The sequence below is a fragment of the Gossypium arboreum genome, chromosome 8 (genome assembly GCF_025698485.1).
Source record: "Gossypium arboreum isolate Shixiya-1 chromosome 8, ASM2569848v2, whole genome shotgun sequence".
Lineage (NCBI taxonomy): Eukaryota > Viridiplantae > Streptophyta > Magnoliopsida > Malvales > Malvaceae > Gossypium > Gossypium arboreum.
In genome coordinates this window covers 140,749,239-140,983,789 of record NC_069077.1, presented here as the reverse complement: position 1 = coordinate 140,983,789, position 234,551 = coordinate 140,749,239, and the positions used below count along the sequence as shown (strand labels likewise).

Below are 234,551 nucleotides of genomic sequence, written 5' to 3'. Positions count from 1 at the left end.
TATTTCAAAAACAACCAACAAAAGTCGATTGAGTCTTAACTGGATTGGTATGGGCATTGTTCTCAATGTAGAAGGATGTGAGTTTGAGTGCGCTAAAGCGTATCATCCTCCTATTTATGAATCGAAGAGGGACGATGAGTAGTTCTAGGCATTGTGTCACCAGATATGGTCAGAACTTATAATGAAATTATTAAAAAAAATAGTAATTAATGGCACCATTGTTGTTATGGAGTTTTCAATGAGATACGAACAAACCTTCAATTCAAAGATTGAAATTCTTAGATAGCCCTGATAAATCTAGGTCATCTCATTTCCTCATTCTGACATTTTTCGCCGAAGAACCCTATTTAGATTAGATTGTTGGTTATTAGGGGCAATCCATTCCAAATTAGTGGATGCTACCAAAAGAAATGGCAATGCCATACGCAAAAAGGAAGAGACTCATAGAATGGCAGAGGCAAATAGAGCTTTTGCATATTTTCGTTAATCCATTAATAGGATCGATATAGACACATAAATTCATGAATCCATACATCTCGATCGGAAAGAATTAATAGAAAAAATATCAGAATTAATCTATATATTTTTCAAAACAAATGTAATATTTATCAATTTTAATTAATAATTTAAAAAATTACATAAAAATATTAATTAATTGCATTTATAATTTTGGGATTAAGGCACCGTCGAACTTGTGTACGTACTTTACACTTCATTACTATACTTTTTGTTTCTAATTAATTAATATTAATTAATTATAAGCTTAATTATTAAAAATATATACATATACATATATATATGTATATACGCACGCGTAGCCGAAAAATCCTACACTTTATACTTGTGTCGGAAAGTAGCATATGGTATACAGCCAACGTAGATGATTAATTCAACATTTTGTACTATATAACCCCTTTAAAATAATATATATTTTATGACAAATGGATAACACTCTTTTTTAAATTAAAATAAATATATAAGTTGTATACAAATTTAATTTTATATTATATTTAGGTATTGAATCTTCGATAAATTTAATATTACGATCAAGGATTTATCTTTCGATTTTGTTGAAAATTTCGACGAGTTTAGAATGAAAGCATTGGGTTGTATGCTTTAAATATTTTATATGCTATAAGTCATGAGGTCGAGTCAAATCATATGAAAACTCTTCAGTTTTCATGACAAATTGTTCAAGCACTCCAAGATGCTCTCATTCTATTAACTCCCTAAGTCTCCTGGAATGACTTGCAAGAACAACCAATCGAAGCAATATCCTATTGATGTATCGGTTCATACAGGAGTGTGAATTTTAAATGAATTGCTCAAAACTACCATTGAAACCAAGAATTAAAATTGATTGAGCCGATTTTTTTAGCTATTTTTTGTCTTAAATCCATAAAATCTTATTTAAATCGATAAAACCTAACTAAAATAAAACCCAAAATAAAAAAAATATGGCTCAAATAAATAAAATCCAACCTAAAACAAATAAAAGCTAAATATATTAAATTTGTTATTTACTTGTGTTTATAATTTTTATAGAATTTTTCTTATTCTTTAATTTTTAAATTTTTTTGGCAATTGAACTGGTGATTTGATTGGTATGATTATCAGTTTGGTCAAGGGCAAAGCTAAAATTTCTTTTTTTTTTTTACGAAGACGGAATTAAGTTATAAATTTTTGTATGAGTTAACATACAATTTCACCATTGTATTAGATAATATCTTTATAATTTTCAAAGGATTAAGCCCTAAATTAATAAACCATTAAAAATTTAAATCCATTAAATATAATATTTTCAATGATTTAATATTTTACACATGTTTGATAATTCAAAATTAAAATATCCCGATAAAAATTTCTATAAAAGTGTGAAAAATAATAAGTAGATGAGAGCTACTTATCATTTAATGGAGAATGTTTTTCAATTAATTTAGTTTAATATGAAATTTTGATTTTTTATTTAGAATAAGGTAAAAATTAAAATTAAAATTAAAGATAAAATATAAAATATATTTTTATAATTTAAAATTCATATTTATCAAATAACCTAACTATAAGAAATACATCAAGCAAATTTTATAACTAAATTCAGTACCTAATTTTTCAACGCTTATTTTCTAATTTTAGTTTTCCAGATTATCAAATAATACCTAAATTAAAATTATTATCATTTTTGGGTCAAAATTCTTGCCCCTCCCTACCCTTGGTCCTCAAAATGATAAAATTATAATTAAATCCCTTTAAAAATTTAAGAAATTATAATACAATACAACGATAAAATCACACTTTATCCTTCTCAAAAAAAATTAATTTCAACCATTTTAAAAATTTCTAATTTCGTCACTATAACCAAAGCTCATCAACAAATAAATTTCATCAAATTAAATTCAAAAATATTTTTATAATTATTTAATTTTCAATTAAACCAGTACAACTAATAAACCTAAATCTTCATATGAGATGTCAATGTCCCCATGTTATCTGTCAATTTATAATTGCGTATCAATGGTTTGCAATGTAAATGTTGGTAAAAAGCTAATCCCCACTTTTATTTCAACATAGTTTAGAAAAAAAGTCAAAATTAAGTACTTATGATTGAGTAAAATCGACTCAAAATCACTAACAATATTACCGATTAACATTATTTTACATCGATATATTACATACACAAATAATTATATTAATTCAATATGAAAATAAACGTATAACTGAATCAAAATCAAAATTTTATGTTCATATATGAACAAAAATCTAAGTTTCATATGTATAACTATGTCAAATTAAAATTCATATATCAAATTACACATTAGACTAAAGTTTATGTATAAATTGATACTTATCACTAAATAAATTTAAATTTAAAAGAAGTATTTTATAATATATTAGTTAGTTTAATTATAAAAATAAAATGAAAATGAAAAGTGAGTCAAAAGTCTCGAGTGACAATATTTGTTAAAATATTAGCCCATAGTACAGCGCAGCAGAGCAGAGCATTGGCCTCAACAACACTGAAGAAAAAATTGGTGTCTAAGCGTTGTAGTAAATTAAAAAGAACAATAACAACGCGTTTTGCTTACAAGTCGCAGCAGCAGCAGCAGCAGCACCGACGACATTGAATGCTGAGCCTATGTGAAGGTAAATTTAGTGTGTATGTAGAATTCGGGGTCGGTATGATATTAAATATTATTTAATTTTATATTTTTTTTTATTTTTACTAAATTCCTTTATATTTATAAATAGGCTTTATTCATCATTTAGTTAGTGAATTATACCCAATTTTTCATATTGGTACTTAATTTGTTTTTTTTTTGTCTCATTTGATACTTGAATTATAATTTTGTTGCACTTTTTGGCCCTTGCAATTAATAGTGTTAAAATAAAAAATCAACAACTAATCATAACATGCCATGTGTTCCTATTGACCGTTGATGTGGTAAAAGGCGAAATTAGAAAATTTTTTATAGGGGGTTCAAATTGAATTGTAATTTTTACCGATTTTTAAAGAATTAAATCAAATTTTTATTATTTTTAGGAGGCTAAAATGTAATTTTACTTTTATTATTTTAAAATTTTAAAGGATTTAAATTAAAGATTTTTCATTTTAGGGGGTCGGAACCCTGCTAACCCCCTAGCTACGCTCCTGGATGTGGTTGATGACATGATTATTGATCAGGTTTTGACTATGTTGATTATGCATTAACCACATTCGTCAAATAAAAAATTATAAAAAATATATTTAAAATTATGTGTTCAATGTTAAGGGAATGAGAAAGCTAATAGATGGCTACAACATGGAGGAATGGGATTGGTTGTTCGGGTTGATGAAGCAAGACAAGTTGTTCAACTCGAAGGTGAAGAGAGGGAAGGTGTTCGTTTTGCCGGACTATAACCAATCGATGGAGCAACAAGGGGAGATGACTTTGAAACGAATCAAGTATTTGCAAGAGGGAGGGGTTTTAAAGGATAGTTAATGGCGGGGAGGGAAAATGTAATCCCCCAACTCTGGCGAACACGTCATTGTCCGTCAGAATAAGTGACCCTCTCGATTTCAACCCGTTTAGCTTCACTTTCACTTTCACTTTGAAGGACAGATAAAGATTTTCCCACCCCATCAATGTGATCAATTCCCTTTCACTAAGCTTAGTGTTCACTTCCCATGTGGTGGGTTATATATTTTTAAATTTTCTTCACTTTTTTTTTGGATTTAATTTAAAAGTTCGAGAGGCAAAATTCGAGATAAAATCTAACATAGACATTAATGGCTCAATACTAAACATATTAAGATAGTTTGACATATATTTTGTTAACTATAATATATGCTTTCTCTCTTTTTGTAGATAAAAATAACTTAAAGCGAAAATTAAATAATACACTAGTTTATCAAAAAAATAACATAATCCACCTTAATTAAGGTTCTAGCTGATTTTGGGGTTCTTCAAACCAATGAATATCTGTGAAATTTGTCACCATACACTCATGATCAGCAACAGTATTTTGGGACCTTAGAATATGACGAACAAGGACCTATCAGTTTCGACTAAACAAACGATGAACAAGACATAATTTAACCAAGTGACTATCTGTAGCTCTGCCAATTAAGATCAACTCTACTAATAAAATATTATCACATTCCACTTTCAACTGTCGATAACTCTTTCTCTATAATAGGAGTAGACTCTCAAGTAAGGCTCTTGCCTCAATCTTAAAAATTGAATCATTTCCTAACTGCATCGAAAAATCACCTAAATTATATAATTATGAAAAATAAAAAAAACAAACCCAAAATCTAAATTATTTTTAATTAAATAAAATATTTTTATCCAAATTTATTTCTTTTAGTCAAACTCTTTAAAAGTATCAAAAGAATTCTTGATTTGGTCAAATAACCCCACAAGCTGTGAATGAATTTAAAATTAAAGGTGTGAGGTGCGTTGTGTGGTGATAGTGCTGCTAGGCACCGCCCAATCTCCGTACCAAGACGCTGTAAAAAAGGTACTAAAAAGAAGAGAAACAAAATAGTCAGCGTCTGATTATGTTGACGTTTGGTTTGGCATTTACTTTTGCTTGCTGGATTTCTTGGTTTGTCTGTCTGCCGGATGACACCAAATGATGCAAACTTTTACAACGCACCACGTGTTTGATGAAATACCAGACTGAGGTGAAATGAAAGACGGTGTGACTGTGACTCACAACTTCAACAAATGTCATTAAATTAGTAAGTATCCCAACATTCTACCAGATAGGATGAGGAAATTCTACAATGAATTTCGGTATTAATATAATTATTGGTAAAAAAATTATTCGATTTCTATTAATTTTGATATCGAATAAATTAGTCTCTCTCAAAAATACTTGACGTAATTTAATCTTTATCAATTTTAAAAGTAAACAATTAACGATAATTGATCATAGTTTCATCAATAATATAATAATAAATTTAGCTATCAATGTTTATATATTTTATTAATTTGATCTTTATTCGAAAAATTTCAATACATTTGACATCAACATTTACACAAATATTGCGGGTTAAATTTGTTAAACCATGACCAAATTGATATTTATGTAAATTTGATGAAAATTATTAAAGTCATAATTAATTGTCCTTGCATTTATAAATGTATTGGGGATAGAAAGGTGGTGTTTATTGTTCTATATGTCGATGACATTCTACTAATTAAAAATCGTGCAGGGGTATCGGTTAAACTGTAGTTAACTCAATAGTCTAGTACAAAACACTTGAGAGAAACTAAATTTGTTCTAGATAAAAGGATCATAAGGAATCGAAAGAACAAAAGGATAGCATTATCACAAGCTTTTAAAACATTATGCAATGACCAATTCAAAGGAGGGAACTTAGCCCTCTGTATCATGCTTTCTATAAAAGTAGAATGTGTGGTTGCTTCTGAGACAACAAAAAAAGCAATATGGCTTTGAAAGTTCCCTACGCATCTTGATGTTGTTCCTGATGGGGAAAAAATATCACATTGTATTGTGATAACAATGTGGCAATAGTTAATATCGAGGAAACTAGAAACCGCAAAAGGACGAAGCACATTAATAAAAAGTATCACATCATAAAGGAGGCAATAACAAACAATTTTAAAAGTTCTATCAAATTTTTCGTCCAAAAGAAAGTAATTTGACAAAATTTTGAAGATTGAGAGCCAAAGTGATTAGAAAAAAGAATGAGGGCCAAAATAAATAAATGTTATGGGTTAAATTTAATATTATGCCATTAAATTATTGATTTAAGATACGCCAATGTTTAATTTAGAATGTCACATCATTATATATTTTTTATAAGAAAAATATACAAGTTTTAGATGATGACACGAGACAATATCTAAATTTTACGTTATCACATGGACCAAAACAGAAAAAAAAATTATCAAATTATATGACTAATATAAATCAAAAGATATGTAGAGATTAAATTGAGAAAAATTGACAAGTTCAAGAACTAAACGTTACTTTTATTATTATATTTTTAATCTCAATGAAATTGTTATTTCAACAATATTAAATAAAATAATAATATCCAAAAATAAAATATTAAAAACTTAATAAACATTATTTCTAAAATGAAAATTATTATCTTAGATTTCGAGTGTTTTTATTTTTAGTATATTTTCGATTAAATTAATTGATAGATTTTTTTTAACTTTTAAGTAAAAGTGTCACAAAGAAAAGCAAAATTGAAAAAAAAAAAAAAGGAGAGATATAAAATTACAAGATGTGTAAACGTCAAGAATTGATTTTTTTAGAATCAAGACTAAACACAATGCATAAATATTGAAGGTTAAAGTTGTTATTATGCCAATTTTAAAAGTTGTCACTTTTTTTTTTTGTCAATCATTTAGCCGATGTTGACCAAAAACGAAAAAATCGGATAATTGAGTGATGATTTTGTAACTTCTCATAATTAGGTGACAAAAAATTATTAATAACTGGATGACTACAAGTATAACCTACCTTTCATATTCGAATTATTTTATCTATTTTTTAGCTGGATTTAATATGATAAAATAACAAAAAGATAAGGAAAATGAGGAAGGTACAGTTGTTTCTCTTTATATTTTCATTAATTGACTAGTACAAATGGTGTTTTGGGTAAATCATACTCATGGTCACTCAATTATCAGTAAATTTATATTTTAATCATTAAATTATAAAAAGTTATAATTTAGTCACTCAATTATTTGAAACAGATCATTTAGGTTTTCATTAACTTACTAATTGACATTAACGTGGGTCGTTAAGTCACTATTACTCAAATATATTTACACAAAGTTACATCGTTAGTCACCTAATTGTTTGTAAATTTTCGTTTTGGTCAATCAATTGTGAAATGCTACAAAATGATCACTAACAACTAATCGCATGACCCATTTACTCATAGGCTTAATAGCTAATTTGGTCCCTGAAATAGTACTTCTAGAATATTTTATAATAAATCTAAAAAAACTAAAATTATTAGGAAGTTCTAAAAATCTAAAATTTGTATTTTTTTCAAAATTACCATTATGCAAAAAATATTAAAAATTCTAAAAGAATACCTAAAATCCAAGTTCTTTTTCCACTTATTTTTTTTTTGTTAATAACGACTTAACGACCCATGTTAACATCCGTTGGCAAGTTAACGAAAAAGTGATTTAAAATATCGATTTTGAATAATTAAATGACTAAATTATAAAATTATTAATAGTTAAGTGACCATGAGTGGAATTTACCTAATTATTCAACTATGTTCTGTCCTGTACCGTACTGGATGTATAGAAATTTAGACAGGGAGTAGATAGTACTACGGAAATTTTCAGATCTCTCATTTATATTATATAATTATAATATGATCCAAATGCATACATAAGCACATGGAATTGCATGATTTTTCCAATCACATTATTAGCTGTCTTTGGCCTTTTTCCCTTTTACCACCACTGCCTCCAGTACATTTCATGTTTTTAAATGAGATAATTTTAAATTTAGCTCTCAATATTTATATTTTTTTATCAATTTAGTCCCAAACTTTTCAAAAAGAATTAAACTTAACTGTTAGTTTTCTCGGAAAGAGTCGGTTTGTTGCTTTTTAATAGAAAGACTGCCTAAAACAGGGGTGAATAGAAGGGGGTAGTCCTACAAATTTTATAAAATTTTTAAGTCCATAAATGGTACAATTGTAGTTTAACCCTCCCAAAATGATAAAATATTGATTTAATTATTCTTAAAACAATAAAGATATATGTCAATAAATGGTGAAATCGCATTCTAGCTTTCATACAAATATTTAACTCAATCTCGACCACTAGAAAAAAATTCAACCCCCGAGCTAAAATGTTAAAATTTTAAATATGATAGCCCACGTGACAATCCACGTACACTTCATGCTATTTTTATAAAGTTTTTATCTTATTTTGAGTTTTTTTATTTTATTTTTTGAATATTTTTATAACTTTTAATTTTTTTGTTTTTGTGACTAAGACGAATAGTATCATGTTAGTATGTACATTGCTACACGAATTGTTACACCAACACTATTAAAAAGATAATGTTTTATCCAATATTCTCGTTTTAAAAAAACGATTTGACTTCTTTTAAAGCTTAAAGACCAAATTTAGTTGAAACAATTCGAACACAATTATGTGGATTCCGTCACTAACTACAATTTAGTAAAATTTAATCCTTATATTTTCCGAATTTTAAAATTTTAATCTAACAAAACAATAGCCATTAAATTCATCAAGATAAATTCTTTTATTTTAAAAATATTTTACGATATAATATTATATTAACTTGCTATTTCTTATTTCTAGTATTACCCACAAAATAACCAATTAAAGGATTTAACCATTGTCACATGTAGCTTAATTTTTTTAATTTAAAAATATAGACTAAATCTGTAACTTTATATATAGAATAATAACAAAAGTTAATTAAATAAATTTAACTATTATCAATAAGTCAAAACTGAAGTTTTGAAATTTAAAAGTCAATTTAAAATATATAGAAATTAAAATTGATCAAATCAAAATACAGTGTAGAGACCAAATCTATAACTTACTCGGAATACAGGGACTAATAGTAGAATTTGATCAATATAAATGAGCCCAAAACAGTATCAGTGGACCATTAAGCAAAAATAGTAGTACACATTGCATATGCTGTAGCTCTTTGCGGTTCAATAAGCAAGTCCAGTGAACATTTTGAAAAGAAGAGGCAAAAACATTACGACCGCGTATATACAGGTTCTCCGATCATTAAAACCTGATGAATTTCTGAAGCTGTCGACAATCTTTGAAAGCATATCGGAAAAGCCGATGCCATGGTGGTCATCACATACACCATTAATGCAACTTGACGTCACATTGAATCATCAGAGTCATCAGAATCGGATCCATCAGGTTCCCCGGCATTGCCTCCTGTATCGGGAACTTCAGGCTTTGCAGCAGCTGCAGGCGGAGCTTTCTTATTCGCATTACGAGCGTTCTCATCACCCGCATCACCTTGTCCATTGACATCAGCATGTAAACCATGATTAAGGTATAAAAACAACCATATCAAAAAGACAAATCATACAATCAAGAAGTCAAGATAGCTACCAAGGAAAATGATTTATGGAAACATTTTAGTAATGACCGGACCAAATTATAATATTTGCGACAAATTCAAGACTTAAAAAATGCAGCAGTTGCCAGTAAAAGTACCATGGAGGCCCTTATATTAAGAGTCAGATTGCATTTTGCCCCCTCTACTAAAAGAATGAGCAAATTAGTCCTGTACATTAAATCAAAGAACAAATTGATCCTTTTGTTAAAATTTTTATCTATTTCTACTGTTAAAAACTGGATACCATGTGGAGCTGTCTGATTATTCCATCAACCACGCCAGTTTTTAACATTAAAAATGGCTGAAAATTTTAACTAAAAGGACTAGTTTGCTCTTTAATTTAACATACAATGACTACTTTGTTCATTTTTTTAGTAAATAAGGTAAAATACAATCTGACTCCTACTACAGGGACCTCCATGATACTTTCACCAGCAGTTGCCAAAGATAATAACTAAAGAAACAATACTGAAATTCATATCAAGGATATCGAGATTTTCAACTGTTCCTCCAGACATGATGTTCACCAAATCCTTTTCAACACGTTGTACGAGCTCTGGCTGCAAAAATAACATAATCGGCATCAGTAAACTACTAAACGAAAAACAAAGAAACAGCTACACAGAAATCAAGTCACTCGGCACAAACAAGATAGACGAGCTCAAAGCTTAGTCACTTCTTAGTTCTTAGCAAAAATATGGTGGCTACACATAAGAGATTCGGATGTAGCTCCTTTTACATTTGACAGTTCCCCCTTTAAGAATTACATGAATAATGAATCATTGAAATTATCATATATAGTCATAATACGAAAAGTTATGTCTATATTTTAAAACTTCCACCTATGTTGCTCTAAATCTTCATTTTGATTGAAGCACCCGTGTCCTATGCATATTTGGACGTATGTACCGAGATATGACTCTCTATGTATATTTGGCCATATGTACCAAGATATGACTCTCTGAGGACTCTTCAGATAAGTGGAAAACCAATGTATCGGACACTCCTAATCCCACACACACCCATATACAAAAAGATTGTGTGAAAAAAGCAAGTATATCGATACATTTAGATCTGGCTCCCTTCGAAATCTTCGCTTCCGAGCATCCCTCAATGGAGGAGTTAGACCGTGTCTGTATTCCACCACATCTGGAGAAGCTTCTCCAGACTCTCTGACCAAAATCATCTATAACAATGACAACAGTTAATATGATCGTATTGGAAGTAAAGCAACCATGCATTATTGTGTAAAAATAAATAACAATATCGAGTACCATACTTGACCGACATCAGCTGTTTTAACCAATGCACTATCGTCGTAAGTTTTGTATGACTCAACAACACAAGGTAGATCAAGGACAGATGCAGGGAAACGATCATTGCCAATGACAAATGTGCCGGTCCGTCCATCCTCTGCAAAGTACAGAGAAGCTTAATGTTCACAAATATAATAGATGCAGAGTCTTTACTTCTTGGAAGCATTCATCACTTAATGCATCTTAATCTTACAAGATAAAGACTAAGCCCTAAAGTGTAATCAGAGGCAAACTCAGAAATTTTATTTGAGGGGGCTGAGATAAAATTATAAAATTTTGGAGAGGCCAAAGTTAAAAATTGTGTTAAAATGCTTAAATTACATTGTTCATTTTTTTTTGGAGGGGCCAAAAATGCAAAATTTTCATTTATTCAAAAGCTAAAAGACTTAATTTGAAAGATTTATATCTTGGAAGGGGCTAAATGGAAAATTTCCCATTTAACCAAGAAAGCCAAGGCCCCTGCCCTGCCTCCCCGCCCCCCCCCCCCCCAACAGCTTCGCCACTGCCTATAACCCCTAAACAATATCAACTGTTTTCCTATTTTCTCCAAGGAAAGTAATAAGTTTGTGTGAGGAATACACTCTTTAGGCCACTACGAGACAATGGGGTTGTTTATGGTTCAGTTAATATATAAGTAAAAAAGAAACCCAAATAGAGATTATGGTAGCAGTAAAAGTACAAGTTATCTACCCACATAGATGTTTAGCTAAATTAAACTATAGGAATCACAAGCTTCTTAGCAATGAGTTTCACGGCAAACTTGGTATAAGTTCAGAAAGAAAATAAAATGTTATGACATAGACAACAGCAAGAGTTAATCAGACATTTGTATGTAAAATTGAGTGAAATCCTCACCAGAAAATTCCAAATCCAGTGATTTGTCCTCGGAAGATGAAGCGTTTTCACTTAAAAGACGATTTATGCGTTCAGCGACAGAAGGTGGAACTCTAAGAATGAATTGCTCATCCATGCCTGCTAAATGAAATGACATATAGGAAATATGAAAGATTTAACATATTTCAAGTCCATCATCAATCTTGAAACTAATGCAATACCTCAAAACACAAATCCCTGTAGTTTATATATCATACAATCATAACAAACTATGGCTGAGCTAATCATGCAACTCCAAAACCAATATCATTTGGGAAGTTCTATAAATTAAAACAATGGATTTTGAACAATTCTTAAAATCATAGACCGCATTCCTTCACTTTTCAAAAAGATACTACAAATCCGAAATGACAGACAAAAATTTCTGTAAGTCCATTTGCTTCCTTCGCCAATGAAGGTCATTAATCATCCATTTTAGTATCATCTTTAAATCAAGAAACAGAAACTGCTCCGACCCTTGACTCGAGTCTTAAACCTGAGTTTTATATCTTGGGTTTGTCTATGGCATAAGCCTATCTAGGGTAAAAGTACCAGCCCTAGTACTATCAGTCAGATTACATTTTGCACCATGTCAAAAAATGAGAAAATTAATCCTTGTACGCTAGATAAAAAAGCAAACTGATACTTTTGTTAAAAATTCCTTTCATTCTAATGTTAAAAACTAGTACTTGTAAGTTAGAATGAGTTACATGTGGCATGCTAGCTTTTAACAGTAGAAATAAATGAAATTTTTAATAGAAATGATCAGTTTGCTCTTTAGCCTAATGTACAGGAGTAATTTGCTAATTTCTTGAGTAAACAGGGCAAAATGCAATCTGATTGTAGGCTACCATGGTACTTTAACCGCCTATCTAGAGACTTTACATAGACAAACAAACCCTAAAACAACCAAACTAGGATTAATTATATCAGCTGAAATGCAAAATAAACATTCCATATCGGATACTACTCAACAAAAATAAGCCTCTCTATGAGAAACTATGAATTAGTTACCAGATTACAAACATAAAATCAAATAAAAAATTCTAATTTTTCTGATCATAGTTCCACAACAATATCAGGCATTTCCAATGATTAAAAAAGCACCAAAACTGCATTCTTCAATGCAAATTGTCTAATTGATTGAGGCAAATAATTATGGGAAACCACTTGAATATCAAATTATAAACAGTTTACACGAACAATAAAGTATACAACAGGCAATTGATGACTAACTTATAAACACTAAAAATCATAAAGATTAAAGCAAAGTTTGAAATACCTAATCAATCAAAGAGAATGGTGAAGCTTGTACAAGCAATTTCTCACCACCTGTTCGATGAAAACACCCAAAGAGAGAAACGTTTTTATATGATTAATATTCTAAAAAAAAAAAACCCAAAAAGCCTCTGAATTTAACAGAAACGAGCAATACCCAGAAGCAAAATATCAAATTTAAGCGACGAAGGGTTGAAAATCCAGTAAGCAAAACCGGATTCAGGAACCTATAAATTTAAAGAAATATGGTTTTGAATTTAAGAGAAAGCTAAAAAAAATTAAAGAAACAGCGAGAAGAATTGCGAAACCAGTATTTATAGAAATTTGATTATGTTACTAACTTTTTTAATAAATTTAAATAGTTTGATATAAATAAAATAAGGGTAAACAGTAAATAAAGTCACTAAACTATTCGTAAATTTACGTTTTAGTTATTTAACTTCAGAAAGTTATAAAATGGTAATTAAATTATTTGATAGTTTGCATTTAAGTCGTTATAATGTTAAAATTATTGTTGCATTACTTTATATGTTCACATTATCTAAACTAATCGAAAATTGTCATTCCCGTTCTCTTCTACGATTAAATTTTCTTTTATGAAATAACTTTAAACAGTATGATTCTACGACCCAAAATACAAATAACTTTTTTCTCTAATCTCCAACATTTACCGTCAAATCGGCACTTGAAGCTCACAAACCAGACTTGTTTTTATAAAAATAAAATAAAACTTGATGACCCAATATTTAAATAAAAATATTTGAATAGTTTTATAACTTGAATGAAAGTTTTGAATAATTCAGTAATTATTTTATAATTTTTTAAAATTAAGTGATCAAAACATAAAATTACTAATAATTTAATGATATTGAGTATTAAAATTTTAAGTTTAGTGACCAAATAGTAAATTAATAAAACTTTAGAAGACTTCAAAACTAAATTAAAATATTTTGAAGTTTAAAAATTATAGAATCAAATTAGACAGTCCAGATTAAAAGTCAATCGACGTAATGGTCGAGACCGACTAGATCAAAAATCAGTCGACATAATGGTCGAGAGAAAGATATTTAACCAATTCACTCACGAATCTATACAAACTAATTTAACCTATTTTCTTAATTTATAATTAATTTATAATAATTTATTTAATTAAATTAGAAGAATCAATTTAACCGAAAGTCAATAACCCGACCCATCCAACCATGGATTCAGTTAAAAAAACATTGATAAGGATCGAGCTTTGCGTAAAATAGGGCTGGAAATTGCGAAATCCAAATCGGGCTTGCAAAGGAAAATCATGGTGGCTGATGATTATTGGAGTTAGGCCTAGTTCAAATCATGGCCAATCTAACCGCAATAGGCCCACGGTCGATACGATGTGCTGATAAAATTTTCTGGTTTGGGAAGAAAGTTGGGGAGAGGGGGAGACACGCTGGTAATGGCCATGGAGTCGGTTTCCGTAACTCACACAATCTCTGCAACGAATCAAAAGAATCCCTTTAGAATTACACCAATAATTCATTCAAGAAGATTGTTTCACTTGCAAGCTGCTGCTCGTTTTCGCTTTGGGTTCATCTCTTCTTACAAGAAATCTGATTTTCAAGGTACTTTCTTTAAACTTATCTGCTCTTTATATATATATATATATATAAGTTTGTATAGGATTAACAAAACAGCTTTTAGCTTTAGCCATATAATTTCACTCTCCATGTACTTAAAACTTTTATATTGATTCTGTTGCGAAGAGTCCGAAATTTTTTCGAAGAAGTTTTCAAAGTGTTGTTGATTTAAAATTCCTTAACATGTTAGTATTATCTTCGAGTTGAGTTGAGGTTTTATCTATCATCTTCATTGAGAACCGGAGCACCTCGTGGTATCGGCCTTGCGTGACAGGTCACCTACCACTTGACATGACTTGATTTGATGAGACCCTCTCGCTCTGTGAACCCCACCTCAAGCCTGTTCTATAGATGTAATCGGGAGAAAAAAAATCCTATTTGATCTGTTGAGGGGGCTCCAAACAGCTCGGTATTGTCTTTAGGTCAAGCCGGGGTTTTATCTACCAACTTCGTTCAGTGTCTTGTTGTATCAGGCCCTGGGTGCCTGTCACCTACCACTTGGCACAGCCAGACTCAAGGAGATGCTCCCGCTCTGCAAACCCCACCTCAATCTCGATCTCTTGACCTAGTATGGAGAAAAAACCTCGGCTGAACCTATTGAGGGGTCTGTCAGGTCCAAGCAGACAACAGTTGAAAGACTTCTCCGAATAGAGTCTGGTCTCCCCTAACAGATTCAATATTTCTATCATATGTATTTAACCATTGAATTTTTTTAAAATAAATAGTTAAACAAGAATGATCTACATGAATAGAACATGATCGAATTAAATACATATAAATTGTATAAAAAATTGTGTAATTTTGTAAAACTAAAGTTAATCTTATAGTAGTGTAAGTGAATCTATCCTCGTGTGTGTTTTAGGCGCTTAGAATATTACCATAAGAAGATAAATTGATTGAGATTTATTGGAGAGTTTGATGTAGTACTCATATCTCTACACCAGATTTTCAGGGTTTTGCAAAACCTTCACGGCTTTTTCCGTCCACGGAACCGAAAATCTGTACCGAAGCCTTGAAAGAAACTATCTTTCCATCAACCGGCTTGGATGGAGCTCGGACTTTGTACAAAGTTAGGCTGCAAACAAGTAACATGTACGGCTCGAGTTTGAGTAATATAAATGCCGGAATACTCTTGTGTTTGATTGATGAGAAAGGAGACTCAATATTAAAGAGAATACCGGCATATTTGTTAAGTGAACATTCTATGGAATTGGAGAACACGGTGGTGCCTGAAACTCTCCATTTCCAAAGAGGTTCCATCGATGAATTTGTCTTCGAGGGGTCGGAATTGGGGAAAGTTCAAGCTCTTTGGATCGGTATTGAATCAGGTTAGCGTTGAATAAGAATTTTTAGTTTTAAGACCTTGATTCATGCAAGTGCAATCAGAAAATTTAAATGCTCGTCTTTCTTGTTTCTCAGGTCAATGGAGATTAGGAGGTGTCAGCCTGGTCATCCTTAATCCATCTCGATCTTCCTCGGGGGGAAACTTTGAACATATTGGTGCTAAATACGACTTTGAAGTTGACGATATCTTGCTCGGAGAGGGTGGTGATGAGTCCATGGTAGAACTAAGACCTTGTCTCGTTTCCAAGTTATCAGAAAACGAGGACTTTTCTCAACCAACTTCACCCTTGAGTGACAAGGTATCTAAAGAACAAAGTATGAAGGAATATGCAGATTTGAAGTTCTCTTTGTTACTTTATGATGCCGTTCTTATACTTTCCGGTGCATCGTTTGCATCTTTCTCGATCGGGGAAAGTTCTGCTTTTGCATTCTTACTTGGTGGGATCATCGGTTTTCTTTATTTGTTGCTATTACAACGGTCTGTTGATGGTTTACCAGCTTCGGAATTAATATCCAGCAACCCAAAAGATGAAACGGTTCGGTTTAAGGGTCCGGTATCAAGTCTTGCACTAGCTATAGCAGTTTCTTCATTAGTAATCAAATACAGCATGGGGGAAGGTCCATTTGTGTTGACTCCAAAAGAACTTTTGGTCGGAATGATGGGATTTCTTGCATGTAAACTGGCTGTCATTTTGGCTGCATTTAAGCCCTTGCGTGTGGGTATTGAAAAGAGTAAATGAGTCCCGATTAAAATTCCATAGAAGTCAAATTAATCATTGTACGCAAAATCAAAAAACATTTAAAAATGAATGAAAATTTTAATAATTTTTTTTTTTAGTAAAGAAGATAAAATGCAATTGCTTGGATTAGTGTCCGATATTAAGAACTGTTCAATAGTCGAAAAAAAAGCATTAATTATAGGGCAAATGTTCTCAGCATCTTTCTTCTACAGATCTTCCCAAGCCTCAAAAAAACAAAAATTAAAAATCAATGGAAAATAAATAAATTGTCTCATTGTTTACTGGAAATGGTACATATGCTTGTGTTACCAGCTCTTGCGGTGATCCTTTCTTCTGCCATGGATTCTCATCAGTGTGATCAGCCTTATACAATGGCTTTGCTGCCACCCAACCGCCCGGAAAAGCCCATTGACAGGGACCAATCGCTGGAGACTCGTTGATTAAATGCCGGTTTGTTTTTATAGGAAGTAGTCAGGTGTCCTCCGGGTCACATCCGGCTCTCCTCTCCTTGGAGCCGGCTCAAACTGTATGAACAGAATAGTTCTTAAATGATTATATATGTATATAGTAAAAGAGTATATATGGTAATGTACCTGAGAGGTCCCTCTATTACAGGAACCTAATCAAATTAGTCCCCCTACCATTAAATGGATTAATTTAGTCCCTCTACTATTAAAAAAAAAAAAAACCCAAATAAGCACAAATTGTAATTAACACTTATTGTTTAAAAATATCATTTACTGTGTAAATAAAATCTTTTCTTTGAAATTAAACTGCAATTGAAAAAATATATTTTTAAGACATTTTTATAAGGTTAAAAGGCTAACTTTATTACAATTTGGACTTATTTGATTCTTTTCAATAGTATAGAGACAAAATTGATCCATTTAATAATAGAGGAACTAATTTGATCCGGTCCCTATAGTACTTTAACCATTTATACATACACAATGGAAACAGCTCCGATCTTGCATGCAGAGTGGCACGAGTACAAAGAGAATAGCTCACCTGAATGAATGTATGACCCTGGCAATCGTCTACTTCCAAGATGGAGGCCATGTTTCCACATCGATAGCAATAATTTGGCGCACTGAATATAGTAACAACCTTTTGTTCCTGTGGAAGAAACGATATCAGTTGCACGAATCTCATATTAGAACTCGAATTTTCTGGCCAAAGCATCTAAATAGGGTAAGTACTTACATGACCCCAATTGTATCCTTCCATGACCAGCTGATGAGCCCTAGCAATCAGCTTCAAACTGTTTGTATGGTTAAATTGCTCGGATATGTCCTGAACATAACATATAGGTTACCTTTGACCATTTTCGAGAAATATAGGAACAAAAACTGAAAAAAAGGAAAGCAAAAAAATATATATATACATACTTGGCCAAAGGTATATCCGGCACCCCTAGGTGAAATGCCCCATCCACACCGATCATCAGGGTCAGACCACAAAAGATCACACATAGGACCCTCATGAGGAACTTCTTGAACACGGTCAAAGTTACGTATGTTATCCAGTGTTTCAATGGATGGAGATAACCCACCATGGAGACAGAAAATTTCAGATTCAACCTTCAAAACAGCAGAAAGTCAGCAGCTAAGAACCATTAACAAAAACGATGAGGGCTGGACCTCCGTGCCGGACAAAGGTACTTCATCGAGAATGATGCATAACAAAGAATCACTGTTTAAAATTTGTGCACCTCATTGAAAACATTGTGGAAGTAAAACAATCAACCGGTGATGAACGTGGTACTGAGTGTATAATTACTGAAAGCACATCCTAATATCCTAATTTTGAGCAACCAACAACATAGAACTTTACTGAAAGGTCATTCGAAACAACATCAAACTGTAAATAATTAAATTATACTAACCAATGCTGTTAGTGGAAAATAATCAAACAGATCAGTGAAGATCTTCCAAACGTTGGCACTGCCGTACCTGAAGATGGAAAAGCAAAAATTATCTTCAAAGAAAGACCAAAAAAATTAACTAAATAGAAGCTTACTAATCCAAACAGTCAATAGAAAACAATTTACATATGTAATGGGACCAGTGTATATATATACCCTAGTGTAACAGAGAATGTAGTCCCAGGCTATTTTAACTATGTAATTGTTTTTAAACTAGTTCATTGCCCATTTGTGTCATCAAGAAATATACACGACATGCCACCCTAACAAAGCTTACGTGAAAAGTCGTTTGTGTTAAAAAGGAAAAATCCGGTAGCTATTGAAACATTGTCATACATCAAAATCAAACTACTAATTTAAAAAAATCCACATCAACCTGTCCCTATCCTAAACCTATTCTCTTTGTTTCATCTGTTTGCCAGAAAAGGATCATGCATCAAAACTGCAAACGAACAACAAAACATGACCTTCAGAAACCTTGTATTATTGATGGAAAGATAGAACAGGGAGGAAAGATCACCAGCAATAATAGTTTATAGTCGAAATAAAGAAAGCCCAACCGCAATCTAAACTTTCACAATGAATGCATTTCTGCATTGGCAATAAGCCTATATAGAGATTATAAGATACTCACTTCCTTAGGCACTCATCATAAAACCCATACACTTGAGTAATCTGCATTTTCAACATAAACCAATTATGGGAAAATTAAAACGAAAAAAAAATCAACTGGATAAATAAGTTGCAAAGAAAAATGAAAAATGATAATGACAATTCATGTTTTTCCTATATGCATTACAGCTTATAACAAGAACACTGACAAATTATTCTTGCTTAGTAAGCTCTAACAAGCAAAGTTCAGGACTGAAACATACATCATGAAGAATCATTTAGGAACAAAGCATACCTGACGGCTCTCATGATTTCCCCTCAGAATAGTTATCCGTTGGGGGTAACGCACTTTGAGAGCTACCAAGAGCTGAACAAAAGTCAATCACAAGCAAATCATGAGTTGCAACCACAACTGAACATAATTGAAACTAATTAAGGTGAATATGAACATAACCAGGAAAAAGGTTGTAATGTTCAGGTTTCATATATAGAAGAACTATTACTAGTAAAAAGAACATAACCAGGAAAAAGAAAAACTAAAACAGTCCAGGTGAAACATCTAAAAAGCTGAAAATGAAAGATAGAAACTCATACTTACTGTTACAGTTTCAACTGAATAGTAACCACGATCAACATAATCTCCCATGAACAAGTAATTTGTATCTGGACACTGAACAGAAAATTTGCAGCAAAAACTAAATATTAAAAATAAACAAATAAAAAATAAATGAAACATTCCATCTAACCCCATCCCACAAATATGAAAATCTACTGCACAGAATAATAAATGGATGTGCATGATAGCTGTAACTGTGATTTATGAATGTTTGCTGAAGACTAGACAGAGAACAAAATACTGCATGCATCTCAAAGAGTTCATCACAGTCAGCATCACATTTGGAACAGAAAATTGCAACCTGAACCAGAAAAATTACCTTCCCCCCAATTCGAAAAAGCTCTGCAAGATCATGAAATTGCCCATGAATATCACCGCATATTGTAACAGGACTTTTCACAGGCTGTGTTGCACCAAACACAAAAACATTCAAGTCATAATCAGTCTATCAACCATGGACTAATGGAAACAAAATAAAAGTGTGTTGACAGAGGCAATGGATGATAAGGCACACCTGAACATTGCTTTCATCCATCAGTATCTCCTTAGCCTTATCACATAATACCCTAACCTAATTCATAAAGATATCCAGAACGAGATCAGGTAACAATAACTTCAAAAGTCTATGAAAAAATCAAAAAGAAAATTGGTTATCATTTAAAAGGAGGGATGAACAACAATGAGTCCTAGCAAGCCATAAATAATCACATTGACAGGTATAAAGAATGTAAACAAAATTAGGCAACTTGAAGATGCAAGGCACACTCAAACTTAGGGATAAAGAAAATACCTGTCCTTGCAAAAAAAGGTTGCTAATTTCTACAAAATTTTAAAAATATAAAATAAAATAAATAAACATGACGATTTCAAAGAAATAGTCTTAATGACTTCAAAACCAATAATTCTCGTAGCAAACTTTGAATTGTTAACTCCAATTCATTGCCAAATATATTAAGAAGACCAAGCATTACTAACATTATTACACTCTAGCATGAAGTTTCCTACATTTCCATCACCATGGAGAGTTATAAAAAGACAGTAAGTTGATCTTGAAAAGGACACATTAGTTTTCTTCTTTTCTTGATTGAAAATGCATCCGACATAAAGATAAACAAAAAAAAAAAAAAAAGCCTACAAGCATACATCTGTTGCCTATCGAAGTATATGCATAGGCAGAACAAGAATGTGGGTCAAGAAAGGTTTGCTTTTGCTAGATCAGTTCAGTTCCCTGGCCCCTAAACATGCAACTTAACTCTTAAAAACAATAAATAGATTTATAACAATTCAATTGTTGCTCCTAGGGTACTTTTGGGGATAGATAACCAAAGGTTTTTGTGTAAAATCCTTACAAAAAGAAGCACAACTTGTGGTAACCAAGTACATCAAAAGAGACGGCTAAACACCACTAACTTCGCGAAGTTTAAAAAGAAATTTAAGAACATTTCTACACTCTAAGAATATTGCCCAATTCTCAATAATCAATATCTTTAGCCAAATTGTCAATGGCTATTGCTACTACTAAACGTCCAAACCTCCAATTTCCAGGACGAATATATTCCCAGGGAAATGAAAGCAAGCAAGAAAAATCAACTTACTATCACTACTACTAAACCTCCAATTTCATGTACTTCCGTTTATGAAAATGAAACCAAGCAATAAAATGCACAAACATGATGGATCAGTTTTTTTTTTTTAAGCAAATCAAAATTTGAATCCATAAATATCATATCTTTCTTTTCCTTAAAAAGGCTCCAGCAAATAAACTAGATCTGATCCAATATCCAGAAAAAATACACAAGAAAAAAAAAAATTGGATCGGTGGGAAAAGCAAAAGGCCCAGATCAAGCCGTAAATCTATAAACTCCAAACAGATCCGTTTTCAACTAATTAAGAATTGAAATTTTTTGAAAAAAAATTTAAAAAAAAAACCTCTTGCTCCGATAAGGGCTTGCACTGCATCAACTGCGAAATCTGCTCGTCTAGGTTTCCATGTGAGTTTGAATCCACCGAAGACGTCATGTTTTCTTTCTCTTTTTTATTTAAAAATCCTAACCCTAGATTACGAAAATTTCCCCCAAAATTATAAAATTTCAAAGAGATTTTTTAGTTTAGTGGAGAGAAAAAAAGTTAAAAAAAAGGGAAATGAAATGAAAACGAAGCGTTGGTGAAGAGCCCAATGCTTTGGTGAAGAGAGAGATGAAGCCTTTTCTCTCCTTTTTGTTTATTACAATACTTTTATCATAGGGTTTAATTATTATTTCTATACATTTATTCATATAAATCATAGGACAAAACCCAAAATTATCTTATCTTTCAAGGGTTAAAATTAAATTTTACAATTTTAAAAGGGTTTAAAACTGTAATTTTATCTTTATATATGTTTATTATTTTAAAATTTTAAAGAGATTATATAGAAAATTTTTCATCTTTAAGAACCATAGTGTATTTTTACCATTAAATTAATTATTTGAGGTGGAGTGCGGATAGGCAGTGCGTTTATCTACAGTTAGTGTAAAAACAATGATGACGGTGAGATTAGATGATATTATAGCATGAGACAAAAAAATAAGCTTAAACGTCTTGCATTACAACCCACCGCCCATCTAAATCCAAATAATAATTTTTTATTTTAGAGGGTCAAGACTCATGTATCTTTTAACATTATCATTATAGATCATGCACATCAAATTTAACATAAATTAATTTTTAATTATTTATTTTATATAAAACCTTTAACCATTCAATAAATATTAATATATACAATATTTTAGATATGTATGATGGAGATATCGAATCGGTTCAAAATTTACATGCATGACAAGTATAATTATATTATAAATTCAACAGTTAAATCATTAAAATATTAATTGTACAAAAATATATAAAAGGGTGTAAAATTACTGCGTAAAAAATAATAACATCCTGGCAAGTAAAAATATAACGATGTGGGTGGAAAATTTTTGTTGTAAATTTATTTAAAAATTATATTAAAATCAAAATAAAGCTTAAGTGGTAAATTTGATTTTTTATATAAAATGGTATTTTAATTATTTCTCTAATCGAGTTCGGTTAACTCATAACACTAATTTACTCATGGATTTAAAGTTAACAGAGATAATTAATATATATATATATATATGTATATGTTTTAAAAAAAAATTGTATATAAAAGGGTATTTCAATTATTTTTCCAATTAAGTTTGTGTTCGGTTAAGTCATGACACTGACTCACTCAACCAGAAATTTAAAGCTGGTAAAGATAATTAAATGATAATGGATAAATTTAATTTAAAGTTAGTAGACATAATTAAATAATAATATATATTTGTTTTGAATAATTTAATTATATAATTAATTCACTAAACAATTTTATAGGGATTTTTTTTTTATTCTTCACGTTCATTTTACGGTTTATATTCTAGGTTCGTGACAGTCTCTCCTAATATTGTCGTCTCTAATATTTGAATTTGCGTTCTCTCTTTGGGAGCATAATATCATAAGATGTACAAACAACTACTAAAGATGATGATGGTTAGACTTGATTATATGTCGGGTTGGGTTCGGGTTGAGCCAAAACAAAATTTTAGGTTCATTTTCTAGGCTGTTAGAAATTAGGGTTGTTACTTGTTAAGGATTTAGAAATTGGTTTTATGGAGAATAGGGTTGATTCGACGGAGAAAAAAGAAAGAGAAAGTATAGGCGTGTATTCGGGTCAAGTTAGGCTAGGCTAAAAAATCCTACTCGAGGCTCGACCCGTTTAGAAAATGAGTATTATTTTTTGTCCAAACTCTTTCATTTTTCAGACAAACCAGAGTAAGTGACCCAACTCATGATCAGGTCTTATGATAATTCACGTCGCATAAATAAAACAAAATTTTAATGACATGATTGAATTTCTGACACCAACCAATTAGAAAATAAAACGAAATTAGATAATGAATATCAAAATGTCCATGTTGAAATCCATCTTAAATATTACACAATACAATACACAATATTAATTTTTTTTTGGCAAAACTATATAAAATTTATATAAAACCATATAGAATTTGACATGATACAAGAGTTAAAAAAATGCATGGGTAAAACCTTGGTATGTGTCGAAATGAGTGGAAGTAACAAAGCATCATGCCCAAGGGAGCTTATACGAGGGATCCAAGGTTTAGATAATATCATGATTTACTTTACTTTTTCGTATAGTAGATTCGAATTCAGATAATGGATATTCGAAACCACTTCACTTTTGTAATTAATGAACTCTTGTTCGGGTTTAAATTCATTTTAAAAAGTTTATTATTATTGAATGCATATATTTTGTGTACTTAAATATACTATATGATTTAATTGATTTTGATTTAGATAATAATACCCAGATTTAATACGAAATATAAACAGTGGGTTCTATGGCAACCATTCGGGATAACAAATGAGAATCGGTAGTTGAGGCTTATCAACATATTTCTAATCAGGGATAAATTCAATATTTTTTAAAGGGGCCAAAATTAAATTATAAAATTTTGAGATATCAAATTAGATTTTATCATGTATTGATTTATGATTTTCTGAAACGACTAAATATATTTTGTTTTTTGTCCGGGGAGAGGGGCAAAGCATAATTTTCCCTATATTAAATTAATGGCAAATTTTCCAATTTCGGAGCACACATTCAGTAAGGATAATCGATATGTTGATATGCTTGCTAGATTAGGGACCAATTTTCAAATCCCTCTAACGTGGACTTTTCTTCTTGTAGTTATTTGTTTGTTAATTACCAACGACCACCTTGTTTCCATTATACATGCTATGGCTGCAAGGTTTTTAGAACCGAACATGTAGTTAGACTAGTCAGATAATTGGTTTTTTAATTCAACAGATTTAATCGGTACAACCTGTTCAATTAACTAAACAGTTTTAAAGAATAAAAAAAAATAAGTTCAATTTTTTATTCGACAGGTTAGCCTGTTAACCGGTTTGACTCCTTATTTCGAACCAATACTCTAGTCAGTTCAATTTAATTATGAAAATAATATAAGGCTAAACGCGAACTCATATATCCATTATTAGAATCCACTCTACTTTATAGATAGGAAATTCATATAACCAGTATCCAAATTTACTTTACTTTTCCAGATAATAAATTTGGGTTTAGATTCGAATTCATTATCTGTTTTACTCTTTAAATTTTATTTTAAAAAATCGTTCTTACTAAATGCAAATATTTTGCGTATGTCTGACGTATAAATTAATTAATTTGGATTCAGATAATAATACATAAATTTAATGTGAATGATAAATAAAATTGAATTCAAATTTTAGTAAAGTTACAAATGTTCGACTCATTGTCGTACTTTACACAAGTGAAAACAAATTAAGAACAAGTTAATATATCTTCTAAGTCTATGTACTTTTTATATATTTAGAATTTAATCATTCTACTTCCGAATTTAAAAATACAAGTCCAATTTTCAATGCCATCAAAATTCTTCTCTTAAATCCAAATCAAATTTACTTTTATTTCAAAATATGAAATTAATAGTAAGCTTACATTTTGATCACTTAATTTTAAAAAAATTACAAAATAGTCACTGAACTACTTGAATATTTTCATTTAAGTTATCGAACTATTTAAAAGTTTTTATTTAAATTATTAGGTTGTTAAATTTTCTAAAGTTAATCCAGCGGCCATTGACGAAATTGAAGGAATAAATTGTTCAGATTCGCGACGATTAAAGTTGATTCGTGAAATAAAAAATTAAATTGTAGAAGAAAAACGAAAAGAGATATCTCGATTGATGCAAGCAATATAAACAAGAAATACCATACAATAACTGTTTTAACAATCTAATAATTTAAATGAAAACTTTAAATTTATTAAAATAATATTTTATAAATTTTTAAAATCGAGTAACCAAATCATAAATTTATTACGGAAAAATTTGAACGTCTTAAAAATCAAACAAAAAGTTTTGGCGGACGGAAAGACCCGCCACAAACCTGTTAGTTGAAAATTTTAAGGACCTCTGAATTTGACCCGACCCAACCAATTTATCCCTGTGGGTCCCATTCATTTCCTTTAAAGTTGCAACAGTTTGCACGGATAAAAGAGAGTGCCCCACTCAGCTTATAAAAATACAAATGGTTTATTTCTCAATTCCATCCCTCGAATTTACCAATTTTAAAAATTTAGTCCATTTACTTTAGTTTATCATTTTTACTTTATGAAAACTGAGAAATTAGTTCAATTATTGGTAAATAAATCAACTTGAAGTGTCTATTTTCGCTGTTTTATTGTATATAAATTGTTTTAGATAATTACTTTTTGTTAATTTTTTAGATATAAACTGTTAATTTGTTGATTTTTCATGTTAACAATAAGGTTTAACAGTGTTATCCAATTAGATTTTTTTAATTTTTATAAAATGTATTGATATCTGGAATTTTTTTCCTAATGTGGTATCTGTATTTATTTTTGTTCAACGTGGTATTTAAATTTGGCAAAAGTTATACATTATGGTACTTCAAAGCAATCGTGTTAATTTTTTAGTGTTTAATTCGGGTTTAAGAGTTGATTTTGATGAAAATTCATAATTTTTTAATAATATTAGCAATTAACTTTTATAAAATAAACTCTAAAACTCGGGAAAAAAATCACAGTCTTCATACTACATTTAACAAATTAAATAGATTTATACTTAATACTAATCTTATTCTATTAACAAAATCATGAAAACCGAACCTAATAATATTAGTAATCAACTTTCATCAAATCAACCTCAAACCTTAATTAAACACGAAAAAATTAATATCATTACTTAAAGGTGCCAAAATGTATAACTTTTGCCTAAGGGTGTTCAAATGGTTAATTGAATCGGACTAATATTAACCGAATTAACCAAACTTTTTAATCATTTAATCGTTAACCGAATCAAATTTTAAAAAAATTAATTGAATTGAAATGTTTCGGTTAATTCGGTCGGTTAACCGAAATTTATATGTTTTTTTTATTTACTTTTTGGTTAAAACAAGTATAAAATATATAAAAATAAATAAATTGATAATGTTCATTTAATCGAATTATCCGAATTAAAAGTTCGATTAATTTTGTTAATTATTAGATTTTGAACCGAATTAACCGATAACCAAACTTCTAAAAAATCATTAACCAACTTCCGATCAAATTAGATCGTTTAACCATCAATTCGGTCGTTTAATTTAATTTTGACTGAAATTTGAGCACCCCTACTTTTGCCCAATACAAGTACCAAATTTGATAAAGAAAAAATACCATATTAGAAAAAAAAATTGTTAAACTCATATATTAAATGGTATATTACGTATTCTGAAAATGAAAAGACGGAAATTTAATAAATTAAAGGGACTACATCTCAATTTTTATAAAATAGAAGGTTGAAATTCGTAATTAAACTAAATAAAAATACATAAGTTCATCTTCTTCATGGACCACTGTTTACCAAATATAATAATAACAGTTGGTCGTAAATTCCATTACTGTATTACACACCAAAGTTAAGAAGAAGCACAGTGAAAACCCATAAAGAAGCTCCCAAAGCCATCTCATTTCCCTTTCCTCCCCCACTCTTCTCCGTACCATTGCCCGTGGACTTTCCTGCACATACAGCCACGAATCTCCACATTAAATTTGAAAACTTTCAGGGATTTAGTGAGAATTTACAAAAATTTAAGGGCTTAATTGAAAATATCTGAGAGGCCAAGGCTTTCTAGCCCTAATCACCATCCGCTCCTGGTGATACATGTAAAATGAAGTTGCTAAGTAAAAGTATCACGGTGGCCTTATATTAGAAATTAGATTGCATTTTGCCCCCTACTAAAAAAATGTTAGATAAAAAACTTATGGCGTTGACAAAATAACCAGACAGTAACACATGGACAGTACCACGTGTTACATATACCTCATATTAACGTATAGAGATTAGTTTTTAACAGTATAAATGGATGAAATTTTTAATAGAATGACCTATTTGCTCTTCAATCTAACAAACAAAAACTAAATTATTCGTTTTTCAAAATAGAATGAGCAAAATATAATTTAACTTCTAGTACAGGAGCCTCCATGATACTTTTACCAAAGTTACTATACAATTTTCATATTCATTTTCGATCACATTATAGATCATAATCTATAATTTTACTCATAAATTTATTTTTATATGTCATCTATATAATTAGATTAAAACTTCCAAATAAGATTATACGAAGTAACGCCCATAAAAAAGAATGCTACGATAAAAAGAGTGAAGTAAAGGAGAAGTACCATAAACGTTTCTGTATTAAGAGTTAAATTGTATTTTGTCTTATTTAGTCAATAAAATGGACAAATTAGTATCTCTACGTTAGATTAAAGAGCAAAATTACCCATTTATATTAAAAATCGGTGTGACTAACGAAATAACCAAATAGTACGTCACATGTACATCATGCTAACATATAAGGACTGGTTTTTAATAATAGATACGAATGGAAATTTTAACCGAATGACTAGTTTGCTTTTTTGATCTAACGTACAATGACTAATTTATTTATTTTCTAGTAGAGGAGACAAAATACAACCTAAATCTTAATATAAGGGTCTCCATGATAATTTTACCAATAAGTAATTTCAACTAGTATAAACCATAAATGAAGTAACAAAAATAATCATGATATAATTTTTCTCAAAGTAAACTTGTTTACGATTACTTCAATTTCACTCGAGCTCGAATAATTTCAAAAAATAAATTTCATTAATAAATATTTCTAATATTTTTATTAATTATGGTGAATAATATATATATTCAAGAAAAGGGTATAAAGAGGTGTTGTAAATGTTACCGGTGGTAGATGGGGTGGTAGTCGCCATTATGGGGTGCCTTTCTGTCAGCTTTTGGTATCCTTCAAATAACTTCGCTTCCTGGGAATTTGGTGCCAAATGGAGAAGGGCTGAATTCACATCCACAAATTAATCTTTTAATATATATATATATATATTAATAAAAGTACAGTAGAAGAATACTTTAAGAGTCTGATTGTATTTTACATATTTAAAAAATAATAAATTAATATTTTATATTAAATTAAATAATAAATTGATTTCTTATTAAAAAATTATTAATTTTACTGTTAAAAACAGAAACAACTACTAATTAATAAAAATATGAGAAATAATTAATAAAATTAATAATTAATTTTTAGATAAAATCTCATAAATATATATTATAAGTCGGTTGATTTAATTATGAAAATTTAAAATTAATAATTAATATTATTATTATTACAATAATTAAAAGGATGTGAATACGAGCCAACTGATTATTTGAAAAGATTAGTATAAAAAGAAGACAACACTTACAAATGCAATCAGTCATGTTAACTTTGGCACGGCAAGCGTAGGGAAGAGCGGCGGCGAGTGTGGCGTTGATCTTAAGCCCGGCGCTGGAATCATCCTTATCTCTGATCACCACACAGAGACACTTCTTGCTCTTACTCAACACCTGTTTAAGCCCACCACAGCAATCCACGGTGGGGGTTTTAGCCTCACCGTCGACGAACGACAAACACGGAGCCAACCCCATCAAATGGTTCTTGCACTCGGCTTTGTCTTGGTTCACGTCGGAGCTCGCTAAACCGAACAGTGCCGTAATAAGTAATATGCATGGGAGTATTGAAGACGCCATTGTTTTTCACTTGAGAAGAAAAGAAAAGAAAGAGATGAAGATGAAGATGAAACGACTGTTGGAGAGGCTTTTAATGAAGGTAGTCAATGAAATCGTACCGCCCTCCTTTTTTTCTCTGTTTCCAAATTAAATACATATCCGAAAATTTTAATTCAACTCGGTAAATTTTAAAATTATATATATTTTTTCATTCGATGTGTAATTTAATATATAAATTTTGATTTGATGTAATTATATATATAAAATTTTGATCTTGGTTCAAATTATACTTAAAATTTAAATTTTAATTTTGTTGAGTTAGAATCCCATTCTAACTAAAGATTCTTGTGGTTCTAGGAATCTTATTACAAGAGAACCAGGAATGGCGGAGAGCTTTTCCCCATTTAACTATTTGGTATTAAGAATGTTGGTTTAAAGAACGAGTGATTGTCTTTCTCCAACACTTGCCACCCAGCCAAAGAGCGGATAGCTAATGCATTCCGCTTATTGAATATGGTTTTATGGTCGATTCGTGACCCCTGAACACTGAAGGCATCTATGGGGTGATTTTGTAGTTCCTACAAGTGGAAACGATGGGGTTGGTCCATGGATTTTCTTTCCTTTTGTCGCATTTCGCTCAAAGGGTTGAAGGAAGACAGTGTATTGAGCTGTTCACAAGGGTCAACTTGATCCTCTTCCCAAAGGATCCCAGATGTGGGAACCTAAGAAAGTCGTCGACTCCAACTACAATCTATCTACAATCCATACTAGATCTGACCAACCGCTCATCCTACCTCTTTCTAAGTTATTGACAGCCTATCTTTGTCTTAGTAGAGTCTTTCAGTGGCATGTTTTGGTAAATTTTAATTTGCTATGACCCGAGTAGAATATATGTAATGACCCAAATTTTACCGTTACTGAAAGTGTATTTTCGGGTCTCCGTTTCTGAAAAATAGATTCGTAAATATTTATTAAAAATATTTACGAAGTAAAATGAGTGGTTAATTAGAGTTTAATTAAGTGAATTTAATTTAATTAAGAGTAATTAAGTAAAAGACTAAATTGAATAAAGTGTGAAAGTTGAATTATAAATTAAAAGAAAATAAAAGGACTAAAAGGGCAATTATACAAAAGTATAAATTGAGGCGGTTTACCGTAAAGAAAATCTAAGATTTTTTTATGTTTAGTATATTATTATATTATTATATTATTATATAATAAAAATATTTTATGTTTTAATTATATTATATTATATTATATTATATTATATTATATTATATTATATTATATAAACTAAAGAAACAAAAGAAAGGAAACAGAAACAGAATGAAACGAAACAGAGAGCAGGGGAGAAAAAGAAAGAAATAAAGGGAGAAAAGAGAAAATTCAAGGTTTGAAGCTTTAAGCTTTAATAGGTAAGTCAATCAAGCCCTTTTTACTTAATTTTGATGTTTTAGAAGTTTTAGAACAAAGTTTTGATAAAATTAAGTTGATATTTTAAAAGTTATTAGATTTCTAGATATTGTTCATGTTAAATAAAATGATGAATTAAGGGCTAAATTGATAGAAATTCAAGTTAGAAATGAAATAATGATTGAATTATAAAGTGATTCATAAGTTTTATACTTTAACGACTAAATTGAAAGAATTTCGAAATTATGGTTTTATGATGAAAAATAGATAATTATGTCTAAGTTTGGTTAAAATTGAGTAGAAATAAAGTATGAATTAAGATAGAAAAGTAAGTGAATTTAGTTAGGATTAAATTGAAATTAAAGTAGAAATCAACATTTTGTACTAAGACTATTTTGGACGGTAGCAATAGTCTAAGTTTGAAAAATCACCAAAAATTGTAGAAATTAAATTAGAGGATGAATAAAATATTTAATTAAAGCTTATTGAGTCTAATTTCCTATAGAGAAACGGTATAAGCAATTGATTTGTAAATTATGAGATATAATGAATTTTGTGAGACAAGGTCAGAATGAATTCGGGTTCCCCTATTATGACTTTGGAAAATCACCAAAAATTGAATAAAAATAATTAGAGGCTTAAAGTTATATTTTTAGAATCCCTAATGAGTCTATTTTCAGGAGAAATCAACGGGAATATTATCCGAGTTCTGTACTACAAGATAATTAATTTTTAGTGAAGAAGGGTCGAAACTGTCAGACAGCAGAATAAGGGTGAATTTAAAGAATAAACTGTATTTAATGGCTAAATGAAAAATTCTGAAAATTTTATGATAAGAATATTTGTGAGTCTAGTTTTAGGAAAAATTAGCGGATCTTAATTTAGAATTCTGTAACTCAATATATAAATTAGTAATGTATTAATGGTTATGAATTGTATTAAATTATGAATTAATGTGAATAATTGAGATATATATATATATTGAATTGAATGAGATTGTGAAAATGTGTGAATATATGTAATTATTGGAATGGTATATTAAGGAAAGAATTATTGAATCGAGAAAGTGAATTATAATTGATCTTGAACTAAGATAGAAATTATCTTGAAAAGTGAATTAAATACCCTATTAACTAGTCGAATTGAGTCGGATATAGTTGGCATGCCATAGGATTTGGAAGTGTTCAGCAATCGAGTGCCATCTTGGTGTGTTTGGTTGGAATCCATATCCGCCAAAGTCCGAGTCTTGTTAATAGGGATAAATATGAATATTAAGTAAAATTGAAATAAGAATTAAATTCCTATTAACTTGCTTGGGCTAGTCGGATATAATTGGTATGCCATAGGATTGGAAGAGTACGGATTTATTGGCTTTACCGATCGGGCACTTTGTGTGCGTATTTTAGGCACTTATGTGCTGGTTTCGTTACCGCCATCGCTATCGTTATTCGATTCGGCACTTTGTGTGTCGAATATTATTCTTATTCACATTCTGATTCGGCACTTTGTGTGTCGAATATTATTCTTATTATCGTTATCGATTCGGCACTTTGTGTGCTGGATATTATTCTTATCTTTATCTTATCATTCTCGTTCAATTTGTTCGATGAGGTACTCGTATGCCGTCTTGCTCTCGTTACTATTCTTGTTCGGCTTGGTAGATGAGGCATTATGTGCCGTCTTGGTGTGTTGGTTGGATCCGTATCCGTCGAGTCCGAGTCATGTTAATAGGGTAAATAAAGGTATAAAATAACGATTATTCTTGAATAATTGACTATTACCGGATAATTGATCATTCTTGGATATTAGATATTCTTGAATAAATAATTGTTCTGAGAGTTAATGAACAATACTGATTGATTAATTGCTATTGAAAAATAATAAATGATTTTGAATTTAAAGTAGACCAAAACATTGGTTGGAAAGTGAATGTTTGAATTATCATTGAGTTTGAATAGTTTAATATACATATATAAATTAATATGTTTTATAATTGTTTAAGTGTTCAAATTATAGAAATACCACTGAGTGTATACTCAACGTATGGTTTGTTTCTGTGCGCAGGTTAAGTTAAGGCTAGACCTTTGAATTAGCATCCCAGGCCGATCCCGAATTCAATGAGGTAAAGTATGTTGAGCATTGGTAATGGCATGTACCTAGGATGTTTTATGAGAGTCATCTAGGTTGTAGAAGTATTGATGAAATGAGTAAATTATGGTTGGCAACGGTATGTAGTATGAATTTTGAAATTTACTAAAAATTCGTAGTGATTCTAAATTAGTCCCAAATTGAATTTACTGTTTATATTGGACCGCGAGGGCCCATTAAAGGGACGACATCTTAAAACTAGGATGTGTGTGAATATTTATTTTAATTAATGACCGGAATTGGACTGTACTGACTGGTAATGTCTCGTAACCCTGTTTCGATGACGGTATAGGGTTAGGGGGTGTTACAATATAGGCCTAGGGTTGAAAAACTTTTTGGAACCCCGTGGATAGGTCTAAGTAAATAACACTTTTAAAATTTTTAAAATTTTGTATATTTTCATTTATTTTTAAATTGTTTACATCCTTTTAAAGGGTAATAACCAATTTGACACAAAACTATAAACAATATAAGCTAAAAGAGTTACTTCACATTTTTTATATCATCTAAATTAACCATTTTAACAACACTACTGATGGATGGACCAAGATCTTCAAATAAAAAAAGGACAAGGACTCAATGTATTAAATTTAAAGTATAGGGACTAAATTTTGAATTTTAAAAGAGTACAAGGATCTTGGGCATATTTAATCCATACAACTTTTGTAAAAGCCTTGAAAGCCTCAAAATTAGGATTTCTAAAACACCCATTTTTACAATGTTAATTTTTCATTGAAATTTTCATTTTAAATTGTGTCACATAAGATTAGACATGTCATTTAACAGTTGAATTAATGATTTTAGTAACATAATGACCTAATTGATATAATCTTAATAGTTTGAGAATGTAATTAGAATGATCTGAAATATAAGGACCATTTTAAAACGAGGGTTATAGTTTGGGCATGTTTGATCCAATTAACTCAAATAAAAAAATGAAAAATTATAAATCCAATTTAGCTGGTTCAAACATTGGTTTTCTGTCCTAGTTTTCGATTTTTTACCTATTTCTAGCGATTCATTTAAAGATCGATTCAACCCTTATATTTGAACTGGTAAATTCTAGAATTGATCAGTCAGTTCAATTCAGTTTAAATAACAAGATTTTTGAATTTATTGATTTTTCAAAATATTTTTTTCAGATATCAAAGTGAATATGAAAAGTAATTGAATCAAATTGAACTGAATCTCATCAGTTTTTTCAAAATGGGTAAACTATACCTAGGTCACTAAATATTAGTAAGTTTACAATTTGATTATTCAATTTAAAAAAGGTACAAAATGTTCACAAAATTATTCAAAAAATTTTATTTAAGTCACTTTCAAATAATTTAGTGACCATTTTGTAACATTTTAAAATTAAGTGAGTTAAACATAAACTTACTAATAGTTTAATGACATTAAGTTACCCTTTCAAAATTTGGGCTAGGTGGGACCAAATTACAGAACACTTCAAATTTCAATCCCTGTTCAGATAGGCCCATGGGCTATAAAATTAGAAAGGACAAATTTCATAACCTAACTGTAGTAAAATTGGGCAATCTTTCGGCCCATTTTTTTATCATCAACTTCAGCCATAATCGATCAGCTTTGCTGATGATGATCGCTGGGTAATCAAAATTCACATCGTTATTCCATTTTTATGCTCCGACACCTTGCTTGTCTCGCTCCGCTGGGTTCAACTCGAAAGCCCATAGGGTTAAACTCAGTTCCTCTGCCGTTAAACCCTAGGTACGCTTCATACCTTTGCCTTTATCTAATTTTGCACTGTTAAGTTCCTTTTTTTACGTTTTGGGATTCTCATTTCCTATTAACTGTTTTGATTGATCTCTGAGCAAATGTAAATTAAAAAAGAAGAAGGAAAATTTGTGAATTTGTTTTTGGGAAAGAAAATAATACTGATATTTCGAGGAATTATGATTACTATGTAATCGTGGCATGTTCATTTCCATGTTATTTGTTTATTGTTTTTTCTACTCAATGATTTGGTTTTGGTCAGTAAATTTGATATTTGAAGAAGGAATTTATTCAATTTATGAGTAAATCTGCATTGGTTTACACTGCTTGCTATTGGTTCCTGGTCTGAATCAATTTGGAGTCTCCAATAAATAGTTTGAGTTACAAAGAAAACCCGGTTGCTTGGACTTTTTAAAGTAGTTTTTGTAGGAATGGAGTTATGAGTAAACCCGCTTGCTGTTGCTTGTTTGTAATCAGTAGAATTTTTATCAAGAACATGTTGCCAATAGTAGGTGCTTGTATCCGGCTCGGAGAGCTAGCTCAATGCATCCTTTCCCATTCAAAAGGGGAAAAGAGAAATAGAGAAAAAAACTATTTTGGCTTCCTGCAAGTTAATGAGTCTGATTGAAGTATTTGGATTAAGGGTTATAGGCTTATAGCATACTGTTCAAACCTTGAACAGCTGTTGAATGATAGCAACTGATATACTCATATATATTTGGGTATCTTTCATGTTCTTTTTATGGTCCATGTTCGGGGTTCGTAGCTGCCCCTCCCAACAATGTCATTTTCAAGGTTCAAACTTGTGTTCTCTCCTCGGGAGTGTAATGTGCCTTACCGTTACACCCAACACATGTTGGTCATATATATATTAGCATTTGAAACAATAAGATTGGTGCTGTTACCTTTTTCTGTGGCAATTATATCGGTAATATAGATAGGCTCTTTTCTTCTAGAAGTTTTTTTCTTTTTCATGTTACAAATTCTCTTGCATTTAGCTCTCTTTTGTCAAGCTCAAGGTCTAGCAGTGAAAGATTTAAGAGAATACATGCATTAAATGCTGAATTTTTTATCTTAAGTAGTAACTCTAATTTGGCTTGAAGTCTTGGAGCTATTGAATCATACTGTAAGATTCTGCATTAAGACTAAATGAAGAATTGACTGCTAAACAAAATCTTTTATCTGATTCCTTTTATCATCATTAGTTGGCGCTTGGCAGTTCTTTTACCCCCTTTTTTTCCTTTGACAATTGACCGTATCAGTGGATATTTCCCCAACTCTGACTAATTTTATATGCCACGTGCATATGTCAGGGGCAGTAGGAACTTGTTGAGCATACAGGATGAGTACAAAGGTTGACCAGATATCTGCTGTTGGACCTCACATTGCCAATATGTCTGCAACAACTACTTCATCCACTGCATCAACTACAGGCCCAAAGGTCTCAAGGTTTGCTGCGAAGACTGGCTTTGTTATACCTAAAAATAAATTGTCAGGTTCACTGGTCCCTATTTTCCGAGGAGGTAAAAAACCCGGAGGAAATGCTACTACCAATGAAGATAATATGGACCAGATTCAGAGGAAAACAAAATGGGGCCCTGATCCAACACAGGATGCTGCTGTTAGAAGGGGTAGGGCCTTAGCTTATCAGGTATTTAGGCCATCCTTTACATGTGCATATTGGAGTCATTTTGCAAATGCATATTGAACTTTTAAGTGTTAAATTTTAGAAGTTCTTTCAATATGTTTAAACTCTCCCGTGGAGTTGGAGGCATTTGTAGCCCTGGATTGTATTCCATATTGCTCATCTGATGGCAATCAAATATTTCCTTTATTCCATTGGGTGATAAATGCCAATGTCCACTTTGCGATTCCCTAGCATTGAAACTCCACATTCTAGGTGCCATTAAGTGATATTAGTTCCTCTATGCTGATCCATATTTGAGCAGACTCGGGTGGACCAGATTACGCAACAGCTGAAGTCAGGAAATCTGGATGCCGGGGATACCGAAGACTCACCATTCGTGTCTCAGAATATGGTTAAAAGCACTTCTGATACTCAACTTGAAAGTGAGGTAGAAGGACGGTTAACCCTCTGTTAATATCTTTTTATTCTATTGACTTATTGAGGATTTTATATATTTCTAACTAACATAGAATTTGTGAATGCAGAAATTAGAACTCTTGGAGATTGAAAGACGGGAGGCTATTGGTAACTCTGACAACTTTTGCTAGATGATAATTTTTTCTTTTTCTCAAATTTATTCAGTTTTTCACCATTTTGTTATTGACTTCTAGGTGAAATACTAAAATTGAATCCAAGCTACAAAGCACCAGCAGATTATAAACCATTATTGAAAGATGCAACAGTTCCCATTCCTGTAAGCCCATTTTTATACTGACATATTACTGCATATAATTTTCCTATGTCACCCTTTTCCTGCATTTTTTTTATTGTACTGCTGAAAGAAGTTAATGGCAATCTTGCTGATGAAAGTTGTATGAAAATTTTTTGAGTTACATATTTGATATTTTTTCAGCATTTGTAGTGCCTAACAATGTTCTCATTTAATTTTTCTGCCTTTTGATTCTATACATACATTCCCTTTGATCTAAATATATGCATCATGTTTATCTTGTTGCCCGCCCAAAGTGAAAAATTTATGGCTTTGACCCTCACTGCACTTGTATTTGTATTTTCCTTTTGGAAAGTTGCATTGTGAGACACTTTCAACCTAAATAACCTAGCAATAGTATCAAAAAGAGTAGTTAATGTGTTGGTTAAGAAGGCTGCAATGCATATGATTCATATCTTATCACCAGATAAGCCGTGGTGTTTGTGTCAATTGTGTTCCAAATATAGACAAATTTGACCAGTTAATGGCTATACTGTTTTGTTATGGGAACCTTCAAATTTGTTCTAACTTTCATAACAAAGCTATTCTCTCTCTAATATTAATAATTTTCTTTCATTCTTTGCCTATTTGCATTCAACACTTGAATATTATGATACTATATTAGCTTTGCAGGTGAAGGAATATCCTGGATGCAATTTTGTTGGTCTAATATTTGGTCCCGGAAGTGATACTAAGAAGCGACTAGAAAAGGTAAGTATTTTGGTTTTTGTGCAGATCTATACAGTCATTCATGTAATACATGTATGTACATTTGCATGATGTTCTTCTTGAGGGCAAATTTATAATTTACCATTCATCTTAAAAATCAGGAAACTGGAGCTATAGTACAAGTTTACGGCATTAAAGCAAATACTGGAGAGAAGGTAATTCTTTGGGCTGGGAGAATATAATGCCATCTAGTTAATTGAGCTGAAGCCTTTTATTTTTTTATTTTTGGTATTCTCTCTGTCTGTTTTACGATTCATGTTTGGGGCTCGGAGCTGCCCCTCCCAACAATGCCATCTCTAAAGTTTGAACCCGTGTTCTTTCCTAGAGAGTACAATGTGCTTTACCACTACGCCCTACACTTGTTGGTAGCTGAAGCCTTTTATATTTCTTACTTAACTTGCCTTAGACAGAAGCTTCATGAAGCTTGAATCACTATTGACTTATAGCTAGTATTTCTTCCTCAGGTTGAAATTTCTACTCCCGATGGTAATGAAACCCAGGATGCTTATGAAGAGCTGTATGTTCATCTATCAGCTGACACTTTTGAGAAAGTTGATGGAGCGGTGGCGCTGATTGAGTTGCTAGTTAGTTCAATATCAGTGAGTTCATCCTTCTGAACATCAAGAAAAATTCTCCAAAAAGAAAAAGATTAACAAGTGATATTTATTATTCATATATTTTCTGCAGGGAAATTTAGGTGCTGGTTCAGTGCCTGCGATATCTGGTAATGATGTGAATGTTCTAAGTCAAATCCCTGACACAGCTGTATCATGTGTGACTGATGCTGCTTTAAATCAGCAAGTTCCACAACTTACACTAGCATCTCCACAAGGTCAGTTTCAATATCAGAATTCATGGTTCCCTACCAGCTCTATGCCGCTGAATTTTTCAGCACCAGTTATCAATAGTTCTGTACCTGCACAGTCCTCACCTTCGAACCCGTCTTCACTCTTTGGGCCACGGCCACCTCCTGCAGCTGGATACAACTCAATTGTTCAAAACTCATCCCTTGTTTCATCCAGTCCACAACTTCCAAGACAAGTACAATCACAGCCATATATGCCTCTGATGCATCCTCTAAGTCATACTGGTCCTCAAAATTTTCTTATCCCGAATCCAAATCCTCCATCTTCTCAACCTGGCAATTTTTCTTCACTACCTTTTACTGGAAACCAGCCCCATGCGCTGGGGCCACTCCCTGGCCCTAGACCGTCGATGCCTTTGTTTCCCCAAGCTGCATCTAATGTTTCATCAGGACTGCTAAAAGAGCAGCCAGCAGTACCTGCAGGAAGCTCCTCAGGCTGGTCAGCCAGCTCTGCATCCCCAGGTCTGAGCAATGTAGGGCAACTGGCTCCACCTGCAGTTCTATCCCAGGTGCCTCATCCTGTAGTTCCACGGCCGGTTGTTGCATTGAGTTCTTCTGCCCCTCCAAACATGTCAGCTTCTTTTGCAACCGGGCAATCTGGTCCTCGGTTAACCAGTGCACCTGTCAACCATCCATCCTTGCCTTTTCCTCCTGGTCCTCCACTAGTGTCTGCACCACCACCAATGCAATCCTCTTTACCTGCCATTTCCATGGCACAACCGCCAAATCCATCTCTAAATCCAGCAATGTTATCTAGACCAATTATCTCACAAGTACCATCCACATCCTTGCCACCATCTCTGCCAAGAGGAACTTCTGGTTCTATTCCTGGAAACATGGCAAATTTTGCTCCCATAAATCAACCTTCAGCAATAGCTGCTAGATCACAACAGTCAAGTTCAGGGGATTTTACATTTCAACCTCACCAAACACAGGGCCCAGCCTATCCAATGGTTCCAAGACCAGTCAGTCAGGCTGCAAATCAACATGGTCTAGCCCCCAGATCAGCAGTTCACCTGCAACCACCACAAGCTCCACCTTTCCAGTTTGGTGTGCCCAATTCCACTCCTCAATCAGGAATGCAAGTGTTTCCTAGGCCTCAGGGTGGCAACCAGATGGGTTTGCCACAAACTCTCATGTCTTCTTCACAGCTCGCTGCTCAGCAAAATGCCATGTCTGCCAGACCTCCAGCATTCCCGGGCACCGGTCCTAATCCAGTTCCACAAATGGGATTGAGAAACTTTGTTCCACCTCCCCAAGCACCCAATATTGCCGGTTCCTTTCCTTCTAGGCCAGGGCATTCTTTGCAACATCAACAGCATTACCCACCTCTGCCACCTAGGCCGGGAAATTTCGCACCTCCAAACCCCCGATTTTCCAGCAGTGGTTTCCCACAGTCCACTAGGTCTACATCGGGCCATTCTGCCGGACAGCAAGTTTATGATCCATTCTCTCCCACTTCTGTTCCTGGGGCATCTCAACACCAGGGAGGTGGTAAAGCAAATGCAAGGAAACAGGACAGTGATCCCGAGTATGAAGATTTGATGGCTTCAGTAGGAGTAAAGTAGGTAATCATTTTGACTAATTTGTTTTAAGACGGCCATAATCAGGAGATTATATTTCAATGATTTAGACTTTCTGTTTGAAGATGTTAAATATAGGAAAAAAAGGTAGAATAGAAAAGAAATTATTTTCTTCAAATTTGCTGATTTTATATGCTTTTATTGACTCTGCTTACTCATTCCTTTGCTGAATAGCACTGCTTGGACCATATCCGTTTGAATCTTTTCGAGTTTGGGTCATTCAGATTTGAGGCTTTAGTTTTTCTGGAGTTATTACGAATTTAGGTAATTTCTTGTTATGGTTATTTCAGGTTTGTATGGTTTTGGGATTGAACCATTTTGAGTTATGGTCAGTTAGGGTTTAGGGTTAATTTGGGTTCGGATTGAGTTTTTGGATTTGGATAAAAAGGGATAGATTTATTAGAGATGCATCTTGGGATTTAAATTACAGAAATGAACATAGTTTTGGTCGTATAATGTTTAGTTTTGGTCGTATAATGTTTATTGTTATTACATAGGGATGGCAAAAAAACCCGATGGGTTTTGACCTGGATTGATTCAACAGGGTCGGATATTTTTTCTTCCAAAATCGTGTTTTGAGATGAGTTTGATTCGAAAAATATTCGGGTTGGGTTGAGTTTAGAGAAAGTTCGTTAAAAATGTATGATAACAAAATTATACCTAGAAAACAATTAATAGTATCATTTAAAATGAACTAGCATCATAAAAAGTCTTGAACTTTGACTTACATACATACATACACAAATATGAGACAAAAGTCTCTATTTTATTTTGAGAGAAAACTATTGTTGTATTTTGATAAAAAAATAAAAATAAAAATTGTGGCATATCTTTAATTTTGCAAGTCGGGTTTGGACAACTAAATTAATGTTTAATTCATAATTAAAATATAAATACTATCGGTTTGATTTTAAAAACATTTATCCTTAAACTAGTCCCATCTAATTGACTTGAAAGTCACCATAAAGTACTCACTTTTAGAGTGCAGGATTTAGTTGTTGGATGGGGTTTGGTGACCAAACCAACTTTTTGTTGGTCATCTGCTTCCTTGTCTGCAAGCATAACAAAGCTAAAATGATTCCTAGGCATTCTTATTATTTTCAGCAACCGAAAAGAAAATGTAAGCAAATAGTAATGGAAGGGTGGTGTTATTTGAACCTTATCGGATCAGTTAGTATATCGATTTAGATATACAGGTTGAAATAGTTTTTAAGCGAATTGATTAGAAACAGTAAAAAGAAAAAAAAAAACCCAAAAAATCAGAATAAAAAATTGATGGTTGAATCGATTTCTATAATTTTTTTATAAAATTATTATTTATTTAACTATTGTTTCGTTGATGGTTGAATCGGTCAAATTAATTAAACTGAAAATTGACGATTTAACTGATTTAACAATTCATCAATTATTAAAAAATTGTGACAGGTTTCCAAAGAAAAAATAGAGAGAAATTTAACATTATTATGATGAAGAATTGTAGAGAAAATTAATTTATTTTAAAAGTTTATAAACGGTAAATGGGAAAATGAAATGTTAAAATACAATTTTAATTTATTTTTAATTGACAATGTATTAAATTATGTTAAAAATAAAAGATAAAATTTATTTTGATGGGTCAATTTTATTTTATTTAACATATATAAATTTATATAGTAATTACATGATTTCATTTACTTTTGAATTTTGTAAATATTTGTATTTTTTTATCAATTTTAATATATCAATTTGATAATTAAGTCTATTTTGATATTGAATTTGGATTTCGTAAAAGTACGATGACATGAAACTCTAAATTTGTGTCGCATCATCACTTAAAACTCAAAAATTTATAAATATTTTATATTATATATGTTTTTAATTTTCGGTGATGACATGACATCTTAAGATCTGTACACGTTATCACACATTTATAGAATCTAAGTTTAGATACTAAAATGAACATAATTGTAAATTTCAAATACCAAAGTGGATAAAAAATATAAATATCAAAATAGATCTAATTGTTAAACTTATAAAAGTATTTGGTCAAGTGAAGGACTTAAGATTGAAAAAAGACTGATTGAGAGAAAGTTCACAGCTTAAAAGAATTGGATAAATTGAAAATTCTGTGCTGCATAGTCGACTAGGATCTCAACAAATTGAGTGAGCGAAGGCGAGGCGAAGTAGCCGAAAAATTTTAGGGGACGGATGAAATTTTAATTTTTTATAGTTTATATCTTTATAATTTGTAAAGGACTAAATCAATTTTTTATAATTTTAAGGGGGACAAAGTGCAATTTTACCTTTATTAATTTAAAATTTTTAAAAAAATTTAAAAGCCTAAAATATAATTTTACATTTTAGGGGGCGGGGCCCATGCCATTTCCAACCGCGCCTTGACGGAAGTTGAGAGGGTGTTGTGGTCACCCATGTCTAGAATGTATAAGGTCAATGTAGGGTAATGAAATTAGCGGTGGCTCTTTTATATTTAGGAAAGTGTTCTCATTTCAAACGTTTCTCTTATAGAGTTGCTCATATGACCCAATTAGGGATGACGCCAGAGAATTAATAGATGTCTTGATCCCTTAAAATGAAAATTTTAATATTCATGTCAATTGAATCTTAATTCAATTGGCATGAGTATTATTATCAATGCAGGAGGATGTGAGTTTGAGTGCACTGAAACACGTTATCTTCCTATTTATAGACTGGGAAGAGACTATGAATAGTTCTAGATATTATATCTAAAAGAGCAGATATAATCAAAACTTATAATGATATTCTCTAAAAAAAAAGATTTAATATTCATAACTTCGACTTTATTCCTAACATTTGATTACCAAAAATGGCTTGTGATATTTAATATTCATTATTATTATCCTTAAATCTGACCTGTCAATTGCAAGTTGCAACTTATTCGTCATCATCGTATACTTTTGGGTTTAAATATGCAATAAGTTCTTGTACTATTTAAAATTTAAGTTTCAGTTTTTATATTTATATTTTATGATTTTAATCCCTTACTTTTTCAGTTTTTAAAATTCAAGTTCAACTGTTAAAATTATTTTGTTAAATTCAGGCTAATTACAATGTCATTTTTTTTAGTTACATTGCTACTAAATGAATACCTTTTTTAAATTTTAAAATAACATACCAACAAATTTAATAAAAAAGAAAATTAACAATGTTAACAATTGAATCTGAATTCTGAAATCTGAAAAGTACAGGGACTAAATTCTTGGAAGTAAAAGTACAAAGACTAAATTCTAAATTTGTGAAGAGTACAGGGACTTATGACATACTTTAACCTTATTTATTTATTAATTAAAATAAACAATAACACTTTATTTATACTAGACTATGATACAATCATAACTTGGTAGTTCAAATATTTTATATATGAAATATATAAAATGATAACAGCACCCGGAAAATAATACAGTTTACTTTGTAAAATAAGAGAATCTTCATTATTATACAACTGAGTTGGTGTCCGATTGACTCACAACACTAACTCAATCAAATGTTCAATATATAGTATATAGATTAATATTAATATATATTTTTGGGTGAATATTTGATGTATTGTTAGTGTATGAGTCTTGCACACCGCCAAAGAGCTTTAAGACGACACCTTTTCATCGATGAAATAAAAAATAGTGAAGGACTTACAAATAAATACTAATAACTTTATTTAAACATAAACCCAAAACCCAAAGTTGGATATAAACTCCAAACTCTAAACTTGAAAGCTTGAAATTTGATATAAACCCTAAATCTTCCACTATTTTTTTTTGGTTAAAACAATGATGAGGTATCGTGTTGCTGTCCATTGGTAGTGTCTAAAACTTATACACGGACGATACATCACATACTATTTCTATTTGGTTTAAATATGCCATCAATCTCTGTACCCTTCTCAAATTTTGAATCTAGTCTATCTACTTTTCAGATTTCAAATTTCAAGTCCAATTGTTAACATCGATAAAATTTTTCATTAAATTTGTTGGTGCAACATTTTTGAATAAAAAAGTATTCACTCAGTAGCCTCATAACTAAAAAAAAATAATGTTATAATGAATTTGAATTTAACAAAATAATTTTAATAGTATTAACAATTAGACTTACATTTCGAAATCTGAAAACTAAATAAACTGAATTCCTAAAAATAATAGTATCATGGGACAAGGTTGTGATATATCCCATCAAAAAGCAAAATTACTCGAAAAAATCTCAAATTTTTTATTTTGTGAATTACAAGTGGAGGGCACAACCCTAACAACAACGCAACTAGTGTGATTCAAACTCAGGCCACATCTGGGGCGGTGAACATCCTAACCATCAAGCCAACACACGAATTAAAAATTTCCCAAATTTTGAGTTAAAGCAAAGTGGCAAAATCTTTTTTTTTTTTTTTGTGAATTACAAAAGGAGGGCACAGCCCTAGTAACAACGCGATTAATATGATTCAAACTCAGATCACATCTGGGGTAATAAACACCCTAACCAACCATCAAACTGGTACACAAGTTTAAAAAATCCCCAAATTTGAGTTAAAGCAAGGTGGCAAAATCAAAATCCTTTTCTTGTAAGAAATCAAAAAGAAATTAGAAAAATGAATTTGGGGTTGTTAATTTCTTGCTTGTGTTAGTATCAACAAACCTACTTTTTTTTTTTTTTACAAACAAACAAAAAAGAGAAAACACAAAGATTCTCTATCAAATTCTTCATTAAAATTAAGCCTTAATAATAACTATGTTGAATTCATTGCATGCATTCAGCATTCTTGTTATGGTCGATGATTACTTTGAATGTGACGTCGTTTATGTTATATATAAATAACAAAAACATAAATTTATTATGATTTAGCTCTTTCAAAATGGTAAAATTATAGTTTAATCCTTTTAAAATTATAATTCTATTTTAATCTCTCAAAAATTTTATAGCTTTACACCTTAAAAGTTTTAACCGAAAATAGTTATGGAAAATTATATGATACATTACTTGTGGTGTTTTAAAACTTCAGAATCACGATTTGGAGAATAACATGTATCAATTTAGAGTATTACGAAAATTAAATTTAATTTTTTTGAAAAATTGAGAATCACATGTTAATACCTTTAATATATTAGATAATTTTTAAAAAATTAACTATTTTAGAATTATTTATTTCGATTGAATTAATATAAAATTAACTCGTGACATCGAATTTATTCAAAAATTTTGATTTAAAATAAAGATAGATTATTTTCATAAGAAAAGACTAAACCCCAAGTAAAGCAAAAGAAATCTTTTAGTCATTGCTTTCAAGATAATATACATACATATATATATATATACTTTTTGTTTACTTTGTGTATACATACAATCACAATGAAATCAACCCCTTCTAACCCCAAATCCCATAAATTTAAACCAAACAATATTTCCCTACCACCACCAACACACTTTTGTTTTCTTTTCAATTTTATCCCCCAAACCCTCCCTACAAGACATTTTTTCTTGTTGTCAATTAAGCCCCCAAAATTATTGCAAAGCTTAATCAAAGACAAAAGGACCCCCCGGCACCCCCCAAAAAAAAAAAAAAAAAAAAAAAAGAAGACCTTTGTATACAAATATTCACCTAATTGACACATCTAAAAATACCCCCTTTCACCTCTATTAATAATAAATAAATAAATAACCCTTTACCTTTCAATGTCCATAATTGCATACCCTTTTCCCATGTGAATAAACCCTTTGGTGGGTTCACCTTGTTTATTGCTTCCCTTTTGAGATTCAACGTCTTCTTCTTCTTCTTCTTCACCAAGTTCAAAGTGATCATTTTCATGGCTTTTCAGTGTTGAATACTCAACTTTTTGACCATATAATTTGACCAAAACAAGATAAAAGGTCATAGCAAAAATGGTAACACCAATCAAAGCCCAACTAAATTCTATATTGACTAATGACTTAGCTCTATGAAGTGCTTCATCACTTGAACATTTAACCACTTGGTGCCCCACTTCTAAATGGATGAAACAACCTTTAGGGATCAAGTTTGGGGTCCAAAGCATAAACCCCATGGTCATAAGCCATAACCCTTGGTACAAAATGCTAAGAGACCTAATGAAACTAACCATAAAGCTCTTTGGGTACCCAATTCCCATTAAAGTTGTGACTAAAGACACAACTATAGCGCTTTGTAATAGCAAATGGTATTGGCCTTCAACTCCCATATGATCAGCTGAGTGAAGATGGAACAGTAACAGCTGTTGGGCAAAGGCAATTGCTCCAAGGAATTGTGTTAAGCTATGCTTAAACATAAGGTCGATATTGATGCTAGTTTTGTCAAGGACTATGGCAAAAGCAGCATATATGAAGAAAGTCATTGATATAGCTGAGTGTTCAAAGTTATGAAGATGGTTAGATGGGATGGTTCCATCAGTGTCAAAAGGTTGATGCTTTGCTGGACCAATGAAAAGCTCCATTGATATGGAGATTGATGAACCAACCATGATCAAAACCAGCTCCAAGTACCTAAATTTCAAGGTTGGGAACCATGGGAAAGATGTGTATGAATTTGGGTTTAAAGCATGAAGCTTGATGTGATTGAAAAGATGCCAAAACCCAAGTGCAAAAAATGCAAAACCCGGTGCAACATGTCCCACTAAAGTACCCATTTTTTTTTTCCCAAGGCAAAACAAAAAGAAGGACTTGTTTGGAGGGAGAGAAAAGGAGGGAAAAAGAAGGTTTTTTGATGAAGGAAAATTGATGGGGTGATGAAGGGAGGGGGTTTAGTTTTTAAGGGGGATGGATTGAGTTGAATTTCTAAGGACTCTAGAGGGTTCCATTGAGAAGGGCTTTCAAAGTTTTGAACTTTAGTATATGAAAATTTTAGATAAGGAATGTGAAGATTAAACAAAGTTGACCATCTTTAAGTTTCTTAATTTTTAGCTAAGATGGCCTCTTGTTTTTCTAGAATACATAATTTTCATACCAACAATCAAAACGCCCTTTTTGAAATGACTAGAATTAGCCTATTTTGAGTTCAAAAGGGTCATACTGTTTCTATGATTTGATAGATTAGGCTTATCAGGGTGAGGTAAAAATATAATTTTCTGGAGGAGATAAGGATGAAATTAGAACTTTCTTTTAAGGTTTAAAATTGATTTTCAAAATTTTGAAGATTGATGTGTAATTTTATTAAATATTAATTTATAATTACATGATTTTTAAATGGACTATATTGAAATTTCACCATATTTTGGAGGGGGTGATGGCCCTCGCATGCCCTCTCTAGTGATGTCCCTGGACGGAGAGCCAAAAGTTAAAAAAATAAAAAATAAAAAGAGTTAAATTGAAGTATATATTTTCTTTAAGGACTAAAATTGCATTTTTACTATTTTATTTACAGGGCTAAGATCACTATCTATCCCTTTCGGATTTATCACAAATTTAATATAATCTATATATTATTTTTAGGTATAATATTTGATACACTTATGTGTAAATATTAATGGGATAAATTTAATGCTTATAGATTTTATATAATTTAACCTAAAAAAACCCTTTAATATTTATATTTTATCAATTTAGACTTAATTCTAAAAATTAACAAATTCAACCTAAACAATTACATGTTTACACAAATATTACAAGATAAATTTGTTAAATTAAACTAAATTGATGAATGTGTAAAAATTAAGGGTTAAATTTGTTATTATACCAATCAAAACTACATGCAATTGAGGTAAAATATTATCGTTGTAATTAATTATCCTTAGTTGCTACTTTCGAAATTGACAATGATTAAATTGTTTAGATTTCTTTTGAAAATGACTAATTTACTCAATTTCGAAATTCACAGGGACTAGAGAGATCTTTTACTTATTTTTTTTTAACTCAATATGACTTTTTTTTAACATTTAAGGTTAATTTGGAATTGCTTTTGAACATTGTGATTTAAAATTTAAGTATTTAATATTACTGTAAAAAAAATATCGTGAAAAGTTAAAATGTTCACCTATGATGTAAAGGAAAAATAAATTAATTTAAATGAAATTTAATATTATGAAATTAATTTAAGTGTTAATATTATGATATATATATATATATATATGAAATATCAATGGTAAATATGTTTAAGCAATTAATATAAATTAATTGTAAATTTAATTTCAATTTATAAGTCATATCTTAAATATTAAAATCCCGTATAAATACAACTCTTATGTTTTTAATAAAAATTATTTTTATTTTTGATATAATAATTTATTTGATCCTTCAATTTTATAAAAATATCATTTTAACCCTCAATTCATTTTTTCGTCTCTTTTAACTATTAAACTTGCATTATTTTCTGACATGTCAGTCCATGTATATACCGCGTTAGCAATTAATGTTGTGTATGCCACATAAGCAAAGTTAACAGATATTAACTTTTCCATCCATTTTGGAGTGATTTAACAAACAATACAAATTTAAAAGCTAAAAGAGATGAAAAATTAAATGAAATGCTAAAATAATTTTTTTGTAAAGTCGAAGGACTAAACAAAACATTATACCTTTATTTTCAAAAATCACTTTTTTTCCTTTTAAAATTTCTAACCCAACATGTTTTTCTAATCTTTTCATTTTCCAAGAAAATAAAAACAAAATGACATCTTTTTCCCACTTTTAAAGTTTTTAAAAATTGAATAAATAACAAAATTCTTCCAATTTTCAATCCAAATATTTATTTTTTTAAAAATAGTAATTTAAAATTTTAAAAATAACAATGTATTCAAATTATTTAAATATTAAAATTTTAAAATAAAAGATTAAATTGATGAGAAGCATGTGTTTCATGCTTGGGTCATCAATAAAAGTTGAAACGTTACGAAAGAAACGTACAAGTTTGCTATTGCTTTCATGTAGGCCACTATTTAGGTTGCTTCTCGTGGGGCATATTTATGAAATTTTAATTTTGGCTGCTATTATTATTTAATTCCAAACTAAATAATATTACGTGAAGCACAAACAAAACCAATATATTTTTCCAATAATTTTATTATTTTTTTATTTTCAGGATAAAATTATTGGGTTTTTTAATAATAAATTTTTTTGAGTACGACTATGTTTTTCTTGGTTCCTTTAGAGTATTGTTCAACCCAAATAGAATTTTTGAGATGTTTATTATGTATTAATTCGTAATTTTATTATTTTTGAAGGGTTTAAATAGAATTTTTTTATTTTTTGGGGGTCAAATATGGTTATTTATAAAAATTAGAACTACAATAGTCTATTTTTTATGGGCCAAGGCCTTACTTGTCTCCTTTGTATTTGCCACTGCTTAAAATTAATGTTTTTTAAAATCGAACTAGTAGTTGAACCAGTTAGATCACCTATTTGATTAATAAATTATTAAATATATATATATATATATATATAAACCTAGTTCAACCGGTCTATATTGATTCGTAAGTTATATAAGAGACCAAAAATTAATATCTACGACAAATTTGGAATAAATACAAACAAAAACCTTATATATCCATTATCTGAATCTATATCATTTATTCATATAGCAAATGCGAATTCAGATTCGAATATTTGAACCCATTGATTATATAATGCTAATGATTTTTATTTTTTATATATTAAAAAAGAATTTTAGCAAAGTTACAGATTCAAACGTCCGACTCACTATTATTCTTATGAAAACTAAGATATTATTAGGGGTGTTCAATCGGTTAACTGACCCGAACTATCATTAACTGAATTAACTGACCCTTTTAAACCCATAACCCTTAATCAAATTGAATTTATTCAGTTAATTCAGTCGGTTAATCAAATTAACCAAAATTTATATTTTTTTTGGTTAAAACAAGTATAAAACATATAAAAAATTAATCGAATTCAATATAAGTAAAATGTATATAAAAAATATAAATTTTTGGTTAATTCAGTTAATTAACCGATTTCAAACCGAATTAATCGTTAACCGAACTTCTAAAAAATTATTAACTAACCGACTAACTGAATTCGGTCGGTTAACCGAATTAATTCGATTTTACCCGAAATTTGTACACCCTTAGATATTAATTCACGTCTCATCATATGTAATTCACATGTGTGGGTTCTCTCTAAATTTTACCTTATTTAAATCTCACGATAAATTAATTTTGTCTAGATTTATTCCGATATAAATTTAAATATATTTCAATTACTCTAACTATAATCATTAAGAAATATTATTTGCAATTATACTTACAAATTCCCCAAAGTCAAAAGGATTTATGCTTATCAATTTGGCCAACCTACCTTAATTATCTAGGATTACCTTACCCTATACGCATTATTTTAGAACCATATTCGTCTAATTAATTCTTTAAAATTTCTCCTAAGAACCCCAAAAGTTTTCTTTATTTCTAATTTTCGGTCATAATCAAGCAAATAAGTTACAATTTGGTCCACATGCAATAAGAAAATTAGGAAAATATTAAAGTTTTTGGACTCCTTTTTCCCCCAAAGGAATTTTCCTCCTTAAGCTGCCATGTTAATTGACATAAAATTTTTTTATGGAATAATTAATTAATTAATATATTTTCTAACAAGCAATTTTTACAATTTTTAGTTTTAGAATAAAAAAAGGGGTAAACTACAAAAATAATAACTTTTGTTTGCCTCAAATTACATTTTAGTCACTTATATTTGAAATGTTACGTTTTAGTCACTTACGTCATCGTTTTGGTATGAAGTGGTCACTTTTTACTGTTAAATTTTGTTATCTCCCTAAAGGTGGTCCTACCTGGCAGTCCAAATTAAATTTATTTAATTAAAACCTATTTTCATCCTAGCAACTAGACATCCAAGTTGGCATTTAAAACCCATTTGGATAGCTATGTAGGACTGTCGTTAGGAAGGTAATAGAATTTAACGGTAAAGTAACCACTTTGTAACAAAACGATAATGTAAGTGACTAAAATGTAACATTTCAAACATAAGTGACTATTTGTGTAATTTACCCTAAAAAAAAGAGAGAAAATAGATACTATACATTGAATTTTGGAGATTCCAATTCAGCTGTACTTTAAGGAAATTTCTTTTATCTTTCAATAAAAGAACTTGAAAATGACAATGTTGGATTTATGGCTATCATTGAGTAATTACTCGATGGTCCAATTTGTTTTAAGTCCTTGTATTTTTTGGATTTTTAAAATTTAGTCATTCTATTTTGATCTAAAAACACTATTAACTGACTCCTATTAAACTTAAATACACGTTTTCCATTGCACTTTTAACTTTTTAAATCAAACAAGTAGAGGGATTAAATTTCAAACATCCAAAGAATACAAGGACTAAGAGCTTAATTAAACATTGTTTGATGTAATTATATAGTTAAATTTAATAATTGATATATCAAGGTATTAATCATATAAAAAATATATAAATATTGATTATATTAAATTTAATAAAATAAATAGTTTAATTTTTCAGTGAGTCAACTTCCAAGCAAAATCAGATTTTGCTGATTTGAATCATAAAATAGTTTTGAGTTTAATTTTGGATTAATTTAAGTCTAATGTCGAGTTGTGTTTGTAATTGTGTTATTTTGCTTAAGCTTGCACGCAATTTCCTTTCCTCATAGCCATCTTTGTACATTTCCCTCACATGCCCCTCTAAAACCTTAGCAAGAACTATACAAGTTTTGAAAATAATATAAAATCTTTTTTTTTTTTTGCTGTAAATTGATTTCAAAACAAAAATCGAAATTAAGTATATATCTTATGTGTTCATTTTTCGATGATCGTGAGTTTTCCTGTATATGCACACAAATGTGATTGATTGGTATAGTTCTTTAGCGACATTAAAAGAGAAAAATACATTCACGTTATCAACATGATATGATCTAATAAAAAATGGTGTGTTTATTGCTAAAGCATATTGTGCTAAAAATGCGGATGTATTATCTTTTTTGAGTGTTGTTGAGTTGAAGAGCAACTGTTAAAAAAACAACACATTCATGAGGTTTTGTCCCCTGATTTTGATTAGAGTTTATCGGTACTCACTAATAATTCATCATCTTAAGGGAAATTGTTATTTGTAATCACTTTATTAAGTAACTTTATCTAGTAAATCAGGTTGACTAGGGGAACAAGGAGGAGCTAGTACAACTTAGAGTCAATGAGATACCTCACTTGACACGGCATGATCACAATGATCAAGCTATGTCCTTCATTAATACCTCTCTCTAGCATGTTCAAAATGTGGGCTTTTACCAAGTTACATCAAGGCCCACTTAAACAGCTCTATGACGAGTCCAGAGACCATTTAGGCGGTTCCAAAGAAAATTGACAACCTCCCCAATCAAATCTCCACCATAGCCAAGGGTGAATCTAATTTTTTTTTTAAGAGAGGTTGGAATTGAATTTTAAATTTTTAAGAGGTCAAGATATAATTTGATTTTTTTATTAATTTATGATTTTATCATTTTTGGAAAAGATTAAACATTTTTTTTATTTTGGGGACCAAAGTACAATTTTACCATATATAAATTTATTATAATAATATTCTACATTGGGTATATTTAATTACAAATTAACTCCAATTATAGTGCATATTTCTTAATTAATTAATAACTAATTGCTTTAAATATTTTAGACGTCAACACATGAACATGTCTCCAATTGTGGTACATCTTTCGTAATTACTAATCAATTGCTTTAAATCCAATTAGAATTAGTCATGTGGTCCAAATTGTAAGAATTATTTTTTCTTAATAATATTATATAAAAACATAAAAAAATTCAATTAGTTTCGTAAGCCTCTCGCATTGAATATTAAATTGTTTACACTAAACCCTTTTAAATTCCATCCCTCTACTTTATAAAAATTTTAAAAATTAATTTTATCATATTTTGATCTAAAGGTGATTGTTCGATCAAATCAAGTGAAAATTTTTTGAGTTAATTGAGTTCATGAATCATATTTTATCATCTTAACTCAATTTGAAATTTTTTCGAATCGAGTCGAGTGAAATAAAATTCGAATCGATTCCAATTTAGTGAAATTATTTGAGTTAAATTAAAAAAAATTAAACATGTCAAATAAAAATATCGTTCAATATAACTAATTTAATGTTAGAACACGTAAATTTGAAACCATATATATTTGAAAAAAAATTAAAAGCAAAAAAATTGAAAAAAAAAAGATATTTGAGTATGATAAATTTGAATCGTTAATTAGGTCCCAAATTACTAATTTAGAAAATTTTTAAATTATTTTTTTTTTGTAATTTTTGTTGTAAGAGAGACCAATTTACTTATTTTTAAAGCTGACAGGGACCAAAAGAGTATTTATAGTTATTCGAATTATTTGAGTTATTCGAATTGTGAAATTCAACTCAACTCAAACTCAAAACTCGAATCGAACTATTCGAGTTGATTTGAATAATTCAAATAACTTGATTTGGTTAACTCGGAATTCGAAATTTTTTCGATTTTTTGGATTGAGTCGAATTTTGCTCACCACTATTTTGATCATTATATTTTATGAAAATTGAGAAAATAGTCTAATTGGTGATAAATATAATAACTTGAATTTTCTATTCTTACTAATATATTACATATGCATTGCTTAAATTCCGATTTGTGTTAATTCTTTGCATATAAATTATTGAACTATTGATTTTTAGGTCAACGATTTAATGATAAGGTTTAATAGTGTTTGCCAATAATTGGATTAACTTCTTAATTTTTGTAAAGTAGAGAGATGAAATTGAATTAAACCATATTGAATTATAAAATTAGTATATATATATAATTCTTTAACAATTATTGCTAATGAGGCATTAGTTGTGTTAGCAATGTTGAGATTTTGAGTCCCACTCTATGTAATTCTGTCTAGATTTATTCTAATTTATATCGAGCAACGTAAAGACAATATTTAGAATTATTCTCATCTAGATCCTATTTTTGTAATAATTGATATATACTATTTTTATAATTGTACATAATTATACTTGTAACTTAAGTAAATCTCTTTAACAATTATTCAAAATCCACATTTCCAACATGCATATGATATTAAAATATGAAACTAAATTATTTTATGAGATTGTAATTGATCCTTAAAAATCTCAGAGATTGTGGGGCAAATCATGTTTTTAATTATTCTTTTCTTTGATTATTGTTTTAATTATATCATTTATCCACTTTGCGGTGATGATGTGGTGTAATTTTATAAATTAATGTGAACAAAAATAATTCAAGGACCAAATTGGATAAAATTAACAAATTCAGGGACTAAATGTTGTTTTATCCCTTTACTTTTTAAAATAAACAAAACTACTAAAACCATAGGTGTCACTGAGTTTGAGTGATATTAAATTCAAGGACCAAATTGGATAAAATTAACAAATTCAGGGACTAAATGTTGTTTTATCCCTTTACTTTTTAAAATAAACAAAACTACTAAAACCATAGGTGTCATTGAGTTTGAGTGATATTAAATTCAATCAAAAGCATTACATATAATTAAATTGCGGTGCACGCACGATATGGATGAAAAAATTATGTAACAAATATATAAAAATTGAAAATAAAATTAAATGTGACTTTGATCAAAGCTGTAAAATGTAAAACTCATGATATTTTGAGTTCAAAACATATGATTCTTAACGTGTATGTATTCTTCTAAATTTATCAAAATATATAAAAAAATATTCCCAGAATAATATTTGTTGCATTGTAAAAGGAATAGTTTGTTTCTAATTTCATAATTGAGTTGAGACTTAGTTGATCGGTAAAATTAACTCAGTCAAGTACACTATAATAATACTAGATTATGGCGTATCTGAAGTGAAAAATAAAATCATATAATAAATATATTTATAAAAATCAATATAGATAACAAATAAGGATTTGACTGAATGGTAAAGTACAAATGTTGAAAACTATAGAAACATAGGTTTAAATCTAATTAAGTATATATATTTTATAAAAAAAATATAAAATAACAAAGACCTCAAAATAATGTATTTTAGTTTTTATATAGTATAGGTATAGATATATCACAATTGTGTATATTTATTCTAATTAATTCCATTTTAGTGTTTATTTTTATATTTATTTATTTATATAAATTTTTATACTAGCTAAAATTGAACTATTACTTTGAAATATTAAAGGGTTATAGTGTAAATTTGCAAATTTGCTACCACATTGTAAGTGGATATTGAAATTTGTCACTATACTTTATTTTGATTAATGTTATCTATTATACTTTAAGAATATGGATAAACCCTGAAAACTCATGGTTCAAGGTTCGGGGTTCGGGTTTTGAGTTTAGGGTTCAAGATTTAAGGTTCAAGATTTAGGTTTGAGTTTTAGGTTTTAGGTTTGAGGTTCAAGGTTCGAGGTTCTAAAACAATGCAAAATTAAAAAAAAACCCGAACATATGTAATAATTATTTCTTTTAATACATTTACAATTAACTCCCATATTCTTAACAAAAACAAATCACTACTAAATTAAATATCATTTTTCCTGAGATTTGAAGCAATTAGGTGAATTTTAAACTTACAAATGATCATATATGTTAAATTTATAAACATCATAATAATATTTAAATATGTCTGTCGTATATATTTATTTATATATATTATATGACTATCTTGCTTTCATCTTATTAATTAATTAATATATGTTCATTAAAGTTGACTAACTGCTAAATGTATTAATTAAAATATTAAATTTCACATTTAATCCATTAATTGGCCCCCAAGAAACAAATTAAAATTGAAGTCACTGGTGACGTTGTTGGACCAACGTGCCAATTTAATATAATATTTGCCTTTATTGTCATATATATATATATATTTATATATATTGATTTTTCGATGTATTTATTGAGGTGAGCTCGATAATTAATTCTTTATATTTTGTAGATCTATTAAAAGAATAGATGCTGACCATGAGTTATAAACTTATTTCATACTTAGTATGAGAATCAATTTCGATTATTTTCTTAAAAATGGGAACCAATTATTATTTTGCATTAACCAATTTAAAGATTGTATTATTTTTTTGGGAAAATAAAAAATTATATTATCAATCATACCAATTACCAAATAAAGCCAATTTTTTTTTCCCTGGATTTTTCAAGTGTGCAGGACATTCCAACGGTATCAGGGGGTCTAGTCAAAGGAGGGGACATCACTTTGGCGGCTAAATCTTAAATTTGATAATTTTTTAATTTAGTCCCTGAACTTTTTTAATCTATATTAATCCCTAACTTGGTAATATTTTTCTGTTTGACACATGAGATGACGTGGCATTTTAATATGGTGCTACGCTATGATAGAGATTAAAATTGAAAAAAATTGTCAAATTCAAGAACTAATGTGGATACGAGAAAATTTGGAATTCTTTTTAGGGGCTAAAAATTAAATTATAAGTTCTTTAGAAGTCAACATATACTTTTTATCATGCATTAATTTATGATTTCGTCATTTCTAAAGGGACTAAACAAAATTTTTATTTTCGAGGGGATAAAGCGCAATTTTACTACACGTTTAATTATAAATTGACTATTTATAATAGGATAAAATTGCAATTTTCCATTTTGGGTTTGCTCTTGAATAACCTATTCATTGGTCGATCTAATTGCCCGAAATTTGGGAGGATTTGGATAAAAATATTAAGCTAATTTAAAACATGGGCTCGGCTCGAGCTTGAACATTCAAAGCCTGAGCTTAGCCCGACTCATTTTTAAGTTTATAATATTTTATTTTTATATATTAGGTAATTTATATCACATTAAAAATATAAACATATACTAAATAAATAACACTACTCTTGATGTAAACATTAAAATAATGTTAAAATGATTGTCTAAAAATTTTTAATAAATAAAAAATAAAAAAATATTAAATTAAAATAACATAAATATTTTTTAAAAATAATATGGACGAGCCTAAAATAGGCTTGAGTTAATTTTTTTGCAAATATGGGTAGACTCGAGCAAAATTTTAAGCTAATATATTAAGTTTGGTCGAGCTTGAGAAAACATAAAATATGTTAATATCATACTTAGACTCTACCCGACTTGAACCCAACCTGACCCGTCCATGAACACCTCTACTCCTGAATATGGGCAAAAAAAAATATTATCAAATTTAGTTGAATTGTAATTAGGGTTGAAAATTCATTGAACTAAAACATTTTGGTCAAAATGTAATTCAAAGGTTCAACCCCTAATTTTAATTCAAAACAAAGTGTATCAAAGTCAAATTTCCCCTTTTTATCCATTGCTCACATGAATTTTGTTTCAATTTAATAAAAAAAGTTATTTTTATGTTTTGTAGTGTTTGATTTTGAGTTTGGAGGTTCATATGCAATGTGGTCCACTAATAAATTTTGAATGAAAAAAATAAAATAATAATCAATGAACTCATGTATTTTTTTCTAGATCTTTGATATATTGGATTTAAGCAATATTTGGAATTAAGTCGGGTTAAAACCAATTTTTATTTTCAGAAATTTAGTCATCATGTTTTTCAAATTTTAAAATTTAAGTCCAACTGTTATTTTTTTGGATTAAATTCATGTTCATTACAACATCATTTTTTTAATTACATAGCTACTGAGAATTTTTTAAATTTTAAAATACCAAACCAACAAAATGAACAAAAAAAAATAGTTTGACTTGAATTTTGAAATTTGAAAAATAAAAGAACTAATTTTCTAGAAATAAAAGTACGTTGATTAAATTTTAAATTTTTCAAGAATGCAGGGACTTCTGGCATATTTTAATATTTTAATAAATAAATATTATCATATAATACTAATATTATATACTAGAAAAGACTTTTTTTACGAAGTTACCACTTAATTTCAATCACAAATAGTACCCAACAAGGATTTACAATCAAAACAAAATCATTATGATGAACAAACGGACTGAAGTCGTAATTTATCTTGAGTTCAAGGACTAAGACCAAAATAAACCAAACTATATTCCAGTTTAGGCTGCAATAAAATTGGACCCATGCGGACCCTTTAAAATTTATAAAATTCAATTTTAATTTATTTAAAAATTTAAGATTACAAACTAATATAGTAAAAATATATATTTTAATCCTATTAAAAAATTATAATTTTATTTTCACCCTAAAATTATTTCAGGATTAATTCTTAATTTTCAAATATTTATTACAATAATAAGATATATCACACTTTTTAAAAAATACAAATTAAAAATAATATTATTAAAAAAACAGTCAAAACTCGAACTGTAAAACAAACGTGAATATATCATAAAATAAAAATTATATTAAAAATAGGAAAAAAAAACTCATGATGGTATGTCATTATTACCATCTAATATGTCGATATCAGAATCCTAGGTTGTCACTTTTAAGGTTCTTTAAATTAAAAATAAATAAATAAATAAATTGAAGAATGAGAATGAGGCTGTCTCAATGAATCCATTCACACATTAACATGTTGCGGTTTCCGATAAATCTAAATTATTATCAATTGGGCACACATTCATTTAATTTTGTCTTTAAATAAAATATTATTTTTAATATTAAATAAATCATTATACAACTATATAGTAACACATGTTTATAAGCAATATTTTTCAGTAAAATGGGTCTAGATTTTTTTAAATTTTTTTGTTTTAAAATATTTTTAATGTTTAAATTGATTTATAGATATTGTAATGAAATAACGTAAAGAATGTAAGCTTGTAAGGAAAGAAAATAAGACAAAAAGGTAAAAATATAACCGAGGCTTCTATATTAAGAGTTAAATTATAATTTTACTGGTAAATTAGTCGTTGTATGTTAGTTCAAAGAGCATATTGGTGCTTTTGATTAAAAATTTCATCTATTTGTATTGTTAAAAACTGACGTAGCTAATGGAATTACTAAACAATGATACGTGGCACGTCATGTTGATGTATAGAGACTAATTTTTAACTGTAAAATTGATGGAATTTTTAACAAAATGATCAGTTTGCTCTTTGATTTAACATACAATGACTAATTTACCCATTTTTTGAATAGACGGGGCAAAATGCAATCCGACTTCTATTTAAATAGCTAACTTAAGCTCATTTTAGACTCACCCATATTTTTTAAAAATATATATTTATATTATTTAAAAATGTATTTAATGTTTACATTATAGTAATATATAATCTATGTAAAATTACATAAAAAAAGGGGGTTGGGCTAAACTCAGACCTTAAATGTTTAAGCCCGAGCTCAATTCATATTTTAAACGGGCCCTCATTTGTTTGCTTTTGACTTAATGTTTCATTCCTAAAATTCAAAGGGCTTAAATATCTATCTATCTATATATATAGGTATGTTGGTTTTTATTACTTTGGTGAATAACAGGGACTATCCTACATGCAAGAATTAGAACATCCTATTGCAATACACACATTCTATTCTGATTTAGACATTCAAGGATCAACTGTCTGCAAGCTTGAAATAAAAGAACAGTCGAAACCACGGGAGGGACGAGTCTTGAGTGTAGGCGGTTGCCGGTTTTACGACGATGGTTCGAGTATTGTTTCCTCACTGTTTCTACCCCAAGGCATGCAATTAAAACCACTTGCTGCTACATCATTGAACCATACCAGATGGCTATGGTTATATGCTGTGATTCTCCTACAGATATGTAGAATGGATTTTCTGAGCACTTTGCATGCAACCAAAAAACCAGACATCTATGTTCCATGCCTGGACTTCATTGATACATGTTCCAAGGATCTATATGCCCCTTTAACCATGGTGGGCTGGTCCATAATGTATAGAGTTTATGCCAAAGGAATACAAGAACAGCCCCAAAGATAGTTTTAGTGAATTGGGTCCATTTTTGATGAATGAAGGACTAAATTGTCATTTTTATATATACACATAAAAATTGGATTATTATCGGATGAACCGATAGTTGAGTTAAAAAGTTGTCATGTGTTTTTATTAATTTATTTATTTTTAATATAATTTATTAACACTGAGTAATTTTTAATAGTGATAAAGTAACAATTAATCTTTGAGATTACATCACGTCATCACCTAAACAATTATATTTTGTTTAAAAAATAATTAGGTAATAACATGACACAATTTCAGAACTTCAGAACAGTCTTTTTTTTTTTTTTATAAATCAATAATAATTTACATTTTAATTAAAGAGGAACATAAATATCCTCTCAATTCCTCCTCCACAACTCAGATTATTTCACAATTTCACAAAACAAAAGATTGTCACAGAAAGATCCCATAGTGGATAAGCATATTTAACCATAATTTCACTTGATTAAATATCTTTTATATATATATATATATATAAAAGTTATAAATTGCAACTGAAGTTACCATTTATTATTAGGGGTGTAGTTAGGGGTTAGCAGTGGCCCGGCCCGGCCCGGCCCGCCTCGGCCCGGCCCCGCCTCACCCCTAACATTGAAAAATTTTATTGGGACCTTTTAAAAATTTTAAAATCAGTAAATATAAAATTACACTTTGACTCCTTAAAATGATAAATTTTGATTTAATTTTTAAAAATTATAAAGATATATACTATTAAAATATTTATAAAATTAAAATTTGATTTCAACCCCTCTAACAAAAATTTCTACCTTCGCCCATTACATCAATAGAATTAATTTTAACTCTAAAATTATGATTTACTCTATCAGTAAATCATTTCATTATATATAAAATATAAATTTTGTATTAAAAAATTTACTTGTTTATGTTTTTCTCCTTTAAATATTGTCTTAGCTATGCCAGCTAACCCGCATGGTGCCATTGTGTTATATATAGTACACATTCTATAGGAATTCAATACCAAATCCCTCTATAATTTAGCACATCTTGTGCGCCAAAGATCGTGCAGAAGATGGCTAGGATTCCTCTTCTCTTAGCTTCCAAATTCATCTTCTTATCCATTTTATCCTCCTCAGGCGTCATCCGACGCACTCGAGGCGAAAACAATGACGATCATGGCTTCATCCAGAGCCTTGACCGAGAGTCGATGGGCTTAAAAAAAGAAAAGCTAAGTCACTTTCGCATCTATTGGCACGACATTGTTAGTGGCCGCAATGCTACGTCGATACGAGTGGTTCGACCTTCTAACGCATCGGTAACAGGGTTCGGAATAATCAACATGATCGACAATCCATTAACCTTAGGGCCGAACCTAAGCTCGAAACTAGTGGGAAGAGCACAAGGGTTCTACGCACTCTCGTCACAAGAAGAAGTGGGATTGTTGATGTCGATGAACTTTGCTTTCACGGAAGGGAAATACAATGGTAGCACGATCACAGTGTTGGGGAGAAACCCAGTTTTCAACAAAGTGAGGGAAATGCCGGTGATCGGAGGCAGCGGACTTTTCCGATTCGCCCGAGGCTATGTTCAAGCAAGAACTAATACATTAAACTTGACAACCGGAGATGCCATTGTTGAATACACTTGTTATGTGATGCATTATTGAATATTTGACCCATTTGCTTTGCATTATTATAAAGTTAAATTTGCTTTAATCATATTGTACTGCCCCACATTCAACTATATTATGTTGGTTTAAGTATAATAAGTAAACTTTTTAATTGGTGGATTAGATTGATTTTTAATTAATTTAATTCATTTTAGTTTTAAAAGATTTCGATTTTTTAATTTTTATTAAAATTTATGTTTAAAATATCATGCCGACTAAAAAGTAGAAAAAAAAAAAGGAGTCTGTCAGACAACTGTGTGACCATCTCAGCCAAGGTATTGGCGGAGAACGATCCTCTGCAGCTAAGCTGATCCAATATCGAACCATCCAGCCAATAATCACGCTCTGATCACACAGCCACCATTCATCAACCAGACTTGGAATCCTGTCTCCTTAGAGCTTAAGGATAAGGAGGTACGAGCCTATAGAACAGATCCTGTTCAAGTAAGGTCGTATCCTTGTATTTCCTGATTCTAACTTAAATACCATTTCATCTTAGTGTTTCTTACCCGATGTGGGATTTAATCAGCTACCGACAATAACAGTCCGTGTTTCATCATCCTACACGTGTCTTCCACAATATCTTGCTGCCAATCAACAATTCTTAGTTTTTTTAGCCTTTAATTTAAAAAAAAAATGCTTTCTTTTGTCTATCGGTTAAACTAACAAATTAATTTATTTGGAGAAAATAATATAGAAAGCAAACGTTATTTTCATGAAATTTAAGAAGGAATTTTTAATATATATTATTAAATTTTAGTAGTATTTTAGTATTAAATTTAGCTTTTAAATAATTTTTATTAAATTTAATAATTTTTCGGATTAATACTTATTTTCTAAGTTTGTAATTATATCATGTTATGCTATTTTTATATATTATTTAATTGATAAAACATAAAAATTAAATCTATAATAAAATATAATACTATAATGTAAATATTAAAAATGTTATGCTAGCTATATATAAAATTTTAATAAGTGAAAATTATAAAAATATTAAATATTAAATTTAGAAGAATATAAATATTTTTAAAAATTAAAAATAATGGATGGGCTTAAAATGAGATTGGGTTAGTTATTTACAAATACGACGAGTTTAAATAAAATTTTAGGCTATATTTTAAACCAAGTCGAGCTTAAACAAGTATAAAGTATATTAACATTATGTTTAATCTCGATCTATCTTGGGCCATGAACACCTATAATGAAAAGGTAATTCAGAAAGCTCGATTTATCTTCTTCATCTTTTCTCTCCTTAAATTAATTTATTTTACTTTTTATTGATTCAATATATATATTTTTATGCTTTCTCAACCTATAATGAACTAAACACTTTCTTTCTGTGATATTTATTGTGAACATTTCTAGGTTGAAATGCTTCTCTTATTACCTTATTTTTATAAAATTTAAGAAATTAGGTCCTTTTTTTATATTTATTAGTATAGGTTATTTTTAAGAGAAAAAGTAGAGACACGTCTTCAGGGATGCATTTTACTAAAGATTAATAATTTAGTTCATTTAGTTAAATGGTTAAATGTTAGTATTTTTATCATTGAGTCCCGAGTTCAATTCTCTCTTACTCACATTTGTATTTTTTATTTCATGTTGTTTTAATTTTTTTATTTTAATTAATATTTTAATATATTAGTTCTTTTAGTTAGATGGTTAGATAATTACAATTTCGTCCTAAAGTCCTAAGTTCAATTCCTTTTATAAGCATATATTTTATTATTTAGTAATTATAGACATTAATTAAAAAAGCTTGAAATAACATGAAATAAAAATACATATTAAAATGCTTATAAAAGGAATCAAACCTAAGTATCAAGAATGAAATCACAGTAATCTAATTATTTAACCAAAAAAGCTCATGTAAAAAAAAATGCAAATGCAAATAGGTGAAGAATCGAATCCGAGACTCGAGGACAAAAGTACTAACATTCGACCATCTAACCAAAAGAGTTGAATTATCAATTCATAGCAAAAACACGATTTACAGGATGCGTTTTTATATTTTTTCTCCAAAAACGGTATATACTGATAAATATAAAAAAAATCTAATTTCTTAAAATTTTAAAAAAAAGTGCATATATCAATAATTTAACCAAATAGGTATATTATGGAGGTGTCAATTGCTCTATTTACCTTTGAGTATTAATCTTTAAAAAACCTTTATGCCTGATGCAAATCATGAGTTTCAAATTTATGATTGGTACTGCCATGCAGTACATTAATATTATCGAAAAACAATGTCGTAATCCATAATCCACATGTAAGCAAAGCATATAAGGAGACTAGAAAGGTCTTTTAATAATGGCCATTAGTGTGGATTTTCTAGGTGAGGATGGAAGCCGCCAAGGGTCTAGAAAGGCCCCTTTCAGCACAACAGGCTGAAAACGATGTGTTGGAGAGAAAGAAGGGCTTAGAATGGTGTGTTTAAAATCTCGTGTATTGATATGATGATTAGGATGTCTATCATTTCAAGTGTAGCTTAAATTTGAGTCATGCTAATTATATTACTGTTAAGATTTTACCTTTTTTTTTTATAATTCATAAAAAAATTCAAAATATCTAGAATACTTTAAGGTATAGAGCTATATAAAGTTATATAAAATATTTTAGAGACCAATATTGACTGTCCACTTACATTCATTATAACCATGGGATCGAAGGGCTTGGCTTATAAATAAGGAGACAGCCCCCTTGTTTATAACTTAGCATCTTGAGTTACATAACACTCTTAACATTTTCTCATATTCGGGTTTTTTTTATAAAAATAATATTAAAAAATAATTAAATATAAAAAATGGTATGAGAAACATATTATTGTTTAACCGAGAATGGCTAAGTATTCCTTAACCTTTATTATTGTTTAATACATGTATTTATACTCAGCTATAGAAAATAAACTGCTACTAACTGAATGTTTAACAGCTTACTAACAGCTTGATCTTACTAACTGATTTCACACATAGGTGATGTACTCTAACATTCACCTGTCTTCTCAACTAGCAAGACCCAAAGAAGTTGTCGAAAACGAGCAAAATGTGACGTCGACAAAGGCTTTGTGAGAATATCTGCAATTTGATCGCATGCTGGAACTTCACCGACAAGAAGAGAACCATTAGTTACTTTTTCCCGAACAAAGAATAAATTGAGTTCAACATGCTTAAATTTAGAATGCAAAACTGGATTAGCAGCCACTGCTACAGCACTCGAGTTGTCACACCAAATAGTGGGAACATCAGTAGAACAAAATTTCAATTCTTTCAATAATGAAACCAACCAAGTAACATCAGATGTTGTTGCAGCCAACCCTCTGTACTCAGCCTTGGCAGTGAAGCGAGACATAACCTGTTGTTTCTTAGAGCACCGTGAAACAAGATTGTCACCATAATAAACACAATAACCAGTAGTCGACCGTTGATTATCAAAGTCTAAGCCCCAATTAGCATCAACATATCCAACCAATGAGAGTATGTACAACTTTGGCATCCGCCAAACAACATCTGTCAAGGAGATCAAGAATATACTTATGTTGACACAGGTGAAGGCTCCCAATAGCCGACCGAGTGACATCAACTCCCAAGAAATATTGAAAAGCTCTCATGTCTTTAAGACAGGATTTAGTGTGTAACTGTTGTACAAATGCATCAATACCCTTAGGTGCGTCTCCCGCAATGGCGATATCATCCACCTACACTAACACATACATACTTGACTTATTAGTAATACGAACAAATAGTGAAGCATCATACTTTGAGAGAACAAAATTTAATGAGAGAAAGAAAAATTTTCAACTTATCAAACCATGCTCGTGGAGCTTGTCGTAACCCATACAACGCTTTCGTCAACTGGCACACAAAAGGTTCTCCATTCACAACATGTTGCACATATTCAGGAGATTGGCATGTATACTTCTTCAGTAAGGTCACCATTTAGAAACGCATTGTTAACATCAACTTATTGCAACTGCCATTTCTTGGACACATCAATGTAGCGACGTAAAAAAAATTTTTAGTTTCGCTTGGTCGCTAATTGTGGCGATTTATTAAACACTTGAAAACCAACTTTCGATTTTATTAACAAAGGGAGTCGCCACCGATCCTTTTTTTATAGGTGTGATCGGACACCTAATAAAATTATTTTAAAACAAAAATAAGGCCAAATTTAGGTCTACGTGAAAGTCCAGAGAAAAATTGGGGTTGGGGAGTCAGTTACGCGCGAGGAAGGTATTAGCACCCTCGCGACGCCCAAAATTGGTATCTCATAAACATGTGTTGACTTGATTTTCAAAAATACGAGTTCAATATAATATTTAATCGTGATCCGATTGAAAAATGAGAATTTTAGTTTTCGATTTTTTAGAAAGGGTGTCCTGTTTTTTAACACAAGCCGGCAATTTCACCCAACATAGCGATGAAATCGATGGCTTAATATTAAATCGGTACATTGCCTTATTTTTGAAATTAATTAAAACATGAGAAAAATATTCCTAAAGTGAGAAATTAAAATAGATAAAGGACGAAAAAAATGATATCATTAATGAAAAATATTAACATGGAATACTAGAATATTAGAATAACAATAATAATGATATTTACAAAATAAAAACAAATCATGTACTAATAATAAAATAGGAAAAATGATATATTTGGTAATAATAATATAAAATAATAATATGTACATAAAAATACATATATATATATGCATATAATAAAAGTATGTAATAATAATAATAATAATAATAATAATAATATCTACAATAAAAGAAAATATTAGGAAACGTACATAAAAAATATATACATAAAAATTTACAACAATAATATAAAATAATGATATGTACAAATATATATATATATATACATATGTACATAAAATATACACTAATATAATAATAGTTATAATAATACTAGCAATAGTAATAATTTATAATAATAATATATACACAATATGGTATTTAAAATATATATATATATATATATATATAATAGTATTTAAGAATATATACATAAGAAATATATAACTAATGGCATTAAAAATATATACATAATATATATAAAATACCTAAAAAAGAAGGGGAAAGAAGAGAGAGGGAGGGGGAAGGAAATCCGGCCAAAGGGGGGTCGTTCACCGGTCGATCGTCGACCGCCACCCGTCGCCGGCGCCGGCCACCGCCCACGGTGGCCGGAAAAGGTAAAATCAATAAATGTATATATAAAGAAAGAAAAAATAATAACACAAAAAAGAAAGAAAAAAAGATTCGAAAGAAGAGGAAAAAAGAAAAAAAATGCAACCTTTTTACTGATGTTTTTTTTTGTGTTCAAAATTTGAAGGGATTTTTGTGTTTTTTCCTTTTTCAATCTTTGTAAAATCCCCCCCTCCTTTTTTTTTACATGATTTTTGAATGGCTTTTTATAGCCATCTTTTACATGATTTTCTTTTTTTTTTTCTATTTTGTAGGTGGTGGTGGTAGACAATGGGAGGAAAAATGGGGCAAGTGGGAAAGTGGTTAGGTGGCTAGGTTTTTTTATCTTTTTTTGTTAGGTTTTTCTTTTTTCTTTTTTTTTTTTTGGGGTTAGGTTTTTTTGGTAGGTTTTTCTTTTTTTTTTTTTTTTTTTTTTTTTGGGTTAGGTTTTTTTTGGGGGCTTAATGGGCTTTTGAATTGGGTTTAATATTTGGGTTTTGTAATGGGTTTGGGTAGATGTAAATGGGTCATGGGTTAAGGGTTTTAGTGGGTTTAGAGGTTTGGTTGGGTTTTGATGAAATCGGGCCGGGCAATTTGGGCTTCTACAATGCCCTCTTTGCTCATTGTCGTGCAACAGAATAGAGCAAAGACTTTCAAGAAGACCAAATTTGCCGGTCTTGCTAGGTCTTGACTTGTTTTAGAACTCTTCTTGTTTAGTTAGTCCTTTTCAGTCCAATCGCATCTTGTAGCTTTGGTTCACTCCATTTGCATCTTATGATATACGCCTTGTAGCTTCAATCTATTCCAATGTAACTTCAAGGATATGAAATTTATGGCTTCGATCTATTTCACTTGTAACTCGAAAGGTGAGATCTACAACTTCAATCTTCTCTTCTATCGCTTCAGTGAGATAAGGTTTGTGGTCTTTTCTTCTGCGACTTCAGAAAGGCAAGATCTGATGCCCTCGATCAACTCCACTGCAACTTTAAGGAGACAGAATCTGACGTCTTCAATCAGCTTCAATCTTTATTCTCTACTCGGCATGTGATCCTGAGCTCAACTCATTTTTCGTAATATGAATTGACTCCCTAAAAATAGACATTAAAAACAGAAATTGAAAATAGCTCAGCGCGTGAGCCAAGGCTCAACTCACCTCTCGCAATATGAGTCGATTTTTTTGAAAGACAGAAATTGAAAAACGAAAATTGAAAATACCTCGGCGTGTGATCTGAGGCTCAACTCACCTCTCGCAATATGAGTTGATTTTTTGAAAGACAGAATTGAAAATAGCTCAGTAGCGTGAGCCAAGGCTCAACTCACCTCTCAAATATGAGTCGATTTTTTTTTTTGAAAGGCAGAAATTGAAAAACGGAAATTGAAAATACCTCGGCATGTGATCTGAGGCTCAACTCACCTCTCGCAATATGAGTTGATTTTTTTGAAAGACAGAAATTGAAAATAGCTCAGCGCGTGAGCCAAGGCTCAACTCACCTCTCGCAATATGAGTCGATTTTTTTTTTGAAAGGCAGAAATTGAAAAACGGAAATTGAAAATACCTTGACGTGTGACCTGAGGCTCAACTCGCCGCTTGCAATACGAGTTGATTTTTTTGACAACAGAAATTGAAATTACCTCAGCGTGTCCTGAAGCTCAACTCACCTCTCGCAATATGAGTTGATTTTTTTTTTTGAAAGGCAAAATTGAAAAACGGAAATTGAAAATACCTCGGCGTGTGACCTGAGGCTCAACTCGCTGCTCGTAATACGAGTTGATTCTTTTGACAACAGAAATTGAAATTACCTCAGCGTGTCCTGAGGCTCAACTCACCTCTCGCAATATGAGTTGATTTTTTTTTTTGAAAGGCAGAAATTGAAAAACGGAAATTGAAAATACCTCGGCGTGTGACCTGAGGCTCAACTCGCCTCTCATAATCTGAGTTGATTTTTTTACAATGAAATTAAAATACCTCAACGTGTCCTAAGGCTCAACTCACCTCTCGCAATATGAGTTGATTTTTTAAAACATACTGAAAAATTGACAATACCTCGTGTCCCGAGGCTCAACTCACCTCTCGCAATCTGAGTTGATTTTTTGACAATGAAATTGAAATACCTCAACGTGTCACGAGGCTCAACTCACATCTCACAATGTGAGTTGATTTTTTGAAAAATATAAATTGAAAAAATACCTCGGTGTGTGATCAAGCTCAACTCACCTCTCGCAATATGAGTTGATGTTTTTTTTGAAAGACGAAATTGAAAATACCTCGGCGTGTGACTCGAGGCTCAACTCGCCTCTTACAATCTGAGTTGATTTTTTGACAACAGAAATTGAAATTACCTCAAGATGTCCCGAGGCTCAAGTCACCTCTCAAATCTGAGTTGATTTTTTGACAACAGAATTGAAATTACCTCGGCATGTCACGAGGCTCAACTCACCTCTCGCAATATGAGTTGATTTTTTGAAAAAGAAATTGAAAATACCTCAGATGTCTTGAGGCTCAACTCATTTCTCACAATATGAATTGATTTTTTGAAAACTGAAATTGAAAATACCTCAAGATGTCTTGAGGCTCAACTCATTTCTCAATATGAGTTGATTTTTTGACAATGAAATTGAAATTACCTCAACAGTGTCTTGAGGCTCAACTCACCTTCGCAATATGAGTTGATTTTTTTGAAAAACAGAAGTTGAAAACACCTCAGCGTGTGACCCGAGGCTCAACTCACCTCTCACAATATGAGTTGATTTTTGAAAACAGAAATTGAAATTACCTCAGCGTGTCCCGAGGCTCAACTTACCTCTAGCAATATGAGTTGATTTTTTTGAAAAACAGAAATTAAAAGGCTTAACTCACCTCTCGCAACATGAGTCAATTTAAAACTAAAAGTACCTCAACTTGCCCCGAGGCTCAACTCACTTCTCGCAATATGAGTTGATTTTGAAAACAGAAATTGAAATTACCTCAGCGTGTCCTGAGGCTCAACTCACCTCTCGCAATATGAGCTGATTTTGAAAAAGTAGAAATTAAAAGGTTCTCCCACCTCTCGCAATGTGAGTTGATTCTTGACAAACAGAAATTGAAATTACCTCATCGTGTCCTGAGGCTCAACTCACCTCTTGCAATATGAGTTGATTTTTTTGAAAGACAGAAGTTGAAAACACCTCAGCGTGTGACCCGAGGCTCAACTCACCTCTCGTAATATGAGTTGATTTTTGAAAACAGAAATTGAAATTACCTCAGCGTGTCCCGAGGCTCAACTCACCTCTCGCAATATGAGTTGATTTTTTTGAATAACAGAAATTAAAAGGCTTAACTCACCTCTCGCAACATGAGTCAATTTAAAACTAAAAGTACCTCAACTTGCCCCGAGGCTCAACTCACTTCTCGCAATATGAGTTGATTTTGAAAACAGAAATTGAAATTACCTCAGCGTGTCCTGAGGCTCAACTCACCTCTCACAATATGAGCTGATTTTGAAAAAGTAGAAATTAAAAGGTTCAACCCACCTCTCGTAATGTGAGTTGATTCTTGACAAATAGAAATTGAAAAACAGAAATTGAAAATACCTCAGCGCGTGAGCTGAGGCTCAACTCACCTCTCGCAATATGAGTTGATCTTGACGAACAGAAATTGAAAAACAGAAATTGAAAATACCTCAGCGCGTGAGCTGAAGCTCAACTCACCTCTCGCAATATGAGTTGATTTTTTTGATGAACAGAAATTAAAATTACCTCAACGTGTCTTGAGGCTCAACTCCTCTCTCAAAATATGAGTTTATTTTCCTTGAAAAGCATGAATTAAAAACATCAAAATACCAAAACCGGTCCTTTGGTAGAATTCGGGTGTCTTTTCCTTTGATTCAGTGCGACTCTCATTTAAGATTTCTTGCTCTGTTGGAGTACCTGTATATGCCATGTTTATCATGATATGCACATGTTTGTCTTAAATGCTTTTATGCCTACATGATTATGCAAAGGCTCCTTAAGCATGTTTGTCGTATGTCCATTTAGCCACGATTGTTGAGGATCTGTGTTCATTGCTTTGATTCTCGACTTTCTCTTGAGCCTTATACCGTCTTCAAGCTTCACAAGTAATCGACGTTTCTCGATATCACTCTTACGCCTTGGTTGAACTTTGTTCTTACTTTGAGACTTTTGTGCTTATCAAATTTTCATCCAGGTAATGCTTAACATTTCTTTTGTTTAGAGTATGTCATTTCACCATTTATCATGTAAATAAACACATAATGAGATGCATGAAAAAGGTCAGATAGGGACAAAAATGATATTTCATATTCATCTATTTCAAATGTAGCAAACAAAGCAAGTTAAAGAATGAGAGTAAAAAATGTCAAAAAGAAAGAAAGGATCGTATTCAACGGATACAAATGCTCTAGATATTCAACACATGAACTCTTCCTCGTTCCTCAATCAAAAATCTTTTCGAGCACGGCTTCTTGCGTAGAAGATTTCGAGCTTTCAGAAATGCTTCAAATACTGTAGCCTCACTGCTTGACTGATCGTTCGACTGCCAAGTTTGTTTCATTAGGATGCCCTCTCGGGTTTTCATCCTAATCTTTTTGTACTAATCAAGACGCCCTTTTCGGGTTTTTGCCTTGATCCCTTTTTTTTTTAAGATGCCCTTTTCGAGTTTTCATCTTAAGCATAATATTTCTTCACAGCATCTGAGTTCACTGGATTCGACAACTCTTTCCCATCCATCTCGGTAAGGATCAAAGCTCCTCCTGAGAATGCCTTCTTTACGACATATGGTCATTCCCAATTTGGTGCCCATTTTCCTCGCAGGTCTTTTTGTATTGGAAGGATTTTCCTCAGCACGAGTTCTCCTTCATGGAATTCTCTTGGCCGTACCTTCTTGTCATGGGCTGTGATCATTCTTTTCTGGTACATTTGTCCATGACAAATTGCCCTGAGACACTTTTCTTCAATGAGGTTCAGCTGATCATATCGAGCTTGTACCCATTCTGCTTCTTCTAACTTTGATTCCATTAAGACTCGCAGAGGGATCTCAACCTCAATAGGTAGCATGCTTCCATTCCATAAACCGAGAGAAAGGAGTTGCTCTTGTAGATGTTCGCACGGATGTGCGATATGCATACAAAGCAAATAGTAGTTTCTTGTGCCAATCTTTATATGTCTCATCATTTTCCCAATGATCTTCTTAATATTTTGTTGGTCGCTTCCTGACCCGTTCATCTTTAGGCGATAGGCGAGGAGTTATGATGCTTTATTTGGAATTGCTCGCACACTTCGTCCATCATCTTATTGTTCGATTCATGGCATTATCTCGAAATGATTCTTTCAGCAAACCATATCGGCAAATGATTTCCTTTTCAAAACTTGCACACCGCAGGTCTTCGTCACATTAGCAAACGAAGCGGCTTCTATCCATTTTGTGAAGTAATCAATGACCACAAAAATGAACCGGTGTCCATTAGAAGCTTTTGGGGAAATTGGCCCTATAACATCCATGCCCCACATAGAAAAAGGCCACGGAGAAGTCATGACGTGAAGAGGCAAAGGGGCTACATGAATTTTATCACCATAAATTTGACATTTGTGGCATTTTTGTGCGAAATTAATGCAGTCGCTTTCCATCGTCAGCCAGTAATATCCGAGTCTCATAATCTTCCTGGCCATAGTGAAACCATTGGCATGCATCCCGCAAATTCCCTCATGGACATCTTCAAGTATTTTTCTAGCCTTAACAGCATCTACGCATCTCAAGAGCACCTGATCTTTTCCTCTTTTGTACAGATGTCCCCATCAAGAACAAATCCACCGCCATTCTTCCGATTGTTCTTTTTCGTTCTCGTTTGCTTGTTCAGATACTTTTGATTCTTGATATATTCTAAGATATCATGGAACCATGGCCGTCCGTCTGCTCCTTTTCAATCTTGAAACAATGGGCGGGGACTTCGATATGCTTATTTGAAGAGGCATTATTTCGCTCGCTTCGCTTTGAACATTGAAGCCAACGTGACCAGGGCATCAGCTAACTGGTTTTCTTCTCGTGGGAAGTAATTAAAAGTTATTTCTTCGAATTCTTTAATCAATTCTGCCACTAGGTCACTGTATTTAACTAGTTTCGAGTCTCTCACTTCCCAATCTCCACGGATTTGGTAAATCACCAAGGCTGAGTCTCCGTATACCTCTAAAGTTTTGACGTTTCGTTCAATTGCTGCACGAAGTCCCATGATACAAGCTTCATATTCTGCTATGTTATTGGTACAGAAGAAATTCAGCCTGGCAGTGAACGGATAATGGTTCCCTTCTGGTGATACTAAGACTGCTCCAATCCCATGCCCCAATGCATTCGATGCACCATCAAAGCTCATCCTCCATGACTTTTCTTTTGATGACTCACATTCCTTTTCTGTAATGCACATTAAGTCTTTATCTAGGAAATCAAATTTCAATGGCTCGTATTCCTCCGTTGTTCGAGTTGCTAAGAAGTCAGCTATTACACTCCCTTTTATTGACTTTTGGCTCACATAGACGATGTCATATTCTGATAGTAAGATCTACCATCGTGCCATTCTTCCTGAGAGTGCGGGTGATTCCATCATGTACTTTATTGGGTCCAGCTTTGAAATTAGCCATGTCGTGTGATACAACATATATTGTCTGAGTCTCCGAGCTACCCAAACCAGAGCGCAACAATATTTCTCAATGGACGAATATTTTGCCTCATATTCAGTGAACTTTTTGCTGAGGTAGTAGATCGCTTTTTCTTTCTTTCCTGACTCGTCGTGTTGCCCGAAAGACGTAACCCATTGAACTTTCGAACACAATCAAATACAATATCAATGGTCTTCCGTGAGTTGGCGGTACTAGCATTGGAGGATCGGACAAATATTGTTTTATCTTATCAATGGCTACCGGCATTTCTCGTTCCATTCTTCCGGTTATATTTTCAAAGAAGCCGAAAGATTGGTCGCATTGGTTGGTAAGTTGAGCGATAAATCGGGCGATGTAGTTTAATCTCCTAAAATCCTCTAACTTCCTTTTGCGTGCGGAGGTGGTAATTCTTGGATGGCTTTTATTTTATCTGGATCAACTTCGATACCTCTTTCATCGACAATGAAGCCTAGCAACTTTCCCGAGGTAGCCCCAAACGTACATTTGGCGGATTAAGCCTTAGTGGAACTTTCTCGGTCTGTCGAACAATTTCTTCAGTTCACTACATGCTCTTCCTCCCCTCGGGATTTAGCAATCATATCGTAGACGTAGACCTCTATTTCCTTATGCATCATGTCATGGAATAACGTTACCATAGCCCTCTGATATGTTGCTCCAGCATTCTTTAACCCAAATGGCATCACCTTGTAGCAGAATGTTCCCCACATTGTTACGAAGATAGTTTTCTCCATATCCTCAGGGGCCATCTTGATCTGATTATACCCCGAGAATCCGTCCATGAAAGAAAACAATGAATGTTTTGCTGTGTTATCCACCAACGTATCAATGAGTGGTAAGGGAAAATTATCTTTAGGACTTGCTCGATTCAGGTCACGACAATCCACGCACATTCGTACTTTGCCATCTTTCTTTGGTATCGGGACTATGTTAGCCACCCATTCGGATATTTGAGGCTTGTAGGAAGCCAAGATCAAATTGCTTCTTGACTTCCACTTTTATCTTCAACAACATCTCAAACCTCATTCGTCTTAGCTTTTGTTGAATGGGCTTGCATTCGGCTTTAATAGGAGCTTATGGACCGCTATATCTTCATCCAATCCTGGCATGTCCTGATATGACCATACGAATACATCTTTGTATTCGCGGAGCAAAGCAATCAAATTATGCCTAGTGCCCCCTGAAATAGAAGTCCCAATCTTCACTTCTTGCCTCCTTTCTTGGTTCCCAGATTTATTATTTCAACAGATTCTTGATGAGGCAAAATCTGTTCATCCTCTTGTTCTACCATTCTTAGCAAATCAGGAGACGAGACATAGTCTTCAGCGTTTTCTTCGGCTTCGAATTCTTCTAAACAAACAGCCTTCTCAAAATCAATTTCAGGACTCGTAACGGGCTTGTTCATGTTTGTTGACATCGAGCACCGAAAGTTGAATGGAAAAGGGAACTATAGAGGGGCATCCAAGTATTGAAACCAACAAACGAAATGTTATGGCATAGGATGAGGCAAATGTAAGGATTGGCTATGACATGAGAAAATGATTATGAAATTAGTGATAATGTGAAAGATTATGACGAAATGCATCTTCATTGATATTAATTTGAATGATAAAGAGCGAATGCGAGCTCTTACAAAAGAATTCTATTATATATAAGGACATAACGAATGTTAACGTTTGAGCATTACTCAAGACTTATAAACTACAAGAAGGTCCTCGGTAGTCCAATTGTTCAACATGAAACCAGGAGGACAAGGGCGTATCCTCGAGACGCCTTTACTCACATCACCCCTTTGTCAATAACATTTATCTTGACATTTTGAAGACCCTTTTCAATTAACCATAGCGTGTTTCGTGGACTATCTTGTCCAGGTACATCATTCCCGAGATGTAAATGTTTTTGACAAAGGAGGGTACTCTATTGGTTCCTATTCTGGTTCTCGGCCCAAAGTTCTTGCAATCCTTCTTTCCTGATTTTTTTTCACTATCTTCTTCTTTGACGCATGTCAGGCTGGAACCCCAAATCGTATCGGGTCCTGTGGTGTACTGGCTTTAAAGCCCTGACTATTCCTTGTAGATATCTCCCTAAACCTCTTCTCGCTCGAGCTCCCCTTTCTACTGTCAATTTGACACCCATTCTAGTATTTCTCGGCGCTTTGGTACCGAATTCTGTTTCCTCAACGACAAAAGTGGCATTGACAAATTCAAGGGATCGGAAGGAACATTCCAATGCGTCTTTGTTCACTTCAAACGGTGCATCGCAGAGACAGATGCGACAGTGTCTTCTTCTCCATCGACAGTGACCAAACAACCGTCCATGATAAATTTCACCTTTTGATGGAGGGATGATGGGATTGCTCAGCAGAATGGATCCGTGGTCTTCCCAAAAGGCGATTATAAGAGGTGTAATGTCCATGACTTGGAACTCGACATCATAAATGTAAGGCCCACTTTCAAAGGATTTGATCTTTCCCATGACTTCGCGCGTCGTCGTCGAATGCCCTTACCGTGGAATGACAGGGCCTTAAGTAGGACAAATCCATCGGTATTCGAAAAGCGTGGCCAATGGCATAACATTTAACGACCCATTATCGATGAGCACGTTCGGTATTATGTAGCCCTTGCGGAAGTCGTGATATGCGCGCTTTCAATCGAGCCTCTACCATTGGGCGATATTTTATCATCACTAAAAGAAATGAAATTATCCGCATTCAAGTTGTTCATCCATCTAGTCGGTTTTTCAACGGATACATTGTTTGCCACATAAGCTTGATTTAACACTTTCAGCAGAGCGTTTGGTGTGGTTCGAATTCAACAGCGAGAGATATCTGAGATTCGCACCGGTCGCTTACTCAATTATTCTACCACTATGCTTGATAAATTTTAAGAATTCTGTGCTTCCTCCTCGTCCACGATTTTTAGCTTCTTGTCCAGCGCAGCTTTCATGCTCATCATCGATCCGTGCATCGGTGCTTTTCCTTTCGCTTCAAGTCACCGTTCTTCTTTATCTCCTTGAATAACATCTTCCACTAAGAGTGAAATGACCTACTTCCCGACGTTTCCAAATCATGGCTTTGGGCTTTTCATCTTCAGTGTGACAATATTAACGTCATATTTCCATGGTACTGCTTTATTGTCCTTGTAAGGGAAAGGAGACGGTACTTTGATTATCATTTTTGGTTTCACCAGCTCTTTCGTCGCATCGTAATAAATTACTAACAGGTCGATCAGCGCTATAAGGGGGACCTGATGACTGGCTATCAGAGGTGCATACTTCTCTTTCATTAGTCTCTTCCCTTTTGTTAAGGACCTTAATCTCCTTATTATCCATCCGGTCTTGAAGCAACCTTTTAAATTCCTCACACGACTGAATGTCGTATCCCACAATTCCATGGAAATTGCAAAAACTTTGACCTTCTTCTCCGAGAATTCTATCGGGGTGACAAAGTAATCCTTTCTTAACTAGTACCTCCCAGATTCTCTGCAGAGGTGTTTTTATTTCAGTAACCCATCTTCTGACTTTCCATTCGTCCACTTTCCCCACTATGCTCATATCCCTTTCGGTATGGTTAGGGAATGGGTTCCCAGTTGCATTACTGGCACTATCGAATCATAGGATACCTGCATCAATGAGTCCCTGAACTCTTCTCTTAAAGGCTAGGCAGTTTTTCGTGGAATGTCCCTGGTTTCCCGTATGGTATGCACAACTAGTGAATTGTATGTTTTAACCTCAGTGAACGAGTATGGAATATGCAATGAATGAATGAATGCATAAATGAATGCATGAATGTTAAATGAATGTCAGTCATGAATGAATATGCAAAAATTTGGTGTTAATTTCAAGATAGCCCCTATTTAGGCATTTCCTTAATCAAAGGAGTATTACACAACGTTTCGGTCACTCGTATAATTGACTCCTCCATTAGAAACCCGTTTTTGGCAACCAATCTCTAATCAACACCTTCCTAACAAGATGCCTTCGATGCATGATGAAAAATAAAATACGCACAAACGACCTTGGTTAGCGCAACACATATAAACAGAGAAAAAGCGTGGAAAATCTAACAAATTAAGCTACTTGGTCCAAAGGACTCGATTCCCTTGCTTAGAAAGTACAAATGTAAAAGAAATAGAAGGTAAGATGTGCTTTTCCGTATGCTTATTTGGTGACTACTAAATGAGCGGAGGTTCGCATGGCTTTAGTTAGGTGGCTCGTATAGTTTATTATATGCGGTTTTGGTCTAGATAGGTACTCGAATTGTCCGTCTTCATCATCTGTTAAGATTAGTACGAAGCCTCAATCATAACCCATCACAGCTCACGAGTTCAATTCGAGGATTACATTTACTTATGCCTATGCGGAGGGACAAGTTAACTCACGAAAGCATAAGTCATATGTAACCCAAAGTATTCACTAGCTGCATGCGGAGGGACGAGTTAACTCACGGCGTGGCGTTTACTTTCACTTAAACGGACGGAGCCCGGGTAGAGAGCTCATGTTATGCGAAAATGCAAGTGCACGGTGTGTGGGGAAAAACTCATAAACCTTTACGTTTTACTTAAAGAAACTAAACCAAAATTAAAACCATAAAAATTGAAAACTGAAAAACAACCAAATAACAAGTTAGAAGAAATATTTACAACACGATACAAATGCATGAATTTTGAAAACGAGATTTTCGGATCACGACCAAATATTTACTTTGAACAAGGAAATTTGAAAATTTTGACAAAACGTGTTTAATTCGACTCGACTCGCAAGTTTTGTCCCCAGTGGAGTCGCCAGCTGTAGCGACGTAAAAAAAATTTTTAGTTTCGCTTGGTCGCTAATTGTGGCGATTTATTAAACACTTGAAAACCAACTTTCGATTTTATTAACAAAGGGAGTCGCCACCGATCCCTTTTTTATAGGTGTGATCGGACACCTAATAAAATTATTTTAAAACAAAAATAAGGCCAAATTTAGGTCTACGTGAAAGTCCAGAGAAAATTGGGGTTCGAGTCGATTCTGCGAGGAAGGTATTAGCACCCTCGCGACGCCCAAAATTGGTATCTCATAAACATGTGTTGACTTGATTTTCAAAAATACGAGTTCAATATAATATTTAATCGTGATCCGATTGAAAAATGAGAATTTTTAGTTTTCGATTTTTTTAGAAAGGGTGTCCCGTTTTTTAACACAAGCCGACGAATTTCACCCAACATAGCGATGAAATCGATTGCTTAATATTAAATCGGTACATTGCCTTATTTTTGAAATTAATTAAAACATGAGAAAAAATATTCCTAAAGTGAGAAATTAAAAATAGATAAAGGACGCAAAAAAATAATATCATTAATGAAAAATATTAACATGGAATACTAGAATATTAGAATAACAATAATAATGATATTTACAAAATAAAAACAAATCATGTACTAATAATAAAATAGGAAAAATGATATATTTGGTAATAATAATATAAAATAATAATATGTACATAAAATACATATATATATATGCATATAATAAAAGTATGTAATAATAATAATAATAATAATAATAATAATAATATCTACAATAAAAGAAAATATTAGGAAACGTACATAAAAATATATACATAAAAATTTACAACAATAATATAAAATAATGATATGTACAAATATATATATATATATACATATGTACATAAAATATACACTAATATAATAATAGTTATAATAATACTAGCAATAGTAATAATTTATAATAATAATATATACACAATATGGTATTTAAAAATATATATATGTATATATAATAGTATTTAAGAATATATACATAAGAAATATATAACTAATGGCATTAAAAATATATACATAATATATATAAAATACCTAAAAAAAGAAGGGGAAAGAAGAGAGAGGAGGGGGAAAGGAAATCCGCCAAAGGGGGTCGTTCACGGTCGATCGTCGACCGCCACCCGTCGTTGGCATGCCACGCCTACAGTGTGGCGGAAAAGGTAAAATCAATAAATGTATATATAAAGAAAGAAAAATAATAACACAAAAAGAAAGAAAAAAGATTCGAAGAAGAGGAAAAAGAAAAAATGCAACCTTTTTACTGATTTTTTTTTGTGTTCAAAATTTGAAGGGATTTTTGTGTTTTTTCCTTTTTCAATCTTTGTAAAATCCCCCCTTCTCCCTTTTTTTTTTACATGATTTTTGAATGGCTTTTTATAGCCATCTTTTACATGATTTTCTTTTTTTTTTTTTCTATTTTGTAGGTGGTGGTGGTAGACAATGGGAGGAAAAATGGGGCAAGTGAGAAAGTGGTTAGGTGGCTAGGTTTTTTTATCTTTTTTTGTTAGGTTTTTCTTTTTTCTTCTTTTTTTTTTTTTGGGGTTAGGTTTTTTTTGGTAGGTTTTTCTTTTTCTTTTTTTTTTTTGTTTTTTTTTTTGGGTTAGGTTTTTTTTTGGGGGGCTTAATGGGCTTTTGAATTGGGTTTAATATTTGGGTTTTATAATGGGTTTGGGTAGATGTAAATGGGTCATGGGTTAAGGGTTTTAGTGGGTTTAGAGGTTTGGTTGGGTTTTGATGAAATCGGGCCCGGGCAATTTGGGCTTCTACAATCAATAGACAAAATAGTTCGAATGGTAACTGGTTTAACTACTAGATTAAATGTCTCTTTAAAATCACACTCCGACACCTGAGAGCACCCTTTACCACTAATCAAGCCTTACATCAAGCCATAGGACCATCGGTATTCTTTTCCATTTTGAACAGCCACTTACGAACAATTGCCTTTCTTCCAGGTGGCAAAGGAACTAACTCCCAAGTACAATTTTGAATCAACGCATCATACTCAGCCTGAGCTGCTAACCTCCATTCTTCATGAGCAAAGGCTTCATCAATGGTACGTGGTTCACGCTCAACAATTTCAACAGCCAGGGCTTTGGGTTTAAAAATACCCGCTTTGGAACGTGTAATTAAAATTATAGTAATTAAAATTAAATAGCTTTAAAGATTTAAAAGAAGAAAATAATTTATATAGTAAAAAGCCAGAATTTATATGATAAAAATCATCTTAATGAAATAAAGTTTCACAAAAAAAATTATATAAAATTTAGTCAATATATTTATTGTAACAAAACAATTGTAATTTAAAATGCATTGAGATTTTCTTTTCTTTTATTAAATTTTAGTATTAAAAAATTAATTAAAACGTGATAAAGAATAATAATAAAATTTTCTAAACTAAATAGTTTAATAACAATATTGTTTAACAATCACGTAAATAAAATTATTTATTAAGATTATTAAATAAAATAACTCACATTTAGCATCTAGATATACAAATTAGTTACTCGTATTAAAAGGAAAAATGTATAAAATATTTTTAAAATATATATATTTAGCTTATTTCACAATTTCGAGTGAAATATAAAATTTTCCCTAACAATGCTTATCTTATTCTTTAATTCATTATTTTCCTTTCTATTTTGCTTTTATTTATTTTCTATTTTGAAATAAACTTATTACTCGCTTGCCTTAGGTCCCCTTGTTAGAACAATTGACCATTACAAGAATTTAGCGACACACAACCTTGCCACGAATTTTTAGTCTCATGGCCTTGCCTAAACATTTCCCTTAGTAAACTCACGCAATTCTCAAAAGATATATTGAGGAAGGTTGTAATATTCCATACTCGATTCGATCATTGGGTCCAAGTAATAAGATATTACATTCGTTATTGGAACAGTTACGATTAATTACATTTAGTTTTTACCATTAAACATTTATTTACGAATAATATAAACATATGATACGATGAACAATTATTTTCGATTCTAACATGAGTTTACGAAAACTCCAATGCTAACTCAAGATTAAATTATGACCAAATTGTAAAGATTTCAAAGTCTTGAGTTGAGGTCACAACTTTGAAGATTTCTTGTCACGACATGACCATCTGTTTCTAAATGGTACCAACATGCTTCACCTATAAAGCAATTTCATCACAATCATTCACCATTTTAACCGAATATGCCATTTCAATTGTTCATTCCTAAAATATCTCATTACATATATATATATATATGTATATATATATTACCAAAAATAATTCACTTATGACAATTACCATTCATTTTCCAAAATTGACATATACATTCACATATAAGTCTCAAATATGGCGACCTCTCGTACAATGCAACTAACTAGGTACCAAATTCAATATGTGAAAATCAACCATTTGGCCATTACACTTCCATCCGAACTACTTGACAAGAGAAAGCAATGACTTCGACTGTCATCTTTTGAAAATTTTATTAACATAAAATGTTTAATTCAATTGCTGTCATGAGTTAACCGAACATTAACTCAACTAGAAAATAATTAAAAATCCATTCTATTTTTTAAAAAAATAAAAATATTATTATCAGAATATTTTTATTTTTTTTATATTTTTATATAAAATCTATAAAAAAAATTAAATCGACAAATAATAGAATTTAAACATGGAATATCAACATCCCCAAATATTTAATTGTATCTTTCAATTCCATTCACAAAGCCTAACTTAGCTTTTTTATTTGATCTCAATTATTGTTATCATCTTCCCATATACAGTCCATGGTCGGTTGAAGGTGGCAACTTCCCATTCCTTCACACCTTTGAAATCTATGACAATTCTAACCCTCCAATTTTTTTTATATTTTTGAATTTTAAAATTCCATTCTCAAATTATAGTAATTAAATTCGATATATAAATTATTATTTTAATCTCTATTTGTCAATTTATTTATTTTATTTTTTGTATTTTTCGAACTTCAAAATTTTAATCTGATCGAAATAATAATCTTTAAATCCATCAAAAAATAATACAATATTTTTAGTGATATATAAAATAATAGGTTAACATAATTTTACATATGTAATAATATGTTTATTATATAAAATTTTAAAAATATATAATTTAATTTAATAAATTTAACCGCTATTATTTAAAACAAGATCTTGAAATTTCAAAATTAAAAAAATTGAATATTATGCATACTATAAAATATTAATAGATGTCACTGTCATCTTTAATCTTATTTTAATACATCTGTTTAATGTTTATCAATTTAAATGATTGTGTTTTTCATACGGTGATTATACCTTCCATTTGTAAGTAATGGTGTTATGTTAATACCGATTGAGTCTTAATTTGATTAGTATGAGTATTATTATTAATAAGAGAAGATGCGGGTTTGAGTGCGCTAAAGCGCATTATTCTTCTATTTATGGGTTGTGGAGAGGCTATGGGTAGTTTTAGGTATTGTGTAAAAAAGAACAGATATGATTAGAACTTATAATGAGATTATTAAAAAAAATGATGTTATGTTAATTTTATAAGTTAGTTCCATCAAACGCCCTAAACTATGATTCTTATTCTAAATTGATCCTCAAACTTCAAAACATTCTAATTATATCCTCAAACTATTGATGTTATATCAATAAGGTCTTTCCATAATTAAAATCATTAATTTAACCGTTAAATAAGACCTCAGATCTCATGTGACATAATTTAAAATTAAATTTTCAAAGAAAAATAAATATTGTAAAATTGGATGTGAAAATCTTGGTTTTGTGGTTTTTGAAGTTTTTAGATAATTATCGTTCACTCTCTCTCTCTTTTTTCGATTTTCAATTTTTTATTGATTCTGAGCAATTCAACTCTTATGCCAGGACTGATATATTAATCGAATCCTAATTCATGGATTTGAATTCAAGTAGAGAATGTTTTAATAATAAATAAGAGAGAAGAAAGTGAAAAGAAATAAATTCTATCTACTAATTCACAAACTCCCTAATACAGGGGGACTGGCAGGGGCCCGACCCCCCTAAAATGGAAAAATGTCTATTTAGGTCCATTAAAAATTTAAATTAGTAAAGATAAAATTGTACTTTGACCCTTTTAAAAATGATAAAATTTAATTTAATCTTTTAAAATTATAAAGATATAAATATTAAAATGGTGAAATTAAGTCTTTACTATTGTAAAATTATATAATTTAATTTCAACTCTCTTTAAAATATTTGCTAGTTTTGCCCCTACCCTAACAATTAAAAATATTTTAATAATTAAATCAACGATCAAACTAATCATTTAATTAATTTAATCATCGGTTTAATAAAAATAAAAAAAATTAAATCAATTTAATCGATTTAACCGTTAGTTTCGCTGCCCAATATTTTAAAAAGGAAAAGGGAAGTGAAAAGAAAAAAATTTCCATCCACTAACTCACACTCCTACATAAAAGAACACCTCACCCCACCACCACTTTCTTTCCATCCAAACAAAACCAGTTGATTCTAGAGAAAATTCAACAGTGATTCCCTCTCATTTTCCTATATAACACCCTTCATTTCAACCCCAAACTTTACCACCAACAATCAAACCCCATAAAACATATACATCCATGGCTAGAAACTACAACTATTCATCATATTCATTCATAGATCACTTATCTCCTCCACCTCTCCACTTATGTTTCTTCATCATAATCCTCTTCTTCGTACTGGGTTTATCATGGTACATCAATTACGAATCCAAGCTCGAAGATCTCACCATTCAGCTCAAGCTTTTCCTCTTGTTAGTCCCTGTGGTGTTGCTGCTTTTGGTTCACTGTTTATCGGCGGAGAGTCTTGATTTCGTTGTACCGTTTCCCGATCAAGATTCGCTTCACAGAGCCGGTGGATCGCCGTGGGGGGTGGCGCTTGTGTTGGTAGTGGTTATTTATATGATCTCTTATCAATCTTATTTTCATGAGCGTTGGTTTCCATTTGGTATTAAATGATGTGATCAGTTGGCCTTTTTATTCATATATATATATATATATATATAAATTAGTAGCAAATTGATTTTTTCTCTATTTTTACTGATAAAATTGATATGACTAATAAAATTATAAAAAAATTTTAAAGTATTGATTGGTATAAAAATTAAAGATTAAAGTGAAAAATTGATAGGAACTAAAGTTTATCCCATTACCGAAATACTATGCTAAAAATAAAGAAAAAAATCCTAGTAATTGCTTGTTCTTCATTTTGGTAAAGAAGTAATGAAAAATTTTAAGTTTTGTTCAACAAAGAAGATAAAATTAATTAATTTAATTAATTGTAATGATTTTTTTTTTACTTTTAGCACAACATGGAAGATTTAAGGGTTAAAACCCCGCGACCCTTTCTTGTAGATCTCCTTATTTTGTCATTATTTATTTCTTCAACAAGTGATGAGATTCGAGTCACACAATCTCTGACAAAAATAAAATTTTAAATTTTATAAGATGATAAAATTAATTAATTTTAATATTGTAGTAACAATTCAATTGACATTTAAATTTTAATACTGAACAGAAAAACAGACCTTTCGATAAGGGGATAAATAAGAACTTAATTTGAAAAAAAAATTAATGCTTTATTTTAGTTTCACTTTAACCTTTATTTTTTTTAACCCAAAGTAATACTTAAAAATAATATTTTTAGGTGATCAAAATAAAGTTGATTTAGAAGTTGTGGCGTGTAAATCAACCGCCATTAGAAATTTAACACTTGGATGATTAAAATGAAAACACCTTAAAATTAGGTGATGGAATTACAAAGATTTTATTTTAATTATCCGAAATGAAATCACCCAAAATTAGATTATGACACTATTTTTTGTTAAATTATATGTAAATGAAAATAATTAAAATTATTTCTACAGTGCTACAACAATAATAAATGTGTTTTTATTTGTGTAAATATTTTAGATATATTTGTTTAAATCTTTTTAAACAATCTTATTATAGGTTCGATCATATCTGTTCTTTTTGATACAATGTTTAAAACTGCTCATTGTCCCTCTTCAACCCATAAATAAGAAAATAATGCGCTTCAACGCAGTCGAGTCCATGCCCTCTTGCATTGGAAACAATAGTAATTTTCATATGATTTAATAAAAGATAGTCACATAGATAATGGTGAAATTGAATCAAAACAAAATTCGTGTATGATATTGCACATTGAATCAAAGTTCATAATTTTTATTTTTTATTTTTTTATTTTTCTTATATGTAAAAGTGTCGAACAAGATCCACAAATGATGGGACGTAAAAGTAAAATAATCTTTTAAGATATTTTGATTGGAGACCCAATATTATCGAATTCAAGAGAGATAAAATACCATTTAGCCCTTGAACTTGGTAATTTTTCTTACCATGGTCTTTAAAAATATTTTGGTTCATATTAGTCTTGAAATTTAGAAGAATTTTTCAATTTAGTCCTTAAATGTGGATTCCATTAAAGTATGACTACGTGACATCTAAAGTTGCACCATGTCATCCGAAAATGTTTTATTATTTTTTACATTTTGAAGTGTTCTTTATATTCTTTAGATTTTACATATATATTTTTAAAATTTTACATGTCATAATCTTAAAATACCATGTCATCACACTTTAATGGAATCCAAGTTTAATGATCAAATTGAAAAAAATTGTCAAATTCCGAGGCCAATGTGAACAAAAAAAGTTTTAAGGACCAAGTTGGAAAATATACCAAGTTCAAGCACTAAAAGTTGCTTTCTCTCTATTCAAAAGCATTCAAAGCGGCACCGTTTTAAGTAGCCGAAAACGGGTACAATAAAAGGGCATGATTATTGAATCAAAAGACTAAAGAAAAAAGAAACACAGATTCAAATGAAAGGCACCGAGATTCAAATGAAAAGCAGCAACAAAATCCAAAGGCAAACACAGTTAAAGAGCGAAAAGCCATTAAAGCCACCGTTTAGACCTGCAAAAGACGATACCAAGCCTCTTCTTCAAGACCCAGTAACCCTTTTTTCTTATAATCAATTTTCTTTTCTTTGTTTTTTTTAAAATGGGTTTTCTGTTTTTGGTTGAAAATATTTTGGGTTTAATTGTTTTACAGATACTGAGATCAGACCCCAATGAAACAGAGGAAGCTGTGCTGCGTTTGCCTCCTTTTCCTTCACTCAATTGAAATTTGATTTCCATGGATTTTGGCATTGTATTTGTAAGACTTAAAATTGCTGCTAATTGTGGTGTTTGTTTGTTTAATAGCGTTCGTAGATGAATGGGTTTTCGTGTTTCGATTCATTGGTGGAAACAACAAGTTGCAAGTTTAATCTTCAAATCCATTCATTAGAAATTACAAAGTCTGAGAGTTTTTAAAAAAAAAAAAGGCCTGCTATAAGATTATCTTGATGGGTTGTTTTCTCATTGTTCTTTGTGTCTATTGTGTTTCCATTGGCTTCTTACCATTGAAGATTCAAGAACACTAGAAGCTCTCATACTTGGGTCTACCTATATATACAAGGTTAAATCCTGCTATTTGTGCTTGCGAAAATTGTGGATTTAATATATGAATTAAATTCAAAACTTCTGTACTTTTTAAAATTTTAATCACGATAGGTTAACTCTTAAATTCATTGAGTTTTGCTATTATTAAATCTAATTTGTCAAATATATTATCACGTGTTAAATTATTATTTTCATATTTTATTAACTAAAAATTCAGTTAATGATCAACTTTTATCATCTTACGTCAAGATTGAAATTTAATAATTCTAAAACTCTAAGGATTAATAATGATCAGATTAGAGTATGGATCAAATTTAAAACTATACACATAATATAATATTAATAATTAATTTAACTAAATGGATTTAATTATTACAGTCAAGATTAAAATTTGAAAAAAATAAAAAATTAAATTCATAAGTTTTACAATAATATGGAAAGAGGTAGAGCAAGATCACTAATGCCTTTTTGTAATTGGAAATATAGGAAATATATATTTTCAAAATAATTCCACAACATTGAAAAGAACATTTTAATTCCACATCATTACTTTATATCAAGAAAATATTACACATAAGTAATATTTAATAGGAGCAAAGGGTGTTAACACTTATACATTTTTAAAATACAAAAACTAAATTGCAACTTTTTTATAGTACAAGGGCTTGAGATATATTTAGACATCCCTAGTGTACTCCCCTCCTCTAAACATTTAACATGGAACATCGAGAGAAAGCAAATAACAGATAAAATTAGGGGAAAAAAACAAAATCCACCATTTTATCCTTCAGAAAATTTGTCACCAATGACATGGATTTCATGATACAGTCCTTCCATAGCATAGACAAGAAAGATAGAGATTTTTTGCCCATTTTTCCTACACGATAACAAAATTCACATGAAAATATAATACATACATACATACATTTACAAATCACCATATAGATTTAATCATACAAGGAATTAACATGTTAATACAGAGTATCAAGAAGTAATTCCAGTAAGGATAATAGGATTAGGTCGATGAGCAGTGATGACAATTCGGTTCTAAATGCCTACAGGCACTAGGAGTGATAACGATTCGGTTCTGATTGGGGTTTTGGACAAAATTTGTGGTTAACTCGTACCATTGTGGTTTAAGAAACCGAACAGAACTGAATTCCATCAATTCCGATCAAGTGGAATCTGTTTTTGGCTTTTCGGTTTTCTTGGTCATCCCTAGTAGGCACTGGTTAAGGATTAATGATTACCATTTTAGCTTCTTTTCCATTTTATTTTTAATTTAATGCATTACTTCTACTAAATTTAAGAAAAACATAAAGCATTAATTTACATTTTACTTTCCCTAAATCATTTTCATTTATGATATTAACTTCTCAAAATAGCAAGTTTTAGACGCATATAAAGTACACATTATAAAGAAGCAATAGAATTGTTACCTTAACATGTACGCTGGGAAACTGAGATGTGCGTAAAGTTTCTTGAGTTTCATCACCGGGTTTACGCTTAGGGATGCTCAAGATTAGAGCAGCTTGATCCAAAGTTGCAGCTGTCGATGTGATTCTATAACCATTATCCCAACGTCTGTGGATTCCTTCACTTGGATAGAGAAAATCAAGTTCCACAACCTATAAAACAGGTCCAAAGGATGGAATGAATTCAAACTAAACAAGTTCAGGGCATTAATTTTGTGAACTCATGATGAGTTAAATACATTTATAGCTTTTTAATATATCTAACAAAATTAATGATATTAAGTTCCGTCTGAATAACTTTCTAGAAGTTATGGATAACCCTAACAATTGTTTTTTTTTTTTTTTTACATCAATCCCCAATTAGATGGACAATATTATTAACTTCCAAGTTAATATGTCAAACAAAGAAAGAAAACCATTGATCAATTATCAAATTGCTATGGAAAACCCAAATAATGTTAGTGCAACTGAGATGAAACCTGATCACTGAAGCCTGCATTGCGAGACATAACAACACCCCATCGGCTTACAGCAGTTGTCATCGAGGTGACATAAAAACCCTCTCTCCACTTTTTGTTTATCCACTTGAAGGGGAAAGAGTCACTTACCTTATAAGATTGTTGAGTGTATTGGGTACCTACACAAATTATCATGATTCAGAAATCTTGAGCCATGAAAGTAAATGAAAAAGGAAAAAAAGCAGCAGTTCTGCTTAGATATTGTTTGTCCGAAGGACAAACTTTGATAAAAACTAACATGTTCGTCCTTTAGGTTTCTTCATAAAGATGCATCTTTCTATTCTACCAAGAGTTGCTTCCATATAGAGTAATTCAGTTCTCATCCAATCAATCCCCTTGGTTTCTAGTAACTCCTAAGATTACAAGATTTAAATCAAAGGAAAAAAATGAACAAAAGAAACAAAGCTACAACTGAGAGTTGGAAGGAACATCGATGTCAAAGGAAAGATGTCACACCATCAACTAGATACTCGATATACCATATTCCCCTCCCAAACCCATCTAAAGTGCTTTTGATTTTAGCGTTCATTTATTCCATTAAAACCAAAATTTCATCAGGCTTTTACACAAACCAGAATACAAACTGACCTTTGGACATAACAACAAGGGAACTTCCATTGTTTGAACCAGCAATAGAACTAATGTAATAATTTTTCTCCCACTGATCCATGATCCACTCCTGTATATTCAGAAGAATAAGCCATTCCTTAATATAAATATTTTACTTAAGCAATCATAACAATATGCAATAGGTCACCTTGTGTAAGAAGGAAGGTGATAGCTCATAAACTTGGCTTGTAAAACCAGTCCCTGCATCCATGATCAATGCCCAAAGATTGGTACAAGATGCCACACAGCTTATTAGCAGACCATCTGCTATTCCTTTCTCCACATGTTGAGCCAACCTTGCATCTGCCACATTGTAATGATACCTAATTGCATGATAACCAAACAGTGAAGTTGAAACATCAAACACAGAAGGCTAGTACATATGAACATTTTTTCCCTCATTGTCTACAGGCTGATCATACTCCAGCTAAAGCAAAAAATAAAATGGGCAAGAGGAGGACTAAAGAGGTGTTTGATAGAGGACCACTAAGAAGTATTTTTCACCACATGGTAAAAGGTTCTTCAACCACAACTCAAAAGGAGACCAAACTAATTCAAATATATATACTTAAGATTCTACTGTATGTTGCATTTGCTGCTTTCCTTTTGCTTCAAATGTTATGAAAACGAGAAATGAGCTAATAATTACAATCTAAATTTCCTTTTGAAAGTGAAATTATTAATTTTGCAAATCATTTCTACTGTCTTTTAAAATAAAAAAGAAAATGAAGAGAAGAAAAGGTGCAGTGAAAATGAAGACTACTCCAAAATACCTCTGCTTCATTGGAAGTCTGGCATTGTAGACTGAAATCCACTGTGTAGCAGGAACACCAAGACGAACCTTCTTCTTGGGTTGATCATCATCTTCATCAATGTTCAACCTACCCCGCTTTTGGCCTACTTGATAAATAATCTACCAAAATTTCACAATTATCATTACTGAGTTTACAGATTTTCTAAAGAAAGTCCTAACTGGCAGATGACAGTGAGAGCATGGGGAATCCTTGGCCCCCTACCCCCAAGATCTTTGAACCCCTTAGTATGAATGCATATTTACATTAAATACATTTAAATTGGCCACCAAAATATAATATTACTATTTTTATTTTTTATATATATTTTGCCTGCAACCAAATTTTATGCATTGACAAAAGGAGTTAAAAGACCGGTATTCTATATAATTATTATTTCAAAATAATATAAAATTATCACATGCGACATCCGTGAAAACAAATACTAGACCAGTAGTACATCTGAATACCTTTTGAGCACCATCTGTGTTTATTGGCCTTATAGCTGGATTTGGTCCTAACAAGCCCTCAAATAAAGATATTAGTTTGGAGTAGTTAGGCTCCTCATCAAATTTCATATTCACCACAATCTCAAGAAATTGTTTTAGTGCAGGAGGACAGAAGCAGCAAAGCATTTCAGGGGATGTAGCCATTTTCTTTTTGCAGACTAAGAACGATTTGTTGTCACCCTTGATTTAGAAAGCAAAACAGAATAAGAAAACAATACAGTTATAGATGATGAGGGCTAAAATGACTAATATGCAACTCACTATGATAATTATATCAGCCATACCTGATAGCCCTGCCACGGTAATCGACCTCGATGCAGGAATATGAGTGTGTATGCTAGAGACTCAAGATCATCTCTTCTGCTGGCAGTTCTTCCCAAATGTGCATGAGCACTAGCATATCGAACAGTTCCTCTGGTGAATACCAAAATTACAGAACACGATAGTGTTAGCAAAATAGTTGATCATACGCACCTATCTCCAACAAGACAAAAATTATACACACCTGAACATATCGGGACGTTGATCATAATCAACATGCAGCCCACTGCTGCTATCTTTCCACTTTGTTGCTGAGATGTCATGGTGCAGGCAAAACATAAGAAAAGAATCAAAATGGAAGAATTAAAGAGATACTGTAGGGATAAAGTGAAATTTACTTGCCTAATCCAAGGTCTACAAGAAATAATTTCTTCTCTTGTGGTGTAGATGGTTGACCAAGTAGAAAATTCTCAGGCTTAACATCCCCGTGCACATAACTGGTATCACACAGGATCAACATTCAAAGAAAAAGTTGGTAGAAATCAAAAAAGAGAAAAGAGTTGAAAATTAAGAAAGATACTAATATTATAAATTTAAAGAGCTTGCAAGCCAACTGATATTCATACTAAAAATAATTAAGATCACCAACCCTTTGGAGTGCATCTTCTCTAATATTGATAGGGACTCAACTGCTATACATGCTACCATTTCTGCAGACATCCTGCATGTGAAATTGAGAACAAAAGTTTTAAATCAAAGACTAGTAGGCTTATTCCATCTTATCATCCATCAGTCTCAACGTCTACACAAAGGATTAGGAGATGCCTTATGTTCCATAAAACGTGATAAAATTGGAAAAAAAAAAAAAAAAAAAACTTGCATAAAAATTCTTTTGCGGTGAAGGGTTAAGAAGAAACGCCCAAACATGTATTGATTCTAAGGATTAGCTAAAGTTGTGTATGAGTGTTCATGGCCTTTTAGCATTGGGTTTTGGGTTTGTTAGAGGGTTGGATTAGTTTGTTATTCTTAAAATAGCCACCACCCCACTCCTCCCAAAAAACAGGTGAAGAGAGTAAACATAGCTCCCCAACTGGCAACCACTAAATAACTTAGATAGCCCAAGCATGAACATATACTCTCAAGATATTTCTAGTGGAAAGAAGAAATGGTAAACAGTAGGGGAGTATTTTTGTTTCTTCGACCTGTCCACTGAACAAAACTAAAAACAATTGTAAATCTATCAAATAAGAATGAAGCAAATTTCACTTAATAAAGTGCTTCCTCTTATGTTGTCTCTCGTTTCTGAATAAGCAAACCATAAGAAAAAGGAAGCAGGGCAGGGATGGAGTGATAACAAGGTAATAAGACATGTCACTCACGCTTGCCCTGAAGAATTCCAAACATCCCATAAGCTGGGCCCTAAAATGTCCATAACCTGAAAATACACAAGTATAAGTCAAGCTGGGATTTATGATACACAAATAGAAAACAAGCAGCAGATCATACCATCACATAATAGTCTCCTTGCTTCCCTTTGTAGTGTACTTTGGGAACTCCATGACTGCCACCAAGAGCACTGTTCACAACAATATCACCAGTGTCAGGTATAGTCATGACTTAGAAATGTTCCAAAGAAAAACTAGAAACGAGATAGATCCACCTACTTGTAAACTTGCCATTCATATGGAGGACCATAATTACATCCTTTGCTGTTTCTATGCTCAAATTTCAGAGCAACCTAAAAGATGGCAAGAATAGTAACAGAACTAATATTAATATAGATAATTATGATGATATGAAACTTCCTATAGGCTTGAGACAGTAAACGATGGTTTACCTCCATGGGAGCAGAACCGGTTCCACGTTCATTTCCACCACTAACACGTCGTCCAACAAACACCTGACCAAATCCACCTTTACCTAGCTTTCTCTCTACTTTGTACACAGGAGATCCCCCAACATGAACCTTGCAAAAGTTAAAAAGGGAAATAAATCCAACTATCCTAACTGACTAAAAAAATGATATTATAATGATAGGACACAAAGATTACTGGAAAGAGTGTATTAGGAGAAGGTTTTCTCACTTTCTCCTTCTAACTTTTCACTCATTCGATGGTAGAGAAATTAGAAGGCAGGGAAAATAGGTGGACCTTTAAAATTTCTCTCATTCCCTAAAAATTCAACCCTTCCACAGGTGGGAGGATAGCATTCACTAAACTAAAAAAAACCGTTAACATCATTTACATGTTTACTCAATTCTTTTCCATCATCCCATTTTCCATCTACTGTACCAAAATGAATAATAATAAAATCAATTTCAGTGCCCTTTCCTTTCCCTCATTTTCCTTCCTTTCTAACAAATAAAGTGTCGGGCAGACAACAAGGCTCGAAGTAATTGGCTCTCAACACTTAACACACAGACACACACGCATAGACAACTATCAATAAGAGTTGAAGGCAAAAAACTGCTAAATCGAAAATACAGTGGCTCGGAACCATAACAAGAACAACTATCAACAAGCAAGTACCAAACAAATACAACACATAAATAATGGACAAGCCAAAACCAGAAGCATATAACCATACCCTCTCTGGAAAAGGTGCAGTATTCCCCTCCTCTTCCTGTCCAACAGCCCTGTTAGCACTCAACCCACCGCTGTCGTCCCCCATCCCACCTTCCTTCCCTTTATCAACTTCCACCAACTCCTTCCTCTCGATATCGCTCCCTCTCTCAGAAATCGAAATCACCTGTTGATTAAACTCACGATCCGCTCCACCGGTCGGGGCTACCACCCCCACCTGAACTTTATTCTCCTCCTTAAGTCTTTTCGCAGCCAACCTAGTCCTCGGCCTACCTACCTCTCCCTCAGCCGCACCTTTCCGACCTCGGTTTCTCCGCCTCGTCTGTTTTCCCCCTTGTTGCGGTTGAGCTAACGTGGCGCGACGTCTACTAACTCCTTTTCGAAGCACAGGCATTTCGTAAACCCCATAAAATTGAAGCCAAACCCCAATAACCCAATCATTGTATAATTTCTTCAACAACACCAGCCATGTAAAAATTCAATAATTAAAAAAAAGTTTGGGGAATTCACAACAAGAAATTGAAACGACTAATCAATTTTTGAAGGGACTTAAGGTTTAATTAGAGAGCGGAATCAAAAAACAGGAAGGATTTTTGAAGTAAATGAAGCGTTAGGGTTAGGGTTTGGGGAGGAAAATTGGAATTTTGGGAGGGGAGGGGGGATCAGAAAATAGCAACAATAAAGGGAAATGGGAAAATGGAGTAAAAGAGAGGCTTCCTTAGGCCGATAGCCAACTTACAGAGCCAAAATTGATATGCGAATGGAATTAGAGTTCCCCATGTTTACTCCACGTCATGTTTACTCCACGTCAGCATGTTTATTTTTATTTTTTTGACCTTTTCCCGCGTTGTAAAGAAAAGACGATGCCTTTCTAATTTTACAAGTGGAAAACTTAAAGAAGGATTAACATATTGTTTGGTTGGTACCTAATTTCGATTTTAATGTTCAACTTGGTACTTGTGATTAGTTTCAATATTCAACTTTTGTTCTCATCGAATGATATTATATGGTACTAATGAATTTTAAACACACGTGCCCTAGTAATAAAAGGAGCAATTGAGATAAAAAATTTAAATACCAAATTAAACAATAAAATTAGACTCGAGTGTTTAATTGAAACAAAAAAAAATTAAATATCAAATTAAAAAACTCAAATACCAAATTTAGTATTAAATCAAAACTAAAATACTATATTAAACATTAAAATCAACATAAATACCAAATTGAAGCTCAACTTTCAATTATTCAAGTTTTATTCACTTCAAACTTGAATAATTTCAAATTATCCATTCAAATTATTTAAATCATTCCAATTTGAAGATGAGTTCATTTAAAATTAGTTCAGCTCAAATTCCAAGAATTAAAAAAGTTCTAATTAAAATATTTTCATATGCAAAATTACGCACTTTTAAGAAAATCTATTATTCTCTCCCAAATTTCAATTTATATATATATATATATATATCTAAATAACATTTTATATTACATGTTAGGGCCATGTTTATGCCACATAGCACATATTTAACAGCACTAGCAAACATTGTTAACAGTTGTACTTTAAAATACAGAAATAAACAAAATTAGGACTAAATTGCAACATTTTAATAGTACAAGGACTTGGGAGATATTGTTAAGACATCCTAATGTCCACTATAAACATTTAACATGGGAACACATCAAAAGGAAACAGATGGAGATAACAAGTAGGGAACCTCCCCCTTTTTTTCCTAGGAAAATTGTCACCAGATACCCCATTTCATGATACAGTCCTCCCATAGCATAGACAAGCAAGATAGAGATTTTTTGCCCATTTTTCCTGCACAGAACAACAAAGCTCACATGAAAAATGGCATATATATATAAATGAACTATATACTAGATTTTGTCACACTCACGACATTTTAAGTTCAAACCCATTATGTGCAAATATTTTTCAAGATTTTATATGAAAAGACAAAATTACCTTCAAAATAATATCTACTGCTTATTAAAAGTGAGGGACTTTTGGTAAATTCATTACTGAGTTGGTGACCCAGTTGAAGGTGGCACCAACTCAATAAAACACTTAAATATAGTAATAGATTTATATATCATCATATAGACTTAAACATGGTTAGACACCGATAACATAAGGAAGCAATGGTTAAGCCCCTTATTGGGGTCATCTCACAAATTAGGGTTCAAACCCAGTCATTGTTATCGCCTCCCCTATTTATAATTTGTACCAAAAAAATTAGAGAAGGGATGTTCAGAGATGGATTTCATTTTAACGAAAACCCTTTACCATTACACCACGGACTCGGTTGACAGACATAGACAATGTGCTGATATACCTATTAAGTCAGTTCGAAGCAAGGATTTCCGCTAGTAGCAGAAGGGATTCTCAGGTGAGAGGCATTCGTCTAGCTAAGAGTGAAGCGCTTTAGGTGGTTGTACGACACAGGTGTGGAAAGGAAATAGACCATCCTAAAATAAAAAAAGGTTTATCGGTGAGATTCGCTTTCCTAGTCTTTTTTGACTCTAACCTTAGCCTTTGCTTAGCTTATAATGTGGAGACTGTTTCTCCTAAGGCCTGCGCTACTACTACTGCACCTAGCATGATGGAAAGTGAGATGGCTTTACTATATGGTCGTAGTGCGTTGAGCCCTAGGGGGTCAAAGGCGGTTTCGGTAGGGCGAGAGCAATGATTGCAGATCATAAGCTATCAAAGATAGTTCTTAGGTTAAGTTAAACACCAATTAAGGATATATTTCTTACCCTTTTAGGGGATAAAATTGCATTTAATACAATGTTTTTATTGAATTTAATAAAAAGTAATGCAAATTAAATACAATTTTCTTTATAAAAGGGCTATTAATTGGAAGAAATGGAATGTCAAAACTTTTGTCATTCATAAATATAACTTCTCATTTCCCTAAAAAATATTAACTTCTTAATAAAACTGGTAAAGTATATATTCAAAACAAGCAATAGAACAATTACCTTAACATGTGTGCTGGGGAATTGAGATGTTCGTAAAGTTTCTTGAGTTTCATCACCGGGCTTGCGCTTAGGGATGCTCAAGATTAGTGCAGCTTGATCTAAAGTTGCAGCTGTTGATGTGATTCTATAACCATTATCCCAACGTCTGTGGATTCCTTCGCTTGGATAGAGAAAATCAAGTTCAACAACCTACAAAAACCGGTTGAAAATAGTTAATAAGAAAGCAGGTGCAGATAATCTAAATACCTGTAGTGCAACTGAGATCAAACCTGATCACTGAAACCAGCATTGCGAGACATAACAACACCCCATCGGCTTCCAGTAGTTGCCATTGAGGTTACGTAAAAGCCCTCTCTCCACTTTTTGTTTATCCACTTAAATGGGAAAGAGTCGCTTACTTTATAAGATTGTTGAGTGTATTGGGTGCCTACAAACGTTATCATGATTCAGAAATCTTTATATAAGTACAAATTTTGGTAAAAAAATCAACATCTTTGTCTACATGCTTGATTGAAGTACCATTCAGGTTTCTGTAAAAGGATTTAGCAATGTTTTTAAAACCGGATCAGTTCGCTGGTCCGAACAATCTGATTAAAAAATTATTAAAATAAAAAACCCGGTTCAACCGGTCCGTACCGGTTCCCGGTCTAACCAGTTCACAGCCACTCTCCAGACCCGGACCCAGGTCGATCCAGTCTGGTTCAAGCAACATTTGGATATAGAGCTAAGTTGGCACATGCATCAATTAAAACATATTGAAAAAAAAATGTCGTAGCAACTAAAACCACAATATTCCAAGTTTCAATTTCAGCCTTTATCTATCTATTTATTCCATCAAAACCAAAATTTTATCAGAATATTTAGACAAACCAGAATATGAACAGACCTTTGGACATTACAACAAGGGAGCTGCCACCGCTAGAACCAGCAATAGAACTAATGTAATAGTTCTTCTCCCACTGATCCATGATCCACTCCTGTATAATTGAAAAAAATGAGTCATTCCTTAAACACTAGTCGTAATAGGAAACAATGTATTAACCATAACAATATGCAATAGGACACCTTGTGTAAGAAGGAAGGTGAAAGCTCATAAACTTGGCTTGTGAAACCAGTTCCAGCATCCATAATTAATGCCCAAAGATTGGTATAAGATGCCACACAGCTTATTAGCAGACCATCTGCCATTCCTTTCTCCACGTGTTGGGCCAACCTTGCATCTGCCACATTGTAATGATACCTAATTGCACGATAACCAAACAGTTAAATTGAAACATCAAACAAGGACAGCTAGTATATATTAACATTTTTACTCCTTAAGGTCTACATGTTCCAAAATACCTCTGCTTCATTGGAAGTCTTGCATTGTAGATTGAAATCCACTGTGTAGCAGGAACACCAAGACGAACCTTCTTCTTGGGTTGATCATCCTCTTCATCAATGGTCAACCTACCTCGCTTTTGGCCCACTTGATAAATAATCTACCAAACATTTCAGGATTGTTATTTTTTTACTGTCTTTATAACTTAAAATTATTAAATTCTATGTATACTTTAAAAATAAAAAGCATCACATGTATATTCATGACAACAAACACTAGTACATGTCAATACCTTTTGAGCACCATCTGTGTTTATCGGCCTTACAGCTGGATTTGGTCCTATCAACCCCTCAAATAACGATATTAGTTTGGAGTAGTTGGGTTCCTCATCAAATTTCATATTCACCACAATCTCAAGAAACTGTTTTAGTGGTGGAGGACAGAAGCAGCAAAGCATTTCAGGTGATGTAGCCATTTTCTTTTTGCAGACTAAGAATGATTTGTTGTCACCCTTGATTTGAAATTACAAGAAAGAATGAGAAAACAATATAAACAATGAATGCTAAAACAACTCTCTGATATACAGCTCACTGTGATAATCAAATCAGTCATACCTGATAACCCTGCCATGGTAGCCGGCCTCTATGTAAAAATATGAGAGTATAAGCAAGAGACTCAAGATCATCTCTTCTGCTAGCAGTTCTTCCCAAATGCGCATGGACACTTGCATATCGAACAGTTCCTCTGGTGAAGATGAAAATTACAGAACACAACAATATCAGCAAAAGAGTTCAACATAAACAAGTCTCCAATTAGACAGACATTATACACACCTAAACATATCAGGTCGTTGATCATAATCGACATGCAGTCCACTGCTGCTATCTTTCCATTTTGTTGCTGCAACATCATGGTTACGATCAAACATAAGAAAAGAACCTCAAATCAAAGCATAAAAAGGAACTGTGGGGCTAAAATAGAATTTACTTGCCTAATCCAAGGTCAACAAGAAACAACTTCTTCTCTTGTGGCGTGGATGGTTGACCAAGTAAAAAGTTCTCAGGTTTAACATCCCCATGCACATAACTGTACCACATAAGATCAACGTTGAAATCAAAAGTTAGTAGAAACAAAGACAAAGAGGTGAAATATAGATTTAACATTTTAAAAAGATACCAATATTATATATTTATAGAGCTTTCATGAAAACTAGCATTCATACTAAACATAATTAAAATCACAAACCCTTTGGAGTGCATCTTCTCTAGTATAGATAGGGACTCAACAGCTATACAAGCTACCATTTCTGCAGACATCCTGCATGTGAAATTAAGAACAAAAATTAATATCCATGACTAGTGGGCTTGTTCCATGTTAGAGTCCATCTACCCCAATGTTTATACAAAGGATTACAACGCACGGATATTCCATAAGAAAGTTATAAATTTGGGAAAAAAAGAATGCATGCACTTCTTTTGCCAAGCAGGGTCAAGAAGACAACCCCTGAATTTCCCCTGGGAAACAAGCAGACCATCAATCCCACCCAACCCCACAAAAACACTCAAGAAAACCAGAAGCTTAGATGCTCAATTCCACCCTACCAATAGATCAACAATAAGAGGAGTGCATGCCCCTACTTCAATTGGGCCTTTGGGTTACTACTTTATATAGAACGACCAGTAATGAAAAGAGGGCCAGCAGTCAGCCAGCTAAGCTAACATCTAATTGAGCATATATAGATTATATGGTTTAGTGTTTTTTCAGTTGTGTATAAGTTCATGTTGTCCTTTAGGACTGGGCGTTGGGTTTTTCATAGTTTTTCTTAAAACAATCCAAAAAAAAACCCTAAGGGAGTACTATTATTTCTTTGAGCTGTGTCTGATGGGTGAAACTAAAAGTCTGTCAAATACAGGTGGCAGTGCTGGATTTGGGTGTGTGTCTGAAACAGGCATGTTCATTTTTTCTGAGTTCTAGGTATTTTGACTGTCTGTGCAGGATCATATCCCAATACCCATGTCCATTTAAGCATTGGACGTGGATGTCAGACACCAGTACTTCAAGAAAAGGGGGGTGGGGTGGAGAGACGGGACTTTGAACAAGGTCACAAAGACATGCCACTTACGTTTGCCCTGAAGAATTCCAAACATCCCATAAACTGGGCCCTAATATGTCCATAACCTGAAAATACAATAGCAGAAGTTAAGCCATGATTTAAGATAGATGCACAAACAGAAAGACAAGCTGCAGACCGTACCATCACATAATAGTCTCCTTGCTTTCCTTTGTAGTGCACTTTTGGAACTCCGTGACTACCACCTAGAGCACTGTTTACCAAAAACCCAACACAATGTTATCACAGTAGTCATAAATTTAGAAATGTTCCAAAAAAACCATAAAGGAAATAGAGCCACCTACTTGTAAACTTGCCATTCGTAAGGAGGACCATAACTACAACCTTTGCTGTTTCTATGCTCAAATTTCAGAGCTACCTAAAAGAATGCAAAAACAACAACAGAACTAATGTTAATGTCAAGAAATAAGACTATATGGAACTTTCTATGGCTTAAGATAGTTGAAGATGGTTTACCTCCGTGGCTGCAGAACCAGTTGCACGTTCATTTCCACCACTAACACGTCTTCCAACAAACACCTGACCAAATCCACCTTTACCAAGCTTTCTTTCTATCTTGTACATAGGAGATCCCCCAACTTGAACCTAGCAAAGTTATAACAAAACAAAAATCAATTCAACCAAACTAAACTGAAAATTAATGAAGAACCCAGAAAACAAGTTACCAGAAACAAAGAAAGAAAAGAGGAAAATTAATTAAATAGACAAACAATTACACAAGGAAAAATAATTAATTAGACTAAAAGGGAAAGAGGACTATCATTAAAAATATAAATGCTTTCAACAATAAAACAAAAGCATACCCTCTCAGGGAAAGGTGCAGTACTTCCCTCCTCTTCCTGTCCGGCAGCCTTATTAGCACTCAACCCACCGCTATCGTCCCCCATCACAGCTTTTTCTTTATTGTCTTTTACCAACTCCTTCAAAATATCGCTCTCTCTCTCAGAAATCACAACGACCTGAGGGTGTTCCTCCTCCTCCTTTAGTCTCTTGGCGGCCAATCTCGTCCTTGGTCTACCTACCTCAATAACCGCCGCCGCCGCACGTTTCCGACCTTGATTCCTCGTTTGTTTCCGGGTTTCTTGTGGCTGCTGAGGCTGCGCTAACTTGGCACGGCCTCTACAAAATCCTTTTCGCAGCTCAGGCATTTCATAAACCCCATACAACTGAAACGAAACCCCAATAATTCAATCATTGTATGGTTTCTTCTACAACGGCGGCCATGGAAATTTCTCAAATTTAAAAAAAAAAAGGAATGGGGAAAATTTTTACAATAAATTAAATTTATCAAAAATTGAAGGGGCTTTTAGTGTAATTAGAGAAAGGATTGGAACAAAGAGGGGGAATTTTTAAGCGAATTTGACGGTTAGGGTTAGGGTTTTGGCAAAGGAAAATAAATAATAATAATTATAAAGGATATAGAAAATGGGGGATGAAAATAGGCGCAAGTTTTTGACGAAAATAGTTTGTGTGAGATGATGGAAATCGTGTCTCGAGTTGAAGTGGGTCCCACGGATATGACGCCACGTAAGCATTTATGAAATGGATAGCTACCGCGGGTGCTATGCCAAACTTCTTTTAATCGGACTGGATCAAACCAGTGGATTAGATTGATTGAATTAAGAATATAGTATTAATTTTGAGAGAAATATTAAACCCGTTGATCAAAAATCAATACGAATTAATTGAACTAGAAAAAAATAGTTGAATAAGATTTTTAATATTTTTATTTTTTATAATTTTTTAATGATTTATTTAATCGAATCGAACAGACCAATTAGACTGACAAACTGATAGCATATCTGACTCAACCAGCAATTCGATTCTAAAAATCTTGATGTTGACTATGCAATTCGATTTTTTTATTAGATTAATATATTGTTTAGTACTTAACTTTACCTTAATATTCAATTTAATATAAAATATTTTTATTGTGTTAATTTAATACTCAAGTTTAACTTTAATAGTCAATTTATTAATCAAATCAAATAATACAATGTGACCCAATAAATATTTTATGCGTGTGCTCTAAGTAAAATATATATATATATACATAATTCCCAAAATAGATAATTCGAGGACTAAATTAAATATTAAAACTAAATGAAGAACTTAATTGAGACAAATAAATAATTTAAGGATCAAATTGAAAAAAAACTCAACTACCAAATTTAATATTGAAGTCAAATTCATATATCAATTTGGGATTAAAAAACCTTAAAATTGAATTGAATATTAAAATTAAACTCAACAACTTTTTTTTATTTTCCTCATTTGTTTTTTAATTAATATATTATTTGGTATTAATGTTGAATTTTCTAATACAAAAATTCTAAAATATATAATCTAAAAATTTTACTTAAATTTTAAATATATAATTAAAAGATTATAAAATAAAAAAGTTAAAAATAAAAATATTTTAAATCTAAAAACAAAAATTGATTGGTTTGACCAGCGTTGGTCGGCGGGTGGAATCTGATGTTGGTCGCATTTTTTACCAAAAATCAAATCAGTCTATAATATTTTAATTAAAAATATTTTTTAATTATCAAAATTTAAAATAAAATTTTTAATAAATAATATAACAAATGAATTTTTATGTAATTTTAAGAATTATATTTATTTTTAAAATTTTAAAAAATTTAAAAATATTAGCTACATTTTTTTAATAACACATACTTTCGAATTTTAAATTTTAAATCTACTTTTTGTTTAAAATTTTTAAAATTTAGTTTTAACCATTTCAAATGAGACAGGTGTCTCGCTTCTATTAGCTAATTAAACATTTAACATACTTACCTTAAATACTAATTTGATTAATAAAATTTAATGCAAATACTTAATTAAGAAAAAAAATAATTGAATTTATATTCAAATTTTATTTTTACATTATTTGACTTGCTTCAATAGAAATAAAGAAGCATTCGATGGGTTCAATTTTTATATAACAACAACTGAATAAATTAAAAGGTTTATACAAACCGAATCAAGTTGAGAATAATAACCGAAATAATCGAATCAGATAAGACTTGCTCGATTTGGCTTATTGATCCTTACTGGTTTTTTTTTTTTCGATTTTGTCATAACCACACAAGTAGTCCGAGACTTTCATTTGAATCATATACCCCTTATCCATTTTTCAGTTATCAAACTAATAGACCGATTTTCCATGATACTAATTATGTAGCTTCGAGGAAAAAAAAAAAAGAAAAATAACTGTTGACACTTCTGTAGTAAAGGTACTTATGAGTTGGATCAGGTTGAATTCGAATCGGATCTAATTATGATATTAACATATTTTGTGTTTACCTAAGTCTGGTCTGACCCGAGATTAACACAAGCATATTTTAGGCCTACCCATATTAATTTTAATTTTTTAAAATATTTATATTATATTATTTTAATATTTAATAAGTTTATACATTTATTTATTGAAAATTTTTATATAGTCATCTTAACATTATTTTAATATTTACATTAAAGTAATATTATATATTTAGTATAGATTTATTTTTTTAATGTATTCGAATTGCATAATATAAAATATTATAACCTAACCTTAAATGTTTAAAACTGAACTTGACTCATATTTTAAGTGGGTCTATTTTTTCTCAAGCCCATTATCTCAAACTAATATTTTTGTCTATATTTTCTCAAATTTCAGATAGATCTTCGAATTTGGATAAATAACCCCACCGATGAAAACGTCTTCTCTGTTGTATTGAATTTATTTCAAATAGATAAGGAAAAACCCAAATAAAGTAAATACTCAAACAATTATTTGGCATGCAATAATTGACATCCAACAATGATGATATTGATTGGTGCGTCAAGCGTTGCCCAACGGGGCCGTCAGGCAGAAGAGAAAGACGATAATGGTGCCAGACGGAGGCATGGTGGACGCCAGAAAATGGTAGGCGCAGCTGTGTAAACTGTGGAATTTGTGTCGGGGGTGATCTGTCAGCACCCAACGGTGCAACTTTTGGCTCTTGGTAATTAGGAGTGAATTACGTTAAGGATTAGCCAATTTAGGCTTTTTACTTCTAGGTTTTTTTTTTAAAATTACGTTATTTATGTAACATAAACTAAATTAATTATTAAATTGAGCTGGAATTTGATTTTACAGATTTTATATAGATTTTTTGATTGGGTATAAAACTACTTTTAATTTTAAAAAAATCAAATTCGATTTATTCAATTATTTTGTTTTAGATCCCAAAAATCAAAACCAAAACAATGAATTAACCAGAAATCAAATTGAACAAAAATTTTCATTTTATTCTATTTGATCTTATCGGTTTATCAGTTGAAGAGAGTTTATATATAATATTTGATTTATTAAGGATCATAAGTGACAAAATAAACAGAGAAATTTACTAAAGAAAATTTATTACAAAATTGATGATATATCACTACAAAAATAAATCTCCATTTAAAAACTATAAATATGTTTAAAACTATTCCCATTTTGAAAAAAAATCTTGTAAAATACAAATTTTAAAATTATCAAATTTTCACCTTTTACAGGGGTTAAATTCTAGTAATAATAAATAACAATAAGATCCATTTGCAAAATTAAACTAAAAAATGGTCAATCATGCAGTTAAAATATGAAACCATATCATTATTTTATATTTTACCAAATAAAAATTTTATGAAACCATATTTTATACTAAACAAAAAATAATGCCAAACATGTTTTCTTTTTACATCCTAAGTAGTTAAATTGAAAAAAAAAAAACTAACTAAAAATTGAACACTTCAAATATTTTGAGTGTTGAATTTCTAAAGTTAATCTGAACAGGGAGGTGATTAAAAACAAATATGGTGGAAATATATAGTTATCAAAAAGATCAAAGGCCAGTGTTGGGATTGTTACCAGCGAGGATAAGTGAAATTTCCAAACCTCTGCTGAAAGCTTGGTTGAACATCAACCTTGTCTGGAATGTCGAGACGAACGGGAACCATGAGAAAAATGCTACCGGAACGAATATAACCATTCCCATTCCAGCATCGTATAATCGTGCCATTGATCGCACTGATTTCCACAAACCCGTCTTTTTCACCAATGGTTTCCAAGCTGCAGCAATCTGCAATACATATATACATATATCGGAAAGCATGCCAAATAATGACCAAACATATAATCGGAACCTCTGTGTGTGGTTGGGTGTTTAGAGGAACGCGCTAGGCAAAAGGCGAAGAGGAACTTACGGAGAGGATTCCCCATCCGGTGGGCACAAATGCTAAGATGGAAGCAAATATGTCAGGGATGGACAAGTCTGTTAACGCAACTGCAACAGCTACACCAGCTATGGCGATCATGAAGGAAACTCCTTGGATGAAACGCAGTAGCAGCTGGAAATTAACTGACATCTTCTGGCTGAAGGTGAAAACCTGTTTAAATCAAATGACATTCATCAGTTACATGGTATCAATAATGATTATAAAAAATTTATTTTGTAAAAAAAAAATCATCTGTTACGAACCTTGAAGAGGATTATAAGAACGGCAAGTACGACCCAGGAAAAGCCATAAACCTACAGAGATACAGGCAATTCAAATTTTATACAACCAATCCCAAAGAACAAGCATTTAGAACAATTACATTAAACAAAGCATTTAATTCATAAGTACCATCGGAAATTATAAATAAGATCAATCATTACTTCATTGCCAAGAGGGAAAGTGCTATCGGTGAATCAGGTGATGACACATCATCAAAAAATTTCTACAACTAAGCTTTATTTCTAATGATGAGGCATCATTTGATTTTTTATTATCGCATAGAATTATACAAAGTCAATGCATCAAATATTAACCCTTTTTTTCATCTCAACTATTTCTCTAATCAATCACATTCTGAATATACCAACTTTAAGGGCACCATTTGTGCTTTCCAATTTAGAAGACACAAATAGGTTAAACTTCTCTGAGATTGATCTATTTCAGAGAAATGGCAACGAAGAGGGATCGGTCAAGAAAATCACTAAGTGGCAAATAAACATTATTAATAATCAAAACAAACTTTCAGCTAAACATACAGTGAAGAGAGTATCGAATAATAAGTATAGTTGTTACCGTCAACGACGTATTTGTTCCCTGCACATTTAGCTTGTAGACAATGCCATACTGGAACAGGAAAAATCTGAGACTTAAAATAGTCTCAAATATTCTTCCTCTCATGGTGCGAATGTGTGCCTGTAGTTGCAACCAAAATAAGCTGTTACTCAAAAGTTGACTTCTGCTAGTCTATGCTAGTTGATTTTTTTCAACAGTAAATGTTAATTATGTCAAATTTAGCCTTATTTGATTCTTTTTAACAGTACAAGGACTAAATCCATTTAATAATAAAAGGGCTAATTTGATCTAATCCCTATAACAGATGGACCTGCCAAGTACTTCAACCAATTCCATTAGTATACTGCATTTTGTTATGTATCAATTGAATATTTAATCATTCTTGAGGAAACTACAAAGGTTCACATTTATGAATAACTAACTCGTATTTGCCAATCTCGCCATTGGTTTAGTGGCAAACTTGTGTGGGTCTCAAGTTGATTGGCATGAGGTCCAAGGTTCAATCCCTAAGTGTGTAAGCCCTTTCCCCCTTCCCCCATTGTAATGTAATTGTTCACTTGTATCAAAAAGAAAACACGTATTTGTCTATGCAGTAGAAATAACAACGGTAACTTATAGAACAAACAAATCAACTAAAGAGTTATTGTAGCTATAGGTATATTAAGAACAAAAAAGAATACCATTTCTTCATCCCACCAAGCTTCCCAGCTTTCCTCTCCTTTAACACCAATTCCGCCTCTGTAAAATAGCCAATTTGTCCAATCTCTGAAGTCCTCCACAATCCTGAAAATGAAAATGGCAAAAGAGATGCATAATTAGGTTGGATCCCACATTTAAAAATAAATAAATAAATAAAAGATTGCTTACTTTTGCCACTCAAATCCAGAAGGATTGAACAAATAGGGTGCGAAAAGCCATGAAAGAGCCATAAACCAACTGCTAATTGATAGAAGAATGTAGGACAATGCACTATCATTATACCCATATGCAAGGTATACCACCAACAGAAGCACAACTTCTAGCCTGAATGCACCACAAGAGCTTAACTTAATATGGTTGGTTCAGTAAAAATAAACATATATAGACATACATGTAAAGAGAGAGAAATACCCTTTAACAAAATGACTGCGAGAATATAGTCTGTAGTTCTCAGAAAATTTAATATGGCGGACCACAAAACCTCTACCAGTAGCTTGATACTGTTAAGAAAAAAGTGTTAATACATATCACTCACCTAGATCCCAATTTCTTTTAAATAAAGAAACAGGGAAATCAGGTACAACGAGACAAAGCATACCCTTGCACCACCATGCAGGATTGTCCGACCAAAATAATGAGTTCTTGTACCCAGGGAGAATGTGAAGAAAACAGTACAAAGCTGTAACTGCATTGTGATAAAACTGACAATAGCCTGCAGAAGAAAGAAAAGTAAGAATTGGGGAACAAACTAACTGGATAATGTAAAATTTAACAATGAGGAAGTATTACACATATGTCAATAGAGATTGAAACAAATGATGATCATGATACTAGAAAATATTTTGTCAGGCTTTTGGAGGCTAATTTGGATCTAAAGCATTAAATATTTCAGATAAATGCCACTCATTGTAGAAACTAAAAAAGTAATATTTTGTTAACGCAACAGTTTACATGGTGAGAACATGAGTTTTGTTTTAGTTATAAGAAAAGCGTGAAATAAACAAAACAGGCATTGATCAGTATAATAAACCACCATCACGGCTTTCAACATAAGTACATAAATAAATAAAAGCCAGAACAACAACTGAATGACAAGCCCACCAATCACTCATGTTGAATTTTGTGCACAAATTCACATGAAACCAAGACAATCAAATTTAATGTTGTATTAGAATCCTGGACCTACCAATGGTGTGCGAACACATTGAGGAAAAAACTAACATTAGAATTGATTCATTATTAGTGAATGTAAGAAATAGATATCAATTAAACAGATCATATAAAGGCAACAGTCAAGAAAAAAAAAATCTGACAATAAGAGGACACCTTCCAAAAACATTCAGGTCAGTATGGCACTTCAAATGGGCATTCAAAGTGGAAAAATATCGAGATACATGCAGGATAACCAATTACCCTTAGGAAACCTTGCTCCAAGATGAAGCCCAAAACCATTGGCACAGCTGAAAAGATACCAATTTGAAACAGAAACTGAGTATTTAGAGCAGCTTCAAGAGCAGCGTTATCCATTATCCGAGCTCGCTCTTGCATTGTTTCACCAACTCCAGAAAGTGCCTGGAACAAAAATTTGGGCCAATATCCAGCTAAGCAACCATACATGTGTACATGCACAAATGCAAATACTCATGTACGTGTGAATAACCACACAATAATGAAGGACAACCCAAAAATAACAAATACAGTAAAGCCTAATGCTACAGTGAACTTAAATAGAAAAAAACAACTTTCAGACTGAAAAAAGGACATGGGATAATGTTAGTAGAAAAGGAGAGACATTACTACTAGACATATAGGTTCTACATTCAAGGAATCACCTAGTTTGAGTAAATTATAGTTAAAACTTATAGATTTTAGTTGGACAGCAATGCCTATGGGTGTGATTGGGCTTTAAGTTTGTTAGCTCACAACACTTCATTTTTTTTAACTGATGTTCTGTATATGCGAACAAATTTTTTTATAAAATGTGCGTTGTAGAAATCAAGTGAATTATCCCAACACATAGAGTTGCCCCCCTCACCACAATATTTCTATTTGTCATCTTAAAATGTTATCTCCGAATGCAACCTTGATCACACATGAGACCCTTGAATTATTTATTGGTCCAATGAGTATAAAGCTAGCATTTTATACCACTCCAAGCAAATTGCCATTTACTTTCAGCCTTCTCCTATTTCCTAAATAAAAAGTATTAAATTTATCAATCATGGAAAATTTTCATGTTGGTTCAAGAAGTTTGATGCCAAACAGAAAAATAAATAAATAAAATATAAGATAGAAAACACGGAGACTGAAATGCAATAGACTTAAAATATCATAAACTCTAACATCACAAACATATGCTATAATTCCAATTATACAATATGAAATTGATCAGAAAATACATTTAAAACTCTTACTTACCAAATAAGCCCTTCCATAAAGGAAAATATATATCGTCAGCACGGTTAACTGTAAAAAAGAATAAATAAATTTGTTCAGCAATGGAAATAAAATTTTTGAATAATATAGATACATGCTGCAGCATAAAAGTATTAATTGCATTACATTTTCTAGCATGGAGGAAAACCCATTTATAACTGACATTTTGAAGAGAAGAAAAGCAAAGAAGAAAGAGTGTAGCATAAATTAAAGGGCATCAAAACTGCATGAAACTCTTTGCCCATAACAGGCACATATTTCTGATTAATAACATCACTTCTTTTTTTACAATAAGCCCAATTTGTAAACAACAAACATGTATATAATCAAAATATATAGAACTAAAAATATGACGAAGATAAACATTAATACTAGTACTACAACATGAACACTGAATCATAAAAATTTAGTAATATATATATGTATACTTATAATACACACACACACACACAAAAGATATATGGCTCAATTCAGTTTCAGTCTACGCTTAGCATCAGTAAACAAGTAATATCAGTTACATAACAGTTGCATACCATGGTACAAAAATAGAATCCCACAGTGGTGAAGTAGAATGACATCATTCTGAAGAAGTCAAAGAGCTGCCCAAGCCTGTATACATCTCGACTAAGAACCTGTTCACCATTACCACCAGCAACCTTCCCTTCAAATAAAGCAATCTGATTGAGCCCAACATCTCGTCCTTTGCCAACCTATAAATTCAAGTTGTTAACTCATACCTCAATGGTGTGTAGACCTACACAAAGATATGCTATAGTGAACAAGTTTAGGAAGAAGAATTATTCTTATTTTTTCTAATCTGACTATAGCCTTTTAAAGAATAGCAGGAAAATAAAAAGGAAATAATCTCTAGAAATTAGCCTATCCCTAAAAATTAGTAATTTGATTATGGCTAATAGTACAAGGAAATTCCTAGAACTAAGGTAGAAAATCTGCTTAATTTAAGGAATTCCAACACTCCCCCTCAAGCTGGATTGTAGATGTTAATCAAACCCAGCTTGCCCATAATTTCTTCGAAACATTTTTCTGCTCAAGCTTTTGGTTAACACGTCTGCTACTTGTTGTCTTGTAGGTAGATATGAAACACAAACTTCCCCTTTGTTAATTTTCTCCGTAATAAAGTGGCGATCAATTTCCACATGCTTGGTACGGTCATGGTGTACAGGGTTATGAGCTATGCTAACTGCTGCCTGGTTGTCACAGTATAATGTTATAGGTTTTGTATAGGATAATTTTAGTTCTCCCATTAGCCGTTGTAACCACATTCCTTCACATATACCGTGGGACAAAGCTCGATATTCAGATTCAGCACTGCTGCGTGCCACAACAGATTGCTTTTTACTCCTCCATGTCACAAGATTACCCCAAACATAGCTGCAGTAACCACTTGTGGAGCGCCTGTCATTAACTGCCCCTGCCCAGTCTGCATCAGTGTAGACTTCTATGCTTCGATTTACATCTTTCTTGAAATGCAACCCCTTACCAGGAGTCCCTTTTAAGTATCTCAATATCCTGTAGGCAGCTTCCAAATATTTCTCCCTAGGAGCATGCATAAATTGACTTATAACACTTACTCCAAAAGCTATGTCCGCATGCATAAATTGACTTATAACACTTACTCCAAAAGCTATGTCCGGACGAGTGTGAGAAAGATAAGTTTTCCCACTAACCGTTGATATCTCCCCCTGTCTACCTCTTCTCCATCCTTATCAGTTCCTAATTTAAGGTTGGGTTCCATAGGAGTCTCGGCTGGTTTGCAACCCAACAGTCCGACTTCAGAAAGTAGATCAAGAACATACTTTCTTTGAGAGATTGAAATACCTGCCTTTGACCTTGCTATCTCCATTCCTAGAAAATATCGAAGATTCCCCAAATCTTTAAGTTGAAACTCAAGACTTAAGAACTCTTTTAGTCTTTCAATTTCAATAGAATCATCCCCTGTCAATATTATGTCATCTACATAGACAATGAGAATACAACACTTCCCATTATCCGAGTGTTTGTAGAATAAGGTGTGATCAGCTTGACCTTGAGTATAATGTCTACTAGTCATGGCTTTGGCAAAACGATTAAACCAAGCCCTAGGGGATTGCTTTAGTCCATACAAGGACTTCTTCAACTTGCATACTTGGCCCTTGCTTCCTTCGAATCCAGGCGGAAAATCCATGTAGACTTCTTCGTTTAATTCTCCATTGAGAAAAGCGTTCTTTACATCCAATTGGATCAAAGGCCATTCTAAGTTGACAGCAATTGAGAGAAACACTCGAATAGTATTCAATTTGGCCACCGGTGCAAATGTTTCCTCACAGTCCAAGCCATATGTTTGAGTGAAACCCCTGGCCACAAGTCTAGCCTTGTATAGATCAATGCTCCCATCTGGTTTAAATTTTGTGGTGAAAATCCACTTACAACCCACGGTCTTCTTCCCAGTAGGTAGTTTAGATATTTCCCAAGTTCCATTGTCTTCAAGAGCCTTTATTTTTTCCAACACAGCTTGCCTCCATTTGGTTGACTTAAGAGCCTCTTCTATGTTTTTTGAAGTTTCTATAGAGTCAACATTAGAAACAAAGGCATTGTAGGATTTAGACAAGTTTCCATAGGATACAAACCGAGAAATGGGATGTTGAGTGCAGCTCCTAGTGCCCTTTCTTACTGCAATTGGAAGATAGATGGAAGATGAAGGAGGTGAAACTTCTTCCTCAAGACAGTCCTCGGGTAAAGATGGCATTGGCACTACTGTTTCTGTTTCAGGCAGCTGATGTCTCCGAGAGTATACACGAAGCCCCTGAGTTTTTTCTTGTTGTTTTTCAGAATGAGTGGGCTGTTTTTCTTCATTAGTATGGTTAATCACCCTTGTTTCTTGTTGCTGAACAGTGGAGATAGGAAAAACAGGTTCCAAAACAGGAAAAACAGTGGCTGTAGGATTTTCAGCAGGTTTTGTAGTGGTGGTAGGGCTGATAGAGTCTTGAGGTATAATGAGAAGATTGCTCAAGGTCTCATCTTCACTAAGTACCTCCCCCTGAAGATGAGAGGCTGAAAAATATGGCTCGTTTTCGAAGAAAGTAACATCAAGGGACACAAACATCCGGTGTAAGGTTGGAGAGTAGCACTTGTACCCTTTTTGTGTAGTGAGTAACCAATAAAGACACAAGTGTGGGCTCTAGGATCAAGTTTAGATCGGTTAGGTTGATGGTTGTGGACAAATGCTTTGCAACCAAATGTTTTGGTTGGGAGATTAGGAACACGAAACAAGGGAAAATTCTTTTGAAGAGTATGTAAAGGTGTTTGAAAGTTCAATACCTTAGATGGGAGTCGGTTTATAAGATAACAAGCAGTGAGGACAGCTTCTCCCCATAAATACTTTGGTACACCCATAGTAAACATAAGAGCACGAGCCACGGCTACAAGGTGTCTATTTTTCCTCTCGGAAACCCCGTTTTGTTGAGGGTGTCAGGACAAGAACTTTGATGTATGATTCCTTGCTCAGAAAGATAAGGACTTAGGATAGAATTAAAGTACTCTCTCCCATTATCAGTTCTAAGGGTGTGAATATTTGAATTAAACTGGGTTCGAATCATTGAATGAAAATTTTTGAAGACTCTAGAGATTTCGGATTTTTCTTTAAGGAGATAGATCCAACAAACTCTAGTGTGATCATCAATGAAAGTTATGAACCACCTAGCCCCTGTGATGTTTTTTACTCGACTGGCTCCCCATAGATCACTGTGGATTAAAGAGAAAGGTTGAGATTGAACATAAGGTTTCAAAGGATAAGGGACACGAGTGTGTTTAGACAGTTGGCAAACTTCACAGTTCAATGAACTTATTTTCTTATTTAGAAATAGTAGAGGAAACAATTTCTTCAAGTACATGAAATTTGGGTGTCCTAGTCTACGGTGCCATAGCATGATAAATCTTCTTTTGATGTAGATAAGGCCATCCCTTCTTGTGAACTGTTTTTGTTCCAAACATATAAGCCATCATCAACTTTAGCAGTGCCAATTATCTTCCCCGATTCCTGTTCCTGAACCACACAACCTGTCATGTGGTCGGATGCACCCGAGTCTAGTATCCAGGAAGTTGTGATAGGTTCGTGTGTAGTATTTAAAGCAGTACCTTGAATAGCTAGTGACCCACTGGCTGTAGGAGTCCTGAGTAGTTTATGAAGAGCCTCAAGTTGAGTTTTGGTTAGCCGAAGTTTATGAAGAGTCTCAGAGGAATTTTCGGTGTCACCCATGGGAGTAGGGTTTCTAACAGAGAAAACAGAACAAGAAAAGAGAAGAAAGAGTAGGATCAACTGAATTCCTGATGCTCTTGATACCATGAACAAGTTTAGGAAGAAGAATTATTCTTATTTTTTCTAATCTGACTATAGCCTTTTAAAGAATAGCAGGAAAAATAAAAAGGAAATAATCTCTAGAAATTAGCCTATCCCTAAAAATTAGTAATTTGATTATGGCTAATAGTACAAGGAAATTCCTAGAACTAAGGTAGAAAATCTGCTTAATTTAAGGAATTCCAACATATAGGACAAGTATTCTAAAACTCAAAACACCAAGAAAAAATCCAAATTCTAAAATATGAAAACCAAATACTAAAATACCCAGAAAATATCAATAAATCCTAAATCTGAGAACTCCCAAGTAAAGTAACGGGCAGATTTATAACTTGCGAAAGAAACTAACAAGATGCAAAAGACAGAAATATAACACCAAAGCCCTAATACTTGGAAAAGAAGTAATACGAATTAATATGAAAATAACCTAAATATTCTACAATATATATCTTGAATGAAAATAGCAGTTACAGCTAAAGCCATATAAAAAAATCCATAATTTAATTCTCCAACTGGCATATCTAAATCCCCATAGAGACGAGGGTGATGGGAAGCATTTACCTGAATATACTCATGATGAGTGATATTTCCTTGGCGTAAAGTAGAATTGAACCCTACAAATAAACACCCAAGGTTTATAAAGTACACTCAAACTAACCTCAAAATAATTGACACAGAGTAATACAAAATACTACCGCAACTATCTGACCTAAACATCTTCATGTCTGATCTTTATCTAAGATAATTGACATTTTTTATGAAAATGTTTAATTTAAAGACTTTAATTGTGATATTTAAGCTAATAAAAAACTGACATAAAAAGGCCAGATAGACGACTTGACCAGAAAAATTTATAACTGGACTAAAATTTGAAACATAATATAAGAAGAAGCAATAATCAGTTTCAGATAGCCTCAATCGATGTGAAGAAGCAGAAATGGAGAGAAGAGAGATTGTTAAGGATTCAGCCAACGCATACCACACAAAACTATTCATTTTCCCTTCACAATAAGGACTTCAACAAATAGTGTCAAATACGTCGTTATCAATGGTGAGACTTAAATTTGATAGATTTCTAACCAGTTTACTATAATATCTCTTATCAGGTAAAACTTTTATACCGGCATAAATATCTTCGCTTATGTTTATAATACGAGATGCCTTGCTGATACCACCCCTTGTTATATGGAAAACCCTATCAAAAACATCTGGATGGCCATAATGCATCCGGACCCTGGAAATTAAATAGCATATCAACTCAATTAGTCCAAATTGGAAGTCTAAAATGTTATGCAACTAACCTTTATTCAGATATTCACTTACTTCAAAGGAGTTGCTAAAACACGCTGACCAAGAGTTACAAAGCTGCTTTCTTGGTTGGACATAAAAGAAGCTAAAGAAGAGACACTGTACATCCATTGTAAGGTAAAGATGTCAAGAGGAATCATAATAAACATCAAACAAACAGAAAAGACTTAATATAAGCTTACCTTCCCGTAAATACATGTTCCCTGACACCAAGAATAGTAGGAGGACGTATGCCATGATCACGGTCAAATTCTTCCAAAAGGTTTCTCACCTTCAAGGCTTCCTCAAAATAGTTGTCCTGGATCGAGATAATAAAAAAAAAAAATCAAAAACATCTCAACAATTGCAAAAATATTTTCCCAATTTTTATGGAAAAATTTCACAAAAAAGTCTGGAAGTCATCAAAGTATGAGTAGTAAGCATGCATAAGAGGAAACACGGGACATGAAGTACCAGAGTCATTAATCAAGTGAAGATTGTAAAGTACAACATACATATCAGAGAGCTCAAGGCATTAGAAAGTAGACAACGAGAAAGATATTACAAAAGAATAAGGACAATGGTTTTAAAAGTTGACAGCAACTAATCCACAATGATTAAATGTATCATTTCATGTTCATGTATCATGGTGGGTAGTGAAAGTGGGCTGTATTGAGTGACAAATGCAGCTTACATCATATAGACTAATAGCTTAGGCCACTGAAAGGTGAACCAAACAAAACAAAAATAAACCAAATGACGGTACGGCACAACATGAACATGCCTCACACAGTGAGACAAACAACATTATTGATTATGTTATTTAGCATGAACTCACTAATGTAATTGACACCATGGCTTTTTGATAAATATAAAGAAATGCAAAGCATTACTTAATATGTGAATGATGCACAATCAAAATGTGTAAATTTAGATTCTATGGAAACACATAAAACCTCTATGGACATTCCGATTAAGATTAGAATGTACAATTTGGTTGTTTCACATTCAGCTAACTTGAAAGCTCTTAGATCAAAAAAATTGACTAAGATAACAACTATCTGTCACCTGATTCATGTCAATTGTCTGAACTGCATTTCCTCGAGTAAACACAATTGCATGGTTTTGATTCTCAGGTTTGCCTTCACCAAGTTTTGGATCTCCAGGCAATTTTATGGCATAGATTTCCTGCAAAACCAGAAAAAATCATGAGCAAATTACTGATAACAGTCAACTAATTCATTTCGAATTCACCATTATTTTCTCAACTAAATCTTCCATGTTAACAAAGCATATAGACTACATTGACACAGAACGGCACATATTAGTAGAGTTTGAAAATATTTACCAATATAAGGCATCATTAAGAGGGGAAACAATATATCAACACTCCAAAGAGTCGGTGAAAGTGAGAGAGAATAACAGTTTCAACAGAAACAGCACAATAATAATATGGTAGAGAAAGTTTTAACCTTAACCTTCCAAGAACGTACAGAACTAAGGCTTAGGGTTTATCAAAATGTGGAAATAAACTATCAACCAACAGGTGAAATGTTATGGTTTATTTTCAGATATATATTTAGGGTCCAATAGTAAATTAAAGTTAAAGTATTAAAATTATATTATAAACAAAAGAGTTCGATTAGGCCTGCAAGCTGCTCAACTCTAATATTAAGATACTTGAATTCATCTCACTTGGTAATAACGGAATTGAATTCAAGTTTTTTCTCAAGTAATGCTCGGGTAGCATACAAAGACAAGTGTCTCATTAAACCTCTAGGAGGAATACCCTAAACCTCCACCTTTTAGTCCTAGGGTATGGTGTTTCTTGCCTCATTTCTATCAGCAAAACCATATCCCTAAGAAAACTCTCAAACCCACTAAACTAACCTCTACATGTCCATTAAAATCACCGCCTTGTCTAAGTCCTCCCAAAATTGTCACTTGTTCGTATCATCTAAGCCCACTTATGGTGCGTAAGCAGTGATATGCTTAAAGATTTATTACCTAAATATTAGGTTAAGGACCTAAGATCCTATCTGATCCATATCTCTAATGACCCCATTCCTCTTCATATCTCTACCTGTATGTGATAATTTATGCCCCCATTCACCCACGGTTTAGCTTTCTTGTAAGTCGACCGAGTATCTTGAAGAAATAAAATGTAGATATTCCTCCTCATAACCTCTGCTACCTCTACATATTTGCCTATAATAAACCCTAAGTTCCAAGTTTTTAAATGCAAAGAACTCATGATCATTTTCTACATATAATGATAATTTAGAAAGCCCCAAAAAGAAAAACCAACCTTGTCTTTCCCATTGATATCAGCTTTCACAAGCTTCGAATAGTACTCGGTGTGCACTTTACCATCCTTCAGTGTCTCAACAACATCAATGAAAGCAACACGAAGGGCTTCATTTCTAACATCAAAGTTAAATAATTAGCTACCATAACAGAGAAAATATAACCAAACATGAGAAAAGAATCTTTGGCAAAATCAACAGTAAAAACTAGACAAGAAAAGAGTAACTAATTGCAACACAAAAATGAGAAAACAAAGGTAAATGATACACACTACAACCAACCTTTGCATCAGCAATGCAATATCAGTAGCTTCAGGCTTCTGCTCCTCCTTTTGTCTTCCATATATTTGACATGTGACAACATATGTAAACTTAAGATCTGCCCGTGCACGAGCTTCGGGAGATAACTCATAACCTTGGGTATCAGTTGTCTCCAATCTAGAAAGTGCAGCCTCTGTATCTGATATTTCAAGTATAAATATATTAGTGAAATACCAAAAATAAAACCTGTTATTTTTGAAGAGACTAACCTCCAGCATTTTCTCTTTCCAAATAGGTTTGAAGCATAAGAGCCTTTCTATAATACATCATGCCACGAACTGCAGATCCCAAACAAATATAAGTTAAATATATAGGACTGATGGAACCAAGAAAAATATGGCTCAACTAAAGAATCAAATGCTGAAAAGGACTATTAAAAGGGATAGTCATGTCAAAAATTTTGAAAGTACAAAAATGACTTCTTAGTCAGGTAGTTGCCTAATGGCAACAGAAACAGATACATTTAGTGATATACATCAAAGAAACTAAATGAAATGGCTATCAGCAATTAGAACAATCCATTATATTAAGTGCACCAGCAAATCTGCTAGAACAATCCAAAACTTCAAAGGTGACATCTGATACTTTAATCTTTGTAATGGAAGAGTTAAAGAATCTAAATGTCAGCTTCAACAGGAATGATCTATCAGAAAACTCCTCTCAAAACCAGCAACTGCATTACTATGTTGTTTTTCCCACCCCAATCTATATAAGAAGGATTTCAAAAAAAGACCAAAAAACATTTTCACATATAATATATAGGATTATAATTAAATACTGTCAGATTTCAGAATATTTGAGTATATCAAATATGATTCTAAAAATATTCTATCCCTAACTTTAAGGCTGTACAGTATCCCTACAATTATTCTGTTTCCTAGTGTAAAGTTACCTTAGTTAGGCTAACTATGTCTATAAATATGTATGTAATCTCTTGTGGAAAATATAATAGAAAATATCCTGTTTTTCACATGGTATCAGAGCTGTTATTTAGCCCGATTTCTGGGATTTTTTAGCCGGTTTCTTTAGCCTGTTTTTTTTCTGACTCCCAACCAGTCCTCAAGTCTATAGAACTTGTTCAGACACAACATGACTGAAACTGTCAAGACCAGTAACACTGGGGAGGGCTCAGAAATTTCTGTAAACAACTCAAATCCAATGAGTGAGTTTCAGAATATCCAAGTAGCCAACAGGCTAAATGGAAAAAATTATCTGAAATGGTCCCAACTGGTTCGTACCTTCTTGAAAGGAAGAGGAAAGCTGAGTCACTTACTCGGAACTGGACCTAAAGAAGGGGACCCTAAGTTTGATGCTTGGGATGAACAAGACTCTATGGTAATGTCTTGGTTATGGAACTCTATGATGCCAGAAATCAGTGATACATGCATGTCTCTTAGCACATCCAAAGAAATATGGGAAGCTGTGAAGCAGACTTATTCTAAAGTTCGAGATGCTGCTCAAATCTATGAAATCAAGACTAAGATTTCATCCACCAAGCAAGGAAGTCGATCAATCACGGAGTATTCCAATCTGTTGCAAAGTTTGTGGCAAGAGATGGATCATTACCAGTGCATTCAGATGAAGTGCAGTGAAGATGCAGCACTCCTGAAAAGGTTTGTTGAAAAGGATCGAATTTATGATTTTCTTGCTGGACTGAATGTTGAGTTTGATGCAGTAAGAGTTCAAATACTTGGAAAAGAGGAACTACCATCACTAAATGAAACAATTGCAATTGTTCGTGCTGAGGAAGGACGAAGAGGAGTTATGGTGGAGAACAATCAAGTGGATAGTTCAGCCTTGGTTACTAATGCTGTAAATGAGAGAAGATTTGGCCTGGAGCAGCCAACTAGTGAAGATAATAGACAGATAGAACGTACAAAGTCTTTTAACAAGGATTCCGTATGGTGCACCTACTGCAAAAAGGCTCGTCACACTAAAGACAGATGCTGGAAACTCCATGGGAAGCCACAGACAACAAACAAAAATTTTTCAGAAAAAGGTGGACAATCAAAGGGACAAGGCCGAGCAAATACAGCTAGACAGCTAGATAAAAAAAACAATTCTCAGGAATTACCTATTGAATTCAATAAAGAAGAAATTGAGAAGTTAAAAAATTTGCTGGGATCATTGGAAAAAACTTCTTCAATAGGTACTTGTAGTTTGGCCTTTTCGGGTATATCCTCTCCTCAAAGTTCTAAAGTCTCAAATACAGATACCAAAAGTTCTTGGGTCATTGACTCAGGAGCTACAGACCACATGACCCACTCCTCACAAAAATTTGTTTCATATACATCTTGTTCTAGTAGTAGAAAAATAACAGTAGCTGATGGTTCTGTGATCACAGTGGCCGGTCAAGGTGATATTATTATATACACCTTGTTCTAGTAGTAGAAAAATAACAGTAGCTGATGGTTCTGTGATCACAGTGGCCGGTCAAGGTGATATTGTTATAAACAAAAACCTTACTCTTAAAAATGTTCTTCATGTTCCAAAATTATTTACCAATCTTTTATCCATTAAAAAAATTACCAAAGACTCTAACTGTAAAGTGGTTTTCTATCACAATCGGTGTCTTTTTCAGGAACAGAATACGAGGAGGATGATTGGACATGCTAAGGAAATAAATGGCCTATACTATCTTGAAGAATCCAGTGAAGAAGTTAGTGTTCTGAATTCCTCACCTTTATCTCTCATATCCGAGTCTATTAAAACCAATAAAGACCAAATTTGACTCTATCACCTTCGCCTTGGTCACCCATCGTTTAGAGTCCTTAAAATTATGTTTCCTTCACTATTCAAAGGATTAACTGTTGAAAAATTTCATTGTGATATCTGTGAACTTGCAAAACATAAACGTACCTCTTTTCCAGAAAGCAATAAAAGAACATCCACTCCTTTTACTCTTGTTCATAGTGATGTTTGGGGGCCATCCACTATTTCAAATATTTCTGGAGCTCGGTGGTTTGTATCCTTTATTGATGATTGTACTCGTGTGTCTTGCATTTTTTCTTTTAAAACAAAAATCTGATGTTAGGTCTGTCTTTCTAATTTTTTACAACATGATCAAAACACAATTTAGGGCCGAAATAAAAAGGTTTAGGTTAGACAATGCCAAGGATTATTTCAATCAATTCCTCTCAACATATTTTCAAGAAAGAGGCATTATACATGAGTCATCTTGTGTTAGTACACCCCAACAAAATGGTGTAGCCGAAAGAAAGAATGGTCACATTTTAGCCATTACAAGAGCCCTATTGTTCCAAAAAAACGTCCCTAAACAATACTGGGAGGAGGCTGTTCTAACTGCTACTCATTTGTTAAATAGATTGCCTACAAAGGTCCTTGAATCTCAAAGTCCTATGCAAGTTCTAGCCAAATTTTTTCCTGATTTCAATACCTCCAGTAATCTTACTCCCAAAGTATTTGGCTGTGTCGCCTTTGTCCATGTTCATTCTCAAAATAGAGGGAAATTTGATCCACGGGCTGTCAAGTGTGTCTTTCTTGGATATTCTTCCACTCAAAAGGGGTACAAGTGCTATCATCCAGCCACAAAAAATTTTTGTAACAGCTGATGTTACTTTTGCTGAACAAGAAAATTTCTTCACTCGTCCTTATCTTCAGGGGGAGATCTTATTCACAGAAGATAAGGACAAAGAATTCTTTCTTCTTGACATTCCAGCTCCTGTCCAGCAACCAAACACTCTCATTCCAGCTCTAAACACTCCCATTCTGGCTCCTGTCCAGCAATCAAACACTCTCACTCAGACCTTGCCTGCTACCCAACCTGCCCAACTTGAAACAATGACCCCTATACAACCTGAAACTGAGCCTAGTACACCCAAATCACCAAGAGGAATTCAGGACACTACTCGTCCGTTACTGGTTTACTCAAGGAAGAAGGCACCAGTGCAAGTTCAATCATCTTCTTCTCCTATACGACCTGAGGTAACTGCTGAACCTACTTTGAATTCTAATACTACAGATTTAGATGATTTTCCCATTGCTATTAGAAAGGGGACTAGAGTTCATGTCTTACAAAAACTTGTCCCATAACCACAAAACCTTTCTTACTAGCCTAAATTCTATTTCCATTCCTAATAACTGTATTCGAGGCATTAGAAGATGAGAATTGGAGAAATGCCATGAAGGTTGAAATGGAAGCTCTTGAAAAAAATAAGACATGGGACATAGTGAAATTACCGGAAGGAAAGAAACCGGTGGGATGTCGCTGGGTGTACACAGTGAAATACAAGTCAGATGGTTCTTTGGAGAGGTACAAAGCAAGGTTGGTTGCTAAAGGGTACACTCAAATGTATGGGATAGACTATCTTGAGACATTTGCCCCTGTTGCAAAGATGAACACTGTAAGAGTGTTGTTGTCACTAGCTGCCAACCGAGGCTGGAAATTACAGCAATTTGACATCAAAAATGCCTTTTTACACGGTGACCTTGAGGAGGAAGTCTATATGGATGTTCCTCCAGGATTCGGTCCAAATACAGGACAGGCAGTTTGCAGACTAAAAAAGGCTTTATATGGACTAAAACAGTCCCCGAGGGCTTGGTTTGGAAGATTTACCAAAGTGATGCTCAAGTTGGGGTATAAACAGAGTCAAGGGGATGATACTCTGTTCGTAAAACATTCATCTTCAGGGGGAGTGACTGCTTTATTAGTCTATGTTGATGATATTATTGTGACTGGTGATGATCTAGAAGGAATGGAGAGGTTAAAAAAATGCCTAGTAAAAGAATTCGAAGTCAAAGAGCTAGGTAAGTTAAAATATTTCCTTGGTATTGAAGTGGCACACTCTCGGGAAGGAATATTCATATCTCAGCAAAAATACATAGTTGATTTGTTGACAGAAACAGGCAAGTTGGGCTGTAAACCAGCAGAGACACCCATAGAGGTGAACCACAGACTCGGAGATGTATTAGAAGATACAGCAGTTGATAGAAGGTCATATCAAAAACTTGTGGGGAAGCTTATTTACTTGTCCCATACCAGACCAGATATTGCCTATGCAGTAGGTGTTGTAAGTCAGTTTATGCACAATCCTAAGGAATCACATCTTAGTGCTGTATATCAGATTCTACAGTACTTAAAAGGCACGCCGGGCAAAGGAATCTTATTTAAAAAAGGAGAAAATTTAACCCTTGAAGCCTATACCGATGCAGATTATGCAGGATCTATGGTTGATAGAAGATCAACCTCTGGTTACTGCACTTTCCTAGGAGACAACCTTGTGACTTGGAGGAGTAAAAAACAAAACGTTGTGGCTAGATCTAGTGCAGAAGCTGAATTTAGGGCAATGGCTCTTGGAGTTTGTGAGTTGTTATGGCTAAAGATTATATTGGAAGACTTGAAGATCAAGTGGGAAGGTCCAATGAAGTTGTATTGCGATAATAAGTCTGCTATCAATATCGCACATAATCCAGTTCAACATGATCGAACGAAGCACGTTGAGGTGGACAGACATTTCATAAAGGAAAAACTGGACAGTGGCTTAATTTGCACTCCATTTGTGTCCACTGATGAACAACTAGCAGATATACTTACCAAAGGATTGTCTGGGAAGTTGTTTCAGAAATTAGTAAGCAAGCTGAGAATGGATGATATCCACTTCCCAGCTTGAGGGGGAGTGTCAGATTTCAGAATATTTGAGTATATCAAATACGATTCTAAAAATATTCTATCCCTAACTTTAAGGCTGTACAGTATCCCTACAATTATTCTGTTTCCTAGCGTAAAGTTACCTTAGTTAGGCTAACTATGTGTATAAATATGTATGTAATCTCTTGTGGAAAATATAATAGAAAATATCCTGTTTTTCACAAATACACTAGCGGTGGGTTTTTCAACATCGGAAGCGGGATGAAATGGCAGACAAGCATTCATTTACAATATATTTTAAAAAAAAAAATCAATTGCGCAATTATTAAATAGACATATTGCAACCATAGAAGTCTGTTTGCAGATTTATAAGTAACTCTGCCTCCAAAATATTGGAGAACGATTCTAATATTTGTGATTCTATATGAAAACACATTCTCATTATTTTAAGTTGCCCGGAAATAGCATCAGCAAACAAGCTAGACACAAGTGAGAAGGGGAAACTTTTACCAGTTCTTGCCAATGTCTGTCCTCGATAAGAGGCCCAAAAACGAAGTTCAAGGATGTCACTAGGACTATCATAAAGTTCCGTTTCCGCTGCATTTTCATCACGGCCAATCCTAGCAAGAAAATTCTTCCACTCATCTGCAGTAAATAAGCGAGTTCATAAAACCAGCATAATCCAGAATAAGCTACAGTTTCATCAAAAGTCCATCACGTTGACTACAAAATTTGGACAAATGAGTCCAAGTATGATCTGACGATCAAATTGACATGAACAAGTATGGAAGATGGAAGCAAAAGCAAAGAGTAAGAACAGAAAACGCTAGACCTTAATTGCATTAACCATCACTCAGCACAATCAATTTGCATAAAATGAAAAATAGATACCAAACAATTAACAAACAATGTAAGAAATATATCCTAACTTCAACCAAATGGTCGAATCAAGCATGAAGCAAAAGAAATAAACAGGACATAAGCAAAAAGCATAGATACAAATAAAACATATTCTTGGATTGGTTGCCACTTTTGCTTTTCAAAGAAAGGCAAATACTATGTTAACATACAAATGCAAATAGTACTTAGTTTTATGTTTGGATTCAAGTTAGAAAGGGAAGGAATGGGTTTTAAACAAAAGGAAATTCATTCTTTTGCTGCCAATAACATTGTTTTACTTAGACTACAGCACATTAAATCTCTTATTTTGCTGCCCCCTATTTTTCCATTTTCATTGTCAATTTCCTCCACTCTGCCTATTGAATTTTTCCATCAATCAAAGCTGTAGTGGAAGTTCTTTCATTAGATCAGTCTTTCTCAAATCACAACCAAAAATCAAATAAAATTTTAAATTCCTCTAACCATCCAAAGAATCCATAATAGTCCAAGAATCTCAAATGAATAAAAGAAGTCTCAACAAATTCCACAACTAGAATTGTCAATTTCAGTTTATTAGAATTTTAACCCATGTGTATAGATCATGAATATTGTTAAATTCTGAATGAATTGTCAATTTCAGTTTATTACTTTGAAATTCGTTTCATCTTATTATGTATGACTATAAAATTGATAACTTTGAAAATTTTTCACATTTTTGTTTCCCTTAACCAATAAAAGAAATAAATGTTCAAAGTTTTCTTGAAATTAGCTCCGTCAAAATCAACAATTAAGATGGGTTTAATTATTTGAATTGATTAAAAACAAAGGTGATTAAAAATCAAAATTAAAGCCTAAAACAAAATTAAAGGATTTAAGAAAAATATAAAATGAAAACAATGTAGGTATTTAAGTTTGCTAGGGATTAGATGTTATAGTCTATATTTAAAAATTACAAAAATTTGGTGTCATGTTTTTTTAGGAGAGTGTAAGTAGGTTTTTAACAGGCAATCGTGATAGAATTTTAACCCATATGTATAGATCATGTATATTGTTAAATTCTGAATTAATATAAAATCAACATGCAATTGAAACTCTCCACAATATATAAAATTTATTAAAAATATATTATTATTACAAATCTTAAAGGCAAAACAATAAATACAATAATCTTCAGCTTGTATCATAGAAAAGTGAGATGGAAAATACCTGGATATATCTTCTGGAGGTAAAACAAAATAGATATTCCATCCTCATTCTTCTTTAACAGTTCATTCATGCTATAAAGCACAATCTCAGAATAGTACGGGGTAAAAACACTGCAAGTGATTATCGAAAATACGGATGAGAACAAGGAATCAACCAAGAATATATACTAATACCTCAAAAGGCAAAACAGTTACAAAAAGGAGAAACTATAACCTGAAGGACAGCATCTCCTGCACAGGTCTTGCTGGGGGCATATCCATGAAAAGTGAATTTGTGAAGAACTCCAGTCTACGTCTCGCCTCGAGATTTTTGGGAACATTTGATGCTGAGTCTTTGATCGTTAATAGAGAATACAATCTTTTGACTTGTGCTTTCTGCATATTAACAGAAGTGGCATAATGTCACCAGAAGCAAAGCAACCAAAAAAAAAAAGAGTTATCTTAACCCTAACATACCAACTCGGGATCTCTAGGCCAATTCAACTTTGCAAATAATCGACCTTCAGTCCTAGCTTTTAATATGCTCTGCCACTGATCAGAGTGTTCCCTGGAATGTGCAACAAAAGCTACATGTTAGTAGAAAGCACATAAAATCTCGGAAGCACATACACAGAAACAGGTACAAGGATGTGGCACATCAATTTCAAAAAACACAGCTGGGTTATGAAAACTATAATATAATATATATATGTGCATATATATTATGTGCTCTTATTGATTTTGAATGAATACATATGCAACAAGCCCTCAAATTTTAAACTTATTTGATAACTGTATTTTTTTTTTCTGATAAGGGGAGGGGGTAAGGGGCGTCCAAGGATCAAACCCAGGACTTGATGTCAACCAAGACTTAATTTCAACAGAAGTTTTTTGCCATTACTCCACAGGCAAAGTTGACGTTTTTATAACTGTATTTAGTATTATAGAAAATGGCCTGAAAATCTTGTAAACTTAAAAGTTATTATCCAATAAAATTTTAAGCCATCCAATAAAGAACCCAAGTTCCATCCACTTCAAATATTATTCTCTTGTTTCCTAACAATGTGGAAGCTGAAATCATCAGGTTGAGCAAAACAACAGCTCATCTCTTTTCACTTCTTCAATGTATTATCTTCTCCCCTACATGGATCAAAGGCCCCCAAGAAAAAAGATGCCTTTGTTCTCAATGCTTCTTTATATTTTCTTAATTGAGGTGTTCCATTAATTTCTTGTGGAGCATTAGGGTTCACTTTTGGAGAAAAGTTAGGCAAAAAATCCATCATCCCTTGCCATTTTGCATTTTTCCCATATCAAAGCGTGCATAGACCTTGTCCAGTTTTTCATTTGTTTGTTGTGTCCCTGAGTGTCCATTATGTATTCCAGACACTGATTCAACAATGATATGAGGAGAAGGAAGCTATGTCCATGCTTCATAGCATATTATATATCCCACACCTAGCGCAGACTAAGATATTTGACTGACCTCAAATAGATGGCAAGGACATCATGTCGTACAACATCATATAAATCTTGAACAGCCTTAACAGCACCTTTTTCATGCTCCGGCTTTTCAGCCTGATTCTGTTTAAGCCACAATCAAGCCAAAGGACAGAAATAAATATAAGAAATCCAACAACCAATCCAAAGAAAACTGAAACATAAAGAAAATTATCCAATTTCATACTACCTATTCCTATATACAGATACAGAATTTTATGAGAAACATGGAAGGTAATATATAAAGATAACGAGAAAACCCCAAAGACATCTGTTCATATACATATTACACTCCTACCCTTGCCAACAACTTACTGTTTAACCTTTTCCTTTGAAATTTGTATAGAGAAAAATCACGATGCAGACTTTTATAAGTCATTTTCCCTTTGAAATTAGTATATCAAAGATGAGCGGCTGAAAGACACATTTCCGCAAGGTTTGTTTAAAAAAAAAAAAAAAAAGAACGAATAGGAGGTCAAACCAGCAGAGCTCCAATTTAGGGTTCAAGCACCTAAACCAGGCAATTCAACTTTTTTTTTAACATTTAAACATTAGATTTAATGTTAAAAGATATCAAACATTGTTTATAATAAACCAAAAACTATGTATTTAGTTACCCTAAGGTCTTTAATATAATTCTATAAGGCTATGGGTTTAAATTCCATAACTCACAAAAAGATTTTTGAAATAAATTATAAAAGATCAACTAAAACTTTTCCTGGTTTTTTACAGATTGAACCAGTTTAAAGCTGGTTCAAGGAACCGTCAGTTCCTTAAATAGCACAGAACCAGACAAGTGATTGGTTCCTGGTTGAACCGATCTGACCAACCGCTCTAAAGTCAGTTTTTTCAACAATGCTTTTCCATCATAGTAGAGGACAGAAGCATACAGACAGAAGAACCACCAAAAATGACAATAAAAACTAAAGCAAATGTACAACCAGAAATTGGAAGCATAAAAGACATAAAGCAAACCAAGACTAAATTAATATACTTCCGCTTTATACCACAAGTATATCAAACATAAAGGAAATAAAACCAACCAGAATTCCTAAGAGAGCAGTAACACGTGAAATAACCAGCTGCAGCTTGTTTAGTTGAAAATCATCACTGATAGTCTTCTTCGTTATACTGGCTTCAATTCCCTCATATATCCTCTCAACCCTAAGAGTATAGAAAATAGATATGTATATAAATATGTTATAATAACATAAATTCTTTACAAAAACGCTAACAACTTATAAAAACTTACCACGTCCTTCCTTCAGCTTCCAGTATTGCTGTCAGTATATATCGGAGGGCATAATAGCATTCCTGAACTGCATACTTCATATACTCATCCCTTGAAATCCTTTCCCAGAGCTCATCTTGTGCATCTCTACTCTCAGCAGCAATATCTTTAGCCAAAAATATCTGCAATAGAACATTGAAGATGAAACCATTCGCAGGTTTAAAATCATTTTAACACAAAAAGAATAAAATGTAACATAAAAGAGATGATATAGTGAACAAAATCTATGACCTTGCTGGCAAGCAGAAAAAGGGGCCACTGAACCAAGGGGAGTTTCCCAGTATTTTTAGGCATAAAAAGTAATTCCATTTCACTGAAACAAAGGAAAAAAAAAATGAATAACCAGAAATAGCAACGTATGGACCCTCCAAATATGTAATCCACCAAAGAGCCAAACCAAATGAATAAATCAACAAGAAACAAACCAACAACACTCACAAGTTAGTTAAATAATCCTCTTCCCTTAGATTTTTTATAATTTCATTCCAAAATGGAGAGAAACGAGCAGCATCAAACTTGCTCTTCTCCACAACCTGTAGAAACACAAATCAATCAGTATGACTTATAATTAGAGAAAAAATAAAACAAGGATGAATGCAGAGACCTTTGGTTCTTTAGATTAAAGGGAAACCATGATCAGAAGCAGCAATATCACCATAGTTAAAACACTTCTAGACCAACAATAACTATGAAAAGCATCCAACTTTCAAAAACTAATATTATATTGTTTTTTAGGCATAACCCATACCTCACTAGAAGACGATGCCGATGCCCTGCAATTAAAAAAAAAAAACCTGTCTTAAGACCAAGAGAGAGACGATGGAAAAAGGAACAAATATATAAATCATTTCAATAGAACCACAATTGCTGTACTATGTTTATGGGTCAGACCTAACAGGATGGAGTCTCTTCATAAAAGCTTCTGGGAACTCCTCAAAAAGCTTTTGGACAGCATCCAACGATCTAATCTGAAATGTCATGTTGAATATTCAGAGAACAAATCAAGTTATAGATCTTGGTTTGCACAGAATAGATCTTGAAAAGGTAAAGCATTCGTACAAAATAGATCTAGGTTGTTTGAAAACTACATACCTCCCCGAGACGATCCCTTGCCCCAAGCAAGAATCCCCACACAGCAGATAAGACAGTATAAAAAATGTAAATGTCTAGCAGATACATCTGTGGAAAAAAGAAGTGGGGAAATACATAAATAACAATAATACAAAAGGGAACTATTGAGAGTAAAAGGCTGAAATGTCTCCACTATATTTAAAAATGCATCAACATAATTTAAGTGAATCCCATCAAAGTAAGCTATATCTCAAAATGACACCGTGAGCCATTCAACCACATAAGCATCAAGAAGCTCAAAGTCTAAAATTGATCAACAGGTTTAGTCAGCCACCTTCAAATTTAATGAATTTAATCCATGCACTTACTAAAAGAAGGTTTGAAGACAATTGAAGACAGTGTTAAACTGATACCGCTATTTTGGAATGCATGGCATTTTGGTGAGGACAAAGCTCGCAGTGATGTTTTGATCACATGGTGAATAACAGTCCAAAAAGTATATATTTTATTTTAATTAAATAATAATCAATAATTTTTTGTATACCAGAAAACAATTTGCTGTATTTTTTATTAAAAATAAATGTTTCTTTGGGCTAAGTGAAGTACCTAGATAAAAGATTCATGTTTCATGTGCCACATCACACAAAAAGACAAATGGTCAAAGCTAACGACACAATTTTCACACCATCATCAGATGTTAACGACACAATTTTCACACCATCATCAGATGTTCTTGAAGGGAACATGAGGATCAAATTCATCAAAACTTAGATAAAGAGAATAAAATCACCAAATCCAATCTTAGCCCTACCAAGAAAACCAGGACTATCAGTATTTTACCTATCAGAAATCCAGATACGGACATTGACTAGTAAATGGACCAAATTTACACTAGACCTATCAGGAAAAAACAAGGAATACCACTAGTATTTGATATATTCAGAGGCATCAGAATTTCCAACTTACAGCTATCACTGGAGCCCATAAACTGACCACTGTCAGAGCATTATGGTTATCTGCAATCAAGGAGATATTCTATGAGAAAACCAACGTGCATTCAATTAAACTAATATTACACTTCTACAAGCACAAATAGAATGAGAACTACCAACAGAAAAGAAAAGCGGCAAAAAAGCACAGGAGGAAAAAGGACACACAGCAACTAATGATTCATTGACTTTAAATATCTATACAGTCAAGTTTAGATTCATGAGCTTTTCTTCCATGGTAAGGGATATGAATCAGCATATTCAACATTAATACACTAGGAAAAGGAAGGAATTTCAGAACTGACTATATAGCATACAAATATATTTACTTTATCATAAAAATTTATGATGTGGACATGCAAATCATGTATTCAAGTAGGTAGAAATATCAGTCAGCACATTCTAACATATATACAAAAAAAGGCACTTGTTTCAGGCATTTCACCATATAATAAAAATATACAATGCTTATAGAAGTTCATATCATGAACAAGCAAATCACGTACTTCTAGATACGAAATCATGCCAAGAATATTCTATATTATCCATGGCTATGACTGTCCTTGTCGGCTTCACCAGTGGCTTGATCTGCAAAGTTAGGACAGACCATGAACAAGATAATTTAAATAAAAGATCAATGACCGCGCTAAGTTTCTGTGGTAAATGACTCGTACCTGGAAAAAATAAGCAAATGCAAACTTCCCACTCAAGATGATAAGCCAGAAAATCATATATCTGTATCACAAGGACATCATAAAATATTAAATGAGTACTTCAAGCATTCAAAGGAAAGGGAACATTGCTTCCAATGAGCACAAGGGTATGTTAATCAAGGAATCCCAAGGTCAGAGATTAGAGATTACTTAATAAAGTCAGTAGTCCTCTCATACATGCCACGTCCAACATAGTACCGTTCCTGTAAGAAAAATACAGCAAATAGTAAAATAATAAAGAGATGAATCAGCAAAAAAACTAATGCAATAAGCAACAAAAATCACAAAAGTACAAAATATTAAAAAAATAAAAACAAAAACCTGACGCATCCACTTGATAAAGCGAATCAAAGAAAACTGATCACACAGTTCGGTCAAACGATGACATGCTGGTATCCGCATAAGGAAACTTATGAAAAAATGGATACCACCATAGATGCCTATAACAATCAAATACAATCTGAAAACAACTGAGTTTGAATTTGGTTTACTCTCTTCCTGCAAAGCCCTCCTGCATTAGTCATGGATACACATCAAAAGAAAGTTAAGCTTGTGTATAAAACAAATATATGGACAAGTCAAACCATGAAATGATGTCAGAGAAGAATTATTCAGCAAATTGACTGAGAACATACACATAAAGGAAAGATACAACGACTGATGCAACACCAAACCAAATAAATCGAAGAAAAATTCTGGAAACAGCTAGGCGTCGTGTGGTCGAATATGCGCCATACATCATGATGACATCCAAAACACCTACATTATGAAACAAGAACTTTTAAGCAAAATATTTTAGCAGTAAGTACAAAATGAACTCATCAGTAATAGCAGAACAAAATTGTATATATATAAAATACGTACTTTCTGTAAACTTCATCACTACAAAAGTTGGACCAAGACTAAGAACTTCCCGTAAAGTCTTGGCATTCAGATGTCCATTATTGAATGCAATGATTGTAAGACCCTAAAAAAGAGAAGCAAGCAGCCCATAAAAATATTTAAGATGTAATGATAACCATGAATAATTTAGCTTTCATTTGAAAGAGAAAAATTCTACTCAAAGATGAGAGAAATCTAGAACTCTATTGTAGCACAAAACAGGAGTGAACATAGACAGATTCAAAGATCAAAGGAAGTGTGATAAAAGATGCTAAAACAAGAAACAAGAATCAGGTAGTTTCCAATTTTTCTCTGCAGATGGCAGAAGATAGATATTGACAGATGGGGCGGTTTGAAAGAACTATAGAATTAAATGAAAATTGAACTTTTGGACATTAGAAAAGTGGCTAGTATATGGCCTAAACTACCACCTAATAGAATAAACTAAATATGCAGAGAAAACTACGAGTGCTAATAGCTCTTTCAGTTGCAAGTATTTCAGTACCTTGTCATTTCTCTAATGCATTTGTTCGGGAGGGATACTCTGGACTACATCAAAGGGAAAACAAAAATTTTGTTTTTGTACCTATTAGAGAAAGACTCAAGGATCCAAATTCGAACACCTAAATAAGGAGATTGCTAAGAGGAGACGGCAAGGGAGAGACGGATGGAGATGGATATGGATATTATTGACTTCTATAAAAGAATATAATTAAAATAAGACCAGAATAGCAGAAAGGAAAATATATTACACACATATATTAACAATATGTGACAGGAAAAGGAGAAGAGAAAAGTTACATTTTATTGGCAGGTGCTCTCTGTAGTTTTATGCACCAAATCAAAGAAGAAGAAGAAAAAGAAGGAGAGAAAGAATAGACAAATAAATGAAAGAAATAGATAATTGTATTTGTACATGGAAATAAACCATCATTTAGAATTACAAACCTGAAACATCATAACGAGAAATATCCACAACCGATGAAAACTATGGTAAAGATGAAAAAATGTCCGATGCTCAACAAATGAAGTTTTTCCTCGATGTTGACCTCCTCCCAATTTCATTGGATTCTGCAAAAGAAAAGGAATAGAAAGAACATAAATGCCATTCGCAGCATAAAGAAACAGTCAGGATACACAGGAACCAAAAGAAAATGAGGTATTGATTCAAACACAGGCTTGTCATACAGAATCCCCAACAACACAGGGCTATTGATGTAAGAGTGCAACTTACAGGAAACATAGTGATGAAGACGAAAGAACCACAATACTTATTGCAATGTTCCAGTCTCCATTTAAAGCTCATTGAAACACTAGATGCACAGTTCATGATTTAATATATATCAAAATGCACTTTAAACTCTTCTTTTTTTTTTTTTCCCTGAAAAAGGTCCTTACGTAAAATAAGTAAAACAGAAATGGAGAAAATGAGGATCTAGGAAAAGGCATACACAACCACCTAAAACCAAACTTAAGCTAAAAATTCAAACAGATTATACATTAAGATTCTCAAAATGAATAAGATATGCTATCAAGAACCATTAGCTTGAAAAATCGATAATTTCAAGAACAATTGTAAAAGCAGACAATTGTTTGAAGAAACTGTGTAACTTTCAATTACACTTGAAATTTCTATCATGCTTGAGAAGGAAAATAGGAAGAAAATGGGGGGAGGGGGGAGGGCAACACATAGGCAAAAAGTACTTTGATCATATGTTAGTTTAAAGGTGATTCAGTTATGCTTTTTGCTAAAAATATTAGGTTTATAATTGATTTCAATCAAGATTTTTGTATTTGAAAGATTCTTTAAGGATCATAACTCCATGCCCATGTCCGAATATGCATCAAAACATACGTGCCGGACATGGGTACTTTAAAAAACGTTAAGGGTTGGAGCAACATATAAGTAAGAGAACACACATAACAAGAGATCACCCTTAAGACATATGCTCTACGTGACAGTGATTAGATAGATCCAAACCTTTGACCTTGGTTCTGGCTTCTGGAAAAATGAAGTTTTGCGCCAAGGCCAGCTAAGATCAAAACAATGAAGTGACCTGGAAAAGAGTAAGATGGTCAACCATCAAATCACATGAGAGAACTTCAAAAGAGTTCTAAAATATACAAGATGGGCATACAACCTAAAACCATGTAGCTATAGTCGGAGAGGCCCTTGTCATAATTATGGGCCCAAGATACCCCAAATTAACATGGGTTTACTTTTATCTCCACATCAATAGTCCCCCTCAGGTGTAGGGACATTGGACCTTTCACAAGGTATACTCTTAAATGGCAGGCATACAGGCCTGTTATGTGGTTTGGACATCACAAAGTATAGGCAAACCTATCATGCAGGGACTAATGCAACACTTGCTTTGGTACCATGAAAGAACAGAATTTGAGTGAAAGAAAAGCTTGAATTAATTCCGTCATGTACAGTGTATTCATATGCAAGTGTTGGGTGATAAGCCTAGCTTAGCATCTTAACACAAACAAATCCTAATCTAATATTACAACTAGCTTATCTAATTATTCCAACATTATAACGAACTTCCAATCATTGAAAATTTTATGCAGCTAAGTCATGGATAATGAGATGACTAAGTGAGAATTCCACAAAGAGTGCCGATGTTACCAAGATCTTACCAAAAGTATTCATTAAAATCATCATAATTTCTCCAAGCAGAATGTGGTGCTCGGCCATTCTCATTGTTTGCGGCTTCCTGTGTTCCAAATTTAAATGCATATGTCATAAAATAAAAACGGTAGCATGAACTCCCATGAGGAAACAATTTTCAGTTTGGGTATCAAACAGCTGCAATCAAAATAGCCAAAGTACCCCAGGAATAGATCAAGCTTTTCTAAGAATAAAGGATATCATAGCAACTTGAAAATCAACTGTCAGACCTTAAAACATAAAGGGGATGAAATATCAATATCAACATTCTGAATCATTACCCAGAACTCCATCAAAGAACATTAACCTAGAAAAGGCAAAGCAAACCGGCAGGATCCATAAAACAGATCCAAACTATGCTCAGATAACTGAACTTCTGTCTAAGACTGTTCGAAATATGTGCAGCTGTTCTATTTTTCCTTATGCAAATAGAGCTTTGCAGCTACTTCCACACTAGTTTCTCTTCATTTCTGCAATTATCACACATTGATATAAATCCACTACATGTACTGTCACTTTAGGCTCCAAACTACTAATCTGAAAGAGAGGCGGGTCCTACATTAAACTAACACAGGGTCCTTAAGCATACAGCAACATGAGCAAATGTAAAATTCAGGAATAAAGGGTTTACCATTAAGATAAATATAGGGTCACAATCCTAATAAGCTTATAGCCTGTACTGTAGCAGGAATACATGTAACTAAAAATGTTCATCAAAACTTTAGTAACTAATCAGGGTAGATGAGATCCCAACAGTTACAGCAAGAGCTCATAAGTAGCCACACCACAACCTCCACTGTACCTTAAAATTTCTGTAAATACAAGAATCAAGTTCCCTTTACATGTCGGAACTACAGAAAAAAGTATAAATCACACTTTATCCATGGGAATTTGATCAAAACTCAATTTGCCCATGATCATGTGGTTTTAAAAAATTTGAAAGGTTACACAGCTAGTTTATAATAAAATGACAAAATAATCCTTGTTTTAATTACATGAAAAGTAATATGTAAACAAGACAGTTAAATTCAGATATGGCTTTCATATAACTTATTATTACCCTTACCCTAGTTGAATTAAGATTTTTCTTTTAAAATAGATGTAAGCATACAAAAGAACTCAACCTGTTAAAATAAGTACAACACAGGTCCCTAACAGTCCAAACCAGAAGATTGTGGAGATTTTTAGCCCACAAAGAACTTAGATATTCAACTAAACATAATGGAGGTAAAACATAATTTGCCTTCGATAAAGCACTGCAAAGAAGTAAACATGGCGGATGGCACCTCCCTACTGAAATTGCACAAGTAGTTAAAAGACAATAGGAACAAGGAGCTAAGATGATTAATAGAGTCCATCAGAAAACAAAGTTGAAAACAAACAAGAACTATTAACCATAATCAAATAAGAAACTTAGGCAAACCAGTAACTAAATTGGCAATATAATAAAATAGGTATGAAGTTACTGCTGGGAGATTGTGACATACCGCAGCAACAACATCATAAAGCGGAGTGATAACTTGATCGAGGAATGATACTACACCATCTTTAGAACAACTATTGGCCGGCTGAGCAATCTGCTGCCTTAGAGCTTCATCCATTTCCCTCGCCATCTTTGAAACAACATTAAAATTCAGACATATAAACAAGCTTAAAAACAGCACATTACATTAAAAAATACAGACAAACACACACACTTAAACTTCACAATCGAAAAAGGAAAGAAGGAAAGTATGCCCCACAAGTAATAAAATTATACCAATATGCACATCAAAATACAAATAGCAAAGCCTACAACAGGTTATGATCAAATCTGCCTATATCAATACATCAGTCTAGGGTTCACTTACATGATGAAATATGTAGCACAAGCATTCTGGAAGGAATCTAATGTTGGCAGCTTCACCCCAAATTAAGAAATACAAAGAAACAAAGAGTACTTTTTTCTCCTTGCTAACAGCATCCAGACTGCATAGAATGAACAGTCAATAACTCAATCATCACTGTTTTAATGAAGAACACTAACAAAATAATCAAAAAGTACTTCTAGGACATGAAAATCCTCACCTGCTCCAAACAGGTTGAATGCACAAGTAGTTGCACCATTTGATGTAGTTATCAAGAGACTTCAGAAACACCTTCTGCACAGCAGCCTCGTCCAATTTCTGAATAAAAAACAAGGCAAATATATTGATCAAATTAGCTAAATGAAAATAACTGCATGGCATATATACCAGCCCTTAAACAAAAAGGATACAAGTAGTTGCAGGGGTAATAATTAAAATGTTAAAATAATCCAATAATTTATTTTATTAAAAAAAGGAATCCAATGAAAGCAAACAAAATCATTTGGCAGCCGTATAAGCGCTTCAATAAAATCAAGGTTATACATCTGTCTGAATGTGCAAATGAGAATGCCCTAGTAGGTCAAAAAGTGGCACCAGCACCAGCTTTAGATTTACCTTGCCAACAGCTGTTCTTAGAAGGCAAAGAGAAAAGACAAGAAAGAAGGGGTAAAAAGATAGAAATAAAGCAATGAATAGAAAAGGTAGAGAGAGAGAAGGAAAAATGTTTAAATGAGAAACGATTGCCATGTTTCAGGTTTGAGCACATGGACAAATATACCTTCCCAGCTTATAGACAGTAGTGAGATTAACAGTGTCAGTGTGTGCGCAAGACATTCAAATTCTCATTGATTATCAAAATTGATAATCAGAAATCTTTCTCAGTTGGTTTTATCTTCTGGATTAACAAATCCTATAATGTTTAGATCCCAATTTGGCCTTCAACCAGTTCTTTTCCCTACTCTTCTCACCTTTGAACAGTGCCAAAATCAAGATTTACATCCAGAATTTAAGTTTTAACTTGAAGTACCATGAATCCAAGCTTATATTGTTGTTCTTATTCTTTGTCAAACAATACAAAGTTCAAAGTGCAAGTTAAAGCTACTGACACACAGGGTAAGCCAATGAAGAGACATGTCACCTCCAATAAACCACTACTCTTGAACTTTGAACTGTAAAAAACTTTCATGACAAGAAAAGAAGACCAAACCACAGAACTAAAATTAAGAACATGGCCCTAGATCATTGAACATAGGCAACAAGCAACTTTAACCAAAAGATGCCAAATAAAAAATCACCACAGGGAAAAAAAACATCTTGTATAGCAATGAGGTTTAACAGAAGCAAACTGCTGGAGGCATAAGTAAGATGTCTGAGAGTGAGTGCTACCACCTCTCCCAGCATAGCAAATTCCAGGACCTCTTAAATGCCAATCAGGGAAGCATTCAACAAACATCAAAAAGGTAACAATAGAACAAAGAATAACACACCAAAATCATAACTTACTGGTTCAGGTTCCTCAGGAATACCATGTCTAGATTGTTCATTGGCGAGGAGGAGCACTACGTGTTCACGTTGGTTAGAAACATTGTCTTTCTGAAAATGAAAAAGTATATGAATGAGGTATTAAACAACAAATAACAAATGCAACATAAAAAAAAATTAACACCCAAAAGACACATTTATAATGCATGATATGTTTAAAGAGCAATTACATGAGGATGAGTAAGAAATTAGAAACAATACTCAACAAAATTTACTGAAACAAACAAGATAACCATGGACCAAGAAATTATATTTTAGTCAAACACATTGGCATAACAGACCATATTTACTTTTCACATGTAAATGATCAAAGAAAGCACAATGCTAACTCAAAGAATGAAGTACATACAAGTCCTACACATTGCTCAAGTCTGTAGCCCCTTGGCTAATTAGTAAGAACAACCACAACAAGCAAAACAAAAGCCAAGACACTTTCACACCCAATATCAAACATGAGCTACAAGATCGCCTTATGGTTTACTGGCTGGTTATATTTGGACCTATAAACCAAGGGACAGTAAGAGGCTGATAGTTTCTACATAACCTAAACATTCCAGGACATAATTAGGTTCCAGAAGAAACTAGAGATAAGCAAGAAAGCAGACTAAGGCTTTTAAACTCAGAAATACCAGAGGTTTCTTAAATTGTAAATACATAGAGGAAACACAATGTAATCCATTTCATCATAGCAGTACAAACCTGAAATCCAAAAACATAATGCAGAAAATCCATAAGATCAGGGCTCCTTGTCTCGGGAATAGAAAAATCACTAGGCAATTTTGGCAAGCTCCTATAGTGCTTTAATGCCGACACTGCTGCTCGTACCTGCCCATGCATTTTTTGTAGTTAAATTGAAATACAAAACTATGAGGTCTAAAAAAGGCAAAAATATCTAACCTCAGGGAATGACACAATAGCATTTGTTATGGTAGGAGCATCCAGTGGGAATGGGATAATGTTGTAAGCAATCAGGTCCTCAGTCATGGCTGCATCTGATTCAATGACCCGTTTCAACTGCTCAAAAAAAATTGTGGCTACATGAGCAGGAACTAGAATCATAAGATTATATTTCTGCTGAACAACATACTACAGAATATGAAGACATAATCTTCAACAAATAAAAGAGACTGCACTAATACAATGAAAACATATAGAAACAAGTAAAACCAAAGCCCAGAGTAAGTTAAATGCAAATGATATGAACAAAATGCCACCTAGAGGTCCTACCAATTAAGCGTTTAGGGTAAAATAAAGAAACATAGTATATTAGATGCTTTGAGTTACCAGGTTCAGAAATTACATTCCACAGTGAACTTTAAATGAAAACCTTCATACAACTAATTACACCAAGGGTATATGATGACATTGTTCAAGCCTTAATTCATTAGATCAAGGGAACACAAGAAAAGAAGGTAAGAAAAAAGGATTATTATCAGGTAGAATGACAGTGGAGTTAAAAAACCACAAGCATGGTTAGGAAGATCCCATGTGTCCTTTTCTTTGTTAGTTTTTATTTTTTTTTAATATAGTGTAAGGACACTTACAAGCTTCCACAAATGGTGATGGGAAGTGCTCATGTGTCCTTTTCTTTGGTAGTTTTTGTTTAATACAGTGTAAGGGCATATACGAGCTTCCTAACCCCATTTGTGGAGTTTTTTTAATTCCATTGGCAGTAGACATGATAATTTTCCTAAAAGAAAAGCCTTCTAATTCTCTACCACTATTTTCACTCTACTTTCATACAAGCAACTCGCAATACATGACAAAAATCAAACTCGAGATCTATCAACCTCCTAGTATATATGAACATCTATGGGAGCGCTCACATACTAATAAAGCAATACTATCTGCATAAGCTGTCAAACTGGCATTGAAAAGGGGATAAATATGGTTAAACATAAATCTCTTGCTGTTGATGCTATGAGAGGTTAGCTTGTTATAAATGAACACAAGAAAGAAATCAGTTAAAATATTTTAAATAATAACTAAAGACTAAACCTCCAACCTCTGCAGGTATTTCTTCTGTCAACTGCTCCAATACCATCCCCAATACTCTTAGCGTTCCAAAAACCCTTTTCCTTTTCAATGTCTTCCGCTCCAACCTAGATAAGAAAAACATGAAAGAATAAAACAATTTAAAAATAAAAAATAGAATCCTGCAAATAATAATAAATAGAAACAATGGAGATCAATCTGCAAAATCAACATGAAAGTTGAAAGTTAAAGATAGACTAACCCTATCCATTTAAAACAGATACTTAGAAAAAGTCTAACACATCAATAGAAACAGAGTAATTTTGATAACAAAAACCTTGTCAAATTAAGAGAATTTAAGGTTAAATCAGCAATAATACATAAATGTCAAGTAAATGCATAACATAGCAAGCAACAATCAGTTCATCCTTTGACCTTTTGTTAACGCTTCTAGATGTGGTGAACCTGGAGCAGACAACAATTTGGATTCATATTCTTTAAACAGTGAAGCTAATGGAAATATTCAAAATATGCTAAACCATAGACCTACGTCATTTCACTTACAGAATCATGTATGTGAAAAAAATACTTAAATATGGAACCGAGCCAACTGTAACATGAATCATTCAAGGCTCTCACACGTAGGCAAAATTGACCAAGGTGCCCAACATACTTTCCTCAAGACTCCAGCAACCAAAAGGACAGAGAGACAAGAGGGAGAACAAATGGAAAGCACATCTAAAAGGAAGAGAAATTTAGAGAAATGGGGAAAGAAGGAAAGCAAAGAGTTGTGACTATATAGAACATATAGAGGAGAAGCCATGGTTAAAAAGACATGGTTTCTATATAAGATACATACTCCCCAAGGTTGCCACTGAAAACACCCGATTCCCTCAACATCATTTCTTCTTCACGTAGCTTGTCAACGTTGTTCTTCTGTCTATAAAGCCTATAGAACTCCAGCAAGCGAGCAACATCTTGGCTCCTATCTATGGTCCCAACCTCTCTTTTCGCTAGCTTTTGCTGAAAATTTGAAGTATGTGTCAGGAATTGCAAGTTACATTACAAAGAAACATTAAGAGGATAAAATCTTCTATATAAAATCCTTAGAAAAAATGCATTAAATATTCAAACATCCATAAGCCAGCCACATTTCCAACCTAGCTTTCTCCAACAAATATGAACATGCAAACCTAATAAGCACTAACAGAAACCAAGACACATACATGTTCAGGCATGAAATATTTCATCATATTAAGTGGACATAAATTAAATCTCACAACTATTAATTGGAGTCATACTAGCATATAAATTTAATAAAGGCCTTAATAACTATTACCAATTCATTTTATGTTGGATGCCCATGTTAAAATTTAACATGGCATCAAAGCCGACTGTGCACACATGTGAAGCTCATGCCACATGATAGGACTTTTGCCTCTACATGTAAGGCTGTGAATTGAGGTGAAGATAAAGTAGATTCCACATCCGTTAAATGGGGGGTTAACTAGGGCACATAAATATAAAGTGAGCCTCTCCATCTATTGTCCATTGGTTTTAGGTTAGATGCCCATTTTAATATTGAACACAACTTAAAATAATCATTTCAATTGTTCTAGGACTTTTTAGCCAACCCTATTTGATGAATGTGCTGTCAGCATCAAAACTTGCATAAGGGAGTCCAAACGCCAACTACATCCAAGGAAACAAGTAACAACCAAGAAGCACATGCTCGTCTATATGTACACAAACAAAAATTGCATACATAAGAAACTACTCATTCTCATTCTTGCAATAGAAGTTCTTGCTTTGTGCTACTAGCATTTTTCATAGATTTGATATATACCTTGATCACAGACATTAGACCAGTCTTGAATTGTAAAACACCTCTGCCTTCACTATTAGGATCCAGATTTTGAGCAAGTGAATAGGCATGCTCACATACTGCAAGAAAGCAAACAAATTTAGCAAGTCAAAAACATTAAACAGCTTTGCCAAAGACCTATGATACTTCTCTAAAGCAAAAATGATAGCTTCAAAGTTGTAAAAATTAATATGCAGCCTAAATCATTCTTGTCAGTCACATAACTGAAATAGAGAACTTGCTTATCATAATTGTACTTTCAATACCAAATTCAGCCTCTTATCATTCTAGCAACAAGCATCAAATTAACAGATAAGAGAACTGCTCCTTCATAGAGAGAAAAAAAAAAAAAAGAAACATCTCACAGACATATAGATACTCATACGCACACATACGTGCAGAGAAACAGATAGACAAACAGTTTTAGCTGTTTTATATTAGCATTGTCTAAGTGTCTTCAATTTTTTATGCTCAACATGTAAACTATCATCAGTTGGACTCATATGCACAAGTACAGACTACATGCTAAACAACAAGCATATCACCTATAACCTGAACTACTAAAGCATTGTCTACTAACTGTAAGATATATAGCATTCTGCAAGGGTTCAAGTCAAATGTGTTAACATTAACCAATCCTTAATCTTCCAAACATAACTCAAAACCCTCTAAGGCCATAATTCATTCACCAAAAATTTACTAAGTAACAAAAAATAAAACATCCGCAAGGGTACTTAAAACTCCCACTAGAATTGAGGAGCTTATCTTCTCATCACACAAGCTCATACTAGGTGTATTAGATATGACTTCATTAGCCATACAAATTGAAAATAATACCACCAATAAAAGTGACCTATAACCATTTTATAAATATGCAATATTCTTAAGACATAACTTTGGAACTTTCTACTTATCATAAAAAATTTTGAAAATTTAGACATGTCTTCCAATACCCATGATTTACAATTAGCAACATAAATAAGCAACAAAAATCAGCAGAAATGATCGATCGGTTGATAGAATAACAAAATATTCATACATAAGTATGTTGCAAACCAAAGGAAAAGAAATAAACATACAAATTCTAGCTACGTTAGGTTCTTCATCCTGAATTTCATCTGCAACTCTCAGAATTGTATCTATATCTCTATTATTAAGAGATGAAGGAACGTATCCAGCAATTCCACCAGCAGGATGTCCTACTGAACCCATCCCAAATCTTTCCCTTCTTAACGCCGCCCGTACTAGCCGCTCCCATAGCTCCTCCGCTCGAGACATTTCGGTATATATAAGTCACACAAATTCTACAACAACAGATGATAGAAATTCAAACATCAGAACTCATAAAAGCTTACGTATAAAAGAAAATATCAACCTATGCAAGTCAATAGCTATAACAGCTGAAATATGTCATGTGCTAATCATACAGCAAACAAAGCATCATAACAGCAAAGTACATTAGCTGCCTCGCTGCAGTGCCTTGTAGCCGGAACAATCAAGATTGATACGTAAGATGTTTAGGAACAATAAAATGCGGATAAACAGTAAGTTAACTAATTAACACAGGCTATAAGACTTTTTTTCTAAAAATGAAAAATCAAAAACAAATATAATTATAGCACCCCACGAATTGATTTTAAGCCCATAATAATACTAAATCCTATCTCACATGCCTTCAGATGCGATTAACAGACGAATTCAAACTTTAAAAAATTAACATTGTTTATTCAATATTTACATAAAAGAACACACATATAAACAAGATCCGAAATTGCTTTCTACGTTTTATTAGATCTTTTTCTTCCTCAATTTCCGGACACACAAACAGATCACTGGAAGTTTACATCAGAATCTGAAAATTAAAAAAGGAAATGGCGCACCAGATAACTGTAAGGAAAAACCCTAGCATCCGAGTTGAAACGAGTTCAATCGATAAGAACTCGGGAGGTTTTTGAATAAAAGTAGACGCTGAAATAGAAAGGAATGGTGGTTTTGATTTAATTTTAAAACAGCAAAAAGAGACGAGATCAATGAAAAAGAAAAGTAGCAAAGCTAAAAAGAAACCAGTTTTACCGGCAACAGCCGGTTGCACACGCCTTTAAATTGTATAAGAATGACGCGGTGAAGCAAGCTCCGTCTCACGTGCCAACTAATGACTTTGCACGCTGAGATAGACAATCCCAATCCAACTGATGTTAACTTTTTCCATACTAAAAAAAACACTTTTTTTAAGTTATATTTTTCGCAATCTTTTTAAGCGAGGAAAAGCGCTTCTCAAAAGCACAGTTGAACGTACTCTAAATTGAGTTCAAATGATACTAAATTTTAAGTTTAATGATAAAATTCAAGTATATTAAAACATAATTTTTGAGTTTAAACTAACTCAAGATATAAATTATTTGAGTTTGAATTGGATATATTAAGATGAGAAGATTTAATTAAATTTGTAAGCTGTTTGAATTAAGTATTACAATATATAAATTCGGCTTGTTCAATAGATTGAGCTACAAAAGTTAGAGCTCAATTCGATAATATTGAATCGAACTCGAGGTTTTTTTAGTTGCTATTGTTATGATATCATCATTAGGTCCAAATTTGGTAACTTTTAATTTTAATAATATCATCATTAGGTCCAAAATGATACCAGTAGTTGCTATTGTTAAAGTGATGACGTATAAATTTTTAATAACTTTTATTCGATTATACAACTAAGGACATTTGAAATTCAGTCAACCGTGTTTAGCTGATAATAATTTTACATATTATCTGAATGCTTAAGGTTGTTTTAAAACAATCCTATATTATCACTTTAATAGCGACAAATGATGTTAACAAATTGGATCAACTGATGACATTATATAAACTTACATAGACTAAATTGTGTCAATTTAAAGCGTAGAAATAATTTCTAATTTTCAATATAATATAAGGACTAAAGCAGAACTAGACTAATAAAAAAACAATTTCTTTTACATGTAAATGATAATAGTTTTCCTCGTATAAATGCATTTCCTAAATGCTCAAACTATTATGCCTAACTTTTTAGGGACTGCTTACATAAAAGTCAAAATTTTTAAATTTGTTATATAATGATCAAATCATCTATGAAATTGCTCAAATGAAAATCGAACAGTTTCATTAGAAATTATCAAATAAGGGTCAAATCATTTTTCAAATATATTATAATGACTTTTTAAATATTGTATATTATGTTTCAATTTATATTTTATTCCTTTCTTTTCCATTTCAAGTAATATTTGATTGAACTATCACGTGTTCTATTCTAAACACATCAATATTTATATAAATTTTACTACAAACTAGATTGAAGTGTGTGAAAAGCACTTATTTGAGCACTTTTACAAAAAAAAAAAAAAAATGTTTTTTCTATGTTCATTTAGAAATGTTAAGCCCTTATGTGACCAATACTTAAAAGGTTAAACCTTAACTTGAATATTAGTTGGTAAAAGCACCGTGGGGACCTTTGTATAATGAGTTAGATTGCAGTTTGCCCTCTCTACTAAAAAAAAAAAGGCAAATTAAGCTTTAGATCAAATAGTAAAATAGTCCAATATGTTAAAAATTTCATCCATTTGTATTATTAAAAATTGACGTGGTTGATAGAATAACCAGATAGTGACACATGGTATGCTACATATACCTCACATTGACTTACAATGACCAACTTTAACCAATAGAAATTGATTGAAATTTTAATAGAAAGATCAGTTCACTTTTTAATCTAACGTACAAAGACTAAATTGCTAATTTATTTAAGTATAATGAGTAAAACGTAATCCCACTCATAATACAAACGCCCCCATAATACCTTTACCACATTTAATCATATCAATTCAACTCAGAAATTAAATAAAATTTATATACGAATCTACTATACCTACAATTAAAGTTATGGCAATTATTTGATACACTGCTAGTATGTGTTTTTAATTCCATAGACAACATGTGTCTCTATTTTTTTAAATATTAATTTTTTTAAAATTTTGCTATAACCCGAACATTTGTCAACTCTCTAACTTTACTCGTAAAGTCTAAAAACTATAACTCTACTTTGTAGTTAAGTAAATAATCTGGACAAAATTGGAAATCTATACCAACTAAAAGCGTCCCAATTTGAATGGATTGCTTTTGCTTATGCTTTTTTTTATTTTGTTTTATTTTGGCCAGTAAGTGGATTGCTTATACTTAGTAGTTAAGTTAATAACCTGGACAAAATTGGAAATCTATACCAACAATGAAAGCCGTCCCAATTTGAATGGATTGCTTAATTAGATATAGGTGATTTGTTCTTTTGTTGAGGACACATGAATTGAATAATTAAATTTAAATTTAAAGTTATTTAATGTATATCATATAATTTTATTTTATTATAAGTTTTCTCAACTCAGGATAATAAGCTTCAGCACACTTGAATCCATGTCTTCATACATTGATAATAATACCGATGTTAATCTAGTTAAAATTCAATATGCACGTGTATCATATAATTAAAACTTAATTATTATTTTGATGGTGGTATTAGGGTTTAATTAGATATAAAATGACTGAAAATATGGCATAGAATTTTCACAACTCAAAATTTAATAATATAATTAAAATTTATTTTTATATTAATATTAATATTTATATATTCATGATTAATTAATTTAAATATAAATAGAATTTGTATCATTGGTTGAGTCAAGCAGAATATATATTTTATATGTAATAAATTTAATAGGAATTGATACCTCAAGTCAGTCAAGCTCTTTGTAGAGTTAAGAGATGAATTCTAAATTCGTCTTTTTTTTAAAGGGAGGTTGACTACTTACAGAAAAATTTTTAAAGTGTTATTCGTTTAGAGTTGATAGACCCTTCAATGAGTTGATATTGTGCTTGAGTTTTGTTTGCAAACTTTATGGAGAGCTCAAAGTGCATTGAAAAGATGCCCAAGAAGGTGATAGATTTACAAAGCAATAATGTCGCATCATATCAAACCATGCATGGCACACGCCCACATACCAAGAGAATATGCACATTCGTGCTCGGTGGTTTAAACCCCTGACCTATAGCATATATGTCACAAGAGAGGATGCAAGTGTCTATATTTCTTTTTGATAAGTGATTGTGCGCCACACACAATCCAATTCGATGAAACGTTCCTAGTCAATGATTTGTCACTTATTTAGGCAGCCATAGGCACTTAGGCTTTTTATAAAGTTGAGAGACAAAACCTTGACTCATTTTTTTGTTAAGGGGAAGCCAACTCCTCTCAAACAAGTCTTCCAAGTGTTGTTTATTCAAAACCAAACCCTCCAATGGGTCGATATTGTCCTTGGGTTTAATTAGGGTTTTGAATTTTGACTTTATAGGGAACTCGAGTACCTTGATAGGCTACCTAACAATAGTACTAACTCGTTGAGGGTTCGTCGACTCCATACAGATGATGCTTAAGGAGAAAATAATCCAACTTGATGTAGTTATAAAATAACCCACACATATATTTATATACAATGAAACTCAAACTTTAAAACTTCATTCTCAAAGCCATAACTTCACTATTAAGTTAAGGCCTTATCTTTTTCACATTTTAAATAAATTATGATTTTGGTGATAACAATTACATATTACCGTCAACATAATATTTAAGTTAATTCCATACACTAATCATGATTTAAAACTCCAAACTCATCAATGATCAAAAAAGTCTTTGTGATTGTTCCAGAAGGAATGAAACAAAAGATACGATAGAGCTAGGACAGCTATTGTATGAGGTTTACCCAATGCTAAATGCAGAGGTACATAGTGGATTGATATGAACATCATAAGCTAGCCTGCAATAAACCCAGTTGTTGCTGATACTCTCTTCTCGATTCCTTCTTCTCCTTCTTCCATAACCTGAGCTCGTAGAAGGAAGATATAAGAGGGACCTATGGATAGTGTGGTTAGAAATCCATAATAGAGTCCAACCATAACGACCGAATTGATTATCCTCATGTATAAGGATAGTATTAATTCAATTGACATTAACATTATTGAAAGTTATTAAAATCATAGAGTTCGAATAGATTTAGGATCCCAATAACCACAAGCGGGCTGTAATAGTGGTTAAGGCCCTCCCAAAATATTAGAAAATCTTTATTTTTCTCTTGAACTTTTTTGAAAAATTTAATCAAGTCCCTCTATGTTGTTGGAAAATTTCATTTCTCTCTTAAAGTTTTTAGAAAATTTAATTAAACCCCTTAAAGTTTTGAAAATTCTTATTAAGCTCACAAAAATTCTAATTAGAACCCAATTTTAAAAAAATTCTCATAAACTCCTCAAAATTTTGAAAATCTTATTAGCCCCCAAAACTTAAACTCCATTGCCAATAACCCCAAGTTAGGAATTCTAGTTATAAAACTAGTATCTATTTTGTTGAAGTACAGATACATTTCACTCCAAATTGTTGCAACAGCAACCAATATGAAACACTGAACAAATTGGCATTTTCAGTTAGATATTTTAAGTTGAACAAATTTTAAAAAAATCAAATCACTCACAGTTTGTTCTTCAATAACTAATTAATCCATTGATAATGACATTGTTTTTTAATTATTTCACAAAGTTTTTTGTTTTATTTTTTTCCAAAATTAAAAAGGAAAAAAAATCCGTTTCCTAACCTATTACTTTCATGGAAAATTTGACATTTTTCCTGGAAAAAAGAAGTTAATATGGTGTTTTAACTTGGTTGTTATTTTTTTACATACAACAATAATCTATTTGTTTGTTTGCAAAATTTTCTCCCTCCAATTCTCCTTCTTTTTTTTTTTTTTTTTAAATTTAGTTTTATTTATTCATTAAATCAATCATTAATGAAGAAGATGAATCAAGCAAGATTTTGAATATGGCGGCAACTAAAACCTCACGATCCGGCGGCGGAAGCGGTGGCGACGACTATATGTTTCGCGCCAGCAAACGTTTAAAAACGGAAACTAGCGGTGGATTAGCAAGGTTCAAAGGTATCGTGCCGCAACAAAATGGGCATTGGGGCGCTCAAATCTACGCCAACCATCAAAGGATTTGGCTCGGTACATTCAAATCGGAGAACGAAGCAGCGCTGGCGTATGACAGTGCGGCGATCGGACTTCGTATTGGAGATCCCCATCGGAATTTTCCCTTGTCCTATGATAACATCCAAGAACCTAATTTCCAAAATCTTCACACCACTCGAGATATACTGAACATGATCAAATCCGGTTCTTACCAATCCAAATTCGCTGATTATACCAAATCAAGCGCAAATCACAACAAAAACACGATCCACAACGACACAAAATTCGCATGCCAACAACTTTTTCAGAAGGAATTAACTCCAAGTGACGTCGGAAAGCTTAACCGTCTCGTGATCCCTAAAAAACATGCCGTCAAACACTTCCCGCACATCGAAAACGATCACCAAACCTTCACCGCCGCCAATGGCGGTTGCGAAGACGTCGAGCTTGTTTTCTACGATACGTCGATGAAAATGTGGAGATTTCGGTACTGTTACTGTAAGAGCAGCCAAAGCTTTGTGTTTACGAGGGGATGGAACCGATTCGTGAAGGATAAAAAGCTGAAGGAAAAGGACGCCATCGCGTTTTACACATGCGAATGCACCGGCGAGATCGAACATGGCCGGGGTTTCTTCTTGATCGATGTGAATTATAACGGCGGTGATGACGAAAATGGTGGTCGCATCGATGTGTTTAAGAGATTGGGATCGTCATCGGTTCTTCATCATCATCAAGGTGAGTTGCATGTGGAATTGGAATTGAACTTGGGGACGAATATTTACTGCAATTTAGATGAAAAACACAATGAAAATTGTGAAGACCAGGGTCTCAGTGGATTAAAATCGTCTTCCTCCCATAGTATGAAGGAGAAAAGGATTACTTTATTTGGAGCACGGATTAACTGACAATTATAGTATTATATATTTCGGACTTTTTTTCCCAAAAAAGAATTACTTTATTTGGAGCACGGATTAACTGACAATTATAGTATTATATATTTCGGACTCTTTTTTCCCAAGGTTTATGGTCGGTTTGAATGGAACACCCATTAGTGTAAAAATAGTGATAGCGGTGAAATTAAATACGATAATGATACTATAACATAAGATAAAAAATAAGTTATACGACATATCCAAACCCACCCTTAATTATGTTTTCTATGTTTTTGCAATTAGATCAGGGTAACATTGATTAGATATCAATGCAAATGGTTGGTCCAATAATTAAATAAATTATTAAATTTTTATAAAAAAATAAATATAATTTTTTTAAAAAAATTAGTTTAATGAATTTTTAGCTCGTTTTGACCCGTTTATATTAGTTTATGGAACAATCAATTTAACTTTCTCTAAATTAGTATAATTGTCAGCAGAAGTAGAGTTAAGGGGTTGACAAGGGCCAGATCTAAGCTAAAATGAAAATTTAACTTTCAAATCATTTATAATTTATAAAAAAACTTAAATTAATATATAGTAAAATTATAATTTGACCTCTCAAAAAATAATAAAATTTTAATTATTACTATAAAAATTATAAAGATATAGGCTATTTAAATGGTTAAATTCTATATTTTTTTTTACTTTTGTAAAAATAAACAATTTAATTTTAGCCCCCAAAAAAATCTAGTTGCAGCCCAATTGGTTTGTTGGTTGGTTCGGTTCGATGTCAACAACCTTCGATGATTGAAGATTTTCATAATACAGTTTTAACTATTGTTTTTTGAACCGATAAATCAAATGATAACATTTCTTGATAAAAATATATCTTTCTAGTCCTTCTCAATTTCGAATGTGAGCAACTAAGGATGATTAATCACAACACTAATATTTTTTATCAATTATACGTGATTTTGATTGCTATAGTAACAAAATTAGCCTGAAAATTTACACATTTTGTCAATTTTGTCCTAATTTAACAATTTAATCCCACAACATTTGTGTAAATTGAGGTTGAATTTGTTGAACTTTTTAGAATTAATGCCAAAATAAAAAAAAAAGTAAAAATCACAGGCTACATTTGTTATTATACCAATCAAAATTATTTACTATTGACGAAAGTCATTATTGTTGTAATTAATTGTCATTAGTTGTTTATTTTTTAAATTGGTAAGGATTAAATTGCTCTAATTTTTTGAGAGGGACCAATTTACTCTATTTCGAATTTGTAGGGGATTAAAGAGGTATTTTTACCATATTTGTTCAAACATATTACATTCTCTTAATTGTTGTAACGATGCCAATTAAACTAAGACTCAATTCATCGTGAAAATTGGAAATTGAAAACTTCGTATAATGGTTTACTTAACTACTAATTCAAACCGCAGTGTTGGGTTCCAAATAGCATTTTACACTTTTTATATGCTCATCTTTTCATTTATAAATAGAATAAGCTCTTAATATTTTTTTCAAACTTTTAAGAGTTTATTCCATTAAAAAATCATCATAAGAGATCTTGTAGTCAAACTATTCAAAATGCAAGAGAGAAAGAAAATAAAAGAAACAAAGAAGTAAGGAAAAAATGGTCAAAATAACTGAATTCGGCACCAATTAAAGGTCTCCATGGGGTGGCAAGGCGTAACCAAAATATTATGCTTGTTTACTAGGTTTGGTCTGAGGAAATAGGCCTATAATCTTGCCCAAGCTCGATTCAGATAAAAATATTAAAATTTAGGTTCAATCTGGTCGTATTTAATTTTTATTAAAAATATATAATACATAAAAAAATACTAAAAACATCAAAATAAATGTTTTCTAACAAATTAAAAGTAATTTTTAAAAATATGAATACTTAAATACCACTAAAATATGTGCAACTTAACAGACAAATACCTCTAAATTAGTAACAAAATTAACAATAAGAGTTATATAATATCTAAGATAACAAAATAGTAGCAACATGATAGTTAAATGGCAACAAAACAGTGAGAAAACAACAAAATAGTAAAAATTAACAAGAAAAACAACAATTTTTTTTTTGTAAATTTGGGTCGAGCTTGGGCCAAAAAAGCCTTACTCAAACCCCGACTTGTTTTCTGATGGGTATTTTTTTTTACCTAAATTTATTTTCGGACTTATATTTTTACACAAACCCTCCAACAAAGCCCGCCCCATAGACAAGTCTAGCACCAATGGGAGTCGATAAATGATGCAGAACTTAGATGCTTATAAGTGTTGAGGTCTTAAATCAAACTTGTCAGTCGACATTCTATTTCCTTGTTTCATATTCGAAAAATCTAGTAATTGGTACTTTATTCTAAACTCAATACACAGTGTCACTTTACTCTCCAAAAAAATGAGGGTTAATATACGTAGAGGTACCTAAACTTTGTAACTCATACCTACTTGGTACATTTTTTTTTGTAACCTAACTAATACCTAATTTTAGAAATCATAAGCCAACTTGATATTCTTTTGGTTACTTGACTAACATTATTAAACCACATTGATGTGGCGCTACCGATCAATAACACGGTGATACGTGATAAAAAAGTTATAGACTATTATAAAATTTAAATATTTTATTTTTTTGCCATATGTCAAAATGTGAGACTATCATGTGTTACCGTGTAATTGATTGTCAATTCCACATTAGCATATTTTAGTGGTGTTAGCCAATTACCTAAAAAATGTACCACATTAGGTTACAGCTTTTAAATTTTTATACCAATTACATAAAAATAAATTAAAGTACCAAATAGATATAAATTATCAAATTCACATACCCTTATATATTAATCCAACAAATGAAAACTACTTTTAAAAATTCTTATTAGAAATTTGATAAAAAAATATCCAAGTCAAAAACCATAAATTCTAACGTAAAAAAACCAATTATTAAAAAACACAAAGAAAATTTATTTTAGTAAATAATTTAAATTTTTGTAACTACTTGGATAAATAACACAAATAAAACGATAATGCCATTTCAATAAATATAAATATAAATATAAATATATATAAGAAAAATAAAGGTAATTTACTAAAATAGTCAATTTTATTTGTCTTTGATTACATTTTAGTCACTTATATTTGAAATATTACGTTTTAGTTACTTACGTTTTCGTGTTGTAACATTTTAGTCACTAAGCATTAATTGCTGTTAAGTGTAAGGATAAGCTGACGTGATACGTTAAATCATTATCTTAAACGAAAATTTTAGGTTAAATTATACAATTGGTCTCTTTATATATATTTTTTTTATTTTTAACAATTTATTATTTTTTCTTTTACCCTAAAAGAGAAAGAGAAGTGCGAAAAATAGAGTGAGAAACAGAAGAGAATAGAAAATAAAGAAAAAAAGAAAAGTTAAAAGAATATAAAAGACCTATTTGGCATTTAACTGAATATAACAGAGACAGTCCTACGCGTCAATTCAAATTAAATTTATTTAATTAAAAACTTATTTTCATATCAACAACTGGATTTCTAAATTGTATTTAAAATCTATTTGGACTGTGATGTAAAACTGCTATTAGGGAGGTAACAAAATTTAACGGCAGAGTGACTACTTTATAACAAAATGATAATATAAATTACTAAAACGTAATATTTTAAACATAAATTACTGAAATAAAATCTGAGTCAAATAAAAATTATAGTTTGCCCAACAATTTAATACTCTAATGACTTAACTGAGAATAGGGATAATTAATCTAGTGATTAACCGTGTAGTTAATGCTTACTAATTCAAACTATACACTGTGTAAAGGAAACCTAACATTGAAGAGCTACGCCTACCAGCAACCAACTGCGTTTAAATCTTTGTTTTTTTATTGCTAAATATAATTGTTTGATCGATCTGCTTGTTTACTTTTACCTTCAGCTTTGCCTTTTCCGTCATCGCTTTGAAAAATCACTTTGATCTCATCGAAACTTCCTCAACATTTCTTCTCCTTTTCTTTTCACTCCCCACTCCCCACTCCCCACATTGGCTCTCTCTGCATCTTAAAGGTATCTTTCAATTTCTCTTGATTTTCATGCTTTATGCCGCAATGGGTACTCCATATTCAAAATTTGGAAAATTTCATGTTTTTTTTTATATGGGTTTCTTTTCATTTTTTTTATAAATTATTTTTGAGAAATATGTAAAATGTGGCTTCAAATTTGAAGTTTGGGGTAGAATGTATCTTTTTCTTAGAGCTACAAAGTTACGCATTTTGGGTTATTGGTAAGGTAAAAAGATGGAAAGTTTTGATGGGTTCATTTCATATTAATTTTGTGAATTAAATATATTCTTAAAGCAGAATGTGTGTTATTATGTATGTTTTGAGTAAGTCCCTGATTCATTTTGCCTGTATGTTTAGGGTTTCTTTTCATTTTTTCCGTAATTTATTTTTGGGAAATATATAAAATGTGACTTCATATTTGAAGTTTGGAGTGGAATGTATCTTTTTCTTAGAGCTACAAAGTTAGGCATTTTGGGTTTTTGGTAAGGTAAAGAGATGGAAAGTTTTGATGGGTTCATTTCAAATTAATTTGGGTCTTTGAGGAATTTCTTCATACATTTATCGTGCAACATTTTTTTACCACAGTTTGACTGCTTTAGTTCATTTCCTTGACTTCAAATTTGTGAATTCAATATGTTCTTAAAGCACAATGTGAGTTATTATGTATGTTTTGAGTAAGTCCCTGATTCATTTTTGCTTTCTGCAGATTCTTAGTTTCTGCTGTGAAATATCACTTCTTGAGAATGACAGCTACAGCAGCTTCTGGCCTTCAACTAGCTTCAGCAAGACCCTGCATTGCATCTTCTCGCAGGGTATTTAAGGCTGGTGCTGCCAATCTAGATGTCAATTCCATAGCTGTGTCATGGACTAAGCTAGCTAGTGCTTGCCATTTATCACAATCTTTGGAGCCTTTCCGGCGCAGTTTTGCATCGTCTTCGGTAAAGTTTAACAAAGTTGTGATAAAGGCAATGTCTGAATCTAGTGAAAATAAACCGGTTTCTGGGTTGCCAATTGACTTGAAAGGTTTGACTTGCTATTTGTAGTACTTATGCCTATGTTCTCGTATAAGTTGCTCATGAAACTTTGCTGTCCAATTTCCTTATACATCTCCTTCAGTAGAACAAATAATTTTCAGAAAATGATGTCTCTACTACATTTCTCTCCTTGACCTTTTTTGTTATGGAGGGTTTTCTTTAAGCTTTAATGCTGTTTACCTAACTGGAAGGCTGCTAATCCTGAGGGCTTTCACGAAGCTATTTTAATTCTTTAATAGTTTAAGCTTTTTTCTTTAACTCTAAGAGTGCTGCTTTCTGCAGGTAAGAGGGCATTTATTGCTGGTGTAGCTGATGACAATGGATATGGCTGGGCAATAGCGAAATCTCTTGCTGCTGCAGGTGCTGAAATTCTAGTTGGGACATGGGTGCCTGTAAGTAAATTAGATCTTTGTACTTTGTAGACCTTGTAGGTATTAACATAAAAATTTGTCATGCTAATGACAAGTTGCCCCCTGTAGGCTTTGAACATATTTGAAACCAGCTTGCGACGTGGAAAGTTCGATGAATCTCGAGTGTAAGAGCTGGTTATATGTTGCAATACAATGGATACTTACTCGAAGTAATGCCTTTTTTTTCTGATAGAAGTTGATATTTCAGATTGCCCGATGGCTCTTTAATGGAGATTACCAAAGTATATCCCCTAGATGCAGTCTTTGACAACCCTGATGATGTACCTGAAGATGTAAGGGATAAGTTTATGACACTCCATGCAACATGCAGGTTAATAAGTCTCTATTATCTTTTTAACATCTTTTTATCTTGGTTATTACGTGCAGATAAAAACAAATAAGCGATATGCAGGATCTGCAAATTGGACTGTTAAGGTATGTATTGAAACACCTTCCATTATATAAAAAAAGAAAGACCAGCCAGAAGTTCATGACTATGAACTTTTAGAGCCTAAATTTTTAGTTCTCAAGTAAATTTGATTTCATATTTGAACTGCCTACTGCAGTTATAGAAAACTATAGGATTTCTGATCCCTTTCAAGATGTACATCTTGTTAGGGCTGAGCAAGAAAAATCAAAAGCTGACTGAATCGGGGTGTTTGGACGGTTTATGGAATACAAGTTAAAAAACTGCAATTTCCCGAAACCAAACCGAATTCTATTTTTTATTTAATTTATAATTAATTTTAATGATTTATGATATAAAGATAAATATTTTATATTTAAAATAATAAAATATTAGTTTTTTAGAAACATTTATGAATTTTTTTAACATTTTGTTAAATAATATTCAAAAGTCATAAAACAAAGCTCATTTTATCAAAATAAGTCTAAAAATCTCTAAAAATCCAGAATAAAAAATTAATATGAAAAAACTGAGTACTGAACTGAATCGAACCAAATTAAGGACGGTTCAAAGAAATCTTAAAAACCTGACCTGACCGAATTGATATCTCTCCTACTTTTTGTATGCTTTGCGGAATAGATTTATTAATATGTTATGTTAATTCTCATGTGTTGCAGGAAGTTGCTGAATCCGTTAAACAGGATTTTGGCAGCATTGACATTCTGGTGCATTCGCTAGCCAATGGGCCAGAGGTGCGCATGGCTTTTGCTTCTAAATACTAATTGGTTTCTGCTTTATTCTTAACAAACAATTACTTTTTAACAGGTCAGCAAACCTCTGCTGGAGACATCCCGGAACGGGTATCTTGCAGCTTTATCCGCTTCAAGTTACTCCTATGTTTCTTTACTCAAGCATTTTATCCCATTAATGAATCCAGGCATGTACTTTGTATATTTTATTCGTCATTAGGTTCATTGTACGTCTTATGTTGGTCTCTTATCAAATAAAATGTGTTTCTCAAGTAAGCTATTTCTGATACAGGAGGCTCTTCAATTTCTCTTACATACATTGCTTCTGAGCGAGTAATTCCGGGGTATGTTTGTTATGTTTTGTTTTCATAATACTCCAAAAATAGAATCAGTAGTTCTCATTAGGTGAAAGAAGTTTCAAACAATGTGATAATGCAGATATGGTGGAGGTATGAGTTCTGCTAAAGCTGCTCTAGAAAGTGATACAAGAGTGAGCTCCAATTCTTCATTTTTCAACTTATTTTATATGTTTAATTAATTGATTATTCAGTTTTCCGGAATTTGGCATATTCATGCCTTTCTCTATTCTCATTCAGGTACTTGCTTTCGAAGCAGGAAGAAAGCACAAAATTAGGGTGAACACAATATCTGCCGGTATGAAATGACTCTTGCTCTTTATCTTTTATCAACATTTTCAATATCATTACCTGAAAATTTTGTTCTTTTTTTTTTTTTATCCATGACTTGTTAATTTCAATGCTTTTCCTCGATATTGCCACGAGATAATTCGGTCCTTTAAATATATCAACGCAGTGAAATGTTTCGAAGACTTCTGGTTATCCTTGTTGCACCCTGTCTCATCTCATATCGATACTAACTTTACATCAGTAGAATTTTGTGTAAGCATAGTAGCATTATTTGCAACTACAAGCCCAATGCCTACTATTGAAGTCAAATAATGATTGCCCATTTCAAGGGGATAGTTGACGAAAATTATTTTCTTGATGGACTTCGTCTTACCGTGCTTGAAGAATTAACTAATGTAATAATTAGGCTTCATAATTTGAGTCATCGGTTGCCTTTCTTTGGAATTTTTAGACCTTGACCACATTATTTGCCCAGCACGTAGCATGAGTAATACTAATGTCCCTAAGTTCTTTCTTTTTCTGGTCTACAGGTCCATTAAGAAGTCGTGCTGCAAAAGCAATTGGATTTATTGATACAATGATCGAATATTCAATCGCCAATGCACCTCTTCAAAAAGAACTATCAGCAGGTTATTTTCTAGGAACCATTAATATCTCCAGATGTTCCATATTTTCTTTTCATTTTTTACTGAATTAAAGAACTTAATGAAACAGATGAGGTGGGGAACGCTGCTGCCTTCTTGGCATCACCTTTGGCTTCGGCTATCACTGGTGCCGTCATATACGTCGATAACGGTCTCAACGCAATGGGTGTTGGAGTTGACAGTCCCATATTTAAAGACCTCAACATTCCTGGCGAAAAGCATTAGGGATAGCTACCGGGAGACTGATAGCAAACATTGCCGAATATTTAACTCAAGATGTTTACCATCGGTACTGCTAGCAAACTCAACGCCGAATGTTCAATGCAAGACGTTTGCTGTCATACTGTGTCTAGGATGTTTCGGTCAGCGGCCCCATTTTTCCTTGAGAAGTTCATGCTCTGCCTTTTTGTTTTTAGAATTTTTGAGTGTTTTTTGATACTGTCTAGCCTGAATTAATGTGCTGTTAAATCTTAGATTAAACTTTTTTGACTAAACAATTTCAATTGATCACTGGGTTTTCAGTAATTTCCTACCTTTTTCTTGGTTTTAATCCTTTTACTAAACTCAAATTTGAGATTTTGTTGCACTTCAATTTATCTTAATTTAATCTTGCATTGTTAATTAATCCACTATTAATTATTACTGCTAATATAATTTTGGATAAACTACACTTTTAATCATTAAATTATTAAAAGCATTCATTTAACTTATTGGTTGTTAAAATTGATGTTATACAGTTTCCTCTATTTGTATTATTTGCACTAACCAAAAACTCTTCTTCTTTTTTTTTTAAAACAATCTATGAATCAAAAATCAAACAATTTTCTTCTCATTCTCGACATTAATCATTAAATCGATTTAAATTTAAAGTATACCCTCCTTGTTAGTAAATATTGATCCATTACTTGAAATAACTTAAATAATAACTCTCAAATAATTCAATAACTAAATTATAACTTTTATTTTGGTTAAAAATTTAATCGCTAATGGTGTAGAAATTATAAATTCTTCTTGAATATGCATTTACCACCTTTTTAACTAATCTCAACCACATGGGCCGCCAGTTTTTTGGTATATATCGAATAGATCTGCAGTGATTCACTCAATAAAAAATTATAGCTTCAGTCATTTTACATGAAGGCATCTATTTATTTATTTTTATTTTTTACTTTAACCTTAATTTATTTAGATAATTTTAGCACTTAATTTTAAATTTTAATCATATTACCTTTTTTAAATAAAAAATTAATTATTAAAATTTTAAAGACATTAACAAAACACAAAAAAGTCAAATATACTTCATAAAATTTAAAAAGATTAAATTCAAATTTTGGTAAAACATTTTCTGCTAAATCCAAAATATTCAACAGTCAATACCTTCCCACCCCAATATCCACAAGAGAATCACCCCAAAAGATTTAACTCTTTGAATTGGAACCCTAAGCTCAGCAGCCATTTCCAAACTAAAAAGATAGCTTTCATTTCATCTTTGAATGTACATTTGTAGAGGCTCTGTCTGTCACACAATCAGAGTTTAGCCAAGAGCATAAAAATTCCCAGACCAAATGTTGAGGACTCGAAAAATTCTTGAAACTAACATTAACCGAAACTCTTCTGCAATGGGAATTCGGGATAGATATACGAGCACAAAACAGCTTATGCTGATTTTTACACACACACATACATATATATATATATATGTAATTTCGAGAAAATTAGACCAATTGTCTCGGTGCTGTCGGGTCAAACCGAAAATAATGGATCCTACTTCACTTGGTTGCAAACCAGAATAAATAAGGAGAAAGTACAAAGCAAACAAAATGGATACCTTATAAAACTTCTAAAACGGTCGGGCATATGTGAGCTAAGCATCTAAAAGATTCATAATACAAGCATTTCCCTAGATTAGAGTTTTAAATTAAAGTTACAATAAAACTAAATCCGATGAACCGGATAAACTAAAAAGATAGGTCATTTACCTTAGCTTGGTAGAAGGTCAAAAGGATAAAACAAGATACAAGCACTCGAAGTGGACAACGCTGCTACTGCTGTTGTTGTTGCTACTGCTACTGGATATACAAAAGCTGCGGCTAAAATCACAAGTCGTTAACCCCTCCCAATTCTTGCTTTGCTGACTATCTCTCATCGGCCGAGTCATTTATTGCCATCGGACCCTTCAATCATCCTACCTTCACCCATTTCATCATATTGCCGTTTTCTCCATGCTCTTTCTTGATCCATTGATTGACCTTGTGAGAATCGATGCTCCCCATCTGGTTTTAAGCCAAACAAATAAATAAAAATAACAAATGCGGTTATTTTTTCACGAATATAGTTATAAAAATTTGCTGTTTTGAGCTACATGGCTTTAAACACATCAATGCGTTTTCTTGATGCTGTTGTTGAAGTTGCAGGAACAGAAATAAAATGTTCAACAATGAGAGACTTAAAAAGAAGCTACGGAATACATGCAGTACCCTCCCTTGTTTGAAGTCCGTATCATTGTATTCTAATAATGAGAATCATAATGAGGAAAACAATAATTAATTGGAAAAATGTACACCTTAGGCACAGGTAAATTGAGCATCCAAAAGCTACAATCATATTATACAACAGATGATGATGCATCCTTATTTTTACTATTATCATATATCATGATTATACATAATTAGTTATTACCGCTTTCATCATCAGATGCCTCTTCAAGCCTCGCAATTGCATCAACTAGGGATTGTTCATGTTCCTACAATGACGAATATCCATCACGATTGCTGCAATAGCTTAAGTTTTGAAGACAACGGCAAGTTTTGAAGACAACGGCTATACTTACTTTCAGCACTTTCTTTGCTTTCTCAATCTCTATGGGATCAGGATGGCTAGCGCCAAAAACTTTTTCCACCTATTGAAAATTTACACAATTAGTAAAAGAGGAGAAACCACATGGGACTATCAGAGTCTAATAGATGATCTTCCAATATCTATTATACCTCCTTAATTAGAGTATCTGTATGAAGTATCTCAATATCACCCAAAACCTTTTTTCCAACACCATTTTGCTTCGAAGGAAAATCCTTTTTGGCCTGACCCTTTAGACTCCCCCTACCTCTTCCTGCTCCGGCAACCCCGCCACCACGAGACATGGACTTCTTAACCCCATGGCCTTGTCCTGGGCGACCACCTCTACGGGATATTCCAGGATCTTCACCTTCCCATTTAATGTCTTCAGGAGATATCTTCCATCGTACACACATATAACAAATCAGTGGGTGACAGGAAAGTATAATCCAAAGGACCTTTTTTCTAATCTTGTACTCCATGATCGAAAAGGACTGGACAAATAAAGTACCATTTTTATTTTTCTTACTGCTCTCTGAGCACCAAGTAGAAAAAAGTATGAACAGATGGTAAAAGAGATCCTAGGGAGTAACAAAAATGAGAAATGTCACAATTATCAAAATTGCCAATTCAGCATGCAATAATATAAGCCCAAAGTTTGATTTATAGGAGTTAGTGACATAGATACAACGGTTCAAACATGGACCCTATCCTATAAATGCAATGCACAACTGTTTATTGGGAGCAAATTGTCAAGATATGCAGATGGTAGACAAAAATGGTTGGTAACGGAACTTCAATATAGTTATTTATTTGGAGATTGGAACAATAACTTGGACATACAGTACAGTAATACATGATCCTCAATCATATTAGTAGATAATATATATTCGCAACGGTCACTTGGGAACCTCCTTAATTTACAATTCTAGACAAACTGGCAGCATATTCATGAAAATCATATATGCTTGACCAAAGCTGTAACTCTGAGATATAAAGCATATCTCTCAAAAAATATGGGTTCAAGAGGCAAGGATGACAAACACATAAATTCAGCAATATCTGATAAATGGCGTAAAGGTTACTAAGAAACACATGCAACAACCTTCAGAGTTGATTTGTTAGAAAAGGTATGTGACATACTAAATAAAGGTAAATCAGATCATAAAAGCAACAATGTAATGTATGAAATAGCATTAAGATACAAAAATTCTACCTCTTTGAGATTGACCCATTCCCAGGTTTCATCTGCCGTATTAATATCATAAACCAAAGCATGCCGCCCCTACCAATATTGAGACATAGGATTATAAAGAGCTCCGTTAATTAACAGCTTATAGTATTATTGACAGTGAAATATACCTCAGCTGCGTTATAGTCGGTTATAACAGCCTCATAGAAATGGTTATCTTCGGGCCACCTGGTCCAAACTTTCCTTCCAATTAATGGATCATATGGTGCTGCTTCAGCAGGTTCATTTATTGCAAAGGCCCCTGAAGAAGTACGATTAGGAGGCTGCGGCCTTCCAGGAGGACCTGTGGAAGGGTACTGCGTCGACTGCATTGAGGATGCAGCAAAAGATGCATAAGCAGTAAGTGGCAGAAATAGAAATAGAATATGCTATCTCAATCATTAACGTTTCTTATGTCATTTAAAATAAATTAACTCACTGATTTTGACTTCTTGCTCTTTGCTCCTGGGGGAGGACCCCGTCTCAAGGCCGATGAAGATGGTTGCATAGATGGATGTAATGCAGGAGATGGTGCACCCATAGATAATGAAGCTACAGATTGTGATGTTTTTTGCTTCTTCCGTGATCCTGATACACTTGGACTAGGTAAAGGGTCATGAAGAGGTTGACTGGTACTGAGCATTCCAGGCTGGAGCCCACTCATAGTTCTCCACTCCCTAACAGTAATAGTTGATCATAGTTCCCATTACAATTCAGGGATAACCAGAAATCATTAATAAAAGTTGCTCAGCAGAGCATGGCATTCATATAATCAGACCTTATCCTACGGATGATGTCATCTGCATTAACCCTCAATAGAAGCTCCCTATGTTCCTCATCTGATACTCTCAACTCCTTTCTGAGTTCAGTAATTAAACTTTCCTTCTCCTGAGAGGGACAACATATTTGGTCTATAGCTTTAAAACAATTGACATAAGCTTCAATGGAAAAAAATTATTGAATAGTTACGATACCCAAGTTAAAGCATCTGACTGAGCTTTAAAGGCCCGTAAGACGGAACAGTATGCTTCCTGCTCAATGAGATGGATTTGAGTTTCCATGTCGCCATGCATTCGAGGCAAAGGAGTGGAACCTGCAACTGCTGATCTTCCATTCCCAGCAGCAGTGCGACCCCCTCTTTGAAACCTATTCTGATGTGAAGGAGGAAGGTCATCATCTGTTCCTGCAGTTGTGCCAGCTCAGAAAGATTCATTATTTGAGTTAAGTTTCCAGGATGTCAGAAGATCTATGCAAGGGTTCAGAAGGAATAATGTACCTCTTATTACCAAAAGAAATCTGAGATACAAAAACTTTCATAAAGTTACAAGCTGTTAAATTGTTTCTTGAAATCACTCATTAATAAACATTTTAGAACACTCCAAATGACGTAGAAATTGCAACATGGAGAAAAACAGATTTGCGAGCAAAAGGGAGCTTCAGCCTTTTGTGAATACAAGCTAACATTAGATTGAAAAGCAGGTTTCATAACCCTAGATACTCGCTCAATATTAGACAAGGTCGCCAAGGAAAGCCAACCAAGCTAATGAAACCAAGTTCTTTTAATCTCACAAATCACCAAATTTACAAGGAAAAATAAAGACAAACTGGAATAGAACTTTCGAACTCAACTCACCACTGCTATCAGAAAGCGCATAGTCCATGACAGCTCCTTCAAAATTCAATCTTGACTAAATGCTATGAAAACCCTTTGGTCCAATAGAAGAAACAGAATCAAGGTACCAAATTGTTGAGAAATATACCTGGAAACAATCAATAAAAACCAAAAATAGTCATAAAATCAGCTAAATGAAACAATCAATCAGCTAAACTAGCTATAAACTCCCTATTCAAAATCTTGGTGCTACAACAATTAGCAACAATCAATTATGCCAGCTGAAAGCAAGATCCTTAAAGTATGCACTGAAAATATCGAGCATAGAAATTATAAGTCTAACTTTTTACTTCAAACCAGCTACTTGTCACCACTGTCATACTTTTCCTTCTCTCCGTCCAAAAGCCATAGTGCTTTCACTGTTCAACAAGTTAAATTGATGAGGTTTTGGCCTAATGAGTTTGCCTTCGCTCCTAATTATGCACTAATATGCAAATAATTGAGGTATCAATTAATTGTTACTATCTCTAGTCTACTCCTTTTTTTTGGCTTGTATAAGCACCTTTGGAAATGGAATTAAATAACATTTTGAAACATTACAAATTTAACTCTTTTTGAAGAAACACGCGAATTTTTACTTTAGCATAGAACAATTATATTAGGATTGGCATTGTATTTTAGCCATTTGATAATTGATGAGTTTGCTTTTTATTACTTATACTCTATAGCTACTTGCTTTTCATGAAGCAAAAAGGAAAATAGCCAATAACCAAAGAAACATAAATTCAAGCAAATTCGTTGAAACAAAAACCCTAATTCCCAAATGTATGATCTTAACTAAAGAACATAAATTCAAAGATACAAACTTTCTACTCTAATCGAGCTTTACAATTTTTTAACTAGGCTCACCGCCATAAAACTAAAAAAAAATCAATTTCACGTCAAGTTCATCGAAGACAAACCCTAAATTCACAAAACTACGCTCCTATAATTACTCGAAACAAAATCACAAAATCTTACAAGCTTACCTTTTCTATCCAACGCCTCCTATTCTAAGGATGGAAAGCAAATTATTTCACCAAACATTTCTCAATTTTCAACCAAAATTCACTTCAAACAAGCTGCGAGACCAATAAAATTCAACGAATCTCTTCCAAAAGCTAAACTCCGAGAAGCTCCAACACCACCAAAAAATACGAAACTTACTCGGATAAAAATTCTGCGAATCCCAAGTAAAAAAAGATTGAATCAAATAAGCTCGCCAAAAAAAAAGTCAATTCGAAACCGATCACGTTCGGTCAAGGGCGAAACTCCGATTCGAAAATTCAAATTCTGCTTGAAATTCGAGCAAATATTGAGATTTAACGATTTTAAGGAAAGATTTGGAGATGAAAATTAGGGATGAAACTAGGGTTTAGAGAGTGAAAAAAAATTTGTGTGACGAGATTTGGTTTGGATTGCGAAAGAGAGAGAAAGCGAGAGAGAGTGCGTGTGTTTGAGAGAGGAGAGAGAAACAACGCGGACTTGAAAACTTTTATTTATTTATTTTTTGTTTAGTTAATAATTCATTTTGAGTTCCGCCCTTTACGACCATAATTAATGTCGTTTTGATAAAAAACAATTTGGATAAACTACAACTAAAGTCATTAAACTATTAGTAATTTTATACTTTCGGTACTTAACTTCAAAAAGTTACAAAATAGTCACTAAACTATTCTAAAGTTTTCATTTATATCACTCAACTGTTAAAAATCGTTGTTGTATGATCTTTTTTATTCGCACCGCCAGCACAAAATGAAAGCTTTCATTCTTTTCTACAATTCTTTTTTTTAATTACTTTAGATGTCATAAATATGTAAGTTAAAATTCAAACAGTTTTATTCTTCTATCTCCGACATTGATATGTCATATCAATTTAGATATAAGGTTTATTTTTCTACTCATTTATGAGTATTAATCCATGTCCCTATCATCGAATATAAAAAATATAATCTGAATTTTAAATTAACAAAATTATAAAAAATTAATATATAATTTTGTCTTGGAATGATAATATTGAGATAATATTATTTTAACAACTTGGGTTGAATCTAAATATGTGCATGATTTTTTCTACTTTTCATATAAAATATAATGTCATGGAATGATAAAATTAATGATTTACCTCAAATTCTTAAATTGGATAAGAAAAATACATTTAAATACGTTTGATCTTATATTTTCGGATGTCAATCGACTTAAAAGTAGTTATCTTAAATTATAATGACGTCACCTATTTCTTAGTATGCTGATATAAATTATATATATAATATATACGAAAAATGTTTAAAATATGAATGGTATATTTTAAATATGCTTTGTGTAGTATCTAAACTAAAATTTAATACTCGAGCTTATTATTTGGACAAATGGAATGGTTTAGTTGTTACAACTTTAATGCATTATGTAATTTAATCCATGTTAATTTTAAAAGTGAGCAATTAAAGATAATTAATCTCGTTTAATAATTTTCGTCAATTGTACATATTTTTATTAGTTTAATAATAAAATTAGCCTTTAAAGTTTACATATTTTACCATTTAGGTCTTGATTTAACAAATTTGGCCTACAATGCTTGCACATTCTGTAAACATTTACATAAAATGTATAAACCTCAAGGGCTAAATTTGTTATTATACTAATCAAAATTATGTACAATTCATAGAAAACATTAAGGTCATGAGTAAATTGCCTTTTATTGCTCGTTTTCAAAATTAGCAGAGATTTGATTATTTCAATCTTTTAATTAGGGATCAATTATTGGTAAAAAGACCTCTCGAGTCTCTCTCAAAATCGAAATTGAGCAAATTTATTTCTCTAAAAAAATGGAACAATTTAATCCTGTCAAATTCAAAAGTTAGCAATTAAGAACAATTAATTGCAACGTTAATGTTTTGTTATGCATAAATCTAATTGGTATAATAACAATTTTAGACCTCAAAGTTTACACATTTTGTCAGTTTAGTAATGATTTAACAAATTTTAGCTAGCAACATTTGTATAAATGTGTAAAATGTTGAAGCTAAACTTGTTTAAATGTTTAGAATCTAGACAAATTTGACAAAACATGTAAACATCGCGAACTAAATTTATTGTTATACCAATTAAAATTATATACTGAATATATTAGTGTCGTTGTTGATTGTCCTTAATTGCTCACTTTCAAAATTAATAGGGATTAAATTACTCCGATTTTTTTGAAAGGGACCAATTTACTCAATTTCAAAATTGAGAATGTCCAAAGATGTCCTTTTACCTCAATTATTCAAGATGGAAATTAAGGGGGGCTAAAGAAGTGCTTATACCATTTGTTTTAAAAAAATGTAAAATACTTTTTGGTGCATATATTCTATATAGATGATTTAACTTGGGGCCATTAACTTAGCAATTAACTCCATTTTGGTACTTGTATATTTTCTTTCACATTGGTACATGAAATTATTAATTAAATCAAATTTAGTCATTGAACTTAGATTACGTCAAAATTTGATGATGTGTGATCAATGTTCTTGGAACAAGATTAATTAGTTAGTTGGCTCGATGGGACAGAGAACCAATTAGTAAACTGGTCCGAACTTCAAATAAATGAGTTGAACCGATTGAATTAAAAATTGCTTAAAACCAATAAAAATGGAAAACTTTGACAAAAACTTATAGTTGAATAGTTTGAATCGATTTAATATATATATATATATATATTTGTGATTTTTTATTAGTTTAGCATTTGAACAAGACAAATTGATTGAATCAATAACTAATGGTCTGAGTAGTTTGGCTACTAGTCCGATTATTAAAATACTATACGTACACTATAAGATTGTACCACTTCGTCACTTGAAAGATTATATAAATATTTTAAATTTCAAATGATGATGTGACACAATCTCGGAGTGCTACATTCTCAAACTTTAAAAATTTTCAAGTTTAGGACCAAAATAAATCTAGATGTCAAGTTTAAATACCAAAATGGATCACAAAAAGTATAAGTACCGAAATAAATCTAGTTGCCAAATTCAAGTCCCAAAATTTAATTATCTTTACTTTAAGGGTAACTTACACTCGAGGTAACTAAATATTTAGTAAGTTTATGTTTTGATCACTCAACTTTAAAAAGTTACAAAATAGTCACTAAACTATTCAGAAATTTTAATTGAAGTCATCGAGATATTAAAATCACTATTATATGGCATTCTCTGTTCACGTTGTTTGCATCAATCTAAAGCTTTTCTTCTTTTCTCTTTTACAATTCATTTTTTCTATTCAAAAAATAACATTGAACGTTACGAATCTACTAACAAATATTCAAACAATTTTCCTCTTTAATCTCCGAAATTGACCGTCAAATTAACTTGAATATAAGGTATATTTTCCTACTCGTCGTTGGGTACTGATCCACCATATTGGTTGTTGAATCGTCACTAGGAGCTTGCTAATCGAATTAAAAAAAAACTAATTTTTTTTGAATAGTTCAGTGGCTAAAATAAAAAATTTCGAATAATTTAATGATTTTTTGTAACTTTTTGAAATTAAATGATCAAAACGTAAACATACCAATAATTTAGTAACATTAAGTGGAATTTACCTTATTTTAAAAGCAAAAATATTAAAATATGCAAAAATATTACCTAATAAAATAAAAATAAAAATATAAGAATAAAACGCAAATTTTCAAATTTTCACACGTGTGAAAGGCTTGGTTGGATAGTAAGGTTACGTATATCCATTAGACCGACAAATCAACGCACCTCTTTACTTTCTCTCAAAATTTTAAAAGGAAAAAAATTAAAAAAATTAAAAAAAAAGGAAAAATGAGATTTCATTTCTCTCCAAAAACACCGCTCCTCTCACTCTCTTCTTCCTCTATCACTTCCCTTTGCCTCCGTCCTTTCCTTCCTTCTGCCCCTAAATCCCATTTTTACCCTTCCCTCGCATGCCACGTGTCTACCGGCGGCAACCTTCGCATGGACTCGACTTCACCGGATCCCTCCTCTTCCTCCTCCGTCTCCGTTGACTCCGTCGCCGACGGTTTGAAAAACCAAAGCTTCAGAGAACATGATATCAGTAAGAATAATAATAATATGAACAATGAAAATAAGAAGAATAATGGAAAATTGAGCCTTGAAGATCTTAATTGGGACCATTCATTCGTTAGAGAACTGCCTGGTGACCCTAGAAACGATTCAATTCCACGTCAGGTTTGATTTCTACTATTTTACTTTTTCATGTTTTTAGTTTTATGCTTCTTATTTTTTTCTCGGTTGAATTGAAATTTGTTGAAAGTATTATGTAATTATTTATTTATTTTATGGCACTGTTAGTTTTTTTTTTTTTTTGCCTAAACTGTTTTATTATCTCAAACTGCAATTTTTTTAATTAACTAGCGAGGAATATCAACGTTTCGTATTAGATTTTTATTTTTATTTTTTCTAAGTTTTATGGTGATTTTGTAGGTTTTCCATGCATGTTATACAAAAGTTTTGCCATCAGCTGAAGTAGAGAATCCTAAGCTTGTTGCCTGGTCAGATTCAGTGGCTGATTTGCTTGATTTGGATCCTAAAGAGTAAGTATTGCTTTACATTGGATTTCAAAACATAGTAGCGAATGAAGGATGAATGGTGATGGCCACCAGGGAAATCTGTGTTCCGTATTTAGACCCTAGAAGTAAGTTCAACTGGTTTTAAATTAAAGAAAAATGAAGCTGAAACGAAGAGATATTTTCTCGGGCATGCCTTTCTACTCATTAAACCCTAAAAACAAGCGCTAGGGTCTAAATTATTTCTAGCCTCATCAAATGGGCATCAAATTTTGGCTCTTGAAGCGATAACATTGTGTGGCACTGCCTTTGCTCCCAGGGGCACGCCATGACTACATTGAACTTGCATGTGGGAACTTGGGTTGTATTTCATATCTGTTTATCATTGAATCCGCTAGATCTAGTATTTTTTTTTTTAAAAAAAATTCCCTTGGAATGTTTAAATTTCAACTTTTGTATGAAATAATTGATGAAGGGGAAGGGAGGGGGAGACCGGGGATAAATTTGCAAAGATAACAGTGATCATGTGCCAATGATTTATGGAGATGTCATGCTATTTCTATATGTGTCTGGTATTTTGATATTTTTTCTGTACAAACATTGAAGTTTATATAAAATTAACTCTCAAATTATATTGTTTGAATTGTGTTTGAAATGGCTTCTTATTTTGTGCTATCTCTGTCATCATCTCTAGTTTTCTGATAATAGAATTTGAAAGTGAGATGGATTAATTGCCATATATAGGATACATAATCCTATAGAAGGATTAGATTGGAAACGCCTTATGAATAGGATTATTTTGAATAAGTTTAGGGCATCTTGTCATGTATGCATGGAAATAAGATAAACTATGATCATTCACTCATCAACTTTGCTTTGTAATACCTAATATATTATCCTATCAAGAAAATTCTCTGTAGGATTAATTCATTGCACATAATCTTGAGAAATATATCTTTCATCCCTTGGTTTTGATTGTTATTTACTTCCTTTTTATGTATTCCCGCATTGCATCATGTTGTCCAAGGCATTAACCGTACAGCTCTTTATCGGTGTTGTAGATTTGGAAGACCAGATTTTCCCCTTAAATTTTCTGGGGCTTCTCCCTTGGCAGGAGCGTAAGTATTTGTCTTCTGTTCTTTTTACAAATTACTTTCTGCTACTTCCTTAGTCACTCTGCATTTGGTCCTCATTGATATTTCCTACGACAGGGTGCCATATGCTCAATGCTATGGAGGACATCAGTTTGGCACATGGGCTGGTCAACTGGGTGACGGCCGTGCCATTACTCTTGGGGAGATTATGAATTCGAAATTAGAAAGGTGGGAACTGCAGCTTAAAGGAGCTGGGAAGACGCCATACAGTCGATTTGCAGATGGGCTTGCAGTTTTACGGAGTAGCATACGTGAATTTCTTTGCAGTGAAGCAATGCATTTTCTAGGAATTCCAACTACTCGCGCTCTTTGTCTTGTGACTACAGGAAAATTTGTAACTCGGGACATGTTTTATGAGTATGTTCATTGGATTTTGTTTTTTATTAAGATAACCACGGGGTGACGAGACATTTCTTGCATACAATGTATAACTATGTAGGGTGTATTTTCAATTATAACTCTTTACATCTTTTACTGCAGTGGCAATCCGAAGGATGAGCCTGGTGCAGTTGTCTGTAGAGTTTCCCAGTCCTTTCTGCGGTTTGGGTCATACCAAATACATGCTTCAAGGGGAGGAGAGGACCTTGGTATTGTACGTTCGTTGGCAGACTATGCCATCAGACATCATTTCCCTCACATTGAGAACATGAGCAAAAGTGAGAGCTTGTCTTTTAGCACTGGTGACAATGATCAATCAGTTGTGGATTTGACTTCAAACAAGTATGCAGGTAAACATTAAGATTCGTTCCCACACGTTTTATGAAGTGTAAACGTCAAGAACAAAGTGAAAGTTGTACTAGTAAAATTTGGCTAGGTAAAATATCTAGTGGCCCTGAGAACATGATTTCCTATTGCTTTTGGCTTTAAGCACTTTTACATTCAAAAGCTGTAGGATATTCTGATTCTTCCCTAAGTTAACATAGAACATATGACTGACTTAACATACTGAGTCAAGGCCTGGTTTCTTGTATGGTGCTGACTTGTGCATCTAGGCCAATGGCGTGTCCACTCCTTTAACTAGTGTCATGACTTGTGCGAGTGATTGAGACAGGATAGCTTCACTCTTTGCTTCTTGATTTACTTTTGGGTCACTGTGAAGCACTTTGTTCAAAAAAAGATTGTCACTTCTGATCCATGAAGCATAAATTTTTGTTTGAAAGCAGAAACCAGATGAGAATTGTCTTGCTTTAGGTAAACTAATCCACGTAGATACATAGGGAATTGAATTTGACTGTGTTGTGGGGGACATGAGTGCTTTCTTGCTCCTCCGCTGTGCAATTTTTCGATGTCCTTTTTGGGGGTGAATGAAGACAATTAGTCAAGTCTTGCGTATGCCTTTTGCACATATTGGTAACGATTCTAATATTTACTCCTATTGTTTATGTACAGCATGGACAGTGGAGATTGCTGAGCGTACTGCCTCTTTGGTTGCTAGATGGCAGGGAGTTGGCTTTACTCATGGTGTGCTGAACACGGACAACATGAGTATTTTAGGGCTCACCATTGATTATGGTCCTTTTGGATTTTTGGATGCTTTTGATCCAAGTTACACACCAAATGTTACAGATCTTCCAGGGAGAAGATACTGTTTTGCAAATCAGCCTGATATTGGCTTATGGAATATTGCACAATTTGCCTCAACTTTGATGACTGCTAACTTGATAAGTGATCAAGAAGCAAATTATGCGATGGAAAGGTATGTCTGGTTTGTGTTCTCTTTCTTTGCAATAAAACTAAAGTATTCCATTGTAGACAATCAAATAAGTTGTCCTGCTATACAGGTATGGGACAAAATTTATGGACGATTATCAAGCAATACTGAGCCAAAAGCTTGGCCTCCAAAAATACAATAAACAGCTTGTCAATAAACTTCTTAGTAATTTGGCTGTTGATAAAGTGGATTACACGAACTTCTTTCGGGCACTTTCCAATATCAAAGCAGATCCTAGCATTCCAGGTGATGAGTTGTTGGTGCCATTGAAAGCTGTTCTGCTAGACATGGGCAAGGAACGCAAGGAGGCGTGGACTAGTTGGGTACAATCCTACATTCAAGAGGTACAATTGGGTTTTTCCTCATATGAATATGCACATACATATTAGGGTAAAGGTATCATGGAGGCCCTTGTATTAGAAATTGGATTTCTATTGTTAAAATTTTTCATTAATTTTTGTTGTTAAACTGATTCCTGTACATCAGCATAAGGAACACGTGGCACGTCACGTGTTCTTGTCTGGTTATTCCGTCAACCATGTAAGTTTTTTAACAATACAAATTGATGTAATTTTTAATAGAAAGAACCAATTTGCACTTTGATTTGATGTACAATGACTAATTTGTCCTTTTTTTAAGAAAGGGAGGCAAAATACAATGTGGCTTTTAGTACAGGGCTTCCATGGTACATTTACCTACATATTAATCATAGCTGAAATCTCACAAACTCGTTTTTTTTTTACTGCAGCTTGTTGCGAGTGGCGTCTCAGATGAGGAGAGGAAAGCTTCAATGAACTCAGTTAACCCTAAATATGTTCTCAGGAACTACTTATGTCAGAGCGCTATCGATGCAGCTGAAATGGGTGACTTGGAAGAAGTCCGAAGGCTCCTTAAAGTAATGGAGCGACCATATGATGAACAACCGGGAATGGAAAAATATGCTCGTTTGCCTCCAGCATGGGCTTATCGGCCTGGTGTGTGCATGCTATCCTGTTCGTCATGAGTTTATCACTTGAGGTACGTTATACAAAAATCACAAATACCAAAAAAGAAAAAAATGATTGCACCTTCGTATATAATAGTGGAAAAGATTTTTATTTCCCTTTTCCTCCCCTATATCATAAAGTTTAGTAGTGCTTGTATACCCTTTTAGGCTTTTATGTTGTATGCTTGTTTATGTTTTGACCTTGCCATTATTTCTGATACTTATATAGCCCATTTGTTGTATGTATAACAACAGAAGCAAGGATTAAATTTAGAATTTAACTCTTAATCTTACCTAGTGTTTTTTTTTTTTTAATGTCTAGAATTACTCATAAATCCTCTTCAATTCATAAATAGGAGGATTAAATGTGTTTGAGCGTGATCAAACCCATATACTTCTACACTAGCAACAATGCTGATGCCAGCTAGGCTAAGACTCACTCGGCAATCTTACTAGTGTAGTAAGCATCAAATTTATGCTGCTTTTGAGTTTATGTGATTTTCTAAGGTGTTTGATATGTTTGTCCGATGTATATCCGGAGATATGCATAATTGTATAGTAGATGTGATCTTAATACATAAAAACATAAAAAAGATGGATATGCTTATTGGATATATATATATATGTATGTAATGTAATGTATCCGGTATTCATATATGAATTTCAATGAAGAGGTGGCCCAAATTAGATTAGAAGATGATGAGTGATAGTGTTGCAATAGACTGGTTCAAGGGTAAAGGGTAGGGTTATCTATTCAAATATGAAGGATCATTCAGAATTTAGAATTTTAGAGGGCTTAAAAAAATATTGTTTGAAACTGGGTTTGAACCAAAAAAAAAAAAAGAGATCTGTTTAAAATAAGGTTGAGGTCAACATTTGAAGTGCTTGATTTAGTTCGGTCATATTTATTTTCAACTTGTTTTAGTATTATTTATTCATCTGAATGAAAACGGAAATGACCCCTACCCGAACGTCCTAATTGGCAATTCTCTGCATCATCATCACCTATTTGGTTTAAAGAATTTATTTTATAATTTTAGATTTTATATAAATTTTTGGTTTAAGAATTTATTTTTAATGGTTCTTTTTGTTTTTTAAAATTTATATAAAATTTAGGAATAAGTAAATAATTTGGTACAATATCAGTGTTTCATGACATACTTTCACAAAAGGATAAAAAATGAAAACTATTGTCAAGTGTTTTATTTTCATCCCTAGGAGTTTTGATAAATGTTTTGAGTTTTAATTAATTTTTAAACTTCAAAATGTTTTAATTGAATTATTAAAATAATTTAGTTATTAACTAAGATATTAAAGTTGTCAACTAGTTTGAATTTATTGTGGAGCATATTTAAAATATGTGAATAATATTGTAGAAGTATGTGCACTTGTAATATGAATAATTTGAATTTGGCGGGTTATAAAAGAAAATAATGTCAATAAAATTTAAGAAACAATTTCTTTTAATGATTCATATCTTTGCATACAAGCAATTCATTTATCTATTATTTGATTGATTAATCTTTTGTACTGTAATGTCAAGGGTTAAATGTTTTAGTAGTTCTTCATTGGTGGATGGATCAAGATAATATTGAATTAGAGTTTTAAGTTTTAGTTCATCCTTCTTTGAAATAATATCTCAGGATTTGCAGCAATAACTTTGTATACTATTGTACGCTCATTAACTGAATGTCTATGGTTAACTAATTGATAGGCTTGAGGAATAGTTGAAGCCATACCTAATCGAAAAAGGATGTTATTCAATCACATTTCCAAGTAATTATAGTAAAACTTGACATATTGATTTTTTAATTTTTTTGACAATACGAACGCATTTAAGTAATTATCGTTCTGTAAGGCTATAATGAAATTTGTTTTCTTGAAAACGAATATAATTTTGAGATTTTCTATTTTGGCACAATTGATTTTTAAGATTGCTTCGATTCTAGGCCTTTTTACTTGTTAGTCTTTGTAGATCTTCCATACGATGTATTCTTTTGAAATGAGGACCCTCAATAATGTGACATAAGAGCTTTTATTAATTTAAATTTTATTGAAATTTTATAAATTGAAATTAAAACTCAGCTAAATGAAACGAAATCGACTAAAGGGTTGTAGTATGAATATCAATGAGATGAATAAATTAATGTGTTTGCAGATTTGATCAGTGTGTTTCGAATTGGTACAATATTATATTAAATAGAATTTAATTAGAATGTTTTAAATTTTAAAATATAGATTATAGTTTATGTTAAAATTAATCAAAATTATAATATTTGCATAAACAATTGTTTATTATTACAATTTATAATGGCTTTATTTAATGTACACTAATAGCATAAAAAATTAAAAAAAGGTAATAGCAAAACCAAATAATCAAAAATGAATTAGCTTATATACGTGCACTCAAACTCCCTTACACACGCGTTAGAACTCGGTGAAAGAAACGCTCCGTCTATACTCCGATAACGGTGACTGTAACGGCGATGATGGCATTGACAACGAAGCCTTCAAACTCCAGAAATATTCCCTTATATCTATCCCTCGAGCCGTTACGTTCTCCATCAACTCAGCGTCATCTCCCGACGGAATAAACGGCGGTCGTAAAACCTCCGTCAAGATATCCCACTTCACCCCTTCGAAGAACGGGTGTTCCTTAATCTCACACGCGCCGCCGTGATACCCAAGTCTCATTTTCGGATCCTTTTGTAACAACCGTCCTATTAAATCAGTCAAACCGTTACGTTGACCCATGAACTCAGGCTCTTTACCCAATACATTCCTAAACGTGTCTTTGCGGTTATTCCCTTTAAACGGCGTCGTACCGTACATCATCTCGTAGCTTAATATACCCAAAGCCCACCAATCGACGGCGAATTCATGACCGTCTCCTCGCACAACTTCCGGTGAAACGTATTCTTCTGTCCCAACGAACGAGTTTGAACATTCCCCATTCGAGAAACTCAGTTTCCGACGACTCACTGGGCTGACTCGAGCTGATTTCGGTTTCTTCAAAGCTTTGTTATAAGTTACACCCGTGATCCATTGAGTAAAATTCACCCGACATTTACGTCGGACATTGATTTCCGGCGAATTTTTCCGGTAATCCAAGATTTCCGACAATTGCTTCTTCTTTAAACCACGTGAAAGGTCAAAATCCGTCAATGTCACGTGACCAGACCGTTGAACAAGTACGTTTTCAGGCTTAAGGTCTCTATAAACAACCCCCATGAAATGAAGGTGCTCCAGAGCACAAAGGATCTCCGCCAAGTAAAACCTTATAACAGAAATAGCAAAAACGCCATCGTTTTGATGGTGACGAAGTACATTAAGATCAGCACCGGGGCAATAAGGTACAGCCCAACCGATAAACTCATCGGTTTCGAAAAAACCCAAAAGACGTGGCAGAAACGGGTGGTTTCGCGTCGGGTCAGGATCCGAAACCATCTTCAAAACCCCAATTTCCCAGCGAGTTCGACGGTCTCCGCCATTGTTGAACCTTCGAACGACTTTAAGAGCAAAAGGGGAACGAGCAGTGGGATCAATGGAGGTGTCGTGGACGAGAAAAACAGTGCCCGTTGCTCCTTTACCGAGGATTTTAATGGCTTTGAGGGTTTCTAAATTCAATTGTAGTGAAGGATTTGAAGCTGAAGATGGATACTCCATTTTTGAGCCAAAAAAAAAAAAAGGTGAAAAGAGACTATGAGAATGGTGGGGGGAGCTATGATGTTAGATCGTGGAGGGATTGCTATATATAGTCTGATTTTGTTTTTTTGTATGTAGTGTGTGATTTTGTGTGTTAGTGGAAAAACATGGGACTTGGGTTCCTTACGTTAAGGGTGGATTATGATTGAAAAAATAGTGGACTCAAATGAGAAACTAGTGGAAAGTTCCTTTATTTGGCCTTTTCTTAGGGCAATTTAGACTTTTTCAAGCTTGAACTTCTGCTCGAAATATGAATTTTTTTTATGATGTTTAAATTGAATCAGATTAATAGGTTAAACAAGGAGAACCAATTAATGTATTGGTCTAAAGAGAGAGGTTAGAGCTGTTGATTCATAAATTGCTCGAAATCGATTAAATTAAATTAAAATTTCCATTGAATTATTTTTCTTTATTTTTTTAAATATTTTTATGAACTTTTAATGCTTTATTTAATTAAACATGATAAATTGGTTGGACCGGTAATCGATAGGTCTGATCGGTTTTAAAAATCTTGGGCAAAAAAAATAAATAGACTAGGGTTTTAACATTTAAGGCTTGACCCAGCTAGACTCATTTTATACTTTTGTAATATATTTTTATTTTATTTTTATATATTGTATAATTTTATGTATCTAAATTTAAAAGTTAAATAAAAGAAAAACCATCTAAATATAAAATATTAAATTAAAAATAATATATGATTTTTTAAAGAATTTAGATAGCCTAAAATAAGCAAAGGTTAGTCATTTATAAATATGAGCGGATGTAAACAAATATAAAGTAAATTAATATCTAACCCAACTCAACCTATGAATATCTATAGGGCAAATTAAAGAAAAGGGTTAGTTTTCAAATTAAAGCATACATTTTAATTTGATTTTAAATTTAATTTATAATGTTTAAAATCAATATTGTGTCAATTCAGTCTTTCCGTTAATCTAATATAGAGCATATTTAAATTTAATGGATCAAATTGTAAACACATCCTATTACATGAATAGCTTGGATTGGTCGTGTTAAAATAATATATTTGGGTTTTCAAAGTATCAACGTTTTATCAGTCACGTCTTTCTATTAATCTCAAGTTAATTAAATGCCAGAGTAAATCTAATATGAAGCATATTTAGATTACACGATCAAAATGTATTGCATGGATGGTTTGGATCAATCGTGTTAAAAAGGATAAAAAGAAATAACTCACTTGAATTTTATTGATATAGTTTATTTTTTTTATCATGTTAGATCCAAATTATTCATGCAGTATATACACATTCTTATAATTTAATCCATATGTTTTTCATATTAAATCCAAACCGACATTTAATGTCCAAATAACTAATGGAGTGATGGAAATATTATTTCGAAAATTCGAGAGATTGATTAAAAAATTATGAAGTATAGGGACCTATTTAAAATCTTAACTATATTTTAGGGGCTTTTGGCGGATTAGCCAAAACCTTTTTAATTTTTGTTTATAGTAAATTACCTCAATCACCTAATTATTATTATTTTACATAATCAATATCAAGCCTAAGGTTTTGAATTTGATTAACCCAATCTCTCTTGCAATAGTGAATTTAGATAATATTTCAAGGCCTAAAATGTAATTTTACCATTTATTAATTTATATTTTTAAAACTTTAAAGAAAATAAAATACAATTTTTATTTATTTTAGGAGGCTCGACCGGTCATTGTCCCTCTAGTGTCGCTTCTACTCTCTTGCCCTATAAAAATACATTTTAAATAATATTTTTAATATATTTAAAAGTCCAACATTTTGTTCAATTTAATATATCTAATACATATAATTCGAGTTTTAGATAATTTTATTATAAATTCGGATTTCTTGATCTATAAAAACTTTTACAATCACCATTGTTATGAATATTATATATTTTTTAATACAATAAGAGTATAATAAATTTTTTTATATTATTTATATTTGTTTTACGATTCATGTTCAAAGTTCGAGATTACTCCTCTCAATAATATCATCTCCAACATTCAAAAGAGTACAATAATTTTCCTTCAAATGAAAAATAAAAAAATTGCAATTGCCACCCATATGGAAATTAAGAGGTCTTAAGTGTAATGAGTTGGTTAAAGTGGATATAGGCCCCTTTTTATTTTCTTTTCTTTTTTCCTTTTCCTTTTTTCTTACCAAACAAACAACAAATTGGCAAAGAAAATAGGGCACACGTGTTTGGGATAAAAGTGAGAATAAAAACATTCCTATTTGTACGGATTTCACACGTGGCATCCCACAATCTAAGAACAGTACAGCACGTGTGAACGTGTACCATCATGAATTTATATTTTGTCACACGTGTAGGATTCATATTCGAATAATGTCATCACCGTCCTATTTTATGTATATCAGACATTAATTTAATTAAACATATTAAAATATTGTATTTATTTTAAGAAAATAAAATTATGTATTTATAATTTTTTATAAAACGTTTTTTTAAATTAGCCCATTTTTTCTCGTTTTGATAACTAAATTATAATTCCGTTACACTTTTTAATCTTTATCGTTAATAGAGTTAAAAAACTAGCAACCAACCAAAACATGCCACATATCCTCAATTGACCACTATTGTGGACGATAACGTGGCCGTTGCCCGCGTTGATTGTGTGATGATCATATCAATAAACCGTAAAAAATATTAAAAACAGTAAAAAGTATTTTAAAATATATAAAATTGTAAAAAAATTAAATTATTAAAAAGCAAATATTGTTAACAATATTTTAAAATTGTAAAAAATATTAAAATTATAAAATATTAATTAAATTTTGTAAAAATTATTAAAATTGCAAATAATTATTAAAAGTTGTAAAATTATTTCAAAATTGTGAACCAATAGAATTTAATCGGCAATTTCATAATTTTTAATCGAATCATATGTTGTTATTGTTTCAGGACTGTAGATCTGTAAATAGTAATGCCGAATAAATTAAGAAAATAAAGTAGATGACAACATAGAAAATCTCCTTGTATTCTTTTGGAATTTGTAGAGAAAATTGAAGAAGAATAATTTGATTTGTTGATTTTTTCCAATTTTAATAATTTAAAAAAATTAAATAATGTTTAATGATTTTAATTACTTTTAAAAATTAAATATTTCAAAACAATATTTAATAATTATTTATAAATTTTCTTTTTTATAATTTTTAAATATTTTTAATATTTTCTAATAATTTAAATATCACATTTACAATTTTTTGATTCAGTCAACGCGGTTAATGGCCATATCATGGTCCACATTAATGGATTAATCTTATTATAAGTTCTGATTATATCTGTTTTTTCTTATACAATGCCTACAACTACTCAGAACTCTTCTCTAACTCTTAAATTGGAGGATAATGCGCTTCAACGCACTCGAATCCACATCCTTCTGTACTAACAATAATATCGATGCCAATCGAATTAAAACTTAATTGACATGAAATTTTAATTATTAAAGTTAGGTAGCAAGTTTATTCAACTAAAATATAAAAAAGAATATTTCAACAGAATATGAGTTATAACCTTAAAATATGTCTCACAATTTAAGGGAAATATGGAACTTTTCTTTGTATGCCCAAATATTTTTTTAGGGTTTAATTAAAGGGATGGAAGGCCATAAATATTGCAATATTTTGTCAACAAGTCAAGCCTTTAGACAGCTCTTAATTAGGCTGTAAACAAGCAAAATTTTGTCTTCAATCACTTAATTATGTATAGGTTTAAATTATTTATAAACCCTTAATTTGAAAGATATTATGTATATTGATTCTTAACTTGATTGATATGGATACTGTTGTTAATGTAGAAGGACGTAAATTCGAGTGTGCTGAAGCACAGTATCCTCCAATTTATGGGCTGGGGAAGGCTATGAGTAGTTTTAAATATTATGTAAAAAAGAACAGATATAAACTTATAATGAGATTGTTAAAAAAAAAAGATATTAGGCATCTAAATACAATAATAATACTAATTAAGTTAAGACTTTATTAAAATTCTGAATAATTTATGGAAAGAAAGAGTTGTGCTTGTGATTTGTAAGTTCTAATATTTTGATATAATAATAAATTTAACTCTCAATCATTACCGTTTCAAAATAAATAAAATTCCTTTTTCTTTTATACGCTTAAACATGTTTTTGTTCGATTTAAGATTGGATAGAAATAACTTTTGTATTAAAAAATAAATTAATAAAAATAAAATTTGATTTTATTCATATTATAATTATTTTTTATCTTGTAAATCAAAAAGCCATCACAATAATTCAAATCGGATGGCGGATTTCTCTAAAATGGAAAATTTTTCATTTAGGTATTTTAAAATTTTAAAATTTTAAATTAGTAAATATAAAATTACACTTTGACTTTCCTAAAAATGACAAAAAATAATTCAATCATTTAGAAATTATAAAGATATAGGCTATTAAAATGATGAAATTATATTTTATTATCATAAAATTACAATTTAATTTCTGACTCCTAAAAAAATTCTTACTTCGTCCCTACTTAAAAGGATAGTTAGCTATTCCCAAAAAAAAAAAAAACAGAAGAAGATTATTTAAGGGGTTTTAAACTTTGGCATATGGTGGCATATAGAAAAACATTTCTTCGGAAAAGGATAAAAAAACCCTACAAACCCCATATTTCCCAACTTTAGGATACACAAAATCTTTTTCTACTATTTTCTTTATGCCTTATCTTTTTCACCCCTACAATTTTTCTTAATAAAACCCTAAATCAAGTTCCTTTTTTTCCTCTTTGAAGTTTCAAATAATATATTCTTGAATGCCATCATTTGGTCGGAGAAAATGCAGGCATCCACCAATACTAACTTTAGACTTATAGAAAGATTGGGGTTCTTGTCTAGTTTGATAAATTGGTAGGTTAGGAATTGGAGTTTGGATAAGATATTATGGTAATGTATTATGCTCGGATTATTATTTAATAATTTAAATTCGTTAAAAATAAAATCAAATAAAATTAGGAAAAGTCGATTGAGTTTTAGTTTGGTTGATGTGAGTATTGTTGGTAATGCAGGAGGAGGATGTGGATTCCAGTGCGTTGAAGCACATTATTCTCCTATTTATGGGTTGAAGAGAGATTACGGGTAGTTCTAGGCATTGTGTCAAAAAGAAGAAATATGATCAGAACCTATAATGAGATTGTTCAAAAGTAAAATAAAATTGGAAAAGAAATAATATTCGATGCATTGTATTCGTCAATGTACGAGTCTCGTGAAGGAACGATACCAAGGGGTTGATAGAGGTTAAAACCTGCCTAAAATGGAAAAATATCACATTGACCCCTTTATATTTTATAAAATTATAAATGAGTAATTGGTCAAATTATACTTTGGCCCTCAATGATAAAAATTTACATTTAATCCTTTAAAATCTATAAATATATAAGTTAGTACAATGACGAAGTAGTATTTTAGCTCTAAAAATTACATAACTCGATTTCGACCCCCCAGAAATAATTTTTGGCTTTGCCTCTGGTCTCATGCATTATAAATGAATAATAACATGACATCTTATATCATTAAATAAAGCAACAAAATCGTGGAGGACTTCTACAATAAATATTAATAACTCTCATATTTGAATTTATAATATTGGGTTTAAGTTTTAAGGTTTTAGTATTTATTTATGTTTAAATAAAAGTTATTGATATTTACTTATGTCGTTAATAATACATGAAACCTTGCACTACAAATGTTATACTTTCCCTTGTGTTAGGACACGAGGGCACTTAAATAGTAAACTTGCCACCAGCAAGTCGGGAGGTCATCTATGAAATCATTTTCTTGAGACGATTACCACCTGAACATGAAGTTATTCAATCACTAAACATTACGTAGGCTCAACTATTTTATTCCATCAGAGCTAGAATAAACAACAAGATTTGTCTTGTCACAAACATCCTCGTCCCACTGAAGACATCTTTCCAACGCACATGATAGCTAGATGTCAAGTCCAACACGTTAACATCATATTATATGGGACATTTGCCTATAAATACCTCCAATAACAATGAAGAGAGGATTGACCTTTCAAAGATACTTAGCCTATGTTCCCTCTATACTCAATCTTCAAATCCATCTCCATTCTTCATAACTTTCGACTCTCAACCTCAAATGAACGAATCGACCTTCTCCGTAACCATTCTTTTTTTTTTTCTATACTCTTCTCTTATCAAGTATCATATCAACAACAGTATATCAAATATTCTCCCAATTAAAAATTCTAATTGCCACTCAACCTAAACCATCAACATGCTACTCTCCACCTAAGCTAAAACTCAAAGTAAAAGCAAAGGAAAAAAAAAAGGAAAAAAAGACCTAATTATATTCCATTTCACCCAAATGTGAAAGTTAGGAATATAGTTTAAAGAAAAAGCTATATATACTTTGATGATGATGTTGTCGGCCATTATTTCACCACATAAAAGAAACCTTTTTTGTTTTTCAATTTGAAAATATTTTAGGATCACTTAAAAGGGGAACACAAAAAGAAAAAAAAAATCAATTATTAAGAGATCAAACATTTAATTACAATTAACTTTTGGTTAATAAAAAATTAAAAAAATAATTATAAATTTAGGCTTGTTATATATTTTTTGAACAATCTCGTTATAGATTCTGACCCATAGTCCCTCCCAACTCATAAAAAGGAGGATAATGTGCTTCAGCGCACTCGAACCTACATCCCCCTGCATTGACAACAATACCCTAATTGAGCCAAAACTCAATCAACATTTGTTCAATTTTTTTAATTATTGATAATTTCGATAATAGCAAATAGAAAATTTGAGTTAAAATATGTATATTATTAAAAAATGTTTAATAGTGTCAATATACATAAAATATATAAAAATACAAATTTGAAATTTTTTTAATGATTAAAATGGTTTTACTTGTTTTAGTTACATTTTTTTTTAAAAATTATGTTATTATAAAGGTTTATTCAATTAAATAAGTAATGATGTATAGTTTTGTTAAATAGGCTTTTTTATTTGAGAAATAAAAAAAATTGTAATTTGCATGAGAAATAAAAGTATTAACTTTTTATTTTAATTTTACTTTATTTGTATTTACAAGTGAGAATTCAACTGAATCGAGTAATTATTTTTGAATTAATCGAATTGATAAGTCTTATACTAAATTTTATTTAATCTTTACTGAATCGAGTCAAGTAAAAAATTTTGACCATTTAAAACCAACATCTATAAGTCTTCTAGCCATTTAAAAAAAAAGGCCTAATCGAACCGCAAATGACCTTTCGATTAGTATAATTAATTATTCGAAGTATTCAAATAACTAGAGTTGTACAATTAAAATTCGGGCTAAGCTCTTTAACCATAACTATTTATTCAAGTTTACTCGAAAATTGAATAAATTTAATGACTCGGATTATTTAATTTGAAATTGAAATTTTAATTAATTTTTTCGAACCGAAACTAATTTTACTCGCAATCATATATTAAATAAACATAGAAATGAGTATTCAAGTACAATATACATATTATATATAAATCTAAAAACTTAAAAGAGAAAAGCATTGGTATGATGGAAATGGAAGTTTGAGAAATTGTTTGGAAGGAAAGAAAAAATGTGAGATTATATTGATCCATCATAATGAAAAATCATTGATTTATAATAACTTGTTGGTTGAGTTTCTTTGGAGGGAGCCTCTTTGCCTTCCATAATGCTTAAAGTGGGATACAAGGCATGTACAATTGTACAATTGAGTACATTCCTTTTGTTTTGAACTAAAAAAATAATAGGGACCCTCCACACATTTTCATTTTTGCAAGAAAGCCCACCATTTATATTCTTCTTTTCATTTCCCCTTTGTGATAAGTGTTGTGGAATTGGACTAGCTGGTTAGATGGATTGAATCAGATATCGATCGGTATCTTGGTTCAGATAAATGGATTAACTCTATTTCCGAGGGAATTACTTGAAACTGGTAAAAAATTGGAATTTGAGATAAAAAAAAAATAGTGATTGCATCCATTTATAGTTTTATTAATAATGTTATTAGTAAATTCAAATTAATAAAACTATTGATGACTATTTTTAAAGTGATGACGTGGTTTTTTATTGCAATAAAATTTATGTCATCATTATATTTGGACATGTTAATAACATTATAAAAGTAGAGATTAAATGTCGTCGAATTAAAATAAAAGTATTAAACATGAATTTCAGCGTGCTAGAATGATTAAAATCGCAATTAGACCTTGAACTGTTGATGAAATATGTCTCCAAAAACTTCAGTTTAATATGCAGTTTGATATATGAACTTTAATTTGTTATAATTATGGGCATGAATTTTTTATTGTGCTTCAAGTAATATCTCACTGAACCGCCATATGTTTGTATTTTAAATATGTCAACATTCACTTAATTTTGTACCACAAATTAGGGTGAAATGTGTGAAAAGCCCTTATTTGACCAATATGAAAAGTTTGGTGTTTATGTGAGCATAGAAGTGACATTCCAAATTGCATATTCAGATACCCGACCCATTTTTTGAGATTCGAATTTTAAAATTACTATTATTTACAGATTTGGAGCGGATGCAGATAGATGTCCTAGATATCCATTATCCGTATCCACATTACTTATTTAGATCATGGATGTAGATTCAGATTTTGATATCCAAGTCCATTGGTTACAAAATTCTTATAATATATTATTATATATAAAGAATTTTAGTGGATTCGAATTTGAAATCATTTTTTTTACGTGGATTTGAATACTCAATGATAATAATATTTAATTCAAATTTGGATTTAGATAACAACATTTAAATAATTTGTATATGATAAACATATTCAAATACTTAAAAAATTATAAATTGAATAATTCAAAAAATATAAATATTTGAAAAAAATACACCAATTTAAGCATTTTGCTAAAAGAAATTGCAAATCATTTAGCTAAGTCTCACTCACCTATGAGACTAATATCAATGAAGGAAAACCCAATAATATCTAACAACTTTTAGGCCCCATTAACAAGGAGTGTACACATTGGTTGGAGCCCAATTTCTTAATCCAAATCTATGAATCATGATGCCAATTATAAGCTTATATAAACATGGAAGTGATCCAATTGTACTAATATAAATTTATAATAATTTTGTGCATTTTATAAATTATTGTATGATATTTTTATAATTTTCAGGTGCATTGACAAGAATTAAGAAAACTCTAGAGTTAGGAAGTACTACAGTTATTCATGAGTTGAGTTCCTCGCTCAATACTAAAAGCTCGCTAAAAATATGAAAATATATGGACAAAAATACCTAACCCGAAAAGGGGGTTTAAATAAAAAAATTAAACCTATTTAAAATATGAATCAAGTTTGAACTTCAATATTCAAGACTCAACTTCATAAGTTCTATACATTTGTAATATATATATATATATATTGTCAATTATATCACATAACATTAGGTAAAACATAAAAGATGTGTTAAGTGGTCTAAAATTAAAATTTAATAAAAGAAAGGCTATTTAAAATATTGAATTAAAATAATATTATGAGTGAGTTTGGACAAAATTCTAAACCCATATGTTAGGTCAAACTAAGCTTGAAAAAAAATGGAGTATATTAATATCATACATAGACCCAGCCAAAGGCAAAGCCATAAATTTTATAGTGAAAGGTCGAAAATGAACTGAAAATATTTGGAGGGGCCAAAACATAAATTTTACTATTTGTTAACTAAAATTTAAGGACTTAAAAAAGCTAATATACCAAATGAAGAGGATCAAAACCCTGTTAGCTCTCTTTTAATATCACCCTGAACTTAATTTGTACCAGACTTGAATCTAACGTTACTCGATTTATAGACACCTCTAACAATTATTTTTAAAATATAAGGCAATTATATTTACCAACATTTTAATTCCTCTTAATAGATTACAAAATAAATATGCATGCATTTAAACGTAATTCTAGAAATTTATATTAGTGAAAATATGAAAAATTATAAATATTTTAATAATTTTAGTGAAAAAAATATATATTTTAATTTTCAAAGTAGACGTTATTTCTTTCATCTACTCATTTCAAGTATTGGTTGAAGGATTTTATTTAGGTGAGCTTTTGAAATCAATAGAGCATTTATTTATTTATTTATTAATAATAAAATTTAAGGCACCCATTTTTGTGTATAAAAAATAATAAAAGGAAATTTTCAACCAACAACGCAATTTTCATATGTACACCAATCGCCTAATTATTTTTGAAATTATATTGTTAGGTTGGACCGACTTAGATTCAATTGATATTTTTAGATATTATAGATTTGAATTTTAAATATACACGTAATTTCATAAGAAAATAAAAAATAATATTATGTTAATAATATTATTTGATATCTAAATTTAGTTTTAATGTTGAATTTAGTATTTGATAGATTTTTTTCTCAATTTGATACTTAAGTTTGGCTTAAATGTTTACTTTAGTATCTGGGATTTTCTCAAATCGATACTTGAGCTTTATTTTGTCCCAGTTAAGTACTTGAATTCGACTTTAATATTCAATTTGGTACCTGAGTTTGTTTTTGTCCTTGTTAAGTACCTATGTTTTTTTATTAAAGCACATAGTGGGATATCTAGGGGGTTGACAGGGGCCTCAACCCCCCCAAAATAGAAAATTATCTATTTAGGCCTTTTAGAAATTTTAAATTTTAAGTTAATAAAGGTAAAATTATACTTTGGCCCTCCTAAAAATAATAAAAACATAATTTAATTCTTTAAAAATTATGAAGATATAGACTATTAAAGTTTAAAATTTAATTTCGCCCCCCCTAAAATAAATTTCAGACTTCGCCCGAGAGCACACATATCAAATATTTATTGAGCCACGTAATGCTATTTGGTTGAGTACCCCATTGAATATTAAAACTAAACTTAAGTACCAATTCAAGACAAAAAGGCTCAAGTACCAATTTGAACAATGAAGGCAACCTAAAGTACAAGATAACATATTACCCCTTTTATAAAATAACTGAAATGGTGTTGGCCAACCATAGACTAAAACCCGCCATTGTTTTTCTAAGCAACCTTCTTTATTCTTTATTTGGGTTAATTTCACATGAACTCCACATACCCCAAATTTATTTTTTTTTTCCATTAAACCTCAAAGTATTAGTATTATACTAATTAGATTTTTCCATCGGTCTACCCAAATGGGATGTTAAATGAAAATTCAAAATTTGACGTGAAATATATTAAAATCATGTAGATTAAATTGTAAACACATTTATACGTAATATACATATTATATGAGGGAGTCCTTATATTAGGAGTCAACTTACGTTTTTCTCCTTCTACTCAAAATATAGACAAATTAATCTCTATACGTTAGTTCAAAGGGCAAATCGGTTATTCTATTAAAAAATTCTTCTAATTTTATTGTTATAAACTGGTCATTGTCCATCAGCATAAAGTATACGTAGCACGTCACATGTCACTTTCTGATTATTCCGTCAGCTACGTCAGTTCTTAGCAATACAAATGAATAAAAATTTTAACAAAAATAACCAATTTTAAATCAATTTAAAATCCCAAAAAAAGGCACAATTTTTTTTTCTAAGCAACAATTTTTATTTTTATTTTGTTTCCCACTAAAATATTTTTGATTTTCAATTTTCGAAGCTGAAATATATATAAAAAAGAAAAAAAAAAAGGTGAATTTTTCAGTTAAGAAGATAGTGACATGAACATACCAACCACATGGGGTAATGTAATAATAACTATGGGAAACTGAAAATTCAAGCAAAGCTAAGCCATAGTTGTTGCAGGCTAATGGGGTCCTTCCCCTTTTTCCTTTGGGTTAAATTTCGCTCAGTCCTTATATTTTTCAAAATTTTAAATTTTAGTCCTCGTCCAACTATAATCATTAAATTCATTTAGTACTACTAATTCCAAAATCTGATGTGATAAAAAATATTATCGTCCATGTAATACCATGTCAACTTATTATTTTCACGTATTACTCACTAAAAATCTAAGTAATAGACAAATAATCCAATTGGGGAATATAGACTAAATTTACAATTGTACGTAGGGAACAAGAATTTTCGGTTTTAATTGAAAAAATTGACCCATTCGGTTTTTTCAATTTTGGTTTAGTCAGGTGAGACAGATTGGTTGATTTTGACATTGATTTAATTGGGTAATTCAGTTGGTTATTAATTTTTGAATATCAAAATCGAATCGACTGAAAAACTGAATTATTTTATATTATTTTTTAATTATTTAAAATAGACTTATAATTTATAATATATAATAGATTTATAACGATATAATTCAACTCAATAATCTAAGGTTGGTTAACAGAAAAACTTGACTGAACCAATCAAATTAAAATTGGTTTTATTTGGTCAGTTTTCTCAAGTACAGTCAATCGAATCGATTTTCTCATGTTAGTTAAGTCGGTTCGAAAATAAAACCGACCAAACCGATTGATTAAATTAATTTCTCTCCTTTTAATGTATCCATAGTATAATACTAGTAATTGAATTTAATCAAATGGATTTAACTCTTACTATTTAGATCACGAGTCGAATTTCAAAATTTGGAAAGTAGAGAGATTAAAATGGCTTATTTGAAAAGTACAAGGACTAAATCGGTAGCTTTCATAAAGTGCAAGGGCTAATAGGAAAATTCATCCTATTTTTTCATCTCATCCTATATTTTTCTTCTTCTTTTGCCTCAAATCTTTCCCACCATTCACAATTTAAACTTCCAATCTTTCAATGTCCTTTGTTTAATTTTTCTTTCATCCCAACAATCCTTCTTCTCACATCTACATTTCTTCAAACACTTGTCGTGCGTACACGAATATGTCAAAATCTACATAAAACGAATTATCAAGTCCCCTATTTTTTTCCATAAATATGGTGGCATTTAATGCATCGTGTTTCTTTAATGGTTCCTGCCTCAACCTGTGATCATCATTCACCATTGCTCAATTTGTTTTTTGGTGTGACATTGTCTCCCCTGCAAACAGGTTTCGTTTCTGGTATCAACTTTAAATTCTATTTAATGCTATAGTACTGAGCATATATATACATATGTATGTGTGTATGTATAAGCTACCAAACAATATTAAATGAAGAGCAAAGCTTTAAAGTAAATCAACCAGTGAAGATTGAAGTTCAGTGTCTTTCTTTTTAGTGTTCTACAGGCTTTGGATGGTGTTTCTTTCATGGAGAAGAAAGATAAAGAAACAATGTCAAAAATGGATGACTACGAAGTGATTGAACAGATTGGGAGAGGTGCTTTTGGTGCTGCATTTCTTGTTCTTCATAAAGCTGAGAAAAAAAAGTAAGTGTTTTTTTCTTCTTAATTTTCTGTTTATTAGTATCTAAAATCGAGATCGGATACAAATCCGTACATGGATATGGAGATATAACCTTCCAGCTTAATTAAACATATCCGAATCGAAGTAACATGTTTTTCCTAGAAATCTTGGATCATGTTAAAAATATTGCAGTTTCATAGTGTGATTATTATGATAAAAGCATTATGGAGGTACTTGTACTACTAGTTAGATTATATTTTGTCTCTTTTACTCAAAAAATGAGTAAATTAGTCTCTATATATTAGATCAAAGAATAAATTGGTCATTTTTGTTAAAAATTGTATGCATTTCTATTATTTAAAACTGGTATGGTTGACGAAATAACATGTGTACCTCATTTTGAGGTATAAGAACCAGTCTTTAACAATAAAAATAAATGGGATTTTTAAGAGAATGATCAATTTGTTTTTTTATCTAACATATAGAAATTAATTTGTTCATTTTCTTAGTGAAGGGATAAATGTAATTTAACTTTTAATATAAGAACTTTTATGGTAATTTTACTGATTATTGTAGATTTTGGTACATTATCTTTGATAATATATATGTGCAGGTATGTATTGAAGAAGATTCGTTTGGCTAAACAAACTGAGAAGTTCAAGCGTACAGCACTTCAAGAGGTTTACACTTATTTTTGGCACAAAATTATTTCTTTTGTCTCAATTAAGTACAAGTACACGAATCAAACATTTATTGGATTGTTTGGTTTGTGAATCAAATTAAACATCGAAATCAAATTCATGTACTGAATTGAGACAAAAAAACCTTTCAAATACCAAATTGAATATTGAAACAAGACTCAAGTACCAAATAGTATATTAACCCATCAATAAAATATAAAAGCTAGTGGAAACATATTTCCGAAGAAGATGTTTACTTAATGTTGTTTACTTATTTCTGTTTGCAGATGAATTTGATGGCAAAGCTTAACAATCCATATATTGTAGAGCACAAAGATGGATGGGTGGAAAAGGTTTTGATTATACACATTTATTATTATTATTTTGGATGATTTGATCCCTTAATCAAACTTGTTTAATTCTTGAAATATAAAATATAATTGGCATTAACTTTGGGGTTTTTTTTTTTTGGATTAAAAATTCTTGTTCTTGTAGGAATCTTATGTTTGCATTGTGACAAGTTATTGTGAGGGAGGAGACATGTAAGTTTGTTTATCATACAGTTGGCATTAATCACAATTTCGATCTTTGAATAATCTGATAGCTGAATCATAAGGATATCTAATAGACACAATTTAGAATTAATTATTTTCATCTCGTAAAGTGTTATTGTCAATGTTGATTGAATTTTAATCTAGTTGACGTCATTGTTACTATAAAATTTGGAAGATATGGGTTTAAATACACTTAAATGTGTAATATATTTGTGTAAATGTGTTCATAGGTCAGGTCAAGTTTAAGCATAGTATTAATATACTTTGTGCTTGTTTAAGCTCGGTTTTAAATGTTAAAACTCATTTTGTAGGTCTAACATTTTTATCCACACCTTCGAATTTGGATAAATAACCTCACCCTTGAACAAATCTATGTGTATAGAAAAGCAGAGCGGAGATTTTAGTACACTATGTTTAGGTATGCTAATATACAAAATTATTATTGCAGGGGTGAGATTATAAAGAAAAGTAGAGGAACATTCTTTCCAGAAAAGGTTCGCAGGGACCTCCCCATATTGTTGAGGGATTTATGATTTTTTTGGAAAAAATTTACGAGTGTTGTTTGTTTAGAGTCAACGAACTCTTAGCACATTCGATATTGATTTCAGTAAGAATTTTATCTTTTGACTTTGCTATGGCTAAAGAGATAGGAGTGCCATGTGCATTGCACGTGGTTGGACTCTATCCCGTGTCTATAAGACACTTATGAGCGAGAGCGCTACTGATTGGGCTAGCTCCCAGCAAACAACAATTCTTAAATTTCTTCCAAAGGAGTTGGGAATCCCTCAACACCCTTCTTACTGCTTTACTGCTCACCACTCACCACTCACCATAAATTCCTTCTTCTTCTTCAGAAGCTTTGCAAATGGCTAACACAACTGTTAGTGGCAGTGGATTACCTTCATTCCAACCGTGTCCTTCACAGGGATCTCAAAGTATAAATATCTCAAATTTAAGACACTGTTCTTTTTTGTTCTGTTTTCCATATCTTTGTCAACTAAATTTTTGTCTCTAAAAAACTCAGTGCTCCAACATTTTCCTTACAGAACACAATGACATTAGATTAGGTAAGAAACTATTACAGTTCCTATAAAGCCTTTTCTTTTTTACTTAATGTTTCACTTCCATGCTCATTGATTTATATATTTAATTATATTATATAGGTGACTTTGGACTAGCAAAACTGCTAAACCAAGAAGATCTCACTTCAACCGTAATGCCTTCATTTTCTGGGAAACTTTTAAAACATTGCAGAATCTTATTTGATTGTCTGTTAATAATTTTTTTTCTGAAAATTTAGTTTAGTGTTGGAAGGCTGATTTTTTATAGAGAAGTCTACGAAATATTTTCTGTTCGGAGTTGACGGACTCCTTAGGAGGTTGAAATTGTCCTTGTATCGAGCCGGGATTGTCCCTCAACTCTAACAATAACTCGAGCTAGAGGCGGGGTTCACAGAGCAAGAATGCTTAGTTGGTGCATGGCCACCTACCAAGTTACTAAGGAGACATGAATATCCGTGCATGGTAGGGTTTGGACCAAGATTTTCAGAATCGAATTAGTGGTTGAATTGGTCAAATCGTCGGTTTGACCGGTCCATTCAGTTCGATTAAATAAATTATTATAAATTTTATAAAAATAAAAAAGATTAAGAATCTGGTTCAACCTCCTATTTTTTGCTTGGTTCAACCGATTCAATGCCCTTCTTTGAATCGGTATTCCGACTAGTCTAGTCTAATTCAAACAACCTTGGTTTGAACCCTTGCCCCTTGAATGGCAACTATGGACATATATACCCTATTTGACGAGACGTTCCTGCTTTGTAATCCCGACTCTAGTTCAAACTCTCATCAGAGTAGTAGATCTTGACTAATTGAGAGATTTGTAAACTCTGAACATTCATAGACTTCTACGAAAGGATTGACTTCCCTACTGTATCAAAGTTTGAGGATCAGATAATAGCTGATATAGGTACCAATGTTACTTCTATTCTTACACAGGTTGTAGGCACTCCAAACTACATGTGTCCGGAGCTTCTTGCAGATATCCCATATGGCTACAAATCAGATATATGGTCCCTAGGTAATATACATAGACCTGAAATAGTGTTACTTGTATGTGATTGATATGGTCCCTAGGTAACATACATAGACCTGAAATAGTGTTACTTGTATGTGATTGTCGGATATCAGTATATTCAATTTTTTTAAAAATAATTTCTTTGTATTTGAATTATTTTTAAAGTGTTTTATAAAAGTAAAAGTATTATGGATTATTTATATTAAGAGCTAGATTACATTTTATTTTTTCTATTAAAAAAATAGATAAATTAATCTTTGTATATTAAATATAAAATAAATTGATCATTTTTGTTAAAAATTTCATCCGTTTGTACAATTAGAAATTGGCATGACTAACGGAATAACTAGATAGTGTCACGTGGTATGCCACGTGTACCTCATTATGATGTATAGAAACCAATTTTTAATAGTAGAAACGGATGGAATTTTTAACAGAAGAACCAATTTGTTTTGATCTAACGTACATGAACTAATTTGTTTATTTTTTGAGTAGATGAAACAAAATGTAATCCGACTCCTAATACAAGAGCCTTAATATTACTTTTACCTCTTATATCCCAATGTCTATGTTAAACACAATCAGAGATAAATTTAAGAGATAGACAGCAACCTTGACCTCCCATTGAAAAAATTATTTTTTAATTCTTTTGAAAATTATAAAATTATAAATTAATATAATAATAAAATTTTCATTAAATCTCTCTAAAAATTTATGGTTTACTTTACGCCCTTAAAACCTTTTTCTGCCTTCCCTGAACACGATTACTTCATGAAAAATGTGTAGTTGGAGCAACATAACATTTATTTTGTTATATTTAGGACCATGAACCTAGTGGTTGACATCATTGGAATTCCAATACATTCTTACAGGTTGCTGCATGTTTGAAATAGCTGCACGTCAACCTGCATTCAGAGCACCTGTAAGCATTTATTTGATAAAAGTATCATTGTATTAAAAGTTAGACTATATTTTATCATTTCTATTAAAAAAATAAGCAAATTAATCCTTGGAAAGTAGATCAAAAAGTAAATTAGTCTTTTTGTTAAATATTTCTTGTATTTTTACTGTTAAAAATTGATCTTTTTACACCAAAATGAACGTGTATCTATCTGATTATTCAGTCAGCGATGCCAATTTTTAATAGTAAAAATGAATAGAATTTTTAACATAAAGGACCATGTTACTTTTTATCTAATGTATAAGGATTAATTTACCACTTTTTATCTAATGTATAAGGATTAATTTACCCATCTTTAAATAAATTGGACAAAATATAATCTAAATTTCTATTATAGAAACCTCATTATACTTTTACGCATTGGTTTGGTTTTAATCTTTCCTTGAAATTTTTCTTGTCCTTCGTACAAGAGCATGAAACTGAAGTTCCATTTGTCATAATTATTTCAATTTTCAAACAGGACATGGCTGGATTAGTCAATAAAATAAACAGATCCTCCATTTCTCCCCTTCCAACAATGTATTCATCTACACTGTAAGTAAAGCTTATTACCAGTTTCTGTATAAATTTGATTCATTTTCCAACTTTAAGCTACTAAATTATGCAATGAAATCTCCCCCATTTGCAGTAAGCAACTGATCAGAACGATGTTACGAAAAAACCCAGAACACCGACCGACTGTAAGTTCAACTAATCCGATGATATACTGATGCCTATCTCAGTAAAACTATCATAAAGGCTCCTGTCAAATTAGTCTTTGTACATTTTTCTATTAAAAACTGGCATAATTGATAGAATAATTAGACAGTGATATTAGACAGTGATACGTGACTTGCCACGTTTACATCATGCTAACATACATGAATTGGTTTTTAACAGTAGAATGGGTGAAATTTTTAACATAAGGACTAGTTTACTCTTTTTGATCTAACATACAAAGACTGATTTGCTCAATATTTTAGTACAGGGTAAAATATTATCTTACTCCTAGTACAAGTACCTCAATGATAGTTTTACTGTCCTATGTCACGTCTTGAAACTTACTGCATTTTAATTGTTCCTTCAGGCTGCTGAGCTTTTAAGGCATCCACATTTACAACCATATCTTACTCAATGCCAGAATCTATCACCGGTTTTTCTCCCCGTCAAATCCGAAACAAGCGTCAAAGGGAAGCTGAAAGGAAGCCTTTCGCCCCACAAATACAACAGAATGGATCCCCAAAGTGAAAGAGCAAGCCCATCAAATGATTCCGGCACCTCGAGAATAATCTTGGAGTGCACGTCAAGCAATCTTCATAAACAAGAATTCACCTCCGAACAATCTCAACCGGGTAAGCAGGACGATAGAAGCCAATGCAATGGAGATTTAAAGCTAATACATGCACCAGAAACACCACAAAAGGCGACGATGGAGACTAAACGGAGACTCCAACCCGAAAACCAAGTCAAAACAACAGAAAACACGCAAGAAAGATCGATAATGAACACGTTAACGATGCTCCACGATTACGAAAAAAAGATCAAACAAGATCCTCAGAGCTTAGAAAGAGCTGAAGCATTGGAATCATTGTTGGAGATTTGTGCTAGTTTACTTAAACAGCAAAGACTTGAGGAACTTGCAGGGGTTTTAAGACCATTTGGTGAAGAAGCTGTTTCATCAAGAGAAACAGCAATTTGGTTAACAAAGAGTTTGATGAATGCTAAAAGCAAAATCCCAGTAGATCATAGGAAATGAATTGTAAGTTTTTAACAAAAGAATCCAGCAATAGGTAACTCAATGATGTTTTTCTGTGTTTTTTTTTTTAATTTTGTTGTTAGGTTTTTTAGTTTGTGAAAGTTGTGGATTTAATTCCTATAATTTAATTAATTTTAGGTCATGCACTTTTCGAAATGGCCAATTTTAGTAATTGTACTTTTTAAATTTTAAAAATTTAGGTTGCAAATGAAGGTTGTTTGAATTAGACTAGACCGATTAATTGGATTGGAAATTGGTCAGTTATCAATCTGAAGAAGGGCATTGAATTGATTGATATGGGAATTGATATTGACCGGTTGAACCAAACAAAAAACCGATTGAACTGAGTGGTTTGAACCAAATTTTTTATATTTTTGTTTTTTAAATATTTATTTAATCAAACCGGACGGACAAGTGGTTGACTTTGAAAACTTTGTCTTGAACCAAACAGTTGTAGTTAAATTCGTCTCTTTAAATTCAATTGCTAATCATATACTATACATATAATTGTAAATTTAGTTCACATTCTCTAGTTGAATCATTCCAAGTCCATTTTTTTTCGAATTTTGAAATTTCAGTTTTAGTACAAATGATAATCATTAATTTATTAACCGAAATTTTAGTGAGTAATTATGAAAATAACAAACTGACATTGCATTACACATATAATAATATGTTTGCCACATCAAATTTTGGAAATAGAAGAACTTAATGAATTTAATAGTTATTGTTTGATAAGGACTGAAACTTGAAATTTTGAAAAGTACAGGGACTAAAAATAACCAAATTAAAGTACATGATTGAGTCCTAAATTTTGCAAATTACAAGGACTAATAGCAAAATTTAACCCTTTTTTTGTGTTAAATTTTGCTATTAGTCCTTATACTATTCGTAACTTGTGTATTTAGTCATTATATTTTAACTTGGTCATTTTATTCAAATGTATTGTAACTATTGAATTCATTATGTTCTACTATTTTTAAAAAGTTAAGTGTTGTGAGTTCTTATATTTGTACAGAATTTGAGATTTGGTCATTGTACTTGAAAGTTAAAAATTCAATCTTATTACCTTTTCAATTTAGAAATTCTAATCCAATCATCGTCGTTGGCCGTTTCTGCTAAAATTTATCAATTTAACATATTTATTTTCTCTTAATCATAAATCACGTCATCTGAGGGCAACCTAATCAAAATTTCAAGTTAACAAATTTTAATAGAAAATGTGTACGATTTTAACGACTAAACTAAGATTTCTAAATAAAAATGTAGGACTTAATTTTTAACCTTTATCAAAATACAAGGGACTAACAGCATATTTTAACCTTCTAGAAACCCATTGACCAATTGTATTGTTTAAGAATTATTTTTCCTTTTAACCTTAGAATAAGGTCTTGGCGAATAGTCTTTAAGATGCAATAAAATATATTCTCGGGTAATCAAAAGTCGTGAAATATGAATTCCATGAATAGAAAATTCCGGGTTTAAAACCGTCATAAGTCCTTATATTATTTTCAAAATTAGAATTTAATCCCTGTATTTTTATTTCTAGGAATTCAATCCTTTTACTTTTCAAAATTCAACATTCACGTCTAATCGTTGACACTACTAAAATTATTTTGCTAGATTCAAGTTAATTACAAAGTTATTTTTCTAGTTACATAGCTACTAAGTGATTTTTTTTCTTTTCAAAATATCACCCAACAATTTTAATGAATACTTTCTAATAGTATTAACAACTAGACTTGAATTTAAAAATTTATAAAATAGCGAGACTAAATTCTTGAAAATAAAAATATAATGATTAAATTCCAAATTTAGGAAGAGTATATGGACTGATGGCATATTTTAACCAAAATTCCGAGGATGCCACATATAAAATTTTCGGGTTAATTTTATTGGATGTTCTCAAACTATAGCTCAAACTTTAAATTAGTCCTAAAATTTTAAAATATTTTAATTGAGTCTTTAAAGTCCGTCATCAAATTGGTATTAAATATGTTAGCTCAAATCTCTTGTGGGTATTAAAATTTACCCAAACCTATCTATATTTATAAATGATTAACCTAAGTATATTTTAGCCTCGTCCATATTATTTTTTATTTTTTATAATAAAAATTTATTTTATTTTTATTTAATATTTTTCATTTATTAAATTTTATATACATGCAACTTTTTTTTTTTTAATGTTTACTTGAATGCATTTATTATGAAGTACATGACATATAATATAATATAATATAATATAAACTTAGAGAACAAGTTAAGTCAGGTCAAATTTGGGCCTTGAGCCTAAGCTCTACTCATATTTTAAGCGAGTCTATTTTTTTTTGTCTAAGCTCATTTTTTGGCCTAATATATTTTTTTCCAAATTCTTCCAATTTTTAGTTGGAGCTTCAGGCTTGGACGGGCAACCCGACCCTTGAACAAATCTACTTGCATAAGAGTCATGTTAATTTATGAACTAAAAATAATCAAATTGAAGAACACGAACTAAATCACAAACTTACGAGACAAATATCAAAATTTGACCTAATAGATTTAATTGCTACCGTTTTAGTTTAGGACTAAAAATTTTAAAATTTAAAAAATATATGACTAAATTGAAGGTAGTTTAAACTGTACTGAACTAGCCGGTTGGACCAAAAATCGGCTAAGGTACCAATTCAAAGGAGACATTGTACCAATTGACTCAATAATTGGTACAGATCGGTTGAACCAAAATTTGATATATATTTTTTATTTTTATGAAATATTTAATGCTTTATCTAATTGAATTAAACGAACCTATTAGGCTAGTTGAACCGGTGAACCATTTGCCTAATTGGTTCGACTATCGATCCGGTTCAGGAAAACATGGTAAAATTGACCAAATTAGAGTATAAAACACTAAATCCACACCTTATACATAATACAGGGACTAATAGCATAATTTAACCAAAGCCAACAGTCAATGCTGAATATTTTTTCTATCATACTTTATTCATTCCCTTTTTATAGAGCATTTTATATATGTCCAAATTTATGGGTAATCTACTTGCAATATTCAATTAATTGCAGAAAAAAAAAAAAAGAAAAAAAAGAACAATTGGTTGAAGCATGGAATAGACTGTAGAGCAAGAAAAATGGTGGTTCAAGGTATTAAAAGAACAGAAAAAAACAGCATGAAATCATAGCTCCCCTATTTCTTCAACCTCTCTATTAATTCATCTCTTTCTTTTTCTTCAATTATTCCTTCCTTTTTGTTGTCTTTATTTAATCCTTTTTGGGGTTGTCATTATCAGTCCAAAATCCAAAACCCCACCCTTAAATTATCAAATTCCCACTCCCAATTTGCTTATAGTTTTTCTTTTTCAAAGTAAAGGAAATAAAAGAGATATAGAACAAAAAAGGAAGCAAAAGTTTCCATGGATTCTCAGGTTTTGGTGGCGCTTGCTCTCTCTCTCGTCGGTGGATTGAGTACTTCTCTAGGTGAGCTCACCAGTTTTTTTTCCCAATCTTAATAAGCTATTTTTTTTATCAGTAAAGCCTTAATTGTTTCATTGTTATGATATATGGGGTTCTGGGTACTTTGTACTTTGTGGTTTCTTAATGAATTTGTATGTAAATTTCTTCCATGTGCGAAAACAACTGTTCATATTTTTGTTTTGAAATCTATTCAACACGATGGAAGTTTTATTTGTGTATTGGTGTATTGGATTTTATCTATACAAATGTGATGGCTTTGTGTTGAAGTTCCAATACTGTGAAAATCGTAGTATGAAATTACAAATGTTGGCAATTGGTGAAAACATTTTAGTTGTAAACTTGGTTATTCGTGGGTGTATTGTTTAACGAGAAAGTTTCATGCTAAGAGCAGAGAATTCCCAATTTTCTTTTAGTAATTTATAAAGTTCTAAAACTCAGGCTTCTGTTTGAGTGTCTGATATGGGTATGTTTAATTTTTTAAAGAGTTTTTCATGTATTTGGAGGATTCTAGGAGAGTCATGTACTTGTATACTTCTCCGAATATGCATAAAAAAAACATATATTTCAAGAAAAAAAAATGAAGATTCGAAGTAACATTGCTTTTATTTGTTATATTTTCATGGAGATTTCAAATGTCGCATTTACTAGTCTCGGTGTTCTACAATGACAAAGAATGTTAGAGAGACCGTAAACCCTCGCTGTCTTTGTTAAACAGAGGAAGGAGATAGATCACTGATTGTGGATATATCTGAGATTAACCTCTAGGCTTTGTAGTTAGCTATCAAGCAAGATTTAAAGAGCTCAATATCTTGTAGAAAATGAGTTGGCATGTTGTGCTCGAACTATGGGAATGATTTTTTTGCTTCAAGTAGTAATGCAGAAAGCACATCCTTGCATCTCTGTTAGCCCTATTGTCATCCCCGGTTTCATAATGGCTTCGACTTTGTTGTCGAAGGAAGTGCTAAGTTTTTTTTTTTGTTTGGTGTACTTGGTCTCGAATTTGTTTAGTTAACAACGTTATGGTGTACTGAAAATTTTTTTTGATAAGTTTAATACTTAAGCATAAAACAGTATGTTATTATCTCTAATTGTATAATATCATTGTTTCTGTTGATTCCTTTTCTTCATTACTTTTTTTTTTTTGTTTGAACATAATGCCCAGTACTACCTCTAGCCCCTCCCGAACTCTTAAATAGGAGGATAATGTGCTTCAATGCACTTGAATCCATGTCCTCCTGGCAACAATGCCGATGCCGATTGAGCTAAGACTCGACCGGCATTTTTCTTCATTACTTATTTGGTGTTCGTTTTCATACAATTAATGATATGCGACTAGTTCTGGAACAGTTTGCTATTTATTCTAACAGCTCATCCTCCATTTTGGAACAGGTGCTCTTTTCGTAATTCTTAATCAAGCTCCCAATTTGAAAATGCTCGGGCTTTTACAGGTAATGCTACAAGATCTGGTTCCAAAGAAGAAGGATGAAACCCTTCATCCAAATATTAGTTACTTGGTGATATTTCTCTAATAGGAGCGTTCAATGCTAATAATTAAATATTGAATAGATTTTGCATTTTCAATAACTTTTCATTGAAAATATTCTAATTAAGTGATTTCGAAATACTATAATCAAATACATTGAGAAAATATTAATTATTAAAAATTTTAAATGCATAAAACACACCATCTTTTTTATTAAAGAATTATGCATTAGAAGGATTGTAGCCTTGAACATTTGTTGGTGGGAATTTTGTTTGCTTAGCTGCTTGGTTTTTTTCGAAGTTCTTAGTAAAAACTTGTCCACCTTATATTTCTTTAATTCGAGAATGCTACCCCTATGTTACTCGGACTCGGGTGTGAGTGTCGGATATGAGTATGTACCTGACACTGGGTATGGTAAGTCTTTCTATTTATTTGAAGGATCTTCAAAAGTCATATCCCCATATCTGTGTGTCGGACAGGAATGTCAGACACAGGTGCTTGATGTAAAGTGAAGAGTCCGAGCAACATAGTGCTACACAACATTTTAAAGAAATATAGATGGATTGTATGCAAATATCTTGTCTAATACCATGGTCTCACCTTAATGCAGGGTTTTGCTGCAGGTCTAATGTTGAGCATATCATTCCTTGATTTAGCTCATAACGCTATGAACTCAATTGGTTTCTTGAAAGGCAACCTCTGGGTTAGCTATATCTTATCACTTCCATTCTAATTGCCATGCATGACTTTTTTCTAGTTCAGGGTCCATTTATGTTCTTGATATCTAATATTTCTTTCTATAACAAAGCAGTTTTTTTCTGGTGTTATCTTCTTTGCTGTGGTTGCCAATTTTATACCCGAGCCTACCCTATCTCACAGTTCTGAGGTGAAAGGCAAAAAGGTTTGGACTATTTTTGTGTTATACATCTTTATTTAAACCAAAAGGTTAACATATGCCATAGGTCCTTATACTCTTTCTAAATTTGAAATTTAGTCCATGTACTTTTATTTTCAGGAATTTGGTCCCTCTACTTTCCAGATTTTAAAATTCAGGTCCAATTGTTAATTTTTTTTTTTTGAAATTTGTTGGTGTGACATTTTGAAATAATAATAAAAAAACTCACTTGGTTGGAATATAATTAAAAAAATGACGTTATAGTGAACCTGAATTTAATAAAATAATCTTAACTGTATCAACATTGGACATGAATTTTGAAATTTGAAAAGTAGAGGGACTAAATTCTTAGAAATAAAAGTACAGGGACTAAATTCCAAATCTAAGAAGAGTACAGGGACTTATAGCATATTTTAATCCCATTAGTATCAAAAGGTTCATTGACTGTTTGCTAATGATTTGAGAACAGAACAAGGGTGATGAAGGGGGCAAGGATATGATGAAAAAGCATCGACGGCAGGTTTTTTTCAGTGGAATTATTACAGCAATAGGTAAAGCTGTCTTGTAGTGGAATTTGGTTCAAAATTTTGGATATTTGACATTTCATTTACAAATATTCGGGGTATCTGGTTTGAAATTTTGGCAAATTTTCGTATTTTTAGTATTTGGTTTTGCTCTTGCAAAAAAGAGAAAAAAAAAAGTGTGAATATTTCATTATTTTCTTTCTCCATTATGTATATATTTTTTCTCCTTTATATGATATTAGGACAATAGTTATTAATCTCAGGGTGGGAGACTCGACATCTTAGTTCCCTTTGAACCCTTTTTGGTCTCCCCTATTTCCTTTTTCCTAACCATGGGACATGCTCATACTGGTTTGAGTGACTGAACATTTTTCCTTTTATCAATGGCAGGCATAAGCTTGCATAATTTTCCCGAGGGGATGGCAGTTTTCCTTGGATCCATGAAGGTAGGTAGTCCCAACCTCCTTTATTCAAATATTCTTAGCTGGTTAATTTTGCAGCTTTTTAACTCCAGAAGAGGTTTTCTTGAATGATAAGTTACCTTTTCATGGTTAGCAATGGTTGTTGATTCGGAAATCTAGATGCTGTTTTTCTTAAATGTTATCAACTTAAATTATCATTGTTATTCAGTGATTTTTCCATGATTCTAGATTATTGATGTGCCAACGATTTTGATTGAACTATTCTGAAGCCTATAAAAACTCGGAAATTACACCAGGAGAAGGTTTTCTGCTAATAGGAAATACTCCTCCTGTGCCAATAAAAATATCACAGTTGACATTTTTCAGGTCTAACTTTTTAAATGCCTTCATTTATTTTAAGTATTTTAATTAATTAAATTTTATAAAAATATATTTGAAAACTACTTCATTGAAAGTTTCTATGATTTTTTTTCAAATTTTTATCCATAATAAATTTTAAAAATAAGAAGTCAGCTGAAAACTTTTTACTACTAGAAGTCCAAATGTGACATTTCGTAGGACGTAGCCCAAAGGACCCTTTTTACATAGAACCTCTTTGTTGAGGTTGGGGGGTTGATTCCGATGCCAATTATAACTCCTACTCCCCACTCCCAAAACAAAAGCCGAATGCTACCATGCCAAGTGATATAAGATGGTGAGCAATTTATTAGTTCATGGCTGTAATTTCCATATACAAGTCTGCAGAATATTGGGAATATTAAAGTCGGAATATACTCGTCAGAAAAAAAAAATCTCAGTATTAAACTTGCTTTGCTATTGTTTCGCTTTGAAGGAATATCTTCTCGATGCTAGCAACTCATTGGTTGAAATGGTTCATTCTTGTTAGCTAGGAGAGGCTACTAATTTATTGTAGGAAGTATTGAATTGATATAAATTTCTAGTTGAGATCCCACAATTTATATGTATGCTAATGAGTCTCTTTTTCTTGCCTAATGTTTCTCTTATAGGGCCTTCGTGTCGGTCTTAATTTGGCTTTGGCCATTGCTTTGCACAACATCCCAGAGGTACATACTCTTTAATCCAGTAAGCGGACCTTGAAAGCGACCACTTAAGTGGTCGGTTCCTGGTTTAACTAGTTCAAAATAATCAAAATAAATTACGTTTTCTTATATGTATATTGAATTTAGTGATTATGATAACGGTGTGCATTTGGTTGATTATTTTACAACTGCTTTATCAATTACCACGGTGAGGTGTATATCCGATACCTTGTAAAAAGAAAGAATTAGAATCCAGTTTCAATGAACAAGAACCAGTCTAATCCGTGATACATGTGTATGCATGCATGCTGAACTATTTTGTTAATTGATTAAAAATCGGTCATGCTTACAAAATGCAATAGTCTAATATCTTACAATATAATTAATGCATACATACATATATATATAATAGAGTGCAAGTTTTTTTTTTCCTTAACTTCTTTATGTTCATTTTATAGGGTGTTGCTGTTGCACTGCCTGTTTATTTTGCTACACAGAGGTGAGAGTTTATTGGGACACCGGTCTTGAAATTCGGGGTTCAAATTTGACAATCAAATGGTTAGAAAGTAGGGATTTCCAAACTTGTAGGTGGTAGGTCTGAATTTATTTGGCACAGTGTGTGAGAATTAATACTTAATGATAGGACAATAATCGTGGAATAATGGCTTGCTCATCTATTACTAGCTGATTTTCATCTATTCTAGTCATGATAGTTGGATTAATTTGCCTGTTATGGTGCAGGTGTTAGCGTAAATGAACTCGAACTTATTTGTATGACGAAACTGTTAACTGGTTGGTTTTGTATTATTTGTCAGCAAGTGGCAGGCATTCAAGTTGGCAACTCTTTCTGGTTTTGCGGAGCCTCTCGGCGTTGTAATTGTTGGTAAGCGAATAGTAAATTTTAAACATAAAAATTCTTTTGAAGAAGTTAAATGTTCATATTCTAACAGAAATGTAAACATCGGTTATGAGCTATAAGCTGTGATATCATGAAAGTACTGGAGCAATAGTAAAATCACATCCTCTTTCTTCTTTTGTGAATCGGGAATGGCTTTTTTTTTTTTTGTTGAATATAGTTTGCATTTAGGTTGAATTTATAGCCTATTTGCTTTCAAGATTTCGGATTATCTTTGTTGATTTATCTTTGTTCTTGCACTGCAGCTTATCTGTTCCCGAGCAGCTTAAGTCCCGAAATTCTCGAGGGCTTGTTAGGATCAGGTTTGTCGTACCATCAATCATTCGTATTGGATTTTGGTTCTGGAAAAAAAGAATCTAGTTTACTGTGCTCTCTGATATTATCATCTAGTGAAAATCTCTTAACTCTAAATTTATGTTTAAAATTTTCAGTTGGTGGGGTGATGGCCTTCCTAACATTACATGAAATGCTGCCATTGGCATTTGACTATGCCGGGCAGAAGCAAGCTGTCAAGGCTGTGTTCTTCGGGATGGCTTTCATGTCTGCAAGGTAACAAGCTTCTAATATTCAGTTCTTAGCTCATATATACACAGGCACTTTGATTCTTGTTATCGTATCGAAAGATTAATAGTGCACAAACAATGTTCCAAACTCGATGAGGAACAGAAATATTAATCCAAGGCACATCATGATAACACAAAATAACATGGGAAAAAACAGCATTTAGCAGAATTATCGGTAAAAATACCATGTAGGCCCCTGTATTAGGAGTCAGATTGCATTTTTTCCTCTCTACTCAAAAAATGGCAAAATTAGTTACATTAGCATGAGTACGCGTGGCACGCCACGTATAATTGTCTAGCTATTTCATCAACTACGTCAGTTTTTAACAGTAGAAATGGACAAAATTTTTAACAGGAAGGACTAGTTTGCTCTTTGATCTAACTTATAAAAGACTAGTCCAGTTTTTGAATAAAAGGGAGCAAAATGCAATCTAACTTCAGGTCCCCATGATACTTCTACCCAATGAAACTTGCATTATATATGTTTGTTTTCTTACGAACTTTGACATATCTTGTTTTGGTTTTGTCTGCAGCCTATACTTTCTCGAACTAAGCTTACCGAAGGACATGAGCTTGTAACCTCTTTCCATATGAACAAAAAAATGTTGTAAATTCCTGAACCAAGATGTTTTATTTAGTTGATTTCTCTGATAATTTTAGCCAAACTATGAGATATCTTAAAAGCAAAAAGGATGAACAGCCCCAGTTTGCAATGTACATAATTTGTTTCCTTGTAACAACATGAGCATTGAAAAGGGGGAAAAAAAAGAGGGGGTTACAAATAAATTTATGGATACTGTATTTTTATATACCTTGACTGTTTAATTTCCTTACAAACCTCATTTTTATTTCTTTAACAAAGTGCAAATTCAGATTTGTTATATCTGATTTTTTATTGAATCTTGCATCTCTAATTGGCACAATTTTTAGATTAGTATAGTTATGCAAGGTTAAAATATGCTACAAGTCCTTGCACTCTTAGTAAATTAAGAATTTAGTCCTTATGCTTTTATTTTCAAGAATTTAGATTTCAAAATTTTAGTTCAATTGTTAATGCTATTAATTGTATTTGTTAAATTGGTTAGTGTGATATTTTTAAATAAAGAAGGTACCCATTTAGTAACAATGTAATTAAAACGTTTCAATTAACTTGAATTTAACAAAATAATTTTTTAAGATTAACAATTTAACTTAAATTTTAAAATCTAAAATACCAATTCAAAATTTAAAAGGTTCAAGTTAATGCTCAAATGCAGATTATTTTTTTATCTAAATCATTCGATTTTAAGGATTGAGCTTTTCTTTGTCAAAGTGTTGAATAGATCGAGTCATTTTAAGTTTAAATCGCTTATAAGTTTAATAAATTTCAAAACACTTGTTTGGCTGTTGAAAGGTTGAGTTGCAATACTATTGACCCTAATAACATGTTCATAACAAATCCCTTTTTCTTCTTATTGTGCTTTGATTGCTGTTTATTAAAATAAGTCCATTTTTATATGGGAAATGACATGAAACTACCGAATTCTATGCAATTTCATCCATTTGTTTACTTGACCATATTAGAAATGGATATTTAAATCCATTCAGATAGTCAATTTAATCCTTGTACTACTAAAAATTTAAATAAAGTTAAATTTTAACAAAATTTATTATCTAAAAGAAAACTTGAAAGTTACTTTTTTTCCCATTTTGCAATTCAATTTTAAATTAAATATTTGTTTTACATGACCATAAAAATTTTAAAATATTAATTTTGTTAAACAATAAATCACATTTTAAAAAAATAAATTTAACCCGTTAAAATTTGATCTTATTTGATTCTTTTTATAAATAAAGGGATTACATCAATATTTTCTACATCAAACCCAGTTTCTACATCGAACCCAGTTCCAACCGGTTTGATTAAAATATCATTGATTTTATATAAATAAAAAATCCAACCAATTTTTTAGCCAATTTAACCGATTTGTACTAGTTCTCGAATTAACTGGTTCAAAACTCTTCTCCCAATCGGTACCCAACCAGTTCCTGATCCACCCAATCCAGTTCAAATATCTTTGTATTACATTGATCCATGTAATAAACTTAAAAAGGACTACTTTGAATTAGTGCCTATAAAATTTGACCAATGCCGCTAGAGCAGGATTCATTTCAAAATCATGCATCAAGTAGATTTATCAAGATATCCAATGACAATGCCGACACATGTTTAGAGCAATGATTAAAGCTCTCATCAATAATTTAGATGACACGAGTTCAAATTATGTCATCCTTTGTCTCCCTTTTTCAATGACAACATTATATCTTACAAGTCATTCATGTATTTGTGACGAATTCGCTTTATTATTATTGTGTTTTATTTATTTGTTCATATCGTTCAATCGTGTCCAAAATTGTCAAATCTAAATAATATAGAAATTAATTATCCAAGAAAGATGGACTTAAGACTAGAATTTATAATATTATTATCATTTTGGTCATTAATGGACTGAAGAAAGCAGTTAAAAGTTTATTTAGGATTGCCAAATGCAAAGTGAAGCCTCTTAGCAAACCTGTCATTGAAAGCATATTCAAGACGCAGAAGTCCTAAAGGCGAGTTCAGTCGGATACCAATCCCGTATCCGTATCCACTCCCGCGCTTATTCCTCGCAGCGGCTGGATTCCCTACAAAAACCGACCTCAACCAACATCTGTTAGTTTACACAAGGAATTTCATTAAAAAAAAAAAACCAATCCATTATATAATTGAATTCATTTTAAAAGACAATAACTTAGATCCAAAAAGACCCGAACTTGATCCGAATTTTCTTCGGCCACCAGATTGTCACCTAGAGGTGTTTGTATCATACCATTTCTAATTGTTTTTTCCACCCAAAAAAAAAAAAAAAAGACTTACCTGGCACATTGGGGCCTGACCATAGATCATGTCCATAATCAGCAAAAATAACTCCTTCCACAGGCCCTAGCTGCACAACAGCAATCGATAAAAGAATAAAAATTAAGCTATTATGTAGAAATCTCTCGAGCTATGTTACTTGGACTACAATATGAGTGTCGAATATGAAAATGCGTCCAACAAAGGAATTTGATACTTCAAGGAAAATAGAGTGATAACAACATAGCTCATAAAGCTCAAAATCATGTAGAATCAAGGTGAAAGGTCTCAAACAAAGGCAAGTCGAAGGAATACAAAATCCGGACCTAAATATTCAAGCAAAAATAAGAGGCAGAATTGTTAAACACCTACCATTTTTAAAGAAACTTCACTGGAGCCAACTACGTAAGATTGACCAGAGCCTACAGCACCTTCTTTATAACCTCTCACGCTGTTCGTTCCCCCAATAGCAAAGGCTTCATGAGGAGGAAAATTACCCACTACATGTCCACCCGACAATCTAGCAAGCAAAAACAGCACAAATCAGCAAACTATAAAAATCTCTCTCCCTTCTCTATCTGAATTCCGTATAGGGGAGATATATTGAAGTTCACAGTCAAACCAACCAACCATTGAAAACTTAAAAGTTTAGAAAGCAAATTAAAAGATATAGAAATGTCAATTAATGATTATCCTCACAAATATACACAACAGAAGTGATCACATTTCACACCATGTACAAAGAAGTACATTGTATACAGTAAACATAATACCTTAGAAGAAGACGAGCAGGACCAAGTTTAACACTTTTACTCACACGAGTATTCACTCTGTTGAAGTACAGCCAATCAGGCATGACAGGAAGTCCTTGTTCCATGTTAATTATAAACTGCAAAGGTAACAGAAATGAGGCCCATCCATATTATAAGTGATGGAAAACCACAGGGTACAGATGCTAACCATCGAGGATCCTTTGTTACCAGAACCAGGATAGACACACTCAACTTTGGCCAGTAACATATCGTCATATAGCTTACCACTACATTAAGAAAAGGGGATTTCATAGAAGATTAGCAGCAAATGAAACCATAAAAGTAATAACAAAAGCAAATTTAAGAGACACATACCTTGCCGTGAGTGGGCTGCCATAGAAGTCTTTAATAAGTGGATTTTTTTTTTCATCATGAGCACCTGCGCGCTAAAATATTAAAAACAAATCATATAACTGAGACATAAGCCTAATCCTCCCAAAAATGAATATCAAATTCAGATTCAGAATGAAAACTAAATTTAAGGCATTACTTTTCACAAAGTTAGTTTTGAAGAAAACTGAGAACAGGATGCCTAGCTGACAAGGAAAAAAAACCCCTATCAAATCAAGTAGCACGCTCTACCTGAAAAAAGAGCCCAGCTGTTCCACTCCATTTTGGCCTGAGTGGCCGACTAAACTCGACACCGGCTGTTACACGGCCAATGCTGAGACTGCTATTATCATGTTGGTTGCCATGAACAAGTGTGCCAGAGCTTCTTGAATTCTAACATAACCAAAATAGCTCAGATAATAACCTATCTTTCAATCATGCAAAGCGTAAATTCAAAGCCCACCTGAACAGTTATAGTTCTAGATGTCTGCTTGTCATTTCCTTCAATCCAGGGGTCTGTGTAGTTAATGCGGAATGTAGAGTCAATTTGGCCCCTCTCTAAGGAAACATTAAGCTTTTGGTTTTTTCCAAACAAATTTCTCTCGGAGTATGCAAAACTGCAAATAGGAAATAATAAAGTATGAGAGAAGATAAACAACATATCACATGCCTCAACATATATAGAGCAGAATATAATTCCTCTCTTTTTTATCTCAGTAACAATTGGGGGAACCGAGAAAAGCAGAAAGTTCATAGTGACAAAACAAGACCATACGTGCACAGTAGCATATAAGAAAGCTCGCACCATAGAAACAGGAATAAAATAAGGAACCAAGATGATGGAGAAAATTTAAAAAGACCTCTTCAGTCCCTGTCAAATTCGAAATTGAGCAAATTGATCCCTCTCAAAAAAATTGAAGCAATTTAATCCTAGTGTTAGTTGCTCACTTTCGAAATTTACAGGAATTAAATTGCTTTGATTTTTTTGAGAGGGACCAATTTACTCAATTTCAAAATTGATAGGAGCTGGAGAGGTCTTTTTATTTGGAAAAAAAATAAATGGAAAGAAAAAGCAGTGAATAAATACATCACTGTAAATATGATTTTCTCGTTCAGTACTGGTGTAACCTGGCTCTGAAACATGCAACCCCACAAAAGCAACTTCTATTATATCAACTACTATGCAAATAATGGGTTGATAAGGACCACTAAGAAATAAGAAACCCTTGTCCACAAGACTGACAACCAAAGGAATAGACCAAAGTTCTGATATGAGTAAAGGAATAAATTAACCAATGTGAACTACATTCCATTCAATAATTGAACTTGCTCCTTGAAGCATGGCAAGACATTCACAGAGATCAAACATATCAATCATTTGCACTAATCACGTTATCACAATGAACCCCAGATGAAGTAAGATGAATGGAAAAACTAATCAGGCAGAAAAGCAGCTTGCAATATTACCTTCCAAAGAGTCCTGATAAGAGGTCACTTGTAATCCTACAAAATTAAAAATTACTTCAATAAATGTTCATTTAGATATACTATAGTATAATAAGCATTAAGTCTGGTAACTAAATTAGGTGAGGTTAGAAGCTAGGACATGTAGTATTGCAATTCAACTAGTCTTACCCACTAGATATTCCAGCACCAGCAGAAAAACGACCACTTGGACGCTCAACAACATTCATTATCAAATCAACCTTACCAGCATCTACAATGTTGCACAATCCAAACAATAATCAACAAGTAAATACATAGAAAAACACTCAAAATATTAACACGAAAGCACCATAATAATATGACCAAGCAAGTTCAGGGTAATGCCCTAGGACCAAACCCTAAGCACAATTATTGCATAATATTTATGGTTAATGTTAGTCAATAATAATATTCCACAATATAATTCCAAAGACATTCTTGTTATAGCATAACTATGTGTTTGCAAATTCAGCTTTAAGTCAGGTAAGGTCCTCAGCATGAAACGAAGACTAAAAACTAAGGAGATTGCACATCAAATACATTTTCCAGGAATTAGCTTAAACATTTTGTCAACCAGTTCAGCATGTCTCAGAATACTATATCCAGTATTTGCATGCATGTGTCTTTAAAAGATATATTTCCTCACCTCCAGCTGATTGAGGAAGGATACTGACATCCATGAGACTCATAGCTGATATAGCATCCACATCTCTTTTTCCTTGAAGCCTACTATACACCTGTAGGATGATAATTTAAATGAAGCAATCCAAGTTAGTTGGGACAAATGGCAATTTCCATGGGGGAAAAAGCACAAGGAGGCCCTTACACTAGGAGCCAAATTGCATTTTGCCCCCCCTACTAAAAAGATGAGCAAATTAGTCCATGTACGTTAGATCAAAAGAGCAAACTGGTCTTTCTATTAAAAATTCTGTCCATTTCTACTGTTAAAAATTGGTCTTTGCATGTCAGCATGAAGTATATGTGATACATCACGTGTAAGTGTCTGCTTATTCTGTCAGCTACACCAGTTTTTAACAGTAAAAATAGATAAAAAATTTAATTAAAAGGGTCAGATTACTCTTTAATCTAACATGCAGGGATTAATTTCCCATTTTTTGAGTAAAGGGGGCAAAATGTAAACTAACTCCTAGTACAGGATACTTTTACCTTCCATGGGCATACTCTTGGATTAGAATAGATAACTCTTTAAGACTTTTCATCAATTACATGCTCATTTATGTACGAAAAGCTAGATCTAGGGTCACACCTGCCCCTTCTTGGTTGTGAGTTGGCTAAGTATTGTTGCAGGCTTTGTCTTCCCCTTAGTTGGTTCACCACTGAGACAACATCAAAACATTTCTGGTCATACAGTACATCCTATTTAAGTAAATGCACACCCAGGTGCAGGTAAAGCAAACTGAAGGGAGGTTCTTACGTTTTTCGATCAAGGAAACGTACGGAAATATCATTGACCTCTGATTCTGCAACTTTTAACCTAACGATACCCCCAGAAAAGATATCAACTCCAGAAACCTATAAGGTCAAAGAACAGTTTGTTGAACATGATTATATTTAAAGATCAACGAAGAGAACATTAGCATCTCCAGTTAAAAAAGGCAAAGCACTAACCAAACCAAAAATACCACGGTCCATATACCATCCATTGATAGAACTAATTACTTGATCTAAGCGCTTGAGATTTACCACTTTTCCTGCACAACTTGACACCATAAGCGAAAATAATGAAGGCGTAGCATGACCAAAATTAGAAAGCAGTTCATTAATCAGATAATCTAAAATGTATATACATCCATACTTAAGAATGCAAAAAGAAAACCTACCATGTCCATCACGAAAAGCATAATGCAAAAAGAAAACCTACCATGTCCATCACGAAAAGCATTCTCAAGAAACTTTGATGGCAAAACATTAGCTCCTTCACAGACCAATCCACGTAACTCTTGGTTTGGTTCAACCTTATGCCACAAGAACCCAATTTCAATTAAATCAGTTATATATACACATAAGATATACGCTTATATTGCTCAAAACAGAAACAATATGACAATGAAAATAAACTATGACACATGTGGAAAACCAACCAAAACCAGCATTGCTCCTTTTACTCACTCCACATGGTATCTCATTGCATGAAGTTTTCCTAGCAACACTCTATGAAGTAACCATGTGCTCTGCTTTCCTGGAGACAGTTGCCAACAAAGGCAGAAAAAAGGTGGCACAATGCAGCCAATTCACCTCTTGAGTGCCAAAGAGATCGACCACCCCAAGCCCCCAACTCTACACTGATCATATTGAGCTAAGTGTATAGGTCTATGTACAAGTATGAAGAAATAGCATTTGCAGCCGCTGTTCTGCAGTAGCAACAGCCTCAGTGTCTTCAATAGGCTGCTTATTGAGAATTTGAATCACACTTAGTGCCAGGGGCGAAGCTAGAGGCGGCAGGCAGCGGCCCTGGCCCCAAAAATGAAAAATTCTCTTTAGTCCTTTGAGTATTTTGTAGTGTTTAAAGTTAATTTAATGATAAAATTACATTTTGGCCCCTCCTAAAATTTAAAATTCAATTATGCTCTCTCCAAAAAAAAGTTTATAGTTAGTCCCTTAAAATCGAAAATTTTTACATTAATACAAGGACGAAATTATGCTATCTCGAATATTTATAATTCAAATTCGTCCCTTAAAAAAATCTGACTTCGCCCCTTGCTTAGTACCATGTAAAAGCCACACAACGTAGCAGTCTGCTACATGTGACATTTTCAACTTCAAGAAAAAAATACATTCAAAAACTCTAATTATGAAGAAATAGCTTTGGATAACATACTTGAAACACCAATCTAATACCGTCCCGCGAGTCAACAGCCACAGGCGTACACGACGAGAAATAGCCGCTATCAATGATCCGGTCCACATCTTCTTGTACCTCCCAGGCCGTCAATGCTGAGTTAGCTCCGCAAGCTTTCAACGCGTTAAGAGCTTCCATTTCGAGGTCTTTCCTCTCCAATTCCTCTCCATCTTTGTTCCTAACCAGAACCTCACCAACTAGGACTCTCTCCTCGCCGAACGGACCTGCCGTTGCCAAATGTCCATCCTGAGTCGACTCTGTCGAGTCCGGTTGAGTCAACGACAAGAAAGCGGAATACAGTAGAGGCGATCTACCAATGCTTTGTTTTTCAGCTGCGAGAGACACCGATGCAAAGCATAACAAGGGAGATCTTCTGGTACTCGAGCGAACTCCTAACTCGGACTGAGCTGACACATTGAACTGAGTCGAGTGATGTTTTACATTGTTGAAGCGATTCCTGAGCGAGTCAATGAGTTGAAACGCCAAGTGACGAGTTTCGGTGAGCTGAAAAGCTGGAGTTTGTGAGAGAGGGATTTTGAGAGGAGAAGAGGTGAAGGAAACGCCGTCGTTTTGATGCATTGCTGATGAAAAACAACCGGAGATTGTGAAATGAGATCGAGATTCAATTTGATTGCAATAAATACCGTGAAAACATTAAAAAAGAACTGATCAGGAAATAATTTTTGGGTTCGAAAACTTCGAGGGACATCACCAAAATTTTTTTTTTTAATTATTACAAATATGGTTTTTAGTTTTTTAGTCCTTCAAAATCTCGATAATTACATTGTGTCCGTCTATTTTCAAAATCAAGTCAATTTGGATAGTAATCATGGGGCAAAACTCTTTTCAGCACTTTTTTCAAAATCGAACCGAACTGGTTGAATTTGGTACCAATCCAAAATAAAGGGTCAGCCTAACTGGGTTAGTTGGACCGATTCATCAAATTGGTCGATTGAACTAATAGTTGAATCGATTAAACTATTTTTTTAATAATTTATTCAATTGAACCAGACGAATGATTTAACCAAGATGATCTAATATTATTTTTGAAGGTGAATATACATGAGAGATCCCTCTATTATAGGAATTTGATCAAATTAGTCCCCCACAATTAAATGGATCAATTTAGCCCTTATACAATTAAAAAATCAAATAAAGTCAAATTAGAATAGAATTAACATTTATGCATCATTTGGTTACTAGTGTAATAACATGATTGAAAAAATTTATTTATTACATATGTATTATAATAGTTAAATATAAAATAAAGAATGATTAGTATAATTTTAAACTTGAGTGAAACTAAAAGATAAATAAAAACTCTTGTAAAAACAAAATTTGTTCAAATTATGGATAAAATATTACTAATTAAATTAATTTATTGCTAGCTTATATATTAACATAAGTAAAAAAAATCCAAAGCATATATTTAGCAAAATTAATATTTTTAAAGTGTATATTTTTACAAATGAATTTTAATTTTAATATAATTTGGACTCATTTAATTTTTTAATAATATGTGGACTAAATTAATCTATTTAATTATCCAATCCCTCTAAGAGAACAACCACCCAAATGCTTTAATCCATTTGAAGTCTAATTATATTTTAATTGTCATTTGTTGGAGTGCATATACTATTGAAAAGGACTTAAGTTTCTATTGTCTTTCCCACGTTCCTCGGAGGGTAATATGTGATACATTGTCCTGACGTCCAGGGTAATATGTGATACATTGTCTTGGGGGGACCTCTCTAGCATCCTTGTGTGCGCTGCTCGCGATGGACCGTGATATATTGTCCGGGTTAAAACTTTACTGGTGACTGTAATGCGATGAAATCTTTTATCTCATAACTACAGCAATTAATTTCACCGTCACTATTGTTTCCAATACAAAAGGGGTAAAGAGTCTTAGTGAGTTTAGACTCAGACGCTTCCCCTCTATCTATGAACCTATAGGTAGCAGAGGTACTGAGCGTCTGACAACATAATAGATCAACAATATCTTTACAAACATACAATCAGTGTAAAGAAAAAATTACACAAGCAAGAGTTTATGCGGATCAATTTAGCCCTTCTACTATTAAATAGATGAATTTAGTCCTTGTATTATTTAAAAAGAATCAAATAAGAGTATAAAACCAAATTGGAATAGAGTTAATATTTTAGTTTAGTTTGAATAAACTGAGTTCCAAATTTTGTGAACTGAAAACCCAATTCAATCTAAATGTGTGTGCTTGTGTGTACATATACACATAAAAACTAAAAATCCATAGCACAAAAATGATAATTTGATCATTAAACAGGAGGTTCTTGGTAAAGCTAAAAACCAAAAAAAAAAAAAAAAACCTATAATACTGAATCATCTCTATTGAGATGTACGTTTTTTTTTAACTCAGCTTGTGTTGGATAAATTACTAAAGTTTACCAACTAGCCAGTTGTTTCTGGATTTTAGAATTATTAGAAGATTTACCCCCTTTGTCTTTGTAGGAATTTCTAGATGTGCTATTCTTATGATGCCCTTTGCGAGCTGCTGCCATTGCTCGTCGTCTCTGCTTCGCCAAACTCTTCACAAGTTCGGTGTCGTCATTTTCGTCACCCTGCAACATGAAAACTAGCTTTAGCAATCTGCTTCTCTATCAACAACCTTATCATAATCTTATGCAAGAAAACCATTCGAGACTAAAAGCCAAAAAACCAAACCAACAAAGATGCAGCTTATATATTCAAGAAAATATAGATAAGAACATAGTTGGAGCAAAGACAAATACATATACATATACCTCATTGCTGCTCAAGTTTTGACTTTCAGGATCACCACTCTGGCCTACTTCAGGGCTTTGGAGGATTTCAACTACTTGACCTTCCTCATTACATCTTGAAGTTGACTCTTCCTGAATCATTTTTTGAATAATCAGTATCCACATTCGCATAACTCAGATTCATGTTCATAATCCAAAAATACAGGAATAACACACCTGATCTAAGTGCAATGAATCAAAGCCCTTTATATTTGTTTGACATAACTCAGAATCATGTTCATCATCAGAGACATCATCCTCTTCAACATCACCTTCAATGAACTGCAGAAAAGTAGCATTGGCTGCAATCATTATGTATGGTATGACATCCTATGAAAGTCTGAAAGACTGAAAATTTAAACATGGCATGCTTATAAAATAATTAACCAATACATAAAAAAAGAACACCCAAAATGGTAAAAATTAAAGTAATGCTTCACCATACGTACTTTCTGAATGTCATCCTCATCTTTTCTCGTAAATCCACTGGCAGCAAGCTCCTTGTCAAGAAAACCAGCAGTTTTGGTTATTGAAGAAAAGGAAGGTCTGCTACTTTCATCATCATCAATATCATCAGAGCATTCTTCGAAGGACAAGTTGAACCTAGAAAAAGCATTGGAATGATATAAAACGCAGAAGTTGTTGTGTTTAAATACAAGAGGAGGATATTTACCATGGCCAAAATAACTACGAGCTTTGGAATTTAACAATGCCAACAGGTTATACATAATCATCATATCATTATCATACAAAATGTAATATTAAATTAGAAAAGAAATCGCTGACCTCTTGCCAAAAAACTTAAAAATGCATTCTATATCACGATCAAAGTACCTGACAATAGAAACTTGGAAACATAAGTATATAACAACTAATTCACAATTAAAACGAGCACAAGAACTGGGAACAGCATACATCTGCGCATTACGGTGTGAAACAGATACCATTTGGGGAAAATCAATCATTGTCACCTTTTCATCATCATCAATCTACAGAGGAAATTTCAGAAAACATATTATTAAATTAATTAAAGGAAAACTGAACCAATTTAATGACATGATCTTACTAAAGTTGTAAGCGTGCCTCAAAGGATTACCATTATGTTAAACTCATTGAAGTCACAATGAATGAGACCATGTTCTGCCAGACGAACAACAAGGCCAATGATTGTTTCAAAAACTGTCTCTGGATTTTGCAACTGTTTCACCTGAACACTGCATTATGCAAAAGAAACTACTAATCCAAGACATCTAAGCCAAAAGACAGTTAAAGTGCCCAAATGTCTAAAGAGAGAAAGATAAGAAAAGGAAAAGGGGGGAAAGCAGAGAGTAGCCATCAACACATGATGAAGATAAACCTAGAGTTATCTGCAATTCTAACAGCGCAGAGAAAAAACATTTAAAACTGCAACACCAATTAACACTATCATAGTGTCATCGGTAAAATTGGTTTATTGAAACAACCAAGCATGCTCTCATCAATTCTTGTGAACTCATTTCATGAGAAATAGGATGAAAAGATTATAATTCCATTCACTTTTTCCAACTATCAATTTTGTTCATTCACTTCAAACTATAGATGCAAAAGCCACTTCACATGCATGCAACAGGATTAAAAGCAAACAAATGCAGAGGATTAAGGAGAAACCCTTACAGCGGATAACCTTGGATAAGTGACATAACAACACAATGTCTATTACAGTCCACAGCATTTGGTACGGGAAAACCATGCTCTTCCAAAGCCTGATAAGCAAAGTGCATGCATGAGTCCCAACTTTGTTTGCTACAAGAAAGAAGCAAAGCAGATAATGGCAAAAAAAAAAAAAAAAACACCTTCATAAACGCAAATTCCTTGAGTGCAGCTAACCGAGACAAATAGAGCCAGTTAAAACTACTACGATGTCTCAAGTAATCACGCTTAGATTTGACAGCCCTAAAGGACGTTCTACCGAGCCTATGCAACTTCATTGCCATCACAGTACCATCTTCATTGGAAACCTCAAAGATATCTTGAACAAGCAAAACGTCAGATAATTTCAATAACTGTCATGAAATATTAAAATACACAAACTGGTAGATTTTGATAGAAAGAGTTACCGGACTCTTTGCCAACCCCAATTTGACGACCAACAGCAGTAAAGACTCCGCGGTTGACCATGGTTTTAATGGCAAGGAAATCATAGCCAAGGTAAGTGAGACGAAAGCCATCATCTAAATTTAAGAGAGAAAAAAAGCTCTAAAAGTTATTCAAAAGCAAAATACATAATTGTTATGCTTGATTATTGCCTTTGCTACTTACTTTAAGCTACTTGAAAAGTTCAGATAAGGCAAAACTAAAACAATAATCTGATTAAAATGTAAACCAATTCCAACATGCTTATTCTTCAAAAAAGCATGCACTTCATTTTTCCAGAGATAAATAGAAAAATAACATTCAACCACGATCTTTAAACATAAGAAAGAAAAATGAATGAGGGTAAAAACGAACATTTGGAAGAATCATGGTGCACTAGCTTATGCTTGAGTAAGTTCTTCAAGACCTTATAAGTGCCTCCATGCCTGCAATTATCATTAATACATTTTATTATTTACAAATAAAAAAGGCATAATTAGTTATAAATCAATATAATATTATAATTACTTGAGGGAAGCAATACGACCGATGAGGTCTGAGGGCACGATTTCATGCTGAAAAAGAAAAATAAAAATAAGTAAAAATTAATGATGAAAATAAATTTCAAAAAGGAAATAAAAGCAAAAAATAAACTCACATTTCTCATGCCCATCTCGACAGCGGTTAGAACCCTAAAATCATCTTTGGAGAGATATCTCAAAACATCGACATCCAACTTCATCTTGTTCTTTCTTCTTGATGATTTATTCTACTTCTACTTCTGCTTCAAAACAAGAATTTCAGTTGAGCAAACGAAGCCAACAGTGAAGCGGCGTAATACAGACAAGACATTGAAAGAAGCAAAAGCCAAAAACCCAAAGTTTTGTTTTTTAAGTAGTGTTGGTTTGAGCCTGGAAGATTTCAATTAAACTTAAGGTTTGGATTATTTAGGTTCTAAACAGATTCTAATAAGAGTTTTAATGTTTTTGCAAGCCTAGTAAAATTAGAAACCACACATTAACATAAGGAAAATTTTTCATATAAAAATTTAAAAACTCCATAAGTGCCATATAATTTTTCATATAGGGGAATGCATTTGGTTGGTTCAGTTTTTATATGGCAATAACCAAATAAACTAACTAATTATACAAACTGAAATAACCCAACCGATTTGAAGAGTGTAACCAAAATAACCAAACCGAATAAGACCGATTCAGTTTGGTTTATCAGTTTTTAATTGCAAGTGAGTCCAACTATAATGATGAAACAGTCAAACTCATACTAATGAGGTTACAATGCCTGGAACATCGGTGAAAAAGAATCAAAACTCAAACGAAAATTCACCATATGATTTAGGAAGACATTTAATTAAGCATAAAACATACTGAGAACCAATTCCATCAAAGATACTCCATTACTTCATCTATTTCTTATTCTTATGAACACTTTCGTTCTCTTATTCGAAATCCTCTTCAATCTTCACAAAGACTACAAAAAGGTCTCCGTTTTGATTCATAAAAAAAATAATAAAAAAAAAACTATTATCATTAACCCAAAGCCAGCACTACAGCAGAGAATCAATACTAGTCGACAACAAAGATCCTGATATATATACTGTTCACTTGCATGTTACCTTTGTGGTCAAGGCGTGAAAGACGATGATGGTGGAGCGGTGGAGGACGAATGAAGTACGATGGTAGCGGCCTGGTGGACGCCGGAAGGTGGTGAGTGTGACCGTGTGAGTGTGTCGGGCTGTCGGGCTGTCGGCACTGGGAATTTTGGGGTTTTGGGAGATTAGGGACTAGATTTAGACGTTTTGCTTGGTTTTTATTTTTTAGGCATTTTAGGGTTTTTTTTTTCTTTTTTATTAAATTAATTGTCTGTAATATAAGTTAATTTTAGGGCAGACTACCTAGTTAGTAACCTAACTTTTAGACGCTTTCATTTTAGTCATCTAAAATGAAATCTTTGCAATTTAGTCATCTAAATTTTAGGGCGCTTTCATTTTAGTCACTCAAGTATTAAGGCCCCGTTCTTCATTCCTTTTTTGATAGGTTTTTGCTCAAAAAAGTGCTTTTTTCTTTAAAAGCAATAGAGAATAAACAGCAGTGTTGAAATTTTTTTTAACTTAAATTAAGCACCTTTGCACAGATGAAAAAGGAAAATTTTTTTACTTTTCTCAGCCAAAAGTGCTTCTTGACTAGTATTTTACTATTTTAACCTTGTTGCTTTTTCGAAACCTTAGAAGATTTTTTCCCCTTTTCTTGTCTGAACTTTACTTTTCTTCTCTGATTTGTTCCTCTTCTCCACCATCGGTGAGTTTTATCTTTTCCTTCTCATCTTATTCTCTTTGATTTTATGAAATAATTATGAAATATAGTTTAATTTTTTCACTTTTTTTTTAGCTCGGTAACGTCGGCATCCTATTTTTCTTCATATTCGAGCTTCTCAATAATTATGAAATAATTAATATTAATTACTTAGAAATATTTAAAATTAATATTATATATTAAAATATTAACAATAAGTTATAATAAATTATTTTTTATATTTTGCTAAAATATCATAATATTAACTAATTTGAACATTATTTAAATACATATTTGTTATTTTATAATATCGTGTCTAAAATGGACATTTTACTTCTCAAAAGCACTTTTTGACAGTAATACTTAAATTTTTCAAAAGCACTTCTCAAAAACATTGCCAAACTGGCCCTAAATCTCTTACAGCAATTAGTTGTTCACCTCACATTATGTTTATACTTTCATTTTGGTCCCCCAACTTTTAGATTGCTTTCATTTTAGTCACCCAAAAAATATTTTTTTAAGTATTGATTGGAATAAAAAAAGCAGTAGAAACTAAAATAATACACAAAAATTGTCAATTTGTACTTATTTATCCCATTGCCAAAAATTCTTTTTATTTAATGTCGAAATTTTAAATTTCAAAACATCAAAATAAATTGAATAATTTGTTGAAATTTTTTAATCCATTGATAACATCAATCGATTTATTACTGTAATATTAAAATTAATTAATTTAATTTCCTTTTAAATTTTAAATTTTAAATTTTCATTTTATATTTCAGATTACCCTTAATGAAATCAACTCGAATAACTCATATTTAATAATTGCCTACAAAACTTGAATTGTAATGACCCAAAATCCACGGGCACCGGAAAAGTGAGTTATAGGGCCTCGGTCTTAGTGAAATAAGTTCGAAAATAATTATTAAAAATATTTATAAGCCTAGTGGTGTGTTTAATTAGGATTTAATTAGGTGAAATTAGCTTAATTTAGAATAATTAGCAAAAAGAACTAAATTGAAAAAGGGTAAAAGTTTAATTCTAAAGTAATAGAAAATAAAAGGATCAAAATGGAAATTAAGCCATTTACATAAATTGAGGCTGCAAATGGAAGAAAAATCAAGATTTTTCTTGAATGTATGTATTATATATATTAAAATTATTATTATTATGGTTTTATAATTATTATGATTATTTAATGAATATTATATTTTAAATAAATTAAATAGTTGATAAATATATGGTAATAAAATATACATGTGTAAAAATTATATTGGTACATTTGTAATTTAAATACTAAATTACTTATAATTTAAGTAAAAAGATATTTGTTAATTAAATAATTAAATTTTTAAATTATGAGATTTTTGTTTGAGAAACAAATTAAATAATGACAAATGTAATAAAACTATTGGTACAAATGTAGAAATAAATATGTGTACAATTGTAAAATATGTAAATGATGTTAAAATAGATATTTAAAATAAATATATTATAATATATGCTAATTAAATAAGTAAAGCAAATAAATATAAAAGAGAAATAAAGAAACAAAAGGTAATAGAAACAGAATTGAAAACGGCAAGCAGGGGAGAAAAAGAGAAAGAAAAAGGGAAAGAAAAATAAAAGAGAAAACTAAGGATTTGAAGCTTGGAGTTAATTTGGTAAGTCAATTAAGTCCTTTTTAGTTAATCTTGATGTTTTAGAAGCTTTGAAACAAGATTTTGATGAAATTAAGTTGATAGTTCAAGAGTTCATATGTTTCCAAATATGGTTCATGTTGGACAAATTATGGAATTAGGGATTTAATTGAATGAATTCTAAGTTAGAATTGATTAAGGGATTAAATTGTAAACTAGGCTATAAGTTTTATGTTGTAGGGACTAAATCGAAGAAATTTAGAAATTAGAGAAATATGCAGGAAATTTTATAGTTAAATATAAGTTTAGACAAAATTTGAATAGAAAAAGAGAGTGAATTGGATTAAGAAAATAATTAAGTTTAGTTAGGATTAAATTGGGAATAAGGTAGTAATTATTTAGAAATTTAATTATTTATTATAATTAATGCTGTAAATAATAATGTAAATTACTATTATTTTCGTAGCTAACAAAGAACCTGAAGCATCAGCATCAGCATCAAGAGGAAAGGAGAAAGTCATTGAGGACTAAAATAGGAGAATTACAGTGTGTATTACTATAATTCGAATTTTAATTATTATTGATTGCTGAATTTTTAATTGTTGTGTATGGTAAGTAAGACTTGAGGTAAGTATGTGAAATTGATATGAATATTGAGTGAAAATGAAAGTGATGCAAATTGAATCAAATTGAATTGAATAAGTGAATTATGGAATATGTGATTATTTGAAAAGTGTGTTGATTGAAAAATGAATGGTGATTTGAATTGTGAATTGAAAGTGATATGGAATTGGGAAAGTGAATTGAATACCCTATTAACTAGTCGGGCTGAGTCGGATATAGTTGGCATGCTATAGGATTAGAAGTGTTCAGGGATACTTCGACCTCGAGTCGATGAGACACTGGGTGTCACTATATTTCTTCGGATAAATTCGATGAGGTACAGGGTACCAACTTTACTTCGGCTATTCCGATGAGACACTGGGTGTCAACTATTGCTTCGAACTATCCGATGAGGCACTGAGTGTCATTTGGTGTGTTTGGTTGGATCCGTGTATCCGCCAAAGTCCGAGTTTATGTTAATAGGGTGAAAAATTAAAATGTGAATTTAAGGCATTGAAAAAAAAAAAAAAGAAATTGAATTATGAATAGAAATTAGAATTGTGATAGAAAGAGAAAAGTATGAGCTAAATGTTCATAAGTGGTTTAAATTCAAGTTTGTGAAAAATACATTGATTGACGAATAATTAAATTGAATTGTTATTATGAAATGATGAAAAAATAAATAAAGTATGAATTAGTATTTAAGAAATTAATTGTTATGTATTTTAATATTTATATTTTTATTATTGATGATATATTTTGAATTATGGCAATACCACTGAGTATATCCATTCTCAGCGTACGGTTGTTTCCGTGCGCAGGTGAGTAGAAGTCAAGTGTCCCGGTTCAGCATCCATAACAATCCCGACTCCAACACAAATTTGGTGATGTATATTTTTCTTTTGGGTAAAGGTGGCATGTACATAGGTGTTGTTTAGTCACTTGAATATGTACATTACTTTGGGTAGTGAAGGATGAATTATAAGATTTAGATAGTTAAATGAAATGGTAAGGAAAGTATATGATATTTTGATACATGAACATTAAGTTGTTAAATGAATGAAGTTTTAATCAATTTTGAATGATGCTATGATTGTTATTAAATTAAAAATTATGTTAATGATATAAATATTAGTTATATGAATGTGAAACATTGGTGTTGGTTGTTTCGGTTTGAATTTGCAGGGGGTTTTAGGTAAAAATAAGCAGAAATACTGCCGAAATTTAAAAAAAAAAATTTCGGAATACTCGAACAAGTTTCGTTTTACTTTTAATACGTGTTTGAACCTCAAGAGTCCAATATAGGGACTTAATTATTATATTATACTATGAAAGTTATATAAATTGTAAATTATTCGTAAGTTGTCTGATATGTCCGGTAATGCCTCATAACCTCGTTCCGGCGACGGTTTGGGGTTAGGGGGTGTTACATGAATTTCTTATGATTATATAATCTCAAATTTTCCATTCTAAGCTAAAAGTAATGAAAACGATACTTGTAGTTGATTAAATTAATTGTTTGTTCTTTGTTTGGGTAAATAAGTGATAAAAAATTTACGACAATTATTAAAGACAATAATTTTCATTGATAAAATTTTCAAATAATTTCAAAGCATCAAAATAAATTATTCAAAATAAATTATCCATTGATAATGTCAACTATTTGTTACTATAAATTTGAATCTTGATATTTAAAATTTATATTTCAAAACCCAAATTTAGAACTTTCGACAATTGGATAAACAAGTAAAATTTGATAAAATTTGTGTATTGTTTTAGTTTCTACCACTTCTGCACTTTAATCTTTGATTATTTTTTTTTACACCAATCAATACTTAAAAAAAATATATTTTTTTGACTAAAATGAAAGCGACTTAAAAGTTGGGTGGCCAAAATGAAAATGTAAACATGACATGGAATGTACAATAAATTGTTGTTGGAGATTTAACACTTGAATATCTAAATGAAAGCGCTTTAAAAGTTGGGTGACCAAATTACAATGATTTCATTTAGAGAGACCAAAATGAAAGCACCCTAAAAATTGAGTGACGAACTAGGTAGTTTGCCCTTAATTTAATTATAAAATTAAGGGTAAACTACACTAATAGTCACTCAATTATTAATAAATTTCTTGCTTTGTCACCCAACTATAAAAAGTTACAAAATGGTCATGCAACTTGTAACACCCCTAACCCGTATCCGCTGCCAGAACAGGGTTTCGGAGCATTACTACCATTTACAGATCACTAAAAAAAATTTAAATACTTACCGATTCAATGCATCATATAAATAAATATATTACCATTCAATCAACAGTTTGACAGTTGTATAAGCATCAAACAGCAACATTGTTAGTATACTTGCACATATCTCATATAAATTCAACAACGATATATCTATTTTCTCGACATATCGCACTTGAGTTTAATAATAGTCTCAATTACATAATTTCCTTGTATCAACATATCAAAGATAATCATATATGTACATGTCATGAAACATATCATGCTCTTACCGCTTCTTCATAAGCATATATCATTCATTTCATTATATCAATATTTCATGCTCCATCATTTCTATATATTTTATGTATATTTATTCCGGTAATAGCTTATATCAAACTTAACATAAATTATATTTCATGTACTTATACTTATTTCGTTTATCTATCTTCATAATTATTTCATATAACCATTCGTCATCGATACATATTACACGAATATCAATTGTTCAACAGATGCTAGGCGTCTCCCATCCACGGTCTTATTTATCTTTGACATGATGCCATAGTGTCTTTCAACTATGGTCTTACTCATTTTCTGTCATGTTGCCATGGTATCTTTCAACCATGGTCTTGTTCATTTCATATCACGTTGCCATGGTATCTTTCAACCATGGTCTTACACATTTCATATCGAGTTGCCATGGTATCTTTCAACCATGGTCTTACACTCAGGTTGCCATGGTATCTTTCAACCATGGTCTTACACATTTCATATCAGAGAGCACACTCCCGCGAACCTCATCCTTGCAGCGGGATTACCAGTCCAGGCTAAATCCCCTGCAATATAAACTCATAGAGTATTGTCGGGATTACCAGTCCAGGCTAAATCCCCTGCAACGACAATTACTCTAATGAGCTTGGATCCGAATTACCAGTCGAAGCTAAATTCAGACTCTAATTGGATTACCCGTCCGGCTAAATCCATTTTACACATATTCTTCGGAGGGCTATATCAGATAGGATCACCCGTCCGGCTAGATCCTTTTTACCGTCAATTCCTTTTCGAGATCCATCGAATTTTCCTTTCATTCAACCGGATTTCTTCCCATTTTATCAAATATATCAATGTTTTATAAATTTTCATACAATGAACATTCAAATCATATTCACATCAATAACATACAATCTCAAGCATTTCGAATATAATTCAAGTTACACGAACTTACCTCATTGATTGCTCGTGTTTATTATATCATTATTCGATATATTTTCTTTCCATGATCAAGTCTCGTATTTGTGTCGTCCGGATCTTTATAAATAAATTTGATCATCATTTTCATTCATTTCATATTCTAATACATTTAATTAATGCTCTAGGCAAAATTTACCATTTTGCCCTAAACTTTAATTAATGACGATTTCATCCTTAGGGACGGAAAGTAAAATTCTTGCAATTTAATCCTTATTTCCAACTATTATTCTCATATATATTGATAACAGTCCATGAATTCTATAAAATATCAAAATTTTCCATAATTTCAACACCTTTCAATTTAATCCTAAAACATGTTTTCCCGATCTTGAACTAAATTGATAGTTTTGTTAAATTTTGTAATTTAAATAATAAAATAATCTATTTCATGCAATTTAGTCATTTCTGGCATTTTACAAAATTGCCCATAAAATTTTACTTTTATTCAATTTAGTCCCCGAGCCTAAAACATGCAAATTAGCCATGCTAGATGAATATTCATACATATTTTCCTCCTCCTCCTCTCCATTCCACATCCTTAATTTATATAACATACAACAAGTAACATTATCAATAATTTCACTATTTACTTATATGTACATTCAAAACTGTCCATTTGCGTCATAGTCACTAAATTATTTATTTATTAAGCTACAGAAATCAAAATTAAGATCCGTTAATTTTTACTGAAACTAGACTCACATGTATTCTTATCATAAAATTTTCAGAATTTTTGGTTTAGCCAATTAGTACAGTTTATTCATTAAAGTCACCCCTGTTCTGCTGTCTGACAGTTCTGACCCTTCTTCACTAAAAATTAGTTATCTCCTTTTACAGAATTCAAATGATGTTCTAGTTTATTTCTAATAAAACTAGACTCATTCAGGATTCTATAAATATAAATTTAAGCCTCTAATTATTTTTCTTCATTTTTTATTATTTTTCAAAGTCTGAACAGGGAACCTGAATTCATTCTGACCTTGTCTCACAAAATTCATTATATATCAAAATTTACAAATTCATTGCTTACACTGTTTCTTCTATGAGAAACTAGACTCATTAAGATTTAATTCCATATTTTTTTCATCTTCTAATTCAATTTATAAAATTTATGGTGATTTTTCAAAGTTAGACTACTGCTGCTGTCCATAACTGTTTTAGTGCAAGATATTAATTACCATGTTATAACACCCTTATTTTCTTTTTCTACACCATTTCTCATCACTTTCTCTTATTTTCTCTTCACTAACATATCAAGAACATAGGACCTTATGTAATAAAACTCTACTATAACATTATTTCCATGATTTATCAACAATAACAAACTTAAAAACATATTGAAATCTTGATGTACTTACCTTATTCTCTTGATACCAATCTTTAACTTGATTTTCTCTCTCCTCCAGCTTCTATTTCTTGAATCCAACTTGATATTCTAACTCCCCATGTTCTCCTTAACATTTTTCTCTCTTGGTAGCTATGGAAATTCATTTGATTTTTGGGTGAAAATGGTGAATTTTTGGTAAAAGGACCAAATTGTAAAGAAAGTAAAACTTTCTTTCTTCCTCTCTTTCTCTCACGTTAGTTTGCATGGAAAGGAAAGATGATGAAAATTCTTCATCTTTCTTTCCTTATATACTAAATAAATAATAATAAAATAATATTAAATATCTCATAAAATATTAATAAAATAATATTTATCTAATTAATTAATTTAAAATATCATTAACATAATCATTACATTCTAGAATTCTCTCTCTTACTAATTGACCATTTTGCCCTTCATGATCTTTTAGAATTCCATCCTTGAGTCATCATTTAATTTGGTAAAATTGTAATTTAGTCCCTCATAGTTCTTCACTTATTCAATTTGGTCCTAATTCATCCATTTTCCTTAGTTTCTAGATCATTCTACCCTTAAAATATTTACACTATTGGTCCTTCAACTTTTTCATATTTATACTTTAACCCTTTAAGTCTTGAGTATTTACTCTTAGGCAACAAAACTTTTCTAACTTTTACAATTTAGTCCTTTCCTGAATCAAGATATCATAATTTACTTCCCAATGTTGCCATAACTCAAAACTTCCCTTTTTTATCACTTTATTTCCTTATTTTATTATATCAAGGATAATATATTACTGTAAAAATTTTCAGGGTATTACACAACTAACCCTCAACTTATACAAATTTAACCTTCAATAACACAAAGAAAAAGCAAAACTGCAAAAAAAAAAATACTAAATTACATAATGTGTAAATGTTGAGAGTTAATTTTTTTAGAATCAAGACTAAATTGATATAAATTATAAATGTTGATGATTAAATTACTATTATGTCAATTTTAAAATTTGTAACTATTAGCCATAAAAGAAAAAATTGAATAGTTGGTGATCATTTTATAATTTTTGATAGTTGAGTGGCTAAAATATAATTTTACTAAATTAGGTGACTACTAATGTAGTTTACCCTTAAATTCATTATTAAATTAACTTGAGTTGAGTTGGGTTTATAGATTTATATTTGGGTTGGGTTAAGTTTATATATATTTAGGGGGGTTGGGTTGGGTATTTGGGCTGAGTTTATATTATGAATTGGGTTGGGTTAAGTAAAATGATATTGGGTTGGGTATAAAACTATTTATTAATTTAAAAAAATCAAAATCAGTTTATTTGATTATTTCTGTTTGAGTTTGAAAAATCGAAAATTGAATTGGTTTAATTATTTAAATCGGTTTAGTTAATTGAATTAATCAAAAATTTTAGGTTTATTTGATTCAGTTGAATCGATTTAGGCAGGTTTATGTATTTGTAGAGTCGTTGGTGGATCATATTCATATACCTATGCTTAAATATGTATTAAATACGAATGTCACACACAGATATTCCGAAAAATAAAACAAAGAATCAGAACAGCATAAATCTGAAATTTAAAATTTAAAAAGTAGAGAGATTAAATTCCTAGAAATACAAGTACGGAGACAAAATTCCTAATATTTGAAAAGTACAAGGACTATAGACATATTTTAACCTAAATAAAAATGAGCATGAAAGACGAGGATCTTGCAACTTTCAAACAATGTTGTAGAAATTAGATCATAGGTGGAATTAGACCTACACATGGAGCGACGACTAGTCTAGGTCCAAAGGTCCGTCCAGAAAATGGTAAGGTTGGACAGGAATACAAAACCTAAAAATGAGTTTGGATAAAATTTAATACCTATTTTTTATATGAGTCAAGCCCGAATATATTATGTTATAAAAAATAATTATACTAATTATATATGTTAAATAATAATTTTATAATTATAATTATATTTATATTTATATTTATATTTATATCAAATCACTAACTCAATAATAATTAAACTAATTACTCAAATCTAGAAGAAAAAAACTTTCCTAACTAAATAACCCAACCAAAAATATAAAATTGTATTTAATACAATAAAATATTTATTATATTTATGGTAGTATTTTAATGTGTTAGAAAACTTTTTAGTGCATTTAGTGTATTATATATATTTTTAATTAAAATTAATCTAAAAAAATCAAATATGAAGGAGCCAAGTCGAGTTCAGGTTTACCTTTCTTAAATTGAATTGAGTTTGGAAAAACAACCCATTTTTCAAATCGAGTCCAAGCTTAAAAATTTGATCTAAATACCTTGTATAGGACCGGTCTAAACTTGGCCCAGCCTAACCATGAGCATTTCTAGGTAGAACTAGTTTCATCAATAAAAAAATCAGTCTAGCTGTTGAACTGTAAGGTTATTTATTCTTGATTTTCAAAAATTTTTATTGGTTCACAGTACTTTAATTCATATTCTATTTTATCTTATCTCTTCAAACAATCTAACTACCGATTTTTATTTCAACCACTTATTTCCACTCAATTCTAATCTCACTACTTTGAAGGCCAACATTATTTCGTTTGACTCTAGATTTTGCCATTTTGTTTTTTTTTTTGTTTTTAATATCATTATAGAATCTGATCATATATTTTTTTTATACAATGCCTAGAACTATTCATAGTTCATCCTCAATTCATAAATAGTTAGATAATAAACTTCAGCACACTCAAACCCACGTTCTCCTACATTGATAACAATGTCTATACCAATTAAGTTAAGAATCAATTGGCTATTATATAGATATATATATATATATATATATATATAATCATTTTGCTCATGGAATTTATAACAGAGCATGCTTTATGAAATTATTACAGCAATCACGGAACCAACAAACATTGTTGTGAGAATTTAATATAATTTCTATCATTTGCATTGGAATTACATGTCGGAGTGGGAGCAGCTTCAACTTCATCATTTTTAGCCCCCAAAAAGTAATACAAACAGTTAATCAAAGGTTGCTGATATTGTTGTGTTCAAAGAAAGTGAGGCAGTTTTCAGACAAGGCATGTCGTTCAATGCCCATCTTCATCAATAATGGTGGATTTATAGGGCTGTACATTGGCCGAGCTGGGTCAACTCAATAATTTAGGTTCGTTTTCTAAGTTCAAAATCAGCTTAATCCAAAAAATAGATTTAAAAGCTTGCTCAAGTCCGATCCGAATAAAAATGTTAAAATTCGGGCTTGACTTAATCCACCAGTATTAAATTTTTTATATAAAAATAAAATTTAAAAAATATAATACATCAAATACAATAAAAACATTAAAAAAATATTTTTCAAGGAAAAAAAATTAAAAAATATACTTAAAGAACACTAAGACAATTGCAACTTAGCAAACAAATACCTTTAAAGCCGTAGCAAAATTAATAATAAAACAAGAGTTATACAATATCCAAACAATAACAACAAAAAAGTAACAATATAATGATAACAAAGTAATGAAAAAACAGTAAAAAAAAATAGCAACAATTTTTTTTTTGTAAATTCGGGTCGGGCCTGGGCAATAAGAGCTTACTTGAGGCCCGACCTATTTAGGGTAACGAGCTTTACTTTTGTCCAAATCAATTTTTCAGGACTATATTTTTGCATCCTCTCACTTTTTGAGTGAGCCTTCGGGTCGGATTGGGTGGCCCGACCCCATGGATAAGTTTACAAATATCTCGTATAATCTATCGGACGAAGCTAGAAATTTTTTTTTAAGAGAGACCAAGATTAAATTTTAAAGGGGTTAAGGTATAATTTTTTTTATTTGTATTATCTTTTATTTAAGAATTTTAATGGGATTAAACTAAAATTTTACTATATTAGAGGGACCAATGTGCAATTGTATTATTGCATTAACTTATAATTTCAAAATTTTAAAAAACTACAAAATAATTTTACCATTTTAGGAAGGTCAAGGCACTTCTCATCTCTACATACATATTTTCTATTAAAAAAAGGATAAATAAAGTTCGATTTAAACCAGTTTAATTGACTTAATTGATGATTTTTAGTAGAATTAGTTCATTATGATAATTATATCGATCAATTATTAAATATAATTTTTTAATTGAATCAATTGATTTATCCGCTTCTAATATAATTTATTTAAATTTACTTATAACATATATAATATATATTAATTTCAATCAAAACCCAAACCCATTAATTTTGGTTTAATAAATCGAGGCTTATTTGGTTTAGGTAGTTAACTTTTTCGGTTAATCGGTTAAAATATGAGGTTGTTTGTTTAAGATGTTTTAAACTAAATTGAAAAATTACTCTCCTCTAATTCGAGTTATGTTTTTTTGAATTTGACCGTGATTGTCAAATAAGAATATATTTTTATCTATTTCTACTAATATATTTAATTTTTTATTTTTCTTTCAAAAGTACAATACAATCATATGCGAATATAGAGGGCCCTAGTTCCTAAAATAGATAAATTATAATTTAGCCCTTCATATATAATAAATTTATAAATTAATATATAGTAAAAATTAGAATTTAGCCCTAAAATTAAAAAAAACTTTAATTTCTTTAAAAATGATGAAATTTTACATTAATATATAATAAATTTATATTTTGACATCTAAAAGATTTACAATTCAATTCAAGTCAACTAATTTTTTTTCTGAATTTACTAACAAAATATAAAGTAAAATCAAATTATTATAATGTATAAATAGATGAAAATTTTGAAAATAATCCAAACAAAAATCTACATTTAAATAGATTAATTTTGTTATTGACATATTGAGATCCATGATGACTAAAGTGTTAAAGACAAAAAGAATGTCTTTTTTAAGAAAAAAATATTTATTTGATTGGGGACTTTGCTTGCACGCTAGGTTATGTAGGGTTTCATTCACCTACATATACACACATATATAGAGATTAGATAGGCAGATACTTTGCCTTTTTAGTTAAAATTTTCTAATATAATATTTTTATAATTTAAAATATATATATTTACCAAATAAAATTTCATAAATTAAATTTTCAATAAATAAATTATTATTCATAGATATGAAATTTTCTATATTTTTATGTTAATTATGTTTAAATACCTTGTGTTGTATAATTATTATGTCATTTTCCTAAGTGAAAGTAGTGGATTGGTGGAATCTTTCAAATAAGTCTCCTTATTATTAAATATATCAATTTAGTCCATATATAATATACTATTTAACAAAATCAATAATTTTAAAGCTTTTATGGTTCTGTAAATATTTTTTTGTTTAAAATTGAACTATGAATGAAAATAATAATTTTCATGTTGTTTTTTAAATAGTAAATATTAACTCCGATTAAATTTAGCCTTTTTTTTTAATTTTTTCTTTAATAGTACAAAGCTTACATCACTTCTTTTAATGGTAAAAGGACTAATTTGATTTGATCCCTATAATAAAAGGATTTAGAACATAACTTCACATGCTTTCATATCATTAAACAAAGTCATGTTGGTGTCGAATTTTGAAATCAAGCTGGAAATTACGTCTAAAGTTGGTAAGCAATTCGAATTTAATTCGAAATAAGAATTCAAATTTGATTCAATTGTTTTCAAATTAAGTTTAAGTGTCAAGTTCAAGTAGCTCGAGTTATCGATAGACTCAAGTTCAAATACTGAGTACTCAATTCAAGCAACTCGCGAGCTTGATCGAGGATTGCAATTTTAATATTTTAATAATAAAGTACTATTTTATCAAAAGTTTTGTTTATGAAATGAAAGTATATGATGCATACAAACTTATAAATCGATCTCAAATAATTCGATTTTATTTTTAAGTGAGCTTAAACTTGGATAATATTTTCGATCAAGCTTGAGTTTTTCACAGTTTGAACTCAACTTGACTCGATTATGCCCTAATCAATCCTTTGCACGTTTTTTTCTCTGAAAATCTAATCTTGATTCTCACGTTTGGGTTGAATTCTTTTGAAGGCTAACAACAATGTAGGTCCCATTTAAGTAAATTCCCAAAAGCCTTTTAATGATTTGATTCTTTTTATGGTATTTCCTTTTTATTTTATTAATAAAAAAGAACGTTAAAATGTGTTTTAAGTCCCTATATTATTTCTATATTTAGAATTTAGCCATTTTACTTTTCATATTTTAAAATTCAAGTCTAATTGTTAACACTGTTAAAATTCTACTGTTAAATTCTTCGGCGTGATGTTTTGAGGTTATAAAAAAATTCACCATGTAACAAAAAAGGATGTTATTATGAACTTAAATTTAACAAAAGCATTTTACTATGTTCACAATTGGACTAGCATTTTTTTTTTAATTTGAAAAGTAGAGAATTAAATAACTTAAAATAAAAAGGGGATTATATTCTAAATATATGAAGAATACAGGGACTTGAAGTAAATTTTAACCTAAAAAAGCACGTGCTTAAAACCTGCATAAAAATGCTTGAAAGCATGAAAAGAAAAAAAAATTGAAAACATGAACCCGTGTGATTGCCTAATGGTCAAACGTATTTATCGTCCTAGGTGTGACTTGGATTCGAGTCGTCTTAGTTGCGTTTGTTGTTCGAGCTTTACCTTATTATTATAATTCATAAAAAAAAAAACCATTAAAAGTTATTTGTAGGTAGAAAATTTTTATAGTATTTATGAAAATTGGAGGGATATTTTAATTTAAACTTTATTAGTCAATTAGTCCTTGCATTATTCTCCAATTCTCAAATTGGTTTTTATTTTTTATTTTTATCAAAAATAATATTTGAATGATTATGTTTGCCT

The 234,551-nt window shown here is 31.8% G+C and overlaps 21 protein-coding genes, 1 long non-coding RNA gene and 1 other non-coding gene across 34 annotated transcripts; 11 read left to right on the top strand and 12 right to left on the bottom strand.

Moving 5' to 3' along the window:
* Positions 1–8,979: 8,979 nt before the first annotated feature.
* Positions 8,980–13,414, bottom strand: LOC108468008 (transcription initiation factor TFIID subunit 7). Of its 2 annotated transcripts, none has more exons than XM_017768854.2 (7): positions 13,237–13,414; positions 13,084–13,133; positions 11,784–11,903; positions 10,892–11,025; positions 10,679–10,798; positions 10,103–10,172; positions 8,980–9,530 (listed from the first exon to the last, which is right to left on the bottom strand). In XM_017768854.2, the coding sequence occupies exons 3-7, from the start codon at positions 11,896–11,898 to the stop codon at positions 9,367–9,369; spliced, it is 603 nt and encodes a 200-aa protein (XP_017624343.1). In that variant the 5' UTR covers positions 11,899–11,903; positions 13,084–13,133; positions 13,237–13,414; the 3' UTR covers positions 8,980–9,366. The 2 variants fall into 2 exon arrangements, with proteins under 2 accessions (XP_017624343.1, XP_017624342.1); XM_017768853.2 differs by having other exon boundaries at positions 11,784–11,900.
* An 859-nt stretch (positions 13,415–14,273) lies between these two features.
* Positions 14,274–17,196, top strand: LOC108469779 (uncharacterized). Its single transcript, XM_017770816.2, has 3 exons — positions 14,274–14,683; positions 15,643–16,026; positions 16,118–17,196. Exons 1-3 carry the CDS (start codon positions 14,518–14,520, stop codon positions 16,780–16,782), a joined length of 1,215 nt encoding a protein of 404 aa, XP_017626305.1. The 5' UTR covers positions 14,274–14,517; the 3' UTR covers positions 16,783–17,196.
* Positions 16,937–22,204, bottom strand: LOC108469780 (serine/threonine-protein phosphatase PP2A-2 catalytic subunit-like). 2 transcript variants are annotated; one of them, XM_017770817.2, is made up of 11 exons: positions 21,864–22,204; positions 20,449–20,505; positions 20,254–20,337; positions 19,917–19,988; positions 19,614–19,685; positions 19,341–19,381; positions 18,668–18,734; positions 18,171–18,362; positions 17,986–18,075; positions 17,791–17,898; positions 16,937–17,306 (listed from the first exon to the last, which is right to left on the bottom strand). In XM_017770817.2, exons 1-11 carry the CDS (start codon positions 21,951–21,953, stop codon positions 17,241–17,243), a joined length of 939 nt encoding a protein of 312 aa, XP_017626306.1. In that variant the 5' UTR covers positions 21,954–22,204; the 3' UTR covers positions 16,937–17,240. The 2 variants fall into 2 exon arrangements, with proteins under 2 accessions (XP_017626306.1, XP_052887642.1); XM_053031682.1 differs by lacking the exons at positions 16,937–17,306; positions 17,791–17,898; positions 17,986–18,075; positions 18,171–18,362 and adding an exon at positions 18,543–18,581.
* Positions 22,205–27,294: 5,090 nt separating this feature from the next.
* On the bottom strand, positions 27,295–29,737 carry LOC108469145 (non-specific lipid transfer protein GPI-anchored 6). The gene is made up of 3 exons (XM_017770037.2): positions 29,302–29,737; positions 28,785–28,892; positions 27,295–27,561 (listed from the first exon to the last, which is right to left on the bottom strand). Exons 1-3 carry the CDS (start codon positions 29,624–29,626, stop codon positions 27,449–27,451), a joined length of 546 nt encoding a protein of 181 aa, XP_017625526.2. The 5' UTR covers positions 29,627–29,737; the 3' UTR covers positions 27,295–27,448.
* Positions 29,738–30,915: 1,178 nt separating this feature from the next.
* LOC128296573 (uncharacterized) lies at positions 30,916–33,278 on the top strand. Its single transcript, XR_008287210.1, has 2 exons — positions 30,916–31,020; positions 33,083–33,278. It is a non-coding gene; the product is annotated as an uncharacterized LOC128296573 (long non-coding RNA).
* Positions 33,279–34,679: 1,401 nt separating this feature from the next.
* Positions 34,680–40,594, top strand: LOC108470037 (extensin). Of its 2 annotated transcripts, XM_017771215.2 has the most exons (9): positions 34,680–34,897; positions 36,217–36,554; positions 36,853–36,978; positions 37,076–37,115; positions 37,202–37,284; positions 37,933–38,010; positions 38,130–38,183; positions 38,493–38,627; positions 38,716–40,594. In XM_017771215.2, the coding sequence occupies exons 2-9, from the start codon at positions 36,246–36,248 to the stop codon at positions 40,459–40,461; spliced, it is 2,571 nt and encodes an 856-aa protein (XP_017626704.1). In that variant the 5' UTR covers positions 34,680–34,897; positions 36,217–36,245; the 3' UTR covers positions 40,462–40,594. The 2 variants fall into 2 exon arrangements, with proteins under 2 accessions (XP_017626704.1, XP_052887929.1); XM_053031969.1 differs by lacking the exons at positions 34,680–34,897; positions 36,217–36,554 and having other exon boundaries at positions 36,857–36,978; positions 37,061–37,115.
* Positions 40,595–45,730: 5,136 nt separating this feature from the next.
* On the bottom strand, positions 45,731–47,422 carry LOC108469099 (uncharacterized). Its single transcript, XM_017769988.2, has one exon. The coding sequence runs from the start codon at positions 47,115–47,117 to the stop codon at positions 46,143–46,145; it is 975 nt and encodes a 324-aa protein (XP_017625477.1). The 5' UTR covers positions 47,118–47,422; the 3' UTR covers positions 45,731–46,142.
* A 13,815-nt stretch (positions 47,423–61,237) lies between these two features.
* On the top strand, positions 61,238–62,100 carry LOC108469127 (dirigent protein 19). Its single transcript, XM_017770017.2, has one exon. It carries the CDS (start codon positions 61,341–61,343, stop codon positions 61,932–61,934), a length of 594 nt encoding a protein of 197 aa, XP_017625506.1. The 5' UTR covers positions 61,238–61,340; the 3' UTR covers positions 61,935–62,100.
* Positions 62,101–62,176: 76 nt separating this feature from the next.
* LOC128279889 (small nucleolar RNA U3) lies at positions 62,177–62,391 on the bottom strand. Its single transcript, XR_008270081.1, has one exon. It is a non-coding gene; the product is annotated as a small nucleolar RNA U3 (small nucleolar RNA).
* A 21,667-nt stretch (positions 62,392–84,058) lies between these two features.
* Positions 84,059–84,649, top strand: LOC108469437 (uncharacterized). The gene has a single exon (XM_017770319.2). It carries the CDS (start codon positions 84,212–84,214, stop codon positions 84,587–84,589), a length of 378 nt encoding a protein of 125 aa, XP_017625808.1. The 5' UTR covers positions 84,059–84,211; the 3' UTR covers positions 84,590–84,649.
* A 1,756-nt stretch (positions 84,650–86,405) lies between these two features.
* On the top strand, positions 86,406–87,172 carry LOC108469088 (uncharacterized). The gene is made up of 2 exons (XM_017769978.2): positions 86,406–86,602; positions 86,703–87,172. The coding sequence occupies exons 1-2, from the start codon at positions 86,471–86,473 to the stop codon at positions 86,772–86,774; spliced, it is 204 nt and encodes a 67-aa protein (XP_017625467.1). The 5' UTR covers positions 86,406–86,470; the 3' UTR covers positions 86,775–87,172.
* A 452-nt stretch (positions 87,173–87,624) lies between these two features.
* Positions 87,625–94,702, bottom strand: LOC108469554 (casein kinase 1-like protein HD16). The gene is made up of 16 exons (XM_017770435.2): positions 93,844–94,702; positions 93,095–93,223; positions 92,922–92,995; positions 92,764–92,833; positions 92,637–92,692; positions 91,907–91,978; positions 91,660–91,754; positions 91,502–91,568; positions 91,281–91,410; positions 90,958–91,176; positions 90,470–90,609; positions 89,845–90,019; positions 89,676–89,766; positions 89,049–89,206; positions 88,534–88,722; positions 87,625–87,971 (listed from the first exon to the last, which is right to left on the bottom strand). The coding sequence occupies exons 1-16, from the start codon at positions 94,231–94,233 to the stop codon at positions 87,912–87,914; spliced, it is 2,115 nt and encodes a 704-aa protein (XP_017625924.2). The 5' UTR covers positions 94,234–94,702; the 3' UTR covers positions 87,625–87,911.
* Positions 94,703–95,260: 558 nt separating this feature from the next.
* LOC108469556 (casein kinase 1-like protein HD16) lies at positions 95,261–101,764 on the bottom strand. The gene is made up of 16 exons (XM_017770436.2): positions 101,077–101,764; positions 100,730–100,858; positions 100,558–100,631; positions 100,397–100,466; positions 100,265–100,320; positions 99,388–99,459; positions 99,134–99,228; positions 98,976–99,042; positions 98,757–98,886; positions 98,435–98,653; positions 98,163–98,302; positions 97,887–98,061; positions 97,708–97,798; positions 97,091–97,248; positions 96,822–97,010; positions 95,261–95,655 (listed from the first exon to the last, which is right to left on the bottom strand). Exons 1-16 carry the CDS (start codon positions 101,419–101,421, stop codon positions 95,596–95,598), a joined length of 2,070 nt encoding a protein of 689 aa, XP_017625925.1. The 5' UTR covers positions 101,422–101,764; the 3' UTR covers positions 95,261–95,595.
* A 3,159-nt stretch (positions 101,765–104,923) lies between these two features.
* On the bottom strand, positions 104,924–144,014 carry LOC108469209 (callose synthase 9). The gene is made up of 52 exons (XM_017770105.2): positions 143,656–144,014; positions 142,855–143,079; positions 141,758–141,855; positions 140,771–140,934; positions 139,943–140,039; positions 138,835–138,951; positions 138,637–138,762; positions 137,899–137,988; positions 136,616–136,713; positions 136,399–136,516; positions 136,036–136,161; positions 134,518–134,594; positions 133,853–133,928; positions 132,820–132,942; positions 131,854–131,956; positions 131,625–131,748; positions 131,311–131,500; positions 131,140–131,192; positions 130,951–131,011; positions 130,783–130,864; positions 130,254–130,303; positions 129,309–129,395; positions 129,108–129,184; positions 128,965–128,989; positions 128,655–128,749; positions 128,448–128,529; positions 128,178–128,338; positions 127,969–128,089; positions 126,912–127,009; positions 125,906–125,996; positions 125,664–125,824; positions 125,451–125,560; positions 123,876–124,010; positions 117,967–118,035; positions 117,719–117,896; positions 117,439–117,553; positions 116,199–116,318; positions 115,334–115,449; positions 115,167–115,250; positions 114,965–115,077; positions 114,405–114,457; positions 110,023–110,199; positions 109,472–109,519; positions 108,467–108,625; positions 107,652–107,765; positions 107,465–107,553; positions 107,222–107,377; positions 107,035–107,137; positions 106,355–106,474; positions 105,763–105,813; positions 105,488–105,670; positions 104,924–105,363 (listed from the first exon to the last, which is right to left on the bottom strand). The coding sequence occupies exons 2-52, from the start codon at positions 143,051–143,053 to the stop codon at positions 105,127–105,129; spliced, it is 5,700 nt and encodes a 1,899-aa protein (XP_017625594.1). The 5' UTR covers positions 143,054–143,079; positions 143,656–144,014; the 3' UTR covers positions 104,924–105,126.
* A 4,568-nt stretch (positions 144,015–148,582) lies between these two features.
* LOC108468593 (AP2/ERF and B3 domain-containing transcription factor At1g50680-like) lies at positions 148,583–149,818 on the top strand. The gene has a single exon (XM_017769474.2). The coding sequence runs from the start codon at positions 148,662–148,664 to the stop codon at positions 149,712–149,714; it is 1,053 nt and encodes a 350-aa protein (XP_017624963.1). The 5' UTR covers positions 148,583–148,661; the 3' UTR covers positions 149,715–149,818.
* A 3,642-nt stretch (positions 149,819–153,460) lies between these two features.
* Positions 153,461–158,169, top strand: LOC108467560 (enoyl-[acyl-carrier-protein] reductase [NADH], chloroplastic-like). The gene is made up of 13 exons (XM_017768228.2): positions 153,461–153,758; positions 154,461–154,777; positions 155,071–155,180; positions 155,268–155,323; positions 155,407–155,491; positions 155,586–155,633; positions 156,282–156,356; positions 156,430–156,541; positions 156,646–156,697; positions 156,792–156,843; positions 156,950–157,007; positions 157,531–157,629; positions 157,715–158,169. The coding sequence occupies exons 2-13, from the start codon at positions 154,498–154,500 to the stop codon at positions 157,867–157,869; spliced, it is 1,182 nt and encodes a 393-aa protein (XP_017623717.1). The 5' UTR covers positions 153,461–153,758; positions 154,461–154,497; the 3' UTR covers positions 157,870–158,169.
* A 930-nt stretch (positions 158,170–159,099) lies between these two features.
* Positions 159,100–164,858, bottom strand: LOC108469983 (protein EMSY-LIKE 3-like). 3 transcript variants are annotated; one of them, XM_053018000.1, is made up of 12 exons: positions 164,351–164,858; positions 163,666–163,741; positions 163,344–163,470; positions 162,685–162,893; positions 162,489–162,598; positions 162,150–162,387; positions 161,842–162,036; positions 161,696–161,764; positions 160,632–160,877; positions 160,475–160,543; positions 160,324–160,387; positions 159,100–159,917 (listed from the first exon to the last, which is right to left on the bottom strand). In XM_053018000.1, the coding sequence occupies exons 3-12, from the start codon at positions 163,369–163,371 to the stop codon at positions 159,799–159,801; spliced, it is 1,347 nt and encodes a 448-aa protein (XP_052873960.1). In that variant the 5' UTR covers positions 163,372–163,470; positions 163,666–163,741; positions 164,351–164,858; the 3' UTR covers positions 159,100–159,798. The 3 variants fall into 3 exon arrangements, with proteins under 3 accessions (XP_052873960.1, XP_017626619.1, XP_017626618.1); XM_017771130.2 differs by lacking the exon at positions 163,666–163,741 and having other exon boundaries at positions 164,529–164,858; XM_017771129.2 differs by lacking the exon at positions 163,666–163,741 and having other exon boundaries at positions 164,351–164,857.
* Positions 164,859–168,085: 3,227 nt separating this feature from the next.
* Positions 168,086–173,439, top strand: LOC108470157 (uncharacterized). 3 transcript variants are annotated; one of them, XM_053018182.1, is made up of 9 exons: positions 168,086–168,556; positions 168,812–168,921; positions 169,956–170,012; positions 170,106–170,405; positions 170,529–170,776; positions 171,438–171,744; positions 171,830–172,103; positions 172,508–172,776; positions 173,101–173,439. In XM_053018182.1, the coding sequence occupies exons 1-8, from the start codon at positions 168,170–168,172 to the stop codon at positions 172,760–172,762; spliced, it is 1,938 nt and encodes a 645-aa protein (XP_052874142.1). In that variant the 5' UTR covers positions 168,086–168,169; the 3' UTR covers positions 172,763–172,776; positions 173,101–173,439. The 3 variants fall into 3 exon arrangements, with proteins under 3 accessions (XP_052874142.1, XP_052874143.1, XP_017626893.1); XM_053018183.1 differs by having other exon boundaries at positions 173,067–173,439; XM_017771404.2 differs by lacking the exon at positions 173,101–173,439 and having other exon boundaries at positions 172,508–173,059.
* Positions 173,440–174,989: 1,550 nt separating this feature from the next.
* LOC108469337 (serine/threonine-protein kinase UCNL) lies at positions 174,990–176,607 on the bottom strand. The gene has a single exon (XM_017770226.2). The coding sequence runs from the start codon at positions 176,408–176,410 to the stop codon at positions 175,172–175,174; it is 1,239 nt and encodes a 412-aa protein (XP_017625715.1). The 5' UTR covers positions 176,411–176,607; the 3' UTR covers positions 174,990–175,171.
* Positions 176,608–189,198: 12,591 nt separating this feature from the next.
* Positions 189,199–195,965, top strand: LOC108467839 (serine/threonine-protein kinase Nek6). 3 transcript variants are annotated; one of them, XM_017768641.2, is made up of 14 exons: positions 189,199–189,493; positions 189,671–189,810; positions 190,401–190,467; positions 190,755–190,820; positions 190,963–191,009; positions 191,470–191,515; positions 191,876–191,956; positions 192,046–192,088; positions 192,185–192,234; positions 193,019–193,100; positions 193,970–194,019; positions 194,519–194,592; positions 194,687–194,738; positions 195,125–195,965. In XM_017768641.2, the coding sequence occupies exons 2-14, from the start codon at positions 189,692–189,694 to the stop codon at positions 195,791–195,793; spliced, it is 1,446 nt and encodes a 481-aa protein (XP_017624130.1). In that variant the 5' UTR covers positions 189,199–189,493; positions 189,671–189,691; the 3' UTR covers positions 195,794–195,965. The 3 variants fall into 3 exon arrangements, with proteins under 3 accessions (XP_017624130.1, XP_017624128.1, XP_017624129.1); XM_017768639.2 differs by having other exon boundaries at positions 189,661–189,810; XM_017768640.2 differs by having other exon boundaries at positions 189,199–189,505; positions 189,661–189,810.
* A 2,824-nt stretch (positions 195,966–198,789) lies between these two features.
* LOC108467677 (zinc transporter ZTP29) lies at positions 198,790–205,962 on the top strand. Of its 3 annotated transcripts, none has more exons than XM_017768410.2 (13): positions 198,790–198,928; positions 199,155–199,261; positions 200,648–200,706; positions 201,352–201,444; positions 201,553–201,642; positions 202,106–202,187; positions 202,551–202,606; positions 203,590–203,646; positions 204,081–204,121; positions 204,438–204,505; positions 204,784–204,840; positions 204,970–205,087; positions 205,635–205,962. In XM_017768410.2, the coding sequence occupies exons 2-13, from the start codon at positions 199,198–199,200 to the stop codon at positions 205,678–205,680; spliced, it is 831 nt and encodes a 276-aa protein (XP_017623899.1). In that variant the 5' UTR covers positions 198,790–198,928; positions 199,155–199,197; the 3' UTR covers positions 205,681–205,962. The 3 variants fall into 3 exon arrangements, with proteins under 3 accessions (XP_017623899.1, XP_017623898.1, XP_052887795.1); XM_017768409.2 differs by having other exon boundaries at positions 198,810–198,928; positions 199,150–199,261; XM_053031835.1 differs by lacking the exons at positions 198,790–198,928; positions 199,155–199,261 and having other exon boundaries at positions 200,690–200,706; positions 201,365–201,444.
* Positions 205,963–207,422: 1,460 nt separating this feature from the next.
* On the bottom strand, positions 207,423–214,194 carry LOC108467609 (outer envelope protein 80, chloroplastic-like). The gene is made up of 16 exons (XM_017768317.2): positions 213,443–214,194; positions 212,486–212,579; positions 212,233–212,315; positions 212,039–212,136; positions 211,871–211,940; positions 211,250–211,340; positions 210,754–210,835; positions 210,586–210,621; positions 209,582–209,735; positions 209,371–209,511; positions 209,104–209,174; positions 208,937–209,015; positions 208,750–208,865; positions 208,349–208,496; positions 207,998–208,067; positions 207,423–207,765 (listed from the first exon to the last, which is right to left on the bottom strand). Exons 1-16 carry the CDS (start codon positions 214,040–214,042, stop codon positions 207,611–207,613), a joined length of 2,088 nt encoding a protein of 695 aa, XP_017623806.1. The 5' UTR covers positions 214,043–214,194; the 3' UTR covers positions 207,423–207,610.
* Positions 214,195–215,656: 1,462 nt separating this feature from the next.
* Positions 215,657–220,283, bottom strand: LOC108468037 (uncharacterized). The gene is made up of 14 exons (XM_017768887.2): positions 220,008–220,283; positions 219,033–219,155; positions 218,903–218,949; positions 218,750–218,820; positions 218,359–218,472; positions 218,095–218,270; positions 217,916–218,004; positions 217,359–217,476; positions 217,178–217,251; positions 217,049–217,096; positions 216,712–216,865; positions 216,440–216,544; positions 216,245–216,355; positions 215,657–216,061 (listed from the first exon to the last, which is right to left on the bottom strand). The coding sequence occupies exons 2-14, from the start codon at positions 219,114–219,116 to the stop codon at positions 215,885–215,887; spliced, it is 1,368 nt and encodes a 455-aa protein (XP_017624376.1). The 5' UTR covers positions 219,117–219,155; positions 220,008–220,283; the 3' UTR covers positions 215,657–215,884.
* Positions 220,284–234,551: the final 14,268 nt, after the last annotated feature.

Coding starts and splice junctions, on each gene's coding strand:
- LOC108468008 (XM_017768854.2), bottom strand. CDS start 11,898: ATGGATGAGCAATTCATTCTTAGAGTTCCACCTTCTGTCGCTGAACGC. Junction 11,026..11,783: donor ACTGGATTTGGAATTTTCTG/GTGAGGATTTCA, acceptor TGTACTTTGCAG/AGGATGGACGGACCGGCACA. Junction 9,531..10,102: donor AGGAACAGTTGAAAATCTCG/ATATCCTTGATA, acceptor ATCATGGTTTAC/ATGCTGATGTCAATGGACAA.
- LOC108469779 (XM_017770816.2), top strand. CDS start 14,518: ATGGCCATGGAGTCGGTTTCCGTAACTCACACAATCTCTGCAACGAAT. Junction 14,684..15,642: donor CAAGAAATCTGATTTTCAAG/GTACTTTCTTTA, acceptor TCTCTACACCAG/ATTTTCAGGGTTTTGCAAAA. Junction 16,027..16,117: donor TTGGATCGGTATTGAATCAG/GTTAGCGTTGAA, acceptor CTTGTTTCTCAG/GTCAATGGAGATTAGGAGGT.
- LOC108469780 (XM_017770817.2), bottom strand. CDS start 21,953: ATGACGTCTTCGGTGGATTCAAACTCACATGGAAACCTAGACGAGCAG. Junction 20,338..20,448: donor TGGATGAAAGCAATGTTCAG/GTGTGCCTTATC, acceptor GGTGCAACACAG/CCTGTGAAAAGTCCTGTTAC. Junction 18,735..19,340: donor TATGATGAGTGCCTAAGGAA/GTGAGTATCTTA, acceptor TTCCATCTTCAG/GTACGGCAGTGCCAACGTTT.
- LOC108469145 (XM_017770037.2), bottom strand. CDS start 29,626: ATGGCGTCTTCAATACTCCCATGCATATTACTTATTACGGCACTGTTC. Junction 28,893..29,301: donor TAACATGACTGATTGCATTT/GTAAGTGTTGTC, acceptor ATGTGAATTCAG/CCCTTCTCCATTTGGCACCA. Junction 27,562..28,784: donor TACCACCCCATCTACCACCG/GTAACATTTACA, acceptor CTGTATGTGCAG/GAAAGTCCACGGGCAATGGT.
- LOC108470037 (XM_017771215.2), top strand. CDS start 36,246: ATGAGTACAAAGGTTGACCAGATATCTGCTGTTGGACCTCACATTGCC. Junction 37,116..37,201: donor TGAAAGACGGGAGGCTATTG/GTAACTCTGACA, acceptor ATTGACTTCTAG/GTGAAATACTAAAATTGAAT. Junction 38,184..38,492: donor AAGCAAATACTGGAGAGAAG/GTAATTCTTTGG, acceptor TTTCTTCCTCAG/GTTGAAATTTCTACTCCCGA.
- LOC108469099 (XM_017769988.2), bottom strand. CDS start 47,117: ATGGGTACTTTAGTGGGACATGTTGCACCGGGTTTTGCATTTTTTGCA.
- LOC108469127 (XM_017770017.2), top strand. CDS start 61,341: ATGGCTAGGATTCCTCTTCTCTTAGCTTCCAAATTCATCTTCTTATCC.
- LOC108469437 (XM_017770319.2), top strand. CDS start 84,212: ATGGCTAGAAACTACAACTATTCATCATATTCATTCATAGATCACTTA.
- LOC108469088 (XM_017769978.2), top strand. CDS start 86,471: ATGAAAGGCACCGAGATTCAAATGAAAAGCAGCAACAAAATCCAAAGG. Junction 86,603..86,702: donor AGCCTCTTCTTCAAGACCCA/GTAACCCTTTTT, acceptor ATTGTTTTACAG/ATACTGAGATCAGACCCCAA.
- LOC108469554 (XM_017770435.2), bottom strand. CDS start 94,233: ATGCCTGTGCTTCGAAAAGGAGTTAGTAGACGTCGCGCCACGTTAGCT. Junction 89,767..89,844: donor CACCTTCCTTCTTACACAAG/GTGACCTATTGC, acceptor CTGAATATACAG/GAGTGGATCATGGATCAGTG. Junction 88,723..89,048: donor ATGCAGGCTTCAGTGATCAG/GTTTCATCTCAG, acceptor CCTGTTTTATAG/GTTGTGGAACTTGATTTTCT.
- LOC108469556 (XM_017770436.2), bottom strand. CDS start 101,421: ATGCCTGAGCTGCGAAAAGGATTTTGTAGAGGCCGTGCCAAGTTAGCG. Junction 100,321..100,396: donor AAGGAGACTATTATGTGATG/GTACGGTCTGCA, acceptor TTGTATTTTCAG/GTTATGGACATATTAGGGCC. Junction 95,656..96,821: donor TCCCCAGCACACATGTTAAG/GTAATTGTTCTA, acceptor TGTTCTGTGCAG/GAAAAATGGGCAAAAAATCT.
- LOC108469209 (XM_017770105.2), bottom strand. CDS start 143,053: ATGTCTCGAGCGGAGGAGCTATGGGAGCGGCTAGTACGGGCGGCGTTA. Junction 129,185..129,308: donor CAAGGGATCGTCTCGGGGAG/GTATGTAGTTTT, acceptor ATGACATTTCAG/ATTAGATCGTTGGATGCTGT. Junction 114,458..114,964: donor AAGCGAAGATATTTATGCCG/GTATAAAAGTTT, acceptor GTTTATTTGTAG/GGTTCAATTCTACTTTACGC.
- LOC108468593 (XM_017769474.2), top strand. CDS start 148,662: ATGGCGGCAACTAAAACCTCACGATCCGGCGGCGGAAGCGGTGGCGAC.
- LOC108467560 (XM_017768228.2), top strand. CDS start 154,498: ATGACAGCTACAGCAGCTTCTGGCCTTCAACTAGCTTCAGCAAGACCC. Junction 156,698..156,791: donor TCTGAGCGAGTAATTCCGGG/GTATGTTTGTTA, acceptor GTGATAATGCAG/ATATGGTGGAGGTATGAGTT. Junction 157,630..157,714: donor TCAAAAAGAACTATCAGCAG/GTTATTTTCTAG, acceptor TTAATGAAACAG/ATGAGGTGGGGAACGCTGCT.
- LOC108469983 (XM_053018000.1), bottom strand. CDS start 163,371: ATGGACTATGCGCTTTCTGATAGCAGTG. Junction 162,388..162,488: donor GACATCATCCGTAGGATAAG/GTCTGATTATAT, acceptor TATTACTGTTAG/GGAGTGGAGAACTATGAGTG. Junction 160,388..160,474: donor AAGCAAAGAAAGTGCTGAAA/GTAAGTATAGCC, acceptor TCGTCATTGTAG/GAACATGAACAATCCCTAGT.
- LOC108470157 (XM_053018182.1), top strand. CDS start 168,170: ATGAGATTTCATTTCTCTCCAAAAACACCGCTCCTCTCACTCTCTTCT. Junction 168,557..168,811: donor ACGATTCAATTCCACGTCAG/GTTTGATTTCTA, acceptor GTGATTTTGTAG/GTTTTCCATGCATGTTATAC. Junction 171,745..171,829: donor GCAAATTATGCGATGGAAAG/GTATGTCTGGTT, acceptor CCTGCTATACAG/GTATGGGACAAAATTTATGG.
- LOC108469337 (XM_017770226.2), bottom strand. CDS start 176,410: ATGGAGTATCCATCTTCAGCTTCAAATCCTTCACTACAATTGAATTTA.
- LOC108467839 (XM_017768641.2), top strand. CDS start 189,692: ATGGAGAAGAAAGATAAAGAAACAATGTCAAAAATGGATGACTACGAA. Junction 194,020..194,518: donor AACCTGCATTCAGAGCACCT/GTAAGCATTTAT, acceptor ATTTTCAAACAG/GACATGGCTGGATTAGTCAA. Junction 194,593..194,686: donor ACAATGTATTCATCTACACT/GTAAGTAAAGCT, acceptor CCCCATTTGCAG/TAAGCAACTGATCAGAACGA.
- LOC108467677 (XM_017768410.2), top strand. CDS start 199,198: ATGGATTCTCAGGTTTTGGTGGCGCTTGCTCTCTCTCTCGTCGGTGGA. Junction 199,262..200,647: donor TGGATTGAGTACTTCTCTAG/GTGAGCTCACCA, acceptor ATTTTGGAACAG/GTGCTCTTTTCGTAATTCTT. Junction 204,506..204,783: donor TCTCGGCGTTGTAATTGTTG/GTAAGCGAATAG, acceptor CTTGCACTGCAG/CTTATCTGTTCCCGAGCAGC.
- LOC108467609 (XM_017768317.2), bottom strand. CDS start 214,042: ATGCATCAAAACGACGGCGTTTCCTTCACCTCTTCTCCTCTCAAAATC. Junction 212,137..212,232: donor ACCGTGGTATTTTTGGTTTG/GTTAGTGCTTTG, acceptor TTGACCTTATAG/GTTTCTGGAGTTGATATCTT. Junction 208,497..208,749: donor CCTGCTCGTCTTCTTCTAAG/GTATTATGTTTA, acceptor TTTGCTTGCTAG/ATTGTCGGGTGGACATGTAG.
- LOC108468037 (XM_017768887.2), bottom strand. CDS start 219,116: ATGAAGTTGGATGTCGATGTTTTGAGATATCTCTCCAAAGATGATTTT. Junction 217,252..217,358: donor TCAATGAGTTTAACATAATG/GTAATCCTTTGA, acceptor TTTCCTCTGTAG/ATTGATGATGATGAAAAGGT. Junction 217,097..217,177: donor TCACACCGTAATGCGCAGAT/GTATGCTGTTCC, acceptor TTCTATTGTCAG/GTACTTTGATCGTGATATAG.